This window comes from Rhyacophila brunnea, unplaced genomic scaffold (genome assembly GCF_057557595.1).
Source record: "Rhyacophila brunnea isolate RB1 unplaced genomic scaffold, BYU_Rbru_1.0 scaffold_23, whole genome shotgun sequence".
Taxonomy (NCBI): Eukaryota; Metazoa; Arthropoda; class Insecta; order Trichoptera; family Rhyacophilidae; genus Rhyacophila; species Rhyacophila brunnea.
Genome location: NW_028232893.1, coordinates 17,740,810 through 18,029,167, shown reverse-complemented (window position 1 = coordinate 18,029,167; position 288,358 = coordinate 17,740,810). Strand labels below are relative to the sequence as shown.

Genomic DNA, 288,358 nt, shown 5'->3' with positions numbered 1-288,358 from the left:
GAAAAAAAATATGACGCTGGACACGACTCAAATCTGCATCGATCGGATTCCGCCCAATGTGCTTTATAACCTTTACCAGCGCAGCTATTCTATACACAAGACTGCTATAGGGAGCTATCTAGGGTAGATTTTCATATTTTTGTATCGAAGTATTAGCACTTATTGTTACAATTACAATATGGTAGTTGTAATTGTTACAATAAGTGCTATGTTTTAATAGCACATCTCTTGGCTGTGCTAAATTTTAGAGCGAGCGAGCAGTTTTGAGTGTTTAGACGGCTAGGTTATTGTAACAATTATAATACTTCAATAAAACATAATATGATAAACTACCCTCGTTAACCGCCGATAGTAGTATTTTGTATAGAATAGACAGGAGTGATTCTGACGCTGGCTAATAATCAAGGTACCTACTTATTATTGATACATTGATTCAAACCACAAAATCTAGTCACGAATATTAGTGAAATTCGATTAAAATAATATAATAGTTTCTAAAAAGTCCTTAATTATAGAGCTCTGCTAGTAAAGGTGAAAGACAGTTTCCCATTGCTATGCCTATATTTTGTTTATAACATTTCATTAAATTGGATATAATTCTGCTCTATAATATATACGTCTAAAACTCTAAAATATTCACCAATTTAGAGATAATCACTGGATTCACAATATGGCGTTTGCTTAATATTTCATGAACAATGTTTTTACTTTTTCGTATGGCTACATTTGTAAATAAAGTGACTACGTCAAAAGAAATTAATTTTATAGAGCATTGCTAGGAATACTACAATTAAGGTTATTAATTAATTATATCGAATTTTTGACGCAATCGTTAGGTTTAAATTTAGTGTGACAACGATTATAAATAAACACTTCAACTATTCATTATTCATTTGCCGTATTTTTGATGTGATCCTTGACTTAATGGGTAGGTGATAAAGTATTTAACTATATTATTGTATTAATTTATTATATAAGTATAGATGAACTGTATTCGTTGTCAGGGTACATTAATGAGAACTGAAATACCTAACGGGTATGGAGAAACAGCCAAACGATTTCGAGTGTAGAATAATATGGGAAAAACTTAAACACGTGTCAAGAATACGCCATTCTAAGCTTGTCATACGTTCTGACAACTGCGCTCGGTTCAGACACTCGTTTAATATTGGTGTATTTGAAAGTTGCAACACACACTATTGCACCTAGGTATATAATGTGTGGTTTATTTTTGTATGACACACATTCAAAACCCTGCTTCAAAATTTAATGTATTGGGGTATAGCCTATCTGAATAATTCTATTTATTAATGTGTTCCTTGGTATTTACCATTGGTGGGTGCGCATAGTGCCTGAAGATGCCGAATGGCGAAACCCGGGTCGAAAAAAGATATTAAAATGGATATAGTGGATGGATATAATAGTACAAAACTTAAATTCATTACAATTTAAATTCAAATTCCATCAAGTATAGTATACGTTTTATAACTATGCACTTTTTTTGCACTTGACTACACTGATACGCCTCTTTGATTACCACGCAGAAAATTAGATCAAAATGGTATTCACTTGTAATAATAATAATATATGTAGTAATAAATAAATAGATAATATTTGTAAAAAAATATTTTTAGAATATATTACATCATTTTCATCCTAGAATGAAAAGTTATGAAGCATATACGAGTATCATACTCTACCCTCGGTCGATAGTACCTACCAATAAATATGTTTAGTCATCATTCACAACTCGTGATGTAAACTACATATTATTGTTGCATTCAAGTTGCAATTAAATTTATTACGGGGCATAAAGAAGATTCCTGATCTACCTCATTATCGCATTTGCTTTTTTTATACTGTGGACCACCCAATATAAAAACAAGTAAATAACTCATAGTGTATTGTTACAATTTCCATTGTCCTCGATGATATTGATTGGGATGGAATTTATTTTAACTGACCAATATTATAATTACTGTATGTAACACACGATATATTTAATATATTATTATGTTTACTATAGTTACAGAGAAAAAGGTTTTATTAAAGTAGCAAAAAATTGATTTCACACTAGGTAGCGATGGCACGCGATTTCATCTACGTAAAATACAGACATTATACAGAAACAAGAAATAGATTTTTTAAAAACTGATTTGATAGACAACGGTTGGACTCTGCTTTCACCTCACTTCACCACTCCACCACTTATATATGACCACATAACCTACTCGTGATTAGAGTTGGGTATTTCCCGAGAAAATCTCGAGATTCGGGATTTCCCGAAATGATGAAATTTTGAATTCTCGAGATTTGGGATTCCCAGAAAAGAATACACGAGAATTCTCGAGATATCGGGAAAATTTAAAAAACCTGTAAAAATCCTAAAATCAGTGTAAAAACAGACAAATTCCAAACAAGACAAACAAAATAGAAGTAGGAAAACATAAATGTTTCAAAACATTACTTATTAAAACGGAATTTCAAAAAACACAGACTCTCAATCGCTGCGTCTGACAATCGTGTAAGTACGCTTTTGATACATAAAACTCCCTGATGTTGCAAAAATTGCGCTCATTTTGAGTTTGAACGTTTTGTGTCCACTTTTTTCATATAGAAAATCGTTTTTTCAATTAATATTAAATTTGATAATAAAGAAATCCCGAATCCCGAGAAAAGATTCTCGAGATCCGGGATTTCCCAAAATGTTAAAAATTTCAATGCTCGAGATTCGGGATTAAAAATCTCGAAAATTTCTCGAGAATTCCCGTTGGGAAATTCCCGAAACCCAACTCTACTCGTGATATTGGAAGTGCGTTATTCGACAACTGCAAGTGCGTGCACTTCTATCAGTACGTCAGCTCATAACACTGCTACAATTTGACGATTTTACCTCATTTGCTATTTTTGAGAAATTTTATTGAGATACCTTTTAGGATAAAACTTTACTAAATTGGCACCGGTTTCAGATACATTATAATAATTGCTGGTTCAAACAGTTTGTTTCAGGGAACTAATCTATTATGTGGTTTGTTTGTAGGTATTTGTATTTCTTAGCATATTTCATTTATATATCTGGCACCCTTATGACTGTCGTCCACTTGACTGTCAGCAACAGCTTGTCGGTAGCGTTGGCGATTAGATGCAAAAAAGACTCACTTATTCGTTGATAAAATCTATATCTCTTAAAGGGGTAAGAGATGTTGTTAGTTTGGGAAACACTGCGGTAAAATGTACATTTTCTAAAGTAAAAAAATGTCGCAACAATCTTATTTTCATTGACCATGTCCGCCTCCATATGGACACCGCACGGCGGCTCCAAGAATCCTTGTTACTCACCAGCCTTCTCGCGTCTTCCCAGTATCCCGTAGATCTGCCGTATATACACCGTGGGTAGTATTAAATGACCTTCCAGAACGCCGGAATCCGATCGGTTTGAAGAACAGGCAAGCGAGGTTGAATTTTTTTTGATGCGTCCGCAGCACGTGGCCGAGCGTGATGAGAGGCTGCTTGGTTAGTTTTCCTATTTACTTGTTACTCCTAACCACCACACCCAGGGTCACATGTAAGTTGTACGTATGCAGTTCATCGTGGGATACTTATTCGTATGCCGCAGTATGTGAAACATGAGTTCGTATAACATGTTATCAAATGACGAGTTCTTCATTGAATATTTCATCGTGGAATAAATTTGTACGTATCTTACAAAATGCAGCAATAGTTTGCAAATAGTACCTACTGTTCCAATTAGATTAACCCTAACCTAACATAGTAAAGACATCTTCACATGTGGTAGCATACGTACAAATATACTCCACGGTGAAATGTTCAACGAAGAACTCGTCATTTGATTAAATGTTACACGAACTCATGTTTCATGTACTGCGGCGCACGAATAAGTGTCCTGTGGTGAACTGTTTACGTACAAATTTCCGGATACGCACACCCAGTATCCATCGCAAACATCTGTTCAGGAAGCTCAGTATATGGTAGCCATCTACATCAGAGAATTTAAATACAAAATAACACTTCTAACGATAATATTTAAAAGACAAAAAAACAATAAATAACAGAACCTCTCGACGTTACGTTTATTGTTGACTGTTTTATATCTGTCAAAATTAAAAAAGGATGACCGCCAGCACAAACTAGCGCCTCTAGCGCCGAAGCATGTGAAACTCAAAAGCGTCTGCCATTTTTAAATGCGGTTGTAAAAATCGAAACACAAATAAAATTTCTTATACAAAATTGAAGCAGGCTGCTTTAATAGCTTAGAATGCTTAGATTCTGCTTCGTTCATAAATAACCCTTGTATAACTTCACCGTCGGGGAGACAGCTATGCCTCGGCCAAATGGTATTGACTTACGTTGTATGAAGTCAAAGAAGATTACGAATTTACTACCAGTGTTTCGAATTTCTATTTCTCCATAAATAAATATTCATAATATTATAATATTGTCTGCGTGTCAACATTCGTAGAAGCTTAATACTAAAACAAAATTTACGACGTAGTTAAACTTACTAAGTGTACATAATATTATAATAATGTTATAAAATATACTATACTTGCTAAGCCTAACAGAAAGTGTGACACGATTCACAAATAGTAACTATATTAATTATTACATTGTACAAAATGCAGGTGTTTTAACGATTGTCCATCAAACTTGTTCTCAACCTTCTTCGTGTTATGACACTCTTTTATGGCCGCCAAGTAGCCTGCGATCCGCCATCAATTTAACATAAAAAATGCATTTTTAATGGAATAAGAAAACACATAAAATAGTCATCGTCATAAAAAAATAAAACTTCACATTTGGATTATTGTTTAATTAATAATTATTATCATAAAGCTTATCTCACTTTGTGTATGTTTACGTGTGAATTAACAATCATTACGTCTACTTTATTGACAGCTATTTCGGGCTATGAAGCCATTCTCGGAATATAACATTGTCGAAAATTATCTATCGACGGTAAAACGGTAAAATTCCGGTCTATAGTAAAATCATCATCGTCGTCATCAGACGTGGTCGATCTACGGTTCAATGGAGACCCACACTAGCTCTTTCCACTCTTATGGGTTCATTTGTCTGCCAAAACGCTTTGAAACGTAAATTATCAATAAATCGTTTCAAATTTCAAGCTTCGTATTTTTTGCTAGTTATCACTATAACACGTTTCCGTTATTTTTATTCCAAATTAAAATATTCAAAATTATTGTTCCAAAATAACACGGATATCACTCTTAGCAATTCTATAAACAGGGCGGTTATCTACAATAATAATTGTTAGCACAGTTAACACGTCTTACCCAACGACATTTGACAGATGGGCGACCGTGTTACAAAATATCAGGATAAATATTAACTGTCTGAATACGATATAATATCATATTTTTCCGTCGAGCACAGTGACATCCCTAGATAAAATGCCGCCCCTAGGCAGCGCCAGAATGCTACCTCATTTTTTTATACAGTATTTTTATCATTCTTTCTTGAGTCCAATATCTAAGAAGCGTGTTGAATGGATACATTACTAACAAAATATCAGACTAATTATTCGCAAATCTGCGTGTGTCGTTTCTGATTACCAAGGACGTCGAAGGGCAACGGAAGTAAACTAGATATCACGAACCCAACAAAACCAGTGAGCTTAATTTTTTAATGGAAAGATATTTTCGTTATAACTAAGTTTAAGTAGCTATTTCTATATATTCCAAATGATTCTCCTAGATCTGCCGCCCTTCGAGTAGCTGCCGCCCCCAAGCGACGCTCAATCTGCCTACCCCCACGGGACGTCACTGGTAGAGCATTTAACATAAAGGCACTTTGTGGTGTCCATATTATGCTCTACGAATGAAACAGACATGGATGAATACATTTACCGAACATAATATTATGTGATGTTAAATCCAAATCTTTTCATACAGTAAAATATTTAATTTATTCATATAACAGTTTTTTAAAAAAACACATTTTCAGTACTGTTCGGTTATCAGGAATACAGTGGAAACACATTTTAAAAATACCTGATATACTGGATTTTGTGTTAGTTTAGGTTAGGTTGGGTTAGGTTAGGTTAGGTTAGGTTTGGTTAGGTTAACCTAACAAATAATCCAGTTTATCGGCTATTTTCAAAATGTTTTTTCCGCTGTATTCCTGATAACCGAACAGTACCCAGTTTTCTTATGAAAATGAACCTTCTATCAAGATTAGGGAATCCAATCCCGAGCCAAAATTCTGATCCCGGGATTTCGGGATTACAATTTGACAATCCCGGGATCCCGGGACTGGTCCCGGGATTGGGATTTCTTTCCATTGTTAATATAAAATTTTTATATTTACAAATAACATTGATAAAATCGGTCAAAAATAAATCTAGTATAATTTATACTATTTAAGACATTTATTGTTAATATTGTATACGTTAAATCTTGGAAATACACAAGTTTAATGGAGTAAATAATATTGTAATATAAATAATAATGTGAATTTAATATGAGATTGCTATTTTTGATAGTAAAGACATAATGAATAGATCAGCGAGATTTAAAATAGTAAAGAAAATAATCATGGCGTACTTATGGCCTTTCCGCTTCATAAATCTAATTAGTCAGCCAAATATGAAACAGCCGTAAAACGTATGATATCATGGTGGAATTACTTTGTTAAAAGTGCGAAGCATTGTTTTTTTACCAATCTTTCTCATTTTTAATAATCTATGTGAAAAAATAAAATGAATCGGCAACCTACATATCAAACTTCATTCAAACTTAGTTTATTTCTAATGTAGTTATTTTGTATTAAAAGTATTTTTTCTGTTATATTTTCCATAAAAATTGATAAAAAAATCAATCCCGAAATCCCGGAATTATGTTTATCAATCCCGGGATTCATAGGTATCGAAAATATCCCGGGATTGGATTCCCTAATCAAGATCATATTCTAGTACAATATTACGAAGCAACCAATATTAAAACTACATTGGCCAGTAGTTTTGCAATTGACTGCTGGACTATAATTATGGGTAACAGTATCCGCGAAGAGTGTAATAACTTCACGTTTATTAAAACTTTTGCAGAATCTGGCTTTGCAATAGAAATTAAAACAGCTATCAAGATTAGTTTCAAATAATATAATCCGGAAATCATATGTCATATTTATAATATGCAATGATGCTGGAAATGTGAAATGTTATCAGATAGATTGGTAATACGTGATAATCTTCATAAAGGTACAAAACTAGAAACTTTCAAGTATTTTAAAGCTGTGCTAGTAGTTAATACCGATCAATATTTTTCTGAGCTTAAAACTCATTTAGTGCTGACAATGCGACTGGCACGTTTCCATTATCTGACCATTAGATATAATTAACATGGTATTTAAATGTGGCAACTAAATATTAATTAACAGGTCAGCAGTGATTGTGCAGAGTAAATTTATTAAGTATTTGTCTCTTTCTTCTCGGCCGTTCCCTCAGGGCTGAAGATCATAACCACCCTAAAATTAAGTCTAACTAACTAAGGCCTACCGCGCATGGACGATTACATAACCGGCCGGTAGCATTCGGACAATCGTTGGTTTGCTCGCGCATGATCCAAATTATTACCTGCCAGTATGTATGAGCGCGCATGGCGTGATATAGATCGGAGGCAATGCGCGCGCACTGAAGATATGCGGCCGCACCGAAAAATGGCGGACGCAATATAAGAAACGTCAAAATGGATTTTGTAGAGCTTATCTTATATAATATATAGAGGTTTTGTATAGATTATCAAACTGTTTTAGAATGTAGGTGTATATATTATTAATTTATGAAGAAAGAAACTGAAAAAATGGGACTGGTACGAGCATGCAAAGCCAATAGGTACGCATCGATGAACTGTCAAGTCAAATGTGGATCTCATAACGGTTCGATGTATGCGTGCGCTCTATACGACCGCGTCACTTGTGCGTGCATGTATGAGTGCACTCTCGGCCGGCCATGACTGGTCATGCGCGGGCTCTCATTTAAAAGCATTGCCAATGGGACCCCGGCCGGTTCGAATCGGTGTAAAATTTTGTGTCTGAACACAGATTTTCAATTCGGCCGTTCGCTCGATCGTCCATGCGCGGGGTTGCATTGCAATACGGTGGTTACAACTCCTCGATTGTTGACCGTACGATAGTAAATCGTTCATGCGCGGTAGGCCTAAGACTCTCTACACTACGTCGCAACAAGGGTGGCTGCCATAACGGCGCCAATCGAAAATGCCACCCTCCCAAATATAAAAATAATTAAAATATGGCAACATATAAGAAATGTAAAAAAAAAATCAAGATTAGGTTCTTGTCGGTTTATAGGAAGCCAGCGTCAAATAAACTTTGAAAATAGCCGATATACTGGATTATTTGTTTGGTTAGGTTAGGTTTTCATTCTTGAATTCATGAATTTTGCCAAAATCGACCATGAAAATTGGCGCAGTTCCAGCCTGGCTTCCTGTAAGCCGACTCCATAATATAAATGTATGATTATCTAAAGCCGTGGAAATTAAAAATTTGGTTCACCGCACGTGTGTTTGATCCATAGCAAGGACACACGGGCTAAGGGAATGGCTATTCTCCGTGGAGATCCCAGACTCAGCAAAATGGTGAGAGTGGTTATTTTTTACAATATTTCCGATGCATGGTCTGTAGGCATCTAAACATTAAAAAAACACATGGTATTATTATGAATTTGGCAAATGCGGGATTCGATTCCGCAAAAAACGACTTTGCAAGCAAACGTTCTGCTACTTACCTATATTTATATTAAATAATAAGAATAAAAAACTTAATACTAATAATTATTAACCTACATTATGCAATTCCAAACTTGTTATACTGTTTATTTAAAATCAATTCGGTCACATACGCAATTACTATCTTAAGTTATTGGGTCATTATTTTAAAGTTTACCAAGTATCATCTATAAGGTGTAAGTGACCGAATTTTTCAATTAAATTTAAAATAAAAAAACGTTATAATATGTAACTGTCATAATATTTGGGTTTTACAAATATTATCGTTAAATATTATTTTCTTGTTTGGCCAGTTCAAAAATTCTTTATAGTCGAATAACCTCAATAATATCAAGGAGGAGAGGATGACATCGAAGCAAAAATAAAACTTGTAGTTAATAACAAAAAGTAATACAAAAATTCCAAACAATCTATGTAAACATAATATATTCGTGACACCGCAGATTTTCCAAATGTAACAAAATTAGCCCTTGTAGCCACTAAGTCGGACGGTCCGATGAACTCGAACAGTTGGTTGAACCGAATTAAATAGCTCTTCCCAGGGAATTCAGAAATAATGGGAACTTAAATACCTACTCAACGGGTAAGGAAAAGCAGGCAGCCAATCTCGAGTAAGGAATAATACGATACACATGTCAAGAATACGTCATACGTCGAATACTGACAACTGCTCTCGTTTTATGCATTGACGCTCGTTTAATATTGGTATATTACACATACTATTAGACGTCAAGAATGCGTGGCTCATTTTGGTAGGACACTCACACATTCAAAACCCTGCATCAAAATTTACTGTATTGGTATAGGTATAGCCTATCGGAATTCTATTTATTAATCTGTTCTGTGGCTTTTACCTTTCCGTACACATTTTAGGATATTCTCAGAGGATGTGGTTTGCATTCTGTATTTCCCCACCACATGGACATGTTGAACGGGTAACAAGACCATTCTCATAGAGCCTGCCAGCAAAACAACCATGTCTAGTCAAAATTTTTCTAGAGTAATGGTCCTTTAGTCAAAGCGCTCTCCATTCGCCATTTGAAATTATTTTCGTATGCAGCGTCATTCGACGAATAATCCGCTTCCTCGCATATAGTTTACCATTGGCGATTCGCGGATGTATTGGTTTCATTTGCTGCGAATTGTTTTTTTCCGTACGCATAATGCCACTGTAGAATGATTTATCTATGTCATCAAGAAGGTTTTAAAATTTTCACTGTCGCATACAATGGTAAGCATAAATTATTTATTATATTATCTAACTTTTAATCGGTTTATACGTAGTTAGTCTGGTTATGTATATCTTAAAATATTGTAGATATGTATCTAGCCAATGAATGAAAAACTATAAATTTCTTTAGTTTTATTATGGTTTATGTCGAATTTTTAAATAAACCAGTGCAAACCAGTACAATCAATCTTTATCGAAAAAGTAAAACGTATTTATTCGTAAACTTTCTTATTTTAAATAAAAAAATATTCATTCAACAATGAGGTAATTACTATAATATCGGATTTACCACCTTGTTGCACTGAACATTTACCTTAAATATTAAAAGGTTTTATTAATGAAGTTGAAATATATTTAATATCCTATCCATACTAATTTTCCAACTGAAGTGTTTGTTTGTCTGTCCGTTTATTCGGTTATATCTCAAAAACTACTAAATATACAAAATAGCCTACATTATTGGTACCAAATTAATATAGTTTTGTTACACTTTCAAATCAATGTAGAAAAATAAACCATTGTATAGGTAAATCATTCTACAGTGGCACCATAAGCGATTCGCGCGTGTATTGAATTGCTTGCGACAATACCTTTTTCAATGCTAGCAAACAATACCACTACAACTGCAAGCCGCATTTGCCGTACCCATGGTGCCACTGTAAAACGTTTTACCTATAACTGTAATTAAACTAATACTCGTATGAACCAGCGCTCGAATTGGAAAATTTTACGAACAAGAGTGCTCGTTATTTTTGTGTTATGACGTGTTAGATTTTTGTTATATGGCCATTCTAGCTCAAACGGTAAAATATTTTTTTCCACGAGACGGAGCGACAATGTTATCGATTTTACGACCCGGAAAGCCGCTCCGGTTCATTTCGAGCCTTGGTATGAACGAAACTTGATTTAGTTAGTTAATTTCATCGTAATTAGGTATGGTGCAGTTAGTTAAATTGGTAAAGCACATTACCCTAACTCGAACGGATGCGTATTTTTCTATATTTTTCAAGATTTTTTTCTGATGGGTGTGTTACCGAATTATGACCAATCTCAACGGAATTATGTACAAAAAATTTGAGGTAAGGCGCGGGTCGAGAAGTGCGTGCCTTGAAAACGAAAATTAATTATACGAATTAGTTTATTCTGTTATTGTGTAGATTTGCCTGATTTTCTTCGCATTCCTGTTCCAATGGGTCTATTCTATGCTTATCGACCGCTAAAGTGATAAAGTGAAAAATATTATCAAACTTAGGGTAGGTTTGTATCAAAATATTAGCACTTATTGTAACAATTACACGAAGCCGGTTTTTATTGTTGCAATAAGTGCTATATTTTAACAGCACCTATCTTGCTGCTGTTAAAATATCGCACTTATTGCAACAATAAAAACCGGCTTCGTGTAATTGTTACAATAAGTGCTAATATTTTGATACAAACCTACCCTAAGTTTGATACTATTTATCAATTTAGTGTTCGATAAGTATAGAATAGACCCACAAGAATACAAAGTCGTGAGTGATCGCTAGTTTAAAGATATAATATTGCAAACCGATAAAGACAGTCTTCAATATATCGCTATAAGTTATAATAACAGTTATTGGTACAACTATTTCTTGAAACATCGAATTTATCACCATATAAAGCTGAATGATAATATAGTATTTAGGTGTCTTCAAAGTTAAAAGGGTTTATTTACGCGGTTACAATACATTAAGGACATAAACTGTATACAAAAATGATTATAACAACATTTCATACGTTGTCACAATATTAGATCGTTATAACTGTGTAATAAACATCACTTTTAATGATACCATTGTTTCGAAGGTTGAACTGGACCAAAGGAAGATCAGTATCAGGCTGGAAGAGTAAATACTACATGGGCCACCAGAGAGTAGACGTCGTGAGAGCAGGTCCACCCAGTTCTCAAAGGAAGTCCCAGAGGGAGTCCGATTTTAGAAAGCGGCCAATAATCCGTTTTTACTTTTATTTTATGTTAATTACTTACTAAATATATAGTATAGTGAACGCCGCCCTTCACATAAACATCAACCCAAAGAATAACTGTCATAAACTATTAACATTCCGACGACATAGCTACGAAAATCCAACGGTTTATATATTTTTATTATAAAAGCTTGAACTTCGTCATGATGAATTGGTATTTTTTAAGATAGAAGTCAAAAGACCCTAAATTGCAATATGACAGAGAAAATTACTCTACACCAGGGGTAGTTAACCTTTTTATACCTACCGCCCACTTTTGTATCCCTGTTAGTAGTAAAATTTTCTAACCGCCCACCGGTTCCACAGTAATGGTGATTTATAAAATAGGGAAGTAACTTTACTTTATAAAATTTATAAAGCAGAGTAACAGCAAGTTAAAGCATATAATAATAATTGACTTACCAAATACTTTATGTCAGACTTTCGTTAAGTTTGGCAGAATAAATCTTTATAAAAGAACTTACTTATGAGAGGGCGATACAAAATAGTATATTTTCTGAAATTTGAATTGTCACGGGGAATTTTATGGGATCATAATGAAAATGTTTTTAAGCCCCCTACCGCCCACCATGACAGCTGGAACGCCCACTAGTGGGCGGTAGGGACCAGGTTGACTACCCCTGCACACTATAATTGATATATTAAATTATAATTAAAAAAAATATGAACCCAAGGTCATGCAGAAAAATTTTATGTAAGTAAATAAATAATAATTATCTACCTACTTAATTTAAAAAATAATAATTATATAATCTAACCAATCAAGTAAGTATAATAATCAAGTTCGTACGTACAAGGAAGGGGAGGGGGGAAGGTTTTGGGTAAAATGTTTACCCGATTTGTTTGATATACGCATATTTTTAAGATGTTGGTATAATTTAATAATTGTGGGTAAGACTTAACTGTTACATTTAACTGTTTCAATCATAGACTATAGATACATCTAGACACCACCCGTTGCATTGCTAAATGAAGCTGCGTGCCATGCGTTTGGTTTGTGAGCGAGCGAACGCATTTGTCTACAAATGTTCGAGACCATAGACCATTTCGGTAGTGCTCGCCCAAAGTGCTCGCACTAGACGCTCAGAATTAAAATATAATTTTCTATTTTTTTACGTTATATAGTATTTTTAAGCGGTCAAAATGCAACCATTAGGTAAAGATATCCATAATTTAAGTTATTTTAAAGAAACACTAGGTCACTGATAATATATATAATAATATACAAATAAATTATTATGAACATGTATCAACTTACCTATGAAACGTAATACCATATGCTTGCTTATCAGTATGGTTACCATATTTTAATACAACACACAGAACCATCTTTCCTACTTAATTAACAAAAAATATTTACCATTGACTTTATGTCTAACACAAAAAATAGCAATTTAGCAACACGAGCTACGATGCTACGTGAAGCGATTCTCCACGATTTGTTGGCGATACTTTTATAAACTAACGAAAACATATGTAGACCTTTTATCTTACTCTAGCGCGTGTCGCAGAGATTATAAGGGTGCCGAATACTTTCTCACTCGCACTCATGCATCGTTTTTGTTCAGGCCTTGGTTTCAATACACTCTTTTAAATCATCCGATGAATCGATTGCGTCATAGAAAATTGCCGCTGATGGAAGTCAGTGCCACGTGCTAGATTTTCTTAACCTTATCCCTTTTCGCCGCTTTATAACCTCTTTTTGAATTTTATTTGTTTTGATAAATTCCTGTTTTATAAAGATTATTCAGTTGAAAGTATCCATCTGAGGCGGACGAAACCGGTCCAGATTTTTTTTATTAAAAGTGGAATAATTACTAAAATGCGTTTTATTAAATTAAATTAATAATACAATGCATTTCCACCATGAATTGACAAAAAGAACTTAATCTGTAATGAATTATTACTGTAAAATGCTTAAAGTACCTGTATAAAAAAACTAATGTGCACAAACTTGACTGGACTATAAATGTTATTATTTAATGTATAGTTACTTTGTAATCTCTCGGTAGCCCCGTGCACCTCTCAATCAGTGTAATATCCATTGCTCCGACCAAGTCAACAAGTCAGTCGGTCACGGAGTTCACCGTTACCAGAGTGGGTATTCCGATAATCGAACCCGCGCACCAGCTGGCGACAGTCATATACTCACTACGAATCCCAACTGGTCTACACTAAACAGTAATTCGCTATATAGCGGGATAGGAGCATTCATTTAATTCTGATTCTAAGCGATCGCTTTGGACAGAGACGTACGAGTGGAGATTCGGGAGGGTCATTTTAAATGCGAGGGATTCAAAAGCAAAACCTCCAGTAGAATTATTGTTTCGATGTCATGTGGCACTTTTCATTTTATAATATTAAAAAAAAATGATACTTCAATTACTTACACTTGTTACCCGTTCAACATGTCCATACAGAATGCAGACCACATCCTCTGGGAATGTGTATGGAAAGGGAAAAGCTACTCAAGTCGGTTCAACCAGCTGTTGGGCCCATCGGACCATCCAACCTGGTCGGCACAAAGACCAATTTTATTTAATTTAGAAAATTTGCGGCGTCATACTGCCAACGTGAAGATCTCTTCACTTAGAATGTTCGGTAGTTTTGTATTAGCTTTAATTTGTTACTCACTACAATTTTTAATATTGCCTCTACGTGCTCATCTCTCGTTAACTTAAAGTCATTTGAATTCAGTCAAAGCACATTTTTAGTACATGGCGACCCTAGTCTTGGGTAACTGTTCCTGAAACATTCCTAGTCATAAAAAAGATGCTTCACAGCCAGACGTAGGGTCCCGTGATATGCCCGACTAAGACCGGGTGTGGTGCGGGGCAAATGTGGTTTGGTGGGGTCATTAACTTCAATATCCAATCCTAATAAGATCATATTTTGGGCCTCCACACTGTAGGGGGTTGTTTTAACAGGTTTTTGTTATTACATGATATGGATGTTAGGCATTTACTCAACATGGTTGAAACATGACATAAATTGGAAAACAATATGTGATTATTTTCTAGACCCACCTGGGACCCATGACATTATAAGCCGGCGCGTAAGCCGGTCGGCCATCGTGGGGCCTTACTTTACAATATTAACTTAACCTTATCACAATATGATAGATATTATCTACATAGAAAGTATGGTAGGTAATCAATGTTTTTTTTTTTTTTTTTTTTTTTTGATTTTACCGAGGCTTTGACTGCGACTCGCTGTCATATCGCCTCTTCTCTTCTAGAAGGGGATCCTTCGATCAGGTCCTCACTCCTATTCTGTTAAATGGCTTTATAATTATTTTGTCTAGCTCTTCCATCTTTCTTTCTTTCTTCTTTAGACGCCAGTGTTTTATGCACCAGAATCGCTCTCCTCCGTATCCATCCCTTCTGTATTTTCGATACATCGTGTAATCATTGAATTTCAGATAGTCTAATTCAGACCTCAGCCAAGTCTCTGAGATTAATGCTATTGAAATTTTTTGTCTTATTAAGTAGAGTTCTATATCATCCTTTTTTTGCTTCATACTTCTGGCATTCCATTGTAAAATCCTAATTTGTTTTTTACTATCCATTTTGCTCCAGAACCTCCCCTAGAATTTCCTTTAAGTGTCCTTCTTTGAATTGTTTGCATACCCAGTCCACTGCTTTAATTATTAGTTGTTTAATGATCTGCTGCCAGTCTCCCCCTTTCAGCAAGACTTTCATAATTTCTCCCATCGCGTTAACCTCTGTCTTCCCCTTTGAATTTTTCTTATTTTTTGTAGGCTTTACGCTACTACCTGTAGATATTATTGTTGAGCCTGAAGCTTCTACCACCGCTTCTTCTTTCTTTTTGTTTTCCTTAGTTTTTTGAATTGTTTCGCTTTCATCTCTTTCTACGATTTTTTTTTGTTTTAATATGTCAGCATAGCTATTATTTAACATATTTTTTTTTGCTTCCTTGAAAGGTATGTTCATTTTTTTCATTGCTTCTTTGCAATTCTTTTCCTCTTGCCACTTTGGGCATTTTTGGCTGTTTGCCGCGTGGTTACCTTTGCAATTGATGCACGTAATTTCCTCATTTTTTTCGCAGGTTTTGTGGTTTTCACCACACTTAGGGCACGTTTCTACTGTACGTCCGCAATTGTTCGCGATATGCCCATATCGCCAGCATTTGTAGCATTGCATAACCCTGAATACATACGGTTCTACAGCAAAAGAGACTCCATATATGTAAATTGTTCTCGGCAATATTTTCTCCCCAAATTTAATACTGACTGACGAGGTCTTTGTCAGCTCTCCTGTATCACCTTTTCTTGTCAACCTCTTAAGGTTGATTACTTTTGCATCACTTTTGATTTCCATTTGCAGTTCTTGGAGGTCCATATCAATATCGACTTTTCTTATTACTCCATAAGAGCAGGAGTCATTCTCTTTGGTCACAAAACCGAGATCTTTGAGTTCTCCAGCTTGTTTCACTTTATCTGCTTCTTTTTCGTCTTCTACTTGGATGTACGTCTTTAAATTTTTATTGTAAATTTTCTGTACTTTTACTCCTGCCTTATGCAGCATCTGCGCTATTTTCAATTTTAATGGAATTTTACTTCCCGTCGCTATCATGACGATGTTTTGGTTTCCCTTTGGAGTGACCCCAGAGTCTCTTCTGGGTTTTTTTCCAGAGGTCACCGTCTGCCATTCTTCTTCTTTTTCTCCAACCACTTCCTCTTCATCATCGTTTCTTTTCTTCTTCGTTTTTTTGGTTTCGTTCACTTCCATCGTGGTGTTTTCCATTTTATTGCTTTTGCCGTTCACGCGGTCTTGGAATTCGCGCAACAGTGTGAACAAAAAACAGTGTGGACAACCCCTCGCTTCACAGCGTTTGACGCACTCCCCGCACAAAGTGCACTATCCGTGCAACAATAAATATTTTTCACTTTTTCTCAAGCACTGGCACTGATTGTCAAAATCACATGGGACCACACATGTTGAGTTTATTGTCAAATTCATTTACAAACAATATTATTTTTGTTGTATCCCGTATTTATAACCGTTCGCGAGTAACCATGCGAATAGCGTCCCGAATACGCAAGCAAAGTTGTACAACCTCACTCCACCGCTGTTGGCTTCCGACTGGTAATCAATGTTAAAATTATAATATTATATCTACCTATAATTATTATTAGGCAATTAATAAAAATATAGAAATATCTTTTAAAATATAATACCTACCGTCGAAGGAATCTCGCACGCCTCTGCTCGCATCATCATCAAAACTGGAATGACGTCCAGACAGACTTGCTCACGCATTTCTTGGCTTCTTGCAGCAGTAGAGTTAGAGGTAATTAATATGATCCATGTATGGGAGGACTAAGAATGCAACGGGAGTATAAAACGTGGATGCTGGACGGATAAAAATCCCGTAATAAGTGTCAAACAGCACTAACTGGCTTTCCCCGATAATCATTTTTTAGTTGTCTATTATTTACAATGGATTATTATTATTATGATGTTATGCCGAATCTACATTTTAATTGGTTTATGAAACGCCCTAATCCATTAATCAATTTTGAATAGCAGAATAATACAAGCTATTAGGATGAAAATATAATAATATGTCTGGTTAATAATTGGCATTTTTTTCCGACCATGTCCAATCCTAATAGGATCATATGGGCCTCCACATAGTAGAGCAGAGGGGGACAAACTGCGGCCCGCCGGGTATTTTTTTGCGGCCCGATATCATTAATTGTACTTCTGTTAACGAATAACTTTTTTATATATTTTTTTAAAAAATATTGACAATAGATTAAAATTTGTTTAGCAATAGTACGCGATCCATTTTCAATAGATATTGATAGTGTACCGACAGAGATACAACTTGAGATTATTGATCTGCAGTGTGACACTGATTTAAGAGAATTGCATCGTCGTGAAGAAATCTCCAAATTTTACAATGCCCTCAATTCAGACAAATTCGACCAACTTAAAGATTATGCAAGAAAAATGTTCGTTATTTTTGGATTAATCTATATATGTGAACAAACATTTTCGAACATGAACCTCAATAAAAAATCTTTACGATCAAGTATCTCCGATGCCCATTTACAAGCAGATTTGAGAATTTCAACTACAAAATTAACACCTGCATTTGAAAAAAATGTTCAAAAATGTACAACAGTTTCATTCTTCTCATTATTTTTTTTATAATGTTTATTTTTCGTGACATTAAATAGTGTATATCTAAAAATGGTATTTTACTTGCGGCCCGCCACTCATTTTGAATTCTTGAATTTGGCCATCCAGCCAAAAAGTTTGCCCTCCCCTGTAGTAGAGGTTTGTATTAACAGATTTTGTTTTTTCGAGAAATGGATGTCAGCCACTTGCTCAACCTATTAGGTCCATACCCTGACTCACACAATAGAACATAATTGGCATAAACAAATCAAATGTCCACTTTTTTCATTTTCATTTATTGCATTTCTGTATTCCCTGTGTATAATTACATACAACTGTGCAAAAATATATAGGTATATTTTTTAAATCATAAGTCCCTCAAATCATGAAATCAGCTCTTAGAAATATGCCACTTTTTTGCATATTTTTTACAATCAATATATTATTATGTTTTTACCCTCTAAAAACCTCAAAAAAATACTATGTGACATTTGTTGTTTTTATGCCACGGTCTTCAATTAAGAGTAAAGTTGAGAGGGGGTGCGCCTACATCCAATCGTTGTCGATCTTACGGGCTCAGTCGGATGTGACACCGACCTAATAATTGTCTAAAGACACTGGCTGAAATGGAATGGCTGGATAGACGGTGCGGACTTGTATATTTTAATGTCCGTATTTCGGTAACAATATGTTAATTATTGTCCGTATCATAGTTCACCGTGAGTTGTTTTACTGGAAAGAGGTGGATTTTTTTTTTTTAAATTACGCGTTGCTCATAGAGCATTTGTAAATGGTAATGTTTCTTTCAATTTTATTAAATTCAATTAGAACATTAATTTGATATTGATTGGTGATCATTATTATCAGATATTCGATACGTCTTGATTCTTACGAGAACCTACCAGAATTTTATATAAATTATACGAAATGATCAGCGCTTGAAATGGAATACAGTATAACCCCTATTTTACGTTTTTTAAGGGACTGAAGAAGAAAAACCTAATTGGAGGGAAAATGTAAAAGGGGGGTATTGAAAAAAAGAACATTTAAATTGTATGTTTCTAAAAAAATAACGTTTTATTAAAAAACAACATTCAATTAAAATTTTTATTGAAAAATCGTTCGAATGTCACGACCCAATCATTGTCAAGTGCGCGTAAAAGTAAATCGCGGGAAAGAAAAACGTAAATGCGGGTATTAAATGTACTGAAATACATCGGGACTGAAAAAAATACACGCAATTGCCGGGAAAACGTGAATTCCGGGCACGTAAAAACGAGGTTATACTGTATTTTACAAACCGGAGCGCAAGATAATTTTCCGAAACATATTTTTTGTAATTTTGTGAATATTATTTAAAAAAAAAAATAACTGCGTTCGATTTTGGTTATACCTACGATCAACCTAGCTCAGCGCATCTATTCTATATACAAGACTGCAATCGGACTTTACGGCAGCTAACTAGGGTAGGGAAATATCGAAATATTAACACTTATTGTAACAATTACAATAAGTTAGCCGTCTGAACTGTCAAAACTATCTATATCACTCTAAAATTTATCACAGCCAAGAAAGGTGCTGTTAAAACATAGCACGTATTGTAACAATTACAACTAACTCATTGTAATTGTAACAATACATGCTAATACTAGGATACTTTCCTACCCTAGATAGCGCCCGAAAGCAGTCTTGTGTATAGAATAGTTGCGCAGATGGTTAACTTAATTCTGCGTCCATTTCGAGGGCTGGATAAGATGATATTTCTAATTTGCTTGCCCATCTATTTTATTGTCTTTCCAATGTATTCCAATGGTTTTTATTAGGTACTACGTATTTTTAAGTGTTCAAATTTTCAGCAGATTATTGCTAGTCTCTGGTAGGTAATAAATAATATTAAATGTAGAAATTTCCACGTTGTTCGGTATACGCACGGTTTGATGTACGACTCATGTGTCAAAATGGTCTTAATATTATTCACTATTTCTAATATTATGTGAACTGGCAATTCTAATTAAACAGCCGGATCTTAATAAATATCCGCTTACCCATCCACGTAACCAACTATCTTAATTACCTACCTACCCAAATCAATCTGCCGTTATTTACCGATGTTATATTGAAAAGAATAAAATTTTCGCCAATCAGCTGATTACGTCGGCCATCTTTAAATTATGCATACGCCTGCCATCTGTTGAAAAACATGTAAAGCACCGTATCAAATTAGTTAGGTACCTACATTAATTCGAACAGTGGTGTCTCCTAACAAACTAATTATAAATTTATACATATTAGTCTTTATAAAACATTTTTAAATGACGATTTCTATTACCAACAGAGAATAAGCCCCCCACAATTAATATCGTAAGGGTATATTTTTTATTGTGGGGATTGGTCTTTAGCTATACGTTCGTAATGGTTAGTGAATCTTTTTAATGCTTATAATTATTTTATAATATAGGTATTGGGTGGTTTTTACTGTTACATCACGTGATTTTTTCATGCTGATACTATTACATCACAATATACTCTTTGCGTGTTGACTTCTATTAGTGACTTCCCGTGGGGGTAGGCAGATTGAGCGCAGTTACTTGAAGGGCGGCAAACTGTGGAAAATCATTTGGTATATATAGAAATAACTACCTAAACTGAGTACTTAATAACGAAAATATTGTTCATTTCAAAAATTCAGCTCACAGGTTTAAGAGGACTTTAATTTTTGTCAGTTTCACAATGTCTAGTTTATTTCCGTTGTTCTTCGACGTCCTTGGTGACCAGAAACGACACGAGCACGGATATTAAAAAATATTGTATAAAAAAATGGGGCGGCATTTTGTGTAGGGACGTCACTGACTTCCATCTCTGGCACTATCGACAGGAATTAAAAACTCACTTTTCTGTTTCTCCTCCTCACAATACGTCTTATACATTCGAAATAATGTCCAATCGTCTGCTTCGGCAAATGTTTAGGCATTTTAATGTTAAAAAAAACTCCATGCGATATCATAACTAAGTGTCTAGTTGCACACTCATATGTGATGAAGTCAAGGTTGAAATCGGGTTGCGTCTACAGAAAAAAAATATATAGGTACCTACCCACCTACTACGATTCAGGCCATGAACGTATATAAAATTCTCCCTATATTCATTCTAACCGGCCCGTAAATGAGGATTCAACTAATCAGTCACATAGATAGGGACAGAGGGAAAGGATGATAGCAAAAAAGAACAACCTTAATGTTTCATAATAAAGTATTTGTATTTTAAAATATAAAATAATAATAATTTGATTTAAGTAAATACATATTTCAAAATTATATATTTACAATATATTACATAATCAATTAGATTACATGACAGATCTTTAATACTGTTTAATTAAAGTAATGTTTACAGTCAGTGGTGTAAGTGGGGAGCGGTCCATATATACTGTAACTGCACAGCACGTAAAGGAATATGCGATAAAATACTATAAATCATTTTATTATAGTCCTAATGGGGGTCTGCGATCGGCCCCTTACAGAGCCCTTACCCTCCCTTCGCTATGTGCACAAAATGGCGAAGTACACTAATGCAATGTTTAAGTTTCATTATCTCACAAAGTAGATTGACAACACTAATCATTAAAATATATGTGTTTGAAATACCGGACCATCCTCAAATTTTTATAGAATATATGTGTCGCTGAGTTTCAAAACCCGCTATAACACTTTTTTGAAATAATTAAGATATATATATCGATGGATTCGTTATTAAAATCTCTACATGAAAATTTTATCGCCTCGTTCAAAATCCGCTACGATTAACTGTCATTTATGAAACAAAATCAATGCATCTATCAATACCTGCTGTAACACTACTGAAACATTCAAAAACCTTTTTAGTTCAAAAAGTTTTTATTGATTTTCTCAACATAATGAAAAAGTGTTATAGCGGGTTTTGAAACTGAGCGACACATATCACAAGCATTTCAAGTCGGTGGGTATACGGCAAGCGGGTGATAAGGGTTTTAGAACTGGATAGAAAAACATTGCAGATTTCAGCTTATGTTTTTATTTTATAGAGTAGATTTTATTGTGATTGATTGATTTAAAATATTTTTTTTTTCTTCTTAATTGAAAGATCAAATATTACATATCAACACATCCTCCCTCGTTAATTTGGTAGCGTATGCTGAATGTACCTACTGAATATAATTCTTTTTTCAAAATAAAGTTTATAAGGTAGCATGTGGGTATTCAAATACCTTCTTACTCACTTGTTCGAATATCGCACACAGCACCGCCCAGGCGCCCCTATAGAATGTAGCAACTTTATCGCACAGGAGGCAGAGAATGGATCCCACCTGTTCAGTTATATAAAGCATTGTTTGACCTTTAGCTATCATTGAATTCGGCTCAGTCTAGTATCTAGCTCACCTAGTTCAGTACCTACAATAGCCTTGCTTGACTTCTGAAAACGCATTCAGTGAGCCTTATCAGTCAATTCAGCTATTCGATTGAACTAGGTACATGATCAGACACGCTGTATGAATTATATAATTATTATACCCCGCATTGTATTAATTGCCGTTGTAAATTTTAATAAGCCATAATATACACTTCGATCACGACCTATGACTTCTCAATATTAGTAATGGACAAACGATTAGAACATACAACAGTACCCAATATAAACTTTAGTTTTTTTCAGAGAATAAAATACTCCGGAATGACATACCAAAATTGATCATTTTCAAAGAAATTTATTGTCATCCTGCAAAAAGCATGTTACCTTCTAGGTGTGCTTGTAGGAAGGTATGATTCTTGAGTGCAGAGAATTATGGAAATATGTGTTAAAGAATATGTTATTTTCAATACACTTTAATATGTAAGCATTTATGGCGGCTTTTTTTCTTATTTCTATCTCATTAATCCTTTCTATGGTCACCATCATGAGCGCTGCCCCACTACACTACTGATCATAGCCATAATAATACATTGATATATTGTTACAAATAAAATATTAACATTTTGATAATTAATTAAGGAGCTCAGGAGGAAATAATGTTTAGCGACAACAATTAATTATTTTGTGCCTTCATATTATTTATTCTTGTGGCCTCATTCCAACATACCATGACACAAAATATTTTTTTTAGGGAGTCAAGATCACAACTTTATGGTGCCTACTTAGAAATCAATCAATCAATCATATAAAATATTCAGTTAATACAATACGACATGTCCTGCCAGCAATGCCACTGACATCTGACTAACCTATAAAGTGATGGCACATTGCACACATGTGTAATGCATTATAATTTGATGTAACGTTTTCTCATTGTTTTCTTAATACATCCTAACCTAGAAAGTAGAAGGAAACCTAGTTTAGTGAACAAATTCCAGCAATGTCACGGTATAAAATCGACAATCACTATATCAATATACAATGATCTGAATGATGATGCCCAGAACTCATGTTTTCCTCGCTATTTCCGTCTAGTTTATGCAATCCCGTTTCACTTCAGTACATTTTAGTAAATTTAATCGGAAATATTCAAAATCCAATTAACATTACTATGTACTGCAATGCATGCACGTACATGTCTGCAGTGTCCACGCTCAAGATTACACAACACAATTGGTAGACGATCTTTTATTTTAGCCTATTAGGGACAGGTACACGGTATTGTTTGTCATCCTGTGTTTCGGCTTGAATGTTACGGTCGCTTGTTGGAATAAAGCCAATGAGCCCTCAATTTTGATATATGAATATCTGTACAGGTAACCATCGTTCATTACAACCCCGGCGAGTGTGAATTTGTTATAACGTGATCGATTTATAATAACAATATTTTTTATTACGCATTCATTTTGGACATATTGTCAGAAATTGTCATAATTAGTGGAACCACGCACGTACGATTTTTCTCGCTCGATAACATATAATACAATTACAAGCACGAGTGAAACAAAAGTAAGCCGATACGAACAAATTAAACTAGTCTTTTTTGCAACGCAGAAAAAAATGGATGTTGTTTTCTTCATTTTAATGCATAGTAAGTTATATTATATTTGAAATATGTTTATTCAATTTATTAATAAAATGTTTTCATATTTTAAATTATATTGTTTTTCTTATCTCCCATCTACATATTGTGAAATTTTGCTTATCCTGAAATATGTCCAAAGCGTATCTCCCGTGATCAACTCGATCAACAGTTACCTGTACACAGACTCATGCTGCTTAGTTTAAAAAAAATATTATGTTTACAAATTTAAAGCGTAATAAATCTTTGTTAGTTCAAACAATACATTGTTATTAAGATTCATTATAGTGTTTATTAATAAACACAACCAATAAAAAAAAACTTAAAATAAGGTGTTACCTGGCGATGTGTATGGACATCAGCGGCGAAACGTGGATGTAGGCTGTGAATATCCGACATAAATAATGCACACAAATTATTTTCAGTCATAGTTGTTAAACTAAGAAAGCTAAGAAGTTACAGATGGTATTGATTAGTTTTTAAAATCAAATTAAACCCTGCCTCAAGCAAACCATATTAGGATACTAGATAAATAGATACTCAGTATCCAAATGTTTCCCAACCTTATTTCTGCCAAGTCCCACTTCAACGCTTCAAAAATCTCCATGCCTATCAAAATTTTATGTTTACCTACCTAATTCTGAAAAAAAATGAATTGCTTCAAATAAAAAATGCACATAGGCAATACTATTTTTTACAACGTTTTTCTTAGCTCGTATTCTTATTTGTCCGGTACAAACCTTGCAATCGATTTTTAACTATCTTCCCGACTAGCTAGACATTTGAAACTTTTAGAATATATCAGAACACGATAGCCAATGCATTTTTTTAATACTTTTAGCCATCTTTAAGTAGAATTGATTTCATTCTCAGTTAATTCTGTTTTGTATGAAAAGTTGTTTCGGAAGAAATCCGTAAAAAGTAAAACTATTATTGGTTGCTAAGTGGGTCCTAGCAACTAAATGTGCGTTAATATGGAAATCAATATGACATTTCAGTATTATTTCTATCAAGTACAAATTTTTTTGATCGTTTAAGCTAGTCAAGTCAAGTTTATATGATTCAACAGAAAATTTAAAAACATTGTATATAAAAAGTTCTTTTTATCTTGTAATTATTTAATTTAACTTTCGTAAGTAAATATGCATATTACGTTGTACATGTACAACTCGGAAGAAAATTAGTGCGATCCTTGTGCTATGCTTCGTCTTCATTTTTTTTGATTTTCGATTTTCAAGATGACCTTTTTGCCGCCCTAAACATTCAAATCGCCCCCCAGTGAGGGATTCCCAATTATCTAATATGGTTTGGCAAAAGCAGGGTTTATTCAATTTTTAAAAACTAACCAACACCATCTGCAAACTATATTCTTAGTTCATAAAAACAAAAAAGTATGATTGAAACAGTTTGGTGTCCACAATTTATGTCGAATTTCCACAGTCTACCTCCGTCCTCCGCCGCTGATGGACATGAGTCAAACATCAAACATAACACCGGTCAAAATCATCGATCTACCAATGTAGATGAGTTTTTAGATTATACCACGCTGTCTTGTTCACGCAATAGTCAAAGAGACAAAATAGTGGCTAACAAGGCCATCATTATCGACGCCATCTACGGCTTAATAAATCAATGATTCAAATGTACTTTATTAAATAATACTTGTTCTATTTTCATTATTTTTCAGTTATGGTTACATGTAAATTATACGCATAACATTTTACCGTATCACAGTTTACCATGGGCTTTCATTGAAAGAGATGTCCGTATAGCATTGAGATAAAAAAAATACGCGTTGTTCGAGGTGCATTGCAGACAGTAATGTTCCAATTTTATTAGATTAGAACATTTATTTGTTATAGATTAGTATCAAATATCTGATAATAACGCCGTCATTATAATTATTAGGTGCACCTATTTTCTTCTGTCATTCTTTTGTGTTTCATTATGTATTTGTTACTTAAGTGTTTTATTTAGACATGAATTTGATCTCAATGCTATACGACCAACGGTTTCTTATACAACAGCTCACGGTGAACTGTGATACGGCTGACTGTGTGCATACAACGTTCCGGACACGTTCAGTTACGGTGTTTGGATCGTGTTTACGTATAATTTGATATTAGGGGTCTTCTTCAACATCGTTTGGGTTCGATATAATATTTGGTTGCGTCATGTTGTGGATGTCATATCTGGAAAAAAAATGCCATGATTAGTGATGGTTTTTTCAAATAATGATACAAAATATTACGTACATTACGTACGATACGTATATTCACAAAGTAAAACAGATTTGTTTTATTTTTTTCAATTATCTAAACCAGTGTTTCCCAACCGCCGTGCTGCAGATATTCTCTGCCGGTCCAAAAAGTAGTTGTCACCCATTTGAAAAATAAGAATAACCATCACTAAGAGGCCATCCATAGACGGAAACCGTATGCGGTTTAGAAGCGTGTGCCATACTAAACTTATGATTTCTGTTCATGGAAATATATTTTCACAGCTTGCGACCCGACCCCTCTGGGTATTGTTAGCGGTGCACAGTTTGAATATCACTGGTGTAACTGATAGTTCACTCACATTAGGCTATGAGGTAACCATTCCGGATTGAGATCATGTTTTATAACAGTTAAAATACAGAGAGTCATCAGTGATGGTTCATAATCCAACACGTGCAGGTCGTCAAGGTCCTTTAAGCTTTCGGGGCCGTCCTTTGGGGATGGCCTGCGGAAGTAAAAATAATATTACATGCAACATAATATATAGTATTTAACTTGAACGTGATACTAGGCTTAACTATGTTCAAGGTGGTGGAGCTGCTCATTGCTCGATAATATTGATATTAAGGTAAATTAAAAAGGGATATTTGTATCGTTATGAAGTCCAATTATGTATTTATTATCAACTATACATAATCCCCTTAATGAAATATAGATCAGAGATATAGGTATAGAATATCTAAAACTATGTATGGTTTAATTGCATAATTTTAGATATTTTATAGATAAATGAATATTTTTTGACTATTATCTACTATGGCTTGGATTAGGCAGGGTTAAATTAAATTTAAAAAACTAACAAACACTGTCTACCTACACATTGTAGTCTTACTACAACAAAAAGAAATATGTTTCACTGACAAAGTTTAGTATGCACTATTTATGTATGATCTTAACAGCCTACCTCCACCATTCGCGACAGTATACATAATATATGTACATATTTTTTTTGACCATATCTGATTCTAATAAGATCACATCGGCCTCCACAGAGTGGAGGTTTGTATTTCTTCCTTCCTTACTTCATCCTGTCGCCCCAGCGTTTGCGCATAGGGCAAGCACAAGTTCGCACCACTTGCCTCGGTTTGATTTATTTGTTTTTATGAGAAATGGATGTTAGCCACTTGCTCAACCTATTAGGTCCATACCAAACACAAATTGAAAAACAATAATGTGTGTTTTTTCCAGACCCAAGACTCGAACGTGGGACCCACGACATTATAAGCCGAGGATAAGCCGCTCGGCCATCGTGAGATAGTCATAATAGTCAAGATTATTACCTTTTCTAAATGGCGTCACATCATATCACATGTATTGAATATATCTTTGTTATTTTTATGTCAGTCATCGTCCGACAGTGCAAAAACGAGATTGTCAAAAAATTTTGTTTTGTCTTTGACATATTGAAAATGAAATAATTAACGTTTGATTTAGTTGGACCATTCATAATTTAATAAACGTTTTAGTTTTTTATCTTATTTTCTGCTCTTATACTCTTTGCAACTCTTATACAATTTGGATGAATACAGCTCTCCCTTACTGTACTGGGTAAACAAACAATAAAGCAAAGATCACCCTGATGATAACTGATTTCCAATTCAAAGACCTACCTAGTACCACCAAATAAGTACACTTTTTTTCCGATGAGGATGCAGCATTGCCGTCTTCTTTTAAACGGGAAGGAGCCAGGAAATTTCAATAGAGTCCATTTTCCTGTTGATACCGAGAACCGATACACATCGTTGAAGTGCGCTTCCAGATTTCTATTATATCCTCCGAAGAAGTTTAATTCTCCATTGTATAACCCTGCGAATAATAAAAATAAATAACAATGTAAAATTATTAGAATACATACCAGTGGCAAATACAGGCGATTCTTTAAAGCATACCTATCTTCTTAACCTTCCCTTTACAATGCTTATAAATTCCGTTCGTTCCGGTAATGTCACCTTGGGTTACCGGACGAGATTAACAATATTACAGTAGGTAAGAGGAAAATGTATATTTTACAAACATAATATACAAGTCTAATCACATATTTCATCTACTTATAAATGGCATCAAAGCTTAATTATTATAATCATACAAATATTTCTATACATTCTTACAACTTTCAAGAAGGAAGGTCATAGTACTATCTTGATCACACCACTTACTTTCATATCTCTTTCTCACAATTGAGTATGTCTATCTTTGTCGCACATACTTTTAGATCTAGGTATCTCTTATGTTCGCAATAGAATTCGATGCTCTGTTTGCAATGTGCATTTGACAGGTAAATGAAATCTGATGGATATCTATCTATTATATGTATTTACTAGATAATACTATCGATTTTGAATATAATAAATTTTAATATTAATTTGGCGAAATGAATATTTACTGAAATATTTGCAGTTTCATGGGCTAGGCAACCTAAGGTGACTTTACAGTAACAGGAGTGTTAATACAAACAAATTTAAACAAACTCTAGAGTCTAAACATTGAAAGGTTAAAAAATACCAACAGAGCCATTTGTTTCTAAGTATTGCATTTAGGATTTATAAACATGCAGGCCTATTCTAACATATCAGTAAACTTAACATCAAAAAAGAGCTAATTGTGATAAATATATCACATTTATCACTTTACGTATTCTGGCAGTTAATTATGTAAAAAGTTAACCGTCTGAAAAGTCAAAAGGTGATAACTTTTAACAGCCCCTTGCTTGACCGTGCTAACTTTGAGAACGGGGCAGAGTATGTCAATTTTACATATTAACAATTGAGACGCAAGATCCGACTGTTTTGCAGCAATCGAAATGATAAAATTTATTGACTAATACAATTGTAGGTTATGTTGATATGTCTGACGTGTCAATGAACAATTCTTGTAACCGCTTGGGTTCGGCAGAACGAACATATCCGAATTTGACTGACATGTATACAAACTTAAATTTTCGACGTATTATGAATTAGAGATAGCCGCCGCTAATTGTTTAGTGTAAAGAATACCTTCCATGCTAACATGGAAGAATGAAAATAACAAAAACGTGCTAAAGTGATAACCGTTAAGTCTATCAAATCTTCTAGTAACGTAAACAAAGGCTTGGGATAATCCATTCTTTTTATATGGATTTTAAACTGATGTGTCTTTGAGTTCTCAGAACTGTCTCATTGTATGAAACGACCCATGCTTCTAATGACAAAACCTACCTACCTTCGCGCATATTGTGTAAAGGCTGTTGGTTTACGCACTTAGTTCCCAGCAGGGTACTGAATAAGAGGGCCGACCAATAAAATCTGATTCCCGGCTTGACATTGTGATTGCCACTGGTAAACAATACGCAATAAAATATAGAATTACTCACACGCTGAATGACTGCGCCGCCCCGATGGAATATCCCCCGTGGTTTCCGGAGTCACCCATTCTCGCTTAACAGTATCCAAGTATCGGATCACCGGACAGTAGGTCTCGTCTTCCGACGACACTTCTGCGCTTCGACCACCGAATATGTACATCCGATCGCCAACTGCAGTGGCTGAATGGAAGTCGCGGGACGATGGCGGTGTACCTATCAAAGATTTTAAAAAGATATTTAGCTAATTCCGGAATCTATTTAGCATTTCTTTCTTTACTTTATGGTTGCTACATTATTCAGGAATCGTTTATGGAAAATTTATCACTGAAAGTGCAGATTTTTAAAACTTTATAGTTCTAGTGTAAGTAATTTAATCGGATGTAGGCTTGGATCATTGAAAATTATAAATGACACTTTAACCCGTCATCAGGCGGGGTCGATCCTCCGCTGGATGAAAGTCTCCTCTATATCCCTTGGCTTCTCGGTTCTTAGTTCTTCGCTGCCATGTACATTCGCTAAACCTTATGAGTTCGTCTATCCAATGAGTTTTAGGGCGTCGATGTTGACATTGCTGGTCCTAACTTTATATTGAAAATTCATCTCTATGACCATAAATTACTGTATACTTATGTAACCATTTTGGTTCACCATAATTAACAGTTAATAATACGGGTTTTAACGCGTTAACACAATGTAGCATGGAAAGGTGCATGTTGGGCATAATGCGGAAAGATTATAAAAGCAACCAATGGTTAAGGAAGCCGACAAGAGTACGCTACGTGTTAGAGGTAGCTAAGCAGATGAAATGGCAATGGGCTGGACATGTTACTCAGCGAGTGGACATCTGCTGTACAAATACCATCATCCAGTGGTACCTAAGAAGCACAAAACGTCCGCAAGGTAGACCTAGAGGCCGCTAGATAGTAAATACCTCTAGTTGTAAGCATTATCCAATTCCGTGTGAGGAAATCAAAGACGTGGACATCATTGGTGTAATCATTGTAATAAGTCTCATAGCCTCCAAAGATATACATCTTGTGACCAACAACACACGCGGAGTGGCCATCTTTGCCATTGGGGGCGTCACCCGTGGATTGAACTATGTGGAATCGCGATACTTCAGGGTCATAACATATCAGCTTATCGAATGCGGTAAAATCGTCTCGGCCGCCCCATAGGTATAGCTAGAACAGAGGCATCTTAGCAATATTATCATGGAAAAGTAAACCAAAAGATAGAGGTCTAAGTTACAATAAATCAGTAAATTGCGAGTTCATAATTATTACCATAATGTGGTTATACTTTCCACAAAACTTTTGACAGCTTATTAAAAAGAAAACAATAAATAAACAATGTTCTAGTAGGGAACATAACTTTTAATGCTACACTATAAATGAATATTCGAGATGAGTTCCTATTGAAGTGTATGCATCATGGTGCAACTCTCAAACCCCACTTTGTCAATCAGTGGCAAGGGGGGAGGTAGGCTGTTAAGATTCGATATAAATAGTGCACACTAATCTTTGTCAGTCATACTTATTTGTTCTCATTGAACTAAGAATACAATTTGCAGACGGTTCTGATTAGTTTTTAAAATTCAATTAAACCCTACCTAACCAAACCATAATAGTTTAGGTATGCTATGGGAAATTCGACAAAAATAGTAGCACACTTTTTCAGTTAATAATTTAATTGTTTTCATTGAATTAAGAATACATATTACAGATGGCGTAAAATCCATTAAGCCCTGCCCAACCAAACCATAATCAATAAAAAATATTCTAAAATTATTTTAGATATTTTTGTCTACTATGGCAACTATTGGATTAGGCAGGGTTTAATTGAATTTAAAAAAACAACAAACACTATCTGCACATTGTAGTTTTAGTTCAATGACAACAAATACGTTTGACTGACAAAGTTTATATCTTAACAGCTTATCTCCACCCTTCGTCACTGTTGTCAATAGACCCAGAATTTCTATAATGTAGTTGAAAAACTATTATTATGGTACGTTTACATCTGACACTTATACCGTTATACTTATTTTATGTGTCGGACATAAAATTTCATTTACTGTTTACACCTGCATGGATCTGACATAAAATTCTGGTATACTTCTCGTTGAAATAAAGTCTCGACACTTTATTCAATGGCAACATTGGAATAAATATATGCGGTGTTTACATATGATATTGTAATTTATTCGGACACTTATTTTGTATACTTCTCAAAAACGTTATGTCAGTTGTCAATATGGGAATGTTAAAAAAGAAAGCAGCGAGTGTTATTATTTTAAGTCTTTTGGCAACAAAAAGGAGGAAAAAATGGTCTAGATGGGTGCGGGAATGGATTCAGCGACGAAAAGAACTAGGTGCCTTCCGTTTAATGTCAGAGTTTAAAATCGAAGATCCAACTCAATTTGTGAACTTTAGTTTGCAAGATTGGACCTTTTGCCAAAAAACAAGACACACAATTCAGAAATGCGTAGAAGAACGATTAACAGTAACATTGCGATATCTAGCACTTGATCGTCATTGCATATTCAATATAATATTATCGTACCTAATACGAGTAGAGGTGTGGGCCAAAATGAATTAGGTAATACCATTTGAAGCGCATTTTTTCTTCACAGAGTGCATCAGAATTAATCGTATGTGCCGAGAACAAGCGATATTTTATTTTCGAACAAAATCCATAGAACAGGCACATCCGATTTATTTCTCATTGTCTATGATTTTTGACAGATCGCTACAGTACATTTATTAACGTAAACGTTGGGCATACATTCATGGTGTACCTATGATTATTGATTGTCCGTTGTTTTAGAAATATACATATGCAATTCACTAGGTACCTGTCAAACTACGAATATTGTGTCAGGTACTTGACATAAAAGTAGACGGTGGTCCAACTTCGGTGATATATCGCTCCAAGTTCGAACTTGTCGAAAACGCGGTGTTTACATTTGCGTATATAAGTAGATTGAATAAGTGGTAGGTGAGAGTCGACACACGCAAAATAAGTGGCAGATACAAATATACTTACTGTTTACACTTAAGTGAATATGGTGTCATACATAAATATGACGATATTAGTGTCAAATGTAAACGTACCATTAGGAAATGTTGATAGGTATAAATAAAAAAAACCTTATTGTCGTAAGCAACAACAGAATGTCCATATCGCTGTGTTGGTAAATGAGGAGTCTCATTCACCACTGGTATAGTCCATCTATTGTCTCTAGTGTCGAGGGCATATACCCAAATAGGGACAGGTTCCACCGATTCTTCCACATCAGAGCAATAACCTCCAAAGGAGTAGATTATGTCGCCGATGGCTGCCGAGGCGTGATTCACTATACGTGGACCACCGCGCAAATGCAGAGTCCAATTCATTATTCGATAATTTTACTAAAATTTTGTTTCTAACTAATCCTACTATTGTTTATTATTATTTATAATCACATATTTTGCAATCGTTATGACTTTGACGTTTGTCTATGTTACGTCGTGTGGTGTTGCCTACTTGAATTTTCTTAAATTATTGTTTTTGGTATATTTATTTACGTTCGTCTTTATTGGGTATACATAATATTATTATTTCCAACATTATAATATGGAAAATAATATTATGTTACAAGGCTACATAGCTAATTTTATATATAATTTTATTTTATTTTTAACTTTATTTAGTGCGCAGCAATAATATGTTTCGTCAAAATTACATTTAGTAGTAATTTTAAAAAACATTTCCACAACAGGTGCACACACAGAAAAATGATTTGGTGAGAGGGGGTTTAATTTTAAAATCCGTATGTACCTAATATCTTAATAATTGATTTTTAAGGCGCCGGGGGAAATCCAGCAGTTGCCACTGACCTCCACGTTTACTCCGTCTACTTCTTGCGTCACGTCGCTTCAACCGTGAACTACCACACTTTTTCAGGTCTGGTACATTCCCCATACCCAGATATTTAATATTATTCATTTACGAGTTATTGTGAGTTATTGAATGCGTGTGCCAAAATTATTAATATCGGTAGTGTCCGTTTGTGTTGTCCGAGCTGTCTTTAGTTTTTTTAGACACGCCGTAGTGGAATATTGAAGCAAACAATAGTAAATTGATGCCCTGGATAATTGCACTGAGGTACGAGCACCTCGGATCTTCCATTGGCCTCAAGCCCTGCGTGTCTTAGAAAGCTAAGACTCGTTCAGACGGTTTTCGACAGCCAATTTATACGGATCACGATCCTTAGTCGTGAGGCCCTGACTTAAAATAACAAGAAGTAATATTCTATTTACTCAAATAAACCTAAAAAAACCCCATGTGTGCGCGCCTGAAAACAATCTAACCAATATCGATTTTACAATATATTTTTTGTATATTGGTAACTAATAACTAATTATTGTACTATTTTTAGAACATTTGGCTTACCAATTAAACACGGAAATTTCCTTTAAATTCATTTTATAATGTTGCTATTAATTACGCCCTGCAACGTTATAGCGTCTAGCTAGGTCCTTACAAATTACGACGAAAATAACTCGTAGGCATGCAACTGAAGCTATTTTTTACAAATTTAATTTCACTTATATTAGCGACCGACTTTTGTGGTTTGAATTAAGGTAGGTACCAATAACAAATAGCTGGTGCTAGACAGCATCAGTAATCTCTCCGTATTTTAGTGTTAACATAGTCTTGCATAATATTATGCTAATAATTTAATAAGTAAACTATTTTTTTTATTCAAAGACTACTTAGGTAAAGAATGTAACTTTATATCAAGATTTTTTCTAATAGTTGTGTATAATGACTATAATCACCGCCATCTTTAGATTAATAAAGCCTGAGTATAACTTTTTGCACAAGCAACGAGTGGTCCACTACCATACTATTTATTGATAACGTACTTGCAAGCAGAGTTTGGTATTCTGTAATGACTGAAGACTGAAGAGCATAAATAAGTTATTAGTTATTGTCGTTTAGAATCGACTATCACATTGACAAACGTCCAAGTGTATTATGATATTATTATATACAGAAGAATTTTACTTACTTTGATCGTCACTTCCAATTATTAATAACACATAACCACTAAATCAGATGAACTCCAAGGTCTCCAAGATACGTTAAAATAATCTGAAAGAAATTTGAAACTGAGAATACTCCGACAAGTGAACACGACAGACGCGTCAATACGAGCACTCTATAGACAATGACAGGTCATCCATAGACGGGAGGGGCGAAAAGTAGGACCAGTCGTGTAATGTATCGGCTTCCTTCTTCAGTGAGCAATGCTATAATCCAATAAAAAATGTTAATTCTCAAATCTTTTGAATTATTTGTTGAAAATAGTTTATCTGAAATTATTATTAACAATTAATTAATTAATCAATGAATACCGCCGATTTTCGCCCATTATTTCACTTATAGATGCGGCGCCCCTGCTTATTAGCCTAAGTAGGTAACTACTTATTGTATTTGAATTCAAACTTAAACAAAGTATAAATTCACGAGCATGAACTGGGTTGACGAGTTCATAGATATCTACTAATAACTAAGGGTTAATATAGGTAGGTAGGTACCTAATAATTACCTATCGCGATAAAAAAATCCTCTGCACGATTCTAGATGTTGGTGTGTAGGTAAAATTACCGCCAGTAAACCAGATTTCACAAAGATTGCACCTTGATTGATTCGCAGGTAATACGCTGCAATACAGAATGAATACTGTACTAGATATTGAGTAGGTAGCTATGTACAATTAATATCAACTTGTTTGTACTTACACCCGGCAAACATCTACTTCACCACTTGAGACTCTTGAGAGTCGGCTATCGTGGTAGAAAATAGTAAGGTAGGTAGGTACCCACTGATTAAATACAGACATAAAATATATGTTATCTTTAAATAATGTTTGTATTGTAAAACTATGAGCAAAAAAGTACTTAATTAATAATTTAGCACTGTGTTTAAAATCCATCTAATGATTTATTACACACTGGCGACCATGTCCGATCCTAATAAGATCATAATAATTATGGGCCTCCACAGAGTGGAAGTTTTTGTATTAACGGATTTGTTTTTACGAGAAATGAATGTCAGCCACTCACAGAAAAATGGTTTGGGGTGTCTATTTCGAATAATATTCATTATTGATTTTTAAGACGGCTGAAGTTAACGAAAAGCTTATCGTCACTTTTCTGGGTACATTTCTCATACTGAGATACTCCGCATTTTTAGTCTGGCGATTAATACCGGGCCTGCATAACTCAGAGTGCTCACCTATGACTATATGAGTTATTGTAACCTGTCGCATCCACGAGTCTAACGGTCATAATTATTCGGATCATTACTGCCCGTTTGTGTCGTCCACACAGTCTTGAATATTAAAAAAAAACATCGGATACCTACCGCAGATGATTTCATCAATTTATTCATGAGTTCCACTAATACAAACAGGCCTTGCATGTCGTTGAATGGATAGGGTTCAACCATTTGAGAAGGTTATACGACTGCTAAATCATCCAGATCACAATCCTCAGTCATGATGTCCTGGCGAAGAATAAGTAATATTCCATTCACATAAATAGTTCGTGTTCCTGAAGGGGGTCCGGATCTGAAACTCCCCGCACTGTGTGCGCGCCTGCAGATACCGCAATCGATTCGTCAAAAGATTTAAAAGAGGACCTCGAAACCGTTCACAGGAAAGAGAAATAATGATACTTTTATATTTTTACTAGGTACCTACGTTAGTAGTTGGAATTGATTTAGAATTTTATTTATTTTTATCGTAGGGAGGCTGAAAATCAGTAGGTAAGTGCGTCTGGCCTAAACACCCTTAAAACCTGCCACTGTAGGTAATCAAGCTATTAGATATTAGGTAGATTCGCTAATAAATTATTGTCTATGCATAAGCAATTGATAATAAATTACTCTCGGATTAATAAAACAAAGCAAAACCTCTGCAGACTCTCTCGTTACGAAACAATGATCTTCGGATATTTACGTAAGTAATTTATTTACTTATTAAAATGTTAGCGAAGTATTGTAAATTTTTGCATATAATTAGTAATAGAAATTACGTTTTAAGATCTCTTCTTGATAACGAATAATATTAATTTAGTAGGTGCTTATATAAATTATTTATTAACTTCATAATTTTATAATTTACCAGTTAGGTATTGTACGAAACAAAATTAGCCGAAACCATTTGGAAGATTCACAAATGACAGAAAAGCATTCAAGCCGAATGGAATGTTCATCGATCAATCATTTATCAAGGCGGTTACGTCTTGTACGATGTTTTTCAAAATAATTAGCGTTCATTTGAAATTGGTAGATACGATCATGGCCTCTACAAGAGGGTTGACAGGGCTCTAGCCTGGGTGCCCGGCGTGGCGGGTCGACCAGTAAAGTGAGATAAACACACCACAAACTTGCTCTAATAGTAAAAAGATGCGCTATTTCACGGTTGATTCTAATTTTATAATTAGTTTTAGTGTGTTTCCTGATTAATAAAAATGACTATTTATCCAATATGGCGAAAAAGCGCATGTTACTTGGCTATCACAAAAGGGGGTTGTGATCAGTGCTTCATTATATAATTCCGAGTTCCGAAAATTCAAGCGGATTTAATTTAAAATACCAAAAATTTATGAAAACACGGAATAGGTACCCTTTATTTTACAAGGAACCCTGGAGTTTCACGGAATAACATTTTGGGAACACTAATGTAAAACATTACACTGTCCTGAAATTTAGCGATGGGTTGTGGTGCCCATGGGTACGATATATTTTATTCAACCATAATAATTAATATATTCCATTTGGATTAAGTAAATTTTAAAGCTGAACATTAATTCGAAATATACATATTATATTTAATATTAACTACGGTTACTGACGTAGGTACCCTATAATAGTCAGTCTAATAGAATATTAGTAGGAACATACCCACTAAAAGCATTCATAAAGTAATAATACTAATAATCATATAGTTTAATCTCCTTCAAATTGCTTCCTTAAAACCCGATGGATAGACAAACTCATAAAGTTCGATGGATGTACGTGGCGGCGAAGAACTAGGACCGAGAAGAGTAGAAGGAGTTAAGGGAGGCCTTCACTCATCGGTCACCTTTCATCACCATCATTGCATTGACCCCAGCTGATGGTGATGAAGTACCTATCTTATATTATAGTTCTATACAATTCTTTACAACACAACTTTAGCGCATTCCTGTATGAACTACAATAATTATTATTAATAACTTCGGATCTTATAACTGGTAGGTACTACAAAGCTGAGAGGATAAAAAAAAAACAATAACGTTAACCGCAGTTTGCCCAGGAGTAACTTTTTTTGCGGCCCGGATTGTGGTTCGTGTGGGATATACCTTTAAATATAAGTAGGGCTAATTAAATTACATCATACTGTTATGTTTTATTCATGATTGTTTTTTCTCTTTGTTACAGGAATTGAGGAGTCTCTACTTCTTCAAATCCTCCACTGAACAATGCTGTGAACATCCGTAGAAAAACAGGCACAAAGTAAGGAAATAATATTACAAAATTACCTATCGCCCATTGTTACAGTGAGTAGAATATTTAGATTTAATATTATTAATACATAATATATCGATACAATGTGTTAGGCTGCGCGCAGACGGCAAAGCGAAGTTTCGGATTCATCCGCCAAACGTCGTTTACGGGTCGAATGCGTTTTGTTTGCGTTTCGTTTACGGCGATATATCGACGATGCTGTCCAAACATCTGGACAGAGAAAACACAGTTTTCAAGGAGATTCATAAACGCCTTTTTTTGAAACTGCACCCTGCTGCGAGAGTATTTATCTCTCATTACAGTGGTGTACAAGGGTAAATAAATCAATATAAAATCAGTACATAATATTGCATTATACCTACATTTATTTTCCCACTATTGCTTCTTTTGGAGCTGGACTGTTTTATATCGATAGCGTTTTGAAAATTACCTATTATTGTGCCTATTATGTATCATCATAAACTTTGTCTGATCAATACTATCGACCGAGGGTACTTGATGGAGTTTGAATTTAAATTCTAATTGATTTAAGTTTTGTACTATTATTATTTATTAATACAATAAAAAAAAAGATTATAAGTTAATACACGAAGAAAGGGTAAAAACCTTATTACCTAGATACCCACTAAGTAAAGGATGAAGTATAAAAACATAATATTGTGAATAATTTGAATACTTGCATTGTTTCTAAAAACTTGTTGTAAATACTATTAATACATTCGGTAGGTAAGCAGTTTTACAAAATAAAATAAAAAATTTTGACACAGCACAGCTATGAGAAGAAGTATTTCATCAGAAGAAAGGCTCGCCATAACTAGAAGGTAAACTAAACTAAACTAAAAAATATACATATACCTATACAAGTACATAGGCACATACCTATCAATAGTAGTAGGTAGGTATTCATTATTCTCACTACAATATATTATTATTGGTACCCGTTTACATTTTAGTGTATATATATAGATCATCTAGATGAACAGATTTTAAGGGGGATATTTCAAATGTTTATTTATAATATGTGACAAAACAGAACACCCGGAAAAAACCTGGTTGTTCTGTTTTATCATGTTCTGTATTGTTATTGCTTTGTTTTGTCATGTTCTGTTTTGTCATGTCCTGTTTTGCCCGGTTACCATCTAAGTCATACCACGTGTCTGGGCAGTGTAAAAATAAAACCCAATCATGATGAATTGTTTGCAACCAGAAAGATTCACTTGAATGCTTAATGCTTATTTGGACTATGTCTGCATTTGCATATAGCTAACAAAAATCCGCATGAAAGTCATTTGAAATAATTTCTACATTATGAAAATATCTAGGTAAAACGGTAAAAAAGAAATACTTAATAATATGTAGGTAATGTTTACATCTTAGTTCGCCACTGGCCTCTGAGACAAAAAAAGGTTTTTTTTAAATTCTTCGGATAGTGCAATAAATAAATTCTTCCATAATAACACTAGGGGTGAAAACAAAGACTACTACTATCAGTTTGCAGAACACAATAAGGCACATACTATTGTATGACATAATTTATTACTTTAGTCCGAAAAATTTGAAAAAATCCTTCTTTCTTAATAATTAGTGTCATCAAGAATTTCACAGTGGCGTTTATGCAATGGGGAAAAAACAGATATAATTTAATTAAAATATTTTATAGATGTTTTGTATATAATTTGTCAGAACAATGTATTATATTATTATACCTATTGTATCTTTTATCAAATAAATATTTAAAAAATAAATTATAAATAAACATTTGAAATATCTCCCTTAAAATCTGTTCATCTAGATGATCTATATATATATACACTAAAATGTAAACGGGTACCAATAATAATATATTGTAGTGAGAATAATGAATACCTACCTACTACTATTGATAGGTATGTGCCTATGTACTTGTATAGGTATATGTATATTTTTTAGTTTAGTTTAGTTTACCTTCTAGTTATGGCGAGCCTTTCTTCTGATGAAATACTTCTTCTCATAGCTGTGCTGTGTCAAAACTTTTTATTTTATTTTGTAAAACTGCTTACCTACCGAATGTATTAATAGTATTTACAACAAGTTTTTAGAAACAATGCAAGTATTCAAATTATTCACAATATTATGTTTTTATACTTCATCCTTTACTTAGTGGGTATCTAGGTAATAAGGTTTTTACCCTTTCTTCGTGTATTAACTTATAATCTTTTTTTTTATTGTATTAATAAATAATAATAGTACAAAACTTAAATCAATTAGAATTTAAATTCAAACTCCATCAAGTACCCTCGGTCGATAGTATTGATCAGACAAAGTTTATGATGATACATAATAGGCACAATAATAGGTAATTTTCAAAACGCTATCGATATAAAACAGTCCAGCTCCAAAAGAAGCAATAGTGGGAAAATAAATGTAGGTATAATGCAATATTATGTACTGATTTTATATTGATTTATTTACCCTTGTACACCACTGTAATGAGAGATAAATACTCTCGCAGCAAGGTACAGTTTCAAAAAAAGGCGTTTATGAATCTCCTTGAAAACTGTGTTTTCTCTGTCCAGATGTTTGGACAGCATCGTCGATATATCGCCGTAAACGAAACGCAAACAAAACGCATTCCACCCCTTAAACGACGTTTGGCGGATGAATCCGAAACTTCGCTTTGCCGTGTGCGCGCAGCCTTATACCAGTGACTTTAAACCTTTTTAAACTGACGGTCCACTGGAAAAAAACCCAGGCTAGAGCCCTATCAGCCTCTTCTCTTGTGGGGCCATTGCTTGAGGGGTACTACTGGATGCAATGACGAAGCATCTGGAAAAAAAATGACACTCACTTTTTTGTTGGGTCTGCCGAGTGGCATAATCTATTCCAACGCCATTTACAATAAAGGTGATATTGCCATAAATTTCCGATGCGTGATATCGCATAATGGAAATTGCGTGACGTCTACCTATACATGTGCGATTGTCGCTATGCGCGAATTTACTTGCTAGCTACTGTACTGAGTGCGTTGTCCATTAATAATGTCATTGACTGGATGACTAAATTTTTCCAGAGATCGTTTCTTCTTGTATGCCCATTTCCATTTAAGTATTTTATGCAAACTAAATTACATTGCATAGGTACCCTTGTTTTTCAAATATCCAGTTATTTCCCTTACTCGTTATGCCTAACATGTGTAACATGCATCTCTACACGCTTCGCAGGGCTACCTACTCTAAATTTTTCGAACGCTCTCTTTGGTATTAGGTACTTACAACATATTATTCATATTTTATGGTTGAGCTTTTTAAGTGGACTGTAATTATTTTGTGGAAGATGAGGAGGTCGGATCAAGTGGTGGGGGTGATGGTACAGAGTGGCAGACACTGACCTTTGTGATGATGTATGATGGCTCCGTGGTCTGGTTTCAACTTTCGCTCACGCGGTATTGTTGTTTTGGGTCACCCGGTTCGTACACTCACGCACTTTGTGACACAGTTTTATGGATTATATGTGAGGGTGTATGAATGATGATGATAGATTATGAATAAGTCTGTACTATTGAGTCAATCACTTAAGCGACGGAAAGCTATTACAAGCCCGCACGCGTCCGCTGTCGAGATGCAACTGAATGTTCTTTGTAACACCGTCTCTCATGACCCCTAATTGCTTATTGAATGTCTTGTAACAATAACACTGGGGATTAGGATGTGGGTGAAGAGATAAGGAGTGGAATGGGACTATAAATGGCCTAACCATTTCGTATGCATAATTGGGTAACATAATTAATTATAGTAAAATAATTCAAAAGCTATTCCACGTATAAATGTATTTTATTTAGAATTCATAAAAAAAATAAGTCAAAATAACTTCAATGGATAATTAAATTTCTGGGATTAATCATTAATTCAATTATATACCTGGGTTAATTATTTATTAAATTGTACAATTTCATTGTTTTTTGCTGAATTCCTTTAGACTAAAATAATATAAAAACATATTTCCCTAAAATTAAAATCCCCAATTTAAAATTAAAATGAGAATTTCCGCAAAAGTGTCAAACGACATTATCCTAGAACGGGGTTTTTATTAGTTGTTTCTATATTTAACTATATTGTAGGTAGAGTGTAGACTTGTAGAATATAGATTGTGATCGCCATAATATGACATTTTGGACGTCATATTTGCGGTGTGTCGCTATCACAAAAAGGTTGCAAATTCCTGACATAAATACATCAAGAGAGTTATGTCATATTACGATCGTTCTAGTTTTCCAAAGACTTTTGATTGATTTTTGATCAGTTTCAAGATAATCACCGATAAAGACTATCGTCGTGTGAAGTGATTGTTTTGTAATCAACAATAAATCAACGAACTCAGTTTTGTGACCATTATTGGGTAGGTATATATTTTCTAACATTATGTTTTCCCATCAATACACTAGGGGTCGTCCATATATAACGTCACGCCCTAAGACGGGTGAGAGTCTGATACCAATGTGGTGATTTGCGGCGAAGGAAAAAATTATAGAATTTATTATATTTTATAGAAAATGTAGCATCACAAAACCAACAAAATATAATTTCGGAGAATAAAATATTCCATGATACCCACTAGTCGATTGTATTCTTTCTATTAAGTACTTAGGTAGTTATGTATAATATTTTCGCTGACGTGTTTTCAAATTATATATAGGTATTAAAATATATATGTAATATGATTCTGAAGTTTCTCAAAATTATGTAGGTATAACATTATCATTATCATCACGTCGCTATAGTACTTGTTTTCCGAATAGACCAAATGTCGAATGTTCAGGAAACGAAAAACAAAGTTCCCTGTCTTATATTTAAATATCAGTTTATATATCAAGCACTCTGTCTCCTTTTTATGATTGCCACATTATCCAAGAAGAGATTTGATGAATAATATATTAGTATAATTCATTAAACTAAGAGAAAATACGTTTTATTTACAAGTAAGCAATGTGGATATACGGATCATTCTCAGCGCTGGCTCCGAAAAGTGGATATTCGGAACAAAACAAGGACATTCGGAATGTAAGACCGTAGCGTATCGTTGCATGGACCACGGTATACCGTGTGGTCAAAAAGTACAAACTTAAAAACTTAATATTTATTTACGTAATTTTTAATAAATTTACTGATAGGTACCTACATGATTTTTTGTAAATAGGTGATCAAGTTATATCAATGATCGTTTTTACCTAATTTCATAGGTAATTATAAAATATGCCATTCACCATTTTCTGTTTACAAAATTGGGAATCAACATAAAATTATATACCTAATTATAGTTATAAAAAATCTGTATCCATAGATTTACGTAATAATAATGTAGGTAGAAAAATTTTCCTAATTTATATATTAAAACGGTGGCAATGATATTTTTATTGGTCACAAATAATGCTTCATTATGGATTTTAATCGAACTTGATACAATTAAACTTATTACAAACCATATATTGCATATTAGGTATTATGTTTTATTGGCATGGAACAAAAAATAGGGGCATGTGTTATTTAATAACCATTGATTGCGAATATTCTATCCTGAGTATAATATTATAATATAAAATATTCACTCACGAAACCAGAATTAATCATAATAGATCGTACATTTACTAAAATATCTATTGGATAGCCAATAGTATTATAATTATACTTAATGAAAATACAATCAAATGTACTATTCAATGGAAATCCACAAAAAAAATAGGTATAAACATACATCTTATTAATAAATGAGATTAAATATTCGCGTACATTTTAGCATGAATAGATAAAAAGTAAATTAAAAACAGAAAAAGTTTTGATTATAGACATTAATAATAATTATTTTTTAAGACAGTAGTTACCGAGTCACACTGTACAATTCGTATGACCGTTGGGATATTATGTCTGTTTCTCAGTACAAAATACAGTAATTTAGGTTAAAATACTTACTTCCATAACTCTGCTGTAAGTTCAGAGCGAACTGGTGATGTACCAGACAAGATTGATAACTTTAAATTTGATAAATTCACTATTTAAACGATAGAAACTTAAAATAACACAATAGTAGTCAAAATCGCGCGCTTTGAAAGACGAAAAACAGACATCAGTCACATATGAAGTGAGCGACATTAGAAGTAGACAGCGCTATATGAAAGCGATATGCGAGAGTGAGACCGAGCTATTCTATTTGACATTCGGAAAATAAGCACAAAGCAATCGATGCGAAACATGGCGTATTCGGAGTTTTTAAAAAAATATCTCTGTTTCTACATGAAAATATACAATTTTTATAAATGATTTCGGTGTAGTTAGACAAAAGAAATATAACTGCATTAAAATGTCGATTTTGACAAAAATGGATATTCGGAAAACAAGTACTATAGCGACGATCAGTCAGCGTGTATCCACTGCTGAGTGAAGGTATCTCCAAGCTCCTTCCACTCTTCTCGGTCAGCTGGTTTTAGGGCGTCCCTGTGATCAGTTAATGAATCTTAGTCCTGAGCGCCGAGGTGCATTCTCATTTCATTGTGTTCATATACCTAATAAAAGTTTATGTATTTCAAGACGCGTAGGATAAATGATACTGAAGGGCCGAACTGATGCAACTAGTTTATGAATTTTTGAGAAACTCTTGGTTACCATACTTGCCAATACTTATCTAGATAGGTTTTTAAGATAGATATTAATCTTTCTATTATATTATGTAGATGTGCTCTATTTGGCTAGTTCTGCACAAATGTCTTCTTCTTAGTATGCCGTCCGTGGAAATCGGCCGCCATCAGAGCTTTCTTCTCCACAGTTCAGCAGTCTGCACTCGTAACCAGCGCTCGAAATGGAAAAGTTTACGAACCGGAGCGCTCGAAAATTTTCTGAGGATATTAACATAGTTATCAAATTTTATGGGTATTTTATAAACATAAATGTGCTAAATTTTTTTTTATATGGCATATCTAGCTCAGACAGTCAAAATATTTTAACCACGAGACGGAGCGATAACTTTACAGATTCCGCGAACCGGAACGGCGCTCCAGTGCGCTCCGGTCCATTTCGAGCCCTGCTCGTAACAATCAGGGAGGTTTTTAAGGAACGAAATGTGGAGCTTTTTACTAATATCTACGCATTGGTCTGGTCATTAGTTGGTAACTTTTCTAGTTTGGATGCTATGCAGACTTTTAGGTATTTTCCTATTTGTTTGAGGACTTTAATCTGTCAGTCTAAGAATTTTGACGACACACCTATACTACATCTCGAAGTCATTAGTTTTGTCAGGTAGGTATATTAGAAAATTCTTGAAAATGCAGAGGGTTGGAGCGGACCCTTTTTTCCGCTCCAGGATCTGCTCCACTCCGGGTAAAAAGTTATAATATGTAATTACCCATACAAATCTTTAAAAAAAAAAAAATTAAGTAAGGTTGATTATTCGTTATTTTCATTCGTTGTTAGTTTCTATTGATCAAATCGACAGCAAATCGTCTTCATTATCTGCCACTTCTGTCAAAAAAAGTAAGGTTATTTATCATTCGGTTGTGTTGCCATATTTGAAATAATTCAAGTGTTACAAAATGTTAAATATAATATTATTTTCATTGGATTTCAGAATGAAAATTTGATAATAAAAAAAAACATCCGGAGCAGTGGAGCAAAAGTAAAACCCCATTGCTCCACCGCTCCAACGCTCTGCTTGAGAGGATATAGAATCAATGCCAAGCAGGGGTGTTGGGGGTGCACAGCACCCGGGCTATATGATTTAGAGGGCGATAAAATACACAGAAAATACATTTTATAAAACATATCTACCTATTATTATATTCAATTAAATTATGTTAACCAAATCTAATATTGTAATGCATGAAGTACCTACCTATAATAATATGTGTGGTGGCAAATCGAAGAATTAACGCAAAATATATTTAAACATTGGTACAGAATAATAATCTGGATTATGCGTAATAACTAATGACATGCATCACAGTTGTATAAAAATATACAGAAAAGCATTCTCTCAAAGTTTCAATAGAACGGTTCAGTGTCCTATGATAATAATATATATTTCTTCAAAATGTATTTTTATAAATCCAAGAAATTAACCGAATCATTAACAGCCATTGATATACTACTGGATGAATCATATGCTTCTTAAAATGACGCCCGATTTTCAGCGACTCGGCCTTTGTTAAAACTTACTGAGTAAGCCCGATCTAGCTTGTATCTTACTCTAACTAATAGTCAGCGCATGACGACTTGCTCTGTCTGTTTTGCGTTGCAGCCACCCTTAGGTTCACTATTCTAAGAACGCAAATTTAGTTTTACAGCCAGGGCAATACGGGTGAAATTCGGGAATCCATGTTAACGGTCTTAACGCATTATACCTACAAGGAAATATTATAAGACCATATTCGTAATATCTTTTGTGGTACATTTTTAAAATGACACTTGTATGGGAACTGCTCATCTAGTAGTATATCAATGTTAACAGCCCACATGCTCAGCATAGGTCAAAATGGAGATTTTATGGTATTTTCAGAGCATAACCCTGGACATTTTTAGGTCAATAATAATTATTATAAAGCAATCATTATTCGTAGGATGTTTATCACATTTGAATGGTCAAAGACATAGCTTATAATTAGTATCTTTAGAATTATCTTCAAATGTGATAATGATGCCCATTTTTTGAGTAATAAAATGCCTAATTCTGGGATTACTCTAAATTTGGGATCACAAAGATTATAAAATATAATTTTTTATCGTAAATATAATGTTAACATTAATTTTACTAATGGTTTTGTAAATGCGTTTAAAAATTAATAAATCTAAAAAATCTTAACACCACTGCACATGGATGTACTGAACTATGACTATATTCTAAAACATTAGAGCGAGAGGTTTAAAAGAATACTATTTTATGTAATAAAAATACTTTATGCAGTCATCAAATGTTTAAAATAAATATAAAGGATAATAAGGCTTCAAAATTATATTAATAGATTATCTACAACATTTAAGGAATGCCCAGGGTTATGCTCTGAAAATACCATAAAAGCTCCATTTTGACCTACGCTGAGCATGTGGGCCCTTAAGCTATACTATATGAAAGGGCATTACCATAATAAATTGATTGAATGGTTAGTAAAATAAATCGCCTGACGTGCAATTTACGTTGATATTATTAATTATTGGGTCTTATAATGTAAAAGAAAAATAATTTCGACTAGGTATCAATTTTCATTTCTTGTAGGCAATTGAAAAATATTTATATATCTGGCGTGGGGCAATCACCCTTAGCGCGGTTCTGTATAGAATTACTAGCGAGCCATAAGCCGTCCAGGTTGAGATCCAGCTAAAATAGCGTCTCATTTTGAAAACGACACCCTTGCTATCTCAATTTATTATTAGTAGTATTAATAGTAAATATGTTGTCAACAGATGGTGCTGTGCGACCGTGGGGGCAGCGCTGTGGGACTGGGTGCCTCTGGCAGTGGCTTTCGCCTCTCTGGCCGGGAGAGTGTCTCATCGGCTTCCCTTTACAAGCAACGCATAGACAGCATGTTCGACGAGGAGCGTAGTGTCATCAGCCAGACTTATGGAACGGCTCCTGCGCCTAGCGTCGGATCCCGGAGTGCCAGGCCAAAGGTAGGTATCTTCAACTATACTGTGTTAAAATTTGCAAATCATTTCTATATAATTTGAAGGTTTTGTAGAAATCATGTATATGTCATTATGATACTCTTTCTTTTCTTAGAAATGGATATTGAATAACCACATAATATATTACCATCATCATTAGCGGCTTAACAACCCAGGGTGGGTTGCAACCTCCTCCAAGAACTTCTTTCATCTTCCCCTATTCTGGTACAGTGCCCTCCAGGTGCCTGCAACGTCCGCTCTATCATCTTTGTTGACACCGTTCAACTACCGGAGTCTGGGCCTCCCCTTTATACATTTTGTTTCCTCATTCAATACCGAATACATCAGTATTGTCCGGTATTTCGGTAAAAATACTGAGATACCGGTTTTCGAATACCGAAATTTTTGTATTTATATTATTAAATATTTGAAATTCCAGGCTCCGTCAATACCAGGAAGGCTCGATGGTCCCGGTGGTCTCGTCCAAGCCTTGGAATCTTCCCGCCCGCGGTCTACTAGCGTTGGTCAGGCTTCCGGCAACTCCGTCCAGGCAAGTATCGAGCGAATGTTCAGCGAACTGGCGCTGGAAACCGACAGCAACACACCGGGAGCTCATTCATTCAGTGTGGACTACCTTGGATCCACTCCATTACCTCGCAGAGTGACAAGCCTGGCTGGTCTCCAAGCTCCACTGGCCAGGTTATACCTGGCGTATAGGAAGACTAAACCGGTTGTTAGCTTACCGCATACACCAGAATTAGCAGCAAGGTTGGATATATCGAGAGCTGGATTGCATGTACGGCATTGTAGTGCAAAGGGAGATTTGGAACAGCTTAATCCATTTCCAACGATTGCTGTTTGGTCAGCTGTTAAGTTTGTGGTCCAACCATCAGAAGAAGACAAGAATGTTATACAATATGCGTTCTTGCCATTGATTACCGATCCAGATAACATTGACAAACAAGCATTGTTTAAGAGTCTTGAGCCGACAGAGAAGAAATATATTTTAGGACGTGATATTAATACCCATTCACCACTGTTTACGGTTGTTATGAGAAAAATTGGCGTTGCTAAGCAGCTGGAATGTCACGGGTTTGTTTGCCAGACTTCTGAAGACGCCATTGTAATCGCTGCGACACTATACAAATCATTAATGGCTCACATGAGTAGAGTTCCAAGAGCTAGGAATGGTATTGCTGGACCAAGTGTTGCAAGTAGCAGTGCACCAATAAGACCACCGCGTCGTAAGAGAGCTCCATCTTCCTTGAGCGGTGAAAGTGACACGAGACATTCTGTACGGCAGGACACTTTGAATAATAAAGTTAATAAGTCTTTGAAAAATAGAAGACCTGAAGCCCCTGAACCACCACCTCCTCCACCACCACCACCAAATAAACTATCAGGAATCGATCAAGTAAAAGCTAAACTTGCCAGCATAAAAAATACAAATGAAAAATCAGGAAGCAGTAAAGACAATGGGGGTAATTCAATCTATAATGAATCTATGGAGTTTCTGAGTAACCAGCATAATAAACAGCCCAACAGCAGTAAAGATTCATCCGTTAGAAGTAAAGTATCTGAGAAAATTGAACTGTTTTCTGGTATGGAGAAGAATAAAGATATTCCAAGACCGTCCACGCTTCCACCTCCGGTTCCTGTGAAGCCTAAACGTGATGAGACTATCGTACCGGCTGAGGTCACTGCCAAGACTACGGTTGAGCCACTAAGGAGGAGTCACAGTCTCAGAAATTCTTGCGAGCCTGGGGATATTCTGACAAAAGTGGCCATTCCAAGGTCTGGAAGTTTTCTCAACGCCAGCGGGCTGAGTAGATACAAGTCAACGGGGCAAAGGTAAACGAACTATTTAAATAATTTGTTCCTAACTATAAGATGAATAGATTTTGTGAGGTAGGTACTTAATAAATTTGGAGGGTGCTGACCATAGACAATATACGTGTGCTGACTAAGCTCAGAATGGATTATATGACATAAAACTAAAACTCTCTGTTCTTACGGTACATATAGTAAACCAAAAATATAGTAAATCGATTTTATGATAGAAAGCGGGGTTTGAAATGCTTAAATTTGGGTGCCGTTATAAAAAAGAGATGTCAATACCTCTTCACTTTGATTTTGCAGCTGGGCACCATTCGAAGTAAGGGGATCCAGACGCTTTCCGCTCCTGGTCGGCGTAAACTCTCAAGTTACAGTTATTTTAACTCAAATATTAGTGCTGCATTAATTTTTTTTAAATTATTTTATTTATTATTTTTCAGAAATAATGGCAAGAAAGGTGGTGGATCTCCTCTGGGTTTTAACGAACTATTTAACGAATTCCGGGTTCAAGAAGATCTCCACAGTATGGACGATATCCTGGGAGCCATTATCGACGCAGAAGGCATGTCTTTCAATGACCTCAAACCGATCTACAAAGAATTCCTGCTAAAATTAGCGGTAACCTTGACAAAAGACGAACTGTTCCAGCACAGCAAAGCAATCATGAGAAGACAGAAAAAGAAATTATTAAGAAGAAACAGCACTGTACAGAACAAACGGAAGAAAATGTTGATTGGGGCACGAGGCTTAAAAATGGTGTTCAGAAAACCGTTTGGGAAAGATATACTTAAGAGCAAATTATTAAATATTGGGGATAAGAAACCGGCCAACCCGTTTGATATATCCAAGATCTCAACTAATAAAAAGAAGCTTATTGTCACATCAGAAAGTTCTGTGTCTACTTCTAGTTACGATTTAAGGCAGTTCCACCCTAAAGAGACATCAGCACCAACACCCAAAAGACAAAGCGTCAGAAGAAGGAATTCTAAGAGATCAGAAAAAGCTATTGGTCAGGGCGTCAAGAGTTCGAACCGTCATGGTAAAGGGAGGGCCGTGGAAAGAGTGAGTACTTCAGAAGACTCTGATTTTCTGACACTAAGTAGACGCATGGGGTGCCAGAATAGAAATAGCTCCAGTGGATATGTTTCGTGCTCGGAGTGTGAGTCGGAGAGTTGTGCAGATAGATGCTATTGCGCTGCACGGGCGAGACCAAGGCAGATTCCGTCACCACCAGTGGCATTGGACGCATGCTGCGATAGGTGAGTTTGTAACAATACTAATTACTTATTTGAGTTAGTATTTACTTACTATTTATAGAAGAGGTAAGTGGGGCACATTGGCTTAGAATTCGATGCTTGCTGGTTCGAGTCCCGTCCAGTGTCGTATTTTTTTCAAAGATTTTTTCTAGGAGGTGTTTTCAAATTATGTAATAATAAATTTTTCTATTCAGTAGATAATAAAAAACAATTAAAAACAGCATCTGTTTCATATATATTGCCCTGTTCACACCTGCAAATATGCCGTGAATTCTGTTACGTTCCTTACTCGACTCGGCTAATGCTGATGCAACCACCGATTGTTCGGTTATCAGACGAATGCACTACCTTCACGCCACAGTATGATACTGCAATCGTGACGATTATACAGTAAAATATTATAGTTTAGAATTGTTCCGTTGCCTATGCAGCGAATTTATTATTTTCGGCCATTTGCAATTCCTTACGTAAAGAAACGAGTAAACGTCAGTTGGTACTTTAAAAATATAAACAAGGAGAAACCATTATATAATTTAGTAATATAAGTTAAAGTGTATAGAAATAAATCAACGGCGCTCCAATAAGCAGTCCTTTTTCTTGAGTGTGTAATTTAACAAGATAATTAAGAGCTAGTCAAAGAATCTAGTTTATCACAAGTTTTGTTTTTGTTTTGTTACGCCAAAGAAGTATAACTTCCAACGCGCGTACATAAGTACACACACCGATTTTTGTTTTTATTGAACTAAGAATACAAATTACAGATAGTGATAGTTATTTCTTAAAAATCAATTAAACCATGCCTAAACCAAACCTTAATAGTTTTGGTATGCTATGGGTGATTCGACAAAATCGTGCACACTTTTTCATTCATACTTATTTCTTTTCGTTGAATTAAGAATACCTATTACACCTGACGTTGGTTGGTTTGTTTAAAATTAATTAAGCGCTGCCCAAACCAAACCATAATAGATAAAATATATGAATACGCGTATTAATTAAGTCTCCAAAAAGTAGTATTGCCTGTGGTTACAAAATACTGAGTCATTGCAGTAAAATTGCATGAAGCAGACTTTTAGAAAAAATTTCACAGTGTGAAGCAATCTCGGCAGCTTCCATAATTTTAGGAATTAAGAACTCGCAAGTATCAACACACCGTCGTCAGCTATTTTATATTGAATGCCGTTGACCACTGCAGTGGTGCTTACACCATTATAAATAAAACACGCCAACGGACTTACAACATCGCCAGATTTAAATATTTTGCTGTATTTTTTTGACTTGCTTGAGGCACTTAGACCGTAGTTGACGTTATTGGCGTTGGTATGTAGAACATTTTTCTATAAAAATGTCAGTTTTTATTTTTTTGGTACATAGCGCTTTAATTATACATGTATTCATATTATTCTACCTATAAAATATCCAAAATAGTGTATGATTTAATGGCATAATTTTGGATATTTTATAGATAGACGAGTATTTTTTGACTATTATCTAATATGGCTTGGTTTTCGCCAAGTTTTGATTGAATTTTAAATAGGTACTAACCAACACCATCTGTAAATTATTATAGTCTTAGTTCAATGAAAACAAATACGTATGACTGACAAAGTTTAGTGTGCACTATTTATGTGGGATTTTAACAGTCTACCTCCACTCTTTGCCACTGGTACGAATTTTTGTGACCACAAATCCGAAATACACTCCGCAGTTTTTCTATGCTGTTCACCACCATAGCAATAAATATTTTGTTCTTTACAGAGATGAAAAATGCTGCGAGTGCACCGAAGGAGAGTCGAGCCGTTGTTACAGCTGCTGCGGTTGTGACACTGAGAGCTGTGCAGACAGCGACAAATGCTACTGCCACGCTGAAGAGTTGCGCCACACCAGCGCAGCTGATCTCCACAATACGACAAACATGATAAATCACCACAACCACCAAACCACAAAAAATCGACACCACGCAAACAATAACAACAGACACCTCACAAAACACAGACACAACAAAAGCGACCGACACATAATTCAAAATAAGAACGACCGAAACTTAATAATTAAAAATGATAGAAATGATTCTTTCAGTCTACGACACGATACTACAGATCATATTATCCGGTCACGTCATGAATCGCTAAGAGATCGTCACAAGAATCATGTCATGAACGATCACAGAGGGTCTATGATCAGCGTCCAACATGATGCAATAGGAGACAGGCACTCGGGAGTGGTTAAATGTGCGCCGCGGAGGTCTCCCAGACGAAGGTCGGCGCCCGGTCCAGGTCCAGGGCCTGCAACGCTTGATTCACTGTATTATGAGCCGCTAAGGCCGAAGGCTCGGTCTGTCATCGATAATACTGCCAATGGACTTGATTTTCTCACTCGAAGGAGTTCAAGGTAATATTGTTATAACATAAAGAATACATTTTGCAGACTCTTTATTTGACTGCGAAATTCCCACATCTGTAGTTATTTTAACAAAAATGATACAGCATTTTAGTAATTTCCCGTATCTGAACATTGGAGAAATAAACCTGTAATAGCCCGTATCTTACCTCTAACCTGTCAAGCGTGTTGACGTGTGTTAAATTCAGCTTCAAAATGTCACTTTCGAATTATTTAAAAGGTAAAACATTAAGTAATATAACAAATTCGGATGTTTATCTTTCTATTAGTCTTAGAGTAATAATATAAAGAGAGTGGGTATTGTTCGCCAAAATGAAGCCGTGTTTCTTGCGTATAGCGCACAGTTGAACCTCAATTTTTTTATTATTAACATTATACCATCATATTGATTCTCAGTATGATTACCAAACACAAAAACAACTAATTTCAGCAACACATGCTCACAGTTTTAATTCTGCCGTAGAAATTCTATCTTACTATAACACATATTGCGGAGATATAAGCGTGCTGAATGCTTTCTCACTCGCACTTATGGTTCGTTTTTGTTCAGGCTAGCTCTCCTTGGATTAATATTTTTTGTTCAATTACAATTTCCTAATGAAGAATTAATTGAAATTGAAGTAAATTTATCTTTTATTTAGGTTTGATACCTTCGAAAGGATGAGCTGCTCAACGGAAATTGGCAGAACTGGATCAGCGATGAGTCTCAGCCGTGGTGGACGGAAGAGTTACAGCTCCGACAATCTCGCCCTCGACTACGATCTATTCATGTCCAACCATGGACTCGCTGGACACTTTGTCAGCAGGAAGGGTTCTTCTAGAATACCAGGTAGTGTTAAAAAGTTGTTTTCCTTATTCTCTGGTGGTTATAATAATAATCATTATAATTCTGAAGATTTTACTCTAACTGTGACTGCATTCTGGATTGGTACAGGCCATCGTATTGTAGTTTAATAAAGCCCTCTTAAAATGAATAGCGTAAACTCACATAAAGGTGAATGTTCTGTCAACTATGGGTATGTAGCGGAGAAATATGAAGCTTGCAATTAATGCAACAACACATCTGTGCATGCAAAGCCAGCCATAGAAAATGAGCACGTATACACGCTGTACCTTACACTCACTACACTAGCCCCGGTCGGTTGTTATAAATTAATATATTTCATATTTAATTTAGAAAAATCAACGTAATCTTTTTTATCTAATACTATTTTTTTAATATTCCAGCATTCAACTACAGCTCCAAAGAGGCACTCCTATCCCACAAGAATGCGGAGGTGGCCAATCTGTTCTCTGACGGAAGGCTGCTGAGCGCCCACCGAGGACTCTACCGCGGTCCGTCGGCTGCCCTTGCCGATTCGCTGGGATACCTTCCATAACATTAAAAAATTACATATTATCATATAATTTTATTTTCAAAGGATTTGATTATATATTCCACTTAAGTGGTTGAGTTCAGGAATGTATTGTTTTATAAAATCTTTCAGTGGTGTATGTTGAAGTTGTTCAGGGCGCTAAATTCTATCCTGTTTCTTTGATACTTCATATTTACATTGCGCCGAAAACCTCTGAATAAAACTACACGACTAATCAAAATAAGAGGATGGTAATCAATAATATTAGTTACTTTGGTTACACAATTACAAGATTACATGTTTAGGAACAATTGTTATGTGAGTCCAGTAGGAATATTGCAAGCATTTTGGTTCTCTGTATCACCACACATGTTCCTAAAAGTGTCACTCTGGTTAGCTTAGTATGATTTTGTGTTCTCAAACTTTGTAGACCAAAAATGGCATTGTATTTATCAAAAAGCGAGCTATAATTTATATATTGCATGAGACTTTCACGGTAAAATGTTGTCATCAGTGGCGGCTGGCCTTAGAGGTCAAATAGTCAATGACCTCCCAAAAATAAATATCTTACAATCTATATACATTATACAATGTCAATTATCTCCTATATATTATTATCTTACGCCTTTTCCCGTTTTGGCGAGCGATTGTAACGTGACGCACACTAATGTATATGCACATGTATCTAACCACCATAAACACACACGTATCTCAACTCTCGCAGTCATTCGCTGCTCGGTCAGTTTCATGAATGCCGAGATTCATATTTTTTAATAATATTTCTTTCTCTCTCATTTGTCATATGTGAGACAGAAAGAAAGCACAAAACACGCCTTTTTTGTCATATTGTTTTATCGCTTGCATACACTAAATTTTGGTCATTGCTGAAAACGAGATGGCTATACTATTTTCAATATGTAAAATGAAACAGAATGATATAAAACATCTAAACAAATATTTCAAGAGTTTTGTTCTGTGGTACAAGGTCTCATTTAAGCGGTAAACCTTTTTATTCTTATTTGTTATCGCTTATTATTTCAAACTGACCATTGTTGTCTCAGTTGTCTGAAAGTTTCATATGTTATTAATTGTAGTTCAGTTTAAATCCAACCTTTGAGTAAAACCAATCGACTGCATTTTCTGTATTTAAACCATTGTATACAAGCTACCGATTAAAATGTAATCTGCTACCTATATTAATCATAAAGTTACCTTCTAATAAGATCAGTGGAAATATAAAAAGTGTTTATATATAAATTATCCCGCCATTCCATAACACTAGGTATTATAATGGAGTTTTTATTAAATATGTTTGATTGTTTTAATCGTATGTACTTAAATAGTATTAAGTACAACAGTTATTAGGTGTATAAATGTACACACAACGTTTGGTTTTTGACCTAATTTACAAAAAATTATAACGTGTTGGGTGCAATTTCGGTTAACGATGAGTTGACAACGTGAAAAATGGAAACTTTTTTAAGGGTAAGTAACCTACCTATAACAATTTCTAGCACTTCTTCTATAATGTATAAAAAGCTAATTTGCAATACGTCTTTTAAGTATACAACGAAAGGCAAATTAAAATAATATATTCAAAATTGACCTACTCCGTTTTCAGGCTTAAAGCCGCCAATGGTTGTCATATTAGATTTTTTGGTTGTTACGGTGTGTTTGTTCTCGTTCTTTCCTCGATGTTTTGAACTTGTTACACAGGCCACTCTCAAAAGATGTGAGAAAATTATTTCTAGAACGGCGTATACAACGATTCCAATAATGCTGAAAAAAAAAGAAAAGAAACACATGGTGACGATCCAAAAATCTGATAAGATAACAGTTTTTTATTGTTTAAAGCTGCTTATTTTAAAATCAGATAACCTTCATAACCAGAGTCAACTGTCATAAACAAGTTAAACATAACTATGTCTATCTTAACTGTCATAAAATAACAATTTTTGAAATAGAGATTGACACTATTAAACTAACCATTTGACACTACTCGACCCCTTAATCTGCAAACTAGCCAACTGCACTTTTGACCAAAAATGAGATTTTAATGGCATTTTGTTATAAAGTATGTTTTCTGTGCTCACACAAATTTTAAACTACTACAACTATAAATAAATGCGTTATCATTCTTCACACAAAACACCCAACTGCAGGTGCCAATTTTCTAATATCATAAATGGAACAATTCCGCTCTTTATATATAAAAAGGAAGCTTGAATAATAGTGTATTAATCCATAGTGCAGTTTATTTGTAAAAAAAATAATTTCCAAGCTTAGACTAAAGATACATCTAGACGCCACCCATTGCATTGCTAAATGAAGCTGCGTGCCGTGCGTTTGGTTTGTGGGCGAGTGAACGCATTCGTATTCAAATGTTCGAGACCATAGACCATTTCGCTAGTGCTCGCACTAGACGCTCAGAATTAAAATATATTTTTCTATTTTTTTACGTTATATAGTATTTTTAAGCGGTCAAAATGCAACCATTAGGTAAAAATATCCATAATTTAAGTTATTTTAAAGAAACACGGTCACTTGATATTAAAATATATAATAATATACAAATAAATTATCACGAACATGTATCAACTTACCTATGAAACGTAATACCATCTTCTTGCTTATCAGTATGGCTACCACACAGTACCATCTTTTCTACTTAATTAACTAAAATAATTTACCACTGACTTTATGTTTAACACAAAAAATAGCAATTTTAGCAACACAGTTATCGACGCTTAGTTAAGCAATAAGGTAAGATTTGGCGGCTACACCATAGCAAACCATCTCCCACATCTGTAAACCTTTTATCTTACTCTAGCGCGTGTTGCAAAGATTATAAGGGTGCCGAATACTTTCTCACTCGCAATTATGCATCGTTTTTGTTCAGGCCTTGTTTCCAAGTGTATTTTTGGAATTGTTACATTCCGCTCGATAGTTAAATTATTATGTTTTTTCTCCTACCTGAACAATTTTCCCAAATGGAGTTAGCCCGTCTGCAGATTAATCAGTCGTAACTGCTCTCAGACCGGTCGAGTGTGACATTACATCTCTTTGCAATACTTAATTTATTATTCTCTTATTTTATTTGGTCGTTGGTTTAAAACTTTACAATAATATGTAACAACATTGTGTGAAATTAGTGTACACTATGTACATTAAATTTCAGTGAAAGTAGAATTTCATCGTACCTATTATAAATTATTGAGTGGAGTTATTCAGAAACGTACCATCCCACAGATCTAAAGATGAGCAGGTGAATGCTTGTTTTTTGAGAAATAAACAAGGACCTTACAATCATTGTAAAACCAGTTTGAAACTGATAATTGAAGCTGACCAGTAAGACAGGACAATAGAGCCATATCTTCGCTATAGGATTGGTTTCCCGAATAGACCAAATGTTCAGGAGACGAAAAACAAATTTCATAATCCAATATTTAAATACATGGAGATATTTAAATTGTTATTTTTACAGCATATGAATGATGTATTCATTACCATTACAAAGTAATTTAAAGAAAGGGATGTTTCTCGTCCAATTAGATACAAAAAAACATTCTGCATTAAGAGGTCGATTTCGACAAAAACGGATATTCGGGAAACCAATCCTATAGCGACGATATAGTACTACAATTTCCTACCTATATTAAAATGTATAATGAATCCTTTATATGAAACACAGAATAATAGATAAAATACTGGAATTTTTAATGACCTGTCTAAACCATCTGCGTCTGAGAAAAAGCTGTCACAAAGCGATTACACATAATATAATATATTTTATTGTAATACAATAATGGCATAAATTAATATGTCACATATTCTAATGAAACCGTCTACAATAATGCTAATTTTGTGTGGAATACTGGCTGATTGTCCCAGAGTCCGAGATTTTATGGGTTGGTACCTTTCTATAGAACTCCATCACGAATATTATCGACAAATTATAACATCATGTGATATAATATACACACCCTTACTACAGCGTTTTCCAAACTTATTGAACTCCCATGTTAATTTAACAATTATTGTCAGAGTATTTTTATGTTTATATTTACATCACATTCTATTCAATATGTCTTTCCACCAGGTTTTGACGGACATCATTTATTGACCTAGTGGTCAATCTATATTTTCTAGTTTTTATACAAGTCACCAATTTTATTTATTCAAAATCTTCGGCAGCTCTTGGCTTCCATCAGAGTCTTTCTACATTAGTAATGATCAGAGTGCCGCCAAATCCAATTACTTCCAATTAATTCTTAAATTCCTTGTGGTGCAGATTATTTGTGCAAATAGTATCATTTTATTTTTAACATTTTTCTCGTTTTCTTTTCAGAAATTCTTTATTGTCAAAAATAAAGAAATTATTAATAATTAATAATGTTATTGTTTAACAACTTTCTGTTGAAGCCCCACAGTTTGGAAAACGTTGTAATTTACTTAACCAGATACCATGTTTAATTATTATTAAATTTCAAAACTTTAATACCATGTATATATTTTTTAACAAAAATATCTCTAAAGGTCGACACACACTAGCCACGGATTAAAATCGTTATTGACGACTGCTGTCGATATATTATTTTATAAAATTCTCTATTTTTCTGGTCGATATCGATCGCGTTTTGCGGCCAGTGTGTCACAGCCTTAACACGTAATGTGAAGTATTATATATTGAAAGGATAGAATCTTCTTATAATACAGCCATTTTGTATTATTTGTAAGTTTGTCAAAAAGCTGCGCTTTTGTCTCATCAACAATCATTTACAGGTAAAATGTGTAACAAGATATCATGAGAAGAGCAAAACACTATTTATACCTCTACAACTATAATTTTGTTAATATGTATTAATTTAGTAATTGGCCTGAATTTAACACGTAATCTTTGAATGCGTATCAAACCATCTCAATATCAAAACAGTATCCGTTCAGTGATGAGATTCACCCGCTGTTTCCGCAGTACTGTCAAACGGACATTAACCTTTTCTATACCTCACGATATTACCATGGCAGTATCTGACAGGCCGCAGATTATTAACGACACACATTAAATGTAGAGCAAAGGTCTTATTAAAATCGCTGTACTATCGATAATTTGTGGCTTAGTATTTCATAATTATTCAAACAGATGTCACAGTGTGTTTAATTTTTTAGATAATGCAAATAAATCAACAGTGGCTAGTAATTTGGGCTAGTAATTTGAGTTTTAAGTCGAATGAGGTAACTCGTGAAATTTGTATGTGCGGTCTGTCGATCATGGCCTCATGCAAGGCATAGAACTGGTTAAGGACAGTAGTTATAAAGGTCAGAGATGAAGAATTTGGGGTGACAGGAGTCTGAAAAATCAACATTTTTAATGAGCAGATAAAATATTTTTATGTCATAATATTATCACAATATAGATAGAGGTATTTTATTTTCAAATATTTTAAGTTAATATGTTAGTAAGTAACATTTATCTCCTGTTTCTCTTTATATTAAGTACATACTTTTTTTATGTTTTTCAGTATTTTTCTATTTTTCATTCTCTCAGGATTACTACTTGTGTGTTTTACTCTTTTAATCATATTTTAATAGCTCTCTCCAATATATTATTTATAACTGTATTTAATGTGTTCATTTGTTATTGGGACCATCACAATATATTCTTATTGTAATTATTTTTCTGTGATGTTGGTTGACATAAAAAAAGATGCCAAATTCTAACGGATTTAAAAAACAAATGAACGAATGAAAGAAATAGCAAGTCTCATACCACACCAAATTTGTTTCTATAAGGAGCAGTACTGGACAGCTAGTATTATTATAAACATTTTTGTTAAAAAATTGAGAATATAGCCGTATTTTATGTCATCAGATATCATTCTGTCATTAATCAAATTTTAAAATTATTGAAAGTAGTTTTAAAATAATACTATTTTACGATTGATAGGTATGAATTAAAATATTTTATTTGATCTAATGTTGATTTGCAAAATGAGAAATGATTTGGTATCATAATGATGCAATTATATTTTTAGAAAATTTACTGATAGTCTAGACCTGTTAGTAACGTACCTAGAATTCTTCATTTTCAACCTTATAGTTAACAGCAAACCTAAGATAATTTTTCTGTTGTAGTCTAGATATCTAACAATCTTATGGCCCTACTCAGTTGTGTATGATTATTTTCAATAGGTATCGATAAAATACAATGGTCTTTACATTTTATTATAAAGCTACTCACGTAAGATATAATATAACTACCTATTTATACATTAATATTTTTGTAAAATAATATGATAATACGGCAAAGGTATGCATTTATGCCAACGGGAAAAGGTTGTGGGTAACTGTTTTGTAAATTATGTCATTTATTCTTTAGGAAAGTTTTACTTTTGTGATATTTTACTTAATTAAATAAAAAGTAAAATACCTATCTCTATATTATTATGTTTAATGCTTAATTAAATTTAACTATTTTTTTGTATTCGATTCCTTTTCAGTGCAATATTTTAGCCAATTTTATATTATTGAATGTGTGAATGTTATAATATTATTATTTACCTACCTACCTATTTTCACTGGTAATACTGAATTATATAAAAATAACAAGTTGTCTATCTACATTATTTTTTAAATCTATGCAATTTATATTTAAAAAATGGAATAATTAGTAGTTTCATTAATAATTCACCTTAGTTACTAAGCATAGAAATACCAACATAAATCATCCAATAGCCAAATTTTAAACAAATCTTATCACAGTATAAAAAAAAAACTGATTGTTATTCCTAATCATATCATGATAGTAGCGCCCTCACTCAGGGGACAACTTATATACCGGTAGATCTATACAATGAATTAGGTAACAGTTTATTTTTTAATAAAATAATGGTCGTAACGTGTATTTACTATTTTGAAATAATGTATGGATTTTGTATGTATTATTTACTCTTATAACATAATACCCCGTTTACACGTGCATAGTTTTACTGGTGACAGTACGTAGTATCACAGCCATAACAAGAATATGCACGTGTAAACGTGTATTGTCCTGCAAGTTGCTAGATTGCATGCATGGATTACAGTTGGGGCTGATCGATATCTGCGCTTGCGCAGTAGAACGATAGTGGCGAACCTGCCGGAAAAAACAACGAACTACACCATGCAGAGACTCATTTTGAGGTTAACCGATTTGACAACATCGCGCCTCGCTTAGTCTTGAAGAATGAGATTGTCGAGACAGTCAGCACTTTTACATTTAAACAGTTATTATCGCGATAGTTCAAAATACACACTATTGGTGCAAGTAAATCCATGCATGTGTACAGATGCTATAACTCTACAATGATAATAAATGTGCATCACAAAAAATTGTGCAATAATAACAATTCTTATACTACAAAGGTATCATTGGGAATGTTTGTATTTTTATAAAATAATAATTATGAATGCCATTACAATATTATTCTATGTATTGTAAATAATAAGCTCTAAATTAATTTATTGAGCAAAGAATTGAATAATCATTGATATGTTCTAATATTAGAAGCTATATAGCTAAAGGAGTAAACATAACTCAAGTGGAATTTAAATTTCTTGCGTGGATTGTAGGGGATCCGTTTTGACCATATTATGGTAACATTTTACCAGTGGCGAAGACTCGATATTAAGCGATCTATAAAAATATTTTACAGATCAACGTACAATTAATGTCAATTTGATGCCGCTGTTGACCAAGTGATTCGGGACAATCGCTGGATATTTGGCACCACTTGTCAATTTTAGATATTTCTTAAAATCCTACAATAAACTTATCCACATATTTTGAAATATTTCAATGACTACACAATTTTATTTTAAAAGAAAAACTGAAATTTAACATTTGACGTTTTAAAAAAGTTGTAACAATTTTAGTAAACTCACGTAAACTACAAAATTAAATCTGGATTTTGGTGAAGATTTTTTCCCTTTTAAATCTGTCTTTGATGGGTTGAATATGAAATAAATTATCTAAACATAATATATATATATTATTTTATTATTCCATCCAAATCCATTTTCGAGTTGTTGCAAATGTAACCTCTATATGCTGCGGGTATATTATTAGACATCGGTCACATCTAAGTGTGTAGGTATTCTTATTCTTTTCATTTGCTTTTTACCAAAATTTATCCCAGAGCCATCAGAATATCTGGTGTCGATGACAGATATAGTTTGTGACCTGACATAACTGCTTTTATAATAAGTTTTTGCTTTTTATGTATACCTAACTGTCTTAAAAGTTTATTAGTAAGGTATTTTAAATATAATATAATTCAATGGACTTAAGATTAAGTTTTTACTATTTCTGGTGCAATAAGACTTCACTAATAATTATATTTTTATCCATTCGATAGAACACAATTATGTTGTTAATTTAACAAAATGTGCAATTTAACGAAATGGGCAATGTGTAACAGAATGTGCAATTTACTAAACGAATGTGCAATAATAAAAACGCAATATATTATTTGTAATGAAATAAAACTATGTAAACATGTAAACAAGATTGTTTTCCTTCGTCTATGATACATCTGAAGAAATCCTCCAAATCCCGTTTCTTTTTATAATCCTCTGAATCCGGAGTCATCATTTCACTGGTGAAAGATTTTTTCACTGCATTCAAAAACATTCTATGCGCTAGATTTAGAGCATTTTTTTGTATTTGTTGATTAGAAAATACGTATGGTACGTTGTTATGTTCTCTCAATTCTTTTCTATGGTATGGAAGTATGAACGCTAAACCGAGAGATATCATGGAGAGTTGAAGCTTTCGAGATGTGGCTGTATAGATGCATCCTCAAAATTCCTTGGACCGAGAAGTTCTGCATAGTATCAAGACCAGGAAACTACAGTATCTCGGCCACATTATAAGAGGACAAAAGTACAGCATTCCCCAACTTGTCATACAAAGAAAGATCGTAGCAGAGGATGCCGCCGCATTCGTGGCTTAAGAACCTCCGTGATTGATACGAGTGCAGCTCCACTGAACTGTTCCGGGTAGCAGATGACAAAGCTAAGATAGCCTTGATGGTGACCGACCTCCGCTAGGAGATGGCACAATAAGAAGAAGATTAGAAAATATATGTTAAATTTGAAATATTAAATAGTGTATGGAAATTAATTGAGTTTTAGCACTGAATAAATAGTGCTGGTATTATTTACCATAATTTTATGTACATAGTGAATCGTACTAAGTTTCGAGTGTTCGTAACGTCAAAGAAAATAGTACGTGTTCATAAGGAATTTAAATAATAAATCGTGGTTCAGAGATTCACTAATCAAAAGAAACGCAGTCTGTAACAAAATGCAGAAATTATTAAATAGTTTTCAAATGTGTCCAATTCAAACAGAAAACATTTTGAGAGTGCATAAAGTGCTAAAAAATCAACATACCAGTTTTTAGATAAGAAGTTACATAGTAGGTTCTATTATTCAAGAGATTTTAGGATGCTTATAATGATGATGACAACACTACAACGATAACTTAAAATCCTTTTAATTTATATCTTCGGCATCGGTATGGTCACAATTAGGGATTCCAATCCCGGGATCCCGAGCTATTTTCGATACCTATGAATCCCGGGATTGATAAACATAATCCCGGGATTTCGGGATTGATTTTTTTATCAATTTTTATGGAACATAAAATAAAAACAAAAATATAACAGAAAAAACACTTATAACAAAAAAATAAGTACATTAAAAATAAACTGAGTTTGAATGAAGTTTGATTTATACCCATGTGTAAATTGCCGATTTATTTTATTTTTTCACATGAATTATTAAAAATGAGAAAGATTGGAAAAAAACAACGCTTCGCACTTTTAACAAAGTAATTCCACCATGATCTCATACGTTTTACGGCAGTTTCATATTTGGCTGACTAATTAGATTTATGAAGCGGAAGGGCCATAAGTACGCCATGATTATTTGCTTTACTATTTTAAATCTCGCTAATCCATTTATTAAGTCTCTACTATCAGAAACAGCAATCTCATATTAAATCCACATTATTATATATTACAATATTATTTACTCCATTAAACTTATGTATTTCCAAGATTGAACAATATTAACAATAAATGTCTTAAATAGTATAAATTATACTAGATTTATTTTTGACCGATTTTATCAATGTTGTGAATCAAAATTGTGAATATAAAAATTTAATGTTAACAATGGAAAAAAATGCCAATCCCGGGATTATCTAATTGTAATCCCGAAATCCCGGGATCAGAATTTTGGCTTGGGATTGGATTCCCTAGTCACAATAGAAATGTATGAATCATAATAAAACTACAATTAATATTTTCATTTAACTTTAATCAAAGGAATATTTTACAAATTTATAACGGTAACAATAATATTATAATCTACTTACCTATAACCAAAATGCATACTTTTAATTAAATCCACAAAACTACGGATAGGCATGAGCTGAACAGCACAACAGGTCATTCAATCTCATTCGAAATGTTCAAAAGTAAACCGATGTCGTGATCAGTGTGACCCATGAATGAAATAGAATTAAATGCTTATTATATTGACGCACACATTACGTTAGGTCACCCTGTTCAGCTCATATCGGCAATAGCTTCATTCATAAGGACAACTTTAGACATACACAAATGTACACTTATACACAACATAAATATAATATTAACGGCTGTGCATGTAATAGTCGATAACTGTTGAGAAAGCTGCAAATCCTGCAGCTCCAACTATTCCAGCTCTGACACCAGCTGAAAAAAAAAAGAACTATGTCACGGAGGGGCATATAAGATATTTATTTTCAAAAACTGATATGTCCATAATTATAGGACGGCACGGACAAATGCGAATTATTCACACCACCTGCAAATATTTCGCATCACCCCTGTGATGTTTGTATTGGCTTACGGAGAGGATCGGACTTGCATTGAGCATGTGAATTTGCAACTAAAAAACAATGAAAAACTTCAACGCAGTCGTTGTTTTTTTCTGTTTGTTGCTAATTTCGCAAGTTGTAAATGCTGGTAAAAGTGGAAAAATTAATAGAAATACGTATTCGTACGCATACAATCCACGAACCGAAACAATCTTTTGCTTTTATTGTACATATTATATGTATCTGAATAAACAATAATTTCTATAAATATTAATGTTTCATTAAATGTATGTATATAGGTTCGTTTTATTTTTACCTATCCTTTGAAACTAACTCATATTATAATAAAAATTGCATGCTTTTAAGTTTCATTCGACTTACCCGATTTTTAAACTTACATGAACATCTTCGGAACGAATTAATAACGTTTACTGTCATGCAAAGCTCATGTTATGAACGTCGTGAATTTTGATTTGTTTTTCGAGCTCTGGTCTTACCACGACATGAAGTGATCCAGGAATCTCAATTACCACAAAAATCAAGCCCACAATATTTTGTTTTCTTAAATAAATAAAAACTCTTACCTATCGATAAATTACTTGGTAGGTACTATGGACTACTGCATTGATGAATATTGTAGACAATTTTTTTGGCATAAGTGTTTTTATTATAAAAAATAACTGAGTAATTCAACCCAGTAAATTAGAAGACAAACCTCTCAATCCTATTAGCCCTCCTGTGACCCCTCCTGCATATGTGCCATTCTTCCAATCGGACTTTCCCCGAGCGCTCTCAATTGCGCATTCAACGCCTGCAAACACGGCACCGATCATCGCAAAGTTTTTTGCGTAGCCCAACATCGAACCCTTCATCTCCCGGAATACTTCTTTCGCTGTTTGCTGTTTCTCCGCTCCTGGAAGGGATATATTTGGATTCACTGATGATGTGAAGAGACCTAAGGCGGCTCCGAGGCCATATCCTGAAAGAGATAAGAAGTATTATGGTAAGTGTGACATTGAGTCCATATTATAGTGAAGCGGCGAAGAGTGGAGGTAGGCTGTGGAGATCCGACATAAATAGTGCACACTAAACTTTGTCAGTCATACTTATTTGTTTTCATTGAACTAGGAATACAAATTGCAGACGGTATTAGTTAGTTTTTTAAAATTCAACTAAACGCTGTCTAATGTAAACCATATTAGATAAAAAATAATATTCTATAGCTCTATTATGGTTTGGTTTAATGAGGATTTAATAGGAATTAATAAATTTTGATGATTTTGCAAACAAAAAAGTTTTATTTAAGAACTACATTTTAATAAGCAAATCCAGTATAACGTACTTGCTTGGTTATTTGCGTTATATGTGATTGCGCATCAATGGTCCATTACTTATCTGAATTAATATATCTCCGAGATTATGTTTGAAGTTACAAATGAATCTGTTATACGAAATCATTGCCAACTAATTTAATCGGTAATGATGCGGAAGATGACCGCATGACCTTTTATAATCATACTTTTTATACCAAACCCAACCTAACCTAACCTAATCTACCCAACCTAATCTAACTTAACCTTAGTGTGTGATAATTATACATTGAAATGGATGAAAATATCAAACTTTAAATTAACAATTATCGGATCGAAAAGCATCTGTGCCAACAGAAAAGGGTATTTAATATAATTGTCTACATGGGATAAACTGTTCCCACTAAAAAAATGATGGTAATTATGCCGCAGATGCCTGCATGAGCATTTCTAATATTTTTTTTTACGGAAACAGTTTATTCTATGTAGACAATTATATTAAATACCTTTTACTGTCGGCGCAAATGCTTTTTGATCCAATAATAATTGTTAATTTAAAATTTGAAATTTTCATACATTTCGATGCATGATTATCACACACTATGATTATATTAGGTTGGTTAGGTTAGGTTAGGTTAGGTTATGTTAGGTTAGGTTGGGTGTGTTGGTTATAAACACTCATGCGGGAATCTGCGGCACATTTACTAAAATGATAAATGGTCATGCGGTCATATGCTATATCACTATGACCATTTAATCACTACACTCATTAAACATTATCCAGCTTTAATTTCATATATTTAGGGTCCACCGGCACAGAGGATTTGGTATATATGCCGCAGATAGGCATGAGATTTTATAATTCTCTTTCTAGACCAAACCAAATCTAGCCTTACCAAACCTAACCTACCTCAACTTAATGTAATCTAAGTTTGTGATAATGATGCAACAATATGTATGAAAATTTTAAATTAATAATTATCGGATCGAAAAGCTTCTGTGCCTACAGAAAAAGATATTTAATATAATTGTCTACATGGAATAAACTGTTTCCGTTAAAAAAAAATGATAAATGGTCATGCGGTCATCTGGAGCACTATAACCATTTAATCGTTAAACTCATTAAACATTACCCAGTTTATATTTCAATATTTAGGGTCCACCAGCATGGAGGATTTTTTTCCCAAACTATCTTCGCATTCATATTTAATTAAAGTATTATCTATGATTAAAGTCAACTTGAACCTAGTGGATTAGTCTATGCCTAGTGGGTATGAATCGCTGGTTCTTTCCGGGTGACTCAAACTTACTAACAATATTAAGATAATCGAATGTTTCGTTTTCTAAGTGAAATATGTATAAATAGTTGTTCATTTAAATTACTTACCTATAACACAGCTCATTAGTGACTTAAAAGCACAACTTTCCACTGCGGATTCGATCATTTTCTCTTCATTTGATTTTATAGTAACTGGTCCAAACAATCGGGGTATGATGATATTTTCGCGATATCTATCATTATTTCCAACCAAGTGCTTCCCGAGAGCGTCCCAGTCATTATTCTCGACGAAGGCTCTCACTTCTTTAGAAACTACTTGAACTTCTGATTTTTCCTCCATAGCTGATTATTTGACAGAATTCGCGTAACATAACCTAAAATATTTGACAGCTCGCCAGTATGCTTTTTAAAAATATTTATGGTGGATAGCCATCATGATCATAGCGACGGTGCATTGCACTAATATTTTTTTAATGATTATTGTATTGAACGGATTTAATAGATGGCGCATTTTTTTCACCTTTTCGCTGAAATTTATAATTAATTGAACTTAAAAAAGATTATGATTATTATTATTATCAACAGTAAACAAAATTTGAATTTGTTCATATTAATTATTAACTATTAACATAATCAATAGCAATACATAAGTAGATACAATCAAGGGTTACTATTTTATTTGAATATTTTAAGTGTTTTTTTACAAAATTGATTAAGGTAGTTCATGAAATAAGTGACCTGAGAAAATCTACACAGATAGAATATGAAACTAATTTTATTTATAAAAATAAAGAGTGTGATTTCCTTCCAGCTAGGTATATAGTATAGGTATTTTATTTATAAAAAATTATCTTACCTAAATATCCTCTAGAATCTAGATAGGTAGGTACACCAACATACTTATTAATTTATCGCCCTTATTCAGCATTTTCACTCCACTATCATGGGTTATTATTTTACCTTGAATTTAAAAATGCTATCACGTCGGGTAAAAAGGATGTTATCAAATTGATTAAGATCATAAAAGATCGCAGATCCACTGGCAGACACAAACTTCGATGGTTGGCGGTTTCGACAAGGATGCTATGAGCTGTACACCTGGATGACGCTGCTCGCTGACCAAAGGTATGGGGAGATGGTTGAAGTTCATATAGGAGAACAAAACTGAGTTGTAAAGACGTCGATAGTCAGGGTCAGTAGTTTATAGTAATGATAATTGATGCGTAATAATAAAATGGTTGAATTATAATTCTGAAAGTATGAGAACCAAACTTTACTATAAAATAGAAATAGAAAATAAATCCTCTATTACTATTTAATAGGCATGAATTATTGGGAAATGAAAAAATAAGACAACTTAATATTTTTATTATTTACACATTTTATTTCAGTAAATTGTATAAAAATAGTTTTTTTCTTACATTCATATTTTTAATAAATATAATTCATATTGGCAGTATAATTATTATTATTGTATTTTTAATGAGTAAAAACCTCTGCAAACAAAAATAAATTTGTTGAATTATTTCAGGGGCACATAAAATATTCTTTATTATTATTTTAGCACACAATATAATTCACAGTAAATAATATTGTAATTATGCCTTTATACATTCAACCCCTTTGAATTTATTAATTTATAAGGCATAGTACCTATGCTATTATTTTGATATACCTACTTACTAACATAATTATTTTATGATGTTTCCTAATACTAAATTTATCATTATTCTACATTATTTAGAAATGAATATGATAATATATTATTTTAATAATTACATATTTTATTGTGAACGACAATTTGACACAATTTAGTGAACAATGTAGTGCTTCTAGCGATATCCAACGACGGAATCACAAGACATTAAAACATTAAAAATTCTTGATAAAATGAGCATTCGTATTTCTATTAGGTATTGAAACATAGTTTAAGATTTTTATCAGAATACATTAAGTATATAACATTTAAGTACATAGGTATGGGAAGATTTTGATTAATTATTCATGGTTTTAATCTATTTTTAATTTATTTAGAAAACATCGATTTTTTATAAAATAAAAATGTGTCTAACGTGATTTTATTAAAATTTATATCTGCTCGAGGTATTGTGACAATTCCGTCAATAAATTTAATATTGGTAGAAGCACTAAACTCTGCTTCAAAAGAAGTTTAGTGGGCCTGTTTTCATTGTAAATTGAAAATATTTTACAATAGATCGGTATGCTGAACAATAAATAACTAATTAACATATATTATAAAATATACTATTATTGAATATACATATTTAATAATAATTAATAACATGACATAATATGTACTTATTATAAATGAATATAATTATTATTTTTAAATACAAATGAAGAGAATAGACCAACTGCTGATAAAATAGCATCAAAACACAATGTAGTCATATTATTATTGTTTATTAAAATATATCAACTTAAAGACAATAATATTATAATAATCATAGATAATAGATAAATGAAATAAATTCATACTGTAGGTATAATTTAATATTACCTACATTGTCTATTTGACGTCATAATCTGTTGATAAGTAATTAACACGAACATAGGTAGAATCTATACCTACATTTTAGTCGATGATTCCATCAAATTAATAGTAGGCTATGATGCAATTATTTTGTTCTTGACATTTTGAAAAGAATGTATTTATCCTTTTATTTGTCTATAACCGACATACAGACAAAGATGTTAATTTTTAAAGTAGATATTGAATTTCTTTCAAAAATTTTAATGTAACAGTAAATAAATTGAAGGAAACAAATAATACAATCAATGTTAGTTACCTAGGACATAGGTAAGTAATATTTTTTTATTATAATAATATAAAAAGTTGGCAACTGATAACTTATTTAAAAAAAATATATATATATATATATGTTTAAGTTCACTGGGTCAAATGAATATACCTACTACATTAATTTGCATTGGTACTTGTTGAAAAATATACAAATTAACTGATTGATTGGATCCCAATATATAACAATTATGTATTTTTACTATGTTCGATCATAATATGGACCTACACAGAGTGGAGGTTGTATTAACAGATTTCTTTAATGAGCAAATACTTATTGGAACAACAACATATTGTCAGACATTTTGCCAGACGCAGTATTCGAGCCAGAAACCATCGACATTATAAGCCAAAGCGGTACCGACTCTGGTACATACTATTGATTAATATCTACCAGCGCATCTATTCTCAATTCTATACACAAGGCGCTATCGAGGATAGTTTATCATATTTATGTATTGAGGGGTTAATTGTAATAATAAGGCCTTGTCCAGATGGCGCGATTTGACTCGCGCGTAAAAACTCGTGCACGTTCCAGGTACATGTGACTCATTGAGCCGTCCACATGTAATCGCCGCGAGTCACTTCTCGCGCGCGGTCAAGGTACAGGTGACCTCATTAAGCTGTCCATATGCACTTGCGGCGAATCACGGCGAGGCACTGTCAAACTGTCAAAAAGTGCTATGTTTTAACCGCACCTCTCTTGGCTGTGTTAAATTTTAGAGCGAGATATAGTTTTGACAGCTTAGACGGCAAACTTATTGTAACAATTATAGCACCTCAATACATACATATGATAAACTATCCTCGACGGCCGTCTATAGCCGCCTCACATGCATAGAATAGATGCGCAGTTCAGGCAGTAACGTCCCGTGGGGGTAGGCAGATTGAGCGTCGCTTGGGGGCGGCAGTTACTCGAAGGGCGGAATCGAGGAAAATTATTTGGAATATATAGAAATACCTTCCTTAATTTATTATGTAATAACGAAAATATCTTTACATTAAAAAATTGAACTCATTAGATTAGTTGGGTTTGCAATATCTAGTTTACTTCCGTTGCCCTTCGACGTCCTTGGTGACCAGAAACGTCACGTGCAAATTTGTGAATAATTAGTCTGATATTTTGTTGGTAATGTAACCATACAACACATTTCTTAGATATTGGACTCATGAAAGGATAATAAAAATAATGTATAAAAAAATGAAGAGGCATTTTGGCGCTGCCTAGGGGCGGGATTTTATCTAGGGACGTCATTGAGTTCAGGATATTATGACTGGACTCTGGGGTATTTGGGAATGCTTTATAAAAATAATTTTATACTGTTGCAGATCGTTTACAAATTAATAACAAAAGTTCAGTAATTTGAAATGTAAAACAGCGAGGTGATTGCTACGACCATATATTTATGAAAGATACTTTGACGTTTGTAATTAATTGTTGTAAGTGAAAATTGTTCGTTTTGAATTGAAGATTAATCAGAGTAATAAAGACGGTAACGCCTACCGAAGAGAAGCCAAAACTACACATTCTTAATAACTCAATTAAAAATAATTACAAGATAAAAATACCTTTTTATATAGTTACCACGTTTTTAAATTTTCTGTTAAATCATATAAACTTGACAACTAATAATTTAGGACAAATAAGGCAATTGTCAACAAATCATTTTTTTAATATTTTGCAACAAACAAACAAATATATAATGTCATTTTGATTTCCATAGTAACGCACGTATATATTAATAATTTAGTTGCTAGGATCACCCCCTTAGCAACCAATAATAGTGGATTGGATTACGGATTTCTTCCGAAATAACTTTTCATACAAAACAGAATTAACTGAAAATGAATTCAATTCTGCTTGAAGATGGCTAAAAGTATTAAAATAATGCATTGGCATCGTGTTCTGATATATTTTAAAAGTTTCAAATGTCTAGCTAGTCGGCAACTTAGTTAAAATCGATTGCAAGATTTGTACTGGACAAACAACCACCGGACAAACAAGAATACGAGCTAATAAAAACGTTGAAAAAATCATTTCCCCTTACAACTAGTTAGAAACGGAGTGACGAAATGTTAAAAACGTGTCGATATTTTATTCCGTGTAATAAATTTCAAGTACAGCGTGGTCAAAAATCAATAGGTCATAAATTGTAAATGACTATTTTCCATACAGAGTCGCTGAAAACAACACTTGTATAGTAAACGATACTTGAGTGTTTAATGTTTTTCAAATTAACAAAACTTGCAAGCTCGATAGTATGCAAGTCACCTAACACCTACTCTGTATTTATTAATATTGAGGCCAATTCTTATACAAATGATAACTATTGATATAAGAGAGAAGATTGTTTATAAACATCGTGTGTTTAAAGCAAAATGTCATGTAGGTTTACAAAATGGCACAAGAAACTTTTTATCAGTAAACATTTTTTTCTTTGTTTTATTTAACAGCCAACGCAGAATAAGACGTGTTTGAAATTCACTTTGTTTTTTGTTCATAAAAATTCAATAATCCAGGCCTAAAATCATTTTGTAAGTATTATTCATCAAATACATACATACATGCTTCCCTTCCAGTATGCATGAAAATCTTTTCTAGTGGGATATTGTCATAAATCAAAACCGGACACAATGTTGCAACACCACAGAACAGATAATAAATATAATTCCGATAAGCAATATTCATTGCACTACATTTTGATGCAGGGTTTTAAATGTGTGAGTGTCCTACGAAAATCAAACACGCATTAAGCACGTGCAATAGTGTGTTTAATACATCGATATTAAATGAGCGTCAATGCATAAACCGAGAGCAGTTGTGAGTATTCGAAGTATGACGTATTCTTGAGATGTGTTTAAGTTTATCCCGGATTCTTCCTTACTCGAGATTGGTTACCTGCTACTCCTAACCCGTTAGGTATTTCAGTTCCCATTATTTCTGAGTTCCCTGTGCATACAGGCGAGGCCATGCCGGGATAAACGAAAAAGCAGATTCTGCACATACGCCGAAGTGACAATTTTCTTGTATACTTGTGCCCCATGTCGAGTTACAGTGTTAGTGCAATTTTTTTACAGGCGACAAGTAGATGTCTTTTTCTACTAAAAATGTCAAAATTTATACAGATGCGAGTAATAATAGTGTTGAGTTTGCCACAGATAAATCTCCGATCCGAAATAACTTCCTGCTAATACAATCATTATTATTACAATGTTTTTTTGGCTCATATTCTTATTTGTCCGGTCGATTTTTAACCGATTAATTAATCGATTTTTAACTAACTTCCCGACTAGTTAGACATTTGAAACTTTTAGAATATATCAGAACACGATGCCAATGCATTTTTTAAATACCCAACACATAATAGCCATTTTTCAGTAGAATTGAATTCATTTTCAGTTAATTCTGTTTTGTATGAAAAGTTATTTCGACACCATTATTGGTTGCTAGGGGTCTGGGGCCCTAGCAACTAAATTACTCATATATACGTGCGTTACTATGGAAATCAATATGACTTGTCAAGATGATATTTCAGTATTATTTCTATCAAGTACAATTTTTTTTTGATCGTTTAAGCTAATCAAGTCAAGTTTATATGATTCAACAGAAAATTTAAAAACGTTGTATATAAAAAGTTCTTTTTATCTTGTAATTATTCTTAGTTAAATATAAAAAAACTAATTTGGGTGAAAATTTTATAAGTATTAGGTACAGTTACCTGTCTAGTGTTTTGGATTCGCGCATGCGCACAAAGAAAGTGTTAATTCGGTTTATGATTCACACGCGGGAACAAATAGAAAGAAACGCACTATGAGGAAAACAGCGAAGTATGCCGCCATGAAGAATTCGAAGGTAGATTGAGGGTAACCTGTCATAGATTAGGTCACGGTGATACGTTATCGAACGGCGAAAATATGCTGCTTAAAAAAAACACGGCGTCGTTTTCTAATATCAGAAGCAGGTGTCAATTATGTGATTTTGTCAACAGTCCGGCGTGGTGCGGCATGACCGAGATGACAACAGGTTGGCTCACTCTTCGCATACCTTCCGTTTAGAACCGGTTGTTAAAATTCGCGCTGGCTCGTAATGAATATTTTTGATGTAACCCAGTTCTCTACGCAGGTTTCCTTTTGGTTCTCGGCCTAAGAAAGTTTAAAGCAGTGGATGCGAACCATGATTTGCGTGAGAGAAACAAAACGCTGCTGTAAAAATGGTGCACATTTTATTAAATTTGCTCTACAATCCGGTGTGGCCAACACCTCACGAAGATGCTTCGTATTTTATTTTTTTTGCGAAAAATGGATCTTAGCCACTTGCTCAACCTATTAGGTGCACGCTCTGGATTCAACACACATTGACAACAACACAAAAAACAACATTTAAGAATTTCCAGACTCGGGATTCAGACCGGGACCCTCAAGATTATAACAACATTAGATTTAAGAGTCTAATTCTTCATTATAAAAAACATGATTTTGAAAACCATAGGTTGTACCTAAAATCTTAGAAAAAAATGGGCTGAGGAGGGCTCAATCAAACATCTTTTATTTTCCGGATGAGTATTCTATGCTTTAAGTAGGCTCTCGTAGTAAAGTGTATAAGGCATTAGCTTTTCATTCAGGGGCTCCGGGTTCAATTCTCAGTGAGGCCACAATACACATATATAATATACATATATGATTTTCTGCAAAGTTTCCACTAGAACACTATTATTGGGCCTCGCAGCCTGTTGTTGGGTAAAAGTGTTTTCTTATTATATCCTCACACTGCGGTCTTTCCCGATGGATGTGTGTTAAAGTACCTCGGGTTTTAATAATATTACGTGTTTACAGTAAGAACTTAATAGGTTGAGCAAATGGCTAATATCAATTTCCCGTAAAAAAAACTAATAAGAAACGTCTCCATGAGGCGACCTAAATCCACAACGAATTATAGAGCCAATAAAAAAATGTTTTGCAGGACTGGCTTGAATACCAAAACGACATATTACTTATCTTCACTACAACTGGCACCGATATGTAATTTTTTCACCTGAATTTTGATCATGTGTACCAACACTGCCAACCAGTAAGTCATCGCATTGATTATCAATTTGTTATCATTAATCCACTACTATTGGATGTAGACTATTTTACTTAGATCCTTCAAGAGATGTCAATTACCTACACAACAGTCATTTACGTTACCATTTTCGTTAGTTATAAATCCTCGAATAGCGAGGCTAGGGGTGTAACAATGTAGCTTAGCACCCGGGGTAGTAACAAAAAAATGCGCCCTTTACGCAATACAAAATTTGTAGGTAACAACCTGTGAAAACTTACTACAAATACATAAATACCATTTACCGTTATACAGTTACAATTAAAAGATTTAGACAATACAATTTTAATAACATTAATGAACGTATTTTTAAAAATATACGACTGACTATAGAGGATCTTAGTAGAATTGGTACTATTAATGAACGTAGTATGTGAAAAAAGAGCCTTTGTAAACAACCCTGTCCATAAACATCTGGAACTGCTACCTAAATAAATACGGAATATAAATTTGGTTAAAAATTAAATGATAGTATTCGTAAATTTATACAACCCACGTTGGTCGAATTGGTAAAGCGGTCGTTTCTGAAACGCAGGTTCATCAGCGAATGATGAAATAAGCATGTTATTGTTTCAATATGTATCAGTAGAGTACAGGGACCCCATAGATTAGGAGAATGGATAATAATCATTTTTCGTAAACTCAACAAACATTTTACGACAGCAATTTACTTTTGTAAGTACTGGTAAACTGGTGAAAGGAATTTCTTGAAGGAGTTGTCTGGTGTCCATATGCTTCGACGAAGGAGTGGCCAAGTAAATAATTAAATGTCAATAGAGTTGGCAAAGATATTATAATTATTAATAATGTTTCAATTGGTCAATATTATTATTTTGTCGTACCCACATAAATGTATTTCAAATTGACCCGCCGTTTACCGCTTCCGTTTCCATAGACCATAGACAATAAGTCTACCGGATGTGTTCGATTTTTCGACGTTTGCGCGCGCAAATACCGTAACGAACGCAATTAAAATTTGATAAACAAATCGGGAAGTAGGCGATTTGATAATTTACTCATTAATATGGGCATCACTCAACAGTTCAGTATTAATTGTCGATGCTATCCAGCGCCTTAAAATATTAATCACCAGCTATTTTCACACCTTTCTGATTACCGTTATTTTTTTGTAAAATAAATTAATGTGTGTTTAATAACAACGTGTCGTAAATGACTCAGGTGTGTTCATTAAATTTGCTCGAGAGAAAGTTCTGAATTCTTTTACCAATGAAGCCCATTTTTTTTATTTACTAAATGTATTACCAGCTTACATATTTTCGTACGTCATCGGCTGATGGATGCAAACATTTACCAGAGAGATTAATTGTCTATAAATATAAATGCGTCATCGACAATTTAATTTATTACGTTCTTTGTCTACGGTATTTTAACTACAAGTTTGTTGCTATTGAATTTTGCGAGAGTGGTTTCCTTTATAAAAGTAATCACCATTGTAGCTCGGTTTTCGTTCACCGCAAAACAAACCTCGTTCCTGATAATACAGTAAATAATACAGTGCCTACCGCATTATATCTGTTTTATATATTATCGACAATGTCCCGGAAAATCACCATATATATCCACCCATTTTGTTGACAGATATTCTCCACAGCACTCGATATAGAAAATTTTACAAAAAAACTACTTCACTCGCGCTTCACACTTCACGCTTCGCGCTACTTCACAGCGCTCGATAATTTTCCAAAATTATTGAAGTTCGCTTCTATGTTTTCGTTAGATACCTACATTTGACGTACAAATACAATAACATGCTTTAAACTCTTGACACAAAAATCTACTGAAGATTTGAAAAGGCATTAACTTTCAGCATCATAGGTAAAAATTATCTGCTGCATAAATAATTGTCAAATTGTCTTTGGTTAACACGCATTTTTTTACGAGAAAAACCTCATAATACACAAAATATGTTCACTGAAGACCAAAATTTAATTAAAACTGAAATCGTCTGATAAAATCTATGTAGTAAAATAACACAAAAACTTATTATTGCATGTAGTTTACTACATTTGTCAAAAAAATATATTTTTACCATGTGCTCGACAAATTTCGTACCTATTTAAATTCCAGAAAATCTATGTAAATTAAATGAGTGAAGTAGTTTTTCTAATAATAATTCACGAACCGAATCGCTGTTTTTATTCTTTTCCACGAGACGGAGCGGTAGTGTAGTTCCATTTCGAGCACTGATACTCAATGATTTTTGTTAACTGAACTATTATGACATGGCTAGATTCTAATTGATCTAATTATTGTAATATTCCATTTAATACTTACTTTACAGAGTCAAAGCTTGGGTGTTAAAACCACCAAAACATTGAAAAACTGGATACTTTTGAGATACGAATGTATCAGCACACTATGTGTTCCTAGGTTGAACGTGATCACATTTAATATGAAAAAAATGCACAGGTACTAGCTGATAAGCCAAACTAACTTATAGCTACTGTCAAGCACAGAAAGCTGCATACTTCAGATATATCTTCCGTAATAAAAAATATAATATACTCCAGCTCATAGTGCAGGGAATGGCAGATTGCAACATATGCATATAGCTTATCTCTGAAAGTGTTTCAATGTTCAATGCATTGGTTATCTTTTACGACTGGTCTGGGATAAGAAAATGTACAAACTAAAATTTTGTCGCAAAATTTTGATAAAATACGACAAGAATAAACTGATACCAGTAATTGGATAGTTATCATTACACAGTATGTAGATACAACTATATAAAAAAAATTCAACACTTCAGATCGTCAAATACTTGGTCAATTCTTTACTTACAAAATAATGTATTTGTACTATCATTTAATATGTTAATTTAGTATAATAAACAGTAAATGACTAACAATAAATATTGTCTCAGTAACTGAAGATACCATTAGAAACGATTTAAATGGAATAGCAAAAAACATAGATAAATTAAATAATAATTTCAAATCCCATCATGTCAATAGTATTCATTTTCTAAATACCTAGTTTTATATATTTAAAAATGCAGTTAACAACACTCAAAATTATGGGCATACAACCATCGTATTCATATTCATATATGACCCAGCAAACTTGAAAATATATGCCTAATGTATTATTTCAAGTATAATATAATATGTTTTCTCTAACTACGTTTATATATCTAAATTCCTAATGAATTGCTTAATAAATAATTCGTTTTGACCTCTAACTATTTGAGCTCAATTAAAAATATACACTCTTAGCCATGTATATACAGATATGACACTATAAGACACTTAAAAATACGATATAATCGGGTATTTATATGACAATTAATTGTTAAAACTTCGTTGATTTATTACAATGAAATCCACAACCAAGTCAATTGACAGATTACTCTGAACAAATCATATATTTTTTTCTCCATATTATTACTGTAGGTATCCAGTGATTCTAACTGAATACTATATCTTCTTCTTATTTTCTGTGCAGTCACCCTTATGTTCACAAATACTTTGGCGAAGGCCTGATATCAGAAGCACAACATATTCGTCATTCGTTTGATAATATGCAAACCCTCATCCCAAATTTTACAATCTAACTCGATTAAAGTAAAATTTGTTGAAGACATTTGCTTATCTAATTATTGTTCTCGATTTAAAAATCAGGTTTAAAATGGCGTCAAAAATAAAATCAAAATGGCGCTACGGTTGCCATGCCGACGCGAGTTCGCGCCACTGGTTCCGCGTAGCTATGCCTGGCACGCGCGTCTCTCCTGGGCCTCTCCGCTTCCGCGTAAGACCTCCTGAGTACTTCCCAGTCTCTGCTCTCTGCCTGAGGCCTCCTTTGCATCTCTAGACTTCTGTCGTATCTTTCATCAACCACGGCTGGCCTTCCAACTCGTTTAGACTCCATCTGTCTTTGCCTTTCTTCGAGAAGTTCAATCCTTCCGTCTCTTGCTGGTTCTTTTCTTGGAACTGGTTCTACTTTACCGACTCTTGGCTCCTGTTCACGCCTTTTTGGTGCCTCTACGTGTGGGACATAACGAATTTCTTCAAACTGCTTTTCGCTTTCAACTCCTTCGTCATCACTTCTTGGATCGTGTTTATTATAGCGGTTATCAAAATACTTGTCATTTCTTTCTCCTCTGTATTCAAAATATCGTTGCTCAAAATGAGGAGTTCTCTCTCTTGAATCACGTGGATCTTCAGGAGTTCTCGGATCTCTTGTTTCTGATACATCCCTATACTCTCTTAAATATTTAACATCTCTTGGTTCCTTATATTCTCTTATTTCTCGATTATCTTTTATTTTTTTCTGATCCCTAGAATATCTAGGATCCCTCTTTCCATCTTTTATTTCCTTTGAATCTTTATAATCTCTAGACTCTCTGTATTCTCTATAGTCCCTTGCATCTCGCAATGGTTTTACATCTCTAAATTCTCTCATGTCCATTGGATCTCTTGATTCTTTATATTCTCTCGAATCTCTAACATTTCTACTTTCCCTATGCTCTCTTGTTATTCTTGGATCTCTTTCATCTCTTACAGCTTCTCTTGAGTTTCTTGGAACATCTCTCGGGTCATTTCTTATAACTGCACGGGGCATTTCGGGTCTTCTTTCGACAATTATATCTTCATCATCATCCCATTTCGATCTGTGGTTTGATTTCAGTTCTGTGGGAGAAATGGGTCCTCTTGTTAATGCAGCATTAAGATTTCTTCTTATCTGCGCCCTTTGTTCAATTTCTTCGTTTAGTTTTTCTCTTTCGAGGTTCATAAACTTCTCCTTGGCGACGTTGAATCGATCTTTCGGTGATACGGAGCCAGCTGAATGGCGGTTCTTTCCTCTTGCGGGGATTTTACCTGATGGCGGAGAGTGAGCGCGTCGAGTTGGAGAAACAGAAACGTCGAAGCCTTCGTGAAGCATGTACGCGGTGCTATCTCCCCAGTCTTCTTCTGTAACAAGAGAGAAATAAAAATTAAATTAGCATATTACTTTTACATAAAAACACAATATTGGAAAGATACGTAAGTACTTATTTTATTCCTATAAAAATCTACATAATCCAGTAAATCTAAATAGAGAGGCGATATGACAGCGAGTCGCAGTCAAAGCCTCGGAAAGATCACAAAAAAAATGTATTTTTGTCTTCGAATCACGAGATATACTAATCTAAAATTTTCGCTCTGACATTAGTAAAAGAAGATTATTATGTCTCCAATGTTATAATTATTAATATTAAATCTTTTCTTAATTTGAAGATCTTTTACCGTCAATCACATAGTGAGGAACCATAGCATAAACCTCCTCTTATAAATACCTACATCTCATATCATACAATGCACTCGTACACTGGATACCTAACAACATTGCGATTATATTAAATTTATGACCATGAAGTCTTGGTCAATAATTAATAAACAACTCAGCTCATGAAAAAAACTTATAAATTTAACCTATGTGCCTATAAATTTGAATACTTAATAATGTTTATAACCTAAAAATTAACGAATAACTTCTACCGGTAGATTTCGCAACTACGAAACGTCAAACGTTGTTTAAAATGACATTAAATTTATAGAATAAAGCATGGCTATAGAATATAAACTATTTTAATCTGTAATATATACATTAGCTACCCATATTATTATAATTAAAATAAAATAAACACCAACATTTTTTTTTAATTAATTTTATTTTATTTTACCCTTTATTAAAAACGTGTTTAAAGGTAAATCATGCTGATTGTGTGCAAATAAAGTATTATATTATAAGCCACTTTAGCTGCCATTCTGGCCAAATCAATTGACTTGTTTACAAAAACAAACAATCGAATTTAAAAAATTCAACAAATATATAAAAATGTTGTCATACCTAAAACAGGTTTTTGTTTTCATTAGTTTTAAAAATGGAAAAATTATACACATATTTATCGTGAACAAAATGAATATTAAATGATTCTCTTCATAATAAATAAATAATATATCTGTTATTATGAAAAACATATTCTTGGACGTCCGAAAGATACCGATGTCATGATTAAATAAAGTTGCTAATGAGATTTATAAATTCGTCAATAAATAATAGACAAAATCTTCAAACGCGTTGTTTATTTTTTGTTTTTGATTCATTCTTATTTTGAAAAAGAAACAATTCAAAGTCATGGGTGAAATAAATTGTAGCTAATAATACTGTGTTTTATTCAATAAATAAACACAGAATTTTTTATTGAACCTACATAACTTTCACACACGCGTTTAAGTCTATCTGTAAGCCAGTTCCCATTAATTTCGTTCCCTGTCCAAACTCTATCATAATAAATATACTAAGTACATACATTATGACGTGATATTATCAATGTTCACATTTTTTACAACAAAGGTACCTCCGTTCATCTTCATTTTTTGTCCCGGTAAATAGTGTAATAACTCCGAGACGAGGTCTACGCGAAAAAAAAACGAGAATGTCAAGGATTTCTGCTGATTATCGATTCATGAGAGGCCAAAGTGGCTTGTGAAAAATGCATGCGCTTTGTTTTATTTTCGTACGTGCGAAAAGGCATAATTTTGTTTATGACGGAATATATCTTATAGTAGATAAATAATATAAAATATGACCTTAATAGAAAAACGAATTAAATGCAGCTTTGTACCATCAGGTCATATAATATTTAAGTACTGTATTTCTTTTGTTATTGCTTCAATTAGACAATGTAGTATATAAATAAACACAATTGACATATAATTATACGTGTAATGTACATATAATATGAAGTGTGTGCAAAATAAATGACAAGATTTCCTTCTCACCCATGTCTTCTCATTTTTAGTTGGAGCTGACACGGGAGATGACAATTTGAAAAGATAGCTCGCTGCCCTAATGGGAATGGCTGAAATGCGTTCACGTCATAGACTATAGATACATCTAGACGCCACCCGTTGCATTGCTAAATGAAGCTGCGTGCCGTGCGTTTGGTTTGTGGGCGAGCGAACGCATTCATCTACGAATGTTTGAGACCATAGACCATTTCGCTAGTGCTCGCCCAAAGTGCTCGCACTAGACGCTCAGAATTAAAATATAATTTTCTATTTTTTTACGTTATATAGTATTTTTAAGCGGTCAAAATGCAACCATTAGGTAAAGATATCCATAATTTAAGTTATTTTAAAGAAACACTAGGTCACTGATATATAATAATATAGAAATAAATTATCACGAACATGTATCAACTTACCTATGAAACGTAATACCACCTTCTTGCTTATCAGTACGGCTACCATATTTTAATACAACACACAGAACCATCTTTCCTACTTAATTAACTAAAAATATTTACCTCTGACTTTATGTTCAACACAAAAAATAGCAATTTTAGCAACACGAGCTCGCAGGTTATCGAGCTACGTGAAGCGATTCACCATGATTTGCCGGCGATACTTTTGGAAACTAACTCACACATATGTAGACCTTTTATCTTACTCTAGCGCGTGTCGCAGATATTATAAGGGTGCCGAATACTTTCTCACTCGCACTCATGCATCGTTTTTATTCAGGCCTTGGTCCACGTCCTGAGAATGTCTCATGAGAAATTTAATCTTGATGCCTGTTCTTCAAGCCAACTGGATTCCGGTGTCTTGGAAGGTCGCTAAATAACATCCGACATTTTAGTCTGCCAGGATCATTATATATATATTTATTAAAAAAAACCTTTGTGAAGTGTGACAGAATTCAAGAAGTTCACAACATGCGGTTTAAATTGAAAAAAGTTAACGGTAAATGTGCCGCAGAGGTGGACATGAGATTGTACAACTATCTTTTTAGACCAAACCAAACCTTATCTAACCTAACCTAACATAACCCAACTTAATCTAACCTACACAACCTAATATTACCTCATATAATCTTAGTTTGTGATAATGGTGTATCAAAATGTATGAAAATTTCAAATTTTCAATTAACGTTTATTGGATCGAAAAGCTGATGCGCCAACAGAAAAAGGTATTTATTATAATTGTCTACACAGAATAAACTGTTTTCGTAAAAAAAAAATATAAAAGCTCGTGTCCACCTCGGCGGCACAATTACCAAAATGGTTCTTGTCGGTTTATAGGAAGCCAGCGGTAAACAAATTTTGAAGATTGTCAATATACTGGATTATTTGTTATATTCGGTTAGGTTAAGTTATGTTAGATTAGGTTAAGTAGGTTAGGTTAGGTTTTCATTCTTGAATTTTGCCATAATCGGCTATGAATATTAGCGCTGTTACCGCCTGGTTTCCTGTAAATCGACTTGTACCTAAAAAATATATAAATAATTCAATTTTAAAAACAAAATACACGATGAGTACATCACCGAAAAAGTATATTATGTCTTTAGGGAGCGTAATTACTAGTTTTTGCACCCTTCGATGATGGTTCCTGGTAAGCTTGACACGGGGAAAGGCGTTTGTCCCGCCACCACGTAGGCTAATTTTAGTATTGATGGGTGCATATATATTTATTTTTTGGGACGTCAGGATTGGAAACCATCCCTCGCGAGAACAAGCAAAAATGTTCCAAGAGAGTGCAACGTGAGAATGTCTTGAAGATAATATTTTTTTGCCGAATTATCGAAAGAAAAATAGTTATATATCTTAAAATAAAGACAGAGAAGAAAATTCATTTGAACGCGCTCTAAAATAAACTTGTACGGAAAAATTAACTTTCGTAGGTCATTACGATTTTTTAAATCACTTATTCGTCTATATCCTGACGCCAGATGTTCATATTTAAATACATACAAATATGTACATGCCAAAAACTGAACTGATCATAATATTGCAATAACGATTAACCTTGCATAGTTTTGTCAGATGTCTCTGACCTTTAAGATAGGTATATCGACTGCTTTATCTGCAAACCAGCCAACTGCACTGTTGACCAATAATGAGATATTGATATCATTTTGTTATAAAGCATGTTATCTATACTCACAAAAAATTTCAAACTCCTAAACCTATAAATAAATGCGTTATGGAACGCTCTTTATATAAATTTTCTTTATATTATATAAAAGGGAAGTTAAATTGTGTATTAATTCATAGTGCAGCTTATTTGTAAAAAAATCCCAGTGTATTTATTATTTATGGAATTGTTAAATTTCGCTCGATAGATAAATCATTATGTTTTTTCTCCTTCCTGACAAATTTGCCCAAATGGAGTTAGCCGGTTTGTAGATAAAGCAGTCGATATGTACTTAATTATGGCTCACTCTGGTATGCCTAAGTAATGCTCAACATACACTTTCCATGCCATACTGTAGAGAGACTATACTTAATATAACTACGAGACCAAGTATCACATGAATACGTGTTTAAACACCCTGTACTTTAAGTACAATCGAAGGTATCTCTTGGAAATGATGCTCAAACGTCTGAGATATGATACACTCTACGTCAAATTTGGTTAGGTCAGGTCATGGTCAATGGAAACCCCATCGAGAGTCAACGCGGAAGAGGAAGGTCACAGTATATTAAATTATCCAATAAAACGAAGGACACTACAGGTTTTGCATACTTTAGTTGTGCGGAATGCAGGAATCATTGGAGAGATATTATAACGAATACAATAAATTAATTATTGAAACACAAGTTTAAAAAAACTGACATATTATCTATCTGCTTGAATAATAAACTTTACGAATATGTAGAATAGTATAATAATGTATGCCTAGTTATATTATATTTAAACAAATTTCGCATGTTTTCTATTTTGCAGTGGCGTAGTAACCCACTTTCTTTCGACTTTCGCCCCTTGAAAACCGCACCCATTCTGTTCCAAGAAAACATTCTGATGTTATTGCACAACTATGCTACTTGTGTAGGTATATTTCTCCTTTGCGATTCTCGAGAGATGCTTCAACCTTTCAAAAACGTTTCGTCACGTCAGAGATACACTATTATGATTTGGCAGGGCTGCCAATAATACTACAGTGACAAAAACTTCATACTAGGATATTATTTTTAAAGCCTACATTATCAATTACCTTATTATTTTCCTATTAACATATTTAAATATTAACTTTATAATTATACTCTACATACCTATATAATATAATTTGCCAACGATATATAGGTGGTTCACAATAATTATAGGTTAAGTCCATCGAAATGGAACCTGAGATATTTGGACCTAAAGTTAAAACTACTTTTGTAAAATTCAGGAATGTTTTCAATGTATATACCTACTTACCACATTTTGATAGTACATGTATCAATTTAAATAAATAGTCGAAACATAAAGTATATTCAGGCTTTATTAATATTAGCAAATACCTCTTTATACTAGGAACTGTCAAAATGGAGATGATTCACATTCAATTTGATGTCTTATCAATTAATACTAGTATTGTCATTTATGGGGAAAATTGTAGAGCTACGATTTTGATATTAACACACAATATAGAAATCTGTTTTATCTAGCCACTGAAATAAAAAAATCGAATTTTATGAAAATTGGACTTGATCCATAATTATTGTGAACCACCCATATTTTATTCTGTCTGTTAATATGTGTTATAAATTGATTATCGGCTTGATTAATCAGAAGGACATGTATTTATAGCTAATGCATTAATACATTACCAGCTATAACACTGATCAATAAAACAGATGCTGCAACTAATTGTATACATTTCACGCATACAACACATACAAACAATTACACAAGTATTGTAAAAAATATAAATACAATATCAAAACTAGTGTCTTACTATCGTGTGCACTGATGCTGTAGGTATAATGGCCTAATATGTTTACTGCGATTTGTACCATATAATATCTAATAATTTACGTCCGTTGGATTCAATGCCAAATGGTTTCATGGTGTACACGCTGAACTATCACACTCCTTCTATCAACAGTTCAAATTCTTTGGATGATTGAAATTGTGATCTGAAATGTATCTGTAAACTGTAATAATAATTGTTTTCCAGGATAATTATGTTACCAACTTCATGGCTGATCTCGTTGTGAGGAGTGATTCGTGATTTCGGATATATGATATTGTCGGGAGGCTAATACCGTTTTTTTGTGGCAACCCTGCGCTATGATATCATTGCACGAATATCATTCGTGCACACGAGAATGTTGGATGATAAAAAAAACATTGGATGATTAAAGAAAAAATGATACAAAACGAAATGTTATTATCGCTCTGATGTTAATTATAGCAAAAAATCGAGTTACGAACACGTTCCGTCTTATAACAAACAATAATGGTAGCCTCCGTCTATATTTAAAGTGATGATGTCTTAATGAAAACCACTTCATGAAGTAAACAGCGTTGTGTAAGATGAAAATTAATAAAAAATATAAAAATCACATTCATTCAAAGACTTTCCCGGAAGAATTCATAAATTATGGACGTTGAGCAAACTATTATTTTTTTTATTCAACGAATAATTCACAAGATTTGAGAATATAACATTCTTTATTGAACATACACAATTTGCGAAAACTCAGAAATACATCTTTAAAAAAATACGGCACCAGACAAGACTACTCAAACTTGCATCCATCGGATTCTGGACACTGTGCTTTACCATTATTATTCAAGACTTTTTCTCATACTGTTTTTATAGTGTGTTTCCATTAATAATGTATGTTCAGTAAAGAATGTTACATTCTGAAATCTTGTGATTTATTCGATTATTCATTGGAAATTATTCGCAGGTGCAAGTACGATAAGACTAATATTTTGAGAGATCCTGACACTGACTAGCGGTTTTATCCCGTTGGGGGAGGCAGGTCATACGTTGCATAGGGAAGTCACATAATAATGGGCGGCAAATGAAGGAACGAATACAAATATTACAACTTTTGAGAGCTGTGACAATTTCCATAAGGCCAACGATGCTGTCACTTCATTATAAAGTACCTTTTGACATCTTAGTTTAAAAAAATAATCGAAGCATAACTATTATTGTATTTAATACCCATTGTAATATATTGCAACGGCGGTTGATCACAAAAACAATGTTTTCACAGGGGTGCCTCCAAACCCATCAGCACCACAGACATCCACATACCTAAAACTACTATTGTTTAAGAGTAGGTTTCATTTAAATGCTCTATTTCTTAGTATATGGTGACAGATTTTTTGCCCGAAAATAAATAATAAAATAGTATGTATGTAGGTAGGTACTTAACGAATTTAGAGTCAATTTCAAACTAAAAATAAAAGGGGAAAGCATTATAATTCTGCTTATGGGCGGCACTTTTCCTAGAGATGTCACTGCTGGCTAGTAATCAAAATAAGTACCTACCTATTATGTAGACGAAAATGTAATAATTAGGTGAGACGCAGATGGTTTAACTGGTAAAGCATATTGGCAGAAATTAAAATACACTGTGAGTTGGTTGGTAAACCAATCACGGATCGCGGGTTTCATCGCATGGCTGACAAAAATTCATATAAGTAGTTAGTTTATCTTAATGTGTTGGGCAAACAACTGATAACCATTCACCGTAAAAGCGATATATATATATATCATTTTTCTATATAGATACGAATATTATTTTATATTTTGAAAGGAGAATTGTAATTTCCCTTCTAGTTCCAATGATGCATTAGTCAAAAGCGAGTCTTGACTTCTTCACAATTCTTCGGTAGTCTCCAATCATTGCTGCATACCAAGAAACTGTATTAACTTTTAACAATAAACTTTTTTTTTAATAACATGTTACTTACATACTTAGGTCAATAGCCCGTTAATATTATTAAAATGTTTTTTATACAAAGTATTCGAAAGTGGTTTTATTGTTTGGTCTTTTTTCCACCACAAATACATGCGGGAAGAAATGGTTAAGTGATAAATATTAAAAAAAAATATAATGTATCGAATGACACTTCGTGAAAGTCAAGCGATTATCTACGAACGCCATAATGTTAAACTGAGTAACTTGATTCAAATTATATTCCAATACATATTCTGTCTATCTTACAACATTCAATTCAGTTTATTTTATAAGATGTCATCGTCATTACACATTAACATTTTAAGACGTTCGATACAGGGGTGAGCCAAGGATGTCTGCCGCCCGGATGCCAACCCGAAATTTCCGCCCCCTTTTAGTGGAAACAAATGGTAAAAGTCAAAGATAATTGATAAAAATATGTCATGTTTTACAAAATAAATTTAATAACACAACATTCTGAATTATACTGAAAAACGACTGGAAAGTACTGAGAAAAATGCTGATAGACTTTCTACTGTCTTTTAAACTTCCAACATTTTTTTAAATTCATTTGAAACAGTATCTACATTTGAGAAGCTGGGTGATTTTTTTATAGAATGTGACTTTTATTATCATCTGGTTTTTGTTTAGTAAATAAATGAATTTTTATTTTCTCTTGACCAGTACAACATCTGACTGACACAATATTTTGGAATCCAAACTAAAATGGGTTTATACTAACATTATTTGACCATATCCGATCCTATTAAGATCATATGGGCCTCTGAAGAGTGGAGGTTTGTATTGACAGATTTTGTTTTTACGAGAAATGAATGTCAGCCACTTGTTCAACCTATTAGGTACATACTCTGACATACACAAATTGAAAAACAATATTATGTGTATTTGCCAGACCCAGGATTCGAACCTGGTACCCACGACTCCTAAGCCGCGCGGCCATCGTGGGTGTAAACTGATATTACAAGAGTATATTTTGTAATAAGTAATATGATATATTTAATAATATGGTGTATGCTTTAAGACAATTAGATTTTTTCATACTGGTAATATATTATCAAAAATTTTCTGTCAGTAAAGTCACTTTGCCTAATTATTAAAACTATCAACATACACTTGAAGCTCCTAGTTTCAAAAGCCCCTAAAACGGTGTTTGAGTTAGATATGTATTTAGATGGATATTTTTGTTACCTATATTGTGTGTAAAAACCGTCAATACGTATGATCAAAAATTAGGGTAAATTTCAAAATCCGCTAAAATGGTTGGGTGTCCTTTTCAAATACATCTAAAATGGAAAGCCAAAATAGAATGTAACGAATTAAAAAATAAATACATAAAGTTTACAGATTTAATAGATATGATTTTTTCTCGTTTTTCTCAAAACCACCTTAAGTAGTTTTTATTATGTTTCTCAGAACTACCTAAAATCGTTTTAGGGGCTTTTGAAACTAGGCGCTTCAATTTCCCCCCCCTGCAGTTTAAACATTTCTGGTCCATTGTTCTAACTTTTTATACACAATACAGACATATTCACAGACGCTTCTTCTTTCGCGGCACACAGTTTCGAAGACACTGCCTTAGAACCTTATCGATAACATCGTAGGTAATGGAATTTACAAGCAAATGCCACTTCAATTCCAAACCCGATCAGTATTCATGAAACTTCCGCGTACGAAGTTAGCAATAATAAATAATCTTCCACGTGATACTTTGATAGACTCAGGAATGCTATTAATATGCAAGGCATTTATAACAACGCCCTGGCGCGTATCTCGAACAAGTCAAATCACGCAATGCATAATATTATATCGACATTCATACACTCGCATGACAAGGGGTTGTCGGAGACAGCATAAACTAAAACACTGCAAAGAAAACGTTTGTTCAAATGCTTGCCATTATCAGATCATTTACCTAATTGGTGTACAAGCAAAGCGATATTTCGTTTTTTGAAGTTATACTTCTTTAGGCGCGTTTGAGAAATCAGATCTGGGTGTATTTTTGGCGTGTGACATGTAACACATAATTTATTTTTTCACACAAAAATAAACGCTCTCGCTTGGAATCGAACCACTGATTGTTCGGTTATCAGCCGAACGCACTACCATTACGCCACAGTATGATACTCCATTCGTGACGATTATATACTATAGTATAATATTATAGTTTAGAATTGTTCCGTTGTCTAGGCAGCGAATTTATTATTGTCGGTCATTTGCAATTCCTTACGTAAACAAACTATTAAACGTCATAGTGGCAGCTGTTACTTTAAAAATAAAAACAACGATAAATAATTATATAATTTAGTAATATAAGCTAAAGTGTATAGAAATAAACCAACGGCGTTCCAATAAGCGGTCCTTTTTCTTGGTAGTGTAATATAACAAGATAATTAAGAGCTAGTCGAAGAATCTAGGTTATCACAACTTTTGTTTTTTTTGTTACGACAAAGAAGTATAATTTCTAACGCACGTACATAAATACACACAACGATTTTTTCAAATCATTTATGTTATTATTATTATGGATAAACAAGCTGGACGCCATTTCATTTTTTTTTTGTTTAGGTACAACCCATGCTGAGAAAGCAGAACATATTATTTTGTCTATAGTTATCAATTCAAGCATATAAAAATTGTTTTTGAATCCAAACTCTTTGACTGATGCGTTTATTATTTGGCTAATACTACGACATATGAAATAAAATCTCAACATTAAAGTGGCGGATTATGTTAATAATGTAAAGAAACGAACGCAAAATTATTTGTTTACCATGTCCGACCTTAAGATGACCATATCGACTACTTAATCTGCTAACCAACCAACTGCACTTTTGACCAAAAATGAGATTTTGATGGCATTTTGTTATCAAGCATGTTTTCTATAATCACACTAAATTTCAAAATCCTAAACCTATAAATAAATGCGTTATCGTTCTTCAAACAAAACAGCCAACTGCAGGTGCCAAATTTTCAATATCGTAAATGAAACAACCCCGCTCTTTATATAAATTTTGTTCATATATAAAAGCAAAGCTAAAATAGTTTATTAATTATTCATAATGCAGCTATTTATAAAATTGGTCGATAGTTAAATTATTAAGTTTTTTCTCCTTCCTGAAAAATTTGCCCAAATGGAGTTAACCGGTTTGCAGATTAAACAGTCGATTTGTAGTTTATTTTGTTGTGTGTATATACGTATTTATTTGAAGGCTTATACGTTATAGATTCCTTTGACGTGAGTTACAGAGATTTTGCTACGCTTTGGGTAAGATTATTTTATACTAAAATATACGCAGGTATATTTTAAAGATTTTAGTACTAGTTTTAACAGTTTCGAGGCTTCCTTTAAAGTCTCCTGACGAATTGATCGCTTCATCTGTGTTAAAAAAACACATGCAGGCAATACTGGAATATTACGAATCCACACGTACCTAGCCTCTGGATTATTGATAGAATTTGAATGCCTCCAGTTAATAATAGACAATTTGCGCGCCAACCCGCCGGACAGGTTGGCCTGCCGCGGAGAGTGTAAGCTATTTTGATTATCATTACGCGAAGAAATATTTTAGATTTTATTATCTATGCAACCGGTTTGCGGCCAGGCAATCAACAGAGGTGATATCATCAAAATGTATACCGTGATCAAAAACAAATAGTGGCGAATACTGCCTGCTGGACGGAGGTAAACGATTCGATCAGAGTAACAATATACACATTGACAATAACAATTATATTACGTACTTTAGTGGAGGCATGTCCTACTTAACGTGGTTACATGTAAGTTGTACGTATGCAGTTCATCGTGGGACACTTATTCATGCGCCGCAGTACGTAAAACATGGGTTCGTATAACATTTTATCAAATGACGAGTTATTCGTTGAACATTTCACTGTGGAATACATGTGTACGTATCTTACAAAATTCGGCGATAGTTTGCAAATAGTACTGTTCCAATTAGATTAACCCTAACCTAACCTAACCAAACCCAATCTAGTAAAGACATCTCCACATGTTGTAGCATACGTACAGATATACTCTACGGTGAAAAGTTCAACGAAGAACTCGTCATTTGATTAAATGTTACACGAACTCATGTTTCACGTACTGCGGCGCACGAATAAGTGTCCTACGGTGAACTGTTTACGTACAAATATCCGAATACTACTTCACGTAGGCTGTTATCTATTATATAATATTTGATCATTATTCTACGGCAATCTCCGATTGTCATTGTTCGGCCTGAATAAACGTATTATAGTTAACTGAAGACACTGAGACCCCTTAGGACCAAAAAATTTTTTCTCAATGCTAAGCGATTTTAAGACACTATTAAATTATTCTCCTGCCGTGCAAAGAGCCTACTGCATGACGGTGACCAAGATCCTTCTGTAATTTATAATAATAAATATAAAGGTTATTTTATTGTGACGTTAGTGCCATTTTTATATGCAAACAGTAGGTAGTATTTTATCAGGGTTTGTATGACAACAACCCCCCCAAACAAACCCGTCCCGCACTGCACTCGGTCTTAATCGAGCGTATCATTATGTCCTACGTTTATATAAAGCACCAGCAGTGGTTTCAAGAGTAGATACCCAAGACTGAGGTTACCACGTATTCAAGTGTGCTTTGACTGAGTTTACAGAGACTTTCTAATGAAAAGTGCTCATGGTAGAGAGGAGCATGTGGGCTAACAAAAGTATTTGATACCAATTAAATTATTTGTATGACAATTTGTGGTTTTGTTTGCCTTTCATACGTTTAAGGCTAAACTTCAGCTGATACATGGTCTAAAAGATCGTGACTAGGCGATGCGGGGATTGTGCAAATGACGCGAGCCGACCGAAATATAATTTGTCATAAAAATTCAACATGCGTCCTTTGAATGTTGTGTTTATTATTATATTCGAAATAATAATAGTATATTCATTGACATGTTTTCTTTTTCAAGTACATGCGGAACGTTTTTAGTCATCTTTACACGATTTAAGAATATATTCCTCCGACGCCATCACAAAACTAATTGACGTGCTCACACCTCGACTATCAGTCTCCTATTGGCCACGACTGCGAAATTTCGTTCCACATACTGTTGAAAATTATTTGCCGCTTCACTTATGTACGCTCTTAAACTTTATCTCTATTGATTATTTGATCTAATCATATTTTTCTTGGCCACAGTGTACAGTTAGTGATAGGAATGAACTAAAAAAACAAATGCGTGATGCTACGCCAAGTGGATATTATTTAGCAGAGGTTACGGCGCGGAATGCGACATCCTGAATGAATTATTGACGAAATAAATAAGTACATAAAACCGATTATGCTAATTGTTAAGTAGTTTGAAGGTCAACAATGTTTTTATTTTTGCCGATTGCTGAAACCTTTGTCATTGTTATATTTGGGCCGAGATGTAATATTGAGTATCGAAGAAGAACCTCGAAGGAAACCCAGGGGTGAAAGGGCCAGTGGGAAAGCCACGCACACGATGGGGTGATAACATTACAAAAGATGCCAACCAGCAGCTAAAAATCAGGAACTGGAAAAGACGTGCGAAGGACCGTTCCGGCTGGAGAACGGCGGTAGAGGAGGCCAGGGCTCGACTTGAGCTGTAGCGCCATCGAAGAAGAAGAATAAGTAATTTTGAGTTACATTAAACCAAACTAAAGTCAAAATTTTATGTACCTATATTATATCAAAATTAACTGACTAAAACACACATGACATTGACACATTGACACAAATAAGACGCAAAATTTCAAAATGTAACATTCTGTAATACTGAACGGTAACCGGACAAACAGAACATGACAAAACAAAACAGAACAGTGACAAAACAGAACAACCAGGGGAAAAATGAAACATTAATTTTTGTGGAATCTATTTAGGTTAGGTAAAGTTAGGTTAGGTTAGGTCATTATTTCGTTGTGCCTAGTCACCCAATCATTTTGAACATATTGTATTGAGTAAGATGAGATATCCTAAGCTTGCCGGCAACACCGAGTTAAGTCCCATTTATTTGAGGCTTTCTAGCGATTAGGAATGCAAAAATTAGGTATATAATTTGATTTATTATGGCGTATTGAAAATCTATGCTATTAAAAATCTATCAATATAATAAAGATAGGACAATTTCATTATTAAATTTATATATTTCCTGAAAGGTCATAGTTATATGAATCGTTGTTCTGTTTTGTCACTGTTCTGTTTTGTCATGGAACCCAAAACCGGTAGCCAACATTGTAACGAAATTTTATAAGCATTTTACAAGCAAGTAATCAAGTAGGATGCCCGTAGCTTAATAGGAAAGCACACTGGCGCAAATCCAGTGGTTACAGGTTAAAGCGCCCCGTCAAGTAACGTATTTTTTTCTTTTAGTAGTTTTATGCATGAGATATTTTCCAATGATGTATGTTCAATTAAAAAAACATTATTTATTACAGATTTTTGATTGATTGAACGTCATTATCGCGAGCGCAAACGGCTAAAATGAACGCATTGTGCTGACGATCCGTGGGTCAGAGACGAGTTTAATGATTGGGTATATTTTAAATAATATTAATCTTAACTAAATTACGTCCATCTCCTGATTATAATATAATACCATCAGAAGCAAATTATATTCGAAGAAAATTGGTCAATTTAGTGGATGAAAGCAGATAAGCGTACGCGATGTGGTAGAGATCAAAAATCAGATGAAGTGGCATTAGGCTGGATGAAATGACGGTCGGCGAATGGACGACTTCTGGACATTTATGCCGTCAAACAATGATACCCGAGGGACACTAAAACCAGTTGGATGGATTAACTCATAAAGTTTGGTGGATCTACGTGGCAGCGAAGAAATAAGGACCGAGAAGAGTGGAGGTAGCTAGGGAAGGCCTTCATCCAGAAGTGGATTGATGCGACTGATATATACATGATTGAGTATTATTAATTATCACTTTCAACTCTTGACTACTTTGTTTCGAAGAGTTTCAGTACACGGGTACAGAGGACACTTCATGTCACTAAAGACAAATATGGCAGAGAAAGTCGATTCTCTGCTTTTATTGTTTAAACTCTTTTTGTAAGTACCAAGGTGCATGTTTACTACATCAGTTTTGTGCAGCTTCGTTTCGGGACAAGAAAGTGGGGCACTAAAATATTTTCATTCTGACACGTTTATAACATCACGGAAGGTGGCCGTGCACAAATCGCAGCTGCATACATGGCCGGTGGAGATGAGGTAACTCAAATCATTGGTTATAACAGAAAAAAAAAGAAAACACTAAAAGAGTGCAGTCATATAACAATGTTTTATATAGACAGACAGTTGTGTAACAATTTTAATGCATCAAATTTCACGCATTCAAGTATTTCTGATTAAATTAAATGACCACTTTGTATCAAAGCTCAGACAACCAAAACCATTACAGCCCACGCAAATCCCCAATATTTATAAGTAACTATAATTAATTTACCAGAAAATGCCAGTGAGTAAGTGAGTACTATCGGGACCTTACTTAAGCGGGCATATTAACTGAGTGATTCCCACACAAGTTAACACCAGCTGCTGCTCGAAACAGAAGTGATTACCTGAGCTATTGTTCCTACTCGGCCCACGCACGCTGGGCATAACACGCACAGAAATTCTTCAACGGTCTAAAAAATACTTCAGTACGCCTCCGTTCCGCGGGTTGGCAAAGTATTACGCTTGCAGTGATGGAAAATCGAGCTTTCATTAGAGTATAAGTATTCGTCATACGTTGGTCCGAAGATCAACACAAAGAAAAATAACTGAGGGCATCTAATCCAATCCCGGTTACCCTTTTATCAGCAGTGGACAAAACATCGAGAAAATCAACAAGACACCTTGATTTCTATAGGATTCAATTGAAATCAGATTGCAATAAATTTGTAAGGGCGGCTCTCGTGGTGCAGTGCATAAGGCGCTTGTCTTCCACCCGAGAGTTCCTGGGTTCGATTCCCGGTCAGGACACACAATATTTATGTGGTTTTATCAAAGCCTGGGTATTTGTGATTGTTCAAATTTACTAACAACCACCTTGTACGAAAAAGCAAGGACATGGTTATTAATAATTCTAAAAAAAAAAATTGTAGCGTCGTGTGTTTCGGGTCTTCAATACACGGGAAACCGTATCTTCGATAATATATTATGTTTGCAGCAAATACTGGGTTTAGTAGCGGACCTTACAAGCTCCTGTCACGTGTAAAAAGGTTTTATTATGGTTGAAAAATATTGTTTTTTTAGGTATATTTATTATATTGAAAGTATTACGTAAGTATTAACATCCACTAAATTAAAACCACCTTTCAGGATTACGATAGAACCAACTTTTGACAGTCTTATAACAAGGATTGGGTGCAACTTATTAATATTATGTTTTATTTAGGTACCTACTTAGTATTGCAAGTGTCAAAAACTAAGCATAAATAGTAACTAACATTGTACCTACTTAAATTTTCTGCCAGTGAGCCATTTCCGAAAAGTTCACACCGGCGCTCGACACCAAAATTGGATATTGTAGTTACTTGCTGTCGGCAGGTCTCCATCGCCGGGTCGACCGCTTCATATTTTTAATTCTCTAATGTATACAATCATTAATGTAAATTGTGCCCTGTTTGTCTTTATATTTCCATATTTAAAATATAAATCGTTGTCCATCAAAGTTATTGTTTATTGGATTCAATACTTATCAGCCATTATTTTATAAATAAGTTTATTTGTAATATAGTTTCATCTAAAAATAATGATTTTTCATAATATACCTTGACTAGTCTTCGCTATAGGATTGGTTTGTCGAATATCCGTTTTTTTCGAAATTGACCTTTTAATGCAGATTGATTTTTTGTATCTAAATGGACCAGAACCATCCATTTCTTTAAACCACATTGTAACGAATATAGCATTCATATGTTCTAAAAACAACAATTTAAATACCTCCATGTATTTAAATACAGGATAACGATATTTGTTTTTTGTCTCCTAAACATTTGACATTTGGTCTATTCGACAAACCAATCCTACAGCGACGTAGTATTAAATTTTATAGAGATCTTCTTTTAGGTTTGTCAGATTAATACAAGGTATTTTTATGTTAGTACGGCCCTGATAACTTTATCATATATAATTATTATATAAAAGTTCCATTTTCATACAAGAGAGTTTTTTGTTATCTTTTGGTTAATTTTATATTTACAATACGACAATTAAGGAAAATAATTTATTTTACATATTTTATTCCACAGATTTTGCGTAACATGGCAATAATTCACTGAACATGTGTGACTAAATAACGTTCTGCTATTGTAACAAGCGACTTTCTTGAAGGAGAGACAATGTTTATGATAATTTTCGACCGTGCAACATTTGCCTAATAATATATTATCACTCTGGTAAACCAAGGTCCCACGCACACCAAAAGTTGCAACGTTATAATAATTATTATTGTCATACCCAAAAAAGATAAAACAACGTCTAATACATTGTCCATATGAATCCTAATTATTGTCGTAGGTGACAGTATCAGCTAATTTCATTATATATCTACAGTTATTATATTTAAAAAAAAAACAAGCAAATTTTACAGCAAGACCTCACTCTCCCTCACATATGATCACGTGTGTGTTGTCTTATTGTATCATTTTGTTCTGGTGTTTCAGACTGAATTAATTATCGTAAACGGCTGAATAACCCTGATGCAGTCTTTATAAAGTCATTAATTTATCAAACTACGACGCTTAGCTGACGTTTCTTCCTCGTGCATAATGTTTCTAGTTTTTGATTGATTGTGTATATTTCCTAATATTGTAGGTTATATTGCGATAACCATATTATAAGCACTCTTAAATCTTCTGGATGACGTACAAATTCCTGGATATGCTATTACCGCAGTGTAAACAACTGTTACAATATTGTTTGTTTTCTAAAAGTACTCTTTACAAAACACTTGTAAAGCCAGTGCTCACATACGCATTGGAAACCTGGACATTAACTCTGCGAAATGAACGAGCCCTGAACATCTTTGAAAGAAAAATTCTCCGCCGTATATATGGACCGATCAGGAATGGCACCAATTGGAGGAGAAGATATAATGCTGAGCTCTACGGGCTGTACGAAGATTGCAGCGCAGTTCAATCAATTAAGATTGTGAGACTGCGACGGCTAGGTCATGTGCACCGTATGACTGACAATGAACCGGCAAAGAAAGTGATGTCCAGCAATCCAATAGTACTTAGAAGAAGAGGGAGGCCAAAGATTCGCTGGTTGGATGGAGCTGCCTGTGACTGCCATATTCTGGGGGTTCCAAATTGGAAAGCGGCCACACTGGATTGGGACAGGTGGAGGGAGCTGTTGGAAGAGGCCAGGACCCACACCGGGTTATCGCGCCCCTGATGATGATGATAACTTGTTTTCTTTCATGATCCGATTAAAATAAACGATTCCTCCACTTTTTAAAATTTGCATTTATACGTGTATCTATATGAATTTTCCCATCTCGCTCTTTCTTACACATTTTCGAATGTTTTTGCGTTACAGATAATTCAAGACAAATTACTATATAATATATATAGTAGTTTGTTTTGACTTAACCAATTTGCTTTCTTAGTATTTGGTTTTTTGTAGTTCTAATAAAAAATTTTTACACTCATCTTGGAACCCAGGTCTATTATTCGGGACCTCAAATACCGAAATATTATATTTATAATTTCAAGTACAATATAGGATTATATTACACATATTACATTGAATTTAAAAATTCAAGTGAAATTATTAAAACCACGCTTTTTTGACATTCTCTTATCTGTTTTTGGCGTAGAAGTGCACATCACTCGAGCAGCATAATTCAGTGGGTGGTAAAATAACTGAATATTAAAAAAATCTGTAAAATATATTTAATTCAATTGCATAAACTAATTGCTCTGTTGAAATATGGCAAGATCTATGTCTATCTTCAACAATAAATGTCAATCCACGAAGGTTGTTTGCAGAGCCAAACTGGCATGGTGTGCATTTGTGCGGGTGAATATTATCTTAAAAAGTAACCTCCTATTGTGCCTAAAGCATAACATGCTACCAATGATCACATAGAACTACGAGTGGCACAACGTAACATGGAAAGGTGTAACGCAAAAAAACCACAGAACATACAATGAACAAGGAGAAAGATAAAAGAGTATGCGATGTTATAGAGGTCACTAACTTGATAAAATTGCTATACATAGGGAGGGGACAACTGATTGTCAAAAGTAGTTATATGATAAGTACCCAATGGAAATTTTCTGACGACAAAGCCTCCCTAAAACATGTTGGACCGACAAACTCACCATAAACATAGCACTTTATTGTAGAGTTCGATAGTTTTGACAGAAACAAGACATATTGTGGCGAATAGCTTTACAATAGGCTTGGTGTAAGTACAATCGAGAAATAGCAACCTTAAAATAATCAATTTCGTCCTGCCAAATTGCTGTGCACTAGAAGAAATGGAATCTGTGCAGGCTTCATGTTAAATTGTTTCACGGAGTGCAACAATTAAAGATGTGTATTATGTTTCCAATTTTGGCTTAATCTTAATGAATAATTTTGTATTAAACACAATATAAAGAAAATACTGGGTAAAGGATTCAAACCTGGGACCCACGATGCTATAGGCCAGGGATGACGAACGTATGGCACGCGAGATGATTTTTCATGTTACGCGAATGTTTTATTTTGAAGAGAAAACACATATTACTATTGTATATATATTTAAAAAATGTTTTATTTTATAAAAAAGTTTTACAAATAAATACTTATATACTTAAGTAAGTACTTACTTAAGTATATATATATAATATTACAAAATAATGAAGACATAGCCATGCGTATTTTCTTCGGTTTTTCATATCATGTTTAAGTACCTATCGATGCGGAAATGGAAACGACGAAACACATCCATAAATAATGACAAATCGCATTGTATAAAAAATTGCAGGCAAATCATTTTAAAGAATAATCATTACGTTTAATGTAAATATACGATTGCATAGATTGGTACTTAGGATCGGGGAATTAAAAATAAAAATATGCAATCAACAAACATTATGAAATTAATTATCGGCAGTCACTCAAATATAACAACTGCACGTTATTTTACCTCAAACATAATCTCTAAAAATGGAAAACCGCTCAGTGATGGAGAATATAATATAAAAGATGAGTGGTTTAAATGCTTCCACGATCTCGTTGAGTGATTTGAAAACAAGAAAAAAAATATTCAAAGAATAAAAGATATGCATTCGGCTAGAAATACGGTGAAAGATAGAATATCAATAAGTCAATTGTGATTTTCAAACCTTTTTAATAGAACTCCTAAAAACTAATTTTTAGAAACCTAAAAAAAATTCGCCATATAAAAAACTGCGTGGCACGTCAGACAGTCGAAAAATATTATTTGGGAAATTTTGGCCCGCATACGTAAAAAGGTTCGCCATCCCTGCTATAGGCTGACGCTTAAGCCGCGCGGCCATCGTGGTTGAAAATTTATGGCTTAGTATTTCATTATTATTCAAACAGTGATGTTATTATGTTTTTCATTTTTTAGATTATGCAAATCAATCGACAGTGGCTAGTAATTTGAGTTTAAAGTCGAACGAGATAACTCGCAAAATTTGTATGTGCGGCCCGTCAATCATGGCTTCATAGAGCGAGATAACTCGCTGAAGGCAAAGGACCGGTTAAGAATTTTCATACGAAAGGTAAATGAAATGTATGCGTTTACATGTATACCTCTATACGATATATCGAAACGTAAAACTTGTTTTGTTTTCACAGGAATTAATAAAATCTTAAGAATAAGTAAGTCCAATTATTTTTACTGGGAACGGGGTTAGCCAAGTTGATTTCACGACTACGAGAAACATACGCATTGTTGTCGTATTCACTTCGCATTGTACGGGCTAACCGGCGATTCTAAATACGAGCCGCGCGATAACAAAGCACATATTATAGGTGAATCATTCTACAGTGGCACCATAGGCGATTTGTGGATGTATTGACATTTTTTGCTGCAATAATTGTATTAATGTTAGAAAACAATACCACTGCAACTGCAAGCCGCTGTAGAACGTTTTACCTAAATTAACATCATACACGTATTCACAGTGTTTCAAAAATAAATTTGTAACCAGGAAACTCGGAAATAATGGGAACTGAAATACTTCTAATCGTTAAGGACGAATACAGGATAAATTTAAACAAGTGTCAAGAATACATCATACGTCGAATACTGACAACTGCTCTCGGTTTATGCATTGACGCTCATTTAATAATGGTGTATTACACACACTATTGCACGTCTATAATGCGTGGTTTATTTTCGTAGGACACTCACACATTCAAAACTCTGCGTCAAAATTTACTGTATTGGTATATAGCCTATCTCAATTCTATTTATCTGTTCTGTGTTTGTAACAATGCAGACGGTTTTAGGTAAATAGAATACTACTTCTTCTTTTTGTATTTTATATTATATTGTTATTGTAAACCAGAGAACTTAAAAATAATGGGAACTGAAATACCTAACGGGTGTGGAGAAACAGGCAACCGATCTTGAGTGTGGAAGAATATAGGATAAACTTAAACACGTGTTGTATTTCGTTCTGATACTGCTCTCGGTTTATTCACTGACGCTCTTCCAATATTGGCGTATTTGAACGTTGCAACACACACTATTGCACGTCTACAATGTGAGGTTTATTTTTGTAGGACACTCACACATTCAAAACCCTGCGTCAAAACGTAGTCCATTGGGTTATAGCCTATCGTAATTATATTTACTAATCTATTGTAAACGATTCACCTAAGCGGGTCCAGTTTTATTTTATTATAAATTTGCACTTTTATTTAACAAGATGCGCCTTGTCCCTGCAAAAACGTTTCAATTTCAGGCAGGTAAAGGAAGAAAGTGAATTCTCAAAACTTGTTTTTTCAGGACGAGAGAGCATGTTGTGATCTTGGCCAATAAGTTAAAAAAAAAAAAAAAACAATTCCATGACGTTTATAATTCCCATATAAACGTGCTTTTATGTAAATTATGTAATCAAACCCGACCCCAGGAAGTACCCATTGTCAATAATTGGCTAACCCTCAACTTGTAATTACTTCCAGTTTCCTGCACATTAATCGTAAAGTACCATTAGCCAAAATATCACAGTACTTACGTGAATAATCAATGATGCACATGATTAAGTGGAATAGAATCGGATAGGAGACGATTCCATCTAGTATGGTAGAGGGGTATGATCCAGGCTATTGGCGATGATAAAGATTAAGGAAATGGCTATACGTTTCGTTAATGTTTGAGGATAACTGAAACAACTGACTGATTCAACTACCAGAGTTGACGGTACATCGTGAGAATAGAACTAACTGTCAAGTCAAATTCTCCAATTTGTATGGAGAACTATACAGAAATAAAATAAATAATGGAATTAAGCCTACAGATTTTCTCAAACACAATATTATAATTGGTACAAATAGAATAATTAAGCAATTAGCAGTATCTGGATTAGAGATAAGCTGATGTAAAAGATAATCGGATTAATGAAGCGGGTTTTTTAACTTAAATTAAACAAAAATGTTAATTTTAGGTTGACTGAAAATATTTCATTACGGTTAATGATCAAAATCGAATTGACTCCGTTATATCTGTATTTGAGAGCTGCTATATTTTATGCCAAAAAAGAAGACTTTCGAAAAAACAGAATTAATGATTTCTCACCAGTTTGGTGTAGGTACCTATGTATAGTTTGTGTATGGACTTTTGGCTTTTTAGTTTTATAAATATAATTATGAATTTGTCTTGAAAGATATGATATTTAGGTACAAAATCTTACATACTAAACACTAGTTCTAAAAAACTATTGTGGACTGTGCCCGATAATTTTATTACTAATAATGAACCTTGCAAAGTGAGCAACCGTATACTGAGCTTTAAGGACAGATGTTTGCGACGGATACTGGGTCTGCGGGTGGTATGACTTTAGGAGTAACTAGCAGATAAGCGAGCAAACCAAACTGCCTTTTATCACATTGAGAATGAAGAGATGATGTTGGATCTGGTTCAGTTACGTGTTGCAGAAACCTGAAGAGAACTTCAACCTGATTTGCTTGTTCTTCAAGCCAACCGGATTCCGGCACCCCACTAAATACTGAGTGTATCTGGCTGAGCTACAGGATGCTGTCATGGCCTGAAATAACGCAAGAAGACTGGCGAGTGACAGGGATTATTGGAAGCGCCGTGTGATGTCCATATGCTCCAGCTAAGGGGCGGACATGCCTAATGAATATATTAATATTTAAGTCCACTACCTAACAGATATAAAAATTTTCTAATAAAAGGTAAACTACCTGGGCATCTATTTTATACGCAAGACCGCTATCAGCAGCTATCGAGGATAGTTTATCATATTTTTGCATTGAGTTTTATAATTGTTACAATAAGTTATCTCATATACACAGTAAAAACTGTCTATCCCGCTCTAAAAGTTAGCACAGCCAAGAAAGGTTCTTTTAAATGTAACAATTACAACTAACTTAATGTAAAAATTATAATACTTCAATACAAAGATATGATAAAGTACCCTCGATAGCCGCCGATAGTAGCCTTATGTATAGAATAGATACACTGGGGGCACTGTCAGTTTGTAAGCTTTTCAATGAAGGTTAGGTACATGTGCAAAATTGTTTTAGAAGTGTTTTTAAAAGACCTTTTTAGTGACGAAATTTAATTAGTGTGTCAATAATATTTTTTTTACTTTGATATGATAATGTTAATAATGTTTTTTGACTGTCCTAAGCAAGGGTTGATAGTAATCAAAGTATGAAAAATTCTGGTCTGCATCCCTTTAACGCTGTTAAAATCTGGGAGTTAAAATAACGAATAAATCAAATGATTTGATACTCGTACTTTCGAGATATGGCTGTATTTGCGTACGATAAAGATTTCTTGAGCTGATCACATTACCATTGAAAAGGTTTTAAGAGTAATTGATAACTCAAAAAAACTTGTAGCTAATATTAGGTGTATCAAGTGCAAGCACCCGAAGCGCAATATTTCTCACCCACGTGGATCATCTCTTCACAATCACATCCATCACTAAAAACTGATACGTATGCTAGTAAACTTAAAAATGTGTAACGTGGTCGTACCAATGTATTCGGCAGAGATGCGTATTCTCAAAAAAAAATCACAACCATAATAATAATTAAGTTTCTATAGTACAGTGGTCGGCAACCTACTACCCGCAGGTAATTGAATTACCCACTAAAACATTTTGAGTTACCCACCAAGAAAATATGAAAATATGTTGGAAAGGTTTTTGTTTGAAATTATCTGTATTCGAAAAACACACGAAGGCATTGAAGATGTAGATTTGAATATAATTGTAAAATATATCAGCGCTATAAAAACGGAATTTGACGCGAGATTTGATGATTTAAAGACGTATGTTCCAATGTTTAGCTTTATTATAAAACCGGATGAGATAGATTTAAAGGAGAGATTGAGGTTAAATATTTTGAATATCTTGGAATAAATAATCTGGAATTAGAATACATTGAATTCAAAAGTTCAGTTCAAATGGACAGATAAATTTAAATATCTTCGCCAGCATCTTGAAAACACAGAATACGATCACATGACTGTAATACCACTATGTTGGGCGTCATTACCACAAAAATTTTCATGCTTAAAAAATTGCATTTGCTCTGTTACCAACATTTGGTTCAACATATTCTTGTGAACAAACATTTTCTCAAATAAAATATGTCCAGAATACTCTGCGAAATGTATGCATATGTATCTATATATTTTTATTTTATAAAAATTAAATGTTTTTTTAATATTAAAAATTGTTTCGAACTTTTACACACTAACCAAATAATTTTTTCAAAATTGATTTTTTAACCCAGTCTCTCAAAAGGTTGCCGACCACTGCATTTAGTACCACATTAACTAGGTAATATTTTATTTAAAAATTGTTTCAATGTTATTTATTATACGTGGCGATTAATTATTACAGTAGAATTGAACCGGGTTTTTTTTCTCACTTTAGGTAGAGTTACGTACTATCTTCTATAAAAACGAAGATGCCATATAAAAAAAACTAACTTGTTACTGCGTGATTATCGCAAAAAAATATACGTATTTTGTTTATGATTCAGATTCATTGATTAATGAATGATGTATCATAATTTTCAAGGTAATCACCGCTCAATAAACAACATTGATTTCAAAACATCAACAACCCACAAAGTTTACTCACTTGTCAAATATTTTGTTTCGAAACTTATAAAACAAAATTATAATATCATCAATCACTATTAGCCCATCATGTTAGCAATGTAATACATTCTAGGAGGCCAAGCAAATTGAATTATGTTTAAGTAATACGGCAGTTTTTTTTACAATATTATTATTTTAATTAATTTACATGTCTACTTATTCTCCTTCTCTGGTACCACAGTCTCATGCAAACGCCTCCACACTTCTTTGTAAGCCATCTAAATTGTTGTCGTCTTTCACTCCGTTTTTATCAAAGAATTTTGACGCTTCTTCTGCGCATTTTGAATTAGGAATTTTGAAGACGGTTCGATTTTTGAATCGAACGATTCTATGTGTACTTGTATTGATAAAAATGCAGTGACATCCCTAGATAAAATTCCGCCCCTAAGGGGGGACATGCGCAGCGTAGGTTAAAATGGAGCTTTTGTTCTATTTTCAAAGCATGATCCTGGACATTCCTTAAACGTTGTAGATAATCTATTTATGTAATTTTGAAGCCTTATAATCCTTTATATTTATTTTAAACATTTGATGACTGCACAAAGTATTTTTATTATATACAATAGTATTCTTTTAAACCTCTCGCTCTAATGTTTTAGAATATAGTTATATTTCAGTACATAAATGTGCAGTGATGTTAAGATTTTTTACATTTATTAATTTTTAAACGCATTTATAAAACCATCAGTATAATTTATATTGACATTATTATACTTAGTGAAATTTTTAAGATAAAAAAATATATTGATAATCTCTGTGATCCCAAATTTGACGAGAATTAGGCATTTTATTATTCAAAAAATGGCCAAGATTAACACATTTGAAGATAATTCTAAATATACTAATTATAAGCTATGTCTTTGTCCATTTAAGTCTGATAAACATCCTGTGAACAATGATTGCTTTATAATAATTATTGACCTAAGAATAAGGTAGTGTTTTTTTGAAATACGCCATTTCTTTTGGCATTCCCCAGTAGTTAAGCTACAACATACGGCCGTAGCCATAAATTGACAAACTATAATTGAAGTAGGGAGTAAAATGGTGTTAGATTATCTACAACGTTTATGGTATGTCCAGGATCATGCTTTGAAAATAGAAAAAAGCTCCATTTTGACCCACACTGAGCACGTCCGCCCCTAAGCAGCGCCAAAATGCCGCCCCATTTTTATACAGTATTTTTTATCATCCTTTCATGATTCCAATATCTAATAAATGTGTTGTATGGATACATTACTAACAAAATACTCGTATATACTTACCACTAAATCTAATTTAAATGCCATACCTACTTGAATAGACAATATTGCGTGTCCACGGTTTCACATACATTTAAATATACACCTGACAACTTTCAAAACTCGCGAATGACTGGCAAAAATATTTGGATAAATTAATTAGGTAGGTCAGAATGTACCTACCTATAATTCAAATATAATTCGCAAATATGCACGTGTCGTTGCTAGTCGTCAAGGATGTGACGTCCAAGGACAACGGTAGTAAACTAGACATCGCGAACCGGAAAAAAAAGTAAACCTTTGATGTTAATAATTATTAATACATTTTTTTCCAACCAGTGAGATCAATCTTTTAATGGAAATATATGTTCGTTATTAGTAAGTTTATATACGTATTTCTATTACCTACTGATTCTCCTCGATTTGCCGCCCTTCGAGCAACTACCGCCCCCAAGCGACGCTCAATCTGCCTACCCATATGGGACGTCACTCTAAAAATGTCATAGTTTTGATTTTATATTGGTAGCCTCAAAAACAAAATTGCGACTCGCGTTCGATTTGGAATTTTTTTGCTTTGTTTGCATAAATTTAAGTACGTATTTATTAACACCATTAGTTTTTGCTGCCTAGGTACATGACATTGACCACGGTGTATCTTTCAAAAAATATTTTTAGCTGAATTTATATTCAAATATCTGCATTAATACGACAATATAATATATGAGATGTATAAAAAATTTAAATTGATATTTAATTTAATTATATACCATTAAATTTAATCCTTCGAATTTTAAGTATGCAAGGCTTATTTTACCAATATCTACACACAGATTCATATATTTATGCAATTAACTATGTTATTAAGTGAATTTCAAATTAGTAATAATATCATAGTATAAGTGTGAATTTGTCTTTAAATAAACCTGCAAAGCAAAAATACGTATATAGCTAATTTAATCAGTGGACTAGAGATAGGTACATACTCTTGTAGCTTCAATTTCTTTGGTTTTTCTCTTTTACAATTTTAATGTCTTAATAAATCGAAATAACTTTTAAATGTTTTCCTTGTTGATTTTCACGGGGTCAAATATGAAAAATCAATTTTCGTAATCCCTTTTTTGCTATATAATATAGTTAATATTATTTGTTTATGGTTTTCATATTGTTAATTGTATCAATGAATATGTAGCGATCTTGCTAATCGGCATTAAATTAGTGACACACTTTAATATGTAGGTATTGTTATTAAAACAAAACATTAACAATAATAATTGTCAGCGTGTCCTCAATCATAACTAGACCAGCAGTGTTTTTTTTTATTGAGAATTACGACAATATCTATAGTAATATAATATGTACCTACTGCATTTAATATATTATTATAAATAAGAAGAACAATCTATACTCAGCTCATCGAGTCCAAGTACTGCTATTATCATGAGTTCTTCACTCGCATAGTACATCCGTTATTCCACTCGAATTAAGTCTCTCAGTGCATTCTTATAATTAATCTCTTGATCATATCGATATAACCAGTACATCATTACCTCGCGATTATAATCTCACGCCATCATCTTTATTATTGTATTCAGTGTATTCATGTATCAACCAATAAACTCATATCTCAACAACCAAGCAACAACGACTCCTTCATCTACCTCCAACATCATCATACTTCTAAAAATACATCGGTAATTATTTGCAATTTCAGCATAAGCCGATAACTAAAGAAGATTACTATAATTTATAATACTGCAATTTTATCTACCTACTTACTAAAAATAAAGAAATAAATACTTATATTTTTTGTGTAGGTATAAACTTGTATACATTTGCATAAAGCAGTACCTACTATAGTTTTATTTCTCAAATATGGATATAACATCATGACAAAACTAAACGTCCATTCATTTCCATTATTTAAAATGTAACATGCAGCTCTATGACATTTCGCTCATAATATAGAAATCGTATAAGACGATCAGAATAATTAATTCTTATTCATATTATGATGTTTGACTGTTAATTCGATGTATAAAGAAAGTTTGTTAATTATATTATCAAAATACAATAAATCACGTATTCTACATAATGTAATTAAAATTACAAGTAATGATTTTGTATGCTTATTAGAATATCAATCAAAAAAAAAGTTAAGAAAATTTTTTTATTAAAATACGAGGGTGGGTCAATAATTCCTTAGAAAAAAGCATTAAAACAGTTTTTATTTTTGTATTTTATTTTATTTCTCAACATAATCTCATTGGAGCTCAATACACTTGGTTAGACGTTTCTAAATTTTTTTTAAACCGTCAGAAAAATAAGTTTTCGGAAGGTCCTCAAAATAAGCATTTGTCCGATCGATGACTTCTTCATTTGAAAAAAAACGTTGTCCACTTAGCCATTTTTTTAAGTTTGGGAAAAGGAAAAAGTCACTGGGGGCTAAATCTGGCGAATACGGTGGGTGGTCGACCAATTCGAACTTCAATTCTTCAATTTTAGCCATTGATCGTAAACATGTGTGAACACGGGCATTGTCCTGATGAAAGAGGATTTTTTTCCTGTTTAAATGAGGCCGTTTTTCTTCAATTTCGTTTTTAGCTGGTCCAATAAAGATGCATAATAATTCCCTGTTATTGTTTTTCCTTTTTCCAAATAGTCAACGAAAATAATTTCACGTGCATCCCAAAATACAGTAGCCATAACCTTACCAGCTGATTTTACGGTTTTCGCCTTCTTTGGACATGGTTTGTCTTCGCAATCCACTGCTTTGACTGTTCTTTCGTCTCGGGAGTATAGTGGTGTATCCATGTTTCATCTACAATCACAAAGCGACGAAAAAATTCATCCGGATTGCGTTGCATGAGCGACAACAGGGCTTTAGAGGCCACCACCCTATTGCGTTTATTGTCGACTGTGAGCAAACGCGGCACCCATCTTGCAGAAATATTTTTCATGCCCAATTTGTCATGTAAAATAGAAATGACGCTACCTTTTGAGATCCCTGTAACCTCAATTATCTCACTCAACTTTAATCTTCGGTCACTTAATACCATATCGTGGATTTTATTGATCATTTCTGGTGTAGTCACCTCTACAGGACGTCCTGAGCGTGGTTCATCCTTTGTTGATGTACGACCACGTTTAAATTCATTTAACCAGTTATAAATAGTTGCAAGTGAAGGAGCAGATATGCCGTGAACTAAATCCAACTCATTTTTTATTTCATTTGCTGTTAACCCTTTTATATTAAAATGTTTAATAACAGCTCTAAACTCAATTTTCTCCATTTTTCCATTTTCCTCAAGCAAATTTTTTTTAAAATGTACGAGAAACACACAACAACCCGACCAATCTGATTGAAACTTCGCAGCATACTGAATCGGTAGTGCCGCTGCATGAAAACAAACCGCTTATAGTACTAGTCGCGCCACCTGTCGGCTTTTCTAAGGACTTATTGACCCACCCTCGTATATCGAATAAGTATTTTTCATTCTTTTCCAAATGGTAAAGATTATTAAATTCATAAACTGTGTAGAGAAGTCAATTGGTAATTAATATTATAGATAAATTCACAATAATAACAATAAAAGACTAAAACAAATTGACAGTGAGAAAAGGTGTAAAATTGTGTATGATACTAATTAATGTACTTAAACAAATATTAATTATAAAGCTTTTGATATCCTAAGTTTCCCCTAGTATATATAAAATACCTCCAGTTTCATGAATATCTCAAGAGTATACAAAAGCAGCGACTGCATTACCTCTTTGTATTGTTCATTGAACATAATATTTCAATTAATGTTATTTAGGGTTTCACGCTTGACTGCGCGTTCAATTCAATTTTCCGTAAAAGCTTAAATGTCATTTTGCAATCTCGCAAATTGAATCTTCTGTCGAATTGGCATTATTATCCATGCTTATTAAAATTTGAATTTAGAACAACATCCGTATTCAAATCAGTCAATGTCAAGCTCACTCTAAATTAATACAGATCGATTCAGTACATTAATTTCAGTAATATATTTTAGTTTATTCACTATTTAAATATTTAAAACATCCGGTGACCTTTTTTATTATTTACAATGGATTACGTTGGTATAATTGTTAAAGAAAAACTAAATAAAAATGTCATCGTGAGAGCGATACTCGGATACGCCATCTCTTATGAATGGCGTCTGCAATGAGCCCGAAACGTCGAGGGAAAAAGGAGGGAGAACACGCGGTGAAAACCCAAAAAAATATTTTGATAGTTTTGGATTCATTATTGCTAAAATTTCGGAAGAAAGTATTTATAGATAATTTATTATTTAATTTATCAATTACACAATACAATTAAAAGTTCGATTGCATTTATATAATATATTATATACCTGGGGTTGCACATAACGGCATGTACCTACCTACTTTTGATGTGGCATGATCTAAGAACATTCAAGAAGATTAGCGAGTGATCTTATAGGTATCTCGAAGGCACTGTGAGTCCATATGCTCAAATTGAGTAGCGAAAACCGCCAGAAAATAAAATATCGATTATTTGTAGGCATTACATAATTATGAGCGTGTCCGGAAATTTGTACGTATGCAGTTTGCCGTATCACATTTCACCGTGAAATGTCATATCGGAAATATATTATGGTCGTATATTAAAGACCGTCCAACCTCTCTGGGTCGTATAACACTGAGATACAATTCATGACTAAATAAAACACGGTTCTTGTCGGTTTACAGTGCTCCAGCGGCAAACAAATTTTATAAATATACGATATACTGGATTATTTGTTAGGTTAGGTTGGGTTAGGTTAGATAAAATTGGTATATTATTATTGTCTGCAATGCTCCACGGACAACGCGTATTTTTTTTTCTTCTCTGTGACTCTATAGTATACGGTCATCTTTTTCCGATAAGAAAACTCACGGCAAACTGTGCTACGGTGAAATGTAATACGTACAATTGAGATGTAACCAATTACAAGCCGAACCGTGTAATATTGTATAAACATCTAATTTTAAAAATGAACCACACCATAAAATTCACCACGCCGCTAAGATCGATGGGGACTTTTCTTTTTCTTATTAAATAAGGAGGTTAGGGATTACGTTACTGTACAATTTTAGCTTCCTACCCCGGGCGACGAATGTGCCCATACATTTATGTCAACCTCGAATAGTCAGTTATACATAAATAAAATGACATAGTCATTGATAGACTACACTCTACAGCTACTATTTCAACACGTCGTGATTGTTCATTCTTCCGTGGGACATTGGATATACCATTCTAAAAACATGCATGACTGTTGCATTAGCAGAGAATTGTGGCAAACAGTAACGTATTGGTGAATCAAACAACAAAAAGATTTTTTTTTAGTTAAAATGAAAGAATTTAAGCTATAAATAGAAGGAGGATTTTGCAGTTATTTGGAAAGCGAATGAAGTTAAGCAATGTTACACATATTTTACTGGATATTTCAACAAAATAATAATGTCAAAGTGGTTATAAACGGTTACATACAAATTAAGTGTATTATTTGGGCACCGTATCGGTTGAAGTACAGGCTTATGGTGGAGATGGTTTATAAGAATTTTTTGAGACTATGCCATCAATAGCTTTATTTGACTTACTTTCTCTTAGATATACTTACGTACTGTTGCCTAAAAATGATAAATGTTCTATATTTTGTTACGTACTTCCTCCGATTTATACGATGTGTAGATGTGAACGCTGCCATTCTTAATGGTGTTGACCTCTGTTAACCTGATAACTATCGTAGAAATAGGGGACGTCGGTTGTTTGTTCATCCAAGGTGCAGAACTAACCTCTCATTGGTAACGTCAATTGGGCGAGCAATATTTTTGATCAACCAAATCACTTCGAATGTTGATATATTCCACCTACGTTTACACTGAGTTTAGGTGGACATTTTATAAATTCATAAAATATTGTCTCAATCTAACTAACAGCAACTAATAATGCTTGTGTTGTTTTATACTGTTCAATACTATTTTCCCCCCCATATCATGTAGTGAACGTCTTGAGTTTGTAATTGGTAAAGTTTACTATAATATAATAAATAAATTTGAATTTGAACAGTATTTTATTACTATATCTCTTGAGAATGATCTCTGCAACTATCGCGGTAAATTTGAGAAGAAAGAAGACTACGTGGTGGCAGCCCAATTGTGAATATAAATAAGTAATTGAATCTGTAATTCAAAATGACTTTTAGTAAAGTTATTGCGATTGCAATGCAAGTTAATGTAAAGCTTTTTTTCAGCTTTATTTTCAAGCTAATTTTTCAATATACCTACATTTATCTTAGTTAACAAAACAATCGTAAATAAGTAAATTCTTCAATATTAAAATATCTGTCTAGGTATACAATATGTCAAAATAAAACTAATTCTGACAGCCAAGTCAAACAAAAGAACATCAAATTTTAATCGAATCCAAAATATGCAAACTTTCGATTGGAATTGGCAGGAAAAGTAATTTGAACAAAAACTTGTTTTGACTTATATATACTATTATGTATTATCTTAAGAGAATAAGATTTTTTTCAATATGTATTTATTTTTATATCGTATTGTTATGTTATCTCTTGGATTATCGTGTTATCATTAAATGTTATGCAAACACTTCCATTTGAATAGACTTAATATCTAAATAAATACGTAGTTCACTTAATACGTCCCTGATAACAAGCCCATAATAATATTTTCCAGAATGCCACCCATATGACAGTAGAAAAATATCAATGCAACTTGAATAAAAAAATACGATAATTACCTACCTACGGCTGAAATGTCACTTCATACAATGCAAATTAGTAAAGGTAGGTAGGTATTTCGAAACGAAACGAATGCCTGGGCTTGTGTATTATTATGGAATCTCGTTGTGTAACTTTGGTAATAATTCATATGCCATAATAATCATAAATGGTTGATTTGTTATTATTGAACAGGGTTGTCAAAAGAGTTTATTAATACTATGATGACAAGTATTGAAAAATATGTAAGTAATATATGTAAAAAAACGTTTTTTTGGTTGTCAGTAAACAAAATGTCGGAGATGTCCTCCTGCATATATATTAATAATTAAGGACAGACCTGTAAAGCCAGTGACGTCCCGTGGGGATAGGCAGATTGAGAGTCGCTTGGGGGCGGCATTTACTCGAAAGGCGGCAAATCGAGGAGAATCATTTCGTATACAGAAATAGCTACCTAAACTTAGTAATAACGAAAAAAATCTTTCCGTTAAAAAATCAGCTCACTGTGTATGAAGTAACATAAAAGGTTTAACAGGACTGTAATTTTTTTGTCGAGTTTGGGAAGTCTAATTTACTTCCGTTGCCCTTCGACTTCCATAGTGACCAGTAACGACACGTGCACAGATGATAAAAAATACTGAATACACACATGAGGATATCTTGGGCTGGTCAAATTACCAGTGAGGAGGTTTTAAGACGAGCGAATAAGACAATAAGACTTCGATTATATTATGTTCTGCAATGAAAAGTATGATGTATTCCAACTCGAAATGCAGAAGAAGATAGAAGGCAGGATAAGCGTAGGTAGAAAGAGATTTTTTTTGGCTACAGAACCTCCTTAAGTGGTATTTAACGTTCAAGGCGTTGTGAATCTGATTATATTGGTCATACTGTAAGTTGTATGCCAATCTTGATAGAAGATGACCCAAAAAATTGACATAAAATCTATTACCGCAAAGAAATATATACTTATTTCATGTTCAGTATTTGAATTGACTTTTTGCCTAGGATTTTGACTGTGTGTGATGGCAGATGTATGAAGAAGTCCTTCTAGAAATAGGAGTTCCAGCACACTTTGTATCTTTCATAACAGACCTTTATATCCATAGTATTAAAAGGAGTTTGGCAAGGCTGTATCCTATCCCTTGTATATGGCAAATTATAAGAACAACACTTGAAAATTATGGAGATAGATTCACTTTTGGAAGTAAAAAGCACTCAAATGTCTCATTGAAAAGTTACATCGAGTTATGGTTTTTGCTACACGTTGAAAAAGAAATTTAATCGATTAGCGGAAAGATAAGGTTATCCAAGGCAAAACTAATGACCATACGTTATAATAATACTATATTGCAACCCGGTCTGCTACTGAAAGATGTAGAGATGATCAGCAAATGTATTTATCTTGGGTCGGGCATATCTAAAAACGATGGATGAAAATGGTCTGACTAAATCAAGAATACCACGTATTTTATCCTACTCCTACCTGCCTATAAATTCCGAGAAGGGTAAATCTTCGCGGTAAAGCCACGGAGAAGATCGTCAGATAGCCAAATCATCTGAATTCTCAAAAAATATTAACACATGTTACTGTTATTTTAAATAGATTTTCAATTGGCCAATGACGATTGTAAATAGAATTGGAAACAAATGCGTTGCTATTTTTAAACTTTATTAACTCATTGAAGACAGATTTAAAAGGAGAAATAAGTGGACCAACAGTCAAATTAAATTTTATAGTAAATTTGACAAAGGTTTACTAAAACTGTTATATTTTTTATTAAAATATTATGTTTAATTTCATTATTGTCTTTAAAATTTTGTAGGTGTTGAAATATTTCAATTGAATTACGTTTAAAATTTACCAAGAACAAGAGGCGTCAGGCGCCAATAATTGTCTCCAATGGATTTTAAATAAATTATTAAAAAATGATAAAACTAATACTTACATTTATTATTTGGCAACCCTGTTATTCATCTCAGGTATTTTAATGCTTCACTTTTTATAGTGCGCGTGTCGAAATTCGTCATTGAAAATTGAAATTGTGCAAATTATTATAAATTTGTGCGTGCTTCAAGAGACAAAAGGGAATGGTGTATTGGCACACAAATAATTCATTTAAAAATATATATAAGCCTACGTACATATATTTTTGTTTTGAAATCTTTATTTAATGTCAATATATTACATTATATATAATAACTGCAAGTTTTATAAATAAGTCATTTATTACATTGTCATAAAGACGTTACGACTAATTTTAAGATAAGCCAATGTGCCAAAATAACTTATTGCTAATATAAAGCGCAAAAAGACTGCATGTATTGACCATATTTCTATCATGATTTGCTCTTGGTAATAATGCCGTTATTGTTTGCAGTATAAATGTAGGCAGGAGATTTTCTTGTCAAGTAACCTGCGAAAGTGCCTTAATATTCAAGACGTTGCTGATTTGATATAGTAACGTCCCGTGGGGATAGGTAAGTCATGAGTTTCTCAGGTGCGGCAAAAGAAGTAGATAACAATATATATTATCATTATAACTTTTAAAAGCAACGGCGAAGCTAAGCGATCCCTTTATTAGAAAGTACCGACTTCCTAGTATTCACAAAATCATAAAAAAGCCTACAATTACAATAAAATGACTATAGATAGGTATTCGAAAGAAAACGAATCCTTTGTAATGAAAAATGAATAGTTAACGTTAAAAAAATCAACATAAGGAGGGTCAAATTTATTATTTCACGCAACTGAATCCGTATCCGGAAATTTGTACGTAAATAGTTTACCACAGGACACTTATTCGTGCGCTGCAGTACGTGAAACATGAGTTCGTGTAACATTTAACCAAATGACGAGTTCTTCGTTGAACATTTCACCGTGGAGTATATTTGTACGTATGCTACAACTTGTGGCGAATTTTATGAGATGTCTTTACTAGGTTATGTTGTGTTAGGGTTTATCTAATTGGCACAGTACTATTTGCAAACTATCGCCGTATTTTGTAAGATACGTATAAATGTAACTATTCCACGGTGAAATGTTAAACGAAGAACTCGTCATTTGATAAAATATTATACGAACTCATGTTTCAGGTACTGCGACGCACGAATAAGTGTCCCACGACGAACTGCATACGTACAACTTACATTTAACCTAACTTAATCACGCTCAATAGTTTAGGACAGTCGCAGATTGAATTAACAGTTTTAAAAATAACCAAAATATCAGCTGTAATAAAACGTACAAATTTATTTTGATATCAGCTTTCAATGGCTTGGATGAGAACTTTATAATAGGGGGGGGTACCATAATAATATTGTGAAAGTGGGTAAATGAGAGAAGTAAATGCATAAAGTTGTGATTATATTGAGATGCACGTCGCTTACTGTCATGCTGTCACGGCGACAAATTTTGTCTATGGTTTCGTCATTTCGCAGAATATTTTAAATGATCACCATTCTTTGCCATGGAGAGTGCCAACTCTAATGTATTAGTATTTTAAATTATTATTCATTATTCATGATAATTTCAATTAATTTTAACAGTTTATACGTGTGCGTACGTTAAAATTACTTGCGATATTGCATCCATAGATAATATTTTGGACATAACCCAACCTGCAGACCATAGATAATACACAACATTCTTATAGAAAATATATAGTGCCAACTGGTAAAGCCAAAAAAGAAAATGATAAAAAAAGTTTATTGAGTTATGTGGGTGTCGATGTAGTGCGGTACAACGTGAGGTGACCTCATTGTTGTTCTGGTGATTTCGGCAGATTTTGCTAACTGACAATGTTCGTTTAAAGGTTCAAAATGTGCTGCAGGATGGGAGCATCAGTCTGATAACATTTTAAACACCAATAAAAACGACATTATATACTTTCTTCTCGTAGCGGCAGCTTACTGTGATGTCACGTGATAGTACACGACATGCAGCATAATATAATCACAACTTAAGAGTATTTACAATTTTTTTTTTAATTCACTAGAGCACCGCATGATGCAAAAATAAACATTTAATAAAACGCATTGTAGGAAGTAAGATTAATTATATCGATTCCAAGTGAATTAAATGGTAGTGGCCGGTATAGGGTCTCTAAAACAGCAAAAACTGTGTAAAATTTAAATTAAAAACAATAAAATATTGTAATTGCAGGGAAAGGCATTTTATATTATGAGTAGGTTAGTAAACAGTCGACCCACCTCTCTTGCGGCACCGATCGCTGTGCTGGTGTGACTTCAAGGAGTTTTAGTTTTTTATTAGTATTAAAATATAGCAGTTCTACTACATCGGAATGTAATTTTCAAGGTTCCATAATCTAAAATAATGTAGGCGTCCTCTAAACGGCGCGTTCTACTTTTCGTCTAGTTCAGATATTTATATTTTTTTTATAAGAGAGATTTATGGATTCGAGAAGATATCTCGACGGATTATTTTGGGGCGGTTCCATTAATAAAAAATACACGATTTTGCCTCCTTCTCTAAATGCAGTTTATGTTACAGTTACGTTATTAATATAACAATATATATATATACCTACATAATGTAATAATATTTTTTTTAACACTACAACAGGCCATGGCGTTCAATGATAAAATGATAATAATGTAGTGAAGCAGTAGTTTAATTGTAATAGAAGAGAAGCAATCACAAACTTTTCTCAAAGCCTAGGTGTTTGTGATTGTTTCACATCTATTAAAACACATTGACTGCTGACTAGATAATTACTTTTTAATTACCATATTTAAATAGCATGATACTTATATCGAATGTCCACCTTAATAGTTACGCACTGGGTGCGTCTTTAGCGTCCAATGTATTAATACATTACTATCAACACCATTGGCGGCTTAATCCGGAAAAAACTAGCAGGTCAATTTTGAATATATTATTTTAATTTGCCTTTTCGTTGTATACTGAAAAGACGTATTGCAAATTGACTTTTTATACATTATAGAATAAGTGTTAGAAATTGTTATAGGTAGGTACCTACTTACCCTTCAAAAAATGTCCGTTTTTCATAACGCCAACCCATCGTTAACCGAAATTGCACACAACGCGTTATAATTTTTTGTAAATTAGGTCCACTTTTCTTTCTTTGCTTTTTGAAAAATCATCAATCACACGATTATAAAAATTGTCTATTTATCCCACATATTTTTTTTCAATACTGAGCATTGCAAGAGCGGTCAGTCTATCTTGGCCCATCGTATTGCGTAGAAAGGTTTTTATTCTTTTGAGAGTGGAAAAACATCTTTCACTTTCAACTGTTGTCATTGGTATGACGCAAATAAATTGGAGAACTTTGATCGACTCGGAAAATGTTTCGTTGAAATTATTGCTGAGTAAAAAATGTAGAAGAGAAACTGCACTATTAGCGCCATGCAAATCATCTCGTTGATAAAACACCAATAATTCATTTTTTAACTTGATTATGTTTATTTCTTCTAACAGTTTTACCAAATTTACTTGACGTGTGGGAAAATTATTTTTAAAATCAGTGTAATTTTCTTTATTGAACAAATCGGATATAATGAGATGATCGTTGGATGCGAATAGTGCTTCCATTTCCATTATAATTGTATCACAGACTTCAATTGCTACTGCGTGCGTACTAGCTGCTTCACAAAAATGTTATAAATCACTAAAAACCAAACGTTGTGTTTATATGCAATAACTGCACCAAAAACTCCTTACATATGATTAAAATAACCAAAGGCATTCGTCAAAACCTGTCAACGAATCCGAACCGCATACACAGTTGCGTCTTGAGACCAATTATCTAGTCAGTGTTATCATTCTGTTTCATTTAATTAGGTGAAAAAATCTTTTGTCTCACACTCGGGCATTGCCGATATTACAGTAATTCACGCACCGTTACAAGCTTCGATCTCGTATTTTGTGTTATATCGATCTCTGTCTTATGTATGAGAAACGAGAGAGAAAATTTTATAAAAATATTCAATTTGGGTCAATTTTCAGACTGCCGGCGAACACAATATTTTTGTTCGGGGAATTATCGCCCAAACAAAAAAAAGCCCAATAGACTGGGTCGACACAATATCGCGCGCCCTATAATTTCAAATCCACCGATTATTATTAATATTATTATATATGACATTGCACATATTATTAATATTATTATGTCGATTGTAAGGTATTTATTTTGGCAGGTCAATGACCGAATGACCTAAGCAGGGAGCCGCCAGTGATCAACACCCACGATGGCCGCGTGGCTTAAACGCCGGCCTATTGAGTCGACGGTCCCAGGTTCAAATCCTGGGTTTGAAAAGTACACATATTGTTATTTTAATTTTTGTATGAGTCAGAGTATGGACCTAATAGGTGGAGCAAGTGGCTGACATCCATTTATCGTAAAAATAAAAAAAAATCTGTTAATACAAACCTCCACCCTGTGGAGGCCCTTATGTACCTATTAGGATCGGACATGGTCGAAAGAAGAAAAGAAAAGAATCATTAGGCCACACGGCCTGTTGTAGTGCCAAAGAGAATATATAAATATATAAAAGGGGAATGGTGGACACCCGGGTCGCAAAAAACGGCTCAAATGGAATAGTATAAAACTTATATCAATTAACATTAAAATTTAATTTCGATCAAGTACCCTCAGTCGATAGTATTAATATTATAATGTTACATTCGCAAATCTCGTGAATTATTCATTGAATAAAACAAAGTTTAATAAACATTACTCTTTAAAAATAAAATTACGTGGTACCTATGCTTTTTTAAATATCAAATATCTTTCCGGATAACGTGATGCGATCGTATAAAATATTATAAATAAATTATAACAATCACTTGTCAAACAATAATAAAAAAAAACAAGGACATTTTCAATACATACATAAATAGGCACTAAAATTTAACAGTCTGGTACTAACAATAGGGAAATAATTTCGCTGCAGAGACTAAAATTATTACATAGTTTTAACCAGACGTGTCCAAACCGTGACTCGCGAACCGCATGTGGTCCAGGATTGCGGGTAATACAGCACAAGTAAGTGAATTGCGTTTAAACACAAAAATTATAATACAGGTTTTATGATTTCAAAATCAATCTTCTTCTTCAACTCGTCAAGCTCATCCCATTAGTTGGAACATATGGACACCAACACGGCGCATCTTCTCAGATTATCATCAGATATATACTCTGTCAGTGACCTCCCGTGGGTGTAGGCAGGTCGTGCGTTGCTTAGGGTCGCCAAATGAAGAAACGGCAACGATTATTATAACTTTTGGAAGCAATGGCGGGTTTCCATTCATGGAAAGAGGACGATTCGGTCGATTACCGACATTTTAGTTTTAAAACATCACAAGGGGATATGCATGCTTATCAGTGCCTCAGACCTCCACGTACGTAAAATCCCCGCTGTTTGGAAGCAAGTTTCATGGAAATGCTCTAATCCTCAGTAGATTATGTGTACGTCACTTCTTCAAGATTTCTGTTTCATTTGTTATTTAGTAATAATTTAAGACGATAACTTATCAATTTTTGGTATTTTGCCTATGGACGTCACTGTACTCTGTGGATGGTATTTAACGGCTTTCTGGGAAGTCTGTATCCGGTTTGTTTGAAGAACAGACAAGTCAGGTTGATATTATTTTGATGCATCCGTAGCACGTGACCGGGCCAGATTCAACGTCGCATCTTCACTCTCAGCGTGATGAGAAACTGCTTAGTCCCTCTTTTATATTCTGGTTACTCCAAAAATTATACCCACCACACACCCAGAGTTCGCCGTAAATATATGCTGTTTTTCATCAACACTCAAAGTCAAATATCATACTAGTTTCATGTTTCTGTCTTTTGTTTTAATTTAATAAAAATAAAATAGTAAATTACCACATGAACCTCTACAGATTCACGAAGAATTTCTCTCGATATTTGCTCACTTAATTGATTTATTGAATTAAAGCAAACACCTATTGAAAAACAATGTGCATTTCTTGACTAGCTGATGTATTATAATCCGCTATGGCTTAAACGATGACATATCTATCATCGAGCTCACTATGAATTCAATTTCGTATAAAAAAATTGTTTATATTATATTTTTGTACCGAGAAGTGAGGCCCAGCAAAGAGAAAAGGTTGAACACATATGTATACTTTAAACGTTCTAATTATCAAAACTTGTTTTTATAGTACCTAGATGTCTACCTGAACTAACGTATTCATAAAATGATGTAATGTTTATGATATAATCTATTATTTATTTTATTATATCATTACTAAGTATTATGTAATCATCAATCAATATAGTTAACTAATTATTCACACTGTATTAAAAAAATTAAAAACTGGTTTTCAAGAAACATACCTTGAATATTATATTATATAAAAACATGTGCTACATTTATCGTATTATAAATAACTAAATGTGAAAGCCTATCAAAGGATGTACGATTAAATTTCTAAATTCTTTAAGATTTCTTTAAATTAAGAACTTTATGCTGGCATTTAAAATTTTAGGAAAGTACAACTTAAAAAAACAACAAGAAAAGATTTTCTAAAGCCTCCCTGTAAAATTAGTACCTAATCCCAACGTCTTTTTTCCGTGTCCGGAAATTTGTACGTATGCAGTTCGCCGTATCACACTTCACCGTAGAATATTTTATCGGAAATATATGTTCGTATATTAAAGACCGTCCAACCTCTTTGGGTCGTATAGTAACTGCGGTAAAATGCATGTCTAAACAAAACACGGTTCTTGTCGGTTTACAGGAAGCCAGCGGCAAACAAATTTTGAAAATAACCGATATACTGGATTATTTGTTAGGTTAGTGTCATATTCATGATCATTGGGCTTCTCCCGATAGATAAAATTAATTATTAGGTATAACCATGTCTCCTGACCTCCTAGTCAACAATGGGCGGACGTACGTCCATTATTTCTTGATTAGCTGTCAATAATATTCAACTTGTACTTAGCACGTAAGAAGTATTTTAATTAATTAATAATAAGGAGTATGTGAGGGAAGGGTGGCAACACTGCTAGTGAATTTATGGTTGCGAAAAAAAACAGTTGACATCCGGCCTCCTCAATTCAGAGCGACGCGGAGAATTTGAGAAAAGAAATACCCGTTTAGTCATTAATTTTTTGTGAATCCCGAGTCCCCCAACATCCCGAGCTAGCCACCAGGTCCCGGGGTGTAACTATTAGTTATAAATTTCCAATTCGAAGGGACACCGCGTCCGTATGTTGTCTCCGCCAAAAATAAGATAAATATATCGTGGCCATCTTGTCTTGTATACGTGCCGTGAGATAATTTATAGTATCGTTAGCTGTGTGTTGTCTCCCCGTCCAAATTACAAAATTATGTAGGAGTTAATTGTGCCCTGAATAAACAATAATACGAAAGGTTCCGAGTGTTTCATTACTAAATATATTTTCTTTAACCTTCTCCATACTGTGAAAAAAAAATTACGCGGGTTTAGCTGTGTGTCGACTCAGTCGACTGATAAAGATTTGGCATTGAAAGACAAATAAAAAATAAATCTAGCTTACAAAAAACATAAAGTGACAGTTAACAAGTTACTAAAGAATAATAATTTTAATTTTGTACTATCGAGGGGTGATAAACACTACCACCTGAGCTATCCGACTCCCCCGAGATATGTCATTAGGTTAGGTTAAGTTAGGTTAGGTTTTCATTGTTGAATTAATGAATTTTGCCAAAATCGGCTTTGAAAATTGAATTAATGTTCATAATGATTATAATAAAATTGGAGACCGTATAGTATACGGTCATCTCTTTCCGATAAGAAAGCTCACGGCAAACTGTATTACGGTGAAATGTAATACGTACAATTTACGTGTAGGTCTTTTTTTCACCATTTTCCAAAGAAAAATATCTTGCATACCTATGTTATTATTGAAGTCATCTCAATTGTCAGAATGTCTTCCGATAAATTAATCATTTCATGCTTTATAAAATATGTTCCCCACTATTATAAGTAATCACCACGATATAATATTATATTATGCGTATAATCTACATTACATTACATCATCATGTTCGATCCTAAGAGGATCATTATGTGCTTACTGTTCTTACAAAGAGTTTAGTTAGGTTGTTTTAACATATCGAAATACAACATGTGGATTTGTTAGACCCAGGACCCACGTCTTTCTCGGTGAATAAATTTAATTATTATTCACTACTTCAGTCCGTAATGCGAATGAAAGTATTGATATCTTCATTTGTTTTTCTTCATCTGTCATCGACTTATAAATATTGTTTTTAAAATTGGAACTAAAAATTGGAAGACCCTTGCGCATATCAAGTTTTTTTTTTTTTTTGAAAAAATGTAAAATTACATACTATAAGATGTAAATATATTAAATTATATTATATGCACATTGAGTAAATACATTAATTGTAATGGTTATTAGTAAACATTATAAATATATTTTTATAATGTGATTTAGCAATGGAAAATAATTTGAGATATTTACGAAAAATATCGTTAGGTATTTACCTAAGTCATTGGAAAAAACAGCATATTTAATTACCCTAATTATATGATGTTAAAATCACACTGATTTAATCTAAGAATTTTCCTTACTCATCAAGTCGTCTAAAAAACTGGTAGCATTTCTAATACCTCCAATATTTAAAATATTTACTTATATCTCAACTATCCAATAATTTTATATAACATAGATAAATCGTATAGTATACATGCCTCTATAAAATAAAGTATAAAATCATTAACTGAAAGAAAGTTCCTTTCATTTAATCTTGCTATACTTCACCCTTTTTATGATTTAAGCTAGAAGCAAAAAGCAATTGGTACAATACGGTGGTATATCTCGCTTTTTAAACTTGTTAACAACAGAACAGATTAATACATAGACTTCCGTTCGGCTGTACCCCAATACAATACATTTTGACTCAGGGTTTTGAATGTGTGAGTGTCCTACGAAAATAAACCACACATTATATACGTGCAATAGTGTGTGTGTTGCAATCTTCAAATACCAGTGCATAAACCGAGAGCAGTTGTCAGAATGAAGGACATGCGTATTCTTGACATGTGTTTTAAGTTTATCTCATATTCTTCCACACTCGATATCGGTTGCCTGTTACTCAGTTCCCATTAATTCTGTGTTCCTTGTTTTTAATACATAGATCGCTTTGTAGCTTTACTACGGAGCGAGGGTTAATCATCTACGACTATACCCAATTGGTTGGGCATTTAATTATTAAGTATTATTATCTCATATACCTACAGATGAGAGTATTTCAGGTAAGTATTCTAGGTAGAAAATCTTTACACATACCCAAAGCGGTGTAGCAATCATACCACGCAGCATTAAATGAGTGACACTTTAATATGTATGGTTTGTTGTCAAAAAAAAACAATAGAGCAATAATGAAAGTCAATGTTTCCTCAATCATAACTTGATCAGTAGGGTCTGTTATGATTTGTTAATTGCGATAATATCTCTTGTGATATATGTATATACTGCATTTGTATAAATTGGAAGGACAATGCATGAATCCTCACTCACTCATCGAGTCCGTCACTAGACGCACTACTGTTATCACGAGTCTCTCAGTTCATTAATATAATCAATCTCTTGATCACATCGATCTCACTCGCGATTAAAATCTCACGCTGTCATCTTTATATCATTACATTTGTATTTATTGTATTATGGTATCAACAATAAACTCTCCTCTTCTAAAGAACCAAGAAACCACGACCTTTATCTTCTCCACATCATTTACCGCCAAAGCGTGTCCGGAAACTTGTACGTATGCAGTTTGTCGTATCACACTTCACTGTGAAATGTTGTATCGAAAATATATGGAAAATATAATAAATAAAAATATATTATTAAAGACCGTCCAACCTCTTTGGATTGTATAGTACTGACATAAAATTCATGTCTAAATAAAACACGGTTCTTATCAGTTAACACTTTACAGGACGCCAGCAGCAAACAAATTTTGAAAATAGCTGATATACTGGATCATTTGTTAGGTTAGGTTTGGTTTTGATTCTTGAATTTATGAATCTTGACAAAATCAAAAAAAATGAAATAATGTTCATATTGAATCTAATAAAATTGGAGACCGTATGGTATACGGACATATCTTTCCGATACGAAAGCTCACGGCAAACTGTGCCACGGTGAAATGTTTTACGTACAATTTCCATGTAACCCCGCCAAAGAGGTTATCGTTATATATTGATATATATCAGAAAAAACTAAAAGACGTAGTGGTTTATCAGGAATACTTGACGTTAAGTTGCTTCAGATAATCTGTTAATTTACACAAGTAATGAATTACAGTGGGCTCAATATAATGTATGCATTTGATACATGATACAATATCTTTAGGAATCAAAAGGACTTGACCTTATAGTTCTCACAAAAAAATACTGTATTGTTATTGAAATAGTAAAATTATGTTTGTCAGCTCCGTGAAATTATTTTATTAAAATGGCTGCAAGTATATTGTGTCTTTGGCCAAACAAAAGCGAAAGTTTTTTTGACAATAGACATCTTTCTGTAATAGTAATTTATTGTTAACAAAAGCCACCGCGACTGTGAATAGCTGGCAATACCTTTTGATATTGATAAATATTTAAAAAATGACAGATTAGAATTCAGAAATTGGGCAAATATAATTTGGATAATATAGAGCTAAAACTAAAAATTCTTTCCCCGTAACCTTTCTACATCCATCAACGTGCACCCAGCAGTCTACCAGTCTAATAGTAAACACGATGTCAAATCATTTCCGAAATGTTTATTTTTCTTTTGATGCTGTCTTCTATCGAAGGTTGCTGACCAAATTGCAGTCCATCTCTCCATTAATATGAGCCAGTCGTATCAAATGACCAGTACCTAGGATATTGAGTCACTTACGGAAGTTATGCTGATAAGGTTATGTGGCAACAGAGATGGCAACACCTGCGACAAGCGGAATATATAAGAGTAGAAAACCATGGCAACCAAAATCAACAATCATATACAAGACATATCGCAACGAACACAAAACGTATTATGACTGTTATTGGTAATGGGTATACACAATCAAATATAAAGACATCGAGTATTAAAGCGATGATTGTTCTAAAAGTATCTGCTAAATTATACCTTTCCCTGCATTGTGAGTTCAAGTAGGTATATCATACTTGTTATTAAAAATATAGCCAAAGTATATTTTCTGTAATTCATAGTACCTAGCTATAATTTCTTTTGGATTATGTATTGGTTTTTACGCAATTCATTTATTTATAAACAGCGCATGCGCTCATGTAAATAAATGTATAATATACAATAGTACAACAGACTATACAGAATAATAATAATAAAAAATTACAGTCATGTACAATTTATACAATAACATTTATCGTTGAATTATTAATATTAAAAAAGGAAAAAATTCGATAATATAAAAGCAGCATAAAAATCATTAAATACAGTGTTTAACGGAGGTATTGAACATGTAAATAAAATAACTATTCAAAAGAGAATGAATCATTGGTATTAAAGAATAAATATAGAAACTGGCTTAACTCAGGCACAGCCGCATAATAAGTATACGCACAAAACTATCAAATTGCGATTATAGTGCATACAAACCTATTATAAAGCTATTTAAACGCCTAAATAATAACAAATCTGATTGCGGCTCTGCTCGGCTGTCTAGTGGTTGGCCGCCGGCATTCGCACCTCGATCTCGCATTCTTCGTTAATCTGATCCAACCCGCTGGGCCACCGCTCTCTGAGATTGCTTTAGACTTTAGTTGGTATAAAGAATACAAAAAAAATCCAACGCAATGATTCACGAAGTGTGATCTCTTAATGTACATAGGTAAACAGATTAATATCGTACACACAAAAAATGATTTTTCTTTCGAAATGCAGAAATTAAAGGAGAACATATTGGGCATATCAATTTTTTTGAACATTTTCCTATTTATATCAACTGTCAATAGTGTGGTAGTAGTGAAACAATCACAGAAATACCCAGGCATTGATAAAATTACATAAATGTACTGTAACCTTAAGGGCAATCGAATCTGGAGGCCATGGATGAAAAACCGATGTTTTACGCATTGGGCTAAAATAATATGAAAATATGTTATATATATTTTCATATATAATGTGAAAGTTGGAGGGTTAAAATATTTACGTTCACCTGCACTGCACGTGCACTTAAGCCCCGCGGCTTAAGCATCGGCATATAGTTTCGTAGGTCCCATGTTCGAATCTTGTGTCTGGCAAACACACATATTATTTTTCAACTTGTGTTTGAAGTCAGAGTTGAGCAAGTGGCTGACATCCATTTCTCGTAAAAATAAAATCTGTTAATAATACTTGTAACCTCCACTCTGTGGAGGCCTATATTTATATTATGATCTCATTAGAATCGGACATGGTGGAAAAAATCTTTGTGGAGGCATATGATCTTCCCAGGATTGAACATGGTGAAGTAAGTAACCAAAAATAATATTTTACGTAGTCCTACAATTATGAGAAAGAGGGTATTGGGTATTGGGTATATGAAACCGTGTTATGAAACCTTATGCCTAATTTTGCACATTTATAAGCAATGGACTCAGAAATAATGGGAACTGAAATAGCTATCGGGTATGGAGAAGTAGGCAACCGTTCTCGAGTAAGGAAGAATACATGATTAATTTAAACACGTGTCAAGAATACGTCATACGTCAAATACTGACAACTTTTCTCGGTTTATGTATTGATGCTCATTTAATATTGGTGTATTACACGTCATACTATTGCACATCTATAATGCATGGTTCATTTTCGTAGGACACTCACACATGCAAAACCCTGCGTCAAAATTTGTTGTATCGGTATATTATTATAGCCTATCGGAATTCTATTTTTTATCTGTTATGTGATTATAACACTATTTAAATCAAACAAATGTTAATAATAATTGTCTTCGTCGCAACCAACTTCTTGTAATAATTAGACAGTGGGGATAGTTTCGGTCAAACCGTCAAAGGGTGGTCAATGTTGTTAAATTTTGTAAGTATATAATATTAATTTAGATCACACATACATAGCTCAAGCATGGGTGATAATCTCATGTATTATGTACAATAGCGGCTTTATCGGTTGTTAGTGACTTCGTGATTTCAACAATTCAAAAGACGTGGTAGTCATTTTAAACAGAGACTCGATCAACAAACCAATAAGTAATTGTTTGCGTCACTTAGTTCACTACACGTAGCATAATACTATCTCTGGTCACTGGTCCTCAGCAGAACTGGAAACTGAAATTCTGAGAACCCCATAATTATTTCAGAATCAAAACCAGCGCTTGAAATGGAAAATTTTACGAACCGGAGCGCTCTTTATGTAGGTATATTATATAAAATTTGATGTACACTTATTTTACAAAAATAAATGTGTTAGACATATATACCTACTTAGCATAGACGGTCAAATAAAATAACAGTTATTCTAATAGATTTTTCTTCCTCCTTCTTTCCTCGATGTTTCGGGCTGATTTGCAGAGGCCATTCGTGATGAAGTGTACTGTATACCAGTGGCGAAGGGTGGAGGTAGGCTGGTAAGATCTGCCATAAATAGTGCACACTAAGTTTTGTTAGTTATACGCATTTGTTTTCATTGAAATAAGACTACAATTTAAAAATAATGGTCTTGTTTAGTTTTAAAAATTCAATTAAACCCTCCGAAACCAAGCCATAGTAGATAATAGTCAAAAATACTTCTCTCTCTATAAAATATCTAAAATTATGCAATTAAATTATACTTACATAACTTTGAATATTTTATAAATGGACTAATATTTTTTATCTATTATAGTTTTGTTTAGGTAGACCTGAACTTAAAAAAAAAATGAACCAACAATATGTGTAATAATATGAATTTATTCTTAATCCAACAAAAACAAATAAGAATGAATGAAAAAGTGTGACAATTTTGTCGTATCGCCCAAAATATACCAAAATTATTATGGTTTGGTTAGGCAGAGTTTAATTGTTTTTTAAAAACTAACCAACATAGACTGTAAATTGTAGTCTTAGTTCAATAAAAACAAATACGTATGACTAACAAAGTTTAATGTACACTATTTATGGCGGACCTTAACAGCCTACCTCCACCCTTCTCTACTGCTGTATACTTCCTTTAAAATATACGCGGTTTGGTAGACACTGTTTAATAGAGATGGAGCCTAAATGTATTCTTAATATCGTATTATTAACTTTAATAAAATAAGCATTTTATAAAATATATACAGTGTGAAAGATTTTATAAAATATTATTCATAAAAGATATTTGTCAAAGATTTTTGATAGTCTAATACCGACCTAATAGGCAGTGTCTTAATTAGGGATTACAATACCGAATGAATATATCAATGCCAGTATTTCGGTATTACTTGTTGAATACTGGTATTCGTCAAAACATATTATAGTAAACAAGAAGTTTCTACCTATCAATAATTATATTTAGTTATTAAAATCTATTTGACACACTATTTTATAGCAACCTAAAGTACCTACCTACTTTCATTCATTATGTTGACTTTTATAAATATGTATCATAATATTTTAGACCTGTTAATTTTGGGTACTGCTAACTGCGGCTACACGAAAATCTCTCTAATTCAACGTTAAATCATTAGTTATAGAATAATTGGAAATGTTTTCCACGAATGTTTTGTTTTTCGAAATAATGTTAATTCATCGCGACAATTCTACAAGCATATTTGAGGGATTTTCTTTTAATTCTTATTTAACTTTTGTTCATTTCAGTCAATATATTTGCATTTTGGCAGCATTAATCTTATCCACTAAATTGAATATCGAATATTATAGTACCTAAGTGATGAAAAAATAATTACAGGATAAAAAGAACTTTTTATATACCACGTTTTTAAATTTTCTGTTAAATCATATAAACTTGACAATTCTGTATATAAATAATTTAGGACAAATAAGGCAATTGTCAACAAATCATTTTTTTGCTATTTTGCAACAAACAAACAAATATAGAATACTAAAATGTCATTTTGATTTCCATAGTAACACACGTATATAATATTAATAATTTAGTTGTTAGGACCACCCCCTTAGCAAGCAATAATAGTGGATTGGATTACGGATTTCTTCCGAAATAACTTTTCATACAAAACAGAAATAACTGAAAATGAATTCAATTCTACTTAAAGATGGCTAAAAGTATTAAAAGAATGCATTGGCATCGTGTTATGATATATTCTAAAAGTTTCAAATATCGAGCTAGTCGGTAAGTTAGTTAAAAATCGATTGCAAGATTTGTACTGGATAAACAACCACCGGACAAACAAGAATACGAGCTAAGAAAAACGTGGTAATAACATTATTAATTCATTTTCGAAAAGCATAATCGTGTATGCTTTCTTAATACCGAAAATATCGGTATTTTGGATTTTTGAAACCGGTATTACAATCCCTAGTGTTGGTTACAACTGCTCTACCTACGTACATGCCTCCTGTGAAGTTATATCTGTTTTTTTTCTTTAAAATCAAAACGAAGCTGCGACCCAATTTTGGACGACATTCCTCGCGCATATTCATAATATTATAATTAATAATAAATACTGTGCTCGTATTTTTTGAAGTTTCACTCTTGCTGGCCTGCTGAAATAAAATTGTTACTTACAGCATTCCTGGAATATTCTCACATGAACATATGAAGTAATTGAGGTGTTGGAGATTAAAGGCATCCAAGTCCATAATACTAATTGTAACAACGATGAGTAAAATCAACTTTAAAGTAAAATACTAAGCAATTATTGCAACTTTAATATTTAAAAAAAAAAAAATTCCCCAAATATTTTATCATTACTATTCCAAAAAAAATATTTCTTTATATATAGTATAGCATATAGAAGACTTCTCAGTGACGTACCTGTCATGTCGGCAAAGCGTGCTAGAGTCGTGTTAAAATAATATATCGCTTCTGAAACTCAAACCAAAACTTTACTAATAATAATTCTAACATCACTCCTGATCGTTTTAGACTTATTTTTATTATACGTAAATTTATAGATCCGACACTACGGGAGCGTAAAGAGATATGATAAATTTGGGGGCGTTCATTTGGAAACGGAAGTGTGATTAGCTGCACTGAAGGGGATTGTTAGTTCACAGTTTTAACACGTGAACAAGAAGTTCTTGTTCCACAATAACGTTATTAGTTATGTACAGGCACGCACACAAAGACGGGCGGTTTCGTTTCCGGACTACCCCCCCCCCCCCTCCCCCAAGAATGAAGAAAATACAAATTACTTAGGTGAATCGAATATCACTTCTTCTCATTTTCCAGGACTTTACGACTAAGGAACGTGATCCTGATGAGTTAGTTGTCTGTCGGACAGCCATCTCAACGGGTTGACCCCTCTCATATGGGCATTCTACAAAATGCAAGGCATGTGTCAGTGGAAGACCTCTGTCACACATAAAATGATGGTACATGTCTAAAAGACAAGACAGCAGACAACACAAAGGGACACTAATAATATTATGACCATTATATATTAGGCCACGTGCATTCGATAGTCATTTGTGGGTGCGACAAGTCGCAATAAATTAAAATTCAATTTTTATTTGTTTTCACATTATTAATAATTACAAATTATTAATTTAAGGCATTCACAACATGGGATTTATGAACAAAGAAATATTATTATAAGGGTATTTTATCTCGTAATTATAATACTAATAATAATAAGTATACAGCTGCGGTGTTCATCGCTAGAATCAAAGTGAGGAGTGTATGGGCACGAAAAATGTACCCGGAAAAGTGCGGGAGTCCGTAATAGGTGGAGTAAATGCGGAAGTCAGTGGCAGATCCTAGATTTTGGCACCCCGCCCCCTCCCGCCGTCTTATAAAAAACAATAATAAATTATCATGGATAAATTTTATGGCTATTTCTCGATGTTTGAATATGTATACACGATTAGTTTAAAAAAAATAACAAAATTATAATAATATAATCATGGAGTGGTATCCAATATTAGAAAACAAGTTTGTTATAAATATATGTTTAATTCAATCAACAGACTTTGCTACTAAGTATTTCATATTTGTACATATATAATATATGTAACATCAATCTATCTAATAATACCTCACGAAATAAATCAAAGCACTGGTACCTAAATGTTGAATAAAAATAGTAAAATTGTTTCTGATCAAAAGAGACGCTAAAACGTTTTTTACTGTCCGAAAATTTCATACCCAAAGTTTGATAACCCTTCAAATTCGAGTCGCTTTTTTTGCAATGCAATTCACGAAAGATTTACCGTTGCCAACTATTCTCAAGTATGGAAAAATGTAAGAGTACTTTGATGGAACAAGTTTTGCCGAGGGCTGCATGAGTTGGAAATAACTTCCTTGTGTTTTAGTTACGCTATATATATTTTAAATAAAATACAGTTTTTTTGTTATCACAACACAGGTAGAATTGATGTAAGAAAAACATTGAATTTCTTTGACTGTTTTGTGAAAAGAACTGCGTAGTTTAACTGTTATTTGTTTTAAATTTAAACGACATCATATAGTTCATACATAATTATTATGAAAAACCTCAAAGACATACTTACATATTATAAAAAGAAAAAAAATATGGCGTCGAACTCCAACAGAAGCATCAATATGACTTAAGCGTCAATTACATCGAGCTATTTTACGAGCTGTTTGTTGGCGAATTTAAAAGCGGGCGATTCAGCTACCTACTGCGATTGTGATGATGACACACAAAACTTTCCATTCGCTGAGAAGCCAAAAGCCAGCTACTATTTTGACAGAACGTAGTTAGAACGTAGTTTAAAAGAAATTAATGAACGTAGTTCGTTTTTTTACCGTGAGGTCTCTACTGCGCAGACACAGTAGGCCCACACACCGGCATGTAGCGTGTAAAGTTCACCGGCTTTCATTTTTTCTCGGTAGAGTGTTTACAATATGCTTGTTAGCTTGTTCGATGATGACACTGGGCGACTTTACAGGCAGATTGTAAATTCGCCAACAAGCAGCTCGTAAAGTAGCTCAATGTAATTGACGCTTTAATATAATGTAATAATCGTCACAGGCGACTCTCGTGGTGCAGTGCGTAGGGCACTTGCCTTCCATCTGGGACCATTGAGTTCAGTTCCCGGTGAAGACACAATATATTTATGTGATTTTCTCAATGCCTGGGTGATTGTTTAAAATTACTAATAACCACCTTGTACGAAAAAGCAAGGACATGGTTATTAATAATATAATATATTTAAAAAATCGTCACAATATATCGACCTACAGATACGCGGCGTCGTATATTTACCACCAATATGCATGCGTTCAAAGGCCGTATTACTACAAAATTATTGAATGTATTACGACAACTACCAAATGGCACTAACGTTATAGACTTTTTAAGGCCCTCAAGAAAAAGTTATTTTTGTTTTGCTATATCATACTTATTTAATTTTATATATTTAAAAAAATGCAATTGAAATTTTTATCCCATATGGTTTTTGTTTGGGTTTTAATCCAGGGGCGGCAGGTTATATGAAAGTATGGTGAAGCCGGCTAGTATGGCGAAAAAGTATGGTGGGGCGGGCTGGCAATCAATTTGTGGCAAAATTTGAACGTTAACATTATATTATATGGGTACGTTATAATGACCAAAGTAAATCCTCTGTGATGCCCTAAATTTTTTTTATCGCGTCGCCATTTTTCGTAAGTTATCGGCTATTAATGGCCTGCTTCATTCGGCTGTATGAGAAAGCTGATTCCTTGCCCCTCTTTTAATTTAATACCTCTATGGTTTTAATTAAATTTGAAAAACTAACTAACACCATCTATTTTCTTAATTCAAATATAATATCATTATACGTTTATATTATGTGTACTTAGTCATTAGTGTTGTCCATATTTTTATACGATGTCGATTCATGGACCTTGAGGGCAAGAGAGCGGAAGATAATAATTATTGATGCCTTCGAAATGTGGTGTTGGCGACGAATATTTCATATTTCTTGAACAGAGCACATGAAGAACCAGTCAATCATCCAGAGACTACAGATATTTGTTTGAGACACATTCTGCAGTTTTTTTGACATATTATTAGGCTCTCTGTAGCAACCAAGTAAAGAAGCTTAGTGGGGGTAACATTTACTTTGCTTTGAGAGAAGCAGAAGATCGAGAGCGGTGGAAAATTTTGGTTGTTCAAAATATGGCGTTATTTTATGGTAGTCATGATCCTCAGTCATGAAAGAATGACTACGAAGAGAGGAGATTCATATATAGTAGTGATGTCATATTATTATTATGTAAGTACTATTATTATCGTAAAATATATAATTGACAGGTAGGTATACTACCGACCTTCAAAAGATACTTTTAGACACTGTTAACTAGTGACAACTTCGATTAAGAAGTCTGAAATTCCCGTAATGATTTATAATATAACTTACAATATATTGCCTTTTAAATCTTAAAGAAAATATGTCTAATAGATGCTGTACAAATAAATAATAACTATATCTGTACCCAATAAAAAATAATTAAGACAATCGGTAATCATTTGGTAAATATATATTATTATACTTGGGCACGTGACGCGAATTTGAGTTGTATTTCTTTTTACTTCTCTCCAAAGTTCACAAATTTTACATCGAGCCTAGAGCATTTTTATTGTAAGACAGGGTGGTTTAATCTCAAGGCCGCAAAATCGTGGCTCCCAAATAATATTTATGCTTTACTTTAACCAGCACGGTTGTAATATAGCAAAAAATAGTGGCAAAGACACCATACTGGTCGATTATTTAAAGTTTATAATTATTAAGCTTTGAAATTTTATTTATTCTTTAGAGTTTTTTTATTTTTACCACTTACAGAGCCATCTGTATGGACGTTTATATGTATATTAAGTAAAACAGCTCAATTTGGAGTATTTTCACGCAAACAAAACAAACATAAATTTTATAATAAAATACTTTACAATGACAATGTAAGTATTAGGTAGCAAATCATTTAACTATTGCATAATCGTCCCATCTACAGTCAGCATATTCTACACGCGTAACATTCTTCGATGGGGTTTAACTGCCTCGGGGTAGGTCATCGAAACGCTCGAAGTTGCTATAATGCAGATGCCAGCAGATTTCCCAATTTGCAAACTACTATATCAACAATGAAAATAATAATCTTCGTTCGTAACATACACATTTATCGATTGTTTACGCTGCACTAAAAACTCGCTCCTTCATTCATCGGAGCAACCACCAATCTGACTTCCATCTCAACTCCTGGTCACCTCCTAAAGTGGTCTCGTCTCCTTGCAACAAGATATGCTAAACGCAAATCAGAATTAGTAATTGAATACTAACATGCTGTTTGATATTATTTGGTCTACGGAGGACTTACCGGAAATATCGAACAGTGTATGTGAAAAGAAATCTATGTAATCAATAATCATATTGTGATAATAACAATCTAGCGAGACGGTTTTACCTTTATAATATTTAATCGTTCAACTGCGATGTAATTTTGTATGTAACTATATGTTTACACACGTCCCAATGTCCAACCGTGACTCAGTGGGGAGTGAGTCGGCTGATGAAACCGTGGCTTGTGCATCAGTATTATTTTGTAAACTATCGATTACTATAAAAAAAAAATATATGATATTTTTATATTCAGTAAAATACTGAAGATAAAACAAAAGCCCCATAATCATGGCTGCCCGATAAGTATGGGACTCGGGGTTACCATTTTTGCAGTTGGTATGACTTTCAACTACGTAGCTTAGTTTTTTTATATGGATACATAATGGGTTAAAAAAACACAAAAATGTTGTTCGGTTGTTTATTTTTTCATATCTATTTTAATATTACATGATAGTACGGCTTTATTATTTTGATAGTTGAATGTGTATTGGGGGGATAACGACTTTCATTATTTAATTTAGAGATTATTAAATTTTGTGAACTGCTTTATGAAAGGTTTCATATCGACTACTCGTTATATCTAAATTCTAATACAATATAATATTATGATACTAAGTTTGAATGAAGAGTATTTCATTATCCTTAGTTATGTAGCAATCATACCACTCACCATTACAAGTGTAATACATTTCAATATTTATGTTTTATTGTCAAAATAAAACAAAGTAGCGAAAGCGATTGTCAGCATTTCCTCAATCATAACCTAGATCAATAGTGTATATTATGATTTAGTTAATCGCGACAATGTCTCTTGTAATGTATGGACTACATTTTTGTATAAATAGCAAGGACGATCCATCACTCGTCACTCATCTCGATAAACGTCTCACTACTCATCAGGAGTCCCTCACTCGACACAGTCAACAGTCATTCACTCGAACCCAGTCTCGCAATACTATTAATCTCTCGATAACATCAACATTATCATAACATTACTCTGTCACCTTTATCATTGTATTTATTTATCTTTGTAGCGATAAATAAACTCTCTCCTTGAAACTTCCAAGCAACTACGACTTTATCTCACACACCTCATTATCCCTACAGTTATACTGTATGTCGATTGATGTTATTATAATCAACAATCTACCTTTCCTCAACAGGCACTTTTTGCCACTGGACAATGTATATAATTTCGATGCGTGGTCTTTTACAACCATTCACAATGTGGTGTGACTGTTTTTTTCCCTCACTAACCCTGTTAGATATTTAGTTATTTAAAAAAATAATAATTAATTCAGTTACAATGATTGACGCCAGGATTTATAACCACTGTAATTGAGAGAGACCCACAATAGTGATTTCGGAGTGCGTGTGAACAAAACACAATCCCTTGGGCGTTCATTATCTTCACGATTATAATTATTATTCTGAATTCCAAAATTTTAATAGTTATTATAATTAGGAGTCAGTGTACTCCGAATAATGGTAAAAGATTTCTACGTATCTTGAAGATGATACGAGATCTATCGTGATTATTGTCTGCGTGCGTCTTTGACTTTTAATAATTCAATAATCCCATAACTCATCGTGCAAATCCAAGAGTTGAGACTATTATTTATAACCTCTTTGATGAAAATCTTGGCAGTTGCAGTTAGTTTTCATATCCACTCCTGTTCATATTTTGATCCCACAGAAAAGATTAATAAGACAGAAATGTGAAAGCCAGTCACCATGAACCAAGTGCGCCAAATTTCATCAAATATAACCAATATTGAATGAAGTTGAAGTCGATGAAAAGTTGACTTAAAATATACAATATATTAAAAATCGTATTTATTTGCGCTAATTGCTTATTGGGACAGTGGTGGTTTTAGGAACTAAACTTAGGCAATCATATTTTTTGTGGTAAACATCAAATAATCATTAAATTTAATGACCCCACCAAACCACACTTGCCTCGCACCATACCGGTCTTAATCGGGCTATCACGTATCTACGTTTGTATGTGAAGCATCATTTTTTAATGTCTGGGAATGTCGCAGGAGTATTTACCCACGACATGGATCGACATGTACTACAATGTGCTTTGACTGAATCTCCATGACTTTAAGTTAGGAGCACGTAGAGGCAAAATTGTAGTAAGTAACAAAACCTAATACAAAACTGCTGAACAATCTAAGTGAAGAGATCTTCATGTTGGCAATATGATACATATCAGATGTAATATACCTACTTGAAAAATATTTCTTGAAAAAAATACGACGCTCGATGTGTCTTGAACCTGTAACAACTGGATTCACGCCAATGTGCTTTACAAATTAAGCTACGGGCAACCTACTTAATTAAAATAAATTTAACTAAAAGTTCTTACGTGAAATGCTTATCAAATAGCGTTAATGTTGGCTATCTGTGTTTTGTATTTTAAGTCATTGTATCAATAAAATTAAATGCCCTAATTACTAACCCGCATCACTCAAAATTTTAGCTATAACGTACTTGCACTTGCTAATAATTTAATAAACCATTTCTTTTATTCAACAAATAATTCACAAGACTTGAGAATGTACCATTCTATATATTTCATATACATAGAATGATATAGAATTTATATTGTATAAGTTGTATACTTATACAATATGCATATACAATATACTACATGTGTTTTTCATTAATACCGGTGTAGTCATCAAAATTTCCCGACAAAGATAATATGTTCGTAACGTCCAACGGATGGATTTGAATCGGAAGGCTCGAAAAGTTTTTATGCGAAGTCACCCGTTTGGAAGAGTGTTTGATGGCGTATCTTATGATAGTCAGAATCCTGGATTGAAGGTGGATAGTGGAAAATAGACCGGACTCGGACTGCACCAGGGGTCAGGGCCTCGAGCTATTACTATTATAGTTACATAGGAAACTAATAACAAACGAATACGTTTTTCCAAAGCCTTTACTGGTTGCAATTTTTATTACAATCTTGATTATCATAACGTTCATAGTTACTGTTTTTTTCTCTATAATAACAGGTACCTAGTCCTATTGTGCCTACATGGAGCCAAGTCAAACAAAGACACGGAATTTTATCTAGAGTTCAGATAACGAAGCATCTTTTAAATGTTGAGAAACTTTATTGTTATTATTATGATGTCACTCTTGAAGAGTGTTTTTTTTATCTCAAACTGTGTGAAAAAAGCTCTTGATGAAGAAATTAATAAATGTATAAACACTTAAATTTCTTTATAATTATGAAGGAAGTTGTACTACCTGCGATTTTGTAACGAAAATCATAAAACGCAACATTTACGCATGCTTCAAATGGGATTATAATATTATCGCAATATTATAATGATTTATGGTGACGTAATTTTATAAAATAAAATGTACAATATAGTCAATGTCTTGAAGGCGTGAAGACTCAGATGGTTCGGTCACGTTGATACGGTCACGTAGAGCTATTCATAAAAGTACATCTGGTAGGCTCTTGGCCCCTGGGCCACACCCAGAGGTGTTGAACGGATTACGTTAAAAATGACGCAAAGAAGTTGGTTGTGACTGACTTTTGAGAGAGAAGTTGGGTTATAGATTCGTGGAAGATGATTGTGCAGACGGCTATGGACCAGAATGGTTTGTATCGCAAGTTTCAGTAAGTATGTGATATTAATATATACTCGTAACATTAAATTACATTGAAAAACATTACATTCAAATTTCATGAAGTATCTTCGGTTGATAACATTAATATTAATACAGTATTATAGATAACGAAAGGATTTTTTATTACAAAATATTTTGCTTTTTGCATAACGGCCCACATGCGCCACGTAGGTCAAAATGGAGGTTTTATGGTATTTTTAGAGCATAAGCCTGGATATTCCATATACGTTGTAGATAATCTATTTATATCATTTTAAAACCTTATTACCCTTAATATTTATTTTAAACTTTGATGACTGCATAAAGTATTTTTATTACATAGAAATAGTATTCTTTTAAGCCTCTCGATCTAATGTTTTAGAATATAGTCATATTTCAGTACATCATGTGCAGTGGGGTTAAGATTTTTTAAATTTATTAATTTTTAAACGCATTTATAAAACCATGTCCAGGAATGTCCAGGCATATGCTCTGAAAATACCATAAAATTCTCCATTTTGACCTACGTGGCGCATGTGGGCCCTTTGACTTTGATTGTTTAGTTGCTTAATGTATCGCGAAATTTCTTTAAAAATAGATATTGGTAATAATATATAATATGAATCATTTAATAAATAACAATGCTTACCACTTGACGTATGTGGTCTGTCGGGAGATGGAGCTAAATCACTTCCAATTCCACTTGATCCTGCAGAAGATCCTACAACTGGCCTTGCCGCAGTAGGGCCAGACCCTGCCGCCCTTCTTGGTCCAACATTTGTCTGAGCAGAGACTTGCGGCGTTCTCCTAGGCGCATCGTAATCTCTTGGAGGCAGTAACAATGGCTCTCGTCCTGCAAGCCGTCTTCTCAATTCAGCAGCGAGTCTTTCTGCTGCTAATTCTTGCTCGGGAGCCAAACGAGTCTCATGCCTTTGTTCATTACGGTTTTCAAAATCATATTTGGCTCTTGTTGTGTGTTCAGTGCGATGCTCCAAATCATATTTTGCTCTTGCATGATGCTCGAGTTCATAACGAGCTCTAGCATTTGGATCACTTCTCTGATCAACTTCATATCTTGATCTGATTGCTAATTCGTTTTGATGATCCATTTCATATCTAGCTCTAACTGCTGGATCATTTTGGTGATCTATATCATATCTTGATCTAGGGACTGGTTCGTTTGCGTGATCGAGTTCATATCTAGCTCTGACTGCGGGATCATTTGAATGATCAACTTCATATCTTGATCTAGGCATTGATTCATTTGGATGATCATGTTCATATCTAGCTCTAACAGCTGGGTCATTTGGGTGATCGAGTTCGTATCTAGCTCTTATCGCAGGGTCACCGTTTGGGAGTTCTGGATCGTATCGTGGTCTAGGAGTGGGTTCTCCGCGGGGTTCAGAGTCGTACCGTGGTCTGGGTATCGCTTCTTCTGGAGCTACTTGAGGATAAGGTTCTTCGGGTTCATCAGTTTCTGGGCCCAGACCAGCGACTGCACGAAGATGGGCACACAGTGCCTGTGCAGTTTGTTCGGAATCACAACGATATGCATGAGCATGTAGAGGGCACCTGTAACAATTAATAAACAATGATTGAGTATACAAATAATGGTAAACTGATTTCCGGAACCAAAAGCGATTCTCATCAATATCACTTAAATCAAACGGATCAACAACTACTTCTATATTGGATAACAAACATCAATAATTGACGGTGGTATGTATGAGAAGATTTTTCGCAGAATCAAACTGGTATGAAGTTCACTCAGGCACCTGAATAGTACCTTAAATAGTGAACCCCCAATGTGTATTAAGCTTATAGTGTTCAACCAATATGTACTACCAATACTTAGGTACTAAATATAGACCATTAATGTGGGAAAAATGTGGAGTAGCGCAACTTGGGACATCAATGTGCATATTGGGTATAAAGCGGTAAGACCACAAAATATGCCAATGTATAAGGAGGCTGACAGGAGTGAGCGATATGAAAATATAAAATGGTAATGGGCGATGAGTAAACAACTGTTGAACAACGCCCTTAAACCTGCTCGATCGACGAACTCTTAAAATTCGGTGACTGCAAATAACTATGGACCGAGAAGAGTGGTAGAAGTTATGGGAGGGGAGATCTTTATCTTATCTGCAATATGTAGTGAAAAATAATGCAAATAAGTTATGTATCTACGTACCAAATTCAAACTAATCGTAGTTTTTTTATCGATTTCGGATAGTTAATGTTCATTGAAATGCTAAAAAATTGAGGTAATTGATACTTTGATTTAAAATCCAAAAGCCGACTGCCAAAATAAATGCAATTTATGAAACTCTTAAAAATATTTTAAACTACTATTTAATTTCATCGTAATTAAATGGCACGCACATAAATTGGTTGGTTTGGTACATTGGTACATTCTAGTAGTCTAATATATAAAAATTAATATTTGTGTGTTTGTTTGTTCGTATTTAATGCGCAGCCATACCGTTCATCCGATTGCGATAAAACTTTGTAAACTTATTGCTTGCACTTGCGGGAAGAGTATAGGCTATACTAATATATAAAAATGAATGTCTGTCTGTCTGTGTGTCTGTCCCGTATGCGTTCCTATACCGTTCATCCGATTGCAATGAAATTTTGGTAAGTGGTTGTATGCATACCCATAAAGGTTTCTAAATTAGAAAAATCATCATCTTCTTCTTCTTCTTCATTATATTTTCTTTTATTCGTATGGTTCCTATACCATTCATCCGATTGCAATGAAATTTTGGTAAGTGGTTGTATGCACACCCATAAAGGTTTCTGAATTAGAAAAATCATCATCTTCTTCTTCTTCTTCATTCTATCTTCTTTTATTCGTATGGTCCCTATACCATTTATCCGATTGCGATGAAACCTTCGTCAGTTGTTGTGGTAACACCCGCAATGGTTTTTGAATTAGTACAACTATCTTCTTCTTCTTCTTCTTCTATTCTATATTCTTCTATTCGTATGCGTTTCTATTCCATTCATCCGATTGCAACAAATTTTTCATCAGTAATTGTGCCAACACCCGCGAAGGTTTCTGAATTGGTACAACCATCTTCTTCTTCTATTCTATCTTCTATTCGTATGCGTTCCTATACCATTCATCCGATTGCAATGAAATTTTGATCAACTGTTGTGCTCACGCCGCAAAGGTCTCTGAATTGTTACAACTATTTTCTTTTTCTTCTATTCTATCTTCTTCTATTTGTATGCGTTCTTATACCATTCATCCGATTGCGATGAAATTTTGACCAGTTGTTGTGAGCACGCCCGCGAAGAGTTCTGAATTAGTACAACCATCTTCTTCTTCTTCTATTCGTATGCGTTCCTATACCATTCATCCGATTGCAATGAAGCTTTGGTGAGTTGTTGTGCCCTTGCCCGCAAAGGTTTCTGAATTACTACAATCATCTTTTTCTTCTTCTATTTGTATGCGTTCTTATGCCATTCATCCGATTGTGATGAAATTTTGACCAGTTGTTGTGCGCAAGCCCGCGAAGGTTTTTGAATTAGTACAACCATCTTCTTCTTCTTTTATTCGTATGCGTTCCTATACCATTAATCCGATTGCAATGAAACTTTGGTGAGTTGTCATGCGCATGCCCACGAAGGTTTCTGAATTAGAAAATCATCTTCTTCTACTATTCGTATGCGTTCCTATACCATTCATCCGATTGCGATGAAACTTTTGTCAGTTGTGTGCGGTTTCTAAATTATTATTATATAACATACAAAGTTTGTTGTTTGTTTGTTCCATCCAATTTTGATTTTTTTTTTACTACATATTTATAACATTAATAACGTTTTCATATTTTGGATTCGATTTTAATTTAGTGTTCTTATGTTTGACCTTTACTCCTATTATAATTATTTTCATATTGCCATATTGTATTACACAGATATTTTAATATTAAAGAAATAATTACCTCTTATTATTTTTCAAATATCTAAGATAAATATAACCACGAAGCGACCCCGTGCGAAGCCGGGTACTTCAGCTAGTTATATATAATATTTCAAATGTTCTTCTTCTTATTGTGCCATCCCTTAGCGGAGGTCGGCCACCATCAAGGCGATCTTAGCTTTGTCGTCTGCAACCCGGAAAAGTTCAATGAAGCTGAACTCGTACCAATCACGGAGGTTCTTAAGCCACGAAATGCGGTGCCGTCCTTTGTTACTTTAAATGTTCAAGTGTTTTCAAATTATGAATGGATAAATAAAATATTTGTTTACCTTGTGACTGGATTATATAGAAGTAACAGACAAACGACAGCGTCCCCTCTGGTCCTGGCCTCCGTAACACTCTCAGCCGGAAGAAAATGTTTCACAGCTCTTCCACTTCCCTTCCTGTCTTTATTCTGGACGATCTTTAGACCTCTCTGGGACAACTGAAGAGTGACTTTGAAAGGTTCAGCGAGGTCCTTAGATCTTCTTTCTAAGCGTGCCAGTGCTGAGAGGGCCACCGATGGTGCACTGCCGCTGGCTTCCTGAGCGCCAAGAAACCAGACATAATAAGATGACTTCTTCACATCTTTCTTTAGGGCTCGCAGGGCCATTGTAGAGTTAAACTGTCATGGGTGTGCCGTATTGGCGAATCTTCGGTGAAGTCCTCAACGGTGAAGACCTGTAACAAATTAACATAGACAATATTATTTTTTATTGATACAGTGTCCGATGTGATAAACTTCAAGAAGCTGATGAAATATTACTGAGCTAGAGATGTCGCTTGCTGACTGGATAACTAATGCAGTCATACAGTGGCATAAAGGCAACACAAAAATAATGGAAGTAAGTAACCTGAGTGTAGAGAAATATGGGATAAATTCAGTATTTATGTGTGGATCATAATAATATGCATTAAAGCTGGTCACGTGAAAGAAACACGCATTTAATATTGGGACAATTTGAGGAGACTTCGAGGGCTTTGTATGTATTGCTTTTTATGGTACGACTGTCATTAAGTAATAAACCAAAGCTGGCAAAAGGTTTGTTCTGGTTTCTTCACGTTTCTATTTTATTACCCTGTTCTGAAGTTGTACCAAACAGAGACTAAACATCCACAGGACCAGCCGAGGGGGGGTCCATTTGGAAGAAAAATCCATAATATAATAATCTATTATTGCATTTTATGGTGAGGTATTCCGCCCACTACTTATCATTTCGACACATTCCTCAATCAAATTGGCGTTTTAATTTAGTCGGTTGCACACGGGAGTCATTTTTGCAATCGGTCATCGTATGCGCGTGGCCTAATGATTTTAATTAGGAAATAGTTCCGTTAGTGTTCGTTTGTATCTCCCGCGTATCTTTTAGATATCCTTTATTACGATAATAAAGGCATATATATCTCTATTATGGTGTTAAATATCAATTCCTGATAGAAATCTATTGGATTAATTAAAATAAAATACAATATGTATACATTTAATATTTACCAGGAACGATTTTGTTTGCTTCAAAATAATACTGTCAACTGGTTACAGTAAATTACATACGTTCACCTAAATATTTTGTATTTTTTTCCGTTTCTGACTGGAGAGTTTCGGATCCGAGCATCCATTCTAATATGCCCTTAAATACTGGAAACCTGATTGAGTTTGGCAGATATATAAAGCAGTCTAGTTATAGTCAGCCCAATTTATCCATATTTTATCAATGTAGTTATAATATTTTTCAAAAAAAACATCACGAACTCGTCAATAAAATCGAATTACATTTTTTGTCCACATGTGTTCAATAATTAATGTTTCCTGTCTGCATCGCAACATAGCCGGTCGACTTCTCGACAACAGCACTCCGGCGTACACTTGTCTCTCTCGAAGGCTCGGGGCTCCGTGGCCCAGTGACACGGTTCGCGGAGCGATGGAACGCCGGGTCGACACCCCGCGGCCAATACCGTACCCATACCTACTACATACATTATATTATTATATGTTATAATTTATTCACTGGACCATTTTATTATGCGTTGCGTCCACGTTGTAACATTTTATATTTTAATAATATATGTTTTTAATAGTGCTGGACGTTTAATGGTTCGTGCGAACCGTTTGTTATAATATTTATAACATCGATATTGGAAAGTTAACGGGCGCGTAAGTGACAATTTGAAAATTTACAGAAGAGCAAAATTAAACAATAGTTTAAGTAGTCAAGTATATTATATACCTACATTTATCATTTATCACTAACGTCAAAACTATACCGTTCTTTATGATAGAATATCTAAAATACTGACTCTTGGACTATCTCATATATAACATCATTCAAATCACCCCGATTTTTCAAGAAACGCAAATAAGTGACGGGAAGCGTCTAGAGGTTTTAAGGATAAGGATTCAAATCAGTACTTAAATACGTGGTAACCTCCGTTTTGGATAACTGCTCGCGTGGCTTATGAACTAACTACTTTCACATTTTTTACTGACTATCTCATCGAAAAATAGTTTTAACTTTATCAGAAAAAAACTTTTCCTCACGTACTTTTGGAACAGTAAAAATGGCGTTTTAATCAATTTAATCATATAATTAGTAATTTTCGCCAAAACGTAACCTCGTGGTGAACGCATTGAACTATTTTATAATATAATTCAATTAAAACAGTCTTGGTTTCACCTTTTGCTATCTTCACGACACTAACATTTATTATCAAGGTCTGACGAAATCATACGAAATATGATAATTAATTATCAAACCAACCCCTAGCTGAAGCCAGACAAGTCCGCTTGTCTAATTATTTGTTTTAATTACATGTCTACAATTGCTGATTATTAAATTTATTGGTTTTACATAAAATTTATCCTATTCAAGGCTTAAGTAATCTATTTTTTTTAAAGGGCACAATTGAAAAATATAATAATTTTAGTGGCGAACTGTTTGATATTAATATTAAAAGACAGCACTAGCGCCTACGATATAAACTCATATACTGCGTGTCCACACCTCGTATATACATATACATTACACAACCTGTGAGTTTAATCAAATTTTTATTATACTAGTTACAAATACCCGATCTAATAAAGTCTGTCAATGGGGCCTTTTGGGTGACTTTTGATAGATAGATACTATTAAATATGTAATAAATAAAATAATACCCACTACAAAGATCTGAGCCAAATTAATTATTAAATGTTACGAACTATATTACTGGCAACATTTTTTACTATCCCCAGCATTGATTCTTATCACAACACTTCTTAGGTCGGTGGAATTCTAGCTGTCTTTTATTATGATTATTGCGTACCTATCCGTGCTATACACAATACTGCTATCGGCAGCTATTGGTGGCTATTGAGGGTAGTTAATCATATTTATCTATTGAGGAGATTAATTTTTATAATAAGTTAACCGTCTGAACTGTCAAAGGTGCTATGTTTTAACAGCACCTTTTTTGGCTGTGTTAGCTTTTAGAGCAAGATAGACAGTTTTGCCAGTTTAGACGGCTAACTTATTGTAACAATTATAATACATAAATAAGATAAACTACCCTTGATACCTGCCAATAGCTGCCTTGTGTATAGAATAGATGCGTTGATGGCGTTTAATGAATGCATTTAGTTTAGCCGAAGTAATATTAACTAGGTATAACAAAATATTAATCTGTGTCTTGATGAATTGAAAAATGTTGGCTATAAACTTTTGTATCATCAACAGGCTACTGAGGCAATGGCGATTATTCTAATTGACTACTTTTTATTCAAAATATTTCACTAGAATTAAAAACGAACATTCTTTATTGAAAATATACGTACGTATTTGAAAGATGACAACGACAAATCGTGTCAAAGTGTATACGAACAAAAACTTTGGATTATCCCAAGCTTTTGTCTGTCTGTGGTAGAAGATTCGATAGATTATGATACAGGTCATCTTTGTATTCTTTTTATTTTGACTATGTCCAATCAGTGACGTCCCTAGACAAAATGCCGCCCCTAGGCAGTGCCAAAATGCCGCCACATATTTTTATACTCATCATTTCATGACCATATGACATACCACTAAATCTAATTTAAATGCCATCTCTGCCTTAATAGACAATATTACGAGTCTACAGTTTCAGATAGGTACATTTAAAAATACACCTGACAACTTCCAAAACTCGCGTGTAACTGGCAGACATGTTTGGATAATTTTTAAATTAGATATGCACGTGTCATTGCTTTTCCGATTTGCCGCCCCCAAGCGACGCTCAATCTGCTTACCCCCACGGGACGTCACTGTGTCCGATCCTAATAAGATCATAACATGGGCCTCCGCAGAATAGAAATTTGTATTACCAGATTTTTGTTTTTATGAGAAATGGATGTTAGCCACTTGCTCAACCTATTAAGTTATTATCTATGTATATGTTAATCTTAAATTCAATACTTAGAGACAAGTGACTCTGTTAGTATTTGTATTACCTTTAAAATATCTTTGGTTATCTATATAAAATCTATTTCGCGTAGTATCGAGTCTTCGACACTGTTATTATATTATTCACGTTAGCGTTACTAAGTATTATATCACTATGCATTAGTGGTAAGATAGATAGAAGTACTAAAAATGAATCATTAATTATTATAGAAAAGTTGATAACATAAGAAGCAAAAAATTACACAATTTTCAATCCACGGAATTCTTTTAGTAATATAATGTACATTTTTTCTCATTGCGTGTGTAAAATTCACAAGCCATATTTTTTATTTAACTTCCTACGGTCAGAGTTCAAAATATTATGAGCAATAGAGTTTAAGTTACATACATATATGGTTGTATTATAGATGTTATGAACTCCCCGAGTCTTAAGTAATTGGTATTACAGCGAATAAGTAATAAAATTGATGCGTAGAAAAATGTATAGATATTTTAAAGAAGATTTTTCGACGCAAGAAAAAAGGGAAGACAGAAAAATACGACATTATAGAGAGACGTACATTCCGTCACATTCTGTTCATAAATCTAGAATATTTAAAAAAAAAAATGTTTCCGAGGTTGTTAGAAATTATTTATATTCAATGAGATATGTTACATTAGAAAATCTTTCTAATTCAAGAGTATAATATTTTTTTTATAATAATATATAGTGTTGACCTATCGTCGCTGTAGGATTGATTTCCCGAATAGACCAAATGTTCAGGAGACGAAAAACAAATTTCATAATCCTATAAGTATTTAAGTACATAGAGATATGTATTTAAATTGTTATTTTTACAGCATATGAATGATGTATTCATTACCATTACAAAGTAATTTAAAGAAAGGGATGGTTTTAGTCCAATTAGATACAAAAAAACATTCTGCATTAAAAAGTCGATTTCGACAAAAAACGGATGTTTGGGAAACCAATCCTATAGCGACGCTGTGTGTCCCTGATAACTATCTTAGAAATAGAGAGAATCAGTTGTTTATACTCCCAAGGTGCAGAACCAACCTGCCACTGGTAATGCACATTGGAAGGGCGATAACTATGTTCAACAAAATTACTTCGGGTGTTGATATATTCCACCTACGTGAAGATGAGTATAGGTGGACGTTGTTTTATAAATTCTTAAAATAGAGTCTGCTTAACTCATCCGGTGTACTTTCTTGTACCTATCTAATTTATATTTTTTGTATTTACACATTTCTACTGTTTAATAACTTACTATCTATCTCTTTTTTATGTAATACTGTTTTATATTTCTTTGTTTCTAAATTTCATGTTGTGAACGTCTTAAACTTATAATTTGTAATGTCCACAATATGTTAAAAATAAATAAATTAATTGAATTTAATTGAAATTGAAAACTTGTGGTTTGCGTAATATATCTTCTCTAATCTATACGCTCTACGTTTTCCGGATGCCGCCAAAGAGTGCGACACTTCGTACCCTTGTAGCACAGCCTCAAGAGTTCCGTTGCCGTAACGGCCCTCCCTCACCCTGCAGCGGTGCTACAAAAGCGACGTACGTGCTGCAGGTCTGACATGACGGGAGGCGCAAGAGTTGGCGATGGACCGAGAGAAGTGGCGCCAACTTGTGCTTGACATATGCCCCAATGTTGGGACGTGGCAGGGTGGAAGAAGAAGAAGAATCTAAATCTATAACATTTAAAAGAGGTACTTATCGATCGGTGGATTATTGATATGAGATTATGAAATAAAAAAAACATCGTAATAATTATGTTATATACCTATACATTATAATGGTAAATTAATTTAACATCAACGCAAAAAAACGTGTTTGGTAAATATTTGTTGAGTTATCATGCACGTATTTCGTTTTGCAACACTTTACCATTATCACACAGATGATTAATCTGATTTTATCATTTTGGGCAATATTAAAGCTTAACCTAATTATTTAACAGTAAATCTTTAAGAATTTCACTTGTTTTTTTATTATTATTATTTTCGATTGTAAAACGCTACAAGAGATTTATTGTCAGTTCAATCCGTGCGGTAACCAAGCATTAAAAAATAGTTATACAAAATTACAACGTATTTAATTCGTTATATTGTCAGATATAAATAATTCAAGTCTTTAAAAAAAATGAAACGCTAATAATAACAATATAATTATACATTATATGCAAACTAGCCTACATGTGTATGCGTACTTTTATGAGACGTGGTTGCTTCGTCAGAAAGTATATTATATTCAAGAGATGTTTAGTTTTTGCAATCTGCAGTGTATTTGAAAATCAATGTATTTTTAACATTCAACCGTGGTTTTATCATATTGGAAAACAGGGAACTCAGAAATAATGGGAACTGAAATACATAACGAGTAAGGCGATAGCAGGTAACTGACTCGAGTAAGGAAGAATCCGGGTTAAACTCACACAGTGTCAATAATACGTTTTAGGTCGAATACTGAAAACTGCTCTCGGTTTATGCATTTACGCTCATTTAATGTTGGTGTATTACACACACCATTGCACGTGCATAATGCGTGCTTCATTTTCGTAGGACACTTACACATTCAAAATCCTGCTTCACCACGCGGCGTATTGAATATGGCCCATCGGTATTCTATTTATTATCTATTCTGTGTTGGAAAAGATATCGCAAGGCGGTATTTAAATCAGTCAGCGCCGCAGACCTCCACATACCTAATACCACACATGTCATGACGCTTTATTTACTTTATTACACGTCAAGAAACTATAAAAACAGGTTAATCTTTACACAATCTTCTTTATATATAAGTAATATAGAAATATAAACTAAAATCTGCAACATTTTTCGGTCACATTTAAATGTTGTCTACTTTCCGAATGCCCAAACTCTTGCAATTCTGTACACATGTGCTAATGCAGTGAGAATGTATTTTGCCTGCATTTGCAACACCAGAGAGGCTGAGTATGACCAACTGAAGAAAAAGAGTTCAGAATAGAGATTCCTTGAGGTGGTCGTACAATTGGCGCTATAGACCTAAAAGGTCTATAGCGTCAGTAAGTAATTACATATTTGAAACTGAGTTAAAAGTACGAAAAGGTTCCGAAAAGCGTCAACGCCAAAGGCAAACAACGAAGGCGAACCTTTCTCATTTACCATTTACCATCTCTCATCTACCTGAAAATCAGTTCACTGCGCGTCGTCATTTATTTTGTAATTTATCTCGTCAAAATGATTTTTTTAAATATAGCCAGGTCAATTCATCGGTATCAAAGTCCTAGTAAGTAACTAAGTTAATGTGTGTTCTTGCTTTTTTTTCCCGACTATATCCGATCCTAATAGGATCATATGGGCCTCCACAGAGTAGAGGTTTGTATTAACAGATTTTGTTTTTTACGAGAAATGGATGTCAGCCACTTGCTCAAACTATTAGGTCTATACCCTGACTCACGCACAAATTGAAAAACAATATGTGTACTTGCCAGACCCAGGATTCAAGTCTGGGACCCACGGCGTCATAGTCCAACGCTTAAGCCGCGCGGCCACCGTGGGCGTTTCTACGGTGCGTGTCCTTGCTTACTGTAATAATTATATTCGTAGAATAAATGCGCAAGGGAAGAGCTTGCCCGCACACCGATATTTATAATTTATCACTCACACCCTTGACGAGAAATTCCTAGTCTTAATCGTTCATTCAAAAGTGATTTTCCGACTTATAGTATCACTGTTCATTTGAATAAAGAATGGTTACACTATACATGATGAAAATAATTATTTTTCCAGATTGCAAAAACGACTCTTGAATGAAGTAGTTTGTCTAGCTTATGAATAAAAAATATTTTGCAAGACGCATTAATATCAAAAAACCGTGGGAAATATAATCAAATACACATGATATAATAAATAATAACCACGTATGAATAATTTATGATTTCATTTTTTAAAGCTTCGCGCTATCTCTTGGCGACGAAATGATATAATATATTTATTTTTTTATAAAACAACATTGCAATTGGCAGCCATGGAAACATAATATTATTTGAATTTAGAAATTACTAAAATGGTTTACCTAAACTAATTTGTCATCCATCACTGTTTACTTTTATGTGCAATGGGTGTATTTGAACAGGTTCACAGTTTTCTATTAAGGGGGAACATACTCAGTGTAGGTCAAAATGGAGATTTTATTCTATTTTCAAAGCATGATCCTGGACATTCCTTAAACGTTGTAGATAATCTATTTATATAATTTTGAAGTCTTATTATCTTCTATATTTATTCTAAACATTTGATGACTGCATAAAGTATTTTTATTACATAAAATAGTATTCTTTTAAACCTCTAATGTTTTAGAATATAGTCATATTTCAGTACACAAATGTGCAGTGATGTTAAAATTTTTTACATTTATTAATTTTTAAACGCATTTATAAAACCATCAGTATAATTTATGACGACATTATTATAGTGAAATATTTACGATAAAAAATTATATTGATAATCTCTGTGATTCCAAATTTGACAAGAATTAGGCATTTTATTATTCAAAAAATGAGCAAGATTAACACATTTGAAGATAATTCTAAAGATACTAATTATAAGCTATGTCTTTGACCATTCAAGTGTGATAAACATTCTACGAATAATGATTGCTTTATAATAATTATTGATCTAAGAATAAGGTAGTGTTTTTTTAAATACGCCATTTCCTTTGGCATTCCCCAGTGGTTAAGCTACAACATATGGCCGTAGCCATAAATTGACAAACGATAATTGAACTAGGGAGTAAGATCATGTTAACGCGCGTGTTTGAACATGTACCGTTTAAAAAAACGGTTATTTAGTATATTTCAATAGGTACATACATACATATAGTGACAATACGATTGTCATTGGCTGAAATGGACATGTCATTGTCTCATTGTGAATGTCACTTACGTTAGATATGTCCCGATTTGTGAATCACTCCATTTTTAAAACATCTTTTCAATATGAAATCGATGTGTTTGACTATTACTGAAAGTCAACCATATGTGTATGTAGGTATAGAATAAATTATATTACAAAAATAACTCATTTTAAGTATATATTATGAGATACGTCTAGTTTTTATTTTTAACTATTGACTGTATCAGAACAAACCATTCACGATTTTAATCATAATTCTAATATTACATATAGTCATAAAGTAATATTATCATTTTCGCTCCAAATCTGTATTCAAAATTTAAGAGTTTTGTTTTTATATTTCACTTCATCTACGTATTGTTTTTTTTTTATATCTTTTATCTGTCAAAGTTGGGTTGTTTTTTCGACATCCAAATAGCACCAATATACCCATAATAATATGTATGTGAATATTAAGTAATATTATTGGAGAATGTATCTTTCACTCTTTAACATTTAATAAAATGGAAAAATACTAATTTTCCAACTAACTGACAATCTTTCGGTTACATTGTGGTTCCAAACATATACGAGTAGTTTCAAATGCATAGAATTTTTAACTGAAGCATTTACAGTATTAAACCGTTTGGTTATATTATAAAATGGATAAAACTAACAAAAATCTCACTAAATTCTAAAAATATATATATTACATATTATAAAAGCGTGTAAATTTAATAAATATGTTGTAATACTTAATTTTTTTTATATTTGCGATAAGCCAACGTTGTATTTTATTTAATTTACCTGACACGCTCAAATTCAATTTCAGATTGTTTTTTTTTATGTTATATTTTGTAGGTTATTTTAGAAGACTTATGGGGAATGCTTATTAAGGTTAAACTATTTGAGTTTTCTTTTCGATCAAACACATATTAAAACCACGACGTATGTAAATAATATTTTTTGTTAGATCAGAATAATTAATACTCGTATTTAAAGGTAATAAATTTATAACTAACCAAAGTGTTTAAAGATATAATAATAAAATAATAATAATAAAAAGCCTTTTTATTTCTTACAAACAAAAGTAAATGACAGTTAAATGACTATATCTAATGAATATATCTATTATGTATATATATATATCTATCTATAGTTGTATTATTTACTTATTTTCTAATTTATATAATATTAATTATATTTTTTTTTTATTTTTGTATATAATACTATTACATAATGTTTATAAATTGAACAATGGTATGTAATTAGTTTTTTTGGTTTGTAAGAACCCCTCTTCGGGTGAAGGCCTCCTCCAAAGTGTTCCAAAATCTCTGGCCTCTCTGGTTTCTTTCTTCATACCCGTTTGATTTCGTAGCTAAGTATTCGTCTTGTCTAGGTTGGCCTATTTTTGCATTTAGGTTGCCCATTATTATGAAAGTTTTATATGCTTGGTTAATAATTTTGTTTACAATTGTATAAAAAGTATCATTTTCTTTTTCTTTCGCTATTTCTGTGTTTAAAGATAAGGACACAAAATCGTAAAATTATTCTCTATTGGTCAATTCAAACTATTCAATAGGTACCCATTTCAAAACCTTAGTTCAAATTGCTTTGTAATAAACAATTTTATTTTTAACATCGTGATTAATCAAATTATCGAAATAAAAAACATTTTAATTGTAACTTACTATTTTAAATCAATTAATAAATAAATAATTTGATAATAATGTTTTCATAATACTGTTATTAATTCGCCGAGCAATCTCTGTACCGCCTGTTATATCGAGGCCATTGGCGTGCTAGTTAGCCGAGGCGGGGAGGGGAAAGTGCATGGGGCCCACTGCGAGCAGGGCGCCAATTCGAGAGGTCAAAATATGCAAGAGGTCACATTAATAACCTGCTTTGGAGGCGAATTCTTTCAATTCTGTTGAGCTTTGCGCTAGAAATATTGTTACGAGAGGTTGCGTTTACTTGACTCGGAATACTTAGCTGACCTAAAAGCTATCTTGTCATTGTATGTATTGTAACGACTCTGATACATTTGCATGACATTTTGATATGATAGTTCAATAGAAAACCAACCCAAAACATCTTGTTCTAAGATAATGGTGTTTGATACTTTTATGCAAATTTTCATTTCAATTTTAAGGCGTTGATTTTTCAGGGAAATGTGTTTTTTATGAAGTCTAAACATTGATATACTATTGGATGAATCATATGCTTCTTAAAATGACGCCCGATTTTCATCGACTCGGCCAGTGTTAAAACTTACTGTTTTAATATCAGCGGACTTAACTCGATATAAGCTCACTTAATATTTGTCTTGAAAACGACTTGGCAATAATTATGAGTAAGCCCGATCTAGCTTGCATCTTACTCTGACTAATAGTCAGCGCGTGACGACTTGCTCTGTCCGCTCAGATATGAATTTTTGGTAGCTTGCAAGCTTTGGGTTGCAGACACTCTTAGGGTCACTATTACAAGAACGCAAATTTAGTTTTACAGCCAGGGCAATACGGGTGAAATTCGGGAATCCATGTTAACGGTCTTAACGCATTATACCTACAAGGAAATATTATAAGACGATATTCGTAATATCTTCTTTTTTTCTTTTGTGGTACATTTTTAAAATGACACTTGTATGGGAACTCCTCATCTAGTAGTATATCAATGAGTCTAAAGGTATTTAGCAATGCACAATAAAAACCAGACATTCTAGTATAGAACTGAATCAATGATTTATCGCAAAAAACCATTCCCAAAATCTACACTGAACGACAACCTTGAAATTTTGAATTGTTCCTCTATAGAACTAGGATATATTTGATTCGATTTTATTTGTGATAGTCGGTACACGAGTATTACAAATAAAAATAATAAAAAAACATTTAGATATACAGGAATATGTTATAATTTACCTGCAGTATAATAATATGGTAATTATTTGTTCTATAATATTTGGTTTAACTCAAACGGAATTTATTAATAAAACCAATAAATGAATCATTACAAAATAATATTAACTATCAATTAATTTGAAAATCAATGTTATTAAGCTTTACATTCATATACGTCTATATCCAAGATAAGCTTTTTCGCCATCTTTAGATTGATGCATTGCCGAAGACGAATATAATCACACCAAAATATTACACATATTGTTTTTCAGTTTGTGCATGAGTCAGAGTATGGACCTAATAGGTTGAGCAAGTGGCTGACATTCATTTCTCGTCAAAACAAAATCTGTTAATACAAACCTCCACTCCGTGGAGGCTCATGATCTTATTAGGATCGGACATGGTCGTAAAAAATATAGTATCAGTAATTCTGACAGTATTCAAGAAAATCCATCCATGTTTTATCGACCTTACACGATCAGTATTAATTATTAGTCAGTAGATTATTTATATTAAAAAAAAAATACCACTTTCCATGTATTTTTACTAAATTTTAATTGTAAGATTATAATGATATATCCTAAAGGCTACCCACCCAATTTGCGTCAATTTTTTAAAAAGTTCTACTGATAATTTATATTAATGTATTAATTTCATCAGTATATTAGTTTAAAGCAATGATGGCCAGAATTGATTCTTTCCATAATTATGAATTCTTTGTTAATGTGTGTTTGGACCTAACAGCTTCATCAAATGACTAACATATCTTTCTCGTAAAAACCAAAATCTGTTAATATAACCTCCACTCCGTGGAAGCCTATGATATGATCTACTTAGGATCGGATATGATGAAAAAGTCTATGGTTTTTGATGTCATTCATCATTGATTGAAATGAATAATCGTTCAAAGGCATTTTGGCTGTGATTTTAGCATTATTAATTTTAAATAGACTAGTTAATTATAGAAAGTGGATGGAAAGTAGATAATCTCAATATATTTAATATTATCTATGGTACTGCCAATACTGATGTCTAAATATCAAAGTATTCGAATAGTCGTCAGTTCATTCCGTCACTCCATCATTTCACCCGTTACAGGATCAGCATTACTGTCAATATTTTACCATATTGAAGTAATACTGATTGTACAGGCAAAGGGGTAGCTCAAAATTCGTTTTACAGGACTGCACTGAGATAAAACCGCATTGCATTAGTATTACTAGCGTAAAAATACGTACCTATTAATAAACCGTCGCAAATTAAAATATGCAGGTGACCAATGACAAAACATGCAATCATTAGTACGTCATACGTATTATATACACCGAAGCACAGAATATTATAATATAATATTACACTAGCTGAATTATTCCAAACTTTTTGGTCCAACCAGAGCAAGGATACGAATCGGAACAAAAAATTAAGAAATGTAGGTGTTACATAGCTCTGGGTACAACTACCTCGTGCCTAATAAAAACAATGTAATATAATATTATGTTGTCCAATTTAGATTTTAAATGTCTTCCGTATAAGGAGTAGCTATTAGGTAGCCAAGTGTCTACTTTCATAGTATTATTATCATTATTAATAACAATAAAATTTGGTTCATACGCCGGCAAACTGTTCGGTAACGGTCAATCGGTCGAATTTGGTCATCGTGACCGTGATTTTGATTGCATGACATGTCGACGCCAGTCAGTTATTATTTTGTTTCATTTATTTACAATAGGTTTATTATTGTTATAATTTACATGTAAATAATGAATGAATAATTAGTTTTATATTACTAGCTAACAATCAAAGAATCACACCAAAGAATCCTATAAAAATATTGTACCGAAGTGCGGATCATTATCGATTTACCTAATAGACAATTTTACTTGGAAAGTTCTATATTATATAATTTAGAAAATAAATATTTTGTCGAGAATTGAACATTCTGGAATCTTGGGTATATCCAGATTTAAATATAAAAAATATATTTTAAGGAATTACCACAAAAACTTTTAATTATTATATACTATATTTTCCGATTAAATAAAGATATATTATGTATATATGCAAGAAACATAAAATTAATAGGAACTGGCTTACCCAATCAGGTCTGGTATACCAGGGTACGGATCTTGACTGTGTGAAAATATGGGATAAACTTAAACACGTATTAAAGAATTATGTTATTTAAATCTTATTTAGGTATGGTCCCAATATTGAAGCTCGATATGATATAAATAAAAGGATTTCAAGTTACATACATTTTATATTTTTATAAAAATCGATGTTTTTTCAAACAAATATAAAAAAAAATATTAAAACTATGAATTTGTCAAAAATCTTTTCAAGTTCATCTTTGACTTATATTAAAAAATATTTTTCTTTTTAATGTTTTCAGATATATTTTAATTATTAATCAATATAGTTTAAATTATTGTAAATTACTTATAAAAAAATCTTCGTATTTTTCCGCTAAGTGCCTCTGGTAGGTAGAGGTATCGCTTTAAGACGGGAATGGGACAACTGGATGGCAGGACATTTAGGCGCCGCACTGTCGAATGAAATAAAATGACATTCGTTACGATTTTATACAGAAAGTGGACGAGAAATTTTAATCAGTTTATATGTACTACTAATTAGTAGTTTTAATTCATTTTTCTCTTAAGATAATGTTTTTTTATTGCGTAAGGAGAATTATCATGCCTGAGGCTTTATGTAAAAGAACTCTTTTCTGGTTGGAACTTAAACATATGCACAATGCTTATTTAAATTCTCACCGAGCATTAAATAATAATATATAAATTTAAATATACATAAAACTATAAAAACAAACGTCTTTTTAACATTATTTTCAAATTTCATTCGATTGCGTGGCGCCCAGTTGTCCCGGTACGAATCTTCTTAGACCCACTTAAGACATATAACAAAATGAACGAAATATAATAATATTAACACATATATTGAGTAATTTACCTGCAGTGAACAATGTGTTAAGAGTATACCTAACCCAAATTTACGAGTACATTTTATATTGGTCCATTCTGCTACCACAGTAATCGAAGTTGTTTTTCCAAATATAGGATTACCGGACGTTTGTGGGACGTCTTGTTGACACCTGTGTGTTGAGTTAATAACTGGACCACGTGATAAAAAAATGGACCGTAAAAACAAAGTGGGACGCTGCATAAGTAACTATCTTGAGACACTTGAATGTGATACGATATAATATGATATTATTATGTATCATTTACTTAGTGTTTTTGTTATGATCTCGTACTGCTATTTCGAAGCCGAGTACAGTTTCCTGGTGAGTATATTTTCAAATTGTGTATGTTTAATCAAAAATATTACATTCTCAAATCTAGAGAATCAATCGTTTGATAAAAAAAATTGTTACTATGATTTGGAGAGATCTTAACGTCGACTAAAGATCAAGGCAAGTACTTAATATTCGTATTTTATTTAAAACCAAAAAACCGACTGCCACTATAAACAATTCAGTTGTGTATAATATTTACTACTAGCTAAAGTACCCGGGGTCGCACTAAGTCGTTTTATTGATATATAAACATTTATCTTACTAAAAATTAACATAACAATTACAATATTAAAATATCTGCATCTAGGCATACATTACGCCAAAATGAAAATAATTCTGACAGTCAAGTAAAACAAAAGAAATTAAAATCGAATCCAAAATATGGAAACTTTATCTGTCATGAATTTTTAAAATTGGAATTGGCAGGAAAGGTGATTTAATTTGAACAAACTAACTGTGTATTTTTTACAACGTTTTTATTAGCTCGTACCTATTCTTATTTTTCAGGTAGTTGTTTGTCCAGTACAAATCTTGAAATCGATTTTTAACTAACTTTCCGATTAGCTAGACATTTGAAACTTTTAGATTATATCAGAACACGATCAGATCATTTTCAGTTAATTCTGTTTTGTATGAAAAGTTATTTCGGAAGAAATCCGTAATCCAATCCAATATTATTGGTTGCTAAGTGGGTGGTCCTAGCAACTAAATTATTAATATATACGTGCGTTACTATGGAAATCAAAATGACATTTCAGTATTCTATATTTGTTTGTTTCTTTGTTTTTTATTTACTTCATATCAAGTACAAGTTTGAGCATATTGAACATAATAAATCAACAGAAAATTTAAAAACGTTGTATATAAAAAGTTCTTTTTATCTTGTAATTAATTATAATATTCGTTAATAACAATTGAGGCCAAGTAGAAAATGGAAATCAAACAAACATTATTTTGATAAACTATTAAATTTCTTTTATTCGGCGAATATATTAAACATATTTTGAATTTTGTATTTTACGATACCCTTGTAATATAGGGAAACAACTCAAAATTTCAAGATATTCAGTTAATAATGCTATTCGATGTAGAAATTTATTTCCTTTATTATTCGGTAACAATAAATTAAAAAATCTTTAATGACTCATTAGGACCAAAGCACACTCCGAGTAGTCGTGCGATGTGCGAGAGGCATAAATGTCGTTCACGTCCACTGCACCGTGCGCGCATTACACGGCTTCTTGCAGTGTGCTCCGCTACTTAAATCAAAATATTTTATCTTTGATTAATCATTAATTCAAATTGTATACGGGAATATTTCGGTTGATACTTTGTTGAACCGTAATAAAGCATCAAGTAGAGTAGTTTGCGTACCAAAGTTCTTAAAGAAACCTCGGTAGTAAATGCGAGGTACCTATCCATAAAGGCATCTAGAAAAATCCGTAATATTTCATTGTGGGTCTCTAAATAATTTTAGATTAAATACAAAAAAAACATATTTTCGTAATAAATCAAGGTTATATAATTTAAATTACAATTTGTGCAAAAAATACCATTATCTCAAAATAATGTTTTTTGAGTTGTTTTCATATTGAACTAAGATATTCATAATATCTAGATATACTATATATTGTTGTATTAATACTATCGACTGAAGGTACTTGGTTAATTTGAATTTAATTTCTAATGGATTCAAGCTCTGTACTACTCAATTTAAGTCGTTTTTTGCTACCGTATGTGTGTTTACCTTTGGTGAGTGTACACGGCGCCTGAAGATGCCAAAAGGCGAAACCCGGAAAGGAAAAACGACTTAAATCAAATAGTACAGAGCTTGAATCCATTAGAAACTAATTTTTGTAATAAATAATGACGTAGGTGGTTCAATTATTGTTTAAGCACATAAAATTGGGTTCGAGTCCAGTATTTTTTTCAAGATTTCTTCCATTATGTATGTTCAAAAATATTTCGAACGATTCAATAAAAAAAAATGATTATATCGTGTTTTTAACGCGTCATTAATATTTTTTTAAATTATAACGAAGCAAAATAAATGTATAGTATCTTCACTCAGTTTACACGCTTCTTAACTACAGATGTTGCAAAGATAAGTAAGCAGGCATTATCAAATTTATCACTATGAATTTACTATTCGCCATATTATGCAATAAACCGCGAGTTTTTTTTATTCTTACATGAATTCATCATTTTTTTTTTGTAGTTGCAAAATTAATGTTCACACGAACTAACGAATTGCAGGCTGAGCATTACTTACTTGAGTAAACATAGTATAACATTTTAATACCGTTGAAATTAGGAGAATAATTATTTTTAAACGTGAGAAATAACTTGTAAGTATCATATCTCGTTTTTGATAGGTACCTAAAACATCTTCATTTTCATAATAAACCAGTAATAACGCTACCTGAGATATTTCTTTCACTTTTTGGTTTGGTCACAGACCTAAACCTGCTCTCACATCTAAGCTCGCCTCGTCTGCAACGTGTTAAATACGTCAATGTGACGTCATCGTTATTCACAAAGATCGGTCAAATACGACTTTTTAGTTTAAAAAAAAAATCTAATCGTAAAACAATATTTTATATGCAACACCGGATTGACATGACACAAGTTTTGATTTATGGCTGTGCGGCAGACGAGGCGAGTTTAGAAGTGAAGTTTTACTCTTAATTTGAAAAATTTGTCAGCTATCCTTTTGTCACATTATATATTCATCGTACTACAGTCTGATGCATGAGGCACTGGATTCTCATCTCTCTTAAAGTCATCAAGACACCCAGTATCAGTCGTAAATATTTTTTATCGAAGCTCAGCTCAGTATACGGTTGCTCTGAGACTTTGTAAGGTACCAAGATTCGCTGCCGTAACGCAGTACCGTTAGAATGCAAGCGTGATAATAATCTATATAAATAAATAATTTTGAATTGAATAGAATGAATTGAATTGAAAATTGAACTGAGACACATTGAATTAGCTAAGAGAAAAGAAAGTTGAAAATATCCCTCTGAGACCGATGAAACCGGTCCTAATTTATTGAATAAAAGTGGAATAAGTACTACAAAAAAATCGCGTTTTATTAAATTAAACAACAATAGCTAAGAGAAGCTTTCATCCAACGATGGATAGATCCAGGCTGAAGCTTTTGAAAGAGTTATAGTTAACCAAATAGTGAATATTAAAAATGTGTTAATGAGGTGTCTACTAAGTAATTATTATTATACAGCGTACATACATAAATACAGTAATTAAAAATTATCTAAACTTTTTTTTTATCATTTATATAAGTATTTTAAATTACTTTTTATATAACGCTAGCTAACCCGGAATAGAATCGAAGCACGCGATGCCATGTGTGTTGTCTAATTTGATTTTGATTTTTTTACCCATTAAGTATGTCGTAATGTATATTTTTAATAGTTGATCGGTAGATGCTTAATAACCGATTGTATTTCCGGTCGGTTCAATTACTATATCATCGATATCACAATAAAAAAAATACTGAAGTAGAGCTAATTTTTTTTCATTAAAAACTATAACAAAAATATTATATACATCTTTTTACTAATCGCAAAACTTATGGTATGTTTCCTAATCTTATTATCCATCCCTGAAATGCAATCGCGACTCTCTTCATCCCTCACGTTTCACTAATTCTTCTCACATGGTATTGAAAGCTACTTCAAGCAGGCGTGCACAAATAAAAATGCGTTGGGAAGGGGGTACATTTTGAAAAAAATTCCACAATAATTTATTACTGTTTTTTAAGAGGCGTGCTTAACAAAATCTAGCAGGTGCCAGTGACTTCCACATTTATCTCGCACACTACTCACAACGTATCGACACTTCAACTATGGTCACCAGCACTTTACGGGTATATTCCCCATACCCTTCACACTTTGAGTCTAGTGATAAACAATTACGTACTCACCTACGAGTTATTGCGAGCTATTGCATCTTATCGACCATAACTTTATTATTAAGATCGTTAGTATCCGCTTGTGTCATCAGCAGTGTTTTGTCTTTCAGACATGCCGCATCAAAATATTAAAGTAAACATTAGATGTTCCATATGGTTGCACCTTAGGCAGCCGGAGAGAGTGTTTGTGTGTGCTCTCTCCTGAATTACGATGGGTTACAGACAGACAGACAAATCAAGACTAATGTATTACAAAGACTCTTTTCCACGTCGTCACCTTTATAACTGACGATCACGTGATTGATTTGTGACCATCTAACAACCTTCTCCAACGTTTGACCCCATCATTCTAGCATTATCTTCAGTTAGTAGAAAACCCGTGGAAATCTTATTTGATTTGTCTATTAAAGAGAGCTAAATTAGACTTGTCCGTCTACTTTCCGGTTAAAATTGTAACGTACGTGTATTTTTTTTTAAATTTAACAATTATTCATCTATGGCAGTGTTTCCCAAACTTTCGGCATCTGTGTACCCCTTATATAACTTTCGTAACACTGAGTACCCCTCGTCAAAAAATGCATATACATACTTTAATAAGAATCAAAATATATTTATTTTTTCCTTTTTTAGTATATAAACAAAATAATAATAAACGAAAAATAAAATTCATTCATAATAAAATATAAATAAAAGTTATATTATAAATAACATTCATTATAATCAATGAGAATGATGAAATTGTTTATGTTGAGATGACAGATCATCGTAATTTGGTTCCCTGGTTATTAATGTTAATCTGAGATACTGGTGTGTAAAACTCCCACCTCCGCACCCGTTATGTATATACATCATACGCGGCCGGCTAACATAACCATTACGTGTGCCAGATCAAAAAAATTAAGCCCTCATTTTGTCCCGAGCAGAGCCGCACGGGACTGGTAATGCAACCTTGCACCGAAGTGCGAATGCATGATGTTAATTTATATTGCAACTATCAGAGTGACTTTAATTTGAAGAGTCGCAAGGGGAGTCGAGAGTGTCCTGCTCCCCGTACGCTCTGGCAAATTTAGTAAAGGCCGCAAAATTGGCCTCGGTTGCCACCATGTCCGCGTGTCCTATTGGGTCCAAATGGGGTCGGACCCGGGCAAACAACTCCGCTCGTTCGGGGCCCATAAGTGGACAGTCCCACAGGACGTGCTCTGTGTCCTGCTGGTCGTGTCCACATGAGCAACCCGACCCGACTTAATGTCTAAAAATGCTGAAAAAGCAAATTCGCATAGATATGAAGTTGGAAAAGGCAAGATGTATTTCAGGACTTTCTTTGTTAAAACTGGATACACAATGTTGCATTTGCAACCAAAATGATGTTACACTCCTTATATTTATTTTTCAAGAATCCGTTTGAAGCTGATTCCAACAATAATTTCTCTTTTTCCGTATGCGATAAACCTTCCCCAAAATAAACCGTACCCCAGGGGGTACGCTTACCACACGTTGGGGAACACTAAATGCGGTTGTTCAATCCTACAGTTTTCCTAGAGCCGTGTCTTGAATCAATGTGGAAATACTGTAATAAGTCGAGCAAAATAACATGTTTAGATACAAAGTATTATTATACTATCTCCTGTCTCTCATCTGAAACTAATTGTGGTGAAAATATAATAGATTAATTTACCACAAAATGTTCAATGGTTAAGACATAAATTGTATTGTTAATAGTGCAATTTTCTCTCGTTTTCTTACGATGTCGTCAATTAAGAAGATATTTCTTTATAATATGCTAACAGAGTTGTTATTTCTCATAAAGTTTACAACACCAAATAAAAAAATACCACTAAGTACAAACGTAACAGATTGTATTTCTAAATTGATCAATTCTGTATAATATAAATCATTGATAGTTCAAAACTATCAAATCATATCAAGGGCTTAGGTTATTTTTTGCTCAAATTTAATTTATAAACTGTTATATCATTAAATTTAAGCGCCTAAGTTTGGCGATTACATAACAAAAATATAACACACTTTTTATAAATTTATAATATAATAATTATACATAAGAACATAAGTAAATATTTTCGAAAAATTATCAAGCGATCCGGTTCAAAAATTTTTCCATCTTGAGCTCTGCGCTGCTATGATCATATTCGGAGCTTCTTCTTTCTTGAAAGGAAGACATGCTAATGCAATGAAAAGATATTGTGACGTAATGCTATAAAGATTGTGCTCTATATTCAGTGGTGGGACGACGATTTTCTAGGTGGTAGGGTTCAGCCATTAATTATTATTAAATATACATACCTATCTACTTTCTCATATTATATATTATGTACCAAGCTACTTATAATAATATGATTTTATTAATGAGGAAATAAGTATTTTTTCAGAATAAATAATATGATTATCCTTGTCGTTTCTTTATCACATCTAAAAAGTGTGCTTAAAAATAATAACTTAATTAATAATAATCGTTATCAGTTTTGAACAATAAAATACACCGAGCATCTTTACTCGCCTAAGGGTTATTTGATTCGCTCCCCAGTATACTTATACTAACGCTAATGCATTCACATCTTTGTAGAACGAGATTTGTACCGCGGCGACGGTTTGTGGCTGAGTGACCCCGGTTAACGAAAAATAAACGCCATTGCCCTCTTAATTTGTACATAGGTGTCACCGTGAAATAGGGCGTATTTAATTTAACTAATTATAAGCCACGTAAACATCATTATGTTATTAAATATTAATTTACAATCATTGCTTTATTTATTTGTATAATAATAATAAATATCTCTATAAAATTGCGACGGGTTTAGATGGATAAAATAAATTAAATAGTTCATTTAATTAATCATGTAATTAATTACCAAGATAGATATAGTATGACCATGATAAAAATATCGGACGTGTATTTTTGACATGATAACGATATGGGGATGGTCACTATGAACCCTTAAGGTAGAGCCGCCCCTGTCTGTATTGCAATAATATGCTCGCATGTCGTGAACTATTACTTTCGCACGTCGATTTGTGAGACGTGATGTTTACGATCCTCAATAATGAAGCAACGACTGAGATAAAGCGCGTATTCACCACTTATATTAATTCACACTTAAAATATGACTTCCGTACAGACTAATTATTACAAGTAACAACATATTGTAGAAACAGAAACACTTCTACAGGAATTGGCGCGTGAGAAATTTGATGTTAATAATAATTTGTATACTGTAATAATGGCAAATAAATAAATGTGCAAGTCGCACGTTGTTGTACGAATTGAGAGTTGATTTACACGGGCGTTTGAGTGTTTGCTCCACATTTTAATCGGCCATATTGTACAATGATAGCTACGAGTTTCACAGCGGGGTTGCCATTCTTGAGAATTTTTAAACTGTGTTTACTCAGTCAATTGAGAAAACCATAGACTAGGTTTATACAAAGTAAAGAATGACGACATGCATGTATACTTTATCTTTTTCTAAAAATTTTGCAAAGCTAGTTATCAATAAACGTGATACCTATATTACATTCGTTTTAATATTTTCGTAATAATTACTGATAACTCCTCCAAGTAGGATGCAGTGCGAAGATGCTTAGGGAGTCTTTTATTTTCGGGATTAGAGAAAAGGGGGCGCACTGTTCTTTAGCAGTAACATTGAAAAAACACAGGACGTTAAAGTCGATCCATCTGCGCAGTGTTATCAGTGTATTAACACAATAACATGAAGGTTAGATATTTGTAAAGGGCTAGAAAATAATTAAGGTAAAATTTGAGAAATTGTTAATAGGTATATTTTTTCTCTAAATGCAAGAGGCGCGGAAAGAAAACTGCGTATCATTTCCATTGCACGAAGCCGGAATACATTAAGATTTTATTTTAACGGTATTATGATTTTGGGTATAATTTTTGGGTTTCCAATGTTTACAATTAGTTTATGTACACTATTTGACAAAATGTCAGTTTTGACTTATGAATTACAAAATATGGAGAATCAGTTCAAGTTTCTGGGCAATGCTGTACTATTTTATAGAAATTTATTAATTTACCATAATATTTCAGATAAATTTGTATGACATCAACATGCATATCAAAGGAGTATAATTAGCTTAGTGCTATACTACACTTTATTACATATATTGATGTAATTTAAATATGGGAGGGAATTTATGGTGGTGTTTTATAATCATAGATAAAATGTTCATTTTTTTTCGGATAGTTACATAATAATAATACATAAATACTTTATAAAAACATCTAATTACTCTCTTGTTGGTATTCAAAAACTTTGACAGCCATTTTCTCATAACAAGTTTTTGTCAAATAGTGTACCCTGTACTAAGGCAGCTTCATGTATGCAATAATTATTAATAAAAAGTCATTTTCTCCGTACAACAAGTTAAATAATATATGCTTTTTATTGGTTGATTACGTTCAATAAATTAAGACACGACACGAAGACGAAAAATAGACAGTTTAACTTATAACGTTTAAATTTTGGTTTCAATTACTAAAAAATCACGAATATTTTTGTAGTTTAAAGATTATTAATAAATCAAAATAATTTCGAAGAACCTACTTGGGTCGTTGAGAAGCAGGCTTGTAAAAAAACCAAGTCGTGAAGCGAATGATTCTTACCAATTGACGTGAATACCGTTAGGTAACCTATAATACTTGGCTCAGCCGGTTCAGTCTTCAAGATGCGATTCACTTGTTGTTTGACAGACGACTTTGTGTTTAATATCACATTGATTTATGTACATCTTTTAATATGACAACATTCCGTCGTAAAATTACGAAGCCTCTCAAATTTTAATTGATAAGTGGTTTGTACTACGAGTATTATTACTAGAATCACAACAATGTTATTATGATTTGTTATATTATTAGGTATAATCTAGCGTGGATCTTGGTTTTACAGTTTTACCAACTACAACACTACTGAGGATAGCATACCGATATGCAAAGTTGCACCAAAGTGATTGCCGCAAATTTACTATCCACCTCCCCCAATTATAAAAATATTTTTAATGAAAACAAATTCACGATAAAAAAATTCCTCTTCAAATTTTATTTCATGTCATTTTTTGTCACCGTTTGCCGTATAAGTATTTGTTTTCACAGAAACATGGCAGCATGGACTTACTGGCACCAATAGTGTGTATTTTAAACTATTGCGACAATAACTGTTTACATGTAAAAGTGCTGACTGTCTCTCCAATCTCATTTTGCAAGCGAGACGCGATGTTGTCAAAATCTGTTATTCGGTATAGTTCGTATTTTTTCCGGCAGGCTCGCCACTCTCGTTCTACTGCGCAAGCGCACCGCAATGCAATTATCAATTATTGCGAGAAAATTCTAAAGCTTCTGAAGTTTTTTGATACTTGCATGCAGTCTTGCAACTTGGACGATAATACGACAACACGTTTACGAGTGAATTTTCTTGTTATGGTCGCAATAATATGTACTGTCAGCAGTAAGATTTACTGCTGACAGTAGGAATGTATTATCGTAGCCATAATAAGAAAATGTAAAGTGTAAACATGTATAATCTCAAAAAGTTCGGAAACTTCTGAACTTTCATGCGACTTTTTTTTTCGATATGCGCATGCGCAGTAGAAAGATAGTGGCAAACCTGCCGGCAAAAATTGAACTACACCACGGAGAGACTCATTTTTGAGGTTAACAGATTGTTACGACCAGTCAAATAGTACCTTAAAATGATAACATTGCGTCTCGCTTACTCTTGAAGAATGAGATTGGAGAGACAGTCAGAATTTTTACGTGTAAACAGTTATTGTCACAATAGTTTAAAATAAACACTATTGCTGCCAGTAAATCCATGCATGTGTACCGTCGCTATTATGCTACTACACTGTACCTTAATGATTTTCATAATTTTTCTACATTATATAGCTATGATAAATAATGATTGTTTATATATTGTAGTTTTCAAACGCATTTAAAAATACATTTTGCATTCAATACTAGGCTTAACTTTATAATATTTGATTTTATTAAATATAATATATTGTAAAAATATTATTAAACAGTGTTTATAGGGTATTTTGCCATCCCTTGAATGTTGCACTGCGCACCCCAACACACCCCGTTTTGCGCGTCCCTGTCTATAAAAATTATTAGTACCTACCGTGATATTGGCAGTTCTAATATTACACTGGCTATACTTATTTCTATGGTAGTTTCGCATTTTGATTTGGCCAATTATCGAATTATTTTTATGGAATTATTGCCATATATTTATTGGCAGTCGTGACTGAATGTGTTGATGAAGTGTTGCCAATAATAAAAATAATATTTCCGATGATTTCATTACACCACCTTACATCATCAAATTATTTACAATCTCCCTGTAAAATTAATACATATCTACTGTTATTATTTATAGCAATACCAATGTATCTACTATTATAAAATAATATTGTTTTTTTTTTATAATAGTAACTCAATTTTGTATTTACAACAAGGCACCGTATATTAATATCTACGAATGTGAAACGTAATACTTGAATGAATTTTGTGCAATATGGTATGGAACTACTGACATCCGGAGGAAGTTGACAGTTTACATACGCCGGTTAGAGCTAGAATTGAATAAGGTGCAAAATTGAAGAAATGATGCGAATACTATAGCTTATCAAGGTAATAAGGCTTATTTTTTGCATGCGATGCTTACAGTTTCATTTAATTTTTCTTATAAGGCTTTCATTGCATTTTTCATCAAGTATATCCAAAGAAAAATAATAAAATAACGTGTATGTATTCAAATTTTAAGTTATTAATTTGCATAGGTAAACTCCATAATTCTAATTCTCTTGTCAATTTTTTGATTATATTATATATTTTTTTCGACCATGTCCGATCCTAATAAGAGCATAATATGGGCTTCCACAGCGTGGAGGTTTGTATTAACAGATTTTGTTTTTACGAGAAATGAATGTCAGCCACTTGCTCAACCTATTAGGTCCATACTCTGACTCATACACAAATTGAAAAACAATATGTTTACTTGCCAGACCCAGGATTCGCACCTGGGACCCACTACGATATAGGCCAACGCTTATCTAATTTAAATATATCTTATTTTAAATTAGATAAGATTATTAGAATGGCGCTCCGGTGCGCTCCGATCCATTTCGAGCCCTGGTTAGGTGGGTGTCTGCGGCAACTGAAAGCTACCCTTCTAACAAAATACCAGTGGGATAAGCTGCCATTACAACATGTTTTACAATGGGTATTATATTATATCATTAGACTGTCAAGATTTTATGTTTCGATTATTTTAAACTATGATAAGCGACCACACAACGACGCTATAGTAATTATATAAATATATTATTTTCAGCACTACAGTGAAACAGTAGTGTAATAATAAAAGTGAAACAATAATAGCAAACAACCAGGCTTTGAGATAATCACTAGAATATATTGCGATCTCACCGAGTATAGAACCCAGAACCCCTGGATAAAAGTTTAATGACTCACGAACTGGATATGATGCTGTATTTTATTGAAGATTGGCTGACCAATTTGCAGTACAACTCCCAATCCTGGACCAGTCGTATCAGATCTCCAATGCGAGAATGCTTCTTTTGATACCTACCTTCCCCTACATTATGAGCTGTAGAATATCATACTTCTCATTGCATAAAATATGGCAAAACTATGCAGATTTTTTGATGACATGTAAATTGTACGTATGCAGTTCATCGTGGGACACTTATTCGTGCGCCGTAGTATGTGAAACATGAGTTCGTATAACATTTTATCAAATGACGAGTCCTTCCTTGAACATTTCACCGTGGAATACATTTGTACGTATCTTACAAAATGCGGCGATAGTTTGCAAATAGTACTGTTCTAATTAGATTAACCCTAAACTACCCTAACCTAGTAAAGACATCTCATTAAATTTGCCACATGTTGAAGCATACGTACAAATATACTCCACGGTGAAATGTTCAACGAAGAACTCGTCATTTGATTAAATGATACACGAACTCATGTTCCACGTACTGCGGCGCATGAATAAGTGTCCTGTGGTGAACTGTTTACGTACAAATTTCCGGATACGAGATTTTTTATGCTTGATAATAGTTATAAGTTATTGGTTTTTTTTAAAACTCTCTCATTAGTAATGTGAGCATATCTTTATGTTGCACCGATATAGTTAAGCCTCCGGTCTTCTTGTTATTTGTTCCTCGATCAGTATGATGTAGTACCTTATCGAACTCATTCGAGTATATAGAATATAGACTATAGAGCTATGTCTCGATTTCAGTAGAGATTTTTATTTTTTCCATCCACACCATCACTGTTAATTGTAGTGTTCTATTTCAATGAAAATAATGACGTATGACTGATAAAGTTTGTTGTGCACTATTAATGGTGAATCTTAACAGCCTACCTCCACCCTTCGCCACTGAGATTTAATATCAACTTCTGCATTGTAGCATTTGAGAGAATAATTCCAATAAGCGAGGCCCTGTCAGAAGATAAAAAATAACTGGTGTGAGTCCTCATATTTTCATCCTTGTTTAAAGCGACGACAGGCAGCAAAAATTTTGTCAAAAATAATTTAAAAATTAATGTATAATTTACTTAGGTCAGGTTAAACCAAAGTATTTTTATACAGGTATACTCAAATGAATAGAAATCTAGATTGGATAGGTACATATTGCATAATAGCAGTAAGTCCAGTATGGTCATTGCGACTAATTCCATAACACAGGTGTACAAACAAACCATATTGAGATAATTGTATTTAATACCTACATTTTTTTTCATTTGCACACTCTAATAATAAATAAATAATAATAGCGTTTGAATATTTTCCACATCGATAATGATAGATAATTTTCGTTTATTTTTTACGCAATGTGTTAATTCGGGCGACTATTTCCTGTCATTATTGTATTGAGAATTATTATTTAAATTGTTATTTATTTAAAAAACCTGTTGAATCAAATAAATTGACCCAGATTAATGCAGATTGAGATATATATATATATAATAAATAATATGATAATATGTCTTATCGATCTTTCTATCACATCTTATCGGTCATTCCCGAACAACTGAGGATCCCAACCAAACTGAAATACAACCATCACCTGATCAACCTTACCCAATTACGTTGGTTACTAGAATTTTGTTATGCTGTGGGTAATATTTTATACTCAATTTCAAGAGGGGTGGGGGTCTTCCTTGCCCTTTAATTTGTAGTTACTTATTGGTTATGCAGTTCATTACCCATTGTATTATTTATTATTTATATCGGCTATCTTAAACAGACAAATTCATTAAAAATATTGCCATTCGCATCGACACATCACATGTCGACAAAACTCCTCTCTAAGAGTAATAGATTTAGGTGCGTGTCTGCGGCGCTGATAGACACCCTTGTAAAAAAATGCCTGTACGATAAACAGTCATTACAACAATGGATATTGTATTATAAATAATTACAAGATAAAAAAAACTTTATATATACCACGTTTTTAATTTTTTTGTTGAATCATATAAACTTGACAATTCTATGTATTAATAATGTAGGACAAATAAGGCAATTGTCAACAAATCATTTTTTTGCTATTTTGCAACAAACAAACAAATATAGAATACTGAAATGTCATTTTGATTTCCATAGTAACGCATGTATATATTAATAATTCAGTTGCTAGGACCACCCCCTTAGCAACTAATAATAGTGGATTGGATTACCGATTTCTTCCGAAATAACTTTTCATACAAAACAGAATTAACTGAAAATGAATTCAATTCTACTTAAAGATGGCTAAAAGTATTAAAAGAATGCATTGGCATCGTATTCTTATATATTCTAAAAGTTTCAAACGTCTAGCTAGTCGAGAAGTTAGTTAAAAATCGATAGCAAGATTTGTACGGGATAAAAAACCACCAGACAAACAAGAATACGAGCTAAGAAAAACGTGGTAAAATAGTTACAAATACTGTCAGGATTTGTATGTTTCGATTATATTTTAAATTATGATAAGCGACCGCATCATCTGCTTCATGGAGAACCGCCACTGCTCTCAAAAGTTCGTTATAATGTGCTAACCATATGAAACGCATGACCTGCCTACCCCCACGGGACGTCTCTGATGAGATGTATTTAAATTTTATAAAATTTGGACTTAGATTTTTTATAAGTCAGTTGCAAAAGTCATATTTCTGAGATTTATGTATTTTACATAAAAATAGCTACACGAAAAAAAACTTTGTACATTTTAAAGAAAGTTGCTTAAAACAAGTTTATAATATTTTTTTGATCAATTCTATTCTTTTATAGCATATCGTGAGGTTAGAATTCAACACTCGATGTGCAATAATTTTAATAATGGGTGTCCGTTCGGATTTCACATCGACTTCGGCGGTTGCTTTGCCAAATTTTTGAAAGTTGACCAGTTAATAAATTTTTATTTTATTTTTCTATATTATTTATACGAAAAATGTGTGAAATGAATATCATAATTATATCTCAAGATGTTGCATACTGCGGCCAAAGTTATCTGACAATTTTCTTTGTTTTTTTTCATCCTCAACACCGCTACGACATTGTCTTTCCATCTCATACTAGTGGTAAAAACTCAATACTAGGCTTTAATTTACAAGATGTCAGGCTTCGTCTTGCATGCTTCCAGAGTCTTTTCTGATGTTATGGTATTAAAAATCATTTATAACTCCTTAGTAAGAAGCCAGCTTGAGGCAGATTGTTCGGGCCCCGCATCAGTTAAAATACAACCTTATGGTGGATGGAGCAATTTCAAAATAAATTTTTGAGACTCCTTTACATGAAGTTGTATGGATACTATCCGTTGCTTTATCCAACTGGATTCCTCTTAAGTTTATACTTACATACAATAGTTTAAACACTAGACAATTTTTGTATTTGGGCACGTTTTTTTCGACTTATACGTGGTGTAAATGAGAACTCTGACATTCTTGGTAGTTTTGACTTGCGTGTCCCTGGTAACTATCTTAGAAATCGGGAGCATTGGTCGTTTATTATATCAAGGTGCAGAACTAACCTGCTATTGGTAATGCCGATTGGGAGGGTAATAACTCTGTTCAACCAAATCGCTTCGGACATTGACATATCGACTGCTTAATCTTCAAACCGGCTAACTCCATTTGGCCAAAATTTTCAGGAATTAGAAAAAACTTAATATTTTAACTATGTATCGAGTGGAATTATTTAACAATTCTAAAAATATACTTGGATTTTTTTTAAAAATAAGCTGCACTATGAATTAATACACTATTTCATAGCGGAGTTGTTCCATTTACGATATTAGAAATTTGGCACCTGTAGTTGAGTGTTATATGTTAACAACGATAACGCATTTATTTATAGGTTTAGAAGTTTGAAATTTCGTATTACCATATAAAACATGCTTTATAACAAAATGTCATCAAAATCTCATTTTTGGTCAAAAGTGCAGTTAGCTCATTTGCAGATTAACAGTCGATATTCTACCTAGGTGGGCAATGTTTTATAAATTCTTAAAATAGAGTCTACTTTGCTCATTTGGTATGCCTCATTGTATCTAATTTATAATTTTTGTATTTACTCTTTCTACTAATAACTTAATACTGCACCTATTTCCTTTTTTATAATATACTGTTATAATACTTTATCTTTGTTTTTAAATGCCATGTTGTGAACATGTTAAATTAATAATTTGTAAAGTTCACTATAATGTAAAATAAATAGAATTTGATTGATCGATAAAAGATATTATTGCAGTCTTCGGTGTCATTCGCAAAGACTAAAATGTATTCTGCAAAGCGAAATGACTGAGGTATTAATTTATCATTAATGGCGACTTCACTGTTTTTTTATGCTAAAATAAGTCAAATACAGGATTGTGTTTTTGAGATAACCAACATGCTATAACTGTACTTGTAGTACCTATGTATCAGACGTAATTCTCTGTGGTATACGAGATTTGTTATGTAATCGAGAATATTACGTAAGTAAATAAACAAACGTGTGACATGACAGTAATTTTATACTATCTCGTCTCTTTTAGATTATTAAACTTTCGAGACAGCCGACATCTTAAGACGCGACATCTGATTATATAAGACGTCCATCTGTGATTATAACATCGATGCCCAATGGCAAACAAATGATTGTTATTAATAATTAAAAAGTCAATCCAATAAAGAAAGTTTGCGGTTTTGAAACATACGTTTTAATTTATTTACAAATTAAATTTCATGCTTAATACTTTCACCGCTTTTGACCTTTGTCCATCCATTTTCAGAGACAGTCTTTGTTTGTAAAATAGGTATTTAATCATTAAATGAATTTGATTTATGAACTGATAATAATCAGAGCGCCTTACGTTACTAAAGCCCGGGTAAGGGAAATACCGGTAGACTACAAACCCGGTAACTAACCTGAATAGAAAAGATTCTCCAGACTTTGGGTGATATTATTATTAAGTATAAAAAAATTAATTGTCTTCTACAAAACGACATAAATAAAGCGGAAAAAATTGTTTTAAATGCAAGAAATAAAAAGGAATAATCGTGGTGTTGCTGCCAAGAGTTGGTAAGTCGATAAATTTGGGAATTTATTCTTATAACGGATTATGTCTCAATGTCTATATATAAATATGTATGCTATAAAACAAATTCAAGGTCATCCGATATCTAAAACATGCATAATAAATTAGCATAATGCCCAGGAAACACAAAATTAATAGGAACTGGCTTACCCTACTGGGTGTGGTATAACAGACTAAAGATCTCAAATATGGAAAAAACGGGATAAACTTAAACACGTGTTAAATAATAATATGCTATTTTCAATACTGCTTCAGAACTTTGGTCAATGACGATGGCTTTTACTATTCTTCTATTTATTAATCTGTTCTGTGTTTATGCCTTATTTTAGAGGGCATGTCACACTTTTAAATTGCAATTATTCCATAATATGATATCGGCATTTTGGCAGTAACCCCACGCTTCCAAGTTACTTGCTTCAGCAACGGAATTCAGACACCATCAGGTCAATCTTTGCTCTACCATACACTACCTAGAATAGTTCGATAGAACTACACTGGCATGTTAACCATTGATATTTTCTTGGATACCAAATTGCTTAATGCCATACTTTTATGTTTTCGTTATTTTCTGAAGTACTGTATTTTTGTGATTCTGATACTACGCAGAACGTCTCGTTTCTTTCTCATTTGTTTGAGAACATCAATTATTGTCACTCAGTCAATCTAATAAATTTTGAAGCTTCGTTTATGCAGCCACCTCTCGAAAGCCTCAACTGTCCATTGTTCTTAAACATGCCACAAATAATTCTAAATATTAAAACTTGACAAGTTATATCAATAATTGCAAAAGTCAGAAACTTGACTTATGACAATTATTTGATTGACCTTGATTTTTTATCAAATCTTATCTGATTAGTTTTTCATTTTATCGATTGATGGAATGTATATATTTTTTATTGTATGTCTTTATGAATAACTTTGATTATATAAATTTTAAAATAAAAAAATGGACGATTGAACCTTCTGAAAAATATACGTGCATATAATAATATAAATGTTACTTCCTCAATTGCTAGCTGACAACTGATTCTATCAGCTTGAAATGGACGCATCATTTTAACTCAGATATTATATCTGTTCAAATACGAATTCTCACGTAATTTTTTGACAATTGCTTCAACAGCGACACTACGCGGTCATTTCGGAATTTATTGACTTTGCCAATCTATACAATTCTGCGATGCGCTAATATTAAAACTCAATGATGCGAATATAACTAACCATCATGCATGCATTATTAATCACTATTGAAAAGTCGCAGCAATGTCAATCAGAACGGACATCTCAAGGATTTGCAACGATTATAACAATGAGAATGCAAAAAAATATGTCTGTAATTCCCTACTTTACAAAAACTGTAAACATGCAAACGTCGAGACAATACTAATCTATACACGATAACTTTTTTTAAAAGTCTTTAATACACGTATTTAGCTAAAAACTAACTATCATATTTATAACTAACAGGCGCGCATACAACGGGGAGGGTTTCGGGTCCTGACCCTATCTGAAAACGGAAAAAATACATTACTTCTTTACATTACCCATATCAATACTACATATATGGGGATCGTGACACGAGAAATTTAGCTGTCGAACAAATAGTTTTCTTAACGTGTTGGCACTACTTATCTCGGTATTTTACGACTCGCAAGGCTTGTGAGCACTGAAATACCCGTGGCATCCATAAATTGGTGAAAATATTTGAGGCATCGAATTTCTAAAAGATAAGACGGCGCGAACGATACAATCGCACACTGACGATCCTAATAACAAATATTACCGTTTAGTCACGTGTATTCGATAAAGACTTTTGTATGCGAGAACTCGCAATAGCTCATATGACAACACCCCTTAATTATAAGTGCAGGTCAGGTGTTTATCTCTAAACTCAAGCTTTAGAGTGTCTGGGTATCAGTAGGAGGAGTAAATATCAGTAACACCTATTAGATTTTGTTAATGGGGTAGATCAAAGATACAAATAATATGCAAATTCTAATGGATTCAAGCTCTGTACAATTCCATTAAAGTCGTTTTTTGCGACCCGGGTTTCGCCTTTCGTCATCTTCAGGCGCCGTGTATGTTCACCAAAGGTAAGCACACACTGACAACAAACTCTCTTTGCTATAGCTTATATAATAAATCAATACAATAAAGTAGGTAAAAACTCCATTCCCTACCTATCAAGTCAAAGGTTACAAAAAATACAATAAACAAATTATGAATAGTTGAAGTGTATGTAATCTTTGACTTGATAGGTAGGTACTGGAGTTTTAACCTACTTTAATGTATTGATTTATTATATAAGCTATAGTAAAGAGAGTTCGCTGTCAGTGTGTGTTTACCTTTGGTGAACGTACACGGCGCCTGAATATGCCGAAAGGCGAAACCCGGGTCGCAAAAAACGACTTAAATGGAATAGTACAGAGCTTGAATCCATTAGAATTTAAATTCAAATTTCATCAAGTACCTTCAGTCGATAGTATTGATAAATAATATGTAGATCTTGTAAGTAATGTTTTCACTGTCAATAATACATTTCATGAATAATTTCCCGATTTGCCAAAAATAATATTATTATACCTACTCACAACGTGCATTATGAATTGTAAAAAACGTAAAATATTATTTCAGTAAAAATCCGTTAACATATGACTGAGTTTTATCCAATGATTCAATGAATGAAAAACGCAAAAATAATAATACACCTGATCGTATGCTAAAACACGGTATTTTCCACTACTGTCTGTGAAAACTCAGGAAGTTTGTATCATTTCCATGGAACCTGCCAGGCATTGTTTGCCAGAAGCAAGAAAACAAAGTGTATTTTTTTGTCGAACAAAAAAACACAACGGATTTCTTTTTCCTGTCTGCGTGAATTTATGCGTGTATAATTATTTGTTACGACTTGAATGAATAGGTAATCGTGTCTCTTTTATGAAGTTTGATGTTTAGCAGTAATCCATGGTTTATTTTTACAAATCTGTTGGCATTTAGTTATTTACCTATTCAAGTATACTTACCTAATAAAATAAATATAGATTACTCACTAAATGAAACAACTAAGATCTTCATTAGTTTGTAGTAAAAATAATAGATAAAACACTCTTTCTTTTGAGTGATAGGATATCTATTTTTTTTGTATCTGCTTAAATAAGGTTATTTTTTTTTGAGAAAATGCTATATTGCAGAGTACCAGAGATCACTACCCCCGCGGAAACCTGGAGCAGAATGGGAAGACCCGGAAACTGGATAGCATTGGCGTGGGATATGAGGCAGTGCAGGACGTAGAGTGGTTCAAATCACAGCCTGGGACGTAATGTTGATAAAAAGAGAAAACAAGTTCAAAGCTTTCGTTTTTTCTGTTTTTAATAGAAGCATGTAATATCTAATAATAATTAAAATGAATTGTTACTGTATTACTACGTTATGATTTTAAATATTTTATTATCGTATGACAACAATTCGTTGTATTTTTTTTTAATTAGCAGTAGAGCTTGAATGAAAAAATACATTTTACAATTACAACGTTTTTCTTAGCTCGTATTCTTATTTGTGCGGTACAAATCTTGCAATCGATTTTTAACTAACTTCCCGACTAGCTAGATATTTGAAACATTTAGAATACATCAGAACACAATGCCAATAATTTTTTTTAATACTTTTAGCCATCTTTAAGTAGAATGGATTTCATTTTAAGTTAATTCTGTTTTGTATGAAAAGTTATTTCGGAAGAAATCCGTAAAAAGTAAAACTATTATTGGTTGCTAAGTGGGTCCTAGCAACTAAATTATTAATATATAAGTGCGTTACTATGGAAATCAATATGACATTTCAGCATTATTTAAGTACAAATTTTTTTGATCGTTTAGTCAAGTCAAGTTTATATGATTCAACAGAAGATTTAAAAACGTTGTATATAAAAAGTTATTTTTATCTTGTAATTATTATATATATTAAGTGCTGAACCTATAATATTATAATATATTGCCGTATAATAGGTACGAAAATAATATGTGTTAAAGCACCTACCTATAATGACGTTGTATATAAGATGAACAAGGGAGAGAAATGTGACAATTCTGCAGCTATCCACTTTGAGCAATCATTTTTTTTCCTAACGGAACATCTAATAAATAAATGGTCATTATAGGAAATAGCGACACCTACCTACACTAACGTCGATTGATTCATTGATAAAATGTATATCCTTTAAACTAATATTTTGTTTCAAAATACTTTTAGCTAAACATTTTTGATCAATTCCAAAAATAACTGTGACTTTTAGCCGTAGATATATACTATGAAAAAATACAAGATATAAATATCATCTTTAAGATATTTAAAGAGTATAGTGGTAGTTTGTACTTTAGTGCTTTTCTATAAGGCTTCACTTCTGCTGTTGAGTCATTTTTGTTGTTGTCGCGATGGTTTCCAGTCCTGGCGTCCTAAAGAATTTGAATTTAATTGGTGTCAATTACCTACATGGTCACAACCAACGTTCCGTCTAATTTTTCTATTGTGTGTGTGGATCATCAACAAATCAGAGCAGTGGCGTAACTAGAGTTGGTATCACCCCCTACAAACACACACATACAATTTTTCATTAAAACTTATATTTTTAATTTATTTTATATTTTATATACGATTGTATATAATAATAAGACTAACGACGATAATTTTTGAAGTAAATAAAATTCGAAAACATAATTTTTACTTGGCCAGCTTTGGGGAATATTTGTATATTTAGATACATGATTATGAATATCTTCATCAATGATGATCGGTGTGAAGGCTGTGTGGGGGATGAAAATATGTGTGCGCACACATTTTGGTAGAGATGCGCGCGCACACGCGCACACCTAACAGGGAACATTGGTCGCAGCCATGACATAATCTGGGTCAGAATAGTTTCCTCGGTTCAAGATTATCAGGTACCATTAGCAAGGGGTGCAAGACTAATCAATGTGCTTCCCCCAAAGATATAGACATTTTCAGTGACGTGCTGTATATGTTATTTTTTTAATTTAGGTACTGTATAAAATTGTTTCATTTTTTATTTTTCTTCTTCTCTCTTGATGGTAATATTTGTTATAATGGTTGTAAACGTCCTGAATTTTGATTTTTTATATCTTAACTTAATTAATAAATAATATCGTTTTGATCTTAGCCAAAAAATAAACGTTTTTACAAAGACAGCAACCAAACGTAAGCTTCTCCCATCAATAATTAGGATTTGAACATCTCTGTCAACTATATCCTGCTGCCATATAAGTGAGAAAATAAAATTAACCAAGTCAAATGTCATTGTGTCACAACAATACCAATAACTTTCACAGATTTTTTTTTCTAGATTAATTCAACAAAAAAACAGTAAGTGTCGATCAATGATCAATAAGTCATAGACTATAAATCCATAGACACATGCACAGTAGGTAATCACTTTTATTTCTACATTTTTTTCACGTAGACTTATTATTGTGTGTCAAACGGATGGAAACTTTAATTTCACTTGCATCCGCAAAGATTTCTTTCCACTTATGTTGAACCAATGTCGATCATAGACAATTAGTGAATCATTACTCTTGGGCAAGTGACAGTGAAGACTGCTTGCAATAGTAGAAAAACGAGTTCATTATCTTGATCGATTATTTTATAATGAACAGGCCAGGCCGTTGATGTTTATAATTCGCGGGGTTTATTATCTTCGAGGAAAATTTACCAGCTTTCAAAAAATCGAAAAGAAAATTAGAGAATGCCTCTTACATTAAAACTTGGTCATAATAGAGAAGATAATTATAAGAATTTCAATGGGTTAACAAAGAGTGCAGAATTAAAACCTTTCACGATAAAAAAAATAAAAACCATTATATTCCAATCACTAACTCCCTAGTAAAACTGGCAATTTACCTCGTTTTTATTCAATTGAAAATGACAGTGATAACACATATGTACTTAAAAATAATAGTACCTATAATTCTTTTTTCTTTATACCAGGGGTAGTCAACCTGGTCCCTACCGCCCGCTAGTGGGCGTTCCAGCTTTCATGATGGGCGGTAGAGGTTTTGAAAACATTTTCATTATGTTTTCATAAAATTATATAATTATTACATAAATATATCTAAATATGTGGAAAATGACAGTCAATTTATTGATGCCTTTCCCTACCTCACATCTTGTGCAATCAGGCTGTAGTGCTGTTAATCATTATATTATGACCAAAGAAAGAAATCGCCTGAATATTTCCAAAAGAGGAGACCTTCGTTTGTTGAGAAAATTAGAGAAAATTGAGCCAGATATCCAGTATTTAGCTTCGCAGCATCAGCCGCAGGGATCTCATTAACAATTTAATTAATTAAATGTAATTTCATCAGACTCCATGCTTAATACATTGGACGCTAAAGATGCGCCTAGCGCGTAACGATTAGGTGGGCATTCGATATAATTAGCATGCTATTTAAATGTGTTAATTAAGATTAAGATTAATAAAAGACAGATTTAACAACGGTCAGTTATTTTATAACTGTTCATAATTGTTTTATAGCCAAACTTAGCGAAAGTTTGACATAAATTATTTGGTAAGTAATTATTATTATATGCTATAACTTGCTGTAACTCTGCTTTATAAATTTTATAAAGTAAAGTTACTTCCCTACTCTATGAATCACCATTACTGTGGAACCGGTGGGCGGTTAGTAAATTTTACTACTAATAGAGATACAAAAGTGGGCGGAAGGTATAAAAAATTTGACTACCCCTGTTTTAGACCATGTCCGACCTTAATAGGATCATATAATATATATATCACAAAGTGGAGGTTTGTATTAACAGATTTTGTTTTTACAAGAAATGGAGATAATAAAATAGTTTAATTAATAAATTTTAATATCTAAACACCCTTATCGAGGGCGGTTTGGGCGCCATACTGTTTGTAAGTTTATTAACCGATTGGTAGCGTTTCACAAGTACGTTGATTCGATTATGTTTAAACTATAAAAAATGTATTATATTATTCCGTTATTCTCAAGAGAGGCAACAGAGTGCGGTTGGAATTATTTTCAACACTTCTCAATGCCCCGTGATATTTCAGAAATGAATTGAGCAAAAAGTTAACAAATGGACATAAATTCCATCTCGAAATAGTGGTACTTACGCCGTTGCTGTACGTGACGATTGGTTATGGCTTATTGCATAGCTACCCAACTTCACCATGAGGCTCGATAACGTATTATAATTAATTATTAAATACAGTCAGAGGTGTTAATGCAGTGTCTGCCAAACGGTGTGCCATGAAAGAAGAACTCTTAAATCTGTTCGTATTATTTAACACTATATTATAAACTCACATATCGATTGCTTCCCAGGTATAGACGCATTTTAAATAAATTTAAATTATATCAGAAGTGCCTTTCTGCATAAATGTCAGTGGCGAAAGTTAACTTTAGAAAAGAGACTGTGGAGTTCAGAGAAAAAGAGCACACTTATTAGGTCAGGTATATAAGAAGATTATACGATATTACTACTGATGAATAGGTACACACTAAGTCTTTGAAATTTCAATAGCTCACTGACGACATAAAATTGAGCGATGAGTTTAAATTATGTATTTTCCTTAAAATTTATTCATTAGATAAACTGTATGTTTATTTTTTATTTATATGTGATTAAAAGCAATTTTTATAAATATCAAATTATTAATAATTTAGAATAAGGCTGCGGTCATAGACAATAATATTATACGCAAAGGTTTTAAGCTTACCATCGGAGCCTACCGGATTGCACGCATTGCGATAGATATGCTGAGATCACGTGAAATAAAACCCATAACATTCTTCGTAGAATTATCCGATAAATACTTTAAAGATAGATGGCGCGCTGTGGCATAATGTTTTGAACTTCTTACATTATACGACTGATATCGTTGGCAAATTAAAATATTTTTATAGAATATAAGTGATTATTTAAATACGTCAATGCATTTTTAAGAATATCGGCTTTAAATAATCCCCTAGAATGGAGTCTTTTCCATTGATAAATGTCAAATTATATGATTACCAAATGTACGAATAGGTCATCAATCCCTTTTTGGTACAGACTAGACTTGAAAACCGATCCTGTATACAAAGCCTTTTCTGAGCTAGAGTTGTCGTCAGAAATTTGTATTTTGAGTGAATATTTTCGATATTCAGCAATTACAATTCTATTACATTTTGGGTCATCGGGGGGGGGGGGGGGGGAGCGAGACTGATATAATAACAGTGCACTGTAGTGTTTACAGAAAGATTTTAGAGAGAAAAGAAAAGGGTTGGATTGTCTTAGCTAGTCTCGGTGACATTAAAGGTTCAGATACATTATGATGCGCGTCGCGCGTACTGTCACTTGCTGTTACGGAGATAAATTTAGTCTATGGATCGTCATTCCGCAAAATATTTTGAACGATCACTATCTCTATAAATTCAATTATGAAGTGTGCCAACTAATGTATTATTATCTTGAATTAATATTCATTATTCATACTGGTTTCAATTAATTTTAAACATTTCTACGTGTGCGTACGTTAAAAAGAACTTGAGATATTGCATCCATCGATAATATTTTGAACATAACCCAACCTGCAGACCATAAACAATAGATAACATTCTTATAGAAAATACATAGTGCCAACCAATAAAATCAAAAAACACGTGATTTTGACATGAGTCGAAAATGTGTAGGCATGTAGAAAATGATAAAAAAATAACGTTGCAGCGCGGTACGCGTGAGGTGAACTCATTGTTGTTCTAGTAATTTTGGCAGATTTTGCAATGTTCATTTACAGATTAAAAATGTGCTACGGGATAGGAGCATCAGTCTGATAACATTTTAAATACCAAAAAAACGACATTACACAGTTTTATTCCCGTAGTGGCAGCTTGCTGTGACAGCACATAACGTGATTATAATATATTTGAACCTTAATTATCCTTGTATCTTACTGAATATCAAGATTTGAATAGATGATGATTGTACATAGGAACCGGGATCAACCCTTTTAATCCACTCTCCATCCGATGCTGCAAAGCACTCTATAAAGAATTGTAATATCGACAACTAAGTTATATTGTATTTAATACTTTGAAATATTAACGGTTAAATTAATAAATTTAATACTAAGCAGCCGGCGCCATGTTTAGAGATGTGAACAAAAAATCTAGGCCAATGTGTTATCATCATTTTTAAGTCTTAGACACCCCGCTGCGTGTGTTTTGGCACAGTTTAATTGCGTTTAAGACAGGTTTTGTTCACACGTTTAAAGTATTTTAAGGTGTGTTAAGCGATGTTATAATTATATCAGACGACGTCTTGGCATATTAAAGAATGTAATCCGTTATAATAATCGTCCATTGACCTGATAAATAAATAAGTATTTAAACACTTTTCATTTATCTATACTAATAATAACCTGGTGTTTGTTCTTATTAAAATAAAACACAATATAATACGATATAGTACGAGTATTATCAAAATTCTATTAGAATTTAAATTCAAATTCCATCAAGTTTGGTAATATTATAGTAATAGGGTTATCAAATTGACATCAAAACCTCGAAACTCGGAAATAAAACCTTGTTTCAAGCTCACCTAGAAGACAACCACTTTCAATTATTTTAATGTCCCCTGGTAATTTTAGTAACGTTTTGTTCCACCAAAAAATGGTTAATGGTCCTACCAAACTACATTCACCCCGCACTACACTCGGTGTTAATCGGGAATATCCTGCGTTTAAATATAAGCATCAGTATTTTTTATGACTGGTAATGTCTCAGGAATAGATACCCAAGACAAAGATCGCCATGCACGCTAGAATTCTTTGAATAAATTTACGTGACTTTTAGTTATGAATGCCCATGGGAGAGACGACTAAACAGAAGCAAAAATTATAGTAATAATAATTACAAGATAAAAAGAACTTTTTATACACCACGTTCTTAAATTTTTTGTTGAATCATATAAACTTGACAATCCTATGTATTAATAAAAACTTTTTATTGTACTTGATAGAAATACTGAATAAACATTATAGAATACAGAAATGTCATTTTGACATTTCATATTGATTTCCATAGTAACGCACGTATATATTAATAATTAAGTTGATAGGATCCACTAAGCAACCAATAATAGTGTGTAGTAAATATTACTTTTATCGATTTTTTTCCGAAACATACAAAACAGAATTAACTGAAAATAAATTCAATTCTGCTTAAAGATGGCCAAAAATTTTAAAAGAATGCATTGTCGTCGTGTTCTGATATATTCTAAGTTTCAAATGTCTAGCTAGTCGGGAAGTTAGTTAAAAAATTTGTACTGCACAAGAAAAAATCTGTACCGGAAAACAAGAATACGAGCTAATAAAAACGTGGTAAAATAAAAAAATCTAATATAAAACTCACAAACCATCTAAGTAAAGAGATCTCCACTTTCAAAGAATGACATCGAAATGCTACAAATTTGGCCTTTGTGGCGACCAAGTTGTATGGTCTGATTAATCCAATAGTTGGTTGAACTGGCTTAAACAGCTCTTCTCTTTTTATACATATTTTAGGACATTCCCAGATGTGGTTTTCATCCTGTATTTATCCACCACATGGATATGTCAAACGGGTAACAAGGTCAACTCATAGAGCCTGCCAGCAAAACAAGTCCATGCAAGAATTGACTGGTGTAAAATTTATGGTTACATTAGGTACTACATCTAACTGTTTATTATTTATTTGAAGATATTGGCAGGCTAAAATTTATGCGGTTTTGTGTCATTTTATTTTCATAGACTTCGTAAATTTAATACGTCAATATATACAATTTACTTAACGTTTACTTAAGTTCAATGTCCCTATGAATATTTATTTGCACAGTATCTACTTTGCTATCACCGGATGTGCGAATGCGTTGACTATCACAAAACTAACGGTGTCCCAGCGCTAATTTACGTTCTTGGCAAAGTGGCACTTAAATAAAATGAATGCAAACGAATACTATTCAACAACCTTCAGCTGATCGATGCCTATAATATCGATTCGACAGTTATATCATTAATATTATGGCACTGCCAGTACCTAATAATAAAGAGTTATTATATTTTTTTATTCTTAACACGTTTAATATTACGTAATATTATTTCAGACGTCAAAGAAAACCTTATCTAGAAAACTAAGCCTAAATATTATTAAAATAAAGCTAAAAATAATAAGTAATCGAGTGGCTGAGAATTAACACACATTAATGCATTAAATATAATTCAAACACGTACCTGTTTTAAATCAAAAGTTATAAGCATTTAAGGTTATTAGTTTCAAAGTTAGGTAAGGTTAGGTTACAGTCAATTCACTAAATTAAATGTATATATTTGTGCACAAAATAAACCCTAACATTTTTATTAACGAATTGTGTTATTATATTATTCTTCTTCTACCTGGTGCTACAACCTTATGTCGGTAATGGTCTCATACAGTTCATCAAAGTATATCCAAAGCCATTTGCCTCCATCTTGTACGAGATTGTCTAGGTCTTCGTTTGCCTTCCTACTATCCGAATGTCACTTTCCTTATCATCCGTGACTCGTCGTCTAAAGTGGCCCAAGATGGACTATATGATGAGTAGACCCCCGTATAAAGCATACAGTTCGTAATTGTATCTTCGTCTCTACATCGACTGTGTCATTGATGGGTCCGAAGATACTACACAACACGCTCCTCTCAAATGAACCCAATATATTATTGTTCCATGCTTTTAGTCATGCACTAGGTCTCCGAGCCATATATGACAATTGGTCTTATTAACGCATTCGCTGCTGAATAGATAATGAGATTTTGATTGCCCCCTTTAAAATTCACGTTAATTACATCGATCGGCCGCCTGGTCATTACGCGCCGTGTGCGTCTTCCGCGTCCAAAGTATTAATGTTATTTTATTGGTAACTTTACACATTTACCATTATGGACACGAAACATGGTGGACTTGTACCGAAATTACACCATTTAAAGTGTAATTCATAATGTAGCTTATAACATATAATACAACAGATTGACAAAAATGTAAGTAGAGAGAAACGTGTGAAAAAACATTTTGTAAAATTTTTAAAAACTACTAGGTAAGAAAATAAGTTTAGTACTGAATTAGAAAAAAATAGGTTTTATAATATGAAAGCTTTTAAATAAGATTATTGTAGAAAATCAAAAGCATAGATTGTTAATCTAAAGTATTTTTTTTAAACCATGTTCAATCCTAAGAAGATCATATTATGGGCCTCCACAGAGTGGAGGTTTGTAATAACAGTTTACATTATAATAGATAGACCGACAACTATAGCTTGAGTCGCGATGTGAGTCACGCTGGTGTATAACCATATATTAGTTTTTCAAACCGCCACACCTCAGATTATAGTTATCAGTCTCTAATATTAATTATTTAAAATAGAATATTTAATAACATTTTTTGATAATTATATTGAAGATTAAAAAAAATATTATTCAAAGAAATAGTAGATAATTTATATATAATATTAGGTATCAAAATAATTCAAAATATTCATAATTTATTTTAATGGACGCTTGCTATGCGAATAGGTGTCCCCAAACCCTACGATATTAAATTGTATGTTTCAATGAAGTTAGTTTCCACTCAACTAAATCAAACCATATCACAATATTCATTAAAGCTCAACGCATGGGTAGCAACCAAACCCGGAACATGCAATTCTATGTACCTCTAAAATTCTATGTGTGGATGTCGTATGCCCCCTGGATTTCGAGACATTTTGATCTTGGGGACTGTCTGCTTTAGAGACGGTAGCTAAGATCGGGCGTCGCTTAACTGATGAAACAGGTGAGTGCCATTCAACTGAATACATGAAACAGCAAATACACAATATTATAGAAATCCTAAGAGGTAGAGTATGTTTATAACTTTGTACTTTTTTGCACTCTTTACTATAAAGTGATATGCATTTTTGCCTGATTACCTTGCATAAAATTAGATCAAATGATATTTACTTGTATTAATATATAGTATTTATATATAGTAATATATAATATCCTACAGCCGGAGTTCAAAGTTATGAAGCATATACTCTAAAGCACTGCTGTTTTGGGTTATCTTGAGAATATCCAGGGGACTAAAGGAGATATGTTATATACCTTCTAAAGAAAACATGTTATGATATTAAAGATTTTTTATATATATTAGTTTATACAAATATGCAATTATATAATTTAATTTTACATCTTTATTTACTGTTATTTCCACGTGTAATAATCTATGTTATCTATGATTTCAAATAAAGTGTTAAACTACATATTAAAAATAAAACTATGAAATATAATACGGAAGAGTTACTGCAAATTTTTTTTTTGTTATAATTATTTTAATGTACTTAATTGATATACTTACCATTTTTATTAATTGAGTTAGCATTTACTTGGTAGAATTCCATTTTACAAGAAATGAAAATATAATTAATATTAAATTCTACAGGTTTTTAAAACAGGTTTGTCGATAGCTATTTCGGTTGTAACACCATTATCAAGACTATTCAGATAGGCCGCTTGCCCTTGCTTAAATACTACACGTGTATAGATAGAGACAGAATACGTTCTCTTACTCGTTCCAGCAATATTATGAATTTGTACACTTATTATTAATTGTAATATTATTAATACTTTCGCGAAAGAATTAATAATACCTGTAGAATTTAATATTAATTATATTTTCATTTCTTGTACCATTTTTATGTTCAAAAAATAATTTACAAGATTCTAAAATGTAACATTCTTTATTGAATATCGTCACTGTTCTGGCAGAAGACACTAATTCGAAAAAATTACATATTGAGTTAGTTATACCAAAATGTTCCTTATTTCAAACTTTACCGTCTGAAAACCTTCTTAATAAATAAACAGTCTTTATTTTAAAGTCATCCTTTTTACAATTAACTTAATAAACTCACATGATAGACCATTTCAAACATTTTAACAAATTCAAGGTCAAATTACTCAAAACTAGTATTCTCCATTTAGTGTGTTCTGCCAGAACAGAGACGATATACATAATTTGAAACACATCAGAAAAAGAACTATCAACAAAAATCTTGAAAAAAATATGACATCGGATAGGACTCCAACGCGTATCCATCGTATCCTGGCTAATGCACTATATCAATGTAGTAATAGTACACGTTCGATTCCTGTCCGACACCATACTGTCTAAAGATTTTTTTTCTAAAATGTATGTTTCTGGAATGTTTTCAAATAATATTTGTTTATTATTTGTGTTCTAACTAACTTTAGACAAATAGTCACCATACCACGAATCGCATAATACCTACACGAAAGAAGTAAGAATATATTGCAAATTGTAAAATTAAACGCTAACTATAGAGTACCCAAATACTAATTCAGTTTAAATACTTAGATACATCTGACGCATTATAGAAAACGTGTGTCCTTTACTCAAAGCATTGGTAAAACTTAGCAGTGCAAAAAACATTAGAAAGTTATGGAAAAAATATTTTGTGTTTTTTTAGGAATTATGAAATTAAAAATACATAACACATAATACGAAAAAAGCATTTGTTAAATGTAATAGTATTTACTAGCGAGAATTGAATTTTATAAATAAATTATTTTCAATTCTACATGATGTAGGTATTATTAGTTGATAGCTATTTCGTTTGTAACATACTTAACATTTTACGCTTCAAGAAAGCATGATAGGTAGACTGCATTACAAGAGAATATTATTGTGTTATAATAGTTCATAGATGTGACAGGACAATTATTTTATTTATTTCACTTGTTTCGATTTTTCATATAAAAATTTTGTATTTTTGAAGGTTCAGTTACCTCTATATTATATACTGTGTACTATATTATATTTTGTGACGTATTTTGATCTCACATTCCTTTCCTTCGGCCGATTTTACTCTACCGTAGCAAAATAATTTTCACTTTAAAGAACAGAGTAGGTATTTTCTTCTGCCATAAAGTATGAACATGGGTAGATGCATTATCTGAGAAAACTTGTCTTTTTTAATACGTGGGCAGGCATTTTATGAAGTTAAACTCTATTTTATGGTTCTATTATACAGAAATCAAATAGGCCACTTTAATGAGAGAAATCTTCATTCAGAACTGGTTTTAATATAAAATACCTTATAACTACGCACTGTTCAAATGGTTTACTTTGAAAATACGTCCATTTGCATACTAAAATACTGGTTTTTGTTTAGTTTCTATCACGAATATTTGTATATGTCTACTTATCTAGAAGCACCCGTCTACTCATCAAATCACTTATTTTTATTATACTTATATATTTTTATGATATTTTTTCCCCCCAATCTGCAAACCAGCCAACTGCAATTTTGACAAAAATGATGTTTTGATAAAATTTTGTTATAAAGCGTGTATTCTATGCTTATACAAAATTTCAAACTCCTAAACCTATAAATAAATGCATTATCGTTCTTTACATAAAACACCCAACTGCAAGAATAAAATTTCAAATATCGTAAATGGAACAACTCCGTACTTTATATTAATTGTATTTATATATAAAAGGGAAACTAAAGTAGTGTATTAATTCATAGTGCAGCTTATTTGTATTTTTGGAATAATTGTTAAATAATATCCGATTTGCATATTAAGCAGTCGATATGTAAAACTTAAGTAAGAGATAACCTCTGGTCTACTGATTAAGCTCATTTTAGGTTCATTTGAATAGAATTTCATACATCTACTACGATATTGCACATTAATTTCAAATTTACCTAATTACGTACTTATATACCTACATGAATCTAAGTTCAGGTATTGCCAAAATATCCCTTGAATACTTAAATTCATAGGATTGGATAATGTATAAATAAATTCAGTTTCAATTTTACGTTTTATACATTTCACATAATGATGTATCACGCAGACATTAATATAAAATTGAGCTATTAATACCAATGAAAAGATACTTCCTCATCTGTTTTACGTAGATAGCCAAAAGCAATACATTGACTATTATTTGTAGTATGAATAATCACGTAAAACATCGAGAAATTCGTACGTAAACAAAGACGTATCAAACTTCAAGCCGCCATTTTGTTTTTGAGGCTGCAAATGAAAGAAGAATATATTGAACTCGTTACCATTCCAACCGCATGTATAATCGTTCGACTCAAAAATCGATCTGCCTTCAAAATTTAAAATGTGTATAAGACTTCTTCTAGATTCTTTGGTTTTTTTTCTGAATGAATTCTCAACCATTCAGTAATTACAATGCGATATAATATAAATATATAACTGTGAATAATACTTACAATCCATAGCTATTGAAAAATAATAATTTACAATCTTGACGATCGTGCAAAATATATTATATATAAATAATAGACATTGACATGTCTTTGAATTTTCAGCAGTGTTTAAATTGATTTTCAAATCTTATTAAAGTACTATTCGGGTCTAGGACGATTTGGCGCCGGGACAACTGGACGCCACGCAATTCGAAAATAAGTAGACGTTAAGTACTTTTAAAAAATATATTTAATATTATTATTTATGTATAAATTATTATATTATGAATTAATAGTTGGTGAGAATTTAAACATGCACACGTAAATAATGATTTAATCGTGCATATGTTTAAGCTCCAACGATAAAAGAGTTTTTAATTTTTATATAAAGCCTTAAGCATGGTAATTTTCAATCCGCAATAAAAAAAACATTTAATTAAGAGTAAAATGAATTAAACCTACCAAGTAATAGATAGAAACTGATTAAAATTCCTCGTCTACATTCTGTTTACGTATCCACAACAGTACGGCGTCCAATTGTCGTGGCGTCCAGTTATCCCATTCCCTACTATTCATAGCTGGCGGCTTTGGAAAAGACTGATATGTATATATATAGTGAAGCAGACATACACAGTGAAGATATACACAGAATCGATTTGATTTTTTTTCAAATCAATTAATAAAATGAAAACGATAAGATATATGGATGATTCTCACGCTAATCTCGTCACTCGTGAAAAGCAAGGTACTAATTTTTAAGTTTGTTATTTTGTATAATATATTCAAAAAGTATATAACCGTTTTTTAACCGTTTAACGACAATATATAAGTGGAAATTCAAGTAAAAAATACAAAACTAATTGGTAGTCAAGAATGCGCTTTAACCATAATATTATCAAATATTATATTATATCCTAAACGAGAATTTCCTGTATTTTCACTATGCGCGTTATAACATTATTACAATATTCATATATATTTTTCCACTTAAAAACATCACCATTGACGGTAATTTTATGCATAAAGTTATGCATTTCCAGCAAGCAAAATAGCTGACCACTTAATAAATGACAAAGTTTTTATGTATCAACTTAATCAAGATACTTTAATAAACTAATCTAAACTGGTTTGTTATAAGAATACAAAAAGTTAATTCTAAATTTATTCCGGACAATAAAAGAAAATATTCACAAAATACCACAAGTTATTGGCTATAAATATTAGATGATATCACAGGATTATAATATTGTATTATAGTTGGGCCAATTATGGTGGCACTCATTCTTTTCTTCCCACAAACCTTGAATCTCCAGACATTGTTACAAGTCAGCAGTTACGGATCATGGGTGGATCGTGATTGCAAGATACATTCAGTTACATCTAGACAGCGGATGTGCCTAGGCTTGTTAAATCTAAACCGTCGCTAACTGGCACTTGTGAATTGTTAGTAGACTGCTGTGCATATAGGGTGATTTGTTCATCGAGTACCCTTTCGACGTTACAAGCAGTTATATTAAGACATCGGGCGCGCCTAGGCTTGTTAAAGCTAAGCCGTCATTAACCACAGAGTAACTCAGACAAAACACATCTGTTCGACCTTCGTTGCGCTAATTCTGATACGGTTTGAGCAAACGTCGCGGCTATCATCCATCCTGAACTTGTCATCATCATTCTTCCCAATATTATGTTGTTTATATAAATGAGCTTATACCTACACAAAACTACCGAGTATGTATAATAAATTATTTACCTACTTATTTATATAAGTATACCTACATACTTTTGTCGTATTTTTATTTGAATTTTCCATGGCAATATTTAGTCATGGTCATCTACGTTTCCCTAAAATGCATATTTCCAAGCATCAATATATTATATTGCTATGCGTTCGGCAACGGAAATCCTTACCACTGGCTCCCGATCCTTCAAGTGGTTCAGTTGAAAGTGTATGCCGGTAATAAGACTCAGTTTATGTTAATCTTTAGTGTTGTTTATTTATCAAATAATCTCAAAGTATAAGTACATGGTATGATATAAATAAAAAGAGAAGAACTCAGTAAAGTTAGATCCACAGTGAAACAACTCGGAGAGTAGAACAAGTTATGTTTGAAAAAGTTGAATGGTACTAGTCAATCATGTACAATGTTATAAATATGTAAAAGTAACTAAATAATATTGGTGACGTCTAGTTCATATACAAAGGTTTTACGTGTTTGTAATAACACAGCTAGATAGCAGTGACAAAGAGTTCAAGGTAGGCTGTTATTATCATACATAAATAGTGTATACTAAACTTTGTCAATCAAATAATTTTCTTTTCGTTGCACTAAGTCTACAATGTGTAGATAGTGTTTGTAAATTTTTAAAATTCAATTAAAATCTGCCTAATCCAAACCATAGTAGATAACAATTAAAAAAAAATATTCGTTTATCTATAAAATATCTAAAATTATGCCATTGAACCATACATAATTTTAAATATTTTGTAAATAGAAGAATATTTTTTATCGATTATGGTTTAGTATAAATGCATGGCGAAAACCAACACCATCTGTAATATATATTCTTCAACGAAAACAAAATAATAAGTATGACTGAATAAGTGTGCACTATTTCTTTGGATCACTGATAGCATGCCTAAACTATTATGGGTTGGTTTAGGCAGAGTATAATGAAATTTTAAAAAATATCCAGAATGAAAACAAATAAATATGACTGACAAAGTTTAGTATGCGCTATTTATGTCGAATATTATAAGCCTACCTCCACCCCTCGCCACTGCTAGATAGGATGGATAAATTGGGGTTGATCAGTAATATAATATTCGAAATCACGTGGACCGAATATTCTTAACAATAAGTACATATTAATTTGTAACTTAGGGTGTCAATGAAATAAAACACATTTTATTGTGAAGATATTATATAGAAAAAAGTTATAGATACATACCTAACAATATCTTGATTATAGTTTTTGAATTACAGTATTTTTTGTACTATTTAAAAAATATTGGTACTTTCTTCTGATACAATAATGATACCTTTAATTATCGATACCTGTCTATAGTATATGTATATATAATGCCTACCATAATATACTTTGTGGATTCGATTGAGATTATAGTGATAAGTAAATAATCTATTCTAGAAATTAACATAAGACCTTCACATCACTGGAGCTGAGACATTTACGGCCAAAATGACCTTATGATTGTCTTTTAATTTTAGTGCACATGCAAAATACAACATGTTATATGTTGCAGGCATTTAAAATAATAGTTCCTAAAAATACACATAATTAGAAAATAACAAAAAAATGTATTTAACTGCAACCTTGAAGCATTATTATCTGATAAAACCATTAATTTTCTACAATGGATTAGTTGGATTAATGTCAGCATAATATTATTCATACTCTAACGCAGGGATTCGCAACCTTAGGTATGCACACAGAAAAATGCTTGGCGGACAGTCCATTTAGAAAATATATATTTTATAGATTTAAAAGGCGATGGGAGAGAAGACTCAGTGGCGAAGGGTGGTGGTAGGCTGTTAAGATCCGATATAAATAGAACACACTTAACTTTGGCAGGCATGCGTATTTCTTTTCATTAAATTAAGGCAATAATATGCAGATCGTGTTGGTTAGTTTTTAAAAATCAATGAAATCCTGCCTATACCAACCGTTATAGCTTAAGCGTGCGATGGGCGATCCGATAAAAATAGGGCACACTTTTTCAGCCATACTTATTTGTTTTCGTTGAATTAAGAATACTTATTACAGATAGTGTTGATTAGTTTGTAACATTCATTAAGCCCTGCCTAAACCAAACCACAAGAGATAAAAAAATATTCTTCTATCTAAAACTATGTCTGATTGAATGGCATAATTTTAGATATTTTATAGATGAACAACTATTTTTTGACTATTATCAAATAATGGCTTGGTTACGCAGGGCTTAATTAATTTAAAAAAACTAACCAGTACTATCTGCATATTGTAGTATTAATTCAATGAAAACAAATATGCATGACTGACAAAGTTTAATGTGTACTATAATTGTCGGATCTTAACAGCCTACCTCCACCATCCGCCAGTGGTAAACGTGAAGCTGTAGTAAACAGATTTACGTAACTTTTTATCGTAATTTTGATCATAAAACTTGCTACATTCATTTTTCGCAACATATCTAAATGTAGGTACCGACTTTTACATATTGTGTTTTTGAAATACTGTACTGAATTATGTTTTTTTGATCGTTACTTTTGGATATATGTTTATCGATTAATCCTTTCTATGCCGCAATTAGTTAATTGATAGTAATTAACATAAGAATTGGTGTAATTAGGGCGTCCAAAGACGCTTTGGGCACTTAACCGGTTAATAAACTTTTCTAGCTATTTTTCCATAACAACTTTACCTAGAGACTTTATCTTAAGAAAATCTAACAGGTGTAACTGACTTTCCAAATTTATCCCGCCTACTACTTATACCTACTCGTCGCTTCATTCACCAACTCTCGCACTTTTTCAGTTATGTATATTCCCAATACCCAGACACTCTGCACGTTGAATTTTAAAAGAGGCTCTATAAGTATGTTTTGAATTGTATTTAGAAGGCTGAAATCCGATGGGTTCCGAGTATGAACAATAAAAATATTGAGCAGAAAACAGTGTTTCAAATTCAAGCTCAAGGTCCAAGCCGTCTAGCAGGAATATACTGGGCATCCATATAAGTCCAAGTGTCCAAGGTAACAGATCGGGTTTGATGTCAAAAGGCCACCTTCATAGTCCAGTGCGTAAGGCATTCGGTTATTGTTTCATTTATATTACTATACTACTATATTTCTATTTCTTTCTAGCGAGCTTGGAATCCGAATGGGTGTGGCGGGCTCTGCGTTCAACCAACTTGGAGTCGCATGGATGTCAAGGCTGTATTCTGTGAGGACCATATGTCGTTTGTTTAACGCGTGCGTGCTACCTGTGCTACTGTATGGCTGTGAGACATGGCATCTTACTAAGATTCAAGAGTCTCGGCTTTTGAGCTTTGAGAATAATGTCTCCGCCGAATCTTAAGGGTACATTGGTACGACCGCGTTACAAACACTCGAGTTTGTGAGCAGATACAACAGCCTTCGGTGATTAAAGTTATCACAAAGAGACAATTTACGTAGCTGGGACACGTATTCTGGATGCCGCCAAAGAGTGCGGCACTTCGTACCCTTGTGGCACAGCCTCAAGGGTTCCGTCGCTGTGGCCAGCCCTCCCTCACCCTGCAGCGGTGCTACAAAAGCGACCTACGTGTTGCAGGTCTGACATGGCAGGAGGCGCAGGAGTTGGCGATGGACCGAGGGAAGTGGCGCCAACTTGTGCTTGCCCTATGCCCCAATGTTGGGACGTGACAGGGTGGAAGAAGAAGAAGACTACTGTTTTACTGCACTATTGGGCAACATATTCTGTTGTAGTCTAAAGAAATGTAAAAAAATCATTCGCAGTCTCGCTTTTTAATGGTTTTCCCTTTCAATGAAATCGCCTCAAGGTGAAACCTTACCGAAATCAACCCGAAACGCTCTATAAAGGTAATTTATGTTACAACTCTAAAGGTCAATTTTTCGCTTATTTGGCGGCCAAACACTGATTCTGGCTTAGTATCAACAGTTGCATGAATAAAATATTTTGCACCACTGCTTTAGCGACTTACTTATTTGGTCGATATTGGGGACACCGACATTAGTTCTGAGAATTATTGTTATTATTTTAAGCGATTATGAAAAAAAACCCGCTTCGCTGCGACTTAAGCCCGATTAAAATATCGTTTGCTCTTGGGAGCATGATTGCCGCATTTATTACGAGCAGGGAGTAGAAACCGGAACTAATCTGAGCAAAAAATGTGCAATTAGACATAATAGTGTTTGGCATTTTTCACTTTTTCTCGAGCGAAAATTTTTAACTCGCATGGCTTGTACGTGTAAAATAAAAATTAGTGGAAAAATAAATACATTACACTGAGATGGGTGGCCTTAGGTAACATAGAAATAATGAGAAGTCTGATGACTTTTGAGTGTGGTAGTAACAAGTTTTAAGTCTCGAGTGTGGAGAAATATGAGATAAACTTAAACACTACTTAAATAATACATTATATATATTTTACTATTTCTTTTATTCAGCGAATAATTTACAAGATTTTAAGAATGTACCATTCTAATTATTGAACATACATAATTCTAAAAACACTCATGAGAAAATATAGCCAATAGGAAAAACCCGGCAGGAATCGAATCCGCGTCTCTTGGGTATCGCACCCTGTGCATTACCACTATGCTACGACTGCCATGCTTAATTGCGACAAATTTTAACTATTTTCCTTTTTAATACCTGCTCATAAGCGCTCTCCAAATTGAGTTATGGTAGGTGATCGGTTTTGGTTTTCTAAATTAAACTATTTATTACTTTAATTATTAAGTCGGTCACGGATCACTCCAATATTTTCTGTTGTAACTTACTTGAACTTGCTAATAATTTTAATTGGTTTAATTATAAATATATTATACACTAAAGCTTGTTACATAAACGAAAAGCGCATTCAATATTTGAAATATTTTAGAAAATATTTATTGCCTGAATAATAAACTAAAACCAGTTTTAAAACTTTAGTCGATGGCGACTGACTATTACATATTTATTTTATCTATCTATTCTGTGGAAGAATTGAAAGAATACCAGATTATTGGAAACGAAAGATCCTGATCAGGCGATTAGGTATCCTAGTGAAAACGAGAGGCAACCCAAGAAAGGGTGATCTGGATCTATATAAGAGGATTGTAATATAATGAAAAAGCATGAAATCTATCAAAGATTGACTAAGGGCAAGAGTCAGTGGAGAATACTTTGGAAAAATATAATCCCGTCATGGGATTTAGAATTTAGATCCATGAAAGGATAATAAAGTATAAAATGCTCGGCCGTAATTGACATCACTGGAACGTTACATACGGAGAAAGTTTCTGCAAGATTTTCAAATAGTATTCCCACCCAGGGGCAGCTCTACCTGAAGGGTTTATAGAGACAATCCCCACACTAATGCGTAAAAAATGTCCGATATTTTTATCATTGTCATTAAATGATTAAATGAACTATTTAATTCATTTTATCTATCTAAACCTGTCGGAATTTTAGAGAGATATTTATTATTATCATACAAATAAATAAAGCAATAATTTATTGTAAATTATCTACTTAATAACATAATAATGATTACGCTGTAATAAAATAATTGATAAATGAAATACGCCCCATTTCACGGTGACACCTATGTACAAATTAAGAAACTTATGGCGTCTATTTTTCTCTGGTCGGTTTCACTCAATCCCATCCAGTTGCTGCAGTACAAACCTCTTTCTACAAAATATGTGAATGCATTAGCATTATTATACGCATACTATGGACCGAATAGAATGACCCCATAGTTGAGTAAAAACGCTCGTTGTATGTTGTTGTTCAAAACTGATGATGGTAAATCTATAATAATTATTATTTTTTAAGTTCATATTTTTAAGCGCGATTTTTAGATGTGCTTAAGTAACGACTCAGATAACCATATTATTTATTCTGAAAAATTACTCATTTCCTCATTAATAAAATCATATTATTATAATTAGTAGCTTCATACATAATGTACCTATAATAATAATATGAGAATGTAGGTAGGTACCTACTTGTACATATAGGTATTTGATAATTTATAAATATACCCCACCACCTAGAAAGTCGTCGAGCCGCCACTGTTCCCACCAATAGCAAATATGGAATATACACAGTTATTTTGTCAATTTTTAGATAGTGATTTAAGGTCAAGAGTTAAATGAAATACCTAATAGACAACTTTTTATTTATAATGAAAAAATACGTCTTCATTGATTTTTAAAATAAGTAGGTATGTAATACATCAGTAGTACATTATTTCCTATTTACTTTAATATGAAACTAGAATATTACAAATTAGTGTTTCACGGTATGTGAATCTAGATTATTTAATTAATTTGTGTCTATTAGTCAACAGAGTATAGAATCCATGTTATGTCAATGTTCATGTTACGGGTATGGAATCTAAACCAGGATATGTCACGTAGATTTGAGGCTTTCGAGATGTGGCTGTATAGATGTACCCTGTTGGACTGACCGGGTGACATAAAATGTTGACGTTCTCAAATGAATCGGAAGACTACACTACCTCAGACGTAATTATTATAAAATGACAAAACTACAGCATTCATCCACTTATTATTCAAGAAAATATCAATGTGTAAATTAACAGAAGCATTAGGAGAGCACCGCATTTTGTGGATAGAGCAATGATCAACTGGGCGCCAGGACAATTGCGCGCCGCACTATCGAATGAAATAAATAGACGTTCGTTACGATTTTAATCAGTTTCTATCTACTACTTAATATTATCAATTCATTTTGCTCTTAATATAATGTTTTTTATTGCTGATATTGCTTCGACCATGTCCGATCCTAATAGGATCATATGGGCCTCCACAGAGTAGAGGTTTGTATTAACAGATTTTGTTTTTACGAGAAATGGATGTCAGCCACTTGCTCAACCTATTAGGTCCATACCCTGACTCACACACATATTGAAAAACAATATGTGTACTTGCCAGACCCAGGATTCGAACCTGGGACCCACGGCATGATAGTCCAACACCTGAGCCTGAGGCTTTATATAAAAAATAAAGAACTCTCTTCTCGTTGGAACTTAAACATATACACAATTAAATCATTATTTACGGGTGTATATTTAAATTCTCGTCAAGTATTATATAATAATAATATAATAATTTTAATATAAAAAGATTGCGTGGTGCCCAGTTGTCCCGGTGCCTAATCGCCCTAGACCCCGCCCAGACGGTGGCCCCACTCTGTTAAGGGATGACACAATAAGAAAAAGAAGTTATGTAAAAGTTATTTATAGTAAAACATAAATATTTTCCGGGCTCGCTACACTGCTCGATAAATGCTGGAGCTCCCTCCACTCTTCTCGGTCCCTAGTACCTCACTACTACGTACAACCACTAAACTTTATGAGTTCGTCTATGTAATTGTGTCCCTATGGTTGTTTAGTACCCCTCCGGAACCACTGTATGATAGATTTTGTGCAGCCTCTATCTCAACACAAAGCGTACTTTATTCTGCTTCCTTGTCTATTTGTTTATTTTGAGATCTTTATGCGTTATTCTTAACATGCACATTTCTATAACACGTCATCTATTCGTAATTTTTAACTTCTTTGACATTGAGAGTTTATGTTTCACACGCATTCGTGAGCGTTAGTAGCACACATTGGTTGAATACTTTACGATTAAGACATTGGTTTTGCGACCTATCTCGTCATACATACCACCATTAATTGATATTCGTTGTCCAACTTCTTATCTTCTACTGGGGCTCCATTTATTGTAAAGCAGTTTTAATTGACTATGCTAAACTGTTCGAATTCAATACCATTGCCTAAAGTCTGTTACTGACGTGATATCAACAAGTAATAATTACAAGATAAAAATAACTTTTTATATACAACGTTTTTAAATTTTCTGTTAAATTATTATGCTCAATATGCTCAAACTTGTACTTGATATGAAGTAAATAAAAAACAAACAAACAAATATAGAATACTGAAATCTCATTTTGACATTTCATTTTGATCTCCATAGTAACGCACGTATATATTAATAATTTAGTTGCTAGGACCACCCCCTTAGCAACCAATAATAGTCTTTTACTTTTTACGGATTTTTCTGAAATAACTTTTCATACAAAACAGAATTAACTGAAAATGAATTCAATTCTGCTTAAAGATGGCTAAAAGTATTAAAAGAATGCATTGGCATCGTACTTTGATATATTCTCAAAGTTTTAAATGTCTAGCTAGTCGGGAAGTTAGTTAAAAATCGATTGCAAGATTTTTACTGGATATACAACCACCGGACAAACAAGAATACAAAAACGTGGTAATAAAATTAAGTGGAAATCTGTCTTTAAAATATATTAAATCTTGCATAAAAAACATGTCTTTTAAAAACTCGAACTCTAGAATAATAATAAAAAAAAATCTATCACTCTCGCCGCTAAGACACGCCAGCTATGTACTTACTCTACTGCCACGAAACCTTTAGAAATACCTTCAGTTATCTAAACAGGTAAGTGAGTATACTGAATGTTCACACAGCTATGCGTATTTCCCTTTCAAAACTGGTATTCTAGCTTGCATTCAAAATAAAACAAATGCCAGCAGAGTCCTTGAGACGAAAAACAAAAGTTCGATAATGGAAATAGCTTTAAATACAAATAACTTGAACGAGCGACCAAATGAAATAATGATAATGTAACTGAGAATATTTATTATTTTTTATTCGTTTATTATGTTATTTTTTTATTTTAAATTATCAAATAATAAAAATAAAACTCTTTACAGATGTCGTTTTGATTCAAATTAAATTGAACTCACTTTATACATATTTAAATCAAATGACTGTATTGGCGTTTTAAACAGTTTTTTGACTATTTTCATGACACTATACATATAATAATCTTCTTCTTTGTCGCAACCTCATGACAGTCATGACTGAGAATCATGACATATATTATGATTTGGCAGTCTGACAGCCTTCTCAATAGCTTTGCTTCATCACACTCTGCATTCAATGGCACTTAGAACATTCGTTGATGTAAAACCCGTGTCGGTTTTTCCAGGTTAAAATCATCTATCTCTACGGATTAAATGGCCAAAAACACTTCTGACTCCGGTGACGACACGCCAAGGTGGTTCTGTCTCAGATCTGGTATTTGCTGATTATGGAGTTGTTGATACGTTTGGCTAACCATGATATTCTCAGCATCCGCCTCCAGCATCACATTTTAAAAGCTACTAGCCCCATGCCTTTATCGTCTAAGTCTCAAAGATATATAAGGCAAATCGGGAAGACAAGAGTTCTTACTATCCATTTTGTTCGTTGAAGAATAATACATAATTAAACATATATGTTTTATTCTGTCTGTTTGTTACATTATGTATAACTGAAAAACTACTTAACCAATATTGATCAAATTTTCACATCTTATAAAATACATTTTTGTTACCAGTTTAGTAGAGTTTTGACTTTGATATTATGTCAAAAGGTTCCACAGTTTTAAAACAACGTGCAAAAATAACACACTTGCAACAAATCATTACTCTAAAAGCAGTGGTGGAACGGTACGGTGAGGTGCAGATATAGATTCGTGCGGCGATATCCGGCCGTTGTAGATCGGCATAGTCAAAACTAATAATACAGTTAATTCCGAATAGATAAAGTAATCAGATAGCAGCGGTGGTATGGTGAGATTAGCTGAGAGTAGAAGGTAGAGGGTCGCGTGTCTAGGTGCAACCGTACTACTCATATAATATGATTTCTTTGAAAAAAAATCATACAGAAGCAGCCTATTCTTTAGTATAAATTTCTGTCAACTTTTATTTTTTAATTAGCGGATGAGGTCACGGTAAATCACTTGTACCATTATACAGTTATTATGATTAATATACATATTATTATATATGTGAAAAAAAATCTAAAAATTTTAGAGTCAATAAATACAGATAAAAGGGAAAATGGACTCTCCGTGGAATGTAATAAGGGTCAATTTCCAAACTGGGATAATTTTATAGTTACATTAATTTAAAATTAAATTAAATAATTATATTTTATATAGGTACGTATGTAATCCTACTTATGTATTTTTTTTAAATAATTTATTGTTATGAAATGCATTGTATCTATTTAAAAACTGAACTCTACATATTTTGCAAAATGTGTGATTCTTGACAGGTGTATATAATATGACAATTTCTATAAAAAGTACATATTTAACAATGTTTTTGTTCAAATTTAATATTGTTTGGAATGATGTATCCAAGGTTATTGTGAACTTAATTATGATATTATCATTAGCTGAGTATAAATCTGTGTTGCCATGAATTATACTGATATAAAATACTGTGGTTATTTACGAGTATAATTCAATGACTTCTCGATATCGATTTATATATATTTATACCATGAAGACTATAAAATGTAGTTTTTTAATTATTGCTTTCAATAGGTAATAATTTTCCAGAGTTAGTTATTATAATGCAATTAATTAATTGATTAATTAATTGGTCTTATTTAACGGTTGTTAATCCACATTCAGTGTTAACTTGATGATAATTGCACTCATGATTAATTTAATAAATATATCTCACGAGAGCAAAACTATCACGTTTGTTAAAATATTTGTTTTTTAAGTAATTATTAAAATTATATTTTTTTTAAATACTTGGTACATTCAGAATATCACCTTAATTATATAATTAATAATTATATAATTATTTTCGTGTCCGGAAATTTGTACGTATGCAGTTTGCTGAATCACACTTCACCGTGAAATATTGTATCGGAAATATCTGGTCGTATATTAAAGACCGTCCAACCTCTTTGGGTCGTATACTGAGATAAAATTCATGTCTAAATAAAACATGGTTCTTGTCGATTTACAGGAAGCCAGCGGCAAACAAATTTTGAAAATAGCCGATATGCTGGATTATTTGTTAGGTTAGGTTTTCGTTCTTGAATTCATGAATTTTGCCAAAATCGGCTATGAAACTAGAGATGACCGTATAGTATATGGTCATCTCTTTCCGATAAGAAAGCTAGCGGCGAACTGTGCTACGGTGAAATGTAATACGTACAATTTACATGTAACCAATTATTTTACAATAAAAGACAGATTTTAGTATTATTTAATTTGGGCATGAGTAAGGTAAAAACATCTAATAAAATGAAGTTTTTTGAACACTTAATATTCCCAAAATTGTTTTGAATAAAACACTATTACTTATGGCATTAAATTAGACGTTTGACTTAAAAAAAACAGACATTTTTATCCAGCGCTCCAAATGGAAAATTTTACTAACCAGAGCGCTCGTTAATTAAATATTAACATACTTATTTAATTTTATGTACGTTTTATGGGAAGACGTGTGTTAATTTTTTTATTATTATGGCCAATTTAGCTCAAACGGTAAAATTATTTTTCCACGAGACGGAGCGAAAATTTTGCCAATTTCACAAACCGCAACGGCGCTCCGGTACGCTCCGGTCCATTTCGAACTCTGTGTTTATCTCAATATTTTTTTTTTAAATTGGGGACAATCTTGCACTCAACATTATATTATAATATAATCAAGTGGCAGTACCACCTGAAAACTTTTTCTCTCTCATACGCGTACGTGTATATTCTGTCGTACTGTCTTTGCAATACAAACTTTACAATAAGTTTAGAATTTTAAATTTATTATATTGTTTACTATTTGTAAAATAAATAAATTTGAATTTTGAATTTGTAAGTGGGCATTAAATTATTACATAAACAACATGAATTCCAAAGAATATAATTTATCATCTTTAACACACAACAAAAAAGCACATCCTATTAAAAATAATCTTATTTTCTCAAGGATTAGACAATGTCACGAATCATGCATACCTCATCGTTTTTTACGAGAATCGTTCGTCTAATTTTAATACCTGTGAGAAGGGTTGTTAGTGAAACATAAAAAACTACACCCACAAGAATTGTGACGGTATTCAAACCAAGTGGCTTTGGATTAATTCTCTAACACATTTTCGCTTCACATATTATTATGTACGGCAGTTAAATAACACCCTACATTTTACATATTATAATAATAATTAAGACACACTAGTACCTATAGACGCTGACGATGACCGAGCGGCTTAAACGTTGGCTTATAATGTCGTGGGTCCCATGTTCGAATTCTGGGCTTAGAAAATTTACATATTGTTTTTCAATTAGAGTTTGGAGTCAACGTATGAACCAAATACGTTGAGCAAGTGGCTAACACCCATTTCTCTTAAAAAGAAAAATCTTTGGTACTGTTCGGTTATCAGGAATACAGCGGAAAACACATTTTGAAAATACCCGATATACTGGATTATTTGTTAGTTTGGATTAGTTTAGGTTAGGTTAGGTTGGGTTAGGTTAGGTTAGGTTTTTTTAGGTTAACCTAACAAATAATCCAGTTTATCGGCTATTTTTAAAATGTGTTTTCCGCTGTATTCCTGATAAACCTCCACTCTATGGAGTCCCATATTACGATCATAATATTTGAATCGGAAACGATCTAACTATATTACCTATATTGTATTATATATTTTCCATGGATGACAAATTATGGTTTATCTACCCTCAGTCGTTCCCTTGTGGTTGAATATTGTGTTCATTTCATTATAATTCATCTTTAAGGCGATAAAAATTCTTGCTTTCTTATTTATTGAATTTTATCTGCATGGTTGTTTTCAATGAAACAGATGACGAATTAGCTTCATCAAAAAATATGAACATCATTATTTTCAGTAAAAAAAATCAACAAAAGAAAAAAACTGATTTATTAATGCCCAATATTATTAATAGTACTTCATCGCATATGCTCAAAGAATTTGGACTGTAAGTAGAAGAACTATGACGTGACATTTAGCAAACATATAAAACATTGTTATGATGGTAAGCTCAACAAATATTAACATCGCACAGTTGGTATTCCGATTTTCTGACACTCTCAATGGCTGCCGTTTTTATATACATTGTGATTACTTACTCTGCTGCAGTTATAAACGGTTTAACACAAAATGTACAAGATTTTTCAACTAAATAATTATACAAATGTGTAGTATTATTAACTGCTTATCTAGTCATCGTGACACATTGTATTTTACCACGCCCTGCAAATTGGCAAATAAATATCATAATATAAGTGTGAAGTTATCTTCAAATGAGCTTGCAATACAGTCACTTGTAGCTGATTTCATATCTGAGCTAGTGGTCCTTTTTTGCTTCAATTTCATAAATTTAGGCTATATCTCTTGATAGGTATGGGTTTACGTAAGGTGTTGATTTATACTTTTCACTTATTAAAAACACTGATTCAGGGACATTAAGTATATTTCGCTTAACAAGTAACAATTAATTACTAACAACATTTGTAAACGCACGCTTTGGCGCGAAAAAGGTAGCAAGTTGTATTTTTAGAGGCGACGTTCGAGGCTCAAGGGTAGATTACCGACTGACCATTCACCATACCTACTCTCGACCCTTCGTCTGCCCAGAAACAGATAACGGTAACTTTCTTTTTCTTTGTTTCGCTGTGCAACCTGGTCTAGCCTTGACTCATTTACAATTACAATAATATCATTATATTCCCAACTCTGTCGATTGGAAGATTTTTAATGGGGGATTTAGGCATTATGATATTTGGTATCACTCTCTAAAAGGAGCTTTTTAACATTTTTACATAATATGCTACGTTTCAAGTCAAGGGGGGCTATCACTGTTATAAGATACGAATAAATAACACATGAAAGAGATAGGTGAGTGCATCGATCTGTCAATTTTAATTAATTTACTAAAACAAATTACATAACGTATTTTTTTTACTAAAAGGTCAGTCCCAGGGGCCCACACGTACTGAATAGAAGACAAAATATTCGTTGATTCAATGTAATGATCGAACAATTGCATCCTTGATGTGAATCTCTGTTATTAATGTAAATGCTACGAACGAATAATGATTTACAAAAAGAAAACTCAACCACGACACCAATTCTGTAAATGTCAAGGAACATCAAATTGTAATATTACTGTGAATCCGGTTGTCTGGTACAAAATCTTATCGACTCATTTTTCGTGACTGCCTAGTTTTTCTACCAACGTTCGTCCACGTAGATCGCGCAGCCCATCATGAAAATTTACCTATGTCAGTGAAATATTATACTTTATGTTTTTTACTACAGCTATCCTTAAAATAAATACATAGACACCTAAATACGTAGACCTTTAGAAGTTTTTCACATAAAAATGCTTATATTTCCAGTTATCTACAAACATATTGGTAAAGTGACCAAATCATAAATAATTAAAAGAAGCTGCGAGTTTCTTTGACGCAGATGACGTAACAGATTCGTCAGAATCTTTAAATGGGGCGTCGAAACTGTTCAAATCAGTTACTCGATAAATTATTCAATTATGTATAAACTTACCAACATCTTACATATTATTTTAATGTGATTGGATAATGCGTCGGGCCTCTACATCACCAAACGCGCTACTGATTAAATGCATTGTATTATGTAATTCACATAGGTACCTTCTTGAAAATGATTAGGGCCGGTTTAATCCATTTAGTTGTAAATCGTTAACTTTAAAAAATAAAAATAAATATTCAATGTAACAATTACGTGAAACCAATGTTCCCTAAGCATACGAAATTGGAACTGAGTAATAACCATGGTGGCCGTGCGGCTTAAGCGTTGGACTATAATGCCGTGGGTCCCAGGTTCTAATCCTGGGTCTGGCAAGTACAGATATTATTTTTCAATTTCTGTCTGTCAGGGTATGGACCTAATAGGTTGAGCAAGTGGCTGACATCCATTTCTCGTAAAAAACAAAATCTGTTAATACAAACCTCTACTCTATGGAGGCCCATATGATCCTATTAGGATCGGACATGGTCGAAAGAAAAGAAGAATAATCAAATATGTTTATTAGGTAGGTACTTAAAATATGTTAACATAATATCATATCTAAATACATAATGAAATTATGATTCAGTGTCAGTTTGAGGTACGCGGAGGACCAAAGTATGACAGGTTTGGAGGCCCCTTTGCGATTATTTATCCCACGTGACGAAACACTGTTGTATCGTTATACCAATATACTGCCAAAGTTTTTAAAATCTTTGATTTTTTTACACTTATGTTGGTATTTTCTTACGAAGCGACCGTCTTATATGCTTCATGCATAGATCATGAGATATAGTCACTGATTATTATCAAATAATAAAACGTGTTTCATACGAAAATATCACTTAGGTAACTGCTTATTTATAACAAACGACAATATTCAAATCCTAACATAACAGGAATGCAGTTTGTTGCTAAGAAACAAGGGTTACATGAACTTTATCAAACTATAAAAACAAAAACAAAAAATGTTCAAGCGTGGTAATTACAACTTACCAAAAATAGGCGTATAAAAATAATCCAGCTATCCTCAGAGTGTACAGTTTACTTTGACCGCAAAAACAAAAATATGTCTTTTATTTCTTCTTCCAAGCCGACACAACAACAAAAAACAACTGTTAAAAATAATATTATTATTATCTACTTCACCAAGAAGTGCATTAACACCGGCCCGATAGTTTAGCTCTTGAAAACATTCCGGTATGCACAAAATCAAATCACAATAATAAAACTTTATTATAATAATCCGTGGCACAAAACTGTTTTTTCGTCTATCCTACAGCCGTGCAAGATAGATTCTTTAAATGAGGAAGACGATGTCGTGTTCCATGTCAAAATTTGAATTTTGATTGGCGGTTGTTTTTTTCTCATTCGGTTCCGTTCTCAAAATGGCCGACTGACGTTTCGTGGAACGCGCGCAATATGGCCGGCGGACTTCGCCGTACTGGTTCGCTCGGCTGAGAGACACGTCGCTGGTTTGTGGCCTCGATACTTCGAATTACGCACACATTTAAGTTACACTGTGATCCGTGGAGGTCCACAAAGAGTGGTGCGTGCCATTTTACCATACTCTACCATTCTTGATTGAGGAATAAAGAAAATCATATCACCATCAATAATTTCAGGGAGAGCCTTTCATTATTGTTCTTGCTACTATTCGTGATGTAGTATTAAAAGTTTATCTTATAATAGTGAACAAACTAATGTTCTCTGCATGATATGAAGTTATCCCAGATAAATTATTTTTACTATAAATGTTGAATATCCTGTGGTTGCCTAATAAAAAATTCTGAAGCGTTTTCCAGACGAAAGAAAACAATGTAATCATAATACCCTATAGCCACACTATTTTTTTATACAGTGCATTGACAGAGATTGGCAACTAGGCAAAGTGCAAACTATGCCATAAGCAAACTCACTTCATTCCACACATGTGTCAGTTTGTCTTAATTTAAATATACCTAACTAAAACTTTTTTCTGTAACATGACATTTCGAGCTGTCATATTCGCAATATTCTAGCGCTTTAAGCCATAAAAACGCGTATTTCCACGAAAATTATTCACAACGTGCTATATCATATATTTTTTTAATTTGTCAACCCTAAACAGTGTATTAACTTTTTATCCTCACGAAACTTACTGGGAGTGTAATAAGACAAAGTTACAAAGAAAGGCCACTCAACATCATCAGCCTGAATCTATTCACTGCTGGATGAAGGCCTCTCCAAGCTGATTCCAGTTCTCTCGGCCCTATGTGTTCCGTTGCCGCGTACTTCTGCAGAACTTTATCATTTCATTGATTCAGTGGCCTCTAGACGTTTTGTACCTCTTGGATATAAACTCGATGACTAAATTTGTCCAACGATTGTCCCTTCTTCGAGCTTTGTGTCCAGCCCATTTATATTTATAACGAACAAACACATCGTGCTAGATTGTAATATACTATATTCAGATTACCGTGTATATGTGCCAGCGAACAACTACGGACCGACAAGAAAAAAATATTATCAAAGGTAGACCTTCATCCAGCAGTGGAGCAATCCTGCCTGGTAGGGCAGCTCTCGTGGTGCAGTGGGTAAGGCGCTGGCCTTCCGCCCGAGAGTTCTGGGTTCGATTCCCGGTGAGGACACAATATTTATGTGTTTTTCTCAAAGCCTGGGTATTTGTGATTGTTCAAAATTACTAACAACCACCTTGTACGAAAAAACAAGAACATGGTTATTAATAATTCTAAAAAAAAATCCTACCTGGTAATGATATTGTGATTAAAATTTAATCACGCATCACTAATGTATTGCTTAATAAAGGATCACTGCAGATGGATCCATATTCAAGAGAATAAATCTCGCGTAAAAATTAATTTTATTAGGCAATTGAAATGTAGTCTTAATTTAAAACAATTGTTTAAACTCAGTTAAAATTAACTGGCTATGATTTATAAACTAATTTCGCCTGCGACATTTCATTATGGATTCGCAGTTTTTACCGGTAGATAGGTAGATAGGTAGATTAGGTAATAAGAAGTCAGTATTTTACAATTATTTTTAGGAATTAATATCACCTGGGCCGATAAAAACAGTTTGAGAAGAGTGTTCTTTCGCTCCACTCTTTCTGTCAGGGCGCTCCTACCTGTTCTCATACCAAGACATAACTTTACACGCATACTTACCTGCAGACGCACACATTCATACATACAAATATGTGTATATTTTAAACATTGTATAGTGACAGGTCCAGATTATACTTCAATGTGAATAGGACAATATTTAGAATTTATATTAAAATTTTTGATTTTTTTATAATTTATGTACATTTTACCGGTTATGTTGAGGAATGAAAAAAAATTAATGAATCACTGGTATAACTCAATCTAATTGACTATAATTGTTTAAAATATTGAATTAGACACATAATTAGTATACTATTAAATACTGGTGAATACATTAATAATTTATGTAAAATGTGTTTTTTTTTAATTGCACTGAGTAGCTAATATTTATTGTGTGAAATTTTCAGTTTTTCAGGTATACTCAAATGGATGTGCCTGGGATGAAGTCGTGGAGAAACATCCGTGTCTTAAAAACGTTAAGATAATACACACATGTTAACATACACTTTCGCGAAAATTAAGGTTCCCGACGATAAATAACACATAAAGTTATAGTAATTTATTTGTTTATGTACAAGTACGTATTCATTTGTTACAGGTACATACATTACAGGAATTTCTATGCTTTGGGTAATATTATACCTCACTTAATTCACCCACGGTGGCCGCGCGACTTAAGCGTTGGACTATCACGCCGTGGGTCTCAGGTTCGAATCCTGGGTCTGGCAAGTATACATATTGTTTTCAATTTGTGTGCGAGTCAGGGTACGGGCCTGTAGCTGTCAGTATACTATTGATCAAATATCTATTTTTATTGTATCAAATTATTCGACTGCAATAATAAATTATTTTACCGGCATATGTAAACAACTTATTACCTGTGTCAGCAGATTGATTGACGATATTAAATACGGTATTGCAATGGAAAATTAGTCTCATATCCATTCCCATAGTATCATATTATATTATGACTGTAATAATAAATAAAATGCATAGTTACTCATATTTAAACTGCTGACACGTTCAATATAATTATGTCCTATACTTAATATAATGTTTTGGTATTACGTTCGACTGTATAAATTACGAATAATGATTTATCAAAATGTCACTCGAATATACGTTGCCAGACTGTTACCATCGCAGTCTCTATATCGCTTCGCCCAACATCTGGTTGCACCGAGATGCGGACCTCGGATCCGTACCTATCATAACCGTTACGCCTAATAGAATTCGCTCCTGCATACATCTTCGACTTCTTCAGCATCATCCTCAACGACCTCAACACCATAACCTACGACACATCGACGACTCCCAAAGTGATAAAACACACACATCGAACACTACAGACCTGACACTACAGACCTAGAGACCAGACAGGTTGAGCAAGTGGCTGACATCCATTTCTCGTAAAAAACAAAATCTGTTAATACAAACCTCTACCCTGTGGAGGCCCATATGATCCTATTAGGATCGGACATGGTCGGAATATTATAGCTACTCAATTAATGAGATTAATAATTAAATGAGCAGTTTAAAAAATGGTCCAGTTTTAAATCTTCTGACGAATAATTTGCGTCATCTTCGTCAACAAAAAAACATCGCTGCTGGATGTAATTAATATTACGTTAAGTGTCATCTAAATGTTCCAACATACAACCGTATGGACACTTTCAATTTGCAACACGTATCAGATTACAGACAGCTTTTGTAATTGATTAACAAAATATCGACAGGCCCGAATTTCTCTAGATTCGGTCCTGTACCCACTTACACATTCTACTAGCAAGAGTAGCACCTATGCAATACAGGTGCTCTCTTATTAAAACTACTTATATCTGTGTGTGTCATATCTACAGGGTATTCAAGAACTAGTTCAAACTTCTTTAAAATATAAGCAAGTTGTATTTATTGCGCATTATTTTTACTTAAACGGATAGTGGATGATTTAAGATTAAGTGTCAACATATGTGATCATAGCATAAGACTGGAAGAAGCTGTAGTGGACTTAGAATATAGATTTGTTCTTACAGGTGGCCCTCGTAGTCCAGTATGTAAGGTACTGGTCTTTCCGTTCGGGGGCTTCGGGTTCAATTCCCGGTAAGGTCACATTATATGTATATGATTATCTCACAAAGTCAATAATTCTACGACTACACTACTATCATTGGGCCCCATGCTAAAAAAAGAAGAAGAGAATATAAGTATAACAGGCATGTGCAACACATCAATGATTATTTTTTCACACAATACATAATAAATATATAATATACTTATTATGTAAATAGGTTATATAATATGTATTAATTGATAATTAGGTGGAAACTTGGTATTTTTTTCTAGTGATTCAATATTAATATAACTTTAGAAGGGTCAATATTTCATAATGTATTTGGACCCAAGTCAATTTTTGATTCTTTTAATTTCATGTATTCGATATATTATCATTCGGATACCATTAATCATGGTTATAACATATTTTTAATTAAAGTAAAAATTGGCACACATCGTCGCTTTATGAACACACTATACTTTTGATTGTAGATATTATATCCAAATCGCTTGTATCGGTCAGGTGTAGTGGGGATCGGATGAAAGTCGAACGTTTTGTATTTGTTTTTAAGGGGACACTGCTTTATCGAACTGATTTTATAATTTTTAATAACATCGATTCAACAAATTCAATAAGGGGGCGACAGGAGTCCACATTACACACTCTTCCCCTAATGATGTTTTCATAACATTTTATATCTAGCAACATTATAACTATCTACTCAAGTATCTTCGTTTTTTATACATATGTGAATATAATAATATGTGTATATTGGAGAAGACTCCTTGTGAGGCGATTATTTAGAAGAAAAATAAATAAATACGTAGTAAAGTAATGGTTTCCACAATAATATCCAGCTACAGATGCGTTGCATCGTATATTTTGCGTTCAATGGCTGTAATAATCGGTACGTAAGTATCATATTTTTTTATAGAATACCGTGACATCTACTAGAAAGCAACATTATTGTAACAAATCGGCAAATTGCACTTGAGTTTGAAAGCTTTTCACTCTCAGCCGTCAAGTACTAAATGATTAAAAATTAGATCATTTAAAATAATTCTTTACACCGTTAAATCATATTTGATTTGAGATATTTAAAATATAAAATTAAAATTTAATCTCTTGTAGTTTTTTTATTAGGATGTTAATAAATAAATTAAAATAAAACCATTTACATAAACCATATACCTATTTTCTTAATTATATGATATTATTATTCTATTATGACGGCCGCGCGGCTTAAGCGTCTGCCTATGACGTCGTGGGTCCCAGGTTCGAATCCTGGGTCTGGCAAACACATATTGTTTTTCAAATGGACCTAATATGTTGAGCAAGTGGCTGACATCCATTTCTCGTAAAAACAAAATGTGCTAATACAAACCTCTTCTCTGTGGAGGCCCATATGATCTTATTAGGATCGGACATGGTCAAAAAAATGATATAATTAGCCTACGTTGATATTGGTGTGTACCTATTTATTAATAGTTACTAGGTTGTGTATCATATTTTTAAGTATGACTGACAGGTACGCTATATTCTTAAAACCTTCCTAAATACAAAAGTCGCTCTTCGCCACTGTCATCTCAGCCACTCTCTATCCACTGCTAGATAAAGGCCCTAGTAGCCAAATGCATAAGGCACTGACTTCTCTAAAGTCATAATACATTTAAGTGATAATCTGTTTTTTCCTGCCTGGGTATGTCCTTGATTGTTTAATTTCTACTACTATACTAATGTTTCAATTCACTACTATCATTGGTCCTCGTTGTATGTCGTAGTGTTAAATAATCTCTCTGTTTTCACTTCTCTCGGTCTGTAATCTTTCGTTGGCATGTACGTCTGCTAAATTCAAAAAATAAGGTGAGTTGAGTATCGCATCTAATCATGAGTCATAATCTCATGCACCAAGATTAGAAACTCTCCATGTTCATAGAACTACTGGGTAGTTTTTTTAAATGTCATTATTGCATGACATATTATTGAAGGCCATGGATGCGCTGGGAAGTAGGAGTGAAAAGCGGAACAAACCTCCTTCTCAACGTTAATCGTTGAGACCTGATTTGACCTGAAAAGAAAAAGATTTTCATCCCTTCAAAAATGTTTTATGTCACTGAAGGGGAAATCTACAATTATTACTGCGATGTTCATTAATTATGGTTCTGTTAGTAATCCAAAGTAACTACCTATATGAAAAATAATTAGAAGATCACACGCCACATTTTTGACCTTTAAGTATGAAGAAATTAATTTAGCAATACTATACGAAAAAAACTCTCGTATTCACAACAGAATTACCAAAAGAAAGATAATATGTTTTGGATTCCACGATCTCGTATGAATTGAATAATATATTCAAAACTTCAAACTATTTCACGAAATCATTCATTATAAAAATATAAATATTACCAAAGAACTATCGTGAGAAAAAAATAAACTCACTAAAAAGAGTAAATTCTTTTAAGTTACCGTTTTTATTATCTGATTAGTCAATTTTCAGCGTAATTACTCGCGGAGTAACTGTTGCACAAAAATATTTACGTTTAATTAAACATTATTTCAAGAATTCTAACGAATTCAACTATCAGGCTTAGTGTCAAAAAACATAAAAAAAAATATTTCTAGAAATGGAATCCAATTTATTTTAACAGTTTTTAAGTAACTCTAATTTAAATTATAATTGATTAAGCTATGTACTATTCCGTTCGAGTCGTTTTTTGCGACCCGAGTTTCACCTTTCGGCAGTTTCAGAGACTATCCGCACTTATCAATTGTAAATCCAAACTGACAACGAATACATTCTTGTTTATATAACAAATTAATACAATACAATAATAACGTGAAAAGCTTATTAAGAAGTAAATGAAAAATTTATATTGTGTTTTATTTTAATTAATACAATGTCCCAAAGAACTGTCATCACTCTAAATATCCTTGCTGGATTACAGGACAGGATCTGCAGACTAATAGTGAGTAGGAGGATATCTGGCGACGTGACTGAACTCCCTTCTTAGTATTGTGGATCCGCTAGACGCGTTTCCTGGCTTTAGGCTTCAACACAAAAATAGGGTCTAGGACGATTTGGCACCGGACAACTGGACGCCACGGAATTCAAAAATAAATAGACGTTAGGTACTTATAGGTACATTAAAAAAATATTCAGTATTATTATTTATATTTCAATGATTATATTATGATTTAATAGTTGGTGAGAATGTAAATATGCAGACGTAAACAATGATTTAATCGTGAATATGTTTAAGTTCCAACGAAAAAAGAGTTTTTTTTATTTTATATAAAGCCTTAGGCATGATAATTCTCAATCCGCGATAAAGAATACATTATGTTAAGAGTAAAATGAATTCAAACTACTAAGTAGTAGATAGAAACTGATTAAAATACCTCGTCTACACGTGTCTACGATAGTGCGGCGTCCAATTGTCCGGAGGCCAGTCGTCCCATTCCCCAAAAATAGCATTATTGTATCTGAGCAGAATCCAGTGCGGGCATTCCAGATGTACTTATATGATTCAAATGTATTTATTATTTACATATAGTGAACATTAAGAATTATAAATTTATAACTAAACAACTAAAAAAACAAAGAAACTGTATTAAAACAGTTTAAATAACAAATAAATATAATATGCATATAAAAATTGGCGCGGATCCCGCCTGGCTTCCTGTTACTTGTACAAAATACGTAATAAAAATTACCGAAATCGATTACCGTATATTATATGGCATGGCCCCCACATTCTGAAGCGGGCCCTCATGCCAAGATGTTTGGCGCCCCCCATACCTATCGCTAAGGTTAAGGGCAGTGTGATGTTCTACAGTAGTGTTCCCCAAATGGTATTCCGTGGAACCCCAAGGTTCCGCGAGGTAAAATTAGGGGTATTTCGTCTATTTTTAGCGATACTTTGTATTTATAAATAAATTTAGAATTATTGAGTTATCGGTACCTCATCATATTATGAAGCACTGATCACGATCCTCTTTTGTTGTAGTCAAGTAACTTGCAAACCTTCATCATGTTGGAAAAAATAGTCATTGTCATTAGTCAGGAAATACACTGAAAATAACTATAAAATAAAATTTTACACTTAAATTGTCATTTAATTATATCAATCATCATAATATTACACTTAATTGCATCGCAGTCATTTTAAATGATACTATTATTTAAGTAAAATAGCGCCGCAGTCGACTTTTTTTCAATATTACGGCAAATCTGTGGTGTATGGTTATCTTACTTAAATGGTCGAATCACCACGCCGGGCCCCCAGGCTAGAGCTCTGTCAGCCCCCCTCCCCCCTTTGTGGGGGCCATGTTATACGGTTATCTCTTTCCGATAAGAAAGCTCATGGCAAACTGTGCTACGGTGAAATGTAATACGTACAATTTACATGCAACCGTGTATTATTTATTGAATAGTAAATAGTTTATATATCAATTTCACGTATGAAAAGGGTGAGGGGATGATTATACCAATTCAAACATTATAAATAATTTTCCTTCGTAGAAAGCAGGTCACAATAGTCAATCGGGCATATCGTCTTTTACACGGCTCTCTTTTTAACCAGTTGTCGATCTATAACAAAAGTAACATTACACAACAATAGAAAGCATACGTGATACGTGTATGTTTAAACGATGGTGTTATGGTCAATTTAATAATGCATGCATGTTAAGCTACCGATTCCTTGATTATTACGACGAATGACTTTGATTATGGACTATCTACACGTAACGATTATTCAGTAATTCAAAACTTGTGGCAAATAAGAAATTTATGTTCTGTCCATTAAGTGATATTTGAATTTGACTTTTCAAAATATATCTCCAACCAGAAAAACAAGCATTGTGCAAGGTAGGAAGTTACCCCGAGCGTAATCCCAATTTGGGCGGAAACTGTAAATTCGTTGAATATTTAGAAAAAAAATCCATTTTCATTTCTTATATCGAAAACCTTTTGTGATCAGAATCACTGGTTTACAAAATTAAAACTGTTTCAATAGTCTTGACTGAATTCAGTTTCAATAAGTTAAACATAATTAAAAACTACCACACACGAATAACATTTAATCAGATTTAAGCATTGAACATACATAATTTGAAAACACCTCAGATATTATATACCAACCTAAATAACTAAAAAATTGGACGCCTGACAGAACTTCAACCTTTATTCACTGGATTTACGCCAATGTGATTTAAAGTTTATAGGTGCATTCAGTGGCGAAGGGTAGATGTTGGCTATGGAGATTCGATATATATATGGAACAGTAAACTTTCTCATATATAATTACTCATATATATACGTATATTATACTTATTTGTTTTCATTAAAATACGAATACAAATTGCAGATTTCATTGGTTAGTTTTTTTATATAAATTATTGATATAAGTATTGATAATTAATGTAGTCTAAATAACATGAAGTAGAAAAGTGGCAACTAAGACTAATGATTAAAAGCCGTTACTTATTTCACTTTGCAGATTTATTTATATATTTATTTGAATTAAAATTCTTTGATAATTTAATAAAACTTATTTTAACTCATTAGAATATGGGATTAGCTTATATAATAATAATGATGTTATCTTCGCAGTGACGTGCCTAGGAAAAGTGCCGTTATTAAGTACACTTAAGAGAAAATCGTCCCCTTCAATATTTTTTAGTTAAAAATTGCAAATTCGTTATCTATAAATACTTACTTACATATTTTATTACTTATTTTCGGCTATCCTACACAGCCAAATACGATCATTCTTTAAGTTTACATATTATCAAGTTTACGTCTACTGAGAATAATTAGAGCATTTCCACAACTCTCAAAGAAAGGTGGATTTAGGGACGAGGAGGGCGGAGGCACCATTGTGAAATGTTGCCTATGCGATAAACCACCATTAACTTATGCATTTCAATGGTTATTACAATACAACAATAGCTTATTAAACTAAGATGTCGATTGTTTCTAATGAAATGACCACATCGTCTGCTTCACGAAGAAGAACCGCAGCTTTTCAAAGTTGCCGCCCTTTATAATGTATCACCATTATGTAATGCACGACTTGCTAAACGACACAGGACATCACTATATCTTCTTGACAAAATTCGAACTATTTTGTTGGTTAAAAAATATGCCAAAATAAATAATGTTCTTATTTCAAATGCTCTGCTGCACAGTAACAGATTGTCACATACGCCTTATTTCTGTACCTCCTAACAAGTGAGTTGTATGTACAATCACATGAATAATGTTTAAAAAATAAACATTAATGTTCACTATCACTTAAAGGTAAATAATTATACCTGATATTTTGTTATGATTAAGGCAGGTAACGTTCTACCATGTACGTGATATCGATATGAAAAGCAAAAACGGGTACGGTATTGTCAAAACAATAATATATACTTACATGATATGCAATAAATTACTTCTACGTTGGCAATATCACATTAGTTCGAAATAATATGGGGTTGCCCGCACACTTGATTATTTCAGTCATGTTTCGAGTCAACTGACTGTCTTTTTTAAAAGAGCTGTATCTAGGAATTTTGAGTCCAGTAAATACTAATAATGAGTTTTACCTTTTTTTAACTGTATTCAATTAGTAGATATGTGTCACTAGATTTCAAAATCAGCCAAGTCCATAACTGATGAATAGAAGAAAAACAGTTTTTTGTTTTCTCGAATACACAGTCACAAGGGTGAAAGTTTATATTATTTCGAGTATAGAATATTTACAATTAATAAATTCCACATTTTGATAATTCAGAAATGTTAGAAAGCAGTAGTTCTTCAGCGATTCACAGAAAAGTCAAAAATACCTAAAGGTGGACTTGGCTGATTTTGAAATCTAGCGACACATATGTGCTTGTTAGACCTGTGATATCATCATTATCAGCAACCATCATCGACCTATTGCTGAAATAAGAGCTCCCCAAGTATCCATTTCTCTCGGTTCATCGGCTTTAAATAATGATAATTTAAATTATCATGCATACACATAATTTTATTATAAATGACTTCGAAGAAATAATATATAAATCACTGGAAAAAATCTTTTTGTAAAAAATACCTAGCAGGCTTCAAACCTGCGCCCATGTGCACTGACCACTATGCTATTAATATCTAATTGCGATAAAATTTACTAATGGTCTTTATATAGGTACTCTCTGAAGCGTTTTTTTTAAATTGCATTGCTTATTGGCAATCGGTTTTTGTATTTTAAATCAAAGTATTGTATCTTAATTACTTATCGGTGTCAGAATCACTCAAATTTTTATTACAACGTAGGCACTTGCACGTACTAATAAGATATGTTTTTCTAGTGGTTATACATCTCTCAGAAGTATTTTCAAATAATGTATGTTAAATAAAAGAATGTCACATTCTTAAATCTGGTTAATTGTTATTTGTATAAAAAATAGTGTATACCTACGTACTGCATGTTATAGTAAAACGTTACATCGAAAATGATGCTTGTGAAGATTAGTGTTTTCTATATTATGTATGGTGTTGAATCATAGTATCTGAAGGTAATGTAGCGGAAGGTAACTGGTTCCTTTAAAATATGGTGTTGGCGCCGAATGTTTCGTATTACTTGAACATACTATTATTTGATTAATAATTTATTTTAATTAAATAAAACACAACTTTTAAGTAGGCACTTATTCCACTTTATTAATTTTTTTTTTACCGGTTTCGTCCGATTCAAAAGGACATTATTAGCTAAAAAAAAATAATAAAGTGGAATAAGTAGGTAAGTACTATATAATTGTGTTTTATTTAATTAAAAAAATAATTGTTGTTTAATCAACTGAAATTCAATTAAAAATGTCCCTCTGAGGCGGACAAAACCGGTCCTAATTTATTGATTAAAAGTGGAATAAGTACTACAAAAAATGCGTTTTATTAAGTTAAACAATAATACAATGCAGTTCCACCATGGATTGACAGTTAACAAAATAAAAGAAATTAAACAAATAATAATTAATCAAATAATACAATGCAGTTCCAGCATGAATTGGCAGTTATCACTATAAAAAAAACTTGAACATACCACAGAACGAACCAGTCAATCATCCAGAGAATCCAAATAAAATAACGGCTTTGACAATATATTATCTGAGTTTCATTCTACTGTTTTTGGATATATTTTATGACGCTGATAGGGTGATGGTTTTAAGTAGCCTCCAGAGAAGTCAATGTAAAGTAAGAGCACTGAGAGAGGTATAAATAGGTATAAGTCACTCAGAAGATGACTGCATTGTAGTGTCGTCACGACCCACAGCCATAAGGGAACGAGAAGTCAAGCAAAAGCCAGTTGCCATTTAAGAAAATAATTGTAAACTATTTTAGTTCTAAGACTATTAGTTAATTTCGTCGTAATTAGATTGGGACGCACGAGGCAAAATTTGTAGTTGACTGACGGTCGTGTCCTGTTCGGCGCCATATTTATTTCGTCTAAGTTATTTCCAAAGTATGTCTTGAAACTCCTCATAGCTAGATCCTCTTTGAGAATACTCAAGGGGTCCTTCGTTGTGTAATTTGAATGAATGAAGGCTTTTCCATACCTGGAACAAACAGTATTTTTGCAGTAAAAAAGAAGAAAACACTGGGGTTGATATTAACTATTAACACAAAAACATTAGGAGTATTTGTAAAGGGCTAACAATAAGATAATACGTTATCTATTAAGTGAAGTTATCCTAACCTTTGTAATAAACAGAACTGGAATGATCATTTTGGCGGGAACCGGAACCTCTCGGTTCGGAATATTTTTCCTGACTTTTTATCTCTATATTTAAAATAATATTCTAAGCTTCGTACTAAATCTTTGAGATTTCTATCGGAGTGTTTCTATTAGTTTGCTCAGTGAAGCATTCCAAGATCACTACGTTTTATCGCAGTACTATGTTTAAGTGATTTTTTTCAAAACACAAGTGTTACCAGACAGTCTACTCTTGCGATGTATAGTTGGGTGAAGATAGAATAAACAAAAGTTTTGTTTTATATGTATTTTCAATCTGGTTCTGTTTATGTTTTCGATGAGGAATTCAAGCATTATTTCAAGTTATATATTAGGTATCAATATATAATGAACTTACAATAATTAGGTACCGAAACTTGATGCGGTACTGCATTCGGGTTTGACACCGCGTGCGTTGAACTCTCCAGTAAGTAAATGCAGAACGATTTCACGGGTTCGCTTCCTCTCATTGAAACAGCCGACCGTCGGACTTGGAAATAATGTTTTTACACAGTGCTCGAGCCGACTCAATAGAATGCGCAATCAACTATGACAAATCTATTAATATATTATTTGTCTTCGTATTGCATAATGAATACCTTCCTATTATTATAGCCACTAACGCGAATTTGAGATGGTCAAGTAAATAACTGTTCTATGTAAATTTCTTAATAAAAATATAAAAGATTTCTATGATCTATTACATGGCCCCCAAATCGTGAAGCGGGCACCCAGGCCAGGATGTATGGCGGCCCCCATACCCATCGCTAAGATAAGGACAGTGTGCTTTTCGACAGTAGTATTCTTCCTCACATGATTTCCACGTAACCCCAGAGTTAAGGTTATTCCATGTATTTAGCAATTTTTAAATAAATCAAGATGATTTATTGAGTTGTCGGCAATCATCATTTTTTTGGTAGCCAAATTACATGCAACCCTTGGAGAAATAGCGATTTTGTAAGTCATATTATCTGAATATTCATAATTTAAAAACATATCGTGCATGTACACACTAGAAAAAATCCTTTTGTAGAAAAAAAATACGACACCCGACGAGACTTGAACCTGTATCTGCTGGATTCGCACCAGTATGTTTTACCAATTAAACTGCGGGTGCCTTTGATAATTACGACGATTTTAACTAGTTACATGAAATGCTTATCGAATTGCGTTATAAGGTTGACTATCGGTTTTAGTATATTAGCAAATTTGTGGTATGGAATTTTCTCACTTAGCTGCCCGACCCGCCACGCCGGGCCCCTGGACTAGACCCCCGTCAGCCCTATCCTTGTGGGGGGCATAGTTAATATACATACGTTTATACCGAACTTCAAGAACACGTTGATTATACTAATTATATGTAAACCTTATAACGTTTCCTACAAGCTTGTTTAATAATTATTGTGTATCAGTGGCAAAGGGTGAAGGTAGGCTGTGGTGATTCGACATAAATAGAGTACACTACACTTTGTCAGTCATGCTTATTTGTTTTCATTGAACTAAGAATACACATTGCAGATGCAATTAGTTAGTTTTTAAAATTCTATTAAACCTTGCTGTGGAAATCTGACAAAAAATACTTTTTTAGTCATACATATAATTATGTCATTTTATTATATATAATTTAATGATGTAATTTTGGATATTTTATAGACAAAGGAATTTTTTATCCAATATTAGGATTATGACTTGCTTTAGGCATTGTTTAATTAAATTTGTATATTCACAACACAAACATGGAACCTTCAAAACCTACCCACCCCGCACCACACTCTTAACGGAGCATATCACGAGGTCCTACGTTTGGATTTGAATCAACTGCAGATGTTTACGCCTGGGAATGTCTCAGGAGTAGATACCCAAACTGAGATCGTCACGCTCTAAAGTGAGCTTTGACTGAGTTAACTGAAAGACGTAATTTAATGTAAAGTGCCATGGGAGAGAAAATCACGGAGACTTAACAGAACTAAATGAATTTAATCGTCGCTATCGTATTTTTGTAATAGGAATATATCTGAGGTGTATTTAAATTATATTACGTTCAATTAGTAGTAAATCTATCGAAAATTGTAAAACACGTAACTATCTATTTTTCAACGAGCAGTAATCTTAGATATTTTATTACTTATATAACAACTGAATAGATTAAATTTATCTTGTGTTATATCTATGTTTCATCTGAGTTTCTCCGTAATGGCGTCATATATGTGTAGAAAAGAGGAACACTTTACGCTCGGATGCGTTTCGTTTAAGTGTTACAATGTTTTCGTTTCGTATTATTATCGTTATCGCCAAGTATTTCTTTTATTTTGTTAGTTGTTATGGTAGCGAATTGAAAAATGTATTGTTTCAACAGGTAATATTTGCATGTGAGGTATCCACAGGTCTGAATTGGAAACGTAAAAGTATAAAACTGACCTTATAAAAGTTCTTTTTAAATATGGGCATAAAGACAATCTATGAATATACTTACATCATTTTAAAACATATCATGCATATACACACTAGAAAAAATATTTTGTAGAGAGAAAAAAAACACGACACCCGACTGGACTTGAACCTGTATCTGCCGGATTCGCTCCAGTATGCTTTTCCAATTAAGCTACGGACATCTTATTGAACTACGGCGATTTTAACTAGTAATTGTTACATGAAATGCTCATCGAATTGCATTATAATGTTGACTATCGGTTTTAGTATATTAAATTAAGGTAGGTATCAATCAATTCCTTAATTACTATCCGACGTCGCGGATCACTCCAACATTATAACGAAGTTCAATAAGATGCCCGTAGCTTAATTGAAAAATCAAACTGGCGCGAATCCAGGAGATACTGGTTCAAGTCCCGTCGGGTATCGTATTTTTTCTAGTGTGTATATGTATAGAATATTACATTCTCAAATCTTATGTCTCATTCGTTGGATAAAAGATAATAATAATTTATTAGACAATCTATGTATTGAAAATACTCTTGTTGTGAAAGCCCAAGGAAACACCATAATGATATTCGCAGGAGGTTTACGAAGGATTGTTCAAAACATACAAAAAGCAAAAGTTTCCACACTAAACACTCTAAACAGGGTAGCAAAATATTGCTCTACATAATTGTTGTTATGAATATTAGATGTTTTACATTTCTATCTGTAAACTAAGATAAGACTAATAAAAACGAACGCTCAGAAGGACCGTATGTAGGTATACTGCGTTTCGACAATATATGTTTGCGACGTATTCTGGATATGCGGAAGGTGTGACTTATGGAGTAACGAAGAGACTATAGAGCGAACCAAGCGGCCTCTCATCACGCTGAGAGTGAAGAGGCGACTTTGAACCTAGCTCGGCCACATGCTGCGAATTTCAGAAGAAAACTTCAACCCGGCTTGTCTGTTCTTCATGAAAATCTGATAAAGGCGTCCTGAAAAACAAAGAAAATAACTAACATCAATGATGACATTTTAACAATAAGAAAAATTCAACATAAAAAATACAAGTATGTACACCAAGTGAAATCTATTTTAAGAATTTGTTAAACATCGTTCATCCTAAACTCACCTCACTCAATTGGAATAGGTAGGTATATTAACATCTGAAGCAGTTTAGCTGAACACTGGTATTGCCCTTCCAATTGACAATACTAATAGAAATTTAGTTCTGCATCTTGGGAGAGCCTACAACTGATGCGCTCCGATTTCTAAGGCAGTTAGATATCAAAGACACATAGAAAGAGGAATTCTCAAAGAATTAATACAAAAGGAGTCTTTTATACTATTTCTATTATGACAAGTCAACATGGTCAAGTTGGTGAACTACTACAAGAATTTTAAACCGAATAAAAATGCCGAAATAATAGAATTGACTGCTTATCTACGTATCGCCATGGATAACCCTTTTATACAAGATAATATGGAAAACATAAACGGACACTAACCATCCTAATAATTATGATTATCGGGCCACTCACATTCGATAACCGCTTATCGTAACCGTAACCATAGTTGAAGCTCAAGGTCAGGTGGTCTATTATACTCAAAATTCGGAGTGTCTAGATATGAGAAATGTACCCGGAAGCATCTATAAGCTATAAACAATAGGCGAGGTAAATGTGGAAGTCAATAACACCAGTTGGGTTTTGTAAACTCGACCCCCTCCCGTCGCTTTAAAGATCAATAATAAAATTATTATAGATATTCTTTGCGTGCGCGCCAGACCAGGTGTATTTTGCCAGGCTTTTTGTTTCACTGTCATATATTATGTATTTTTTTTACCATGTCCGGTCCTAATAAGATCATATGTGCCTAAACAGAGTGGAGGTTTTGTATTAACAGATTTTGTTTTTACGAGAAATGTTAGCCACTTGCTCAACCTAGTAGGTCCAAAGTCTGACTCATCAATATGTGTACTTGCCAGACCCAGGATTCGAACCTGGGACCCACAACGTTATAGGCCGACGCTTAAGCCACGCAGCCGTCGTGGGCGTTCGTATATGTATACGCTCCATCTATTTAAAAGAAGGGTTTTTTTCTACATATTTGCTAATTCTAATAACAGCCACGAGGCAATGTTAAAAATTGCCAATTATGTGGTAATGTATATCCTAATGCAGCTCTGCTCAACAAACAATGGAACGCCTTATCACATTGTGTCCCCGTCTCATTCTTCTTCAACGACCTCACATCATCATCATCATCAGCAGAAGCTAAAATTAAATCTGAATCCGAGATCGAAAGAGGAGGCAAGGTGAAACAACAACATTGTTATAATGACTCGATCCTCTATAGTCTATACATCGCGCGTGAGAGCATACTGCTTTCCTCTATCCGTGGCAGAAATTTATTTAAAATATATATATATATATATATTAATAGGTACCTACTATATCTACTACAACTGTGACCGCGATGAATGAGTGTTACGTTATCTACTTATGAATTCTCGAATTTTGAGTTCGAATCTTAGGGGTCTGGAAAATTTACATATAAGTAGTTTTAAGGTAGACTAGGTACCTACACCTTTGAAATCGATTTCGTATGGGATTCCATTCTGGTGTTGGAGAATTATGATTTTTCTTTTAATTAACTGTTCTAACTCGGCAACTTATTATCGGGCATGATTTGAGTTTCCCCATCTCCACCCGCCATGCATATGTAGCCGCGATTTGTTAGAACAAATCATAGAGCATAAATCTAATAGGTTGAGCAAATGGATATCCTCCATGTCTCTACGTTCCGAAACCTCTTCGTTAGGCGGCCAAGATCCACAGCGGAATGCAGAGCCATTATAAAAAAATCATAGCCTGTTATAAATTCAATGATCTAAAGTTATCAATAGGATACAGGATGTAAGTGTGCAAAGTGCAGGGCACGTTATAGGGGTAGAAAGACTAAATTGCATCACTTTGTGAATATCAGTTACATGTAGCTCACAAACTACGTATTAGAGTTGCACAAGTCAAATATTTGCTTTAATATTCTGATACGGCATGTTTAATTCACAAAACTGTATGGGCAATACAAACGGACACTTCTTACGATCCTAAAAATTATGACTGTTAGGCCACACGCATTTGGATGCGATAGCTCAAAATAATGCATAGGTGAGGACTTTTAGTTATATCTGCAGGCCAGGTTTTTTCGCTAGAGCCAAAATGCTGGTTATGCAGACTGGGGTAGTTGGCACCTGCTAGATTTTGTTAACCCCGCTCTTTCCCTCCTACTTGAAAATCAATACCTAATAAATTATTATGGATATTTTTCGAAATGGACCCCCTCCCCCAAATATATTTCTCTGTGCCTGCCTGGCTGATGAAGATATTATGGTGAATCCAGTGGCGGTTTTATTAAATTGCTGGAAGCGCTTATTTTATTAATTAAACGTACCTATCAAAAACTTGAATAGATGAATATTTTTTTAACCTGCAAAGGTGCTAAAATGAATAAAAAAAATATGATATATTATTGTATATTCAGTGCAATGTGTTACCAATTATTTTCAATAACCGCCTAGTTTATGGAATTACTCTGGGTGATATCCTTGTTATTTTGGAACAATACAAATAACGGAAATTTGTTACCGTGTTAACAATTTAGAATCGCTCTGCTGACGTTTTTAAATGTAAAAATACAAGTACGCGTCCAAATATACTATAAAATAGCACTAAAGTGAACATAGTCGGAAGAGATAGCCAGACAACATCAATCTAGATGAAGAGAGGCTGAATGTATACAACACACAGAGAGAGAAATCGAAATGTGTACCTCTACCGTGCCACGTGATTTGAAATGTATTCTCATACGGAGATGCCATGGACGTCCTTCATAAGTCATCAACATAACATTGTTATGAAACGATCTCTTCAGCATCATTTTAACTTCCTCCTATCATTTCCCATTCTCACCGTAATATTAGGGTCATAACAGTAGCTCGCGAGGGCTACCACCTAACACAGTCTTCAACAGTATTTAATAATAAATTTATATTTTTAATATCATCAAAATTCCTGTAGGTAGAGCTTGGTTACCCTCCGGACTGACAACAGTGATGGTAATTGGGCAACTTTTACCGGAAAATCACTGATTTGAATGTCGGTCGGGTATCTGATTCAGCGGAATGAGTCATGGAAATTATAAGAGGTAATGCTATTGTTTTCTTGGGTATATTAATTAGGTGGGTTGGGGTTGGTGTTCTACCCATGGTCCCTACATTCTGAAGCGGGCTCCTTACCTATCGCTAAGGTTAAATCCAGTGTGACGCTCTACAGTAGCGTTTTCCAAATGGTGTTCGAGGTAATGTTAAGGGTAGGTATTCAGTGTATTTTTTTGATTTCTGAATACCTACATCTGCTTGAATATGCCGAATATCGACTTTTTTAATACCTATTAAGGCTAATGTGTGATGTGTGTTTAGGTATATAGCACTTATCTGGTCAACCCGCCACCCGTCCCCCTGATCCTTCGGGTTAGTGTCCTCTCAGTTCCCCCCTTGTGGGTGTCATGATTCTACCAATTGTGAGATTCCCAGCATCTTAATTTTTATTTGTATAATTCAACAAAATATTCAATTCTTTTTTTTTCAATCACTTGCTCCGACAAAGATTTTAATTCCTCCATTTATGTTCTAACCAAAAATTATATTATGTTGTGTAAATCTTTTTTGTTGAATGTTTCTGAGTTGTTCCAAATTGTGTATTAATTTAGTTACTCAAAACACAGTAGGTACATATACTTTGTGGCAACCCTAGTATTGTGTCAAATTCACACGATACAGATTCCATTCACTAAGATATTATCATTTTATTAGTGAATAATAAAAAATAAAATAATCAATACCAAAATCTACTATGGGAATCTGTAACAAATATTTGTGTTATCTACACCTATGAATTACGTTATCTCTTTTATTTCCTTATACAGTAATTATCTATTAATCATTAATTATAATTCAGTAATTTATATTTACATTGTGAAATGAGCTTTTTTTACCAAAAAATTATGCCATAGAGCTGGGAGTAAATTGTCGTATATTTTATAATATTATCATGGTCTATTGCAGTGGTCGGCAAACTCATTAGTCAAAAGAGCCAAATATCAACAGTACAATGATCGAGATTTCTTTTGAGAGCCAAATATCTTAAACTGAAATTATATAATATGTAGGTACACTGTTTATTAAGTCTTAATTAAACTATAGGTAGGTACACTGAAGAAAACTTGATATCATACTTTATAATGATCTTATTTATTGATAAAAATTAAATTGTAAGAAAGTTTGGGTAAGTCAGGTTTGTATGTTGATGTTTTTAATTTTAAGCACGACTCCAGGTTCTCATCAATAAGACGACTTCTCAATTTACTCTTGATTTCCTATCTTAGAAATCTCTTTACTAACCACAAAACATGGGATATTAACATTGTTGGAAGATTGTATTCAGTAAACACAGTAGACTCTTCTAAATTTCCTCAACTGCTTTCTTCCTTGAATCACCGACAGGATATTTAGTGGTAAATGAAGCGTGTTCAGTTGTAAAGTGACTCCGAATTTGACTTCATGTTATGCGCCAATTTTTCCCGACAAATAATACAGGTTCGTAGATCATTTTTAAGTTAATTCTAAGTAAGATCATTTTAAAGTAAGATTCAACTTCAAATTCACGGTTTTCATCTTCCGTTTTTCTTTGCTTCTTCTTTGTAGCCATGTCAAATAGGGCAGAGGGCATTTGTGGTAGAGCCGCACTCAAGAGGCCAAAGAGCCGCATGTGGCTCGCGAGCCGCAGTTTGCCGACCACTGGTCTATTGAATACTATTTTAAGTGATTATTTTAATAATTATTAATATCCTAATCGGGAAATCAGAACTCGAGTTGAGGTAAATCAAGCGAAATGACTTAGGTAGGTATATACCAGTGGCGAAGTGTGGGGTTAGGCTGTAAAGATCCGACATAAATAGTGTGCACAAGTTTGTCAGTCAAACGTAATTGTTTTCAATAAACTTAAAAGACTACAATGTGTAGTGTTTGTTAGTTTTTAAAATTCAATTAAACCTCCTCCAATCCAAGCCATTGTACATAGTGGTCAAATAATATGTACCATACATAATTTTAGATATTCTGTAGATAGAAGAATATTTTTTATCGGTTATGGTTAGGTTTAAGCAGGGCTTAATGAATTTTAAAATAACTAATCAACACCATCTGTAATAATACGACGTATGACTGAAAAGGTGTGCATTATTTTTGTCGGTACGACCATAGCATACCAAAATTATTATGACATGGTTTAGGCAGGGTTTAATTGAATTTTAAAAAGTAACCAGTACCATAATATGCAAATTGTATTCTTAGTTCAATGAAAACAAATTAGTATAACTGACAAAGTTAAGTGTGCACTATTTATGTCGAATCTCAACAACCTATCTCCACCTCTTGCCACTGGTAGGTATATACTATAAAATAAAAAAAGTCTTCTGACTGATTCTTATTTTTTTTTTCAACATGATGTAATAATGGGTTTATAAAAAAAAATACTGTATACCTGGATAATTGATTGACTTAATTACTCGCTGTGATATAATTGAAAAAATTTAATAATCAATAGCACTCATTATAAAACAATAATTGTGTATGACCACATTATCACTGTGTGTTCCGAATCGGAGTGTTTTTTTAATAATTCGAGTTTAAATCCATTTCGATAAATTCGTATCTGAAAAAGTACGTATGCATTCGACCGTGATATGTTGTATGAAAAATCGACGGCCGTAAAGCATTAAGATCAAATTCATGTCTAAATAAAATACTGAAATAATACGTAATAAAAACCACTGAAAAATCAGAGAAAAATAGAAGAAAATAGGTATGTAAGTAAATTAGAAACAAAATCATCTGGTAGCTGCTCGTATCAGATATATAGCGATAAAATCAGATATTTATTTTCTGATCGATATCAAATTATTGTTTTTATTGAATGTAATAAGATTACTATCTCAATGCTGTATGTCCAGCTATTTCAGGTACAGCTCGTGGTGAACTGTGATATGGCGGAATGTAATACGTGTAACGTAACCTAAAAAATTACTTTCAAGTATTTTTTATTCACTCCATTATAATGCAGTAATAATAAAGTAAAAATGAGATGGTTTATAGGTGGGAATTATAGATTTGAGTTAGTTTTCGAGTAAAAAGTACAACAGGCTGCCCTTAAACAACTCCCTACGGGATCATAATCACATATTATGTGATGTGGTATGAAATTTGCTATTTTTTAATAAAAATAAAATTGATTTAGTGGAAATTTAAGTTTGGTTTCAATATCAAAGTGGAGTAATATATTATAAGTTAATAATAAGTATCTGTTATAAATAATTAATTTGTAAATAAATTTAGCTTGCCCACTTCACACGAATTTTTTTAAGATGGCAGTTCTTAGGTTATACCTACTGGCCAAAAACCTGAATAAGTATAAATGCATCACATGTCGAGAGAGAACATAATTAGTATTAAAGCTTGGTTACCTTGCCCACTCCACATCTAACTAAGAGTGGGGGGGAAATATTGAAAATTTATCATATTAAGAGCGTACATAAGTGAAACGGCAAATAATTTTCAACACTATGTGGAACGAAATTTTGGCCGCGTTGCCATTCGGAGATTGATAGTCGACGTGTTCGCACGTCAATTTCTTTTCTGATGGATTCGGATGAATATATTCCTAAATCGTGTAAAGATGACTAAAAAACGTTTCGCATGTACTTGAAAAAGAAAACATGGCAATGAATATACTATAATTATTACGTATATAATAATAAACATAACATAAAAAGGTCGCTTGTTGAACTTGTATGATAAATTATACTTCGTTCGACTTGTATCATTTGCACCCGCGACCCGCAATCCGCGCATCACCTAGTCACGATCTTTTGAGACCATGCCTCAGCAGAGGTATAGCCTTAAGTAGACAGAGAAAATGCATTTTAAAAATTCTCAGGGCACCCAAGTTGTTCTGACATACTATTTTAAAATTTGTAGCAATCAATAAAAATACGTTTTAAAAATGACACTTCCTGACTTTTATTAGAGTAAACATTATCATATGAACATATTGGTAAATGGGTTTAATATTATTAAAAGTAAAAGAATTCACATATTGATTCTTCATTTATTTTGAAATAGTATGTCATATTAAAGGATTTTATGTCGGGGTAAGGAATAGGTATGGATGGGATGGGAATGTGGAACGGGATAGGGATAGGGATATGTTGGGGATAAAGGATGGGGATATAGGGAATAGGGATATAGGGAATAGGGATAGGGATGGAGGATAGGGATATGGGATGGGGATAGGGATAAGCATGAGACTCGGGGAAATAGGATGCAGGGTCGTGGGTGGTTTGACTTATTACCTCTAAGACCTCAGTTACCTGTCCGGTTACTTCGCTCATTCGTTGGATGTTCCTGTATAATAATAAATTACATAATGATGGAATAAATATAAGTATCTCGGATTGAGCGCCACTCTATGATGATGCATAGAGACAATAGTGATAAGGAAAATTAAATGAAAAGCAAGTAGAGAAATTTCAACAATTGTATATTAATAAATAAGATAACTTGCGGGCTACAGTGTATAAAAATGTATAATTACTTAAGTGAATCACGAGCACCTAATGCGATACAATATTTAAATAAATAAGAACAAAAACCCAAAAGCTAATTCGAAACAAAGACTACTTCGGTGGACCGTAACATAAATGAACAATAAATACCGATTACACAAAAGGCTCTCCAGCCTTTTCGCTGCCCTCGATTCCTTCCAGGACGGAATCGAGGAGTGCGTCTTCAAACGTGTGGGGACCGTGGAGTTCCTCCGATCTCCTGGCGTGGGGGGACGTCCTTCGGATGACCATCGTCCACGTCTCCAAAACGTCAGGAAATCGAAAGCCCTGTGCCCAGGGTCCGAGGCTCGGAACTGGCCAAGACGTCTGCTTCCTTCGAAAGGTCAAGACTGAGAGATCGACTCCTGCTTCGCCTTTGTGTAAAAAGCCCGCTAGCTCCGATAGCGCCGGAAATAGTGTCACGAACTCCGTACAAACTATCCCGTGCGCAGGCGCGATCCGGTCGTACTTTTGCGTAGTGTTGCCCTCGTAAAGACTTCCTTGACTTAGTGTGTTATGTTATAAAATAACATGACATTACCTCCAACCTCGGTAAGAGAAGGACAAGCCATAGCGAGGACTTCGACTGTCAACTTCTCGGGGGGGTCTTCTGATAGCATCAATCCTCCCAGGGGTTGGGCATCATGGACGGCATGCTTAGAGATAGCGCGGCTACAGGCGAAGCGAAGGAGACATATAGATGAAATTTCCACTCTGTTATTTGGTGACAGAGGGACAGGCTTATGAAGAATCCAGAAAACGAAGAAGATTATTTGCTGAAGAGTGAAGAGCTGGGAGAGGTCTCGTAGATTTACCCTACCTAACCGGTCCACCAATAATTTATAAATTTTGAAAAAGATCTAATAAATATAAAAACACCTAAGCTCGTGTATATAGAAATATATAAAATATTATAATTTATCACAGATAATTCACATCATAACAAATAGTGGGGATTCAACCCAGCAGTGTAAAACTGCAATATTTAGAATATATAAGAATTGATTTAGATAAGGCTTCCAAAAAGATAGGAAGAGTTGTATAATAATTATTAGTTTGAAAAGATTTGATATCAGTATAAAAAATTGAAATAATAGCCAAAAAATTTACATAAATGCACCTCAGATAATAATAATATATGAAATGGTATAATAAAAATATATTGTATATAAAGGAATTAATATTTTAGTTCAAGAAATTTAATTCAATTCATTAATTGATAAAATTGCAGAGATAGTATAATAAAGTAATTAATAGAATTATATTCAAGAAATTAAAATTGCTTCTATAATTTGAGTAATAATATAAGCATTGAGTAATTAAGTTGAAAATAATAATAGATCAGTGAATGATTTAATAAATTGATTTCAAATGATATTAAGTTATTAAAAAAAAAGATGAACCTTTAATAGTTGGCAAAAGTTAATAAAGTGCACAAAGCAAAAGATATAAATTCTCAATCGTATATGCCGTGGTTTTTGGCAAGTATACATAATAAAAAATAATAAATACAATAAATTCACCAACCTGGTTCGAACAAATAACATAATAATAATTAATAATCAATGAGTGCCAGTTTGGTTTTGCGTGAGGGCGAGTCTATCGGAAAGTAATAAATACTGTGCGTCAAGCACCGTCCGAACATTTAAAAAGAACATTACTAAAATATACTACTCTCAGATGTCTAATCTGAATAAAAATAACAGCGTGGCTAACAACCAACAGCTGTGATGTGGATTCTCTGTTAAGCCTGTAGGAAACAAATGACGTGTGATGGTATTCCAAGCCATGATCCGGATCCCAAGCAGCGCTCCCACAAATAAAATAACGCGAACAAGGAGGAAACTAAGCTAGAAAAGAATTCCTAGTACAAAATGTAAAGTTAAAATTAATCGATGACTTTAGTATACTAATTTAAGATCTACGATTGCGTTGCGAGGTATTCGTCCAGCCCTGGATACGCGATTCTTACTTCAAGACTACGCTAGAACTAAACTGGCCAAACTTAATACTAGATAAAATTACCACACCGCGGACCCCGAGATCAACTCAACCTCGCAAAGCAAGAGACCCCTCATCCGATGCCCAATCTCCCTTGGTTCTCGGTGTCTCCAACCCAAGGACGAGAGAGCCCAAGGCGGAAACCCAAAAGAGGCGTGGCCCGGATGCATAAGAAAACATGAAGCTAAAAGAACGCCGCGCGAAAGCAAACAACGGCAAGGAACCCATGATCACATCGGAAGCTAAATGTAATTAAAAGAACAACATGGTTCGCAACTGGTCCGACATTCAAGTTGGAGCTGCACAAAAATAAAAAAAAATGAAAGGCTAAAGAGATCGTATAATAACGTCCACTTTCTTCCCTCAAGGAATTTCGATAAGTAGGTTGATTTCCTTCATACAGTCCAGGCCGCTGCACAACATCATCAGTGTTGACAGACGATCGCTTCTATTATTCGCATCACGCCTGCCAACTCACCATCACCATAAACATCAGAGTGCGGTGGAATCCACACAATCAGCGGCAGATTCCAACGCCAAAAAGAGAGGGGACTACCGGAACCGCCTTCAGTACCGATAGTTCAACCCAAATACCAAGAGGGTTGACTGCTAGAGAAAAAAAATCAGACGCGTCCGAGGAACATCTTCAGCACCCCGGATCACTAAAACACACCGGACAGTAGTGAGACACCTTCAGTTCCCACGACTTCCAAGGAGCTAGCAGCCAACAAATAATAATAAAATCTCCCCGCAGCCTGTACCGACAAAGATACATTGACAGAACAAGTATAACCAATCACTACAATCAATAAAAAAAAATATATAATACAAATAGCAAACAAAACCGTCACGCAAAATCAAGTACAAAGGCAACTGGTATAAATAAAGATCACATGATCCCCAGCGCGATGTACTTAATTAGACAATTGTAGGTAATTTTAAATATAGGTGTTTTATCACTAGGTAGCTAAACTGACAGGCCCTTCCAAACGCCAAGACAGCGGTTGCGTCTTCCGGGAACACCATAACTCTCATCCTGGCACTATGGTGGATTTTAGAACTATGCTTGTTTACCAAAAGTTGGTCCAGATGCTGTTTGTGTGGTATGAATTGAGTAGGCCTCCTTCCCGAAAGGTCTGCAACCACCACCTTTGCGATGGACGTTCACCGGAACAAGGGTGTATTGCCATGTGCAGGAAAGAAGTCAGTAGCTGAAATAGTTTACCATAGGTGAGTAAAAATTCACAAAGAAATTGAAATAAAGAAATATAGAATTTTATAATAGAAAATATTACTCAATGACATAATATATATATAAAATTTGCGATAATTAATTCGATAAAAAGAAAATCAATCCAAAAAAGAAGCTTGTAAAAGAGCAAAAATAATAATTATAATTTATAAATATCTGAGGTGTGTAATAGACAAAAGACCAAACAGTACAAAATTCCTTCACGAAAAAATTGAATATTAATAAATAGGCATTATTAAAATGCGGCCCTGACAAAATTCAAAATAATTTGTTGAGTGTCATTAGCACGGAAACACACCTTTCCATAATAATAAAAGAAAAGATATTTGACAGAGTGTGTGTCATAATGAATGAAGGTTTGACAACTCCTAAAGGTTTCAAACATAGTTGATAATAAATTAAAATATCAGCATTTTTAAAGAAAAATTTGCCCATTGAAATAAGCATGGTGAACAAGCAAAAAAAAAATAATCAATTATTAAATTCAAGTTAAATTGAAAGAAAAAATAATTTAGTTAGTTCAAATGTAAATGTAATTAAATATCCATTCAAGATTGTATTTGAAAGAAAAATATTTTAATACTCAAAGAAAAATTTAATTATATCATTTAACAACTATACATGAATGGAAATATTTTACCAAATTCAAAATTAACATGTATGCAACACGTATATAGAAAATTTTTAAATAGTAATTTTTTTTTTTATTTATCCAAAAAAAATTGCAAAATCAAAAAGAATGTAATTAATAATTTAAGTGAAAGTAAATTGAATGTTTATGAATAATAAATAGCTGATTGCTAGGATTTGAAAAGAGAAAAAAAGAATTTAAAGATATTAATTAATGTTAGCTTATATGCTTTTTAAAAAATTAGGAGAGGACGGAAAGTTGCATATAGTTGAGTGAAAGCATCTAGAATTAAATCAACAAGCTTTAAAAAAATATGTCTTTAAATTAGAAAGGATTGTGACAGGAGAGAAAAAATTAAATTGATTCAAAAAAATATGTAGACGGAATTTTTTTATATAGGAATTAAGAAGGAAAATTTTATTAAAAATATTCACCTGTAAAAATAATTATTTATGTATAATAAATAATCATTCTTACGAAAGAACAGAATCTTGAAATTAAATATTTCAAATAAATTCTATGAAGGTGTCATCTAGCGACCGCAAATGTAAGCGCGCTTGACGTTTAACGTAACAGAAATCAATTTGAAATATGAATATTGAATAGGAATTAAAAATGACTAAATTTATTTCAATGAACGAAAGATTACTTCAATTTTATCAATAATGAACGCGAAATGAATAATTTCAATTGTCTACATTATAAAAAGAACAGATTTGAAAAAACTAATATCGAACTGTCAAACTAGTAAGAAAAACAATGTAAAAACATATTATCCGAAATAAATGTATTCTACCGTCGCAAATAATTAATTGTAATAGCAAAATAAAATGAATAGAAAGTTAATAATTAAGAAGAAATGAATTCAGAATAATTTAGTGTCAAATTTTAACAAGACTGAAAATATATCACTCAAATAATCGATGACGGCTCGACTGTCGACTAAGTAGTGGAATAACCCGATAATGATTTTATTCGAGATATAGAAATTATTAATTATTCACAATATAGAAATGGAACGAAAGGACCTTTTGTAAACTTCCATAATAAGGTTCATCCAGCTGTCCAATTGATTTGGTGTTACATCCACATAGTATGTTTCAATTCAATGGTTCTATCAAATTTGAGGTTAATAATTCTTGTCATCCAGTAGGTATATAAGTGTTCATGTCGATCTCGTCCAAGTTTGACATCCTTCCTTCTCCTTTGGAACTTTATTAAATCACTTTTAGCACCATACTAAACATAAAACAAACTTTTTGCTGAAACAATCAATGGTTAACACAAATTCCGATGCCCAAATATTGACATTTCCATACCAATAATGTGGGTATCACATAAATTATAGAAGAAATATGTATTGATGATAAATGTGCAAATTGTATTTCAAAATTAGGTGTAAACCATATAAAACACTCTTAATATTAATTTGCGAAGGAATAATTGTAGCTTACAACACAAAATTAAATAAATTTCACAAGGACAATAATGAAATTGGCGTGACGTATTGATCTCTCCTTTAGATCGCCATTCTTCGCGTACAGCATCGACTAGTCTCCCGTCTGTTGCAAGTACCGCGTAAGTCAATAAAAGACTATATAAATATATGAAAAATATAACACACATAGTTACGACCACCGAACCAGAAAAATTTAAGAAAAATATTAAGCAAATAATACGTTTTAATTTGTCATTAATTAATTTATAAGTTTAAGAAGTTATAACAAATAGAATAATTATCAAAGTGCGTCTAAAATCACGCCCGATACGGAAGCGCACGCAAGCGATGTCACACGACGGTAATCAAAAAACATTCAAAACTGAACCGGCAAAAATTGGTATAATTAGAACTAATGACTCTGAAAACAAAATACAGTTACGGTAACAATTATTGTATGAAATCGTGACTAGCAAAATTTAGATTTTTTTTATTATCGGAACAAATTAAATTTAGAGAAAATAGAACGAAATAACGAAAGAGTTCGCAATCCGAAACAAATAACTGTAGTCTTTGGGAGGTAAGTCATCGTGTTTTGGAAAAGAAATATTCAAAAAGAAACACGATGCTTGTTGGGCGCCAATGTCATATTAAAGGATTTTATGTCGGGGTAAGGAATAGGTATGGATGGGATGGGAATGTGGAACGGGATAGGGATAGGGATATGTTGGGGATAAAGGATGGGGATATAGGGAATAGGGATATAGGGAATAGGGATAGGGATGGAGGATAGGGATATGGGATGGGGATAGGGATAAGCATGAGACTCGGGGAAATAGGATGCAGGGTCGTGGGTGGTTTGACTTATTACCTCTAAGACCTCAGTTACCTGTCCGGTTACTTCGCTCATTCGTTGGATGTTCCTGTATAATAATAAATTACATAATGATGGAATAAATATAAGTATCTCGGATTGAGCGCCACTCTATGATGATGCATAGAGACAATAGTGATAAGGAAAATTAAATGAAAAGCAAGTAGAGAAATTTCAACAATTGTATATTAATAAATAAGATAACTTGCGGGCTACAGTGTATAAAAATGTATAATTACTTAAGTGAATCACGAGCACCTAATGCGATACAATATTTAAATAAATAAGAACAAAAACCCAAAAGCTAATTCGAAACAAAGACTACTTCGGTGGACCGTAACATAAATGAACAATAAATACCGATTACACAAAAGGCTCTCCAGCCTTTTCGCTGCCCTCGATTCCTTCCAGGACGGAATCGAGGAGTGCGTCTTCAAACGTGTGGGGACCGTGGAGTTCCTCCGATCTCCTGGCGTGGGGGGACGTCCTTCGGATGACCATCGTCCACGTCTCCAAAACGTCAGGAAATCGAAAGCCCTGTGCCCAGGGTCCGAGGCTCGGAACTGGCCAAGACGTCTGCTTCCTTCGAAAGGTCAAGACTGAGAGATCGACTCCTGCTTCGCCTTTGTGTAAAAAGCCCGCTAGCTCCGATAGCGCCGGAAATAGTGTCACGAACTCCGTACAAACTATCCCGTGCGCAGGCGCGATCCGGTCGTACTTTTGCGTAGTGTTGCCCTCGTAAAGACTTCCTTGACTTAGTGTGTTATGTTATAAAATAACATGACAAGTACTTATAATAAAAGTGAAAAAAATAATAAAAACATTGGTTTTACATACCTACGTTTTTGTGCAGTTTCATATCAAATGAGCTGATTTTTGCTTTGACTACAATTTCTTCTCCCTTCATATTTTATGAAGCCATGAAATCGATTTTGGTAGTTTAATGATGCCATTCTTGGGGCACTTCCTCTGTTGATCACAAAAATGAAAAAGATGCGATGAGACTGTTTTTGCCGTATACCCTTCATTTTGTATGCAAGTGACAGAAGATGAAATACGTCTTCTTTTTTTTTAATCTTGTAAATGAACGGATATAAAAATAATGCGTTTTGAATTTGGAATGGTTACGTCAAACAAACAGTTATAGGAAAATACATCTTACAAATTTAATTTAATACAACTTTTAATATTTTTCACCATTTTTGGGGGGCAGTGGTTGGTTAATTTAGTGTTTACGATACGTAGATCAATTTCAGTTAACAAGACAATAATAATAATTGTCCAATTTAATAATTAATTACATACAAAATAAATACTTAATTGCTTTCCTAGTTTTAATTTTCCTTTTCTAATATTATCGTTTCATCATTTTTTGCATTTCATTCATCTTCTGCTTATGCAGCTTATACCAGGATACAATATTTTAAATTCCTAATAATATAATAAGTATTTTTATTCATAATAAATATTATACTTACCAAAAATAATCAAAGATAGAACATAGTTTGAACTGGGGTTTGCATTTGAAAATAATAGTATACAGTAGGAATCTGTATTACCATTTTTAGTGTTATATTAATATGAACACGCTAGTGCCATCTATGAGAATAATACGGTAAAATCTTCCTTTTAGTTTCAACAGATGTCGTTAATTGACAGACTTTTATCTTTTATTTTACTCACTACTTTTATAGAAATAATTCATTAATTTATAACATTTTCTTGATTGCTAAAAAATATAGCTTCATTAAATGAATTGAAAAAAACTAAGAGGGTATCAAATACGTAGCATCTTATATAAGTACTATTGTATTCGACCAATTAACATACATACCAATCTTCCATAATTCCACGAATAAATAGCTACCATTACATTGTGTAATTTAAATCAAGGTCATAATACCACTTACTTTGATTTATAGATCATATCAGGAATTCTCGTTGATGGATTTTATCATTTTTTTATTTATTCATTTATCATTCAAGACGCATGGTGCAGCGTGAAAGTCCAAAAATAAGAATTTGAGGTATCTTTATGAGCTAAACCTGAATAATTTATAATGGTATTATGAATCCCTATCTTTTCTCATGTTACAAATACACGTCTATCATAATATATATTATTTAAACGTTTCATTAGAGTTTGTAGATATTATAAGACATATGTAATTTTATAATACCTAATTGCGACATGTCGCCAGTGACGTCCCTAGCCAAAGTGCCGCCCTTAGGCAAACTTAGCAAGATGTCCCTTTCATTTTTACCTACCTATTTAAATCTTCTCCTCTTCTTGGTCATACACTCATGGCTGAGGATCGTGACCACATTTAAATTTCGTCATCCTCTGAGCGACCAAGACTTACCATCCTTCTCGATCTTTAAATCTTAAATATACAATTAATACTTTGGACGCTGAAGACGCACCTGGCGTGTAATGACGATATACGATAATGTGATATAATTAACGTGCGTTTTAAAGGTGGTAATTAAAAAAATATTATCTAGTCACCAGCGAGTGAGTTAGTGCAACATATAATTCTTGAAGAAAACATGCATATTATCAACTACTGAGAATTAGAGCACTTCTACGAAATATACTCTCAAACAAGAGTGGTTTTAAGTACAAGGAGGTCTGCGGCCCTGAGAAATTTGGAGGCCCCCTTGTGATTTTTTAAGACTAAATATCGCTACTCTCTAACGAAGCGACCGCATCGTCTACCATCGCTTTCAAAAGTTGCAATGATCGTTTTCGTACCTTCATTTGCCACCCTTTATATTTTTTCCGCCCCTAAGCAACGCATGACCTACCGACCCCCACGGGACGTCACTGCATGTCGCGTTCTGTATTTGTTTTGCCATCATGGTTTATTATATTATTACATGAATGTCCATTGTTTTATATTTTCCTCGCATTTAATTACCTTACCATGCCTGTACTTTTGCATGCAGTAGCAAAGCAACCATGTCCGATTAAAAATTGACTGGTGTAATGGTCCGGAGTCGAGGCGGTTATCTCCGGTAGCCTTTTAATATTAATTTAAAAAAAAATACTATAAATAACATAATGTTTGCCTGTCTTTGGTGGAGGCATCCCATTTTTTCTGCCTTGTCTTCAACGCCGAATCCAGTGTCATTTTACACGAATTTGTCCGCCTCCTCGTGAATAGTTTGATGCATGCTACATCGGTTTTTCAATGCGAGAATACTCGCCTGCCAAAAAAATAATTCATAATAATTTTTCGACCATGTCCGATCCTAATAGGATCATATGGGCCTCCACAGAGCAGAGGTTTGTATTAACAGATTTTTTTTTTTACGAGAAATGGGTGTCAGCCACTTGCTCAACCTATTAGGTCCATACCCTGACGCATACACAAATTGAAAAACAATATTATGACATGTACTTGCCAGACCCAGGATTCGAACCTGAGACCCACGGAGTGATAGTCCAACGCTTATGCCGCGCGGCTACCGTGGGCGAAATAATAATTACTTTAATAAATATTACTAATAATAATTAATAATAATTAATAATCATAATAATTACCACAGAATAAATAAATTAATAAATACAATTCAGTTAGGCTATACTCCAATACACTACATTTTGAAGCAAGGTTTTGAATGTGTGTCCTATAAAAATGAATCACATATTATAGACATGCAATAGTGCGTGCTGCAACCTTCAAATACAACAATATTTAATGCGCATCAGTGCATAAACTAAACCGAGATCAGTTGTCAGTAGTCGACGTATGACTTATCATTGACACGTGTTTTAGTTTATCCCATATTTTTCCATACTCGAGATGAGTTGCCTGTTAGTCCACAACCGTTAGGTATTTCAGTTCCCATTAATTCTTTGTTCCCTAATAATTATTATGTTCCTTCAACAAATTTTAAATATTATTTTTACGAGTTCGGGTAGGTAAGTTATAATCTATTAATGCCATTGTCATATGCTCCACGTAAGTAACGGACACGAGCGAGGAAGAAAAAGAAGAAACAAAACCTTTTTTTAACATATATTTTACGCATACCTACTTCACATAATAATAAAGAAGGGTGAGAATCATGTTCATCTGAATCCAACTAGAAACATTCTAAATTAGATACAAATGAACGCTTCTCTAGATATTACTTAGGTCAAGTTATCTTTTCACATATTATATGTAGATATAATATTATGTTGATATTATACGTAATATTAAATTGTGTGTGTATTTTAAAGAGTGCACATGGGAAAGGTATAGGTATGGAAAACGAACAAGAGATGAATACTGAACGGGAATGGGACGACTGGACTCCGAACAATTTGACGCCGCACTGTCGTAGACACGTATACAGAACGTAGACGAGGTATTTTAATCAGTTTCTATCTACTACTTAGTAGTTTTAATTCATTTTACTCTTATCATAATGTATTCTTTATTGCGGATTGAGAATTACCATGCCTAAGGCTTTATATAAAATAAAAAACTCTTTTTTCGTTGGAACTTAAACATATGCACGATTAAATCATTATTTACGTCTGCATATTTACATTCTTACCAACTATTAAATATAAATAATAACATTAAATATTTTTTTAAAGTACCTGTAAGTACCTAACGTCTATTTATTTTCGAATTCCGTGGCGGCCAGTTGTCCCGGTGCCAAATCGTCCTAGACCCATACTGAATACTTTGCGGGAACAATGACATTACTTATTTATACATTATAATATATAGGTACCATTGGCGAGGTGTGGACGTAGGCTGTTAAGATCCGTTATAAATAGTGCACACTAAACTTTGCCAGTCAAACGTATTTGTTTTCATTGAACTAAGACTTTAATATGTAGATAGTGTTTGTTAGTTTTTTAAATTCAATTAAACCCTGCATAATCCAAGCAGTGACAAAGACTCCATACTACGCGATTATTTAAATCCTACCTTCTTAAGATTTTTTCATTATTGACTAATTTTTTTAAATTTCATATTGACGTGAGTATTTATATAATCCAGAGCGTTGGAGCGGAGCTCGGAGCAAGAGCACAGAGCACTGAAGCATGTGATTTTACCCGGAGCAGGAGCGGAGCCGGAGCACCAAAAATTTGTAGTGGTCCACTGCTCCAGATGTTTTTTTATTATTAAGTTTTCGTCCTAAAATCCAATGAAAATAGTATATTTTGACACTTTGCAACACTGGAATTACTTGAAATATGGCAACACTGCCGAGTGATAAATAACCTCACTTTTTTGACAGAAGAGGCAAATAATGACAGACGATTTGCTGCCGGAATTTTGTTATAGAATTAATAATGGAAATGACGATTATTTTAAAACTACTTATTTTTTTTTTATAACATTTGTATACATATAATACTTTCTTATTAAAACTTTTTACACGGAGCAAGTATTAGGTCCCGGAGCGGAGCTGGAGCGGAGCAACTCAAAAAAGGGTCCGCTCCAACGCTCTGAATCACTTATATTCTATAAAAATAATTTGATTGTAACACCTTATGTCGAAGGTTTAGCAGGTCGTAGCACCTGCTTGATTTCACTAACACTAACAAATTCGGAGTGTGTGGGTATGGGGAATGTACCCGTAAAAGAGTAGTATACTGCGGTTTAAGCGACGAGAAACTATAAGAAGTAGACGAAATGAATGTGGCAGTCAGTGGCACTATTGCTAAATTTTCTCTGCCCTCTCCCGCCGCCTTAAAAATAATAAATAAATATAAACATTTTTTTCAAAAGGACTCTCTTCAAACCATTTACCTGTGTGAGTACCTGTTACGGTGAGTAGACATTGTGTAGACTTACTCTCTTCTGGTCAATCGTAACAAAATCGATTTTCCTCGTTTTCCTTATACGTTATAAAATCTATAAATAAAACGGTTCTCCTTTGAATTATTATAAGTTGATTATAAATTTTCTATGCGTAAATGGGCTGTAAACGTTACGTTAAGTTGATATTATAAATTAATAAAAATATATACTTACATAATATATTATAACAGTGGCAAGGGGTGGGGGTAGGCTGTTAAGATTCGACATACCTAGTGCACAATAAACTTTGTCAGTCATACTTATTAGTTTTCATTTAACTAAGAATACAATTTGCAGATGTTGCTGATTAGTTTTTAAAATTCAATTAAACCCTGCCTAAACCAAACCATAATAATTTAGGTATGCTATCGGGCGATCCGACAAAAATAGTGCACACTTTTTCAGTCGTACTTATTTGTTTTCGTTGTAGAATATTTATATTACATGTTTGTTAGTTTTTTTTTAATTTCATAAGCCCTGTGTAAATATTTATACTAAACCATAATCGATAAAAAATATTCTTCTATATACAAAATATCTAAAATGATGTATGGTTTAATGACATAATTTTAGTTATTTTATAGATAATCTATGATGGAATCGATTAGTCAGGCTTTAATTCAATTTTAAAAAGTAACAAACACTATCTACATAAATTGTCAATGAAAACAAAATACGTTTGAATGACAAAGTGTTGTGTGCACAATGTATATATGTTGGATCTTAACAGCCCACCTCCACCCTTCGCCACTGATATAGGTATAATATATTATTACATTATTTATTAGTATCATTTGTGTTGAGTATTCTTGAAAATGCCAGCATTATTTGGAGTCCTAATAGGTCCATCCACACAATTAAGTTAGATCGAGTCCACAATAGATTTCTTAGATTTCTCTACTTAAGAACATACGGGCTCTTTCCTTATGATAATGACAATAAAATGAATTTCCCGACTCGTTTTCTTCTGGGTATGCTATCAATGCAATCCCTGTCTACCCGAAGAGTGATTATTCTTTTAAAACATTTCTTTTTACTTCTTCGTGGGTTCATTTACAATCCGTATATACTGGCAAATATTAATTTTCATGTTCCCACTAATATCACTCGTAGCTCCACGGTCTTCAAGATACCTCGTCGCAGGACAGATGTTATGTTTCACGATGCTGTGCATCGTGCAATTAGCTTATTTGATGGCACCATAAATGTTGATTTGTTTTTTATTATCTATATAATGTTTGTGGACGTATTAAATAGGCTAAATTTATAATTGTATAAATTATCATATTTCATTAATATTTACACATGCTGTCTTTTTATTGTTATTTGTAATTAAGATATTTGTATACATTTGTATTTATTATGTATTATGGTGCATTGGCCAATAGCTGTAATGCCGTAATACTCTTTTTATAAATAAATAAATAAAGCTGTCTTAAGTTAGTTGTCTTTCGAGAAAACGTGACATTCGTATGACCATAGCGGGGTCTGCATTAAATCAACTAAATAGTCAAACAGGGGCCCGATTTCCTAACTATCGTCTCGTGTGGCACCAGACGACATGACGTAATTGTGACGTCAGCCAATACACGCTCGAGCGCGCGGCATGTATTGGCTGACGTCACAATTACGTCATGTCGTCTGGTGCCACACGAGACGATAGTTTGGAAATCGGGCCCCAGAGAGTGTTTCTTCATGGCTTTATATCGCGTTGTTGTATTTTTGTGGCTTGAAAGATTTAGATATAATTTACATCCACTCAATTTTTATTCACCGATAGTTCCGCTTTCCTGTGTTAAATTATACGTATGCAGTTAGTCGTATCACAGTACACCGTGACGTGTTGTATAGGAAATCGATGGTAAATATTTATCTAATTCTTGGGGAATGGATTTCAAGTTATACCTACACATTTATATTTTTATAAAAATCGATGTTTTTTAAAATAGATATAAAAATATTAAAACTATGAATTAGTCAAAAATCTCTTAGGCGATGCTTAGAAAACTTAATATGTAAACTAAATTTTAATAATAAATAATAATAAGATGGGGTCCTGCGACAAATTCAAAATTTATTACATTTTTTATTTAGAATTATTGTATATCTATGACTTAACTTAAAGACTTAAAAAAAATCTTTTTATTGTTTTCAGATACATCCGTTGAAATTGTAAATTATCAAAAAAATGTCTCATATTGCAAGATTCGTATTTTTCCGCTAGGCGCCTCTGGTAGGTAAACACATCGCCTTAAACAGCCTTCATTGTGCCCTGAGAGTAGCAGAGGATCGAGTCTCGGTCACTCAGAAGACGATGGCATTTCAAGGTGACGACCAAGAAGCGATAACAATTTATGGATGAACAGTGTTGCCAAATTATTATATTGTATTATTCGTAGCACGACCTACGTTTTAGTTTTAGAGTAAAATGTAAATTATGTATATTATGTTTATATTATGATATTGCCCACTGCGCATGACGAATTCATTTATTAATATGAAATTACAGTGACGTACCGAATGAAACATGACGTACCTATTATTAGCTATCTGAATTATAATTTAGCAACGACAAGCTTGAATACAATATATTATAAAAGCAGTGTCAAAAAAGATTGAACTTCGCCGTGTCAAGCCTCTAATATTCTTTTTTACTTATAGTGTTAATTAATTTTAGAATTAACCCCAGTGACATCCCGTGTGAGTAGGTAAAGCACGTGTTGCACAGGGGTGGCACATGATAAAAGGAAGCGAATGAAGGAACGAATACAATATCACACAACTTTTGAGTAAGTGACAAGCAACAAGCAAACAGTGTACAAGAATGTTCTACGTTCTTTTCTATTGCTTTACTTAAGGGGGATCATATAATATGCCAACAGAGAACATAGCGGAAAAATACGGAGCTTGCAATTTGAATTTTTTTTTTTTGATAATTTACAATTTCAATTTTATTAGGTACATTACATATTTAGGTATCTGAAAACATTAAACAGATTTTTTTTGATTCGTTGCAGTTTTTATTTATTATATATATAAATAAAAAGGATTTCAAGTGTTACACATTTATATTTTTATAAAAATCCATGTTTTTTTTTTAAATAAATATAAAAAATATTAAAACGATGAATTAGTCAAAAATCTAAACGTCAAAAAATTGGAAACTTAACAAACTACTGTTATGTTCAAAATGAACATAACTAACATTCATACCTCTGACAACCCCGACGAATATTTATGGTCACGTCATGGAGCGTACGCCATTGCACAGATGTCGCTGATAGAATTTCCGGCCGCAACGGACGTCGCGAGGTGTGAAAGAAGCAACAAGGCTTTTTGATTCTGTCTGTCATCCAGTATAGTCGTGCTCTGCTTTGGTTTTACCCAACATTTATAATAGACGTCACTTAAAGTAGCACGATTGCAGCCGCAGTGCTTGAGGCCTCTGTGTCGTTCCAAGTTTGGTATTTTAAAACTATTATTATTTGATTCACTTATCTTCCAAATGTTTCTTTTAAAACTTAGCTGCTTGCCTTTATTATAGTATTTCCTTAATAACCCTTTAATGTAATATTCTTGTTTTTGCTATAATATAGTTTCGGTCAAGTACATAAATTGCTCTTTCATTTATTATTCCCCCTTTCTTCCTCACTGCTATATAATTATAATCTTTCACGGTATCAAGACCGTGTGGCGTCCAGGACTTTAATATGTACCTCTTTAACCATAGATTGCACGTGCCTTCAGCCGTGCAATTCCTTTTTGTTTTCTAATTTAATTTTTACAGTTGTCAGTTGCGAGGTTACGGAAGTAATTATTGTTCAGCTTGAAAAGGATGCAGGTAACCCATGGCCCTTGCTTATGTCTCATGCTCTCTTTAACTCTACTTTATTTTCCATCCTACCTGTGGACTTTCTCTTTTATTTTGTAGTTGTGACGATAAGGATCACAACTACAAAATATTAATATATCACTACATTTAAATTATAAATATAACCGTAAAATATAATGTAGGTAATAATAAGATGTGACCTTGCAATGTTACTTTTTTCAATAAAAATATTTTGTATACAATCCAGTGTGTTTTCAGTTATCTAAATAATATATCCATTACCAAGAATTCAATGCAATAAGAGTAAACATCGCTTTTTACCTCTCCTGTAAAATTTTATTTTTTCATATAGAAGCCTTTTTGAGGGGTTCCTTCAAATTAATGTCATTGGGTTCCTTCAATTCCTGTTGGAAAAGTTAAGAATATGGACGATCAAATCATTATTTACTTGTGCATATTTAAATTCTCACCAAAGTATTAAATATTAATAAAACAAGTCGTTTAAATATAAATAATAATATTAAATACATATTATAAACTATTTATAATTCACGAACGTCTATTTATTTTTGAGTCTCATTGGATTGCGTGGCGCCCAGTTGTCCCAGCGCCGAATCGTCCTAGACCCATTTTAATAACGGATTAAGTATTCCGAGTAAATATTTCTTTATTATATATTATACAAAATTGCTTGCTAGATTATTTTTCGTCTATGATTTCGTAATAAGAAGGCATGCCTATTAAAAATATAATAATTAAAAAAATAACCAGGCTTTCATTTTATATGTTGATCCTGATGTATTCTTTTATACGCCACTGATAATTCAGATATATATCACGTTTAGTTTACCTATCCTAAGTAAGGTCAACCAGTCTGTATTGTTTGCCCAAAGAGTGAAGTTGTTTTTTTATAATCACCCCTGGATTAATAATTGTTGCACAAAATAAAGGTATGTATCTATTTATTTTAACAAAAAACCTAAATCCTTTTCATACGTAATAGATAAATTAAAATAGTTTTAACCATATTTTGTTACAAATTTTATTAACATATTTTTAGTTAACAATTACGTCGGTTATTTAAAGTATTGCCAAATGAGTGCAATTATAATTCAGGTGCTGAGGTTGAAATGAATATAAGTGACATACAGGAAATTAAGAAGGGTTTTCATTGTATTCATTGCATATGTGTGAAAATGGATTCAAGCATGTCAACTGCTTTGTATGAAAAGTTAGACGAATTATATTCTTAAAATTGAATTAAACTCCATTAAATCCTGTGAATAAAATCTTGTTAAAATGTTCATAACAACGAATCTAAATTGAATGACTTACTTGTATCTTTTTTCATCTTCTCTCTTATGAGAGTATTATTTTTTATAATGTAAATCTCATGTTGTGAGCGTCCCAAATTTTGATTGTTATGTCAACAATGTTTTGTTTTCTTATATAAATAAATATGGTAAACTGTTTGTAGACAATAATAATCGTTGCATTATTGAAAAATGCAATCGAAAATCTTCATTTATTTTTAACGGGTTACCGGCTATTGCATTCGAAGATAATTAATAACTAGCACTACCATCGTAATTCGCAACGCCATGACCTGAATGTTATTCATACTTAAATTGATGCAAATCCCAAATAATATACCTACTTTCAAAGCTATCAACCACTTCAAAAACATGTTATTATCTAAAGCAGGGTTTACCAAACTATGTTCCGCGGAACACCAGTATTCCGCCGAACCTGAATAGGTGTTCCGCGACAATTTGGAAAGGTTTTATACAACTTACCAATATTGTGCCTGATATCAAAAAGATATGCAATTCATGAACTCAAAATTATCAAACTCATTATCTAAGTGCTTTATTTATTCATATTTTTATGTTTATATTATATTATAGTTGTGTATTTAAAAATATGTAATTAAATACTAAATAAATAATGTGTTTTAATAACATTTTTTTTTAAATTTTAACTAGTAGGAATCAATCTAAAAATAAGCTAAATGTTCCATTAAAATTTCCGGGTTTGCGAAGTGTTTCATTGCAGAAAAAGTTTGGGAAACCCTGATCTAAAGCAACATCATTTATGGCACCACAACCCTTGGTGGGTCTTAGTCTCCTTCAAAAACGTCCTCCTTCCTGGATGATCCAGCGCCGACACCCTCCAATTGCTTTGACTTAGCATTTTTAAATCCCCCGTGACACAGTCCAGCCATCCCAATTTCGGCCGTCCAGGTCTTCTCTTTCCATCGGGGGTTGCGTACATAGCCTGCCTCACCGGTATATCCTCCGGCGTTCTATGCACGTGGCCGATCCAATGCAGTCTATGCATTTTCATATGCCACGTGATCTTTTCGGCCCCATAAAGTGTGTATCATTCTCATTATACCTTTACCTCCAAATGCCACCTTCTTGAACAGCCCCAAAGACTATTCTCAAAACTATCCTCGCAAAGATATCCATACATCTCTCATCCTGTTTGCTGAGTGCCCAGCATTCTGGATCCATATTATGTTAATACCGGGCGTAGAAGAGTTTTATATAAGGTTGTTTAGGTTTTTCTTAAGAGTGCTTTGTTCTTTAGAAGCTTTTGGAAACCAAAATACCACCAGTTGGCAAGGTTTATCTAAATCAGGGTTTTTCGTCGATGAGACAATTTTGAAATCAAAAATATTTAGTGGGCCGCCCTTCATTAATAAATATTTTCTGCTTTTAAAAAACATAAGGCAAAAAAATTTAAAATATTTCATTGTGTAAACTGTTATTTTTAACTAAACATACATTAGTGGTACTCTTATTAATATACAAAAAAATAATATATTTTTTTTCTACTATACTAACTAAATCCTGCAATCTAGCCTCAAATTTTGTAATATGGTTGTCTGTTAATTTTGATCATAAGTTTGATTTATTAATGCTCATTGTAGAAAATGTTTTTTTCACAAATATAGTTACTTCTAAATATAAAGAAGCGTCTTTAACTATGTTTGGATATACATCAAGTGAAAGTCCTTTGTAGATAAGTGATGCTTTGCTTCTACGTTCTCTTAGAAATTTATTAATGCAAACTGCATATTTACGGAAACAGCGTCCGGGTTACATAAAAATGAATCTTTAAATTATTAAAATAAATACATATTTAACATAAATCTCGTGGGCCACATCAAAAAGTTACGCGGGACACACTTTGTGAACCTCTGATCGAATTATTTAATGTTAATTCCTATAGTTTTAGTCCAAAGTAGATAGAAACGTTTGTCTGTTTAATTTTCTATGTTCATTTTTCTTCAATAAACATCAGTGACGTCCCTAGATAAAATGCCGCCCCTAGGCAACACCAAAAAACCACCTCATTTTTTATACAGTATTTTTATCATCCTTTCATGAGTCCAATATCTAAGAAATGTGATGTATGGATACATTACTAATAAAATATCAGATTAATTTTTCACAAATATGCACGTGTCGTTTCTGGTCACCAAGTACGTCGAAGGGCAAGGGAAGTAAACTAGATATCACGAACCCTATAAAACCAGTAAGCTGATTTTTTAAATGGAACGATATTTTCGTTATTACTAAGTTTAGGTAGCTATTTCTATATATTCGAAATAATTCTTCTCGATTTGCCGCCCTTCAAGTAACTGCCGCCCCCAAGAAACGCTCAATCTGCCTACCCCCACGGGACGTCACTGATAAACATTTAGAAGAACCGACATTTTTGCAAGAGCAATAAGTTGTTACTTTGTGATACCAAATTGTCAATTTAATAAATTATTCACTTCTTGTATTGCTTAATTATAATATATTCAATCTAAACATCCTTTCTAGAAGTCGTCCTTCTAGATTATTAAAATAGTAATTTAGTTTCGAAAAAGGCGTAAAAGACGTATTTAAATATAATATTGGAGGTCTCAGAAGTGCGTAAGATCAAGATCACTAGATAGTTTTGCAAAACTAATATTTTATCATTGTCACTGACAGAATCACGTTTATCAAAACGTTACAAATATACACAATGTCATTTATGTGTTAAATTTAATAACTTTATTTTAGGTCATGGCTTACTGTCCAAGCAGGGATATACCACCTAGCTGTGTCCGGAAACTTATACGTATACAGTTTGCCGTACCACACTTCGCCGTGAAATGTTGTATCGGAAATATGTCCGTATATTAAAGACCGTCCAACCTTTTTGTGTCGTATAGTACTGACATAAAATTCATGTCCAAATAAAGCACGGTTCTTGTCGGTTTACACCTTACAAGAAGCCAGCAGCAACGATTTTTGAAAATAGCCGATATACTGGATTATTTGTTAGGTTAGGTTAGGTTTTCATTCTTGAATTCATCATTTTTTTCAAAATCAGCTATGAAAGTTGAATTAATTTTCATATTAAATCTAATAAAATTGGAGACCGTATGGAATACGGTCATCTCTTTCCGATAGAAAGCTCATGGCGAACTGTCCATCAATGCGATGGTCATGCTCGGTTATCACAAATAATTAAAAATTCATTTATTTCATCGATTTGATTCTCTGATTTAAAAAGAACATCAAACAACAAACCAATAAAATACTTAATAACCTTTGGGAAACATATAAATTATTATCGTTTTCGCTTCAAAGCGAAGCATATTATTATGACGTATTCGTAGATTAAATCATTGGTTTTTAAATTGTTTTTTTTTATCAACACCACGTTTTATCCTCAAGGAAAGAATTGGCAGAAATATATTTTCGCAATGAAATACTCATTTTGTCAAACATATACTTAACAATTTTAGGAATTTATTTTACCTACTCGTACCCACGTATTTATTTTACAACAAAACAAATTATTCGTCTCGCGTCGGTTTAAAAAAGCGCGCGAAGAAAACCAATGCATTGTGCAATAGTATCTGTCCTGATCCAGATTTCTCCCCTATTAGCGAGGGAAACGGCATTGAGAGTATTGATAACTATACCTGGGGGTGCATATCACGGGGGATGACACTTTACAAAGAGATCTCGCAATCCGAATACCAATGGCTGGAGCAACATTCAATTCGATGCGTAGTGTCTGTACCAAGGCCTGAACAAAAACGATGCATAAGTGCGAGTGAGAAAGTATTCGGCACCCTTATAATCTCTGCGACACGCGCTAGAGTAAAATAAAAGGTTTACAGATCTGGGAGATGGTTTGTTACGGTGTAGCCGCCAAATCTTAGTTTTTTGCTTAACTAAGCGTCGATAACCTGCGAGCGCGTGTTGCTAAAATTGATATTTTTTCAGTGTAAATATTTTTAGTTAATTAAGTAGAAAAGATGGTTCTGTGTGCTGTATTAAAATGTGGTAGCCGTACTGATAAGCAAGAAGATGGTATTACGTTTTATAGGTAAATTGATACATGTTTGTGATAATTTATTTGTATATTATTATATATTTTAATATCAAGTGACCGTGTTTCTTTAAAATAACTTAAATTATGGATATTTTTACCTAATGGTTGCATTTTGACCGCTTAAAAATACTATATAACGTAAAAAATAGAAAAATATATTTTAATTCTGAGCGTCTAGTGCAAGCACTTTGGGCGAGCACTAGCGAAATGGTCTATGGTCTCGAACATTTTTATACAAATGCGTTCGCTCGCCCACAACCCAAACGCACGGCACGCAGCTTCATTTAGCAATGCAATGGGTGGCGTCTAGATGTATCTATAGTCTAAGGTCTGTACTCACGACTGTACTCGGTTAATCACTGCCAGAGCCGAGTTAACTCGTCAAAGCATGTATGTCGCGTCAGGCCATGGACGAGCTAACTCGTGCGTTCTTGTAAACGTCATAACTTCTAAATAAACTATTTGTGTATATTGTCTAAACAATATTTATCAAAAATAGCTGGCCTCCAAGTGTCCACCTAGTAACAATTGACCGGCAGTGAAAAGGTTTAAACTAAATATCACCTATTTGACGCTTGCATTTTGACAGTCCTGCTGTACGGCATGGCACATTACAAAGACCTACCTTACAAAGACGAACAGATGTTTGCGTCGAATACTGGGTACCGACATACCGACCATAGAGCATCGAGCATTAATATAGTGACCATGGCCCACCTACCTTTCGCTAAGGTTAATAATGCAGTGTGACGCTCAACCGTAGCGTTTTCCAAATAATATTCGAGGCCATATTTAGGGTATTTAGTGTATTTTTAGCGATTTTTTTTTATTTTTCAATAAGTACATCTACTTGATTTATGGAGTTGTATAATACAAAACAATAAAAACTTGCACCGCACAATCACAGAGTAATATACCACATATTATTGTGGTATTATACTATAAGTATATAATAATAAGATGGGATCCCAAATTTACGCTGTATAACGTTCATTTTAGTTATAAATATATCTTTCTAATAAATTTAATTTTTGTACTATTCCATTTGAGTCATTTTTTGCGACCCGAGTTTCGCCTTTCAGCATCTTCAGGCACTATGCGCACTCACCAATGATAAGTGTGTATTTAAACTCAAATCAATAACAATTTAAATTAAAATTCCATTAAGTACCCTCGGTCGATAATATTAATATTATATGTTTATCTTTGACTTTAAATAAAAAAATATTTTTCTCTTCAACGTTTTTGGATACGTATTTAATAACAATTGAAACACTTTTAAATATAAATTATCAAAAAAAAAATGTCAAATTGCAAGCTTAGTATTTTTCCGCTTGGTGTATGTGGTAGATTTATTCATTCTCCTCATAATAGTTATTTTTAGTATGTACCATTTTAGTATCTTTTCCTGGTTTATAGGAGGAAATGAAACGTTTAAATTCTTTAAAAATATCTATTTTCTACTTCATCATAAATTGATAACGACCGCAAATAAATATGCTTTTATAAAATCATTAATTTCATTTTAATCCGGTGTACCTACCTACTTATAATCATTTAATTAATAATGATTTTGAAGTACTTAGTCATAATTACATAATATTAATAAATTGTATTCACGGTCACCGGTGTAGGTCATTATATGATGTGCAAGTCACAGTATAATTATTATGTTAGGTACACATTAAACTTGTTACCTCGTGTAATGTGGGTACTATACATCAGGTGTATCCAACTTCAAGTAGGCTGTGATCTATCAATTTCTGCCAATTGTCATTCTTCAATTTGTACAAAATGTATTATATTTCGTATCCGGAAATAAGTACGTAAACAGTTCACCGCAGGACACTTATTCGTGCGCCGCAGTACGTGCATTTAATCAAATGACGAGTTCTTCGTTGAACTTGTCACCGTGGAGTATATTTGTACGTATGCTACAACATGTGGAGATGTCTTTACTATGTTAGGTTAGGGTTAATCTAATTGGAACAGTACTATTTGCAAACTATCGCCGCATCTTGTAAGATACGTACAAGTGTATTCCACGGTGAAATTTTCAACGAAGAACTCGTCATTTGATAAAATGTTATAAGAACTCATGTTTCACGTACTGCGGCGCATGAATAAGTGTCCCACGATGAACTGCATACGTTCAACTTACATGTCATTATATTTTACTGTGGACACAATGCACTCAAAGACAAACTTGTCTTTTACGGTTTCAAAGCATTCTACTTCACGGGTTGTATGTAAATTGTACGTATTACATTTTACCGTAGCACAGTTCGCTGTGAGCTATTTTATCGGAAGTGATGGCCGTATACTATACGGTCATCTCTATAGCACCGAGATGAAAATAATTACAAGATAAAAAGAACTTTTTATATACAACGTTTTTAAATTTTCTGTTGAATCATATAAACGTGAAATGTCGTGTTTTAATATATTCTAAAAGTTTCAAATGTCTAGCTGGTCGGGAAATGAAATTAGTTAACAATCTTGGACAAACAAGAAAAAATTTGTACTGCACAAGAAAATATCTGAACCGGACAAACAAGAATACGAGCTAATAAAAATGTGGTAATAAAATACGCGTTGTTCATGGAGCATGGCAGACAATAAAACTACTTCAAGAGTGAAAATCTAACCTAACCTAACAAATAATCCAGTATATCGGCTATTTTCAAAATTTGTTCTCCGTGGCTTCTTGTAAACCGATAAGAACTTAAGGGATTCACATCTACCCTTTCTCTCACTCCTGCGACAGGTATTGAGTGATGCACTACGAATCAAGGGATATGATGAGGTCACGTCGGATTTCTCTTAGTCAATAAAATTTAAAAACAACTTTCAAGGTTAAGGAAATAAAAAAAGAATGTTTATTGCTTCCTCTACAAAATATCAATGAAATCGTATTATATTACAAGTGAATGTACACGATTGTCACGTTTTGGCACAATTGCTGTGTAAGGTGGTTACATGTAAATTGTACGCACAGCTTACCAAGGCTGTCAATATTTCCGATACAACATCTCACGATGAACTGTGTAACGGCCAACGGCATACGTACAAATTTCAGGATACGATGTAAGGTACGATCGACCAAAACCCATCCCGCGACCCACGCATTGGACACTCCAGCTATATTAAAATTGCCAGTACACGTAACATTATCTAGAAGTCAATATTTTAATATAATCTTCAGTCGATTCTTTGTCAACTTTGTGGTAAAAAGTTCATTATCAAGTTTGTGGTTATTTATCAATAATTCATATTTAATAATTCCGGGTAAAAGGATGCATTAATTTGTTGCATATTATGATATAATCGCACTTCAAATACATATTATTATGATTAACGTGAACTGCCAGTTTGAAACTTGCCGCCTTTTCATACTATTGTCACTTTGTTTTTCTAGTTTTCATAGTTTCTCAACCTTTTTTGCCATGCTTTTGCATCTAATATTTTTCTGTTCCCCGCTACCCATAATAGTTGCTCGGGGGATTTTTTTAAAAATAAACATGTAAGGTGCATTGGGGTAATTCCGAATATGGGTATATTCCGAAAGTTCAAAAATTCTACCAATCGAAGCGATATTTTCCTATTGGCAACATTTAGTCTAGACACCATGTTCATTGTGCTCGCCTCGACAGTCGTCGCTATTCGCTAGTGTCAACAATGCGTGCATACCATCAAGTTTTTTCGGAGAAGTGTTTTTCGGGCCGTGTTTTCGTTTATTAGAAAACAGTAATAGTTATCTTGTCAGAATTTTTAATGCTTTGATTATTCTTCAAATTTTAAGATGTCGATATTTTCTAATGAAGCGACAGCATCGTCTGCTTCATTGGAAACCGTCACTGCTCTCAAAAGTTGTGATATCTGTATCCGTTTCTCCATTAGTCACTCTTCATAATGTCACGCCCTACGCAACGCATGACCTGCCTACCCCCACGTGACGTCACTGGCACCAGTGGTACCATCCTATTTTTCAAATTGTTCATCAACCACAAATGATAGAATACTGTCGCAAAGTGTAATAACAGTCATGGATACAACAATGGGTACAAATCGTAAAAAAAATATCAAAATAATGGTTCAACTAAAATTGTGCCGCGAAAATCACTTAAATATTTTCAACAACAGTGAACACAGAATTAATGGGAACTAAAATACCTAACGGGTGTGTAGTAACAGGCAACCGATCTCGAGTGTGGAAGAATATGGGATAAATTTAAACGCGTGTCAAGAATACGCCTGTCCTTCGTTCTGACAACTGCTCTCGTTTTATGCACTGACGCTCATTCAATATTTGTCTATTTGAAGGTTGCAACATACACTATTGCATATCTTTAATGTCTGATCTATTTTCGTAGGACACCCACACATTCAAAGCTCTACATCAAAATGTAGTGTATTGGAGTATAGCCTATCGGAATTATATTTATTAATCTGTTCTGTGCCCACCAACGAAACAAACGATTACGTTATTACGCAAAACTATACTAAAGATTAAATTCTCCCATAATCGCTTAGGAATTTAGCTGACTAATTGGTTCCCTCACTGCACTTTATGTATCTAAATAAATAATATTTAATACCATAAATAAAAATAAGTATTTTATATGTTCTTCCTCATAGTTCGAAGGGGTCTCAAACATAAAATATTTAGGTATATTGGCAAATGTATATAGGGAAGTGTAGTTAATATACATATAGTAAAAAAATAATGAGGTTTATACATATTAAAATAACAATAAAATACAAAATCTGTATTGGAACTTATGAATATTCAATCAAACAGCCGAAAATTAATGCATTAGTTTCCCGTTTGCTAAATTAATATTTATAGTTTGAAATAGTATGTTATACCGAATTGTGGATCATTAACTTATTACCATAACGTATAAATGAAAAACTAATATAGAATTAATGTTGGGAAAAATATTATTTTTGCAATGTCTTGTATTTTCCAAGGTTATTTTTACAATAAAAACCGACGAATAACCATAGTTATGTTTAAATGTGAAAACGACTTTCAAGGTTAAGGGAATAAAAAAGGAGTGTTTATTGCTTCCTCTACAAAATATCAATGAAATCGTTTTATATTACAAGTGAATGTACACGATTGTTATGTTTTGGCGGTTCCATGACAAAAAAGAACATGGCAAAACAGAACAACGATAAATATAACTATGACCTTTCAGGAAAAATATAAATTTAATATTGAAATTATCCTATCTCTATTATGTTGATAGATTTTTAATAGCACAGATTTTCAATACGCCATAATAAATCAAATTATATACCTAATTTCTGCTTTGCCGGCAAGCTTAGTATATCTCATCTTAATCAATATAATATGTTCAAAATGATTGGGTGACTAGGTACAACGAAATAATGGCATAACCTAACCTAACATAATCTAAGCTAATCTAACCTAAATAGATTCCACATAAATTAATGCTTCATTTTTCTCCTGGCTGTTCTGTTTTGTCACTGTTCTGTTTTGTCATGTTCTGTCCGGTCACCGTTTTCGCACAATTGCTGTGTAAGGTGGTTACATGTAAATTGTACGTAGGTATTTAGCACATTTTACCGTGAGCTGTCAATATTAATAAAGAAACACTAATATGGAATTAATGTTGGGAAAATATTATTTTTTCAATGTCTTGTATTTAAGGTTATTTTTACAATAAGAACCGACGAATAACCATAGTTATGTTTGAATAACATTATTTAGCTAAAGAATATGTTTTCTTTTTCAAATGTATTCTTTTTTATAAAAAAATATTTAGAATATATTAGGTACTTCAAAAATAAAAACGAAACTTCTTTTGTTTAGATACCTTCAATAATATCAAGAATCATTTCAAATGAAAATTTGACACGTTGTGATGTATATATTGTGTTATAGACTTTATATTATAATGATTGTGTTAAAATAATATTATATTGTTTGAACAGTGTTTTAAATATTATACTAATCGATTACCTATTCTCTATAACGATTCATACTTTCTACTTTTCAAGCTGTCAGAGTATGAATTTATCCATAAAAACATATTATTACAATGTGTCAAAAATATAATATAATTTACAGATCTATGCGTACAACATTAATAATAAATACCTAATATTTTTTTTTCTTATTATGACTTGGTGTCATCTGAAATTCGACGAATGCCTATCTTGGGCAGCTTCCTTCTAGTTTTCTAATAATACACACTATTTTTTAAGATGTTTCATTGTACCTATACCTTGTGTACCTATTACAATACAGATATAAAAAAATAATTTGATTATAAATTATCAATCGGTTACGTAATAACTGAAAGTTTATAAAAAATAATTCAATAATAAATATTTATAGAATATAAAAGCATATGCGATTAATACCAAAACGTATTTGCTACATGTAAATTGTATATAAAACATTTCACCGTGTCACAGTTCGCCGTGAGCTTTCTTATCGGAAAGAGATGACCGCATACTCCAATTTTATTAGATTTATTATCAACATTAATTATTCAATTTTCATGGCTGATTTGTCAAAATTCATGAATTCAAGAATGAGAACCTAACGTAACCTAATCTAACAATTAATAATCCAGTATATCGGCCAGCATTCGAAATGGAAAATTTAACGAACCAGAGCGCTCGATAATTTCACGAAAATATTTACATTAAGTACCTATATAAATATATAAATACATAGTTTTCTAATTTTATGTGTATTTTATAATAATAAGTGTGTTAGATTCTTTGTTATATGGCTTATCTACCTCAGACGGTCAAAGTAGTTTTTTTTCAAGAAGGAGCGATAATTAGTATGAACTGGAACGGCGCTCCGGTGCGCTCCGGTTCATTTCGAACCCTGATATCGGCTATGTTTCAAAATTTGTTTGCTGCTATCTTCCTGTAAAGTGTAAACCGACAAGAACCGTGTTTTATTTAGACATGGATTTTATGTCAGTACTATATGACACAAAGAAGTTGGACGGTGTTTAATATACGGCTATATATTTCTTTACAGTATTTCACGGTGAAATGTGATACGGCGAACTGCATACGTACAAGTTTCCGGACACGATTTGTCACGGGTAGCTTGATGATTAGGTATTATTAGTAAAACTCTGGCGGGACTGCCATGGGTGTTGGGTTCAAGCTGGCATGTGCGGAAAATTATAGATACGTATGCAGTTGGTCGTATAACATTAAGATGAAATTAATGTCTAAATAAAACAGTTAAAAATATGTAGGAAACCCAAAAACCACTGGAATACAAGAACAAGACAAAAAAATAGTTGTGTAATAAAATTAGAAATACAATCATATCGTACATACCTATATGTTTATATAAAATTCTGAATGATTCAAAAGCAGGTTAGCAAGTTAATAATGACAGCGTTATTATTCGATATTTTTTGATACTTATAATTACTAAATTAATGTTCATATTGAATTTTTTTAAATTGGAACATTACTGTCTGCAATGCTCCACGAACAACACGTAATGTTTTTATGTCAGTGCTATACAACCGGTACGACAGCTCACAGTAAACTATGAAACGGCGAAATTTAATACACACCATTTTCATGTAACATCAATCTTTTCCTTCTAGATCAGGGGGGGCAAACTGCGGCCCGCGGGCCACATGTGGCCCGCCGGGTATTTTTTTGCGGCCCGCCATCATTAATTGTACTTCTGATTACGAATAATTTTTTTATAATTTTTTAAAAAATATTGACAATAGATTAAAATTTGAAGAATTTGTTGTTTCGTAAATGTATTATCTCAGTACGTCTTCCTTGCGTCTCGTCTCACACTATGTAACCACTATTTTCTACGTTGAATGGATTTCAATTAAAACTCAAGTTATTCCTTCGACAAATATCGAATAACAACGTGGACCACTTTCCAACTTTGAAGTTGCTGAATATTTAGTGCGAAAATCATTTCGCATATCATTATTTATATGGATGCAATCTTACTCGTATTTTGTGGCTTGATTTATTATTTCATGCTATGGATAGCTTGAAAGCACTGCTTAAGTTGGCTTCTTTACTGCGCTCATTACAATATATCATGTTGAATTTTAAATTTGAAGAATATGGTAAAATTATTAAAGCTCTGAATGACGATTTTCACAAAGATTTGGTGACTTCCGAAAAATTTAAACAAATTTAGCAATAGTACACGATCCATTTTCAATAGATATTGATAGTGTACCGACAGACCTACAACTTGAGATTATTGATCTGCAGTGTGACACTGACTTAAGAGAATTGCATCGTCGTGAAGAAATCTCCAAATTTTACAATGCCCTTAATTCAGACGAATTCGATTATGCAAGAAAAATGTTCGTTATTTTTGGATCAACCTATATAATTATTATGTGAACAAACATTTTCGATCATGAACCTCAATAAAAATTCTTCACGAATCTACATCTCCGATGCAAATTTACAAGCAGTTTTGAGAATATCAACTACAAAATTAACACCTGAATTTAAAAAAATGTACAACAGTTTCATTCTTCTCATTATTTATTTTGTAATGTTTATTCTTCCTTATAATAAATAGTGTATATTTTAAAATGGTATTTTACTTGCGGCCCGCCGCTCATTTTGAATTCTTGAATTTGGCCCTCCATCCAAAAAGTTTGCTCCCCCTGTTCTAGATCGATGGTGGTTAAAACCCTATTTTAGTATTTTCAGTTTTCAAACATTATCAATTTTCTAATAGACTTGTAGGCTAAAGATACCCAAAATTCCTTCATCAGACCACCTCTTATCACCATGAACTTATACATTTTAAATAACCTTGAGAAAATAATATTTCTTTTAGATAAACACTTAATAAATAATAAACATAAATACTTATATTGTAACAATTTTGAATTTCAGAACTGGACTCAAATCATAAGAAATGGTGTTTGATCTCGCCTACGACTACGAAGCCTGCTTCGCTAGGGACCCAACGCTGAAGAAGTCAGACATAGATGAGTTGATGACATGGGTGCAGAGTCTGGACTTCAACAGCACAGTACCGAAAGATATCACTAACAAGCAACTGCTGGTATTTCACGTAGCATGCGAACAGGTCATCGAGTATACGAAGAAATGCATTAAGTCACATTACAACTTGAGAGACAAAGGTCCGGATCAGTTTGACAATAGAGATGGCAGTACTAAGGACATGGTTCAGACTGCAGAAGCCATGTGAGTATTATTTTACACTCTTTCATAGATTCATTGGATTATCTCCATCGCGATAACGCGTCGTGTCTAAAATTTTATTTTCTCGCATTAAGGGGGATCACATCAAAAGTTACGATTCCATATAGCCATCTATTACCCGAATTACGAAGCATATACGTAAATTTATAATATATCTAATTCCAATATAATCTAATTCCAATAAATTATAATCCAATACAAATTAATCTTCGAGGCATCTTAACTAGACGTCACTGTAATTATAATAATTATATATTAACAAAAAATCTAAAAACCAATGTTATAATGGTATAATATTTTATTATATTTTTTGCATTTTATTACAATCGGACTTTCTTTGTATTTTGTCATATTATTATATAAAAATATACCTACGTCGACCATTAATATAATTATTATTTGAATTTAATTGGATAATAATATTCAGATTCTGGATTGTATAGTAATTGTATTGATTATATTATTCCAGTATTACAGTATTACTAATTACAGTCAGATGGTACTCGTATCACAGCACCGATTGGTAACATTAAAAAAACAAAATAGCTTTACGGATATTACGTTAGATGCCACTGTGAATCGCATAAAAATAATATTTATTTTATTAAAATATTTTATATTATTATTATATTATTATTTTAATAATTCTAGGGAGTTTATATACCTTCCAGAAAAAACGAAGGAAGGTTATGGGATCCTAATGCATAGACTTCACGACTTCAACGTTGATAGATATAACTATGTCTCTGCATGTAAATTATTCTGCATGACACTTGGTAAGACTAATGAAATTTTATAATTAAATTCTCCATTGTTTTGCATTATTCTACGTGTGATTCCCAACCTTTTTTTGGTTGGTGGAAGCCTCGAAATATTTTTTTGAAAATCTAGCTTCTTATCTTATCGTGCCATCCCTTGAAGGAGAAGATTACCAAATCATCCGAGTCACAATCAGTCATGAGATCATATTATTCAGTGGTACAGTGCTAAATAAAATAGTGCCGGGTGACAGTTTTTAAACATCCAACTCCCTCCCCCTTTTCCAATCCCCATTTTTTTATTAATGCACGTAAGTATTTTAATATTTTGACAAAAAATCAAAGCGACGGGATGCTAAGATTTATACATTTTTATACAATCACTCAGGAATTGAACTGACTAATCGTTTCTATCGCATTTTACCCCGTTTACTGGTTCTCGTTTGTTACCAAGTAAAAAAATCTTCTTCTTTCACCCTGTCACGTCCCAACATTGGGGCATAGGACAAGCACAAGTTGGCGCCACTTCCCTCGGTCCATCGCCAACTCCTGTGCCTCCCGCCATGTCAGACCTGCAGCACGTAGGTCGCTTTTGTAGCATCGCTGCAGGGTGAGGGAGGGCCGGCCACGAGGCTGTGCCACAAGGGTACGAAGTGAGATTTGATTTGTATTCCGGATGCCGCCAAAGAGTGCGGCACTTCGTAAGTAAAAAATAGCGGCGACATAATTTTCTTGATTCACAAGGCTCAACATTATTTCGTGTACCTCAGCGCTCGAAATGGAAAATTTTACGAACCGAAGCGCTAGATAATTTTACGAAAATATCAACATTGTTACCTAATTTTTAATAAAAAAAATTAGTGTGTTAGATTTTTTTTATTATAATGAGATATCTCGCTCAGACTGTCAAATTTATATTTTCACAAGACGGAGCAATAATTTTGAGGATTTTATGAACCGGAACGGCGCTCCGGTGCGTTCCGGTCCATTTCGAACCCTGGTGTGCCTAACATAATATTGATGAAAACTGGCCACTACAACACTGACCAATAACTGTATTTATATCACAATGATTTTCTATAACTTTCAATTAACTATTCTTTGGCCAAATCATAAATGGCATAATTACTGGCTTTCACGAATACACTCGACGTACAGTGACGTCACGACGCGTCGTGGTAGGCAATTCTGGCGTTGCATAGAGACTGCACATAATAAAGGATGAAGGATCGAGGAACGAATACTCTAATTTATAATAACTTTGGTAATTGTGTCGCAGAAGTGGACACGAGCTTTTATATATATTTTTTTTTTACGAAAACAGTTTATTCCATGTAGACAATTATAATGAATCCCTTTTTTGTCGGCGCATCGAATTTTCGATCCGAAAATCGTTAATTGAAAATTTGAAATTTTCATACATTTTGATACACCATTATCACAAACTAAGATTATATGAGGTAAGGTTGGAGTAGGTTAGATTTTAGGTTAGGTTAGGTTTGGTTTGATCTAAAAAGAAAGTTGTAAAATCTCATGTCCACCTCTGCGGCACATTTACCATAACTTTTATTAATAATAAATAACTTTTATTAGATTGTATGTAATATTATATAAATTTAAGATATTTGTCTGTTTATAACCTAACCTAACCTAACAAATTTACCGACGAATAAACTCGGACTGTTTAAAGGTGGCACTTTGCCTAGGGACGTGACAGCTGACGAATAATAATGTTTTGTTCATCATTGTTTCAAATATCTAATGAACTCTAATGGTTTATGTGAATTATTCTTTGTCATTTTTCAGATGCTCATATTTATGAAAATGGACCAGATAAAGGCATCATTGTATTAGTTGACATGAGAGGAGTTAAACTTGGACATTTATCGAAAATAAATATCGGGTATGTACCTACATAATATTATCGAATCCATAAATTATAATGGCGCATGTGCATGTGCATCGATTTACTGGGACAAAAATAGTGTGTAAATTCAACTTCTCTTCTTTCTTCTACCCTGTCACGACCCAGCGACCAAGCACAAGTTCGCGCCACTTCCCTCGGTCCATCGCCAACTCTTGCGCCTCCCGTTAGACCTGCAGCACGTAGTTCGCACCGCTGCAGAGTGTGGGAGGGCCGGCCACGGCGTCGGAACCCTTGAGGGTATGCCACAAAGGTACGAAGTGTCGCACTCTTTGGCGGCATTCGGAACACGTGTCCCAGCCACGTAAAGCGTCTCTTCATGATAACCTCAATCACCAAATGCCGATGTGTCTGCTCACGAACTCGGGTGTTTGTAACGCGGTCGTACCAATGTACCCCTAAGATTCGGCGGAGACATCAATTCTGAAAGCTCAAAAGCCGAGACTCTTGAAGCTTAGTAAGATGCCATGTCTCACAGCCATGCAGGAGCACAGGTAGCACGCACGCGTTAATTCAACTATCGCCATAATAATTGTTTACACATAAAAGTGTGACTGTCTCATTCTTCAAGCGTAAGCGAGACGCATTGTTGTCATTGTATGGTGCTATTTGACAGGTTGTGAAAATTAAAAAAAAAATACTCGCACGGTGTAGTTCATATTTTTTCCACCAGATTCGCCACTATCGTTCTACTGCACACTCACAGATATCGCACAAATTCCAACTGTCACGTGACAATAATTCAAAAGCTACTGATTTTTTTATTCCATACAAATTTATTGATATGGCCACGATATTTTACCTAGTCAGCAGTAAATTCATGTACGTATAAATGGGGTAGAATAATATATTCAGGGACGTGCCAAGCGGGGGCGATGAGGCTGCTAAGCACCCGGGTGACAGGATTCAAGGGGCGACAAAATTTCAAAAAATTTCATTGTCGGCCGTTGTTGCTTTATCCGAAGTCACGTGTACGCACAAAATACATCGGCCTCACTTGCCCGACATTGATGTCGGGTCATACATTGCCCAGCAACTGGGCAATGGTTGCACTATTTTTTTTGGCAATTTTATCGGCAATCTGAAATTTTTGATGCTCGTTTACGGGGCCCTTTAGATAGCAAACAATTATACAAATATCCTCAATTATTTAATGATAAGTTCTATATTAATAATTATTAATCATGTTATTTTTATTTTCAGGGTGATGGCAAAGTATTTAGCCTACGTTCAAGAAGGATTAAATGTGCGGATAGTGTCCATTGAAATTTTAAATGTTGTATCGTTTTTTGATAAAATAATGAAACTGCTGCGGCCATTTTTAAGAGGAGAGTTAATTAAAAGGGTACGTACACACTCGATTTTTGTCGGGTCTGCCAAATGGCATAATCTGTTCTAACGCCATTACAATAAAGGTGATATTGCTATAAATTCCCGATGCTTTTTGTCGCGTCTGCCGAATGGCATTATTCATATTTTAATATCAATATCGCTCGCTCAAATAAACATTGACACTAGAAACACTGTTCTAACGCCATTACAATAAAGGTGACATCGCTATAAATTCCCGATGCGGGATATCGCTTAATGGAAATTGCGAAATTTTGTCACGTAACGTCTGCCAATACATGTGCGAATGTCGCTATGCGCGAATTTACTTGCTAGCTACTGTACTGAGTGCGTTGTTCATTAATAATGTCATCCGTGGCAAAAACACTTTCACAGGCGATTATTTAAAGCCTGCCTTCTTAAAAAATATAATTATCTAAAGTCATTTCAAATGTTAAAAAGTGTCGTCTGTCTCAAAGTTTTTTTATTGGTAGTGTGAAACGATTTGTTCTTGAAATCTTAGCATTGTCTGCTGCGTTATATGAAACGACTCATGCTGCCAAAGACTGCGCATACTGTGTACGTATGCCAGTATGACTATTATTATGCAATACAGTGTTGGACCTAGTGCGGGTGGTCTATTGGATAATAAGGCCAAGTAATGATGCCGTAGATTTGTTCACACTCTGAGATTAACAATAATTTCTTTGTTTACTGTTATGCAAGTTTTTTTTTTGTCATTTAACGTGGTGGAACGGCGTTCCGGCGCCTTTTTTCACGGTATTTGTAATGTTTCAAAAGCAATTAGACGAAACAATGTTCGTTTAGTACAAGCTAATTTACAAGACATATCCTGAAAACATATCGCGTTTGATATAATATGTAATGAATCCTATTACCATTTCTTCAAGTGAATGTCGACGTGTTTTTTTTGCAAATGAATCTAATTATTACCCCAATTAGAGCTTCGCTGAAGACCAATGTTGGTCTATTCTGTCTATTTAGTTTCGGCACTTTTGTTCACCAAACTCGTCGGTCCACCTTTGATACTTTTCGATCCTTCAAAATACGTTGATCGGTGGGTACCTACTCAGTGGAAGACATTTTGCCATAGACTTTAACACTAAGAAAAGGAATCAAGACGATTTTAAAGAGGAAAATTGGACGGAACTTTGGAAATCACCATGGCCACAAAGGGGGGGGGGGGGGTGACAGGGCTCTAGCCTGGGGGATTGACCTGATAAGTGAGATAAACGCACATCACAAATTCGCTCTGATCGTAAAAAGATAGCCTGCGGTGCTAATTTCCTTCAGGCATATGAACAAATTAAAATATGTGGTTAGGTCGTATTCTTATTTGCCCGGTGGTTGTTTATCCAGTACAAATCTTGCAATCGATTTTTAACTGACTTCCCGACTAGATAGACATTTAAACTTTTAGAATATACCAGAACACGACGCCAATGCATTTTTTTAATACTTTTAGCCATCTTTAAGTAGAATTGAATTCATTTTTAGTTAATTCTGTTTTGTATGAAAAGCTATTTCGGAAGAAATCCGTAATTCAATTATTGGTTGCCAGGTCTGGGGTCCTAGCAACTAAATTATTAATATATACGTGCGTTACTATGGTTATCAATATGAAATATCAAAATGATATTTCAGTATTATTTCTATCAAGTAAAAATTTTTTTGATCGTTTAAGCTAGTCAAGTCAAGTTTATATGATTCAACAGAAAATTTAAAAACTTTGCATATAAAAAGTTCTTTTCATCTTGTAATTATTTTTGTTAATATTTGTTGATACACTGAATACCCTTAATTTTATCTCGAAAACACCATTTGAAAAAAGCTACTATAGAGCGTCACGCTGCCTTTAACCTCAGTGTTATAGGTAGGGGGCCCGCCAAAGATCTTGGACTGGGGGACCGCTTCAGGATGTGGGGGCCATGTAAATCACTATATGCTTTTATTCAAATACCTACCTGATGTTTTTACAATTTTAGTTGTTTATTTGCATTATTTTTGTTTGTTTGCTTAATTTTTATGCGCTTCATTGCAAAGGAAAATTTTCTTTGAATGATATTTGAATAAGTATAATTTTCTTTAGTAGGTAAGCATTTTGGCAAAAAGTGAGTTCCGGCCAGTGTTGCCATCTTTTTCTATGCTGATTATAGTACAAAGGCGTAACAATTATAATATTTCTGATAAATGTATAGTACAGAAACATTTTTCGTCTTGAATCCTTTAAAATTATAGTATTTTGGTATATTTGGCGTAAAATTATAGTTTTGTACTATAATTATAGTACGGTTGGCATCACTGGTTCCGGCACCTTTGTTTTTTTTAAGTCCTGCTGTTATGCATTACAGATACAATAGCTGATCCATGTGTATTTTCAGATGGTGCTGCATTCACCAGATATGAATTGGGAAGAATTCTACAAAGACGTTCTACCAAAGAGATGCCTTCCATCCGACTTTGGCGGCGATCTTCCGGATACGCAGACCCTCAACAGACTAAATATAGAAAAAGTGCAAAGATTTAAACCATATTTTACTGCGGAGGAGAAGCAAAGACATTTTTACTCGAAAGATAACAAGAAAAAGTCAAAAAATATAGAATCAAGTTTCACGCATTTAGATATAGACTAATAATGTAAATGATTTTAAAAGTGATATGTATAGACTATTTTCTGTTTTTTTTATGTATAGATAATACTTGTTTACTTTAAAGGATGGGTTTACATTTACATATATTATATTCAAACCATTCTAAATATTTATAAATAAGGGAAAATGGGCATTGCGAACTTTCGCTAAAACATACCAAAATTTATTAAGTTAAACTAATTATCTACAGTATTTTTCTTGCCAGATTAAGAAACTTGGGATTCTTATCTACTATCTATCATAAGAAAATTCAAATCTATCATATTTTTATCATTCTAACACCGTTAAATGTCGTCATCAAATGATGGAATTTTGAGAAAGTTTTACTGTGATTGCATAAGATTATTATATTAAATTATGGGCGCTTACTAACTATCAAAGCGATCTAACGCTGATACACGCGGGGCCCCAAAATACTATATACTTATATTTTTTTTTACTAAGTACAATCCGAAGAAAAATACATGGGCCTTCACAGAGTGGATGTTGTATTAACAAATTTTTGTTTTCAAGAGAAATGGATGTTCAACCTATTAGGTCAATATTCTGGGTCCAAATACACAAAAATGATAATTAACTATCCTAATGAAATTATGTCTAATTCTTCTTGATATGAAAAATGTCAATTGATTTAATATTTAAAGCTCTATTGACATTGGAGGAATGAGTGAACACAATCTGGAAAATTTTGTTTCATCCTTTCTCGTTCTATTCGTTTTATTTTAGCCCAAACCCATATCGACATGAATATATTATAATATGTTGAACATATCGAGTTATCACGTTTTTATTGTATGTATACATAAAACAATATATTATATTATTTTTTTTCTGTTTCCAGCACTGAACGGCTAATTAGATGTAAATAAACTGTCAAAATTAAGAATAGTTAAGTACTACCAAATTGTATGCCATTTTGTAATGTTATTATATAATTCTTTTTGTAAATATTTTTTTCTATTTTTATTTGGCTAAACTGTTGGAAATTTTTGTATAAGCGTTCATATTATATATTTTTTATTTTTTAAAAACATACATAATTGTCACCCCGTTTCTAACTTTGGAAAAAATACTTTGAAGTAACCATACAATAATGTGTACTTACTATGTTTTTAGTCGCTTTTCCACTGGTATTCTATCTTCGCAAATCGCGACCCCCTTTTATAATAGGCAAATAATCAGCAACCACTTGCTTTATTTTCACAAAAATACTTTTAATTGAACAAAGAATTATTCAAAAAATAAAAATATACATCTACATCAATTTCTCTAACTGTTTACATTTGAATTTTCAATCATCACTTTCTTTCACTCTGTTTTAACGTGATGTTTATCAAAATAATATCTTCAGGATTCGCAAATATTCTACTAGTATCTATGTTTGTTTATTGACAATCATGACACATTTTTTTCTGATCTTTTAAAAAATATTGTTGTACCATTTGTAATTGACTAATTTTATTTGCGGATATACCTAATATTCATTGCTAAACTGTTTGGTCCATTTTTTAACGGAATTCTTTGATTTTCGATAGAGATTAATCGAGCGTCGATTTTCCGAGTAGGTATCACACAAATACAAATGGACATTTATTATTTTTACATACAATAAATACATGTTAATATGAAATTCCATCCGAAGAAAGTCGGAATTAAAATTTAATTTCGCATTGTAGTAATATTTTTTTCAGTTACTATTTATTTGGCGACCCCCTCAAAGACATCTTTCAACCGCCCTGGAAGTCGCTACCCATGGGTTGGGAACCCGTGTTTTATTCAATATTATGTATTACCATAAATTACTGTGTGAATTGGCGTTTTCTTTGCTAACCGAAACTATGTAGGTATATATTTTAATAGGTATCTGGAAACAATTTTCTGAGATATGCTTAAAAGTAGTAACTCTTATTCACGACAAGTTAGAACCGGGAGTGACGATAATAATATGTATAATAAAATGAGCATTATTAAATTAATATATTTTTTCTATTGTTTTATTTCTTATAATATAAATAATAATAAAATACGCATCGAATTACATGTTGCATACTATTATTTTTAACCCACAATCTACTATCTTATTATAATATTAAAACAAATTTATAGTACTACTAAAAAAAATACCTTCTTAATTTTAATAACATCTTATTTAGTTATTTTATGCGGATTTTTTGATATTTAATAATAATAATAATATAAGATAGATAATAGATGGATAATAATGACAAATATGGTAAGCATAGTACGGAAGAAAATTCTATCCTGAATTTGAGAAAAAAACTTATCTACATTTTATGAATGTTATAATATTTATCAGTATCACTATTATTTGTTGGCGCCGAACGCTTCATATTTCTTAAGACAGAGCACAGGTGAATTATTTTAATTTTAGTTTGAATCAAATTGCAGATTACTTTTGTTTTATTGTATTATCATTATCAATCTTAAAAATTATACCCATATTACAATTTATATTCAACAGCATTATTTTAATAAATGCTTTACTATTCAACATGTTATTTAATACCAGTAACTAGGTTGTGATTTTAAAAACTAACAAACCGACAGAAGAGCCAACTACTTTGGAGCTAATTTTACAGTATGAACTTTAAACTGGATATTATATACATATAAAATAATATCATAATTGTTTTTATCCTAAACGATTCATATTGTGACATATAACCTTTTTCAATTTTATTTGAGGGAGTTGGCCCTTTTTAATATAAGTATTTAATAAATTAGCTATGAGAGAAACAATAAAATTATAATAAATTATTAGACAAAATAAAAATTTAATAATATATATTTTTAAGTGGAAAGCGTAAGAACAAACAGAAGTGAGAACCTGTCAACAGGTTTTATTTAAAAACAATATAGATGCAAGAGACATTCAACTGATAGCTAACTTATATTGGATTCAAACAGCGAATATTAAGATCGAAAACGAAATCAGTGAAGAGGTAAAAATTCGTCGCGGTGTAAGACAGGGGTGTATATAGTCACCTCAGCTATTTAACATGTACTCAGAAGCTATTTTCAAGGAAGCCTTACAAGGTGAATCGGTGGATATTTTGGTTATTGGGAAACATATTAACAATATACGATATGCTGATGATACTGTGCTGATTGCTGATAGTTTGAAGAGTTTACATCAGCTGGTATAAAAGGTTTATGAGGTCAGTAATTCTTATGGTTTAAAAATGAACCTCAAGAAAACAAAACTATTACTAGTATCAAAAATAGCGACACCAGACACCAATACAAACTTTGTCATTAACAGCGAACCAATCGAACGTGTTACCCATTATAAATATTTAGGTACATGGGTCAATGAGAAATGGGACCAGTCTCAGGAAATACAAACTAGAATTGAGATCGCAAGGAGGGCCTTTCTCAAAATGTGTCGCCTCCTTAGCAATCGAGATCTTAACCTAGGCCTGAGACTGCGTATGGTACGTTGGTATGTTCTCTCAATTCTTTTCTATGGTATGGAAGTATGATCGCTTAGCCAAGGGATGTCACGGAGACTTGAAACTTTCGAGATGTGGCTGTATAGATGTATCCTCGAAATTTCTTGGACTGACCGGGTGACAAATGTTGAATTTCTCAATCGAATGGGGAAGGAACGATAAGTTCTACGTAGTATCAACACCAGGAAACTACAGTACCTCGGCCACATTATGAGAGGACACAAATACGGTATTCCCCAACTTGTCATTCAAGGAAAGATCAATGGTAAGAGTAGCAGAGGACGGCGCCGCATTTTGTGGCTTAAGAACCTCCGTGATTGGTACGAGTGCAGCTCCACTGAACTGTTCCGGGTAGCAGATGACAAATATAAGATCGCCTTGATGGTGGCCGACCTCCGCTAGGGGATGGCATAATAAGTAGAAGAATAGGTAAATTAACATAATACAAATGGTAATCAGATAGAATGGTGGTTTTCAATTAATCTTGTATATCTTTGTAATTCCTGGTTGTTATTGGCAATTTACTTAAATGCAAGCTACTCGTAGGCAGATCTTCGAATTCTACTGACTGAATTGTTTCACGACGATGTCAGTTGGACAGAACTCTTTCTGTGATCAGTTTCGCTACTATAGAGGACAACTCATCGGCACTGACCCCTCGTTCTGCTTCATCCCAAGAATAGCATGTTTTTAAATTAAATGCACAAAAACTGTGCATTGACTATTGAGCCATTAGCAGTGCCTACTGCTATTTGCTACATTGCTCTTTTTCAGCTTGAGCGTCCTCTTTTCTTTCCACGTGAAGTTTGTTCACTTCATCAGATTTATGTGCCGTACATTTTTCACAAGATCTTTTTAGGGCCGAAATAAAGATAGATACTTAAATTTCTGGTTCCAGTGTATTGTAAAATTTTCCAATCAATAGAAATTTAGTTTAATGTCAGTCTACAATACACCAGTCTGTAACGTAAGGCCCGTTTCAGACGGGACACCGGTGTCGCTCTCGATATAATATAGAAGGCCTTTGTATTTGAATAAACGGGCCTTTGTATTATGTTTATGAATGTCGCAGAGCTAATGAGTCAACGCATAATTTCGCGTTATAAATTAGAACACAAAACTGGCTGTGGTAATAAAAACAAGTGTATCAGCGGCTTGAGAATGTAGCGGCCGACGGAAAAGTGTACCGGACACGCGTTGACTCATTAAGTCTGTGGCGTTCATAAACATAATGCAATGGACCCTTTATTCGAATACAAAGGCCTCCTTATTATATACGAACGCGACTCCGGTGTCCCGTCTGAAACGGGCCTAAGGCATAAAGCCCACTAAAGGCGTCGGATCGGTGCGATCACTGCGAAGCGTAAATACAACCAAAATGACACTCCTCCCACCCGCGTATTACTCATCACCATTGTAATAAGAGGCACGAGAAGCACAAAATAATTATTATTTTCAGCGCCTCTCATAACAAGGCAATAAAATTATTATTTTATTTCTCGGCGGCTTGTAATTCGTATTCACATAATTCTACTAGCAATATAGATATCGCACACCGATTAACTAAACAATGATTTTGTCCGTCTATTGACAACGCTTCCAGAAGCGGATAAATAAAAAAACGCGCGCCCCTTGTCGCCGCTTTGACATATTTGAATATGTAATATTTTCGTTAATTTGTCCCGCTGCCAAACCAAATAACGCGTGCGCTTCACGTATGTGCTTTGAAATATGGGGCAGGCGGGCACAGCGCTTCGTCAAAACCAGTGTACTCTGGCGTATTTGATTACGTTGGATTTTCGATGATTTACGCGCCACTTGTGAAATTTTGCGCGAGCGCCCCACTCGCTGCGTTAAGTGGGTTTTACGCCTAATGGTAACAGAGATTTTTTAGATTCCCACTCGGAAAACAGGTATACTTTTGATGTTTCTTGTGACATTACGCTTTCACAATCACTAATGAAATTTTCAAGAACGAACAGTTTGATTATTTGTAATACGAGTATTATCAATAAATGCTAATGAATTTCTTTCTAATTCTAAAGTAGGTATTTGTAATAATTTGTTGAATATTGAACTGAGGATCTTGATTATCTTTTTCATTTTGAGTAATGAACAATCCTGATGATTCTGATGTAATTGTTTCAGATAATATAAAAAAAAATGCAATCATGAATAAATAAAATCGCCATAGCAATAATTGCTGCAGTATTATTATTTAAGGCCATTATTTTTTTTCCTTTCGTTATCTGCGACAAAAAAATGTGAATAAATTTAATAAAATAAAAGGCGTAGTAATGTAAAAAACTAAATAATATTATTTTTCTTTTGTACGTATGTATTAACTCCAATCAAAGTGTTAGTGTCACCGCTAGCATCACTTTTTTGTAAAGGAACCAACTAACTTGTAGGTTTTCTAATTATTTATTTATTTATTTATAAAAAGAGTATTACGGCATTACAGCTATTGGCCAATGCGCCATAATACATAATAAATACAAATGTATAAAAATATCTTAATTACAAATAACAATAAAAAGACAGCATGTGTAAATATTAATGAAATATGATAATTTATACAATTATAAATTTAACCTATTTAATACGTCCACAAACATTATATAGTTAATAAAAAACAAATCAACCTTTATGGTGCCATCAAAAAATAAGCTAATTGCACGATACACAGCATCATGAAACATAACATCTGTTCTGCGACGAGGTATCTTGAAGACCGTGGAGCTACGAGTGATATTGGTGGGAACATGAAAATTAATATTTGCCAGTATATACGGATTGTAAATGAACCCACGAAGAAGTAGAAAGAAATGCTTTAAAAGAACAATCACTCTTCGGGTAGACAGGGATTGCATTGATAGCATACCCAGAAGAAAACGAGTCGGGAAATTCATTTTATTGTCATTATCATAAGGAAAAAACCCATATGTTCTTAAGTAGAGAAATCTGAGAAATCTATTGTGGACTCGATCCAACTTAATTGTGTGGATGGACCCTATTAGGACTCCAAATAATGCTGGCATATTCAAGAATACTCAACAAAAATGATGCGTATACTGTACGTAGCACTCGGACGTTTTCGAATGATTTTGAAACCCTCATAACAAAACCAAGCATTTTGCTAGATCTAGTACTGATGTTAAGAATATGCTGATTGAAAGTGAACTTTGCATCATACAATACACCCAAATCTTTTATCTCCGTTACCCTACTAAATATTATACCAGACAATGTGTATGGGAACAATCATTTATGTCATCAAACTTCAAAATAATTTAAAATATATAGAATAACTTTCATTTAATGTTTTGCTAAGTTGTATTCTCAAAAAATACGTTTTTATTAAGTTTTATACAGTTTATAGAGCTTTTCCTACAAATCACACCTCACACTAACAGTGTTCTTAGTACAAAACGGCGGTGCTAGCTCTTTTTACTTATATCGCTATACATATATGGAGTTAGCTGTTTTTTGCGCGGCCTATTTCGTGGATTTTACTAATATTCTGTTTACAAAATATTTCGTCGAGAATCGAAGAGCAGTAATACAGGAAGCTATTGGAATGAAAAAGTCACTTTGAACAAAAAGTGGAGTTACATGCTATCTGTAATTTCAATGAAAACAAATACGTAAGACTGACAAAATTTTGTGTGCACTACGTAAACCTACTTACACATTTTGCCACTGGTCTGTCATTGTGATAATAATTTAAACAGTGTTCATTTAATTTTGATAGTTTACCTACCTACCAACGTAAATGTTGTTACAATTTAAAATATAATTCTAATAGATTCTATTTTTAAAAATAATATAATATCGTTTCTGGTTTGAAAAAACAATTGAGTACAAAACAGTTAGCTGAATAAAAATGAATTGTCATTTATAATATTAACTTATTACAAACTAAATAAAACATAATTATTTCAAAAACAATGGTGGAACGTGAGCTTCGCGATGTGAACAGTCAGGAAAATATGCCAAATAAGGCTCCAGCAGAAGCCAGGACCAAGGAAAATCAATTGATGAAAAATATGGTAAAAAAATCATGCAGGCAATGAGAGGTGGAAAAAATAAGAAAGTAAAAAAAGGAAAGGGTGTACACGCCGCATCAGGAACTGCACCGCGGTAAAGAAACCCAAGGCGTAAAGCGAAGAAGGGAAAACAGTGGAAGGAATTATCAGTAAAAGTCAGAATTGAAGGTAAATAATGTTTTATTATTATTATTGCGTCAATTCATACATTGTTACAAATCTATACAGGCCGGGCTCAATCTGTTTTCCCAAAAATAATTTGAAAATTGGCTTCTTACAACAGCTGTAGCAGCGAGAGATGTAAGAAGCAAATTATTTCGTCTGTCACTTGAAAATCCATCAGTGTTTCTGTAGCAGTAGAATTATTTTTAACATGTATATGTTTTACTGCTGGCCACGATATTAAAATTGTGTGCAGAAATTCAACTGTGATGTTACTATAACTATTTAAACAACATTTTTTGCGACATCATTACGCTTACCCTAGCAGGGCGCTTTTTTTTTCATTTTTTTTATGAAAATTAAAAATGCTTTTTATTCGGTTACTGGGTGAATAATTGCTCAGTCGATATTTAGAGATTATTCAAAATATTTTTCTTACAATGTACACATATTTTTCTTAATATTTTATTTGCGTTTTAATATTAAACGAATATAATTATTATTTCATTAAATCATGAGGTGGCGTCTCGAGTGGCAAGAAATGGCATTTACCATCAGGCAGGTAACCATCTTTCTTATAAGAATCCTTGATCGCCATGGACGTAAGCGCTGTAAACAATATCATTGCCAATATGCCAAAATATTAAGAAATAAAATACTTACAATATGTTTTAAAAAATATATATACTATTGTTTAAATAATTATTGTAATAATATTAGTTTTTAAAATATTTAATATTAAAATGTAATTATTATAATTACAGTGACATCTAGTTTAGATGCCTTAAGGTAATTTATATTGGATTATGATTAGAATCGATTCTAATATAACGTGAGAAGATAATTCGGATAATAAATGGCTTTATGAAATCACAACTTTTGATGTCATCCCCCTTAAAGCTTATTATTCAATCACCGGTGTTAAGCAACATCGAGCGCGACTACAACTTGGACTTGCACAGTATTCCTTAAGAGGACGTTCTACAGAATTGGCCTTGAGAATTGAAAATATGATTTTTTAACATGTGGTCCATAATATCTGGTCTACTAGTTAATATAAAAAGGTCGTGTCAAAGTTGTTTGTGTTAATAAATTTGCTCTATGACTGATCCGACTCATATTTCACAGTTATTTCATCAGGGCTGTCGAAGACATAAATCATATATATTTATAATTTTAAATTTTTATTTATAATATATGTTATTTAAGTTTTGTGCATCTAATGCCGGGTCCACACTGGCAACAAGTTAATTTGCTGGCAACCTCGTTAGATTTTACGATAATTATGATGATTATCGTAAAATTTCTTAAGCAATTATGGTAAGTATCGTAAAACAGCAACTTGTTGCCAGTGTGGAAATGGCTTAATATCCACTGTGGTTCACGTAGTGGCATGGACCTGGGGTTAGCTAATTCAGGAAGTCAACACCCATGATAGAATTTTTTCCAGTTTTGGTTGCATTATATTCCAAAACTCTTCTGTAAAAATCGTTTCCGAGTTTATAAATGGAAATTTCTCGGTGTACATAGTAAACAAACCTACGAATAAAAAAAGACAAAAAGGAACATGTTGATTCATCGCAGTAAAATCTGGTAATCAAATTCGCCATTTTGAAAAGCGACGATTTTGTGTAAACAAATATCACGTGGTCTGTACGTGTGCGGCAAACTTCGAATGTGTTTGTAATTTTGTGCAAAGTGCGAATGTAATGTTTTCAAATAATTGATATGGATTAATTATACCATCGTATTATTTTCTCGAAATCATAAACATACTATAATAGTATTTGAGTATCAACCTATGTTCAATTTGAATTGGGTTATAATAATAATATACCCGTATATCAATAGTATGTTTGCTACAAAATCCACCCAAGTTATCAGTACGTACTTGCACGGGTTTGATTAAAAACTATGATGAAATTAACATTTTAAAATTATGAATGCTTAATATTATTTTGACAGCCCTGTTTTCTGATTGGCTTTACATCTCGCAGGTGTTCATTAAAAAAATAATAATGCTCCGCGGCAGAAATTATCAGTAATAATAATAATGTTTCTTGAAATAAAATCTCCGATTGTTAGTGATTTTTGCGAAAAGATCGATTTAAATTAACGTAGTTACGACGCCGAGGTCCTTTTTATACTGAATTATATTTGAACGTCGAGCTCTTCAGCGGCCCCTTAAGCCTCAATTACATTGAGCTTCTTTACGAGCTATTTATTGGCGAATTTAAAAGCGGGCGATTCAGCTACTGCGATTTGATGATTACACACAAAACTTTCCATTCGCTCAGAAGCCACAAGCCAGCGACTATTTTGACGGAACGTAGTTCGTTTTTTTACCGGGAGGTTGCTACTGCGCTTTTCTGCGCAGACGCAGAAGGCCCACACGCCGGCGTGTAGCGTGTAAAGTTGACCGGCTTTCAACTTTTCTCGGTAGAGTGTTTACAACCTGCTTATTAGCTTATTCGATGATTACACTAGAGGACTTTACAGGCAGATTGTAAATTCGCCAATAAACAGATCGTAAAGAATCTATATGTAATTGAGGCTGTATGATATAGTTTGACTAATTTGAAAATGGGAACAAAATTTATTCTCTCAGAATAATGATAACTGTTTTTTAAATGTTTAAAAATAATAACAATAACAATAGTATTTAATAACATGTACTGGTATGCAAGGAAGCTGAATGATTGACACCGTAAAGAAGACGAATGAGGGAGAAAATGTAAATAAATATAATGTTACACATGTATGAAAAAAATGAAAAGAAACTACTGTCTCTTTTACCCCTTGAGATCAAGGGAATGAGTAGCTATAAAAAGGCGGCTTCCCAAAAGATCTCACTCAGTCTCTCAGTCTACGATTTTCCTTCAAATTGAGAATTACTAAATCCGCGACAGTCCCCGTTAATCTCTGAACTCAAAATCCACGTGTGCTTACGTGAAAATTTAGTGCGCCTCCCGCATAGCAACAGCGAAAAATTCGGTTAAAATAAATGCATTAGAGATCCTCGCTCCCTAGTAACGGGAGATATAAATTAATAATATCGCGGTTAACTCTCACGTCCTTAATAAGTAAATACATAAATATAAGAAGTAAATTCAAAATAAAACGAGAGCGAGAGAAACTGTGGGGAAGTTGTGCGGAAACTGTGTGGATGTTGTGCGGTAGTTGTACATAAAAGGGTGAAGGTGAGGGTGAGGGTGAGGGTGAGGGTGAGGGTGAGGGTGAGGGTGAGGGTGAGGGTGAGGGTGAGGGTGAGGGTGAGGGTGAGGGTGAGGGTGAGGGTGAGGGTGAGGGTGAGGGTGAGGGTGAGGGTGAGGGTGAGGGTGAGGGTGAGGGTGAGGGTGAGGGTGAGGGTGAGGGTGAGGGTGAGGGTCAGGGTGAGGGCGAGGGCGAGTGCGAGTGTGAGTGTGAGGTGATTGCGAGTGACTTACTTGAGTGTAGAAACTTGCACGTTTAAGTATCGTTTTGCATCGCGCTCTAAGCACGTTTTCTCCCTTCTGCAGGCACCAAACTAGAAGACTCCAACCTTCGCACTGGATCAGCCAGTTCCTCACCGGCCATGGCAACTTCGCCGCCAGACTCCACGAGTTTGGTTTGATAGTAGATGGGCCGGGTTGTACTTGCGGGCATGACCACCAAGATGTTGAACACATCCTCTGGAATTACCCGCTTATGGAACTCGAACGAGCGGAGCTGTCTGCCAAGGTCCATCCTCACACGGGCCCGATTGGTCATGGAGATCTGATAGCAACCGATGCCAACTTTGCGGCATTCGAGAAATTCGCAGCGTCGTATGGGGAGCGGGATAGTCCCGACTCTTCTGTAGACTTATCCATTTCAATTCGTGACACTCGGTATACGGGTACACAAAGCGCTTAACGTCAGCGGACAGCAGAGCCAGTCCAAAAAACAAAAACAAAAATTTCTTTCTTAACTGTCTTCTTTAAGCACTACGGTGCATGGTTGCAGCATCAGTCTCGTGCGGCTCCGTCTCGGGACGGAATGAGCACTTAAAATCACTTCTTTCAGACACGTTTAAAGCGTCATAGAAAGCGGCCGTGCATATCCACGGCTGTGCATATATGACGGGTGGTGGTGGGAACTTTAACTTAAATTCTTTTATCTATTTATCTTTATCCAAAAAAAAAAGATCCCCTTTCGATATACTTAGAACGGCGTTTACATTCATAAACTTCACAATATACTTCAATACGTAGGGACCAATATCTCATTATTTAGGCAATATTAAAGAATGTGTATACCTATCCTTATATTAAGGATACCCGAAAGTATGTAAAATATTTTTGTTTCTTTTTACCATGTCCGATCCTTATAATTATGGGCATCCATTGTCTGGAGGTTAAATATTATTTAAATAATTATAGACGAAACTTGTTTTGATGTCACAAAAAAAAAAATTCTTGCATCATATAACGCAAAATAAATTTAAATGGAACCAGTTTTCATGTACCCATTTATATTTTATTATCATTTTAACCTTGTCTATTATGGTAAAAATATAATAAAATAGGTAATATAATTAAGTACCATAAAATACATTAGAATAATTAAACAAAAAGTATTGCTTTTATTTTATAGAGGTTAGAATACATTTTGTCGCGTACTTTTTATCGAATCAATGAGACCTCAACAGAACTAATAAAAATCCGTTTCAAACTTAATCTCGTCATGGGTTGAATAAAATACGATTTCATGAGCTCCTCGAGCTGTGACGATCCAAAAATCTATTACGATAAATTAAAAAGTGTGCCACTCGACAATATATCTGAGACGCATTCTGCATTTTTTGGACATATTCTCCGGCGCGGACCGGACAACCTGGAGAGATTGGTGGTTTCGGGTGGCCTCCAGGGAAGGCAAAACAGGCTGGAATGACCAAGTAAAGAAGCTGGCTGGGGGCACCATTCATTCTGCCCTGAGAAAAGCGGAAGATCGAGATGGATGGAAAATCTTAGTCGCTCAAAGGATGACAAATTCAAATGTGGTCACAATCCTCAGCCATGAGGGTACGACCAAGAATAATAAGAAAAAGATAAAAGAAATCGTTTCTTCCATTTCCTATCTAGGGTCGGCCACCATCAGGCCACCACCCGGAACAGTCCGGTGGAGCTACACTCATATAAATTACACATGTTCCTAAGCTATGAAACACGTCGTCCTCTGCGTGTCCGGAAATGTGTACGTATGCAGTTTCCCCTATCACACTTCACCGTGAAATGTTGTATCGGAAATATATAGTCGTATATTAAAGACCGTCCAACCTCTTTGGGTCGTATAGTACTGAGCTAAAATTTATGTCTAAATAAAACACGGCTCTTGGCGGCTTACACTTTACTTACAGGAAGCCAGCAGCAAACAAATTTTGAAAATAGCCGATATACCGGAATAGTTTTGTTAGGTTAGGTTAGGTTTTGTTTTCATTCTTGAATTCAAATAATGGTAGCGTTATTATCAGATATTTGAAACCAATCAATATGACATTAATGTTCATATTAATAGATAAGATAAAAAGAACTTTTTATATAAGTACAACGTTTTTAAATTTTCTGATGAATCAAAAACTTGACTTGACTAGCTTAAACGATCAAAAAAAAATTGTACTTGATAAAAATAATACTGAAATGTCATTTTATTTTGTATTGATTTCCATAGTAACGGACTTATATATTAATAATTTAGTTGCTAGGACCCCAGACCCCTAGCAACCAATAATAGTGGATTGGATTACGGATTTCTTCCGAAATAACTTTTCATACAAAACAGAATTAACTGAAAATGAATTTAATTCTACTTAAAGATGGCTTAAAGTTATATGTAGGCTTAAAGACATTTCAGTATTCTATATTTGTTTGTTTGTTTGTTTTTTATTTACTTCATATCAAGTACAAGTTTGAGCATATTGAGCATAATAATTCAACAGAAAATTTAAAAACGTATATAAAAAAAAAAATTTTATCTTGTTATTATTTATTTTTAACATTTACATTATTTATTTTTAAGACACACGGAAGGACATGTCCTCTTTTCTTATACCATCTGGTGGGTGGTAACCCTAAATATTATATTGTAATATTCACAAAAAAAAAAACAAATTTAATTTGAATTTAAATCATGCAACGCTGAGACGTGACGATTATCGTGTTTTGTCAGATATTTACATTTGACATTCGACAACTGCGTAGGATAATGATAGTGCTGCTGGTGGGAGTATAAAAATCATAAAATTTATATATACTACTTGAATTCTAATGGATTCAAGCTCTGTACTATTCCATTTAAGTCGTTTTTTGCGACCCGGGTTTCGCCTTTTGGCATCTTCAGGCACCGTGTACACTCACCAATTTTTTTTTAAATAATTTTATAAAAAAGTAGGTACCATGTAAGAGTATTATTAAAGACTAATATCTCATTAATTAACCACATTAATTATTTTTCTTAGAATTGACTATTTACACTTCTTTATTGTAGTATTTTTATTGTTTATAAAGAATAATGATCTATTATTATGTTTTGACGATTTATTATAATATGATATCGAGTGTATTGTTATTAATAAGATAGGGTTTTAAGTAATTAGGTTTTATACTGACACTTCAACTATTCATAATTTGTTTATTGTATTTTTTGTAACCTTTGACTTGATAGGTAGGTCAGTGGCGCACCCAGGGGGGGGCCAGAGGGCCTTGCCCCCCCCCCCCAAAATATGAAAATCATCAGAATGATTTTACATATTGAAATCGAAAGCCAATAAACTATACCTTGGGCTTAGACAAACAACACGGCAAAAAATGATTTGTAATTCTCCTGCACCCTTCTTAGTAATATTTCTTAGATTTTAATTTCTAATACAAAAATTTCGAAACACTAATGTCAGGTTTTTTTAGAAACCCGTTCCCTAATGAAATTCTCGGTGTCCACCCGAATTCCGGAGTGGTATAGGTCATGGCTGGGGAGGGTTGACAGGGCTCTAGCCTGGAGGCCCGGCGTGTCGGGTGTACAGATAAGTGAGATAAACGCACATCATAAATTAGCTTTAATAGTAAAAAAAGTCGCCTGCGGCGCTATTATACTTCATAACTATGAACATTTTAATTTATATAAATGTCCAATATATTTTCTGATTATTATGTGTCGATACTCGACAGCTCCATTATTGAAGTAGACGTATTGAAAATCGCCAATAATTCACTGTATAAGTACCCTCAATTTGAACTAAAACACAATTTGAAAAACGTTAATGTAGTGTTTCACAATGCCTTTAATCTAAGCGGTGGATAGGGAGCCCGTCAAATACCCTAGCCCAGTGGTCGGCAAACTTATTAGTCAATAAGCCAAATATCAACAGTACAACGATTGAGATTTCTTTTGAGAGCCAAATTTCTTAAACTTAAATTATATACGTAGGTAGTAAGTAGGTACACTGCTAATTTACTTAATAAACTTTAGTTAACGTCCTAATTAAATTATAGGTGGGTACACTGAATAAAACTGAATATCATACGTAATAATGATCTTATTTATTAATAAAAATTAAATTGTAAGTAAGGTATCTATAAAATTGAATCATGACAATGACTGACAAACTCAATGTGAATAATGACCTTGCATCTCCTTGTAAAGTTTGGGTAAGTCAGGTTCGTATGTTGTTGATTTAATTTTAAGCACGATTCCAGGTTCTCATCAATAAATCGATTTCTCAATTTACTCTTGATTTCCTCTCTTGAAAATCTTTTTACTAACCACGAAACTTGCAATATTAACATTGTTGAAAGATTTTATTCAGTACCTAATTAAATACAGAACTTTATTGTTCTTGACTCTTCTCCTCAGCTGCTTTCTTCCTTGCATCATCGACAGAATATTTAGCGCAAAATTACGAGTTTTTAGTTGTAGTATCTCTCTAAATTTGAATGCGTCAATTTTTCCCGACACATAAATACAGGTCGGGAAGCCATTTAAGTTTTGAATAAACGCGAAGTTTCGGTCTATTCAACATTACATTTACGGTTATCCTCTTCCATTTTCTTTGCTTCTTCTTTGTAGCCATGTCAAATATGACAGAGAGCATCTGTGGCAGAGCCGCACTCAAGGGTCCAAAGAGCCGCAGTTTGCTGACTACTGCCCTAGCCTGAGGGCCCGTTTCAGGATGTGGGAGCCATGGTGTAGGTACACCGAGTGCAATAGACAAAATACCGATAAACGAGATATAAGTCTGTGTTGTATTGAGTAGGTTGTGTATAATTTAAATGCAATAATACTTTTTTTGTCCATTTTCAATTAATATGTTGGAACCTCAATATTAAAAAACCAAAAATCTGCGATAAACATTCTGCGAAAAGAACGACTACACCCACTACGGTGGTGGTGTAAATCAAAAGAACATTTTTTTCGGTGGAATTCGGAATAAATATTGTATTGTTCTTTTAATTTAATAAAACGCAATTTTTTTTTTAGTACTTATTCCACTTTTATTAAATAGATTAAGACCGGTTTCGTCCGCCTCAGAGGGACATTTTCAACTAGTTGAAAATGTCCCTATGTATATCGCCATGTATTGTGAAAATATGTAAAAATATTTATATGAAGAAGAAAAAGAGCCTATAGGACTAATTTACATTTTCCTCCTTGGGCCCCCCCCAATAATAATTCCTGGGTGCGCCACTGAGGTAGGTAATGGAGTTCAACCTACTTTATTGTATTGATTTATTATATAAGCTAGAGCAGTGGTCGGCAAACCACGGCTCGCAAGCCACATGCGGCTCTTTGGCTCCTTGAGTGCGGCTCTGCCACAAATGCCCACTGCCCTATTTGACATGGTTACAAAGAAGATGCAAAGAAAAACGGATGACGAAAACCGTGAATTTTATTTAGAATTATAGTTTAATTAACACTTAAAACTTGAACTAAAGTTTATTGTTAATAAATAGTGTACCTACATAATATATAATTTAAGTTTAAGAAATTTGGCTCTCAAATAAAATCTCAATCTTAGGTACTGTTGATATTTGGCTCTATTGACTAATGACTTTGCCGACCACTGAGCTAGAGCAAAGAGAGTTCGTTGTCAGTGTGTGTTTACTTTTGGTGAGTGTACACGGTGCCTGAAGATGCTGAAAGGCGAAACCAGGGTCACAAAAAACGACTTTAATGGAATACTACAGAGCTTGAATCCATTAAAATTTTAATTCAAATTCCATCAAGTACCTTCACTCGATAGTAATAATATATACTACACACTTGCCTAAGATCAAAATATATTATTCTCTGTGCATTCTCAATATAAATTGTTGTGCGGTTGTAATTATATATAATTAGGCCCGTTTCAGACGGGACACAGGTGTCGCGCTCGATATAATATAGGAGGCCTTTGTATTTGAATAAAGGGGCCATTGTATTATGTTTATGAACGCCCCAGAGCTAATGGGTCAACGCATAATTTCGCGTTGTCTCATCAGTCAATAAAATTATAGTATTTTGGCAAAAAGTATAGTATTTT

General features: G+C 33.3%; 5 protein-coding genes across 5 annotated transcripts; 2 read left to right on the top strand and 3 right to left on the bottom strand.

The window, feature by feature from the left end:
- Positions 1–24,708: 24,708 nt before the first annotated feature.
- On the bottom strand, positions 24,709–33,333 carry LOC147069623 (kelch domain-containing protein 3). Its single transcript, XM_085950264.1, has 6 exons — positions 32,970–33,333; positions 30,749–31,001; positions 29,827–30,030; positions 28,088–28,283; positions 26,779–26,922; positions 24,709–26,390 (listed from the first exon to the last, which is right to left on the bottom strand). Exons 1-6 carry the CDS (start codon positions 33,213–33,215, stop codon positions 26,321–26,323), a joined length of 1,113 nt encoding a protein of 370 aa, XP_085806390.1. The 5' UTR covers positions 33,216–33,333; the 3' UTR covers positions 24,709–26,320.
- A 10,010-nt stretch (positions 33,334–43,343) lies between these two features.
- LOC147069622 (uncharacterized) lies at positions 43,344–54,873 on the top strand. Its single transcript, XM_085950853.1, has 7 exons — positions 43,344–43,418; positions 47,802–48,008; positions 48,442–49,853; positions 50,279–51,097; positions 52,853–53,485; positions 54,136–54,323; positions 54,722–54,873. The coding sequence occupies exons 1-7, from the start codon at positions 43,344–43,346 to the stop codon at positions 54,871–54,873; spliced, it is 3,486 nt and encodes a 1,161-aa protein (XP_085806979.1).
- A 10,318-nt stretch (positions 54,874–65,191) lies between these two features.
- LOC147069621 (mitochondrial import inner membrane translocase subunit Tim22) lies at positions 65,192–68,745 on the bottom strand. Its single transcript, XM_085950441.1, has 3 exons — positions 68,453–68,745; positions 66,471–66,734; positions 65,192–65,630 (listed from the first exon to the last, which is right to left on the bottom strand). Exons 1-3 carry the CDS (start codon positions 68,682–68,684, stop codon positions 65,548–65,550), a joined length of 579 nt encoding a protein of 192 aa, XP_085806567.1. The 5' UTR covers positions 68,685–68,745; the 3' UTR covers positions 65,192–65,547.
- A 9,259-nt stretch (positions 68,746–78,004) lies between these two features.
- LOC147069620 (uncharacterized) lies at positions 78,005–210,363 on the bottom strand. Its single transcript, XM_085950439.1, has 4 exons — positions 209,914–210,363; positions 144,697–145,087; positions 141,086–142,008; positions 78,005–81,197 (listed from the first exon to the last, which is right to left on the bottom strand). Exons 2-4 carry the CDS (start codon positions 145,017–145,019, stop codon positions 79,933–79,935), a joined length of 2,511 nt encoding a protein of 836 aa, XP_085806565.1. The 5' UTR covers positions 145,020–145,087; positions 209,914–210,363; the 3' UTR covers positions 78,005–79,932.
- A 40,329-nt stretch (positions 210,364–250,692) lies between these two features.
- Positions 250,693–272,378, top strand: LOC147069619 (alpha-tocopherol transfer protein-like). The gene is made up of 6 exons (XM_085950335.1): positions 250,693–250,781; positions 264,127–264,441; positions 265,111–265,235; positions 267,024–267,120; positions 268,345–268,486; positions 270,873–272,378. Exons 2-6 carry the CDS (start codon positions 264,149–264,151, stop codon positions 271,122–271,124), a joined length of 909 nt encoding a protein of 302 aa, XP_085806461.1. The 5' UTR covers positions 250,693–250,781; positions 264,127–264,148; the 3' UTR covers positions 271,125–272,378.
- Positions 272,379–288,358: the final 15,980 nt, after the last annotated feature.

What these genes read in the sequence shown, in the direction of transcription:
- LOC147069623 (XM_085950264.1), bottom strand. Translation starts at nt 33,215, where the DNA reads ATGAATTGGACTCTGCATTTGCGCGGTGGTCCACGTATAGTGAATCAC. An exon ending in TTGTTGCTTACGACAATAAG is followed by an intron (nt 31,002 to 32,969) that starts GTTTTTTTTATT and finishes CCTCTGTTCTAG; the next exon opens with CTATACCTATGGGGCGGCCG. An exon ending in GATAATGCTTACAACTAGAG is followed by an intron (nt 30,031 to 30,748) that starts GTATTTACTATC and finishes AATCTTTGATAG; the next exon opens with GTACACCGCCATCGTCCCGC.
- LOC147069622 (XM_085950853.1), top strand. Translation starts at nt 43,344, where the DNA reads ATGTGGATATACGGATCATTCTCAGCGCTGGCTCCGAAAAGTGGATAT. An exon ending in TACAAGTCAACGGGGCAAAG is followed by an intron (nt 49,854 to 50,278) that starts GTAAACGAACTA and finishes ATTATTTTTCAG; the next exon opens with AAATAATGGCAAGAAAGGTG. An exon ending in TTGGACGCATGCTGCGATAG is followed by an intron (nt 51,098 to 52,852) that starts GTGAGTTTGTAA and finishes TGTTCTTTACAG; the next exon opens with AGATGAAAAATGCTGCGAGT.
- LOC147069621 (XM_085950441.1), bottom strand. Translation starts at nt 68,684, where the DNA reads ATGGAGGAAAAATCAGAAGTTCAAGTAGTTTCTAAAGAAGTGAGAGCC. An exon ending in ACTAATGAGCTGTGTTATAG is followed by an intron (nt 66,735 to 68,452) that starts GTAAGTAATTTA and finishes TATCTCTTTCAG; the next exon opens with GATATGGCCTCGGAGCCGCC. An exon ending in AGGGCTAATAGGATTGAGAG is followed by an intron (nt 65,631 to 66,470) that starts GTTTGTCTTCTA and finishes TTTTTTTTTCAG; the next exon opens with CTGGTGTCAGAGCTGGAATA.
- LOC147069620 (XM_085950439.1), bottom strand. Translation starts at nt 145,019, where the DNA reads ATGGCCCTGCGAGCCCTAAAGAAAGATGTGAAGAAGTCATCTTATTAT. An exon ending in CTATATAATCCAGTCACAAG is followed by an intron (nt 142,009 to 144,696) that starts GTAAACAAATAT and finishes TAATTGTTACAG; the next exon opens with GTGCCCTCTACATGCTCATG. An exon ending in CAGACCACATACGTCAAGTG is followed by an intron (nt 81,198 to 141,085) that starts GTAAGCATTGTT and finishes CTCTTGTTACAG; the next exon opens with AAGAAGACTGGGGAGATAGC.
- LOC147069619 (XM_085950335.1), top strand. Translation starts at nt 264,149, where the DNA reads ATGGTGTTTGATCTCGCCTACGACTACGAAGCCTGCTTCGCTAGGGAC. An exon ending in ATTATTCTGCATGACACTTG is followed by an intron (nt 265,236 to 267,023) that starts GTAAGACTAATG and finishes GTCATTTTTCAG; the next exon opens with ATGCTCATATTTATGAAAAT. An exon ending in TTATCGAAAATAAATATCGG is followed by an intron (nt 267,121 to 268,344) that starts GTATGTACCTAC and finishes TTTTATTTTCAG; the next exon opens with GGTGATGGCAAAGTATTTAG.